Source organism: Zootermopsis nevadensis, unplaced genomic scaffold (genome assembly GCF_977971745.1).
Source record: "Zootermopsis nevadensis isolate Lab colony 2312 unplaced genomic scaffold, Znev_1.0 Znev_ptg000032l, whole genome shotgun sequence".
Classification (NCBI taxonomy): domain Eukaryota; kingdom Metazoa; phylum Arthropoda; class Insecta; order Blattodea; family Termopsidae; genus Zootermopsis; species Zootermopsis nevadensis.
The window spans coordinates 509,175-785,852 of NW_028259164.1; the positions used below are offsets into that span (position 1 = coordinate 509,175).

Consider the following 276,678-nt stretch of genomic DNA (forward strand, 5'->3'; position numbering starts at 1 on the left):
CAGCGCATCTAAACCCACACAACCAGAGAACTAAGTCACAGCGCAGAGCTGACAGCTACTTAATAATCTGATAGTAGCTTAGCTGGTCACGGAATTAGCCGCCTTATATAGAACCTGGAGGTTTATTACAGTATAGCCTCTGAATCAGTTTAATCCAGTCTAGAACCGCAAGTCTTGCTTAAAGAACTATTTCAGTATTACTGAAAATAAAGTTCAAGGAAACCGGAAGCATGTAACTGAATGACTTCTGATGCTGAATCTTAAACTTGCAGAAACTCTGCAATATCTCGGAACCATAATATGAACTACGCTAGAAAAAAGTGAGACTTTATTCGATTTTTTCCCCCCTTCGTATTCCTAGGACTGTGTCGTGCTTCTGCGTCAGTCATTTGTTTTGCCGCTGTGTGTGCCGGGAACTTCGATTGGTCGCTCTCATTCGCTTGGTGGACAGTGGGTGCTACTTAGGATACGTCACGGAAATTTCACTTTTCCTCCGTCTGTAATTCAATTCTGCTCTCAACTTTATTCAGCATTAATTCGTTGACCGTTGGAGCTGTATAATGAGTTTTGTTGCCTGCAAAGACAAAGACAACTAAGAATTTATCAAGATTTGTGAAGGGCTATTTCTTTGTTTTCGGTGCATGTGACCTTCAAGACGCGATGTGTACACCTCTCTGCAATCAGGATTCAGCACACGAGTACCTTGGTAAGTGATTCCGGATTTGTGTCACATGTTTCTACAGTATTTCACAACGTTATTTGTGATAAAATTTCAGTAATTATCAGTGCGTTGCCCTCGTCTAAAACATGACGCAGTTTTATTGTAAACAAATAAGTCTGCACAACGAGGAATTTATTTTCCTTGTATTTACAGATTATGTCACGTGATGTCAAGACTGACTCAGATTTTCTTATAATTCAATCTTCATAAGAACTCCTCTGAAAACACCTGAAATATGTAGACATTTGTGTTAACGCAAAGTGTGTAACTCCGTTATTTATAGAATATCTAGGTATTTCATAAACTTAATGAACGGTTTAGTTAAGAAAATCAAAACAAAATTTTACACTGTAAGCAGTAACTTCATAGAATGCTTAGTTATTTCATGAAGTAACTATCTGAAGACTGTTAAAATATAAAATATTGAGGGTCAGATTAGTTTGGGCAATACATTTTCCCACTTTACTTTGCTAAAGTGAAGAAATAATAATTTAATGCTTAATATTACATGTTCACGATTAATTATTCTATGGATTAACCTGTTAACATCTATAAACATGTTTGATTACACGATTAAACTTCTACGTTCAGTTAACCGGCTACATAGTACAACCAGTCAATTAATAAAATAACATATTAAATAGTTTGACGTTAACATACACATTTCTTCCTTAACACTGTCGAATTTGTAAATATGACAACTAATTTTATTTTTAAACATTTTAACTGATGGCTGAAGCAGATGTGCACGTCGTTTGCCAAAAAATGTTTCTTTGCTCTTGGGAATTCAGTAAATTTGCATTCAGTGATCAGTAATTTTCTGATTCACTGTAGGAAGCAAACTCCTGATATCATATTTTGAGGCGGCATCACGAGATGACCTCGCGAGTTTTCGAAAGCTGCAGTCTCCCGCGATTACAGCGTTTTGGAAATTCCCTGTGTCACTTCCACGGGCCAGTGGAAAGTGCGATTACAGTCTCTTCACATTCTGCTACAAATCTGAGTTCATGGCATTCGAATAATGACGAAACTATTCTAACGATGTTTCCAAACAATTCATTATTTCGGGATCATTTTACATTGGCAAAAGATATTTCAAATAGATACATCTGCATAACTAACTGCTTGGAACAACAACACCTTGCAAATTTCACAGTCGCCTACTTAGTTAAAAAATTCTCCTGATTTTAAGGACCAGTATGAAGAATGCAATTAAATTCACACAAAGTTTGTTCCCACAGTAGGAAGTTAGCCACTGCACCACCATTTTACTTAAACTATAAAGAAATAGGACCGATATGTACATCTGATAAAATTTAAGAAAAGACAACACCTCGCCCAAAATTCAAAAACAAATGGCATGAAACATCACCAAATGGAATCATATTTGAGTTTTAAGTTCGTAAATCTTTTACACCTGAAGATAGTTTTATAAAAACTGAAACATGTTGTGTAAAGGATGTTCCAAAATGTAAATCGATCAATCGATATGGAACATAAATGATATTTTATTATCTTAATTATAAGAAATTTTAAATATTGTGATATGACGGATTAAAATAAATAATTGTTAGAAATTGACTAGTTAAGTGACAATGATAATTATTATAGTTTATTCTACAGTCTCTGAGGGCAGGCGTTAGAAATGCCCTGAGCGTAATGGAGAAGAATTATTGAATTATATCGTAGCGCCAACTATAAATAATACAAATAAAACACTTATACATTAAACTAGCAAGGACTTGTGGCTTAATGGTCTTTCGTCAAAAAACAACAGATTTTCAAATTTAAATTTTAGTAAAAGTGTCTTACCGCGCTAACAAGATAATCTCGCAAGCTAGCGGTCGATGTGTCACCTTATGTCACTTATGCAGACGTGAAAATGCGAATGCCTGTCACGCCTACATAAACCCAAAGTGACGTAAAAGTCAGTTCTTCAAAATACTGTCGGCTTCGTACGAGCCCTGAAACGACATTTACATAATGCTTGAGCCAAAAGTGTTTTAATTTGAGTGATGGGTGATGTATCGTAAATCAGAAAATTTACTACTTTCGAGATCGTTTCCGAATAGCTCATTGGCCTATTCGCATATTATTGAACAGGGTTATTTCAGTAACTATGATTTCATAGTCACGGCACAATTTGGACGATAAAATGAATAGAGAAATGCCAAATAGTGTAGAATGGATGAAACTATTACAATGAAAAGTGATCTACTGTTATTATAGTAGGCCACGGTAAAACGAAGTTATCAAATAACGGACCATTTCTGGAAGGTTCCTTTCATAATTCAATATTTACTATTTAAATAATTATCGTAGCCTATTTAAAAATGTGTATGGTCTAGCGGTTAGAACGCTGGCCTTGTAATCCTGGGGTCTCGGGTTCGATTCCCGGCGGTGCCCGAATTTATAACTTGTGTTGGGCAAGGCCGTGGTCTAGGCAACACGGAGTTTTCCTCAAGGGGCTTCCCCGGTTTCTCCGTGGCATCCCAACAATTACTCCATTCACACACAGAAGAAGGCAATGGCAAACCACTTCTGGATCATCTGCCAAGAACGTATATGAACAGGTCCCAGTCCGAGAAAAGGATGGAAGGATCCTGTTCATATGGACCTGTCGTCAGACAGAACACTAAATAATAATAAGATGAGGTGGTCTAGCGGTTAGAACGCTGGCCTTGTAATCCTGGGGTCTCGGGTTCGATTCTCTGCGGTGCCCGAATTTATAACTTGTGTTGGGCAAGGCCGTGGTCTAGGCAACACGGAGTTTTCCTCCGGGGGCTTCTTCCCCGGTTTCTCCGTGGCATCCCAACAATTACTCCATTCACACACAGAAGAAGGCAATGGCAAACCACTTCTGGATCATCTGCCAAGAACGTATATGAACAGGTCCCAGTCCGAGAAAAGGATGGAAGGATCCTGTTCATATGGACCTGTCGTCAGACAGAACACTACAAATAAAAAATAATGTATGAACACATTATATGCTCATCTATATGTGTATTATGTATGCACATGTACGTATGAATGTGTTTATGCGCGTAGAAATCTGTGCATGAATCTTTGTATGTGTGCGTATGTATGCATGAGGACTACATGTGTAGATGTGTGTATATATAGGTATAAAAATAATTTATTTAGGTCTACAGGCCTATTTCACTGATTATGTCTTTACGTATATGTTATATTGGGACAAATTAATTTTATATGAGACTACAATTAAATTAATTACGTACAGGCTACTGGCAGAATCTTGTAAGTCAAACGGACTGTCATTTAAAGTGAGGGCTTAAAATTAATTTTAAAATCATTGTGTTATAAGCAAGCTAAAAACTACATCTAGAATAACAGAAACACATCTAAGTGGTTTTTTGTGTTTTTTGAAACTGGACACATAGGATACATTTGTTTATTGTCACATTACACTTGTGTTTACACAACGTGGCTTTAATATGATTGGGTACTCCAAAATTGTGCTTCCCCTCATATACGTAGGTGTAAGTCTGTTAGCATGACGTTTCGGATGATAGATGGAAAATTTACTGCTGCGAATAGGAAATTGAGTTTCAGCACTAAACGTGTAGATTCGCCATAAAGTATAGCAGTTCCAAGGAGAAGTATCCAAAATGAAAAGAATCATTTATGCAATCAGTATTAAAATGATTCGCCGTTTCACTAATTTTACCCCAGAAGTGACGGAAATATGAAGTACCTTATTTTAATTAAATTTCGATATCATCTACATCATTTTCGTATGAACGCTGCATAGCAGAGGGTGTGACCTCTCTGTTTAAGGACTTTGAGACTAATTTTGAAAGATGCTTCACATAGCATAATGTGGTTGACTTATTTCTTTTTTTCAGTCAAATTTGTGCTTATTTTAATTCTAAAGAGGGTGAAAATGCTTCAATATTATTGCAACACGCGTATGAAAACACAGTTCGTTATGCAGCATCCACAGAGATAATAAGAAATGAATAAATATTTTAATCAAACAAAACGTGATGAAAATATGTCATTTTTTATGCCTATAAATGGATGTTTGGGTTATATTGAAACAAATTTCAAAGGAACAGTATGTCTTATCATGGAATATCTAATAAGGAACACAACGGGATCAGGAATTTAGCAGAGTATAAAGTAGGCATCTCTGTTGCTTAGTGATATATTACGTATTCTTACAGTAGTAATCATGATAGCAGGGAAAATATCCGGCAGATACGTACAGAGAAGATTGTTTATTTCATATATGTTATTTCAATAGTTCCACAGTAATTCTCAGAGACGAATGTGTTCTAATGACAACGATTATCTTGGATCTTGCAAATTTTTTGGTTTATCGTACGGTGTCTCATATGAGGTTGGAATATCCATCAGTTATTCGCCAACCCTTTGGTAACAGAAGCAAGCACATTCAGCTGCCTGCGAAGATGGATGGCTTTAGGTCCTTCATGCGCGAACGTATCTCTCCGTTTGTTAACTCTGCTTTGTCAGTTACTGTGGTTACCCTTAAGTAACACCAACCCGATTTTCTGATTCCGACTAATAAGGATGATATCTGAATTCATTCAAGTATATTAAGAAATGCAATTTAAATTATATTCTCTTCTGTACTTCATTTTCTTTCAGTCGTTGTGATGACGTGGGTTTAGAAAAGGAAGTCACTCTGAAGAAAAGGCACGAGAGATGTGATGATAAAGTAGCAAGGGAAATCAAGTTGTATAAAGCTTTGCTCTTTTTCTTCAAAAAACCAAAATAAGGCCTTATTTCCTACCACAATGACAACACCTCACTGCCATAAAATGTCTTCTTGGTTTTGCTAGGACAACTCAGTCTGCTACTATTGTGACAAACTCGGAATCAAACGCGAGATTGTTAACTCTGACGTCCAAGACTGTTTTATTCTCTAAAGGCGATGGATATTCTATTTACTACAGATTAATAAACTTCCTGGAGCACAGTTCTTCTTGAAGACGTTGCAGTTATTAGATTTTTCAAAGAACCCGACATCAGGATACTCTCCTGCATCAGACAAATTCAATCCACATCCCGACGATATTTAAACTCTCGTGTGAATAACTAACAAACACTAATACAACTACTAGAAAGAAAATCATTAGCTTTCAAGTTTTTTTTGATAATAGGAAATTACAAATGTTTCGTAACACAAGTTAAATACGAGGCTGGTCTACAAAGTAAGTTTCCCTGGGGCCGTTTACAGAAACAAAACACAATTTCATGGAAATATTTATTGCAACAGATACAGCAAGTGTCCAGCTATTTTTCAACATATTCGCCACCGGAATTGAGACATTTGTCATACCGTGGGACCAACTTTTGAATACCTGTGTCGTAGAAGTCTGCCGCCTGGGATTGGAACCACTGTGTGACAACCATCTCCGCCTCTCTGTCATTCTCAAAACGCTGACGCTGACCGGACAGGAATTTCTTGAGGTGTAGGAAAATATGGAAATCATTGGGAGCGAGGTCCGGGCTGTAGGGTGAATGATTAAACACCTCCCAGCTGAACTCCTGCAGGAGACTTGCTGTCCGTCGAGCCGTGTGCGGCCTAGCGTTATCACTGACCGCACTTCACAGTCGGCGGGAGCTGGAATAAGAACCTCCATTTTCAACAGCTGCAACGATGCTACTGTGAGAACGCGGGAAGTACCGTTAGTGCATGCGCCATGCTACGTCATTGCTCTATCACGTACGCACAGTCGCTTCGCGCAATATAAGGTTTGCTAGCTGTGGGACGAGTGGGAAACTTACTTTTGGGACGCGCCTCGTATAACTCTACAGTGTGTTTTTGATAGTACGTGTAAATTTCTTAATTTAGATCACAAAGTGTCTTAGTGTACTAAGGAGCGTGGAATGACAAGCTGAACACGGGTAAAACACATTATTCGAATTTAGATATTAAATCGAATTGCAGACAAAGATTCAAAGAGAATACAGGAATATAAACTTTGTACCCTGTTTTTTATTTACGAAGTTGAAATGAGGGAACTAACCAGAACTGTTTTCATGGGACCAATCATCCAATCTAATTAATAAGTTCGCTAGATACTGGGGCGTAGACTAATGTGTGTTTACAAGAGTTAAATTAAGCATAAATCAAGCGGGAACTGGTTCAAGTTGAGAGTACACGCTGAGAGATGTTCCTAGTTGCACAGTCGCATTAAATTCTCTTGGTTCGATTCTAGTTGTTTTCAGTAAACAAGGTTTGGCTTACACATGGGTCCTTTCAGCACGACCCGTGTTAATTGTTCGTAATTTTGGGAAACTGATTTAAACTTCTTAATTATTCTCAATTCATGAAAACTTTAAAAATACGAACCACCAACAATTTCTCCTGTGAATGAATTTCAGTAAATTTACAACATAAACATCAAACCTGAAAGTTCGTAAATCATTAGTAGGATTTTAGGTTTTCACGGCGGTGAGTCTGAAGACGGCGAAGAGGACGAGCGGGCAATGCCTGGGAACCTTCGTAGCCTCAAACCAGCTTTATACCCCCCTCCCATTTATAACAGTAGTGCCTATCGTTACTTTCCCCACTTTCTCTACTCTCTCTCTTTCTCCGGCTTCAAAGGGTTAACAGGTTTATGCAAATATCAGCTTGATTAAGGTCACACTTAGGTGAAGAATTTGATAAGAATTTTATAAGTTCATTGTTATTTATATTAAGTCCATATTAAACTTATATTTTTGTAAATGTCGCAGTACCCCAGCTTCAAACCTTTAGAGGGTAAACACAATGGTGTGAATAATTCTCAAATATTCTTACGAGGATAACTCAAATAAGTAACGTTCAGTAGTAACTTAATGCAACGATTTTCTTAAATACTTTCAATCTGCATTCTTCCTTCAATATGAGAGATTCAAAAAAAATATATAAATGTATTTTCAGTAGTCAAACCCAGAACCATGATGGAACTGAGCACAAAGGCAACGGATAACCAGAACTGGTAAAACAACAAACTACTGTCATGTTGAAAGTGATTAGAGTCTACGTCTGTGTTAAGTGGGTCCATAATAATAATGGATGCTAAGGGATCCGAAAAGCTGTCTCACTCCACAGAACACAACTAGCATTTCTATAGACGATAGTAATTTACATTCAAAGCTGGTAACACGTACCCAATAGAATTACAATGCAGGACTGTAAATAGCAAGAATTCGAATTTCTCCTTACATTTTAAAACTGAAATTCTTTTTTTATATTGTGGCAAAGAGTAAGCCTATAACGAATAGCTTTACCTCTCCACAAAATACCTACCCAGAACTTCATATTTTACATAAGCAGAGATTTACATTACTTAAGCTTAATACGTTCCGATCTTATAACATAATCCTAAAAGAAGATAATTTTCTTGATATCCAAGTTTTCTATATGTAATGTTTCAACACTATTCTACAAATAAAACATCACCCTGTTCTTTAACACGTTTAGTATAGATGCTAATTAAAATAACAAACTTTGATAATATTTTGGATTTTAGCGTCGGTAAACAGCGTTCCTAAGTATTGACTGTCTGTTAAGAAGAATTAAAATTAAATTATTTGGTTATTCCGTCAAATCACAATGTATTTAAAATAAGATAATTAAAATAATTAAAATATCATTCTTTGTTCCATATCGAATAATCGATTTACAATTGGAACAGTAAATCGATTATTCGATTATTCGATATGGAACAAAGAATGATATTTTAATTATTTTAATTATCTTATTTTAAATACATTGTGATTTGACGGAATAACCAAATAATTTAATTTTAATTCAATAAATCACAATATGACGCAACTACACTATTTTATGTTAAGAAGAAGCTGTTTTTAAAAATGTATCTGATACAAAAAATCAGTACATATTCCATGATCAAACCTTTAAAGCCAAAGTTTGCTTAAATACCATTTACAAATTTATTCCGTACCTCAAAGAAAGCACAACATTTCACCATTACAATGATAAAATGGTTAACGCCGTTTAAGGAAGTAATCGCTGTTTACACTGATAATCACACGAAACCTATAAATACTCCCTGTGGGTAAATTCAGAGTTGTTGAATGTTAAAGCAGATGACAGGCCTGCGTATAGTTGCCATTGTGCTTTAAAGAGTTAAATTCTAGACAACTCGAGTTCACAATTGAGGAAGTAACAAACAATTTATCTGAGTGGATGCTGGAACCATCGCGTGCAATCAATCAATGACAGGTAGCGTCTCAAGACTGGTCTTTCAATTCCATTACAGAATCTCAAAGAAGAAGGGAAAAAAGATAAAAGATTTGTAAGTTATTGAATAGCAATGAATCTACTGTAAAAGTTATATAACGCAGAATGATATATAAAGACGATCATGAATATCAGATCCAGAACGGTGGTAAAACTTTAGATTTCTGTAATTTTATTCTAGGTATACGATTTAAATCTTTGCTTTTCCGCAATGAAAATTTCACAGTTTTACCACTCTTTTCTGCAGGAGAATGTCGGTACAGTACATTCAAATAGTTGTCGTCTGCTTTTATCAAAGTCCAATTCACCATTCCTGATCTGTTTTCTACTCATAATTGAAGGCTAATTTACTTCTGTGACAATTATAATAGAAACGGAGAGAAACACTACCCTGTGATGATTCAACTGAGGCATTTGTGCCAGCCCCTACTGACGATAAATATGGTGATGATGACAGATGACTATATATCACTGCTGAAATGATGACTGTCAACGTAAAATAGAATAATTAGGAGTAGATCATGTCATCGTAAACACCATAAATCTCACAAGGATTACCTTGAGATACGAAAACGGTCCAGACAGACTGTGTAAGAATCAGGGATTAACAGACTGTTGTTTTATCCCTTTGAAGCTCAAGCTAGTCTAAATAGTTCTCAGAATATTAATAATTCAGTCCGTACCGCAAAGAAAACTCAACACTTCACCATTACAAAGATTAGTTGATTAATGCTGCTCAAGGGAAAAAATTTACCGATGTTTCACAGATGATTGCCGCTTCCATCATCAGGGAGACTCATCGGCTATCATCATCCTCTATATATCGTTGATCTGAACGTACTGTGGTTAGCTAGAGCTATGAAGCAGAATACATTCGAAAAAATGTTTTGCTTTCAGTTGAAACGAACATAAGGAGATGGACCCGTTTTGTATTCTGTCGTTATAATAGCAAATCAACGATCCGTGAAACTAGCAGCTGTATTTGCGATATTATTTAGGTGGCACTGAAATCGATTAATTATTCGCATGATTAAACGCACCAACAAACAATAAGGTCTAATTAGTAATATAAATGAATGTAGATATTTTGTTATACACAGAACCGTTTCACATGAAACACAGATATGAATAACAACAATTAGTTTCAGGTGGCTGCTTACCTTAATTGTTAGTTAAATTTACTACAAAAACATTTTTCAAGCAATTATCTGTTTCGGATTAGAACCATTCGATATTCGAAGACATTATAAAAAACTTTCGAAACCTAAGGCATTTAGCAGGAATATAACCATCGACATCAAATGCTTGTTTACAAAATTATGTAGCAAATAATTAATGATTATAAAGAAAAGATATATTCTAATAATTTGTAAGATATGGCTAAATGCATCTCCTCACCACAAAATACGCGTTGTCTGGTTGAGGACGCAAGTATCTGAGTTAAAATTTAAAAAATATATATTCGTGTTATATATTATTATTAAAATTGTCTGATCTACACGTGGAGTTGTAAGATTTAAGATGTTCGAGGTTGTGAAAATTATGACGGCGATGTTCTTCTGGGTTTTGGCGTCATGTAAACTCGTCGGCAGGTGCCGACGTTTCGGGTACACCAGGGCTAAAAATCGGCGCAGTATAGTCTTGTATGAGGATATTGACTTTTAAGAGGTGCTTATTCTCTCCATCAAGAGGGCGATGATGATGATGGAGGCAGTAGTCTTCTCTGAAACTTCGACCAACCACTACGACACAGTATTTCACAAGGCTGTCTGTCATTTTTAACACTTTACTTATTCCCATCACAGTTTGTGTCCAACAGATACAAAGGAGATGAACACGAAATACAGCAGAAGAAAGTCTCAGTGGCAGTTCTGTAACCGATCAAGCAAAGATCTAAGTGAACTCACGAGGAAGAAAGGTCGGTGGGAAGAAAGTCTACCAGGGGGAGATAGAACAGCTCCACGCCAAGCTGTGTCCATGGACCAGTAAGCAAGAAAATAAGAAAGTGATTGATTGCTTCGCAACAGAAATTGTAATGAAACACAAAGCTGGTTCATGCGATAATTACCTTCTGAAGACGTGCCATACTAAAATTCCTGTAACACGAAATATCGTACCTACGTGATTCACTTGAGCTAAAAATTTCTTTCAAAACCTTGGCACGTAGTAGGACGACACACACTGTAAACGTATTTAGAACGCCATGTTTTTTGTTTCGTCAACACGAAATGATGTTAAGCTGCATGTCGGATCATTGGGTTAACCAGTTAACACTGTTATCACCATGACCACCATAAACTCCATGAAAGATAGTAAGGACTTGAGGTTCTCATGACGCAGAGAATAAATATGGCTGTCTTCTGGGTTATAGCGCTTAGTCTGATAAAAATTTAACGACGTTTCAGAGATGCTTATTGCATCTATAATCAAGGCGACGAGTATTTACCGCTGAAATATACGTAAATTTCAACCAGACTAAACGACGCTACAACCCAGAAGACTGCCATCTTCATGGTCGCTAGATCTATCTTATTAGGGTCTTTAAATAATCAATTCAAAACTACAAACCCACATGACGTCACTCGATTTAGATCCAATCCAAGAACTCGGTCTCTCGGTCGCTTGATTTACGTAAATCTATGTTTGTGTTCCACACGACGTTTAGAACTACAGAATTTTTACATTTTGATGTACTTTTATGTTGCACGGTTTTGTTGCAATTCTTTAAAAGAATATAATTTAAAGCAGTAATTCTATGTTGGTATTTGTTAAGGAGGCAGAGTGCATACATTTAAAACAGCATAGTTTCTTTGTGGTAGGATGAAGGAAGTCTTATATAACGATGAAAACAGAAGCCAACCTCTCGTGACCCAGCTACATCATCTCCGATGCTAATAAACCTCGCGTACTTGGCTTTATCTATCTTCCAGTCTCCACCTCCTCAGACACAGTGAATGTGATGCTGTCACACCAGATGAACATTAATTACAGTTATTCGTTGTCAGCATCACCTCTCCTAGTCCCTGTGACCAAACCTTAATTAGACCTAAGGCATAATAAAGAGTGTATCATAGGAACAGAAAGGCGGCTATCTGCATAAATTTTTAAGGGCGTCTCGTCCTTAAATATAAAGAACAGCCTTAGTTTCCTTGCCAGCGCTTTCAACCGAGCGTTCAAGTGTGAACCACAAAACCCTATTCTCTCTTAAAATATTTCCACAAGAAGTGTAAGAAAGTATAGAGCAGGGATAGCCAAGCTGCAGCTCGCGGGACGCGTGTGGCCCTCGAAAACATTTTATTAGGCAGGACACATGATTTTGGAACTATGCAATGCAAGATGGAAAATATTTTTCTCACACAGAGGATATCAATTATGTAAATAAAAAATATATACACATTATCTAAACGTAAGGGCAAACAACTGAAAAAAATTAAAAATGTTGTAGATGCAAGGCCTATAATGTTTAAATCTTGTTAATATGTAAAGCTGCATTATTAATTTGTTTAAAAAATTTTTATGAAAATTTAATTTTTGAAATTAAAATTAACATAAGTATAACAACCAACTTCTTTAGTGAGACGAATGGCTAATTCGTCTATTGTTCATTTTAAATTAAATACCAGCTATGCTATTTAAGAAAAAGAAAAACATTTCGCTTATTGTCCAAAACATTATTAATTTTCTTGGCCCTCGACAAACGTATAATATATGTTGCCGACCCCTGGTATAGTGACCTGAGATTCCTAAGGTTTTGTGTTGGTACGGTTCCAGAAAATGTAATTTGGCTAAAACAAGGATGTTTCTTGCAACAGAGGCTAAATGATGGTTTAAAGAGAACGAACTTTAATTCTGTTCTTTACGCTGATATCGGCTGTGGGTAAAATAACTTCATGGTACAATGTCGTGCTTCAGTAGCTGATAGTCGCCCATCTAGTCAATAAATCCCCCAGTGTTTATGAAAGTCACAAATTTAATTTTCTTTTTTTAGGGTGGGGTGTTCCACTTTATTTCTAAAGCAATGAGATTTTTTTAATATTAAATGACGGATGGGTTGACTGTATTTCATTTTTGGTTTGCATTCCTCCTATAGTAAAGCTTCTAGCCTTACGCAGACACGAAAACATTCCGATCTCTTACGGAGTCTACGTACTGCGTACTGATTGATAACCCCCCAGACCGTAGCTCACAGCTGATGCAAAAAACTAAAGAAAACAGACGAAATTACTGGGGTTCGCTGGGAAACGGGGAATTTTGTACAGAATCTGCACTACTTTCCAGTGATGTTTCTTTAACGATTTCCATCAACTCAGGAGCATTCATATATATCTGATGTCGAGTTTGTCTGGTTGTCTTTTGGTTGCTTCAACAATATTTTTTTTTGCATTTAAGCGTTTTGTATGATTCTCAATGTAAACAGGGAAAATTTGCATAAACAGCGATAATCATTTGATATTTTTAATGGTAAAGTGTTGTGTTTTTTTTTCGGTACGGGCTGAAACCTTAAATATTATGTAGACGAGCTTCGGCTTTAAAGAACATAATAAATACATATGTTCTTCATAACACATAAACGTATTTGGTTTCTTTGTATGTTTCATCGTAACTAAGAAAATGCTACAATCCAAACACAAATAAATATAAATATTTTACGTGTTCTGTATACTTAGATTCATATTTTGTCACATTTCATTGTCATCCCAGAATTATATTCAACAACGTCCGTTTTACATATTCAACAAATCCCACAAATGTTTAGTAATCCATACTTGAAACTCTAGGGCACAGATTAACACGTCAGTTGGCAGGTAAGTGGTTTAGACGTCATTGATTCAACACCGCGCGACGTTCGTAATTGATAATGACTGACCACTGTGCATATTGACTAGTGTGGATCAAACAGACGCATAAATCAACGAACAAACAAATATTTGAGCCACGTCACTACTCGGATGGTCACCGCTCAGATTTGGTCCTTTCATGTGGAATCTGCATTGGATAAAGCCACTTTGAAATATATTTCGTTACAAACTTCTATTTCCTCTTGCGTATATTTCATCTACCTCGTGATGATAAAAAAAAAGTAAAGTTTGTCCCACTATACGCCATGTACGCGCTTGGGGTGAGAGGAGGTATAGCTCCTCTCTTCCTTGACCTCAGCACTAGATGGGGGTGAGTGGTCAGCATCACGCCCCGGCCGGCTTTACCCCCGGGAAAGGACCCCGGTACCCATTGTAGAGGAGGCTGGGTGGGCCCCAGAGCCGGTCTGGACGCAGAGACTAGAGGAAAAATCCTCTGCCCCCGTCGGGGATCGAACCCCGGTCGTCCAGCCCGTACCTAGTCACTATATTGACTGAGCTATCCCGGCTCATACCTCGTGATGATAGTCAATGTAACTAGTTGCCTAATTCCGTGATATATTTTATTTTGCGTTATTTTCTTAAATATATTTCCGGGTAAAACTATATATAAGTTTTTAGAGTTAAAACGCAAACTCTGACCTATGTATCTAAGACAGCCACATTCAGGCATGGATTTCTTACTGACAAGGCGTATACACTCATTACAAGGAACAGTACAGCTTATATTACATTGTCCTGCAATGAGCGTGGTACCGCATTTACCTTGCAGCACAGAGCACAGAGCACAGGACATATTGATATTATCTGCAGTTGACAGCTATGTGATGGTTTGGGCTCGTGGTTCATAATGAAACGACAAGTGGAAATATTCCATCAGATTCTACATGCGGTTGCTACGCAACCAGTACTCTACCGGAACACACACACACACGGACCCTTCACATCCTGCCCATGGCCGAGTTCCACCTACGATCACGTACACTGCTTTAACGTAATTTCATTACACGCTGGAAGAGAATAAGTATGAACGCCATTCCTTGGAAAGTATTTTAAAGCTAATCCTAAAGGTTTAGCCTTTTAAAGCCCGAAATTAACCACACATACCACCTGCCTCAATAATCATCAGTTCTTAATTTTACATTTCAGGGTTTCGTATGATTCTTTCTGCAAATATGGATTATTTACTTTTATATAATTAACCAGTTGACCTTTGTAATGGTGAGAATTTGCGTTTCCTTGCGGGACGGACTGAATTAAATAATATTTAGACGAGTTTGTCTCTCTACTTTTCTTCTAATTTATCTTTTTTATCTAACTATTTTTCATATTTCGCTTTCACGGCTTCAGTTGTTAATGACGATGGAGAAACACGATGTTTCATTAAGACGTGGACTTTATTCATAGTCACATTTTTAACCATAACGTTTCCGAAATTGTCTCTAAGAAAATTCATATTATTAATGTTATTTAGAAATACAATATTATACCGGAATTTTTCATGTAGCGGGGTTTGTACTTTTACCAAGAAACTACAATATATGATTTAGTTTAAAGGCAAATATTATTTACAGATAATTATCTAGAACCTGTGTGATACAGTACCTTTTCTGAAGCTAAATTTGTTGTGTTGCGATAGCTGACATATGTCAAGATTATGTGCTACACTAAGATGATTTATGGTCTGCTTCTTCCTAAAAATTAATGTTTCCCATAATTTTCACGTCCTACAATTTTCAAGCGGATTTTAAATTTTTAAAACTAGAAAAGTTAGAACATCTAACGGTGACACAACTTAATATTAAAGTAAATATGTATAAGGAGTAGATTGGACTCATATGGCTCAGAATAAAGTGAAGTGGTGGGCTCTTGTAGACTCGGCAGTAAATTTTGGGTTCCAGAGATGTCAGTGATTTTGTTGATTGTCCGGTCAGCAATTCTCAGATTCCGAAGGAATCTGCTTCTTCGAGTTAATTAATTTTTCACATGATTTCAGTTTATATAACATGTAACGTGAAGCACAGGAAATTGGAAATAGGATGAGAAACTTGTGGTAGCGTTAATAACATTTTTGCCTAAAAAGTTGTTTAAACTTTCTTCAATTAACGAACCTGTAAGTGATTATGGTAAAACTTCACTAATGTGTAATCACTTTGGCCAAACTCAGTGCTTTAATTAAAAGCAAATTCCCCGCAACTGATAAAAACAGATGTTTACAAAAATTTTCCTGTAGGCCAGAAGTTCTGATCAGTGAGATGTATCGCCAAATTAGCAGGAGGTAAGGATTAAATTGAAGCATCTATTTACAATGAACAGCAGGAATTAGATTTTAAAAGCACCAAAATGCGTGTATTATAAACAGGGACATATTTTCATTACGTGAACACTAAAATATATATCGTTTCCACCCGTACATAAATACATTGGAAGACGTGACTGTATTTGTGAGCGTAAATAGAAAAACTTGCTGTGATGTTTTTTTAATGGATGGATTTTATAAAAATTTAAATGTATTAAACACAACCATTCACGCTCATAGACAATGAGCCTCGTTTCTGTAAGAGGATTAAATTTTTAAACCGTGCAAATCCATATTAAACGCCCTCTAGACGGTTTGCCAGCACCCATAATTGTTTATCGATCTTCCATTTTAAGAGGACTGGAAGCATTTTGCCACTCAAATCCACGCCCAACAAGTTGCTAAAACATTTTCAGTCCATCTTTATTCCTAATAAAGTCCTCGATAAGTTAGGCCTGTTTTAATTTTATGCTCGATTGGAGAAAATTGTTGCATCGGCTATAACTCAAACTGGGCGACAAAATTCGATCTCGAAGTAGAATCATTTTACCAGAAGCTACGACGAAATTTTGCCTTGAACTAATCTCCATATATTTCAAAACACAACTCTGTCTGTTATTTGTTTGTTCGCGTAAACAATATTACAAGTAAATTACGTTGCAAACGGTTGATTTCACAACAATTATACCGCTATTTGCAAGACTCCTTAGCAATCAGAAGACATTGGACGACTTAATTTCGTATTAAACAATTTTTCAAAAAATTTTCAAAGCCATTTTACTTGGTATCAGATCCACTTCGAACAACCAGGAATCAAATCCTCGTTCTAAAAGACAGCAATTTATACCGAAATGCAAGCCTATATACAAATTATTTCCAATATTATAGGAAATTTAAAAAACTTTCTCGCTACACGCCATGTAGGCGCTTGTGGTGAGAGGTGGTATAGCTCCTACTAATTCTTAACCCCGGCACTAGATGGGGGTGAGTGCCCCCGGGAAAGAATCCCGGTACACACTGAATAGTGGGCTGGGTGGACCCCAGAGCAGGTCTGGACGCAGAGGCTATAGGAAGAAATCTTTTTCCTTGTCGGGAATCGAACCCCGGTCGACAAGTCATAGTCAGTCACTATACTGACTGAACGACTCCAGTGTATTCACAGAGAAATACTAGAAAGAAAAAAGTTGAATCGACAGGTATCGAGATCCTAAAACCTTCATGTGTCGTCTTTCAATGACCGGATTGCTTTGTCTTCGTCATAAGAACTCGAAGACAGCATCGCCTTTAAATTGAAACTGAATTGTCGAGTGCATGTTCACTGTACGAATCTCATCTCACTCATCGCCTCAAATCTGTTCACATGCTTCCGCCATTGCCAGAGATAATAACAGCAGTGGTCATGTTGTTATCGTTAGACTCAGCTGTCGCCAAACGACGCGTGTTTGACAATATCGTGGCTGCGCCCTCAATTGATGTCAGGAGGCCCATCTTGCGTGTATGGAAACACCTGACCTCGATTATCAGTGTGGGCCAGTAATTACAGGCTATGAAACGCATTACATCATAAAATATTTGCGTCCTGATGTTTTCAGTGTTCCCACACTTGTCCGTACGATTTACTACGGTCTTTACGGATTTGGATAGAATTAAATCGGAAAGTATGTGTCAGTCAGTGTTGTTTCAACTGACAGCAGTTCCATCAAGGCTCTATAGATTTTTTCAGAGATAAGTCTATTCTTTAATTCGCGTTACGTAAAAATGTTTCAGTAAATATTCCTTCTTTCATAACTAAAATATCAGAAAAGCACATCCGTGCAAAACGTCCTTCTGGATTTTGACGCCCTGAAGATGGAAACAGTACGTTTCTCCGAAACGTTGATATCTATATATAAACATACGATGATTTATCACACGGTCAGCCAGTGTTGCCAACATGTTCAAACCTTTCTTATCAGTTTTTGTGTTTAAGAATTTATTTCTTCGAATTTATGAGGAAGTTTATTTTATGTGTGGCAATATAAATAAATATAAATAAATATTATCGATGTATGCAGCTACCGTATAAGTTTCGATTATGAAATTATTGCACTTTTCAAATAAATAACCAACAAATCGAAAAAATAAATATAATAAATATATCTACACTACACTGCTACTTGAAGTTAGCAATAAAATTCATAACTTTTTAAATTTCTACACTACGATGTTCTGAATTATGAAAGAGTTTAACAATCATTAAATTCTCGTTGATCCATTTCAATGTATGTGTTTCGGCTTTCGGTATAGATCGCATTGATTTCTGAGGATTTACCACTGTTTCTGCAAAACTACAGTTGCCATCTTCAGGGTAAATATGGTAAATACTTATCACCGAATGCTGAAGTAACACGTTAAAAATTGTTTACTGGCTAAAAATCAAGATACGTCAAGAACACATGATGAGGTAAGAGACCGTGAAATTTGTTATGCAAGTCGTTCTGACTTTTGCTGTAGTCTTTCGTGTGTCTGAGTGAATGTGACAACTTCAATTTGATGAGGCTCTTTCTTGGAGGCAGCGTGAAACCATCTTACGGTAATGGGCTCAATTTCCGATTCTCAGAGTATATATATATATATATATATATATATATATATATAGAGAGAGAGAGAGAGAGAGAGAGAGAGAGAGAGAGAGTTCTAAGAAACCAACACGCCTATTTCAAAACCCGAAAGTTTACAAATGTCTCCACAATAATCCGCTACCAGTTCATATCCTGATCCAGATGATTTGAAATTTCTGAGTTGTTGCAACCGTCTAGTTTGGTACAAGTATACCGACGTTTCAGATGTGACTGCTACCTCCATAATCGCCCTAAAGCACCTCTGAAACGTAGGCAGACTTCTACCAGAACAAATGGCATACCAACCCAGAAGATATACATCTTTAAACTGGCAGTCCTAAAAACAGCAAATCTCGCTTATGCAAATTTCTTCTCCGGATGTTAATATGATAATAGACTCGAACTGATTACCATTACCCATGTCCCAAATAAAGACAACTGAAGCTCTAAAAGGCGATATCAAGACAGAGAATGGGGATATGAGTAAAAGAGTTAAAGAACGAAAAAATTAAGAAAACTGTAAAGAATATGAAAGGAGATAAGTTAGAATTAGAAATAATGAGATCAATGTCAACACTTGGATGAGCGCGAACTTTGCAATTGACAACTTCCTACACGCTTTTGTTGTTATAGTACCATGCTACGAGATGAAAAATATTAACGAAACACAAAGAGGTAGAAAGCAAAATTACGCTACATTTGACGTTGAATATAGATGTTAATTATAACGGTATGGAGTGTATAAAGTTTGCACAAACGCACATATGAAAACTACTTTATTGTAATTAAAATTATCTTATATTTTGATACGGTTTAGATAATTCCAGTAATAATAATTCCCTTTATTAGAGCGTTTTCAAACGCTGATAATTATGCATAATAACATAAGTAGAATGTCACCTTATCGGAAGAAAGTTAGGCACACGAATTCCTTATAAATCCTTCAATCAGTATGTTACTGACAAGAAGAACTTTGCATTAGGCCTAATAATTACTCAGTTCATTGACCCCTTTCTGTACACAATTTAAACCAGTACAGGTCCTCACAACTTTAAATTTGTCAGATATAACCTCAAACTTTCGCATCTTTACCTGTTTATTTACTCGTAATATAACAAATGTTTTAAATTATTTGGTTTTCCGTCTAATCACAATTGTATTTAAAAATAAGATGAATAAAATATCATTTTATGTTCCAGATCGAATAATCGATTTACATTTTGGAACATTTTTACATGTTTCGGTTTCATCGAACCATCTTCAGGTGTAAAATTATATTAATAAGTTTAAAACTCAATTACAATTTCTGTTGTGTAGTTTTTTTGTAGATGTTCATATCCAGATTATTTTCATAAATTGGAGCGAATGTATTGTTTTGAAGTGAATGCATTTGATGTTCTACATCGGCCAGAGATGAGATAGTAGACACGTTGATGTGTCTGGAGGTGATCCAATACAATTGTGATTAGACGGAAAAACCAAATAATTTAATATTTGATTCACAATATGACGCAATTATACTACCTTAACAAATGTTTTATAAAACACTTAAACTTGTGAACTGCATGTAAGATCTCATTTTAAAGTTCTGACGTTGGTGACTGTGGTAGAAAAATGCAATCGGGACTATGGTGGGGTCTGGTGGAGTCAGCGTTTGGCGGGAGTCGATAGTCAGGCGGTGGGTAAAACGTCCGTTTCCTTGGATGAAACCTAGCTTCAGTCGCCGTGAACAATTTCTCACATTTAATTTAGATATTTTATAAATCGTGTATTTCAATGCGACTTGCAAATAGAATGCTGAAATATACTGTACTACTACTGAACACAAAAATTTTAATTCCCGTCAACTCTGAACGCGTAGTACTCTAGCTAATACAAATAATAATATACAAATGTATGATGTAAACACGCACTTGACAGGTAATCCGGTGGCAAGAAAAGTAATTTCGGATGTCATTACACCCCTAATCCAGCAAATGAGAATCTTTTATCGCTGAAGCCATCCTTTTTTCCCCGTGTGTAAACACACGAAGACCCCCGGGTACTTGAAATTCGCGATCGGCAAATAGATGCTCTATTAACAGAAAAATTCTGATTTAAATAAAAACGAGCAAGAACGAGTTAAGATCAACATTTCGCGAGTCCTGCCCGAAATAATCTTAGCGCGGTAGTAAGCCCCTGTATCTTCGTGCTGACACGCACTGGGACGGATGCGATAGAGATAATAGTAGAGGAGTAACTGGAGCGTCTCACTGCGCCACGCAACGAGATGACGGCGGGCGTCATGACGCTGGGGGGCTCTACAACCTCACGCGGAGGGGATGGATTCTGTAAGGATCCTGAGGGGGAGAATATGGCGCCCTGCGCAGCTGCGCTGCGAGAGATGACAGCAACTGGAGGGGCTTGGATAGAGTGGAATGTGTCGGCGAGGATCGGGGCAGTTGGGGTTGGAGGTTGGAGCGGATGCAGAGGAAGGACACCAGGTCGTAGGAAGAACAGGACGGGTAGGTCTAGCCGAAGACATCAGCGACCTCTTCTGCTATAAAACACCCAGCTGAACGGGGAGGGGGTACCGGTAAACTGATTCATACTTTCTCGAAAATCATAGTGAAGTATATATATCGAGACGGCTTAATATTAGTTTTTTGTTTCCTTTGTTTAACTTGCCTGATTTTTTTTGTTTTCGAACAAAGATAAGAATTAAAGAATCAAACGTTGAGCGCGCTTGAACAGGGGAAGACACTCGACTGAGTGTATGAAGCTGATTGGTACAGCAATATCATCACCAGGGAGAGTGGGAGGCAGATTTGCGAGAAACACAGGTAAGTGACTAAGACGAATTCTTCTCAGTATCCTCAGGCATCCCGTATCACCTAATCACTACCATAACCAAAAAAGTAGACCTAATTCTTATCGCGATCATATATATTTGGGATGTAATTGCTTCGTATTCAGATGGAAATGGTTTCCTATCTCAGCCAAGAAATCAACAACCACATTATTTATTTATATTTTCTTAATCCTAGCTGAACACAAAGACTGATGCTTCCCTCATCCTTCTCAGTTCACCATTCCCAAAAGTCCTTGAAACTACGTAGATAAAAGTATCGTTGAATAAATTAAGGAAATATATCGTTATTATCGTCAGTGCTACCACCACCTTAGGATTATTTTCATTATTACCGCGATCTGAAAACTGAAACAACGTCGTATTCACTAGTGATTTTCTCAACAACAAAAAAAAAACCCTTCAAGATCTGATAAAATAAGGCTGATTAACAAACTTGAAATACTACTTCAAGTTACCCGCAAACTGTAGAGTGATCACTTCTGAATAAATTCTTCAACTGTTTTGTTTCATATTATAATAATTTTATGTAAATTAACATCTTACCGTAAATTCTTGCAGCAAGCTTAAAATTTCATGGACGTCAGTAACATTCCCGGGTCGGCGATCCGATGTGGCCAGGAAGAAAATCACCACCAATCATCAAAAACTGTAATAAAAATAATGAATGAATAACGTAATCAGATCGAGAATAAGGGGGGTTGGAGGGAACAGCTTCTGAGGAATAAGTGGCTTACCGCTTGTGAAGAGCTGGCCTTTAGGAAAATAATAAGTTGTACGAAGGATATGGAAGTCAGGAATGTAGAGAATTTCCTGTACAAAATAAGACGTAAAAGACAGAGTAAAATTAGGAATCTAGCACTGTAAATGGGGGAGTATGTACAGTAGTAATAAGGAATAGGTATGTTAAAGACGTAGTGTTAGTTTAAAGACTGTGGCCGCGAAAACCAGGTGTTAGGCGGCCACAGACCACTGAATAGAAAACTGAACCAAATATAATCAAATATTCAAAATACGACATTAGCCTCTAAGCAACTTTTCAGAATGCATGAGGGCACGATGATTGAGGCATGGGAGAAATAAAAAATACTATAAAATTATAGTCCGGAAACAGGAACTGAAGGAACCTACGCGTAGATTGGTTCATAATATTAAAACGAATCTTACTGAAATTGTGCAGGACCAATGACTCGAGAAGGGGACTCCTCGCGGGCTGTTGTAAACACGGTATAGATTTTTTGGATTGTATAAAAAACGTCGAATTTCTCAAGCAGCTGGACGATTCCTGACTGAATGCCGCGTTCGAACGGTTAACACAACTGCAAAGAGGACAAGATACATTCCTCGTTGCGACTGCCGTGTTCAAGTCATCGGAAATCGTGTGTTGACACAGTGCATACTTGTGAGTGTTAAATTCTCTTAAACACAATGACATCTGTTTCCAGGTCCCCGTTTATAATAAGACCACTAATTTAACTCATGAATAATTTCCATTAAAAATTCAGATAACGCAGACACAAGACAGTAGCTTCATTAGGAACGTAACAAGAAAAATGTTGAGCTATTATCTAAATGATATGATATGGTAAGAGAAATATTGTACAGATCCTACAAGCTAACTTCGCGCTGAGTTAATTTAATGAATCTAATTACCTTAACAAGCTTTAGAACTAATATAAACTTATGCAAGTTCACTTATCTCTGTTCCGGTTATTATACAACATCGTTTAATGCAACACGCACGAAAAGGAAAGAATTAACAATTTTATGAACCAACAAACATTTAGAAAATATATTCTCCTAACATAATCAATAACTTAATTTATATTTTCTTATAAAATAGTATTCACCTGCTTATCGTTCATAAATATTGTAGAAATATATTGGGCGTCATATATCATTCCGAAAATGTATCATACTGAAATGGTGACAAACCACTCTATGTATCGGTACAGGTAAAATGTTATCTGACGTCAGATCTACTTGAAAGAAAAGTTGAGGAGAGGAAAAATGAATCAAGTGGGGAAAAACTTCAAGATCTCTTCCGATACATTTCAAGCCCTCTGAGCCATTGACTTATATTCCTGGATCTTCCGACTTCGCAGTTTCATTTTCGTTACCTTCAACTTAACATTATCTGAGATGATAAAGTTGCGTCACATTGTGATAAATATATATTTGTTTAAATCTTGTCAGTCTAATCACAATAAAATTCCTATTAAATATTAAAATATTACTATAATTAACATTTAAATATTTAAAATATATTAAATGATGTTCTCTATCGAAATGTTCGATTTACATTAGAACATCAATTTTTACACGACATGTTTCAGTTCTAAAAGAACCATCTTCAGGTGTATAAAATTATATAAACTTAAATATAATTTCTTAAATGCAACTTTTTAGTCAGATGTTTATCAGATTTCAAAAGATGTTTTCTTCTAGATTTATTGTATTTTTAATATCGTATTCGAAATTGTTCTGTATGTACATTATCTCTTCATCATTTTTAGAAAACGTTTATGACGTTTATTATTAAAATCTTGCATACCGTGTAGAGTATTGTAATATACAATACGCACACAAACAACTGTTTACACTATGTAGGATATCAATGCCAAAAGTGTTTCGACTTCAAGAGGTCATCATCAGAGGCACAAAAAATGTTTATTCTGTTATTAATTTCCTTTTCTAAAACATTTTTGTGACCCATAATCATAATAATTACGTCACATTTCTATCCTATTTTTATTTGTGCTGTCCCAGATGGTTTACTTCTCTGTGGATTCAGTCCAATGCATAATCCACAAGTCAAAGATCCATCTAACCTGGACAGACAAACAGTAAGCCCACCACTGGATACGATCCTGAGACCATTTCGTGCTTCCCTTATCTTCATAATAATTTTTCAGAAGATCAATACCAACTTTTTTTAAAATTGACGTCTTCCAAGACATTTCCTCACAAAAATTCTGTATGCATTCTTCATTCCCCCGACCAAGCAATCGTAACATATTTTACTTGAATATTTTAACAGTATTAGCTAGACTGTATAAAGAAGTGCACCATTAAACAGCCTAATGCCGCAAGTTGTTAACTTTATTCTGACAATTTTGTTTCCAAGTACTTACAAACTTTAGCTAATGCTACAGTTAGAAATTCAAGAGAGTTTATTTTATTTATACGCATGCTTAACAGACAAACAAGACCAGTTATACTGAAGCACTAAACCAACAGTACAAGCTAAAATAATATAACATACAAACGACGTAAAACATCAAGAAATAATATTAAAATAAACAAAAGGAAACACGATGAAATATGCAATATGAAACTACAGAGTATGGACGAAAAACGGAAATGTAAGTCGAAATACAAACAACGTTATAAAGTGTTCTTCAGGAAAAAAAAATATCCCTCTAGAAATCGACAATATCCCTAGCAGTAGAAACACGCCTCTTGAAGGATTGTCGTTAAATTTTTATTAACCACAAAAATACTGTACTGACATATTCATAGAACTAATTTTGTTTTTAAATAGGCTGACGTAGAAAATAACATAAAGATACCACAGCCTAAAATAAAACACTAAGTTCTATACAACATTATCCTTCAGAACACTAATGTGCACCGCGTCACACTGTGCTTTATTCTCTATATGACATGCTCGTTGTTTCGTTGCCAGGAACATGCATAGGACTTAGTACCTTTATGCTCTGATTCCACTACAGAAGTCCGACATTATAATTGTTACAATACGTACTAGTCCACACAGACATTCGAATTTCTGATAGAAATCCCATAAGCAAATGTTTCTACGCTTAAGGCGTGTGTTGAATTTCCAGAGAGTTTACGAAGGACCTGCAAAGTAACAGGACTTTTTTCTAAATTCACTATTCATTACAGTAAAATTAACAACAACAAAGGTCATGTTGACTTTATGAGTGATGTATTTTTTTGTAACCGCTAAAGTTTGTTCAAGTGTCTCTGCGTGTTTCCATATGCGATATGTGATCATTACTCCGTCACCGCAAATTACCAGCACCCCTCGCGAGGACCACGACACAGCGGTTAAATACACACGACATTTCTGATCCATTTTCCTCTGCGGAAATACTTTTCCTTCTCCTTGTCTTGAGAAATTCGATTCAAAATTGCGTTAGGCCATTTAAATTCTGACCTCGCTCGTTCGAAATTTATTTAGAAGTTTCTAAACCTTTGTGGATATTTTATTCATTAACTTTTATATTTTTTTTTTTGAATGCAGTCTTGCGAGAGGACTACAGATATTACATGATTCCGATTAAACATTAACATAAATATCAGTCGTGTTCCTCGCTTATTCTGTTTCTGACTTGTGTGTGACTTAAGACGGAGAAACCAGATCAGTTTCCGAATCTTATATCTTATTTTCTTTCCAATCGGCTTTAGAGCTGTGTATTCCATACAGTGTAACAACTGCTATTCTCCTCGGATTATGTTATCACGGAGTGAGAGACTTTCTTAGTTCCTCTCATTCTCTTTCGTTTCTTCTTTGGGTGTGTCCGAAACCCTACGGAACGCCTATTAAAATCTCTCCTTCCGCGTATTCGTCTGTACGCTTCAACTCCAAACATGGCTTAGCGGAATTTCAGTAAAATTTGTCGACGTTAAAATCTGACGACAAGAACGGACAGTGTACATGAAGACGTACACAAGTATTATTTATTTTTTCTACCTAACAAGTTTACTAGATGGGGATCCCCGAGCCCGGGACTCCCCCATCACAAGCAAAAATCTAATATCTTATTACGAGAACGCGCCAGAACTGTTACTCTGTGCGTGTATTTCGTAATTTCTTTATTTCTTCCCACCTTCCCCGTTAATTTTCCTTCTGTCTTCTTTCGCCTATATTACTGTAATCGAAATACGGAACTTAAAAAAAATTCGTCTTTTAGGATTACTTACATTTTTTTACTGGAATACCTACTTATGATAAGTAATTATTCATATAAATTTATTTTTGTTTTTCAAAATCTTCAGCTAAAAACTTAATTACAAAGATAATTTGAGTATCCTAACTATGGTCTTTCCACAGGTTAATTAATTCAGTCTACATCTTTCCTCTCTCACTAATATACTTTTGTTCCAGCATCTATAGCTCGTGTCCCCATCATTTAATACAATAGAACCGCATTATTATTTCACCAAACAGGAGATCATTTTTACAGCTCAAGGGTTTTATTACTTCGTCACACTTTTGACCTTTATTCCATCGGACTACCAATTCGAAGACATAAAATTCTTCCTTTCTTCCTCATTTCCTTGCTTGTTTTATTTCCGCTCTACATTTTCTGTATTGCCTCTCTTCTTTCGTGAAATTTTGTAAAAAAAAATAAATATTAATTCTCATTTTATGAACCCAAAGAGGGATAAGAACAAGATAAGATTGATTGAAGAGATAATAAAAAATGAATAAGCCGAAATAGATTTGCAACTTCATAAATCCAAGTTTCTTATCCTCCATCACAAACCACTGGTTTCTTTATGCTTCATAATTCGCTTTCTGTTACAAGTAATTTGGTGTTCTGTACAGACCAATCTGGATTGGTCGGCCATAAACAATACCACAGCGGGCGCCAGAAAATACATATATATGCGAAAGACATCGATTCATCGAACTTGTTCCAATCAGAGCCCTGACTTCTCTTGTTTCCTTCTCCTTTCTATGCCCCTCATTCTTTTACCTTTATTTCTTATTTTTATAGACGTAGTTTTCTCACTGGATTCGAATCTCAGATAACTTACTCTTTCCTGAAGGAAAGACAAAGAACGTTTTTCACCAGGACAGAGAGATTCCAAGAACTGCGATAAACTTTTACTTTTGTTCCCACCTGCACCTGCGTGTTATGCAACAAGCCGACGTTTCATACACCAAAACCTTATATTATGATTACTACATTACAGTTACGATAACAAAATAAAATAACCACCCTCAGATTCTAAGAACTCTTATGATCACACTAAATCCATAAAGCAGAGTACTTCATCAAACGTTAAATCCAGAATATTCATCACTATTCCGCTCTTCATCAGCATGAATCCAGCCCACTTTATTTCTGTACAGTCCATTTTAATATTATCCTCCCATCAATGTTAGCGTCTTGTAAGAGGCCTCTTCTCTTTAGGTTTTCCCACCAAAAATGTTTGTATTTCTCATCTCTCATTTCATATTTATGTATTTAATTATCCCACCATACTTCCACCGTGTTTGGTGAAAATCCTTTAGGCAGAAAGTCATAAAAATCTCTCCAGTACTGACAGTATTTAACAAAACCCTATCCTCTCACAACTACTGTGTTGATGCTGCTTATGACAAGTTGGAGAAAAATGGAGTCTCTCCTGATTATACAGTTCACTTTTGGTACAATTTCACTACTATCAGTCAACTACATCAGCGGATTTGTGACGATAGTGTATTATTGAAACAACTAACTTTCTGTACGTTACTTATTGTCTTGATTTTTGTAAAAAAAAAACACGGCTTTTCGGAGACTGGAATCTGCCTCCGTCCTAGAGTAAAAAATCGACTCCGATGAGTAATATAAAACGTTTCAGTGAATTTTCGCGTGATACCGCCACCAAATTACCAGAATACCTGCTATCAATAACCCACTTTTCCCAAACGATAACACACCTTTTGTTGTCGGTAGACAAAATGTAATTAAAAGTTTAAAACACGTATCGAGCAGGTTATAACCGTTACAGGAAAGTCAATTTAAAACGAAGTGATTCGTTGTGAAATCGATGGTTCATCTGTATCAGTCCGCTATTGTATGAATTCAGCATCTCTGCAAATAACTGGCACGGGACCTGAGGGCAAGGGATTTGATTCTGTACAATGTCACGAGCCAATTGTCACGAAATGTAATACGAGAAAAGCAAACATAGACAGTCCACTGTTTTAGGTCACAGGATGTAGTGACATTCATAGGCTATGAATAATTTTGTACATACATTGTTTCTCTAATTCTACTACAATTCCGTCAGAATAGTACAAATAATCTACAGCAACTCGTTTAAAAGATATTAGAAAAAGGTTAGGTTAGGTTAGGTTATACTATGTATGTTACGAAATTGATTTAGCGGTAAAGCGTCTGTCTCCTGATTGAATCCCGACAAGGACCAGATATCCTGACTGATACCTATCGTACAATATTTATTTCTTATAATCGAATGTAGGGACGATTATTTAAAATAGATCACTATCGATTCGTTCTATATGTATTCTACTTTTCATCTTTCATAACCTTACGTCAAATCACTGAAGCAATAACCCGATAAAAAGTAATCTCCATCTACTGCCGGCAACGGACAATGAAAGTCGAAATGTTCCTCTTGGTGATAAAATCCGACTCAGTCACTGCCCTCCACCACTGCAGACATTTCTTACAGAGTCGTTTTCACAAACTCTAGGACTCCTTTGATGGAACCAAAACCTGTGCACCGCTTCTTCTTATGAGATACAAAAAGAACACAAATATTCCCCAAGAGACATCTAAACTCCAAACGGTTCAGGACCAGCTGTTTCCAAAAATGCGTCTTACGTTCGCTCTGCACAGACTCGGGGTGACTTGCCGGTGCGGACAGACACCTATTCTACCGACAAAGTACCGAGACGGCGAACGTGCATGAGAAATCAAGGTACGCCATTACACTTTCCTTAAGTGAGCATAAACAATTTTGATACAATATTTTATTTTCCGTCTATACACAAACTTAAAATAATGTTGTTTAAAATTACTTAAAATTATAACATTCTCAGTAGATACTGCATCTTGTTACATTTTTTTTTGGGACAATACAAAAAATGTAACAAGATGCAGTATCTACTGAGAATGTTATAATTTTAAGTAATTTTAAACAACATTATTTTAAGTTTGTGTATAGACGGAAAATAAAATATTGTATCAATAAAACACAAACATGACGCAATTAAGATATAAAATAAACAATTTTATAATTATAATGGTTCCATAATTAGTAAGAAAATTAATAAGTTGTCCGTCTTCTGGGTGTTAGCGGCGGGGAGTCCGGTAGAAGTTTACCGACGTTTCAGAGGATCTTATGATGATATAGGCAGTCACATTCCAGAAGACAGGCTTCTTCAAACTCGTTGCCGTGAGAACCTCGAATTCTCCATAGTCTGAGTAATGACAATTATTAGTGTTAATACATCAGAAGTCTATCGAATCGGTTTCAAAATCGGCCGGTGTTGTCGACTATTTAGGGCTAAGGCTGTGTATATCACTTGTCAGATGGTAAGTTCAAATCGCAAATGTCATTAAAATGGTAATAAAAAGTATGGAAGGAAAATTAAAATAAAAATAAGCTCAACTGATGAGCAGGCAGTTTCTCTGCACACACAAATAGTAGGTTTAAACATATAATTAGGACAGAATTTAAAGGGTATTAGATTTTTCAATGTTCTGGTCTTTTATTTGTTCTAAATTCATCTTCTTTTAGAGCACTAATGATAATGCACAGTTCAAAATAAGTCTTCCGTCTACCTAATTTTTTTGGTAAACACGTAAAATGTTATCAAGGTTCGGTAATTAGTTTTAAAGTTTGGTCTTACACGACGCTTCAGCAGTTATAACTACAACTATCGATCCATTAGTGGTGACAAACAAATAATTCTATTTCATACAAGTTTCAAAGAACAGAAAATCGAATAAAACATGCAGTATGATTTTCAAAAGTGTCCAAGTTTCTTTTGTACCTCCAATGTCATCGTAGCTTCATTGATTTGTTTGCTGCCAACTTAGTGGTCCTCCTGACCCAGTTTTATCCCCTCAAACCCAGTATAAAAAAGGAGGAAGTGAATTTCTGACTCCGTTCCAAGGATGTCTGAAGACATCAGACATCCTTACTGTGTATAAAATTACATGTCCGACTTCTATTGTGATTGGCAAAAGCCCTCCTTTGTTTAACATAATGAATTTATCTTGTTTACTTGACGTTTCGGTACCTAACTAAGGCTACTGAAGGAATTTTCCGCCTTGTACGAAACCCGAACAAAGATGCGAACCAGATTTAGGTGTTAGACCGAAAAAAGTTAAAATAGACTAAGAAAATAAAAAAAAAACCTCGATTAGGATTTCGTTATTTTGCCAAGATTCAAAATCGGTTTCTTCGCTAAAATGACGAATTTAGATAAGAAAATGTTACCAAAGAAACAAAGCGAATAACTTTATCAAGATAAATTTAAAATTTATAAAACAGCCTTTAAATATTTACTTAGCTGCATAGTACACACTTAATATGTTAGTTTATATCTTAATTGCGTCATGTTTGTGTTTTATTGATACACTATTTTATTTTCCGTCTATACACAAACTTAAAATAATGTTGCTTAAAATTACTTAAAATTATAACATTCTCAGTAGATACTGCATCTTGTTACATTTTATATTGACGACATGTTTCGATGTGTATTACATCATCATCAGGTCTATCAATTTTAAAAACTGTTGTACATCTTGCGTTGCGTATATTGATTAATTTGATTTGTTTGATTTGCAGTCTACCGTCTCTTAATATCGGACACACAACACATCAATTACAACCCGATATAAAACATCCAAGCACAACCTCCAAATTTAAAGGAAGAGACAAAAACTTAAAATCAAACAAATCAAATTAATCAATATACGCAACGCAAGATGTACAACAGTTTTTAAAATTGATAGACCTGATGATGATGTAATACACATTGAAACATGTCGTCAATACAAAAAATGTAACAAGATGCAGTATCTACTGAGAATGTTATAATTTTAAGTAATTTTAAACAACATTATTTTAAGTTTGTGTATAGACGGAAAATAAAATATTGTATTAATATGTTAGATTAATTTATAGGGACCCTATATCATGCCTGTATGAAATTCTGTCTAGTCCCTGTTGGACATGTGTCATTTAAATACGAAAATATGTTTCTACCGAATCGGTGATGCAACAAAGACTTACAGATATAAAACGTAAAACTCAAACCAAATTGCAGAAACAGGGATTTCAATTTATGCTGAGGAATTCAGAAAAAGAGATTACAGTAAATGGAATACGTTCAAAATCCCATCAAACTCTCAAACTCCTTTGAACAGAGTTAAATATCGGTTTCGATTTCAGACGGGCTGTGTGCTTTGGAGAGAGAAGTTGGTTCTTGTATGTCCGCTATCTATCCAGCCCAGAATACACACACCTGCCTCCAGTCGTATCTCGCCCTTACAGGAACTTCTAATCCCATCCTACCACAACTTGAGTCTGACCGTCGTGGGCGGATGAAATGGTTACACGTAATTGGAATTAATGAAATACAACCCTTCAGCATTGCAATCACAGTATTGTTATTATTACTATTACAACAGTTGTATATTATTTTAAGTAGATTGCAGCGTTTGAGAATATTACACTGTGCAGATCCGTGTATGTACGCCGACGTTTCCGATGTGTAACCTGTCTCAGTCATGATTCGTCCTGATGATGGAGGCAGTACGCACCTCTGAAACGAAGTCAATTTCTTTGCGGTCCAATATCATAGAAGGCTGTAATTTTCATATTCTTCGCCGTCAGAATCTAAAATCTGACTTTATAAAGAATTATTATACATGAAACTTGATACTTGTATCATACTCCAATATAAAAACATCGAGGAAAATAATGCACACTTGCACCTGCCACTGGAAATGAACGGTTTCCTGTCTTAAACGCGGTTAATTTCTTGTTTTGGTTACTGATTATTGATTCCATATTTCGCGGGTTTTATTTTTTCTATTTTGGTTATAATTTCATGTTCATTAAATATGATAAATTAAAATATATACTAAAAGCAAACGTTATACGCCCGAATTATGATACTTTTTATGCCATAAATTATGTTAATGAAGACATTTCCTTGATTAATCGAATATTCTGGTCGAGTACCATGTAAAGCTGAGGTTTCAATGTTCTGTAAAAATCTGGGTCAGGAATTTTTAATTTCTTCACATGCCCTAGGGCTCACCCCGGGGGTAAAGCGACCGGGAAGTAAATCTTGCCTCTCCCTAGTGCCGAGATTGAGAAGGGCTGGAACGTTACCTACACTCCTCCATCACTCTTAATGCAAAATGTTATCGTTCAGATAGAAAGGACTTGTGATTTAAAATTTGGATGTAAACGAACACGTCATTCATTCCGTCTAACACAGAGCCTGCGATGGAAGGGTCTGGGGAAATTAATGTAATTCCATGGTTCCTTGTTTAGCTGTCGGAACCTACGTTTAGGAAGAGCGAATAATCCAACCGACACATTTGTCTGCAGCATCGTACCACCCGGGGGGCATTTTGTAATGCTTTATACGGATCAGCGTTAAATGTGACCTGAAGGGTTAAAACATGATGGTTGAAGACATTCAGTCACATTTTCATACATATTTAAGATAAATGTGATAATTTATTTTCTACGATGTTGAACAAACAGAACTATATTAAGAAACTGAGTAAATCATTGATAATGGTTGATGATGTGATCTGGCTTTTGGCGCTGTGTTGATTCGTCGACGTTTCGGAAAAATATACAGTCTTATCTTCAGGGCTGTAGATAATGACTTTTTTTTCTACGAAAAACTGACATCTATTGACGAGTCTACACGGAGCAATAACCTAGAAAAAACATCCGTGGAAACCTTAAATCTCACACAATGGCAACTTTTGATTAAAAGACCTCATAAAATAGAGTTTTCCCAAAACATTAAGACGAATAATTACTAAGAGGGCTAATCAATGTGCATAAATACTTTAAATAAGAAAAATACACATTTATTTTAAGAAATAAAAAGTCCTTTTACTTATTCTACTGTTTAGATAATTTAACCCTTCACAAATTCACAGGAATGGTAAACTTTAGAAACGTTTATGAATCAACATTTGGTTTAGAATTCATATTAATCAAATTTCAAACAAAAACAGTGCATTTCCGTAATTTTAACTGCCTTTAAAACATTACGTAATTTTCCATCATTATGTTACAATGAAGTGCGGAAATTGGACGTTCTACACCTGCTAACCTAAGCAACAACAGCATGTTACTTTCCCGTTATATTAGAATAAGATGAAAAGCATACACCAGATTACTTCCGCATTGGACAAAACATGAAGGGATATGAAGGCATGATTAACACAGTAATTATCACTAAGTGTTATCTACCTGCACGTAAAAAGGGCAAACCGAGCGTGCAACCAGAATGCTATCGCCGACGTCTCAAAAGACTAATGACCCGTTATTATTCTTGTCTCATAATGCAACTAAGAGGCAGGCACAATGTGGGATATTATGGACCACGGGTGTCACGGTCTGGTCTATTTGTTGCTGTTTTCATGTATGCTTATACAGGAGAGACGTATTCCTGCCAGCATCTGAGCGTAAACCCGGATGGTCTGTTAAACTGATAAATTAACAGCCATTTTACATGTATATATCATATTTCAAATCGAAAAGGGTGAGATGGACAGGACATTTAGCACGATAGGAGTAATGCATACGCAATTTTATCCAGAAACCCTTTCTGCAAGAAACCATTTGAAACAAATGAGCGTAGAAGTGAGGATAATATTAAAGTGGGTCTTGAGTAAATATAAGTAAATAATTTATATCTTAATTGCGTCATGTTTGTGTTTTATCAATACATATATTTATTTTTCCAGTCTATACACAAAACTTGTTTTAAAATAATGTTGTTAAAATTATTTATAACATTTACAATATAAATTGTGGCGCTTTTCTGTGTCTTGTAATATTACATTTATCACAGCGCTTTTGATTTCGACGACATGTTTCGATGTTTACCACATCGTCTGTGGATATCAGACGTCCGACACATCACAATACAACCTGATAATGAACATCAAAATGCATACTCCAGATGAAGACTGAAAATCAATAAACGCAATGCACAAATGTAAAATAGTTTTTAAAAATATATGAATTGATAAGCCTGATGATGATGTGGTAAACATCGAAACATGTCGTCGAAATCAAAAGCGCTGTGATAAATGTAATATTACAAGACACAGAAAAGCGCCACAATTTATATTGTAAATGTTATAAATAATTTTAACAACATTATTTTAAAACAAGTTTTGTGTATAGACTGGAAAAATAAATATATGTATTGATAAGTAAATAAATATTATCTGACTCAGTGTATGGCTTAGTTGCGGGAGCTTATGAACAACGTAAAGGAACTTCGAGCTCCATAAAATGCGAGGAATTTCTTAACAATCGATTATCAGTTTCTCTGTTCTATGAAGCTGGTGTAGTAAGTTATTCGAACTTCAAATATTTCAAGTTAATTTTGTATAGGGTTACAACGGCACTATAGCACACTCCATTTTACTACGAACAAGGGAAATAAATTCAGTATTGGATCATTGTTCTGCATTTGAGGTTCTCATTGCTACGAATATAAAGATGGCAGTATTGTGGGTTGTTATGCCTTGCAGTCTGGTAGAAATTTACGGAAGCCTTATTTCCTTAACTTTGTTTTCCACCTAAGTTACATATCTCACGTAGTATCTTCCCTTGAGGATTCTGATGGCGCAAAAATCATATTTAACTCTGGTTTTGCACTAATGATAGAACAGTGCATGGTTTATATTTCTTCTCTGTAGCTACTTCCCATTTTAAAATTTATCAAGGACTCAAGAATACCGACAGTCAAATTATGCATCACGGACACCGATATTATTTTATATAACCTTCGTAAACGAAACAAAATTTTTATGGTTATTAATATTAAATAAATTACTACTCCACCAGATATGAGAACCCAGAGCAACAAGTACCTCTACCACAGTTCAGGGAATTTACATGCAGGTTGCTAATGACATAAAAGCGTCCCTCTTAATTATTTCGTGTAGGCGTACTTTAGAGAAATGCCTTGACATCTAATTTCCCTTTTCTTCCTGTGTGTCGTACAATTAACTTCGTCTACTATTTCCTCATCATATTTGAACTTCTAACTTCTGTTTCGGATTCTGAAGGTCTTCTTTGAAGTATGACTAAAAATATTACTCGGCTGGCACAAAAGACACAGCAGGAAAGGGACTCGTTTGTCTCAACCCAAATAACAACCATTTATTTTTAAGTTAATTGCTATTTAAAGGGGTAGTTTACATGATGAATGTAAACATACAAATTAGAAACTATAAGGCACATTAATTCCATTGGAAGATATTCTGCAAGTGTGTAACGTTTATTAGGGTTCTTATTATCTATCATAATAACAGTTACCAATCGAACTGCAAATTTTGATCTACCTAAAATCTTTGTTATATTCCACTTTCTAAAATGTGAAAAACAAGGAATGTTAAATGGGAAATACGCTGAGAAAGCATTTAAAAAATATATTTGAGCAATGAAACTGTTGTGACTGAGGTTTAATCGGAACCATGTCGATGCATTTCCTAATTTTTAACTGACTCAGCTTCTATGTAATGTGTGTCAATGGATACGCTGGTAGTTATACGACACACATCCTTATTTTCTTCTTTGTTAAAATGAGATGGTAAAGTTGCGTCATATTGTGATATAATAAATATATATTGTTTAAATCCTGTCCGTCTAATCACAATAAATTCTTATTAAATATTAAAATCGTTTAATATCTGATAAAAATGTACGCTAAAATAATATATAGAAATTGTATTTAAGAAATTGTATTTAAGTTATTATTGATTTGAATCTTTATATAATTATATACACCTGAAGATAGTTCTTTTAGGAACTGAAACATGTCGTGAGAAATGATGGTCTAATGTAAATCGAATATTTCGATAAAGAACATTATTTAATATTTTAAATATTTTAAATGTTAATTATTGTAATATTTTAATATTTAATAAGAATTTATTGTGATTAGACGGACGAGATTTAAACAATATATATTTCTTTGTTAAAAGTTTACCCCCCCCCCCTTACAACGCATTTCATAGTTTTGAAATCTTTGGTACAGAGGATAGCAAGTAATCTGAATAAATTACAATAGAAGAATTAGAAGGAGTCATGGTGACGAACTGACGAATACTCGCGTTAGGAGGAGTACCAAAGAAGAAAAGTAGTTTTGTCTTAGATTTTAAGCGTTCCAAAATCGTTCCTATTCGTTCAGCATTCTAAGCATGTCTTAGGAAACTTAACATTCGGTACCACATGATGAAATTCTTTACAACAATTCTTAAAAACATTTATCTTTATACGTCAATATTCTGAATCAGACCTAATCGAATTACGAATGGAAATATGCATTAAATTTTATATTTACAAATAGCCATATTTCGTACATTAATTATCATGTTTTCTTGATTTGGGTCATCCATGATCGCATCTTAGTTAACTTCAATTTAAAATGTTATCTCAATTCGATTTTTTTTCCTCGTTAGATATTACATACTGACGGAACAAAATGAAAATTTCGAAAAATTGCTTCTATCTTAGATATGAGGTTGTCACAGCGGCAAAGACACGTCTATGTCTCGAGTGCATATAAATTTTCATATGGGTGTTTAAGAACGGAGATTTTGGAAGTTTTACATGGAGTAGATCCCACAGTATTGATTTAAATAACCTTTCACGGCGTAGGCAATCCATCAGTAATTTATGTTTCCACATTAATGCTAGTTTCCTTAGGCCGCCATCTTATTGTTTCCATTAATATATCAAAGTTACTTAACACTTTCTATACCTGTTCTGGCCACTTTGTAACAGAAGTTCCAACTTCTTGGCTTCGCCTCAGACTTCCTCACATCAACTCTCATTACTAAAAGGCGGAAATATTTAACAGTTCCCCTCCTCAAACAAAGGAGCCCGTACCAAAGTAAAACAATTATCTAACAGAGGCGACATATTGGGTCCTCCCTTTCCTTCGTTAGCTATTTCATTTATGTTCAAAGTTTTTTAAGTTCCCTTCATAAAAGCAACTATAAGCCTCCGATCAAGATATAAAGAAGCCGGAATAGCTCAGTCAGTATAGTGACTAGCTATGGGCTGGACGCCCGGAGTTCGATCCCCGACGTGGGCAGAGGATTTTTCCTCTAGCCTCTGCGTCCAGATCGGCTCTGGGGCCCATCCAGCCTCCTCTACAATGGGTACCGGGGTCCTTTCCCGGGGGTAAAGCCGGCCGGGGCGTGATGCTGACCACTCAACCCCATCTAGTGCCGAGGTCAAGGAAGAGAGGAGCTATTCCTCCGCTCACCCCAAACGCCTACATGGCGTATAGTGGGACAAACTTTACTTTTACAATATAAAAGTACGAGGCGCGTCCCAAAAGTAAGTTTCCCACTCGTCCCACAGCTAGCAAACCTTATATTGAGCGAAGCGACTGTGCGTACGTGATAGAGCAATGACGTAGCATGGCGCATGCACTAACGGTACTTCCCGCGTTCTCACAGTAGCATCGTTACAGCTGTTGAAGATGGAGGTTCTTATTCCAGCTCCCGCCGACTGTGAAGTGCGGTCAGTGATAACGCTAGGCCGCACACGGCTCGACGGACAGCAAGTCTCCTGCAGGAGTTCAGCTGGGAGGTGTTTAATCATTCACCCTACAGCCCGGACCTCGCTCCCAGTGATTTCCATCTTTTCCTACACCTCAAGAAATTCCTGTCCGGTCAGCGTCAGCGTTTTGAGAATGACAGAGAGGCGGAGATGGTTGTCACACAGTGGTTCCAATCCCAGGCGGCAGACTTCTACGACACAGGTATTCAAAAGTGGTCCCACGGTATGACCAATGTCTCAATTCCGGTGGCGAATATGTTGAAAAATAGCTGGACACTTGCTGTATCTGTTGCAATAAATATTTCCATGAAATTGTGTTTTGTTTCTGTAAACGGCCCCAGGGAAACTTACTTTGAGGACGCGCCTCGTAGTTTAGTCCCTACCGTATTACACTTTCACTTTCAAGTGGAAGGAAATGTAAACTAACAAATTAAAACGTCCTCTCTGAGGAGGGAATTTAAAACATCACAACACGAATTTATCCATTCCCTTCCTTCTTAATGTTAACAGGAAATTAGTAGCATACTTCTGTGCCTTGCCATCTGGTGATAGAAATTAATTCTGCGTGTGAATAAGACTGGAAGTCGGAGTTGTATTAATATGGCTGTCTTCTAGGCTGTTGCTCCCTGAAGGATGGTAATTTACCGACGTTTCAGAAGTGCTTGCTGCTTCCATCATCAAGGCGATAACCGTGTGAAACTTTGGTAAATATCGACGACACTTCACGAAGCATCATTCTAAAACACATGTATCTTCATGCACGTTGTCCTAAGACCCTGAATCTCACGGTTGTGTATTACTTAATTTTCAAACTGAAAAATGGGTAAATTCACTCTTGTGGTGGCGTGGGAAATATGAATTTCGCATTTATGTGTCACCCAAATAAATTGAGCTGAATAATTTTCCAGAGAACTGAAAATAATATTTATTATCGTGAGGCCCGGCCCATTGCAAATTATCCAAATAGTATGTATCGTTACATAGGGAAATACTTTGAGCCGAGTCCAATGGTTTGTACTTATCATATTAGATTCAGATAAGTTACTTTTACCTTCATGATCCAACTTTAAAAATTCCGAAACAGTATGAATTGTATTAACATAAAATAGAATTTATTTATACTCTAACAGAAAATCCCATAAAATTACTTAAATTATATTAGTAATATTTTTATTTGTTTCGCATTATATACGGAGCTCAGAAAAATTGACGTTTATTAAGTAATCAACTTAAATTAGTTCCATCGCAAAACATTTATGGGTGCTTTCGTACATGAAAAAAATAAAACAATAAATAACTGTTGCTTATAAATAGAATTTTGTTAGGTTTCTAATGCGTCAACGAGAATGGTTTGTGTAATCTGTGAAGTCCGAGCCAATAAACACAATTTATGGCTTTCAGTTAGTATCAAACAATTTCACAATCTTAGGTCCCAGCGATTATGTGTGTTACAAGTTATAAATACTTTCATCTGTTCGAATGAATGTTGTTTCAGCAAAATAGTTCATTATATTATTTTGATAAACACAATTATATATAATCATATCGCAATTGAAACATTGTCACAGAAATTAATATTTATGGCACTGATGGAATATGTTTTTAAAAGAAATTATGAACACCATTTTTACCCTCTGAACAGTAATTAATCATGGGTGGTTACGGGCTGGAAAAATCCTCATTAGCAAAGAGATATATGCGGGCAACATACTTAGTAAACACAATTGTTTCTGAAGATATATACTCAACAAAAACCAATTTAAATTGCGAATGGGGTTCTGTACTTTGATGTGGAATTAATTTCTTTATATTTATACTATATACCGGATGATTCAAAGGTCCTAATACACTTGCTCTTATAAATGCACAAGGATCTCTTAATCACCCTGTATTATAAATGTCTATATTCCTGTTGGCCAGAACGTAAAGTTATAATAATATAATAAAAATAATTTTCATCAATAATATAATCTTAGCAAATTTGTGGCGTGGTGCAAAACACTGAGAGTAAGTTACAAACATGTACATAACTCTCAGTATATATTCGATGGTGTGGATGAAATGGGTACAAAATAAGTACTGAGTTCATGGATTTTTTTTCACACAAGCTTTCAATAAAATTTATTTGCATAAAGCTAATCTAAATCCCTGGAGACGGACCTAGCATTATATTTTACATATTCCACTGAAAAAGAAACAGATCCGACTTCCAAAACTACGAAGAAAAATGTCCAAAACATGTGTTTTATTTTCAAGCGTCTTCTCACTCAGAGATATCAAGCAGAATCCCAAATCAAAAAAACTTCTTAACCGTGATTCGAAAAATTCTTGTCTAAGAATGTAATACTGAGAAGAGTATCAGTGGTGAGCGCATTGTGTCAGTGTTTGGTTTTCGCTTGTCGCCATCTTAAAATTATTGAAATGGTACGTATTACTTAACTGTTCCTTCCTAAAGGTGTTTATTTCAGGTATGATTTTCTCTGACAGCGGCTAATATTGTCATGCAATTTGCATGTAAATTGCCGCATAACCTTTACCGTTCTAAGCCGCGACGCTCTTAATGCTCCATTATCATGTCACAAGTCGCCTGCTGTTACAGCGATCCATGATTCAGGCCAATATTATATAATTTGTTCTCCTAAAACATACCAATCCGAAAATAAAATTGCTGCCATTACCAACTAAAAAATAAAACAAAATTGTTACTGTGCATTATCAATAGTATGATGGTTAGCCTTTGCATCAAATGCTGCAGAATATCAGAATATTTTAAGTCAGGTAGAAATAAATTTGCATGTGTTAATTTATGAACAAAATTAATTAAGATTCGAGGTTCTCACAGCGGTGTGTATGAAGATGGTTGTATTCTGAGGTGTTGCGCCGTGTAGTCTGGTAGAAGCTTACCGACGTTTCAGAGGTCCCTGCTGCCTCCATCATGAGACTCATTTAATTAAACAAAATTATTTACCATAGTTCCATTCAGTGTGAAGTCATATTCTGATTACGATATTCTACATCACAAAGTTCGGCGTCGTTTTGCCAGCGTCTTATATTATGACTTCCCTGGGCTCATGTGTGCAAAGAAATTGATTTTGAGTCGGCGTTGCGACGACAGTTTTTGATACGCTCGTCGTCGGTTTCTCAGTATCGTGTCGTATTTCACCCCGTGTTCCTCTTGGATTGGTTTAGATTTTCGATGGTCGGCGTCGGATCTATAATGTAGTGTCGTTTGACTCCTAGAGCTCACCTATGATATACATATACATGTATACACACACACACACACACATATATATATATATATAGACTCTCATTTCGGCGTCGCGATGATCAGCATCGGTTTTCCAGATAACACGGCGCCTAAACCGAAAAGAGACCATCTTCATATTTGTCGCCGCCAGAATCTGAAACCTCAAATAATTTATAACACTTTTAATCTATATATTTTTTGTGCTGAATTCATCGAAGAAGCTCGTTTTCGTATGGTAGAACTGTTTCTACCACTGTTGGACGTCATTACTTAAGAAAATGTAAGTTCCATCTTGGTCTGAACAACTACTTCATCTCCAATGACGAATGACCTTGAGAACTGACACACTCTATCAAGAGATGTGATGCGGATTGGATTCGCATAGCTCAGGACATGTCAGATGCAGCAGCCGTCAACGTGATAATGGATATTCATGATCCATAAAATACTGTTTATTTTCTAACCGAGACCCTGAAGAAGGATGCTCCTCCACGTAGCTGGCAAACAAGACTTGCATCAAGCCTGTGTTTACATTTCAAAGACATCGCCTTAATCGTTTGTGCGGCACCAAATACGACTCAACCATCGAATTTGGGGAGGGGAGGGGGGGTTTTAAAAGGAATTTTACAAAATTAATGTAGAAAACTGGTCACCCCTTACGACCCCAGCGGATCCTTTGTTTGCTGTAGAGAAACTTTCAATCTCTCCCCTTCGCCGTCAGTGTTTGCACTCAAGTTTAATGAAATGTTCATCGCCTCTCTTTGCTTTCCACCCATAAGCCATTGTCCCCTGTGAACGAAGCGATATCTCCGAAGAGCACAGAAGGCTTAAGCGTTCTTTTATTAAGAATGAAGAATGTGACACTCTCATTATCAGACTGTTTATACGCTAACAGGAAGCTAACTTTCGTGGGAAAACTAAGATCACACGTTCATAAACCTTCACAATTGGTTCAGCTCGAAAAACTGAGGGGAGATGTATATTATTGAAGAGCGGTTATATTGAAATAAACTGTATTGTATACGAAGTGAAGGGTATTTTGCGGGAAATATAAAAGTTTCATGAGAAATCATTTATAAAACTTCATTATGGAGTGTTTACAAAATATGGCTTTCACGTATGGTAGTAATTAGCAACGCATATAAAATGTGAATTTAAAAAAAAACATGAAGACGAAAAACCACTTGGAAGAGTTCGCATAGGTTGGAGAATAATATTAAAATCAATTAAACTGGGTTGTGAGGAATCAGTATACTGGATTTACGTTGTTAATGATATTGATTTCTGGCGTTTTTTTTATGAAAACTGCAATGAACTTTTACATTTCACAAAAGACAACAAATATCTTGACTATCTGAGCGACTATAGTTTCTCAAGAGGGTTTGCACAATGGATTTACTCAGGCGATCAGCTGGTAGGTTAGGTTTTCTTATACGCTGCTTTTCACCGATATGCATCGATATAATAACCTGATCTTCAAGCCATATTCCTCATTTCTAAGTTACAGGAAATTAATGTAATAGATCGCATAAGTTATAACCCAAAGTAAGAGATTAATACACGAACTAGACGTAGGCGTATACGATGGGATAATATTAAAATGGATGTTAAGGAAATAGGATGTAAACAAGACTCACCCAGCTGATGCTTGTGGGCACGTATGAAATTCGAAATATAAATACTGCAGGTACTATTTTAAATCAATTTTATCGTAACAAACATTGGGTAATTTCGTTTGTATCAATACTGAATAGTTAAAATGCAGTATTATATATAATTATAAGTAAACTGTTCATAACTGTACAAATCAAACCAAATAACAATCAATAATAAATTGAATACCTATTTGTTAAATTATGACCATCAATTATTTGTATCTCTCCATTCCTCAACTAAGATGCATTATATTCATATTTAAAAGCCACGACTAGGCCCATTACAAAGCAAGCAAGATACAAATATCATATTGCGTAAATGAACAGCTCGTAAACAAAAACTGCAACATGATATTATATAATAAATCGTTAAACACAGTTCAATTTACTCTCAGTAACTACGACAATTGTTTAAATGTAAAAGAAATTACTGCACTAATTATAAATAGAATAACAATTATTCGTCATTGAATTTTACATCAACATTAGTTTTTCTCGGGAGCGCTCCTCACACTAATATTCAACCCTGGGTTGATCCCGGAATCAAAGCGGATCAAACGTGCAGCCATTCCTGTGCATTCATAGGTTAACAATGTGTGAAACACGCCCTGATGATGGAAGTAGTAAACAACTCAGAAACTTCGGCAAATTTATACTAGACTACACGGCACAATATCCCATCAGTCATTTTCTCTGGCGTGGTAATATACAGTGAAAATATAGGAACAGTGACCTCTAAAATAACTTCTTTTAATAAATAAATAATTAGAGACATTTATCACTAATCATAACGAAAGGTGTAATGAGTAAACTTCCCTTAAACAAGAAATGTCACTGTAGTGGATATGCTGGTTAAATTAACCTGTGAATATTGACAGTTTTTTTACAATTAAAATATATTCTTGATATTTTTCTCCTAGGCAGTAACGACACATGGCACGTAGGCAGATACAAAAGTTTCCGAGGAACATACTTTCTCCACTTTCAGCGCTAAAGACTGAGACAGTGTGTTACTACCAGAAGACCAACGTTGATATCTCCACAGCCATGAGACCCTCAAACCTCATCAAAACAAAGTATATTGTTTATGATCCATTCTAGAACTCAAAACGAACTGGGCCACATTTCCGAGCTAAAACATTTTCTTCTTAAATTTAAAACTGAATTTTCCCCACAGGCAGCATAAATTGCGTGCCTTCCAGCCGATATAACTAGTCGCAGGATTCCATTTTACTAAGGCTGAACTCTACAGGGAATTTAAAACAGGAGCACAGAAATTTGATTTTCGTCGTCACTGAGTAAGTCTAAGTAAGAATTGTGGACATGACACATTTCTCTGGGGAGTTCTGTTTTTGAGAAATGTTGAGAATGGGGAATTCTGGAAAGCAGCAGTTTCGTTTGGAAATTCTAAGCTACGAAGAACCTATACACAATTTTTATTCACCAGTGTCAGGATGAATCCAAATTTCGTCTGAATAATATTGAAAAAGTCCGAACCGCAAAGAAAACAAATTCTTGATCCTTAACCTTGATCAACTAGTTAACGCTGTTTAATAAAATAATTGCTGTTCACATTGAGACTTAAACGAAACCCATAAATATAAAATAAAGAGATATTTATTGTTGAAATAGGTGGTACGTCTAGTTACCACTGGGCTTTAAAGGGTTAAATATTAATGTAGACTATTAATTCAACATACACGTTGTTACAATTATTACGCAACAGTCTATGAAAGATGTGTGAAGAAGTTTTAATTTTATTGAAGTTTGAAGAAATTCCAGGCGATGAATGGGTACATTCGTCTCATCTTTTAAATATCCGTTCCTTTCCATGTTCTTTAAGAATCTCTTATCCTCCACCAAATTTATTATACATTCCACTTACTCTCCTGTTGCAACGGGTAAGTTTACTCGCTGGAGAATTAGCATTTAGCGCGGTATATACGTTCCCGTCGGTAATAATCCCGGTGTTACCAGAAACGTCACGAGTAAAAAGAGAGGTGATATTTTGGTAAGAGCTGTGATTCAGAGCTAAGAAAGATTCTCATGGGGATTCGTGAAAATCGAGATCAGAAATTCATTTCTTCTGAATTACACGAAAGTGTGGATCGATTATGTATGAGAAAGGAGAGGCAGAATTAATACTGAAGATTGTGATGGTTCCTCTTCCAAATGGCTACCCTGAATTCTCTGTGGATTCTTCTTTCCTAGTCTGTAATATAGACTTTTATTGAAATGTTATCTCAGACCTCTAGCACTGACTACATGCTCTACAGTAAAGATTACGTATAAAAACCATCCTTTTTAGAAACTAACTCCATGAAGCAAAGTCCTTCAGAATCTAAAATATATTCGGCAAGTCAAGCAATTTTCCACCTTTTATACAACCCGAAATTTCCCTAGCCTGAGTAAGCTAAGTCCAATCCATACCCTCCATCCTATTTCCCTAAAATTCATTATGATATTATCAAGGATTGTTTGATTGGCGAGACACATAGCACGCATGTCAAATGAAAAATACATTAAAATTATTGATTGGAAAATCTGAAGGAAAGAGGCTACTTGGAAGACCGAGGCGTAGATGGGAAGATAATATTAAAATAGATATTTGTGAAATAGAATTTGAAGGCGCCAGTTTGATTCACCTGGTTCAGAACAGAGAGGGTAGTGATGGATTTCTTGTAAACTTGGTGCGCCCAAGCAAGTTTTTGTTTATAAAAATATCTCCGCAGCATTAAGTGAGTTTCTTAGTGCGTTACTTAGTTAAATGGTTATTTAGTTAGTTAGCTAGTCAGTAAAATCAATAAATACAGTATCACGTTTTTGACGCTGGAAAAAAAACTGTGTTCTTTTATCATTGAGAACAGACGCATACAAACTTACGGTACATTCTCCTGCTCGAACCTTGACCCTTCTGTAAGTCTTTCTGCTGCAATACTGTATACTAGAAGAGACAACTGACAATATTTTCTTATGGAAAATTTTTCAAAACACCAAACTAACATAAACGTCCCATGGGTTTTCGAAGGGATTACTTTAGACAAAGAATAATTTCCCATTTGGGTGAGTTTAATGCTGTCTCCGATAAGGGATTCATTTCCTTTAGAGATTTTTAAAGACCACTGAAATAGATTCGTCCACCTGATTGGGGTTCCTCCATCAACCGCGAGACATTGGGAGTAGAAATTAAAGTCACTTTATTGCCTTCCAAAATCAAGACTTTAAATTTAGCAAAGGCGAAAAATTGCTACGTTATTCTGACCAAAACTAGTTATAAACAACGCGCTGTTGGCTGAGTTAACCTAACTAAGGGTTTGTCCTTCGCAAAACTACGCCATCTGTACGTGTTTGCCACCGCTCATAATTACTCGTATTTCCGATAAAATATAATTAAAAATAATTGGAATTACCTTGTTTAGTTCCAAATTGCTAAAGAGAGAATTTGTTACGTATGAAAACCTCATTTCGTTCACGAGACAAAGAGCAATCTAGAACATTATCGTATCGTAATACAAGGCCCTAGAAACGGAAAACTCCGTTGTGAGTTACCCCACACTTCAAGCAATTTAAAATGCATTAGCGGCAGCAATATTTACATGTGGCCTCTACACAACTGATAAAGCTACACGCTGGTTAGTAAAACATGGATTACTGAATTTCCGTTCTTTGGACACTGCATTCCCTTCTGGTTGTGATGTTCATTTGTTGCCTTAAATTATCTGTAGTGTAAATGGCTGTCTTCTGGGATAAGGGCGATGATGGAGGCAACAAAGACCTCTGAAACGTCGGTAAACTTCTACCGGACAACACGACGGAACAACCCAGAAGACAGCCATCTTCAGACTCACCGCCGCGAAAACTTCAAATCCTGCAACTGGGTATTATTTTTGGATATAGATCTAAGGATTTAGTTGTCCGTATAGTAAATATTTACCGTAAATCCTTTGTTATTAACCCCGTCTGCTATCCAAATAATTTTATTCAATCCATAATCCAGACGCGTTCTTTAATGTATTCATCCAGCAAAGTTCACAGGATGTCCAAAAAACATGTAATCAAACATTGATGAATGAAATAGAGACATTTGAATCAACTAATCCATTACATACGTTAGCACTGGTACTTAGTGAATTAGCTAATCCAGTGCGGGTGTTCAAAATGACCACTGTCAGTTTCGTGACACAGTTTACAGTGGTGAGAAACTGACTACACAGGTGGCCATCAAAGTTGCTGTCGTGTATAATCTTTTTAGCGTGTGCATATTAGGCTACTTCAGGAGTTAATCAAAAAGTTTTGTGGTATATGGTGACAGACATTCTGCCCAAAAAATTGATCTACAGTAGGTCGTCTTTCTGGCTTTATAAATTAACACCACAGAATTTTGCCACAACACGTTTAACGACGGCTGTGATCCTACTGTTATTGTATAACAATTGTTATAACAATAATAACAGAATATGAGATTGTTATAAAAAAACATCAGGTTTGGGAAAGTTGCAAAATGAGGTAAATGTACAACAGAATCCTACTTTTCTATTTTCATTCCAAAGATTCTCTCTCAGATATCAGCAGCAACATTTGCCTATTTCCCCTTGTTCCTTATCAGGCTTATATACATATTTTATGAATTATTACTACCAGTACTGAAGAAAAATCCCTTCATTTTTCCTTTATGTTTTCGTGAGACTTCAACTCTCTCTCTAACCTGGCAATGTGCCCTCTTCAGTTGATAGCGTTTGAAATATTCTCTGACAGACGAACGCATATGATATTTGCATTTTCATCAAGACCATCTTTCCACAGTAGCCAAAAGAAACTACAATTACAATATGCCAAATCACGTAAATGTTCAGCGCAGCGATTCGGTATCTCAGTGGTCAGCTGTTGTCATGAATAATAATGGCGCAAAACGTAACAAGCAGATTTAATGTCAACAAGTTTAGTTCCAAACTTGGGACTTCTTGAGTCTACATACTCTCAGTAAATGTTCCATTACACGTTTATACATGTCCAACATGTCCATCTTTACGATAAGCTGATAGTTACTCATACGGTCAAGACATTTCCCGAAGGTTGATTACCGTGTTCAGAAGCTCCCGACATTGGTCCCTAAATGAGCCAGTCGAATCCAGCTCACACTCTCAACGTATGGCCTTAATTCAATTAGGATCCATTTTAATATTATCTTTCAAAATATGGCTGAGTTTCCCAAGTGCTCTCTTACTTTCAGGTTTTCGACTACAGGTTCCAGTGGCGGGTTTATGTGAACAAAATAATTAAATTTGTTGGTCCATAAGAGACAGGGATTTTTTTCTGGCTGAATGTCTATAAAGGACATTGTACCACGAAGTTATTTAGCTAATCTTTCGGTTTAATTTAATAAATGTCAACTGACTCAAATGTAACCGACGTTAAGCATAACCCAGAAAACAGACAGACAGACAGACAGGCCTATTAATTAAAACCTATTATTCTAGTGGCAGCAGCGTAGACCTTCTACAGCAAGAGGCAGCTTCGGGATGTGGCTTGTCTGATTAACAAAACTCCGTGATTAAATTTGTGGTGAGTCTCTCACCCACGCTCCCCTTGATTCCCACCCCCCACTCGTTATCTGGTGCATTGATTCAAAAACCGGTGAATTCTTGAGGTCTCGTCAATAAATCTCTGTAATGGCACATTTCATTATGAATAGCGTTACCTAACGTAATTCTATGTCACCAACTATGAACAAAAAATTAAATTGTGATCCAAGAGTGTAAATCAAAGATTTTTAATAATCGATTCTAGATTATTTTTTATTCAATCTATTTTCCGTGAGCTTCAGAGTTTTTATTTCCAAATAAATTATTCAAGGAATTGCAATTATGGATTTTATGATAATGTCCTATTTAAAAACACATTTCCTCGGTCCAAAATCGCTTTACGATAATGGGCAGACAAGATTTAAAATTATCTATTGGTCACTACTTTAAATTTTCTTTGTTTATTTCTGATAAGAAGTCACTGAAGATTTCCAAGTTTCCGGAATTTCCCAAATCCAGAATATTTCCTTTGTTACAAGAAACACATACGAACATTAATTACGAATGTTATAATGTACCTTACAGGTGACTTTTTTATACGCGGGGTAGCGGTTAGTGAAAGCGATTTCTGCAATTTATTTCTAGTTAGAATTCATAGTAAACACTTTATAAAAATTATTCTGCAAACGGCAGGAGGTGGCTGTCTATATACCACTATTAGACAACATTTCCGCTGATAAATTATTTAAAAATAATTGGCCCCGAACTGTCTCATGCTTCTGTTACAGCCATTTTTGCTGTACATTTTTCCTTCTTCTCCTTCTTCTTCTTCTTCTTCTTCCCCAGCCGCCTGAAAGCATCAGCCTCTGATTTGACTCACGTCTTATATTCCAAAAGACTGTTGCGCATACGAAACGTCTATCTGGTATGAAAGGTTTTGAAGTACTTTTCCTTTTACGCGACGAAAAAACAGCGCTCATCAGTAAACGCATAAGAGGCAAAGGGAACATTTACATGTAGCAAGAGTCAACTTACAGTCAAGTAAATCTAGCGCGAATTCGTTCACTGAAAACCTGTTTCCTAGGTAACACCAACGATATTATTAAAATTATTACGTATTTCTCACTGCAGATTGGATTCAGAACAATGTGGTTTAGCTCCGTTCAGAATCTTTTGTATTCCCGTCTCCGATCTGAAAACCTAAAACCTGAAATACAGACACCTACAGAGCATTAAGGAGTAAATTAAGATAAACGGGCGAGGAAATAAGATAGCTGAGCAAATTACTTAATTTTAAGCTTCATAGCTTGTACTCTTCACCAGATACTAGTATTGTCAGGGCCAGGGTATGTAGAACGCGTGGCAACGATAAACAATACATACCGAAACGTCAGAAAATCTTAATTTAAAAGAGCAATTAGGAGTCCTAAACGTGCTTGGAAGCAATACACTGTTAACCTAGTATCGGGATTTTGTGAACATGGGAATTACAATCCGGGCCCAATAATAGACGAAAAAATACTTATATAATTAATTAATCTTGTTGGAAGTGATGTTCCAAATGTAAATCGAATGTTTCGATAAGGAGCATCACATGGTATTTTAATTATCTTAATTTTAAATTTTAAATTGTGATTAGACGGACAAGATTAATTAATTATATATATATATATATTTTCACAATATGACGCAAATCTATCATCTTATGAAAAAATACTTGTTCAACTGAGTGACTATTAAAAATCATAAAACTAATTGTGAGAGTCCAAGAGTCCTTATCACTATATGCCAATTATATATAATACTGTTAATAATTATTTTTATCGGTATTGTTAACAATAATTAACATAAAGTGATTACGTTTTCTGGACATATAAAGATATATGTATCAAATCTATGAAAGAAGTGACTTAACTTAACAGGAACTCTACAGACTTACTTAACTTAGTAAAATTTTATTTTGAATTGTTTTCCCAGCTCTACGAACAAAATTACTAATCCGTCTTATAGGTTATATAGTTAAATGGATCTCGAAATGTTATAGATATTCAGAAAATCTTTTCTTTTGCATTTGCAACTTAATAAACCTAACAACGAGAAGACCATCCCATACAGTTAAGTGCATCCACAAACAAAATAATTATTTTGTTCTTGTAAAAGCAAATACAATGAGAAACGTCAGGATTCCATCCGTTGTCAGACATGAGAAACTTCCTGAATATTAAACTTGAACCTCGTCAGCCCCACACACCTTCATTCAAGAGAACAATGTCGTCATACTTCACACTTTCCACTGCTCGTTTTCTTCTTTTTCTCTCCTTTTCTCTCTGTGTAGGGTTTATTTTCCTTTTTTCTCTCTCCATTTTTACCTTTCTATACCTCTCATCCGACATTCTTACTAAAGAGAAAAATAGAGTCGTAGAGAGATTCATGTTGGCAAGACTGCAGGGCCTCTGACCGGGTGTGTAAAATTATTATTATATTTTATTTATTTTATTTATTTAGTGTTCTGTCTGACGACAGGTCCATATGAACAGGATCCTTCCATCCTTTTCTCGGACTGGGACCTGTTCATATACGTTCTTGGCAGATGATCCAGAAGTGGTTTGCCATTGCCTTCTTCTGTGTGTGAATGGGATGCCACGGAGAAACCGGGGAAGCCCCCGGAGGAAAACTCCGTGTTGCCTAGACCACGGCCTTGCCCAACACAAGTTATAAATTCGGGCACCGCCGGGAATCGAACCCGAGACCCCAGGATTACAAGGCCAGCGTTCTAACCGCTAGCCCACCTCATCTTATTATTATTTAGTGTTCTGTCTGACGACAGGTCCATATGAACAGAATCCTTCCATCCTTTTCTCGGACTGGGACCTGTTCATATACGTTCTTGGCAGATGATCCAGAAGTGGTTTGCCATTGCCTTCTTCTGTGTGTGAATGGAGTAATTGTTGGGATGCCACGGAGAAACCGGGGAAGCCCCCGGAGGAAAACTCCGTGTTGCCTAGACCACGGCCTTGCCCAACACAAGTTATAAATTCGGGGACCGCCAGGAATCGAATTATATATAAAGGCTATTACAGTTTCCTTCTTTGTCTGTTTAACAAATCTTATAATTTGTACTCTTACCAGACATTATAAGAGTAATAAAGTAAAGGAGAATCTCATTTTTGAGGATCACAGAAAGCATTGAAGATAAAAGCAATATTTTCGTAATTTTAATACGGAAATACCAAAGCACGTTTAAAAGCAAAAATCATGTGAGTCTTCTGAGTGGATTCATCTAGCTCAATACATCAATATGAAGCGCAGAACACAAAATATGAATCAATTAATTATTAATTTTTGACTCATTTTTATTTCGTACATCGCCCTATATTAACCTCCAGTCTACGTTCGAATGATTCTTAAACTGAACTACGAACATCGTTACTCACTTTTTCTGATCACCCAGCACTCATGGGATTCACCTCTCGTACATCTTAATGTGACGTATGAAGTTACGATATCAAGATGGAACGAGTAGAAACAAAACACTTCGCGTTGTAGCGAGCATGAATATCCAGCTCCTTCTACAACAAAAAACAGGTCTCTGTTCTGTTTTAGGATGCTCCTTTTTCTAAAATGCACGACGTTAAATAATTTAATTATATTGGATCTTGTCGCCAAGATACTCTGCAGACAATGCATAAAGGTAATTAGGATTAAAAATATGTGTATTACTCTGACAAGACAAACAAAAATGCATAATGAGGCAAGAAGTTTTATTAGAAAACATACAAATTGTACGTTTGTAATTACTATTAGTCGAAATGACAGGTTTTTGGATTTCTAAAATATGTAAAATCTAAGAAAGACTTTACAAAAATGATGTCTATGTCTACGCCTAATTTTCGTATTTTATTTTTCAAACTACATTCTTCCTGATGATAAAAATATATTAATTAAACTAAATAGAGAAAGATACGGGCAAATAAATTGTATAATTCACTATCTACACCTGAGACTGTTTACGATGGTTAAATCAAAGTTTATGTGAGATGAGGTCCAAAGATAACAAGTAGGGCAAAATATAGAATTGACTGATAATACTAATGTAGATCAGAGTTACATTAAAATCAGTATTACGGAAACTGTTTATGAGTATGATTTAAAAATCTTAGTATCCAATGGCGCGAGATTATAAACAGTAATAAAGGTAGAATTTCGTAATATAATGAAATTTCTATATTTCATAATTATTAGGTGCGTAAAAAAACATTATGCTAAGGAATTAGTTACTAAGTAAATTACTGCCAGTGCGAGATTGCCGTAGTGGTAACCAAAGCAACTAACTTCATGGGGGCATATTCCTTTTTTAGAAGCTAATGGTCGCTTAAATGGTAAAGAAATACCCAGATTTCATAAAGGACCACCCCTTTTCTCTTGTACGCGAGTGGTTCAGTATATTCACAGCTATTTCCCACTTCGTCCAATAATGATAAACAGCAGAAATTTGTTACACTCCAAAATGCATTGCCAAATGGACGTAAATACAGTTCTACAGTCTGTCATAAAAGGTATTATTATACCTCATTAATACGTGCAATATCGGAACATAAATTGAAATATCACCTGCTGGGCGATTTGATTGAACTGGTTACATTGTTTCCATCTCGTTCATTTGATGCAAACTTTTTATTACATACTTCATCTGAATACCGACAACTTTTTATCAATTAGTCACGTTCGATACCCATATGCAGTGGCAGACAGAACAATATATGTCATTTTCCAGCTTAATATTGCTCACTTACAATCAATTATGACAGGAAACGCGGTCTGGATTATGAAACACGCCCTACATAAATCTATGGATGCTGCTGTCCCAGATATGTTTCAGTTTGTTGTAATTCCCTAATGATTGAAGATAGTTATATGCCGATACCTGGAATGGCGGACCACACAAAACGGATACCTAGTATTAATTTGTAGTTTTGTGTAATATTACGTGTGGTACTGAGGCAGCTGTCAACATATACACTTTGTCCAAATTGCAAATAAATTTCACTACTACGTTTAGCCCTTTAAATCAGTCCGTACCGCAAAGGAAACACAAAATGTTATCATTACATTAGTTAATGCAGCTTAAGTAAATAATCTCTGTTTACCATGAGATTCATACACAACAAATAAATGCTCTGTGTGGGTAAAATGCAGCCATTACTGAAGCTGGTACGTAGATGAACTTTAAAGGGTTAATTTTATTTGATTTATATCCATTTATATTCTTATCGACAGAAATTCAGATGAATTTTATATTAAATCTGTCCTACTTTAGAAAAGGTTTCTCATCATTCCATTAAGCCACGTATTTATTTATCATTTTATATACGCGCGTATATTTAAACCTTCATTCCTCCAATTTTTCTCATTAAATTTCCCCATATTAAATAACTAAATTTCAGTTCTTTGACCAATAATCTTGCCCTAAATTTTTCAGTCACAAAATGGTAATCAGAATCATATTCGCTTTTCTGAAAATCATCACATACGTACATTATGAATCTCCTTTACTGGAGAAATTGGTTGTGCTTACACAAAAACACAATTCTAAAAGGATAATAACATCCTTGTAATTTAGTAATAAAGTCAAGATGACGAAGTGGTCACGATACTTAAAAGTCTTTATAAGTCAGATTGTAAAATAAGCTCTCTTATCGGGTTTTTAATGCTTATCAAGTTCCTAACACTATTTCCTATGCCTTGTGTTATCAATTAATATTCTAGGCATAGGCAGTTAAAATGTTTAATAATCTTTGAGCTGGAAATATGTTTCAGGTAACATATGTATACAACATAGAAGCAAATGTTTTGCCTCGAGGGTTAATGTTGATGAAAGTCAGATCAAAGTGGAATATGATTAGTTAACTACAACGGCAATAATTGAAGTGAAATGAAGGAAATGTTTTCCACCGTACATGAACATGTGCAAAATACAGGTAGAAATGAATGGTGCACACAATTCCAGGAACTGAGTGACAAATATCATATTTCATCACAAACTGAAAGGCTTAAAACATTACGAAAATGAATTGATTAGCTTTGTTTAAATAAATAATCCCTATTTATTCTTATAATCATATAGAATTTAGAGTAATTAATTATTGAATCAGGTACATGTAGCCACCAATAAGCTTTAAAGGGCTCAACGACGTTCCACTCGGACGAAAGAGGCAGAAGTTTGCAAGGAAGGAGTAACGGGAAGGTCGCCCTTACACGAAAGTCTTAATGCATAAATATTACTTCGATATGCACGTAAAGAAATACTAACAGTGACCAAGAATCTACATTGTTTAGCCTTCATGGTTAAGTTCGTATTAATTGGTTACCAGAGCATTTTGCTTTGTGTTCTATTAACTTTTGTTTCTTTGTACCTGGTGTTTACTTCAATTCTTCACAACAAAATGATTTATACTCCTACTCTGAACAAAGAAATAAAATGGTTTCCTGCATGTTTCTTTAAACACGCCATTGCTCGTGCACGGAATACCAGCTGTTTCCCTTTTCTCATTGTCGTAAGGGAAAATTGTAGAAAAAATTCCCTCTTTATAAAAATTATTATGCAGTATTTCAGTGCAATACTTTATTTATATTTAATATTACTCCTTCTTTGCTCTCACTTAACAAAATAGTAAAAAAAATGCGATAAATAAAACAAAAGAATTTAACGTTTCATAATGTTTAAAGTTTAAATGCGTCATGTTTGTGTTTTATAATTAAAATATATAATATAATTCAGGTCTATACACAAACTTTATTTACAGATGTTAAAATTTAAAATTTAAAATTTGCGCTATTCATCGTTACTACGATGTTACAATACTGCGCCTTTATTTACTACATGTTTCGATGCGTAGCATCATCTTCAGGTTTTTTCCTTACTTTTACAAATATACAACAATATTCCAAACTTATTTACATATAAATAAATAACTCATATGTTAATTAATTTATTCACAGAATAATGGAAAACAAACATAAGATACATAAAATAAGAAGATCAACAGAACACATACTATAATAATTTACAAAACAGAGAAATAAATTGAAAAACTTGCATTGTAATATAAAGTAGTTTTAAAGGAAAAACCTGAAGATGATGCTATGCATCGAAACATGTAGTAAATGAAGGCGCAGTATTGTAACATCGTAGTAACGATGAATAGCGCAAATTTTAAATTTTAACATCTGTAAATAAAGTTTGTGTATAGATCTGAATTATATTATATATTTTAGTTTCATAATGCGTTTAAATTTAATTCCGTCACAATTAATTTATTTTAAACAATTTTAACACCTAATATAAAACAAATAATGGTGACAATGCGATTTAAGTACAAAATCTTTTACACGATTGGGTTCCGGATTTGAATCCCGCATGAAACATAACATTTTTTTCTGAAATTATCTATATAATTCTGTACTGTAATTCTACACAATTTCTGAAGGGCTTATCTCCCACCTAGAGAATTAAACTATATATCATGTGAGGCTCGTAATCGGTCTGCGTTATCCACGAAAGGAGACGAAAATCAAGAATTAAGTACCAGCTCCATGAAGAAGCTGACAGTCACTCAGTTAAGTAATTTCCCGTCTTTCATAAATCCCAAGATTCATTATTGTATTCAGATAAGCCAACCACAGATCTATATCCCTAGTCAGATGCAACCAGATCAAATAATCTACTTCCACTCAATTTAAGAACCGTTTTAATATCATCCTCCCAATCTGTGTCCACATTTAGCCATCAAGATGAAGATATTATGTTTCTCCTAAAACCTGTTGTGTACCTACGAGTCCACACGAAGTCAAATTCAGGATAACATTGGTATAGTCACTGCCTCGAGAACCTCAAATATCAAGATTTGAAATAACTACAAACAATACAGTTAGGCTCTATCCCATGACAAGTGCAACAACGAACTGATACACTTTTTGAAGCTTTCAGAAGTAATATGATCAATTTTGAACCACTTCGCACACATAAAGCTCATCATTAGAGCCTATACAATTTTATCCATTCCAATGTTACATACGTTTGGCCTTAAAAGTTTAAAACATTGAATACCGAGTTTCCGACCCACAGTTTGAAAATTCAATTGATAACAGTTACAGCACGTAGACAATGGGAGACATTAAACTGTGGATGTGAGAAGTTACGGTCCGTTTTATAGAAACTGCCACATCATTCACCTGAAACCAAGGGAAACCTAGTTTATTCAATATCGACGTTCTACCCACGGCCTGCTAGATAATTTGTATGTCTATTCGTATTCAACGGGGCACGTGACACGAGGTTCCTACCGCGTTAACCACACAGCAGAACTCTAAATGACGATTCAGGTGCGAGCACTTTATTCTACTCAAAGAGAAATGTTTCAGTGGCGCACACATCATAAGGACAGCCTTTAGATTTTCAACAACCGCGTGCTCAAAAACGGGGCAGGGGTGTCAAACATGTTACTGTTTTTTTCAATACACGGACTAAGAAAATTAACAGTCAGGTTCGAGGTTATGCTCGTTATTTAATCTAAAAATGTGAGGCTATATAAATAATAGAATTATAATATCAATAATAATAATTATAAATATTGATGATAGTAATAATGCAATTCATGTATTAGAGTTCTTGGCAACAGCTGTAGATTACAAAATGTTAAACACACAAAACATATAAAGCACGTATTAAATAAGAAAAAATTGTGTTTAAAATAAATAATAATACTAACAAAACAAGCTAATATATGTATACACTGAATAGTTAACACAATCGATCAGATATATGTTCATAAAAAATCAGAAAAATCTTTCCAAATCACAATAACATTCAAGAGAATTGCAGTTAATCTGTCTTTCAGCACACAGTTTTCTGTTAACACGTCAGCGTAAGGATTACACGTGATGTGTTCAACACACGAATCACACATCCACATGTCTAAACCGCTGCTTGATTTATGTCATTGCCGATAAAAAGGATTAAAAATATTCTCTGTCGGTGGAGCGCACTTTGAAATCCTATGGATTAGACAGTGTACGTATTCAAACAATCCCTACAGCTGATGTCTCTGTAACACGTCACCATACAAATTCCTACCGCCAGTTCACGATTTGTTAGTTATCACACGTCTATCTAGGACCGCTTTATGACAATGGCGGGCCCTGGGCGAAAAATGAGTTTGGTCTAAATCCTTCTGATACCAGTAAGAATTGTGTTTATTTGTATTAATTAACACTAGGAAAAATAGTGGATAAAAATTAATAACAATACATAAGATGATAAAGTTGCGTCATATTGTGATAAATATATATTTGTTTAAATCTTGTCAGTCTAATCACAATATTATTATTACAATATTAAAAAATACAATAAAAAATACAATAAAATCTGGAAGAAAACATCATTTAAAATCTGATAAACATCTGACTAAAAGGTTGCATTTAAGAAATTATATTTAAGTTTATATAATTTTATACACCTGAAGATGGTTCTTTTAGAACTGAAACATGTCGTGTAAAAAGTGATGTTCTAATGTAAATCGAACATTTCGATAGAGAATATCATTTAATATATTTTAAATATTTAAATGTTAATTATGATAATATTTTAATATTTAATAGGAATTTTATTGTGATTAGACTGACAAGATTTAAACAAACAATACATAAATTGTCTTGGTTGCAAATTATTTTTCAAAACAAATTACCTGACATCTTATACTTTAAAACCAGAAGTATGACATACCAAACGTATCAAAGCAAGGAAGAAATACCCTGTACGTCCTTTGTGTGTGTACTGCCCAGGTATGAGAATCAAATATTGCCTAATTTTCAGGATATAGTAAATCACGTGATATTTGTGAGCTCCGGATTCCCAGAAGGTAGAATTTAGTCTTCGTGTCTTGAAATAGGAGAATACGTAACCACGATTACACAAGCTTCCTGACACATAAATTCTATTACTCCTGAAATTATACTTCCTGTGACGGGTATGCCATTTGCAAAACATGACAATATATGTGAAGTTCATACCACGCGGTCCCTAATGTGTGTGACATATCGCTCCAAAATGTTATTTAATTTTTAATATTATACTGTCGTGATTGAACCAAGAGAAGAAACTGAAGGTCAAAGGAACTTTGTCTTTTATCTGCTTTCACTTTGTAATTTTTAAATAACACTCCGAAAGGAAATACAGCCTGATATAGCAATATATTGAATTCTGTTCGTGCGTTTCTTAATATTATTCGCTGAAAGCGATCACCTTCAGCCCACAAAGAATAAGTGTAAATACACCGACAAATATGAAGTTCCGCTTCTGGAATGTGGATGAATCTTAACTTGAATGGACTGACTTCTTAGAAATGCTCGACGCTTTGCTCGTATCGCTTCCAAATATTTCACTTCAGAATCATCTCATGTGGACGCCAATAAGATTTCGAATGTTCTACAGAGAACGAAATATTCAGCCAAGAAAGAACAGGCTTACATTATTAAAAGTTAAACGTAATAATAGGGTTCTGTAAGGGGCGGGGTGGATTTCACAAGTTGAGCGACTATCAGCTACACACAAAGGGCTCTGTTGCAAGGTCTAGTACATCCATCATTAACATGAGAAATCATACACTGAATATTCCTATCAATATTTAAATTGTTTCAGAGAATCCTTCCAAAAATACTCAAAAATTCCTTAATTCTATTTCTCAAACACTAATTTGTACTGTAAGTTGTTTATTTTAGAGGCAGTTTAATGGATTTAGTAGGTTCTACCATTCAAAGGGCTACACTATTCAGGAATCTATAATTACTTCAAGATAATTGTACACAATTTACTCCCACATACGTGGTGTTTATAAAACTTAAGTAGCTTACATAAACTATAAATATGACTAATTAATTAATTATTAATAAATTATAATAACCAATAATTAATCTCTCTATTTTAAGAAAGTGCTAACCACTTTGTTTATAGAAGTTGTAGGTAGGAAATATACAACGAGAAGAAGTAATAAAACTCAATAGTTTCACTTTTTGAATTTAACACTTGAAAGCAATAAAATTTTGAGGCTTATATTTGTAATATAACTTTATAAGATGGTAAAGTTGCGTCATATTGTGATATAATAACTATATATATAAAATCTTGTCCGTCTAATCACAATAAATTCTTATTAAATATTAAAATATTACAATAATTAACATTTAAAATATGCCGTGAAACATGAAAAATGATGGTCTAATGTAAATCGAATATTTCGATAAAGAACATCATTTAATATTTTAAATATTTTAAATGTTAATTATTGTAATATTTTAATATTTAATAAGAATTTATTGTGATTAGACGGACAAGATTTAATATAACTTTATTAGTTTCATTTGATCTATCTCGACGAATCTGCCTTAAGTATAAACCAGACGTCGAGATAAGTAGTTAGCAATCTTGACTTGCATTCAGGATGTCCCGGGTTCAAATATCTGTCCACAGTTTAATGATTTTCCTCAGTCCCTCCAGGTAAGAATTATGTTAAATTAATCCACCACACCTTCCTTCCTTATCCTTTTCCATTCAATAATCACCCCCATCATTTGATGTTATATAGTCTAAACTACTGAAAGTGTCGTTAAACAATAATTACATACTGTCGATCTAAAAGTATCAATAAATCTCCTATGGCTTTTACATTACTTTCAAGTACTTAACTGAATTATATTTATAAATTAAATTTAACATAAAATATTCTTCCCTGCTCCGATAGAGCCTTTTCTGTTTTCTTTATACATTAGTCAACTTCCTTGCTACAATGAAATCCATGTTTGATCTTATTATAAAGGCGTTGTAGTGGGACCACGCAGTATTCCTCGCAAAAATATTTTTTTTAATATCTGGCTAGCAGTAAGCACACAGATCTCCCGTTTTACATTTGTTCTTCATAATCCCAACTAATCCTTGCATTTTCCGCATCTCTCCTGAGCTTTGTCTCTCCCAGATTACTATACGCAGTAAAAGGAATCACCTCAGTAAATGTGAGGCTGCCTCTCCTATCCGTAAGGATTTATCCCCGCACGAAGTGGTATTTGAAAGCCAGGAAAGAGGAAGCTCTTACGCTGATAGGCGCGTTCTTCCTTCAAGCTTCAGCAGCGAACGAACGCGCCTAGAATCTGTCGGCATATTACATTATATTCTACATCGAAGATGCTGTAAGAATATTTTAATATCATCTGTAAGTGTTCGGCTCTGCGCATATATCTTCAGATTAACTTGGGATGCGAACCATGTTGGGAGGATTGTATACTTCATATAATAACGTCTTGGCTTTACAAGAAGTGACGAAGGGAGAGGAGACATGGGAAAATTAATAGTGATTAGGATATATATTTCCATAAGACTTAAAATTCCTTCAAATGTTTTTTTTAAATTTTAACGCACATTACATTTTATTTGTTATTGTTATTCCTTGAAGGTGGTAAATTAATACAGTCCTCGTACTTGATGGACTTATTTTCTTGTTCAATATTTCTTATATTCCGACCTACTATCATTTTGATAAATTTTTAGCGATTACCGTCAGGGAATATCCCGATTACACGAGGATACCACCCACAGTTGTAAATTTGGGCTGTCTGAGATGTGAGATTTCAGATTATCACGTCATAGAAAATTAAAATGGCTGACTTCCGTTGTGTTGCTTCGTGTAGTCTGATAGACGATTACCGTCGTTTAAAAAGTACCAGTTTCCTATATCATCAGGGCGATGATATGTGACCACATGGCGCTGCAACCCAGAACCTCAGATCCTAAATATTACTTATTATAATCTATCATTTGTCGTTAAATAAACAATAATTTAATAATATACGAAAGAACGAACTTCCTGCCTTGTTAGCCAACATTTGATATCAGACGTTCGTAGAGCGTGAGAATATTCAATATGGATCGTGCAGGAATACATTTGTCGTGCGGAACTATGAGTCTTTCGCTTGTCATATTGCATACCTCGGAGGCGCTGCTGAATGTTTCATGGGCCGAATCACGATTCGAGCTAGCTACTGGTGCATATTAGCCTTGCGAGAAGTTATCGCCCTCTCGTGAATCACGTCCTTAGCAGCTAGAGACATGTAATTCAGAACTTCTACAGAGATACCCAAAACACAGGTTCCTTTTTTCAAACAATACAAATGCTTGACGCTTAAATTCTGATCGACTGTGTGTACGCGCGTTGTATATAAACATGTTTATGGCATTACCGAAATAATAAAAGGTAGTTTTGCTGGCAGTGCGTTTCAATAATTCGCAAAAGTATAACAGAGCGCCGATTATCCGTGGAAACGGAGGTAATCAGATGTCCAGATAATCTTAAAACACGGTCATTGCAAATTATATTATAACTATCATTTTGCATGTAAGCAAAATATTTATTTATACACAAAAGCACAAATATTCACATTGCAAAATATATAAATGGAGGCATATGAGTCTAGTTGCACTCAGTACAAGGCAGTGTTGCGAATACCTAAAAATATTCAGTTGTGAATCTTTTGTCAATTAAGTCCTAACTAACAAACCAACTAACTACCTCCAATTTCTGGAGTTGGTGAAATGGAAATATTGTTAGAATCCTGTCCCTTCACCCTATCCTACGCTACATAAACTGAGTGAGTCCAACCCTTCATACCCTGTCCATTTAAATATTATCCTCTTATCCGCATTTATTTCTACCAAGTGGCCTTTATTCCTAATATTTAGAGTAGGCTTGCAATAAAAATTTTGTAATTTCCATTCAGTGTTGCAAAACGTGAACACAAGGAAGAACACCATCACCATCACGCGTTAATTTTATTTCCTTCGTGCAAAGAACGCGTAATGATACATCGCTCGAATGTTTGACGTCAGCTGTGACGTATAAAATAAAGAACGAGTCTCAGAGCCGTTCGGTTTTCTGCCTGCTCTCGGTGAGTGCTTTCTCTCTAAGTGAGGGCAAACGCAGTGCGATTTAAGAGGATTTGAAACACGATTCTTTGGAACACGTCGAGTCGCTTCCGGTCTCCCACAGGGAACATCTCCAGAGAGAATTCAGTCAATGCAACTGCTCACCACCTACCACGACTGTCTGCTTCCAAAAAGTTCATTTTCCGTTGTCTGTGCGCGATCCCTCTGACATGTTTCTGTGACGGACTTATGAACTACTAAGCAGACTTACAAGTTCAAGTTAGTTTATGGGTACAATTTAGCTTCATGTTACACAGAAAGTATTTATTTATACAATAATTTTATTCACCGTCTTTACACAAGCTTATAGATTGTTAAAATCACATAAAATTATAACATTTCAACATTTGATATTGTTACATTTTAAAATGACGACATGTTTCGATGTTCATTCCATCATCGTCAGGTCTATCAATTAAAATTAAAAACTGTTGCACAAATCTAACGGGTAGAAAAAATCAGTATACGCAGGGCAGCAAGTGCAACAGTTTTTAATTTTAATTGATAGACCTGACGATGATGGAATGAACATCGAAACATGTCGTCATTTTAAAATGTAACAATATCAAATGTTGAAATGTTATAATTTTATGTGATTTTAACAATCTATAAGCTTGTGTAAAGACGGTGAATAAAATTATTGTATTGAAGAACACAAGCATGACGCAATTAAGATATAAGTTATTTATTTATAGTTTACTAAACGATGTTTTCAGTATCTCAGACTACATATTATAGAATGAGAGGATGATATTGAATAATGAATTGGAAAGTATGTGGTAGAAAGCAGTCTGAGTACAAATTACAACAGGGTAACATTGTGTTCAGATAGTAATATTAATAATTATAACCAAGTTATTTGTAGAATTTATTGACATAATAAATAACCTAGATTTTATTTAGACGTCTGAATATTATCCAGCACTAAAATAATGCCGTTCGTCATATTTATTTTATCACATATTTAAATGGTCATACTACCTAGATATTGGTCCAATATAAATTTTAATTTAGGGTTTTAAAAGAACCTCTGCTTATGTAAACGGAAGTCATACGAATATGTAACGGTTGACAAACACATTTAACATCTCATGTGTGAGTTCCAAAACGCTTATGGCATTTCATCATCAAGAATTTGTCTTAGTACAGGTAAAAACAAAAGTTATCTCAGAATTCAGGGGGAATATAACGTATCGCTTCGTTGCATTCACAGTACGATCCACCAACCTTTATTGGACGCATCCACCAGAAATGGCTAATGTGCTCACGAATCCGGAGCTACGAATCCACTCGATATCAGACTGATGATAATAAGAAAAGAACAGGAGAACTCTGGAAATCGATAAGAAATATAAAACCTTTCATTCCCGAAGAGAACTTCTCCATACTTCTGAAGTAAAGCAACTGGGATTTCTAGAAGGTAATAAAGTAGGGAGAAGTAGGTCATTGTGTGTTCCTTTTATGAAACTATCGTTCTAGACCTGAAGTTCCTGCATTAAAGTCTAGATTTGTATTGTTTTACTGTGCTCTTAAGTCGCCTGCTACCTAAGAGCTGCTATTGTTCAGACTGAGACTTCAGAACCTGACGTAAAATAGCCCTCCTATACGACCTTCAAAACGTTATGGTTGTACAGAACTGCACTCAAATATTAAATGAATTATTCACAACTGTTCTGTTCACTGTTCCTAAGATAAATAAACTTTATTAATACTGATGCTATTACTATCGGTACTTTTATTGTGTAAATATACGCTGCATTTTATTTATTTATTTAGTGTTCTGTCTGACGACAGGTCCATATGAACAGGATCCTTCCATCCTTTTCTCGGACTGGGACCTGTTCATATACGTTCTTGGCAGATGATCCAGAAGTGGTTTGCCATTGCCTTCTTCTGTGTGTGAATGGAGTAATTATTGGGATGCCACGGAGAAACCGGGGAAGTCCCCGGAGGAAAACTCCGTGTTGCCTAGACCACGGCCTTGCCCAACACAAGTTATAAATTCGGGCACCTCCGGGAATCGAACCCGAGACCCGAGGATTACAAGGCCAGCGTTCTAACCGCTAGACCACCTCATCTTATTATTATTTAGTGTTCTGTCTGACGACAGGTCCATATGAACAGGATCCTTCCATCCTTTTCTCGGACTGGGACCTGTTCATATACGTTCTTGGCAGATGATCCAGAAGTGGTTTGCCATTGCCTTCTTCTGTGTGTGAATGGAGTAATTGTTGGGATGCCACGGAGAAACCGGGGAAGCCCCCGGAGGAAAACTCCGTGTTGCCTAGACCACGGCCTTGCCCAACACAAGTAATAAATTCGGGCATCGCCGGGAATCGAACCCGGGACCCCAGGATTACAAGGCCAGCGTTCTAACCGCTAGATCACCGTACAATTATGATTTTGTAAGAACATACAAAATCATAATTTTGGCTTTGTATTCGGCTTGTTCTTAACGGTTTCAAATATAGTCACCGACGAAATATTTCGTCACATCAGCGACAGTGATGAATTAACAATACACAAATTTCAAAATTACTGAAAATATTGAAGAAGTTTCAAAATGACTTTCAAACTTCTGATCTCGATTCTAGATTTTTTTCAGATTTTAATGTGTAGTACGGACATTTATCATTGTATTACTTAACGACGCCTTTTTAACTACTTATTTATGTAGCATCAAATAATAGAGTTGCTGTAAATGATTAACCTGAGAATGCGCCAATGTACATGGGAGGATAATATTAAAATAGATGTTAGGGAAGTAAGGCCTAAAGCTTTGGATTGGGTTATCCAACTCAAGATACACAGCAATAAACCTTAAGAAACGCGGAACTTCTAGACCACTATCAGCTTCATAAGGAGGACTCTGCTCATACAGAATCATCACTGATTATGTAAAGTCGCTGTTAAATAATGTTATATTTATACTTGGCGGTTTTGCTGTCTTGATATATTTAGTTCAAATCTATGTTGCAATTACCTGAAGACAAACTGTGTCAGAATTATAATTCAAGCTATAAAGACTCCATGTTAATGAATACTCAGGTTCTGCCCAGGCTTTATCGCTTTATACTGTACAAAGAAATACCCTACTTACGTATTAATTATTCCTTCCGGCAACGACGACACAAATGCTAAGCTTTGTATTTGCGTCTTTGCTCTGAAATATATTGGTTACAATGTTGCCTAATGCATATGCATAAAGCCTCCTTAAGAATTTGTAACTTTGCATAACAAGGTACATCAGAAGAAGATCAGAGAAAGCAATCCACTTGTGTGTGTTTGTCAGCAGAGTCCCTAAGGCACTGATTAGATTTCTACAATTTTGTTGTTTTAAATGTAATAGACATTAGAAAACACAATTATTTATATTATTGTAATACAGACGGTAACGTTATACATAACAGATATTTTTAACAGAGCTTCGTGATTAATGTTATTATTATTATTATTATTATTATTATTATTTAGAAAGTGGCCTTGATTGGATCTAGTTTGGTTATTTGCTTTAATTTGATTTTTGTTTTTATTTTGTTCCTTGTATTTTATTAGTGTTTTACATTTATACTAGTGTTTACCTAGGTAGATTATTTACTTTTTATCAAATTTCTATCTTTGTATTAGTGTTTGCCTGTCATAGGCTCTTTGGTGTTGGCAAACACTTCACAAGTAATTTAACTATTATTATTATTTAGTATTATTTATTTTATTTAGAATTATTAAATTGAATTATATTACTTAGGTATCGTATTTAGCCAATATATTTGTGAAATAAGATTCAATAAATGAATCGAATTATTATTATTATTAATATGGTACATTTATATATTCAGTTTCATTTATTTGTTTATTATACTTTTATTATTATTGAAATAAATTAATTACTTATTATATTTTATCCTGTACTCTGGTTTAGTGCTTGGCTGTTATTGGCCTTTTTGGCTGTTTTCAAGCACTTAAATAAATGAATTGAATTGGATTGAATTATATTTAAGGTTTTCACGGTGGTGATATACATTAATCATTTATCATTCGAACGAAGCTTTTCGTCTGAGCTACTGACAGCATTGTTAAATAGACAATAAAAATACTTTTATGGAGGTGAAAACTTGGAGGCATATCTGAAACGTCGTTAAACGGCGCTATAGCCCAGAACACGGCCATATTCATACTCGCGCCGCGAGAACCTCAAATCTAAAACAAATGACACGCTTTTAATGTAATCGGAAAATTCACTACCGTATACTCAGAAGAGTCGAAAGCTGGTCCCTATCTAGAGCCAGTTTAATCCAGTCCACATCCTCACGCCCTATTTCTTTGAGATCAAAACACATTTTATTCATAAAGGTGAGGCACAACCCTGAAGGAGCCATGACAAAGGTTTTCGGTTCGCTCGTTCTTTTAAGGATGATAGATGAGGTTCTGACTGACTTCAAGGCTTACAGCTGAGGTAACTATAGTCTGCACTTTAAAGACTTTCATTCATTACATTCTGCCTTCTTTACAAAATAAGTAGACGCCAATATGACGTACTAACATGACTAAGGTATTAAACTTTTAAGATTTTTTTTGTAATAGAACACGATTAGATAGAATGGTAAGGGAGCATAAATTATAATTAATAAACTGGGTATGAACGGACCCCCTCTGTAAAAATATAGTTTTTAACTGTACTCAATTAAGCACATCTGTAAAAAGACGTATGGAGAAGCGGAGAATTTTCTTAGCGGATTATTAACATCGGTAGTTAATGACGGTGACAGCTACAGCCTCCGTCACCTTTACCCTCAAGGAATAGTTCCCCGTACCAACTGTACAGGTGGCAGGCGTGTTCATGTTGGCACGGACGAATCAAGGGCTTTTGTCTCTCCGTGTATGACATCGGAAAAATATATATATAGTACCAGGTGGAACAAAATTAAATAATTTTTTTAAAACAGTGGTAAAAATTAACAGCCAAATGGATTTGAATTAAACTAGTGTTATGTGTACAGAACATAACCAGATTTAAGGTTTACATGCGTCATGTTTGTGTTTTTTGATTAAAATATATAATAAAATTCAGGTCAATATACAAAACTTTATTTAGATGTTAAAATTTAAAATTTAAATGTTAAAATTTTAAATTTTAAATTTGCGCCATTCATCACTATAGGGATGTTACAATAGAGCGCTCTATTGTAACATCCCTATAGTGATGAATGGCGCAAATTTAAAATTTAAAATTTTAACATTTCAATTTTAAATTTTAACATCTAAATAAAGTTTTGTGTATTGACCTGAATTTTATTATATATTTTAATAACCAGATTTGTGTACAAATAAAATTCCATTTACAATTTTCTTCAAATATGTTTAGCCATTAAATTTTCCAAATGCTTTTAAAAAAACGTAATTCTTTTCGCTTTGCCCGGTGTTTCTAAATCAACGGCAAGAGACGGAAATATAAAACATTATAATGAGATAAAAGATAATTTATTAGAAAAGTGTACGAAGGCATTTTTCAAAATACCACGTATACTGTAGCAAACACAAGAAATAAGTAATAACACATAAAAAAACACCAATTAATCTAGCACGCATATCACGAGTACTGAAAGAGATATTGTAAGTAACAGTTTGAACATCTGACGAACATAATGCGCACCGAAGTGAAAATACACTAACAAGTTTCTGTTTCCGATTACGTTCCAATGAATAAAACAGTCGTTTCTTTTTTATCATTCGACTAGTCATCCTCGTTTAAAAACATTCTTTTTTTCCCCTCGTATTTCTCAGTAAATGCAAATGTCCCATTCCGAATGTTTTCTCTCCATTCTGCTGACGAACAAAGCAGGTTCTTTGTAAGCTTCGAGTGCTATAAACTAGTCGCCATTTTGTCACGTCGGGCGCAGAATGGCAGTGGCCATAACAAGCTTCTGCACTGCTGAGAGATATCCCCGTCTCTACAATAAAAAAGACTGCAAATTGTAACCTCCCCTCTACTGCTTGGTATAAACGGATGGACCGAAGCTTAATTCTAAGTAGACTGCATATCCGTAGCATTCGAAACTACTCAGGGCGGTGAGATTTCTAAAAACAAACGAAAAATTTAATACCTAATTTGTTTACGGGCACAGTTGTATTTCCTAAATATAACAGAGTATAACGAAACGTCCATACTTATAAAGTTATAAACCAAAACGTTTGCATACGTCAGCACTTAATATCCTTGCAAAAAAAATCATAACTTAATATGGAATTAAAACTGAAGATAATAAAAATATATTTTATAAGGCCTCAGTGCTGATATCTAAAAAAAACAGAAGAAATTTATCCACACATTTTCTCTGAACTGACGTTCTGGATAAACGCGACCATGAGGCTGGAACAATAACATTAATAGAACATTTTCTCGGTGCGCATAACAAACTATAAAACGTACGCACAGCGTAATAATCCTGTCGCTTTCACCAGAATTTGACACTTATTCTTTACGAATGAACCTAATGACGTCAGATTTGCCTCAGTGGCTGGTAATTCCCCCGTACATGGGCTCCATAGTAAGTAATGTAACCATAAAAACCGAGGTAGCTTGGGGATTCCCCACACAGTCACTTCCACATGCAGAAATAAAATTAGTCTGTAAGGAATGTACTGATTTTTGTTATAACATCTTAAACAAAATTGGAAAGCCTAAAATGTAAGAATGTTCACAATGAGATGGAAATGGGCGAAGTAAAGCTTCGATCAAAAGAGAAATCCAATCGAAGTATAACTAAAATTATTTTAAAGTAATTTACAGAACTACACACAAAAATATTAAACGTTTATATAACTTCATAAAGAAATGTCCGAACCTTAAAATATATTTTTTTTAAATTACTATATGACTGACGGTAATGTGAAATATTCAATGGACTGTAAATCCGACAATTTTCATCGTCATATACTTTTAACAGTCACGTAACTTTAACAGATACGAGAATTCAGTTTTCTCACTCAAATTTTGCAATAGACTTTTCTTTTCTCAAATCTGTACGTTTTGCCTACATCACTAGAAAGAAAACAAATGCATGTACCACGTAAACCAGACACATCACTGACGTAGGAAGTGAGGAGGCAAACTATAATGTACTGCCAATGAGAAATATTGATATTTGCTTGGACGGTATAAATAATTTAATTATTCGTGTTTTTTCCGTCTAATCACAATTGTATTGCAAATGTTTCATTTTTACATTTTACCTTCCATTTTTATTTATATTTTTACCTTATTACATTTTGTCTTCTATACTCGTTCTTTCAAGTTCAATAATAATTAAAAATATTTTAAATTATTTACGTTACAGGCCAATGTTAAACCACTATCACTTCAAAATATACCCTCACTCCAATGAATTTTGAATTAAACATCATCAGAAGTTACACAACAACAGTAATTAAGTTTTAGTTTATAAGATTATAATTTTTAACTTTTAACTTTACACCTGAAGATGGTTCAATGTAACCGAAACATGTAGTAAAAAATTGTACCAAATATGTAAATGATATTTTAATATCTTATGTATAATTTTATTTATATACGGAAAAAACACGAATAATTAAATTTTTAATTCACAATATGACGCAATTATATCAACTTATATATAATTTAGTAAATCTTGGGATTCCATAAAAAGGCAAGATATTTCTTGACTACATGGCTAGCTTTTCAAGAGGACCTCTACTCCAAGCAGTTATGTTACAGAATTAAACAAACGATTCAAACAAGCTGAATATGCACAAAATGTCGTTCCAGCTTTACAAATAGATATCAGCTGTGACATTAACCAGTGACTCTGGAGTGCCACCTTGGAAACACTAGCATTAGTTTATGAGGGACAACCACGCGTTCCATATTCCCTGCCTCATTATGACCCACCCTGCAACAACCCTCCCAGTCCAACAGGTCTTAACTTCATTAACAAATTTATCCCCTCGGTCATACTGAGATCACATTCGTCTCCAACTTAAGCACAAACCCGTTCCTCACACAAGAAACAGTCCCATAGAGTGAGTCATTTATAAACTACGCTGGAGATGTTTGTTAGGAACGAAACGGAGAGATCTCATGGGAATGATTACTCTAACGTGTCGTATTTTTGGCGAAGGCATCGGCAGGCGAGACTGAAACACTGAATTGCTCCATCAAATGAGAATTCCACTTTTCTTCGAGTTTTAAATTGTTGAATAAATGACGTACATGGTGCAATACTAAAACTAAAGTAAATTTTGAGCCCTGTCAGTCTGAGGTATGAACCCTCAAATTATTTTTAAGTCAAGATATATAGAAAAACCGCCACTGTGGTCTAGCGGTTAGAACGCTGGCCTTGTAAGCCTGGGGTCCCGGGTTCAATTCCCGGTGGTGCTCAAATTTATAACTTGTGTTGGGCAAGGCCGTGGTCTAGGCAACACGGAGTTTTCCTCCGGGGGCTTCCCCGGTTTCTCCGTGGCATCCCAACAATTACTCCATTCACACACAGAAGAAGGCAATGGCAAACCACTTCTGATCATCTCTGCCAAGAATGTATATATGTATGAGCAGGTCCCTGACAACCTGAAGAGGTTGGAAGGATCCTGTTCATAATATATGGACCTGTCGTCAGACAGAACACTACAAATAAACAAAATATAGAAAACGAACACTTTAATAACATCCTGACGTAAACGAATTAGATTTTATTTTAATAAGTTTCAAGCACTGTTGATATAGGTTACGTACTGTTTAGTTGCATTGGCAAAACATCATTCATGCACTTATAGACGCGCTGAAACACATCCACTTACTGACCTATCCTTTTGTTTGTGTTTACGTGTACACACTCACGCAAACTTCCTCCTGAATGTGGACAATTAATAACGTTGTTGATTTAACATGGCCACTGCGTTTACTTGTTTCAGGCATGGTGAAGCAACTAAAAGGCGGTTACCTGCTCCGATACAAAAGTAAGTACAGCCAATTGCAATTTTAAAGTTTTAAACCATAAATAAGCTTGAATAAAAAATGAGTGAGAGAGAAAAAAATGGGGGAGTAGTGAGAGACAGGTAGATGTCGGTTGGAAAGAATATAATTCTTTCGGAAACAGAGAACAAAGAAATATGGAAATTTAAGCATGGGTATAAATCGAAAGGGGTCATAGTGCAATCAGTCAGAGAAAGGAGTTTTGATATTAAACTTGGGAGAGCGGTATTTTGGATTCAATTCATACCTCAACAAAAACATGACCCATCTAGAAGATTTCTGTCTTCTGGGTTGTTGCGCTGTGTAGTCTGGTCGATGTTTACCAACGTTTCAGAGGTCATACTGCCTCCGTCATCAGGGCGTTGTCATCGGAGACAGTATGACCTCAGAAACGTTGGTAAACATCGACCAGACTACACAGCGCAACAACCCAGAAGACAGAAATCTTCATACTCATCGCCCTGATGATGGAGGCAGTATGACCTCTGAAACGTTGGTAAACATCGACCAGACTACACAGCGCAACAACCCAGAAGACAGAAATCTTCATACTCATCGCCCTGATGATGGAGGCAGTATGACCTCTGAAACGTTGGTAAACATCGACCAGACTACACAGCGCAACAACCCAGAAGACAGAAATCTTCATACTCACCGCTGTGAAAACCCCAAATCTTACATGACCCATCTACATTACAAAGATCAATTAATACTGTTTAGGAAAATAATTCGTTTTTATTCTGGCATTCATGCGAATTCCATACACACACTGTGAACGAAAGCAGGTAGCGCATATATTTACCAATACGCTTTGAATATTTTATTTACAGTGATAACAGAATTACCTACTAGTTTAGCAACCATCAGACCTCGCGTCGCAAAGTTCAAGCCACACTTTGATCATCTCTGAGTTGCGTGTGTGTTGCATACTGTTCGGGGATGTAACTATCTGGTGTATTTGATGCAGACTAATAATTAACCTTTCAATACATGTTAACGAAAATGGGCAGGGCCACACAAGGAGACTGTACCTATTTCATTACCATATGCCACCTTCATCTACTATGATAGACAACAGGTCTTTGTCTCATGTCGATCAAAGTCGACGAATTTAATTAAAGTCGATGACACTGGTGGAGCTCGTGTCGGATAAACAAAGAGTGTGGGAAACAGAAAGCACAGAGAATATTATGCGGAAACGTTATTCCTAACAGAATAGGTTTCTAGCCTTGCAGTACTGGATAGTTCAGTGAGATCATGAGGCAATTGGTGTTGCTATTATCTAACACAGAATGCTAAATAGTAATCCGTTCTTGCGTCCAGAAGTTTGGTCGTTGTTTAACACCTCACAGTTCAGCAGCTGCACATTTCCGTATGTACTGATAGAATGGAAATGTTATAAAACGTTACTAAAGTAATCTGAGTTCGAATCAACTTGCTTGAAAATAACTTTGATGTACTTTATTCAATACTTACGTAATTCCATTTAGGGCGTTTTGCTAAAATTTCCTTCTGAACTACGTAAATGATATCCAAACATTCTCCTGTAACGACTAAGTAAAACCACGTAGCACAACCCATCATGCTAGCCAGAATCTGGCCCGAGTTTTGAACTCGAGACCTCCTTAACGTGACAACCTTAATATCCACACGGATTCGACATTCTGTTGACGTTAAATATAAACTAAGCCACCTTACTCCCAGACTAGTTAAATGCTGGTTCAGAAATTAAGACTCTGAGTTAGTACCGGGTGTATGATAATGTGTTACTTTGTTAGGGCTAACTCACTCCTCGTAGAGCGGTGATAGAATATATCAGAGCAATGGAGGAATGGTGATTAGCGAGGAATAATTGAATAACTCGGAGAAACGTTTTCTCCAGTGCCACAACAAATCTCATTTAAAGTCGCCCGGAAATTAACCTGGTCTTCGGCGGTAAGGAACTTGTGTCTAGCTGCCTGAGCCATGGCATGAACTTTGGACACAAATTAATATTGATAAAAGAGATGCATTTTCCTGTCGTTTGTAGTAAAATTGTTTAACGTTCGTGCGTGGTAGTGTCATTCCAGCCACGATTATTTTCAACATTAGCCAGGCCGCCTTGTTACTCCCTTAATGACTCAGTTCACAATGAAGTTTTGGTGCAATGGCTCTTACAAAGTCAATGAAACTTGAGCCGCGTCGTGACACAAATACGAAATTCCTGTTACAAGAAGTCTTCGCAGTACCAGTAGAATCCCACCATTGTCCCAAAGGAACAATGTTCTTATAAAGACTAGGATATATATACTCTGATATAGGCTGCTGCCATTAATAACGATGGTATCAAAGTGGCGTCTGTATGTATGTTACTTTGCAGGTACATGCTTGGAAATTCGGCCGACAGTCAAATATTTCTGACAGATGATCTTAGATCCGTCATTCCTGCAGACGAGTTAAATAAAATATTAGCAAACATTAGTAAATCAAGGCATTTCGTATAAATTTCAATATTGGAATTCTGGGTTGTGACACCACCATTTATATCTCTAACGCTTTATTTTTTTTTCAAAATACCTTGCATAGTTACTGTCCCTACAATTATTGCTGACATTTCTCTTTTTATGATAAAATTTCTCTCACTTTCCCCTACAACACTCATTCTTATCCTTTAAGGCCGAGTAATTAATTATATGTACCATCTTCTTTGAAAAATCACTCTTGCCTCATTTTGTATATATGGGTTTTGTATCATTATCAAAATAAACAATATTTGTTTCCTTAAAAACATTAACCAGTTGGTCTACGTAATGATGAAGTGTGTGTTTTCTTTGCGGTACGGACTGAATTATTAAATGAGCCCGGTCTTTAAAGGTACAATTTAGCTGCACGCGACAGAGACAAGCGACCGAGGCAGGCGACAGAATTTCGAGACCGGTCGCTTCCTGTCTGCTCTCTGTACAATCGTATGAAGTACAATTACGAGCGCGAGACAAAGACAGGCGACAGAGACAAAGCACAGGAGACCGCTCTCGGACCAGTAGTGTCTCGCGACGGGCTCAGGCAGCACGTGTGTTGTTGAGTAAAATAATGACAGAAATTAAATTTACTGGTGACCAAGATGAGCAATTGGTAGAATTAGTAGCAGAAAACCGACCACCGACAGAAAGAACCTTCTTCACGTCTGGTTTTGAATATTGAACTCATAGGTTTTCTTTGTTTCTTTCGCAACAAATAACATAGCAACACATCATCTTCTTCGATTAACCTTTTTAGAAGCATTTTTGTACTCATTTTTCACAGAATATGTGCACGTATGTCTCAACAAAACAAATAACAAAAACACTTTGCTGCATGTCTCGGTCGTCACCTCAAAAGTGTGTGGCGACAAGCTGCGATGTGTCCGTCTCCCGTCTCTGTCGCCTGCCTCGGTCGCTTGTCTCTGTCGCGTGCAGCCAAATTGTATCTTAGGAGTTACATGATTAGTCATCGAAGACACTCTTGGCAGGTAGTCAAGTTTCGATCGATGACTTATCAGTGAAATCAATATAACGTCTCTGTTCTTCGTAGTGTCTCGTTTCTGTCAATCGCGTTGTTTCCTGCAGCATTTTGGGTCCATACTGTTTTATATATATCAACCGAAGTCAAGGCCCTGGATATCAGACCCCGAGAAAGGGGTTGAAAACCGACGCACTTTTATCGGCTCGGAGTCTGGCCGATGAGAGAAATGCCCGCTTGTAAGGTGCAACGCGTGCGTAAGGACATTAGCAATACCGAGCTAACGAGATTATGAAAGCTCACCGAAACGTGAGGTAATTATCTGGTGGTAAGAGCTGCAGAAGCAACTCATTACGTTTGCCATGTTTGCAGCACGCAGTTCGGAAACTAAACTACTCAGCGAACTAGAAACTCCGCCTTCAACGTGACCAGAAAATGCAGACATACCTCAAAAAGTATTAATGATGTCTGCCATGCGATTACAAGTTATTAGTTCCAAAAAAAATGTTGTCATTTTATCGAAAATACTGCCGACCTTAATTTTACCATTTGCTTTATGAGAGAGTAACGCAATGAATATCACAAATTACAAGTATATGAAAAAAATACCCAAGACTGTATTTGGACTGGCCAAAGATGAACTCTGAGATTTCTACGGACCACATATTATTATTATTATATCCCACCTATTCACCACTTTATGGGGTATGTACTCCCATGTACCCGAGATAGACCTTGTCCCTAAGGTACATAGGGCAGCAGCTATTTCCGGGATCCATATTGTTTTTAGCAAGTGTCACATGTATTATAAAATGTTTTACAATACATGTGACACCACACTACTTCCTTCATTTCTTCTCTTGTCCAAGCCACTCTTGATTTTCTTGTGAGTCTGGGGCTTGTTGGCTGTGCGTGTCCATGGTTGGCCTTCGTTGAATTGGCTCGTTGCCGTAACCAACCTCAGGCCAACCATTATTATTATTATTATTATTATTATTATTATTATTATTATTAAACATTGTCTAGTATACGTCAGCAAACAAGTGATTACAACTGAGGAAAACAGTCTTTCTGGACATTGTGCCGTGTAGACTCGTAGTCGACTAACGTTTCGGAGATGCTGTCACCATCGTCCACTGATCTCTCTCTTTCTCTATGACACACACACACACACATGTGATTTCTATGGTTACTTTCTCTCATCCAGATATTGGCAAGTCTGAATGTCTCTTTCACTAAAACGGAATTAAATAAATATTGGTATCAGGGAATACATAACCTACAGAAATGATTGTTTTTTGACCTGAAGATAAAACCGGCTGTTGGTCTCCCCTGGGGCGTGGGGTGACGTGGTGGTTTTACAAGTTATTGTAATTTCATTAGGCTACTGTTCTCTATAGCGCATGACTATTTGTATATGTCGAACGTTCGACAAACTATCTGCATCTTTGTCCCGAGTTACGAGTTGAATACATAACGAAGTCTGACTATTGTGGCATTTACAACAGAGGAAAATATAAAATACAACACGAAACATATTATCCAAAACGTTAAACAGTACTGTGTCTCAGAGACTAGGTTTTCTGTTGAACTTATATAATACGTCCATTTATGACTCAAATAACATAAATCACATAACTGATAAGATTTAAATGTATTTGTCAAAGACATTTAGTTTACTATGTCCGTATACGAATAATATGATAAATTATCAATGCAAAATATTCACTGTGTAGTAATCGTGAAAAAATTTAAATGACAGCATTTTCGGTTTGCAAAAATTAATACAGTCACTTTATGATATGAACACTGAATGTATATTGTACATTCCTGTCCATACCCGTTAACATTAATGTGCAAATTCTGTTACGATTCCATTACGAAATACAATTTTGTTAGAAATCTGAGTAACTTTTAATAACAAACAACTAAATTTCCCCCCACATTAAAACTTTGAATATTTGCAAGTCATAATTTAATATCGCAAACTGTAAATATAATATAATTGACGATACACTGTGAAACATTATGCCTAATATCATAAAATCAAACTCAGAACTCGCATTGTTAACTTCGTTTGTTTAAACTTTTAATCACGCCTGTAGACATTGAGTCGTGTCAACAAAGAGCTTTTCAACCCCCGTTTGAAAGTAATTTGGTTGTCAAAGTAATCAGCTTCGTCAATAGGGGGGGGGGGGGGGCAGGATGTACGAACTGCTGCTTCGTTACCTGATCCCCCCCCTCTTTTCCTACTCTTTCACCCCTCTTTTACGCAGTCACAATTTGACTGCTTAATTAAAAGTCTCTGAAAGCATCATTAACATTTATATAACTACTCCCAAAAGAAGAAATATTTTCAAATCATACACAGCGTTGTCTATTTACTGCGATGACCGTCCTCTGGGATGTTTGCGCCGTCTGTGCTGGAAACTGACCGACGTTTCAGAGTCGTCAACATACAGACATTAAAAGTAAAGTAAAGCTGTCCCACTATACGCCATGTAGGCGTTTGGGGTGAGTGGAGGTATAGCTCCTCTCTTCCTTGACCTCGGCACTAGATGGGGGTGAGTGGTCAGCATCACGCCCCGACCGGCTTTACCCCCGGGAAAGGACCCCGGTACCTATTGGATAGGAGGCTGGGTGGGCCCCAGAGCCGCAGAGACGCAGAGGCTAGAGGAACCCCCCCCCCCCCCGGGGGGATTGAACCCCGGTCGTCCAGCCCGTAGCTACTCACTATACTGACTGAGCTATCCCGGCTCATACATACAGACATTATAAAATTTAATATTCTGATAATAAATTAATAAACACCAATAAACTAAACGTAAGGCATCAAAACTCAATGAAATTCTAATTATATTTGGTTGTAAGATGGCTGGCTTCTGGGATGTAGCGTCGTATACTCTGGTAGAAATTTACCAACTTTTCAGAGGTCCCTGCTGCCTCCAACATGAGACTCATATCCCTGATGACGGATTCGGCAAGGACCTCTGAAAAGTTAATAAATTTCTACCAGACTACATGACACCACAACCCAGAAGACAGCCATCTTCAGACTCATCGCTTTGAGAACCTGAAATCCTACTTAGGTTACAATGTAAATTTCATTGTCCAGTCTACCGTCATTTAATTGCAGAATATTAACATTTATTATACAAAACTTGTAAATTTCCGGATTGAAAATAAGATTTCAAGTACGTTTCACCAAGTTACAAGATTTACTGACTTGTTGACTGGTTGAGGCCCTAGGGCGTTGTTTACAGACCCATAACTTCACTTCTATAAGCCATCTATACCAAGCTTGATAAGAAAAAGAGTGAGACTGCTATGGTTACCATTAGCTTGGGGCTTTCCGAAAGGGGAACCGGGGGGAGAAGTGAACGCCTACGCTAACAACTGAGCACTAATGGAGAATTTAATAGCTCAAGTCCCTGACTGACACATGTTGAAACCTCATGGGAATTCCAATCACACCAAATATCCAAACCGGCAGCTACGTACTGTAAGTTAGGTCCAGCTCTAATTTAATCTATGGTTCATGGTTTAATGCATTCAGTTCTGAGAGATTACACACAGCGAAAGCAGATAGTAATGAGTTGCACTGTAATTACACCATTAGTTTGCATAGATTCCAAAAATATATACATATTAAAAAGCCTCTGTGTATGTATGTTTCTCCATTAATATCTTCTGCGCAACCGCTAAAAGTCACTGCCAAAATATATATTCCGTTATTATTAAAGTCTAACGTTTGCATTCCTTTGATGGAGAAAAAAGGTTAATACTATAATTACGATATCAGCTTTATAATTTTTTTTCAACAGGCATTCTTTACATAATTCAATTAAGAACGTTAAAACTGTCCAAATGTGTAGCACACTACAATTAGACTAACTTTAGAGACTGGATCAAAATGCACAAAGTGAGTTACATAATATGTGCCCATAAGTAAATAATAATAGATTGACCATATCAAGTGAGACATATTGAGCGAAGCATGTAGCATGGAGAGAAAACAAAAATGCTTACAAGATTTTCGTTGGAAACCTGAAGAAAATACACTGCTCGAAAGACAAAGACACAGATAAAAGGATAATATTAAAAAGGATCTTTCGTGAATAGGGGAAAATTGTGGACTAGAATGATACGGTTCGTGGTAGGGATCACTGGTTACCTCTTATGAACACGGTAAAAAAAACCTTTGGGTTCCATATAAGGCGAGAAACAGGTTGTTACCTTCAGAATAAGAACACTGTTCCAAGGAATTACTCAGTGGTTAATAGTTTAGATTCGTCTCAGGTCTGAGAGGCATAATTCCCCATTTTACATATCGTTCCCTTTCGGATTCAGAATTCCAGAATACGTCAGATATATGCTGCCCTCTTCCACATGTCTCTCTCTCTCTCTCTTACTCACTCTAAAAGGTTTTCACTCCGATAGAATTCCTTTTGGCTTTCCCCATTATCTGCAGTTCCCTGCTGACTTTGCACTCCATAAAGTCACAACGTATGCATAAAAATAAGATAACGAGAATTATAAAATAATCCTTTATAACAGTGCGAACCGTAGACAGGAAAGTAGCTAGATGGAACATCGCACTTCGGTTTCGTTCACCGAAATGTTTTAACCCGTGGCACGTGCACGCTTTCAATAACAAATACAAGTATAAAGTAAATATCGCCGATTACTGCATGTCTCTTGGTATTCGTTGTCACTGTATACTCGTTTCTAGGACTATCTAACTAACTAACTAACTAACTAACTCCCTGGTAGCAGAAGCCCCAGGTCCGACACCGACAACACCAAAGCCCGCCACTGGACACGATCCCGAGCCAACTCCATCCATTTTCCGTCCTAACAGCCCACCTCCCGAAGATCCCATCTCCTTCTTGGTCTGCGAAGTGGTTGTTTTCCATAGGCCTTCTCTACCAAAATCTGTATGTACCCCTTTCCTCCCCCACGCGTGCCACATTTCTAGCCCATCGGAGCCTCCTAGATTTTACTATCCTCACTACACTAGCTCCTCGTTATGCAATATTCTAAATTCCCAACTTATTTCATCCCTCCTAGGTCCAAATATCTTACTGAGCACCTTGTTTTCAAACACTTGTAATCTGCGTTCTTCCATCAAGGTAAGAGACCATGTTTCACAACCATACAAGACAACGGGCAAAGTTATTGTTCTGTATATATCCTGATTTTTTATGTTTTGGATAACAAATGGGTTGATAACAGTTTTTGAATTGCATAAAACGAGCTTTTCCCGAATGTATTCTACTCTTAATTTCATCGTGGACCTCATTTATATTTTACTCACTTCTAGGACAAGACAATTAATATAATCTGTAGTTAAAACATTATCATTATAACCCTAAAACACAATAATAATTTACTGTAGTCGTGTCCAAATAGCGGCCCTTCGGTGCATTTTACGGTCCTACACGGTTCTGGAATTATACACGTTCTACGGTTCCTTTGTCCTAATTTTAAGACCCTTAGCTGGATATACAAGATTAGATAAAAAAAAAGATTAAATTATGAAATATGTGAGAAAGCAGTATTTTAAATTTTACATTTTTTAGACAACGGATTGTAAAACCAAATACCTTAAACTCAGTGCTAGAAATCTTTTCTCACATTTAACATTGCAGAATATTAATTCTTTCGTGAATTTAATTCTGTTTTGTTCATTTGTAACGAGTCATCAGAAATTCTATACGGTTCACTGACTATGAATTGTACCTCTGGCACTCCATCTTGAAAGCAATTACGCACGCATATTAACGTTACCATATTTCGGTATCGCAAAAACCGACAAGTAGAATAAAGAGAGTTAAATACAAAACACATCAGTGATTAATAACATGTGTTTATGAAGTGAGAGCGTGTGTATTGTTTTAAATGATAAATGGAAGGCGATGAGGTGACGTGTGTGTGGACAGGGATTTACGTACGAGCTGTGTACCAACACTTTCTGTCTATGCAAGGCAATTACAGGAGACCCGTCCAGGTAGTGTACAGGCCACACAATGCTAAGTGTTGTTAAATCACTGGTCGAGCACGTTTTATATTGTTTGCGATATAATCTGTCTCCATAAGTGTCATTTCTATCCGAAAAAAAGCACAGAAATTTCTATGTAAGTTGCTAGAGGTTCGTTCAAAGCTCAGTAGTTAAAAAAAATTCTGTTATCGTACTGGAATTTATAACTTTTTTCGGAAATGTTTTACTACGCCTAACTCAGTCCAGCGAAGACCATCTTGAGAAGCTACAGTTGCTTAGTTAGTCAAGAAATTTACCTCTTTATATGGAACCAGAAGGTTCATTATTGTTTCCCCAAGGGAGTCACGCAAGACCCAATCGTGGTCCAGAAAATTACACTCTACATTCACACACCCTGTTGTTATATCCGTCCGTTTGTGTTTAGGTCTCCCAAACATTCTCCTTATGTCAGGTATTCTGACGAATATTTTGTGCGCATTTCTAATCTCCACCGTGAACTCTGCATGTCATCACATTCTCATTGATACAGACATTGCAGCTCGAAAATGACTATCGTCTTGGATGTAGCGCCGTCTAACTTCGTAGACGTTTACGGACGTTTCAGAGATTCTTACTATCTGTCTCTATAAGACTGAACGGTTCAACATCCCAGAAGACCATCATTTTCCAACGTTCGATAATTTCTGTATTGAAGAGAAGTTGAACGGCTTTATATTCACATGGCGCTGCTCAGGACAAAATTTTGGAATGACTGACATGTCATCGTTTGGAAAAACCAACTTTCTTCCCTTTTTCTGCGTTAATGAGAAACGAAGCTACCCGTCACATGGCACCATCTCTTGCCACTTAAGCAAATGACAGACTTCATCCACTGAGCAAGAGAAAATCTAAACACAATTTTTATCGGGTTAATAAAGCGTCTTCATTTATTACAGTGAGCAGTCATTTAGTTTGAAGAAAATTACATAATGAAACATACGTTCCATCCAAGTTTTCGTAACGATGGGTCTCCGCTGGGAACCTAATGGCTTCGCTGCTCCAGATGGATGTTAATGACACAAACTGGTAGCAAGGCAAAGACTCAATGCTGAGTGGCCTGATTGTAACGACCTCTGAGGTTTAAATTTAGGACTATTCTTAATGCTTACCATAAACGTCTTTATTTAAAGACTAATGCAATTTGTTTTCCGTAATTTCTCCCTTTAAGCCCAACGGTAACTCTGTGTCCCACTTACATCAACAATCAATAACTCCTCATGTTGTATTTATTGATTTCGCACGATTCTCATATAAACAGCGTTGATACGCGTATAATATTAAAATTAACCTTGAAGGGAGAGAATGTGAAGGAGTAGATTCATCTGGCTGAGGATAGAAATCTGTGGGTGTGGGGTTTGTGGATGTGATGATAAATTCTCAGAGTTCATTAGGCGAAAATTTACTGACTGGCTGAGTGAAGGTCACCTTCACAAGACGTACTTTGTTCCATGAAGTTATTTTCTACGAAGTCCCTACATAAGATCAAACTTACCTACGAAGTCCCTACATAAGATCAAACCTACCTACGAAGTCCCTACATAAGATCAAACCTACCTACGAAGTCCCTACATAAGATCAAACCTACCTACGAAGTCCCTACATAAGATCAAACCTACCTACGAAGTCCCTACATAAGATCAAACCTACCTACGAAGTCCCTACATAAGATCAAACCTACCTACGAAGTCCCTACATAAGATCAAACCTACCAAGTCCTCTGGAAGACACATACATATATTAACCCTTGTGTCTAACGTTATGGTTCGCTGTAATTATATCGAAATATCTTCTTCAGGAAATATTTTTAGATAAAGCTATTTAACAGTAGCACTACTTTCTTTGTTCTTCACATCTCAGTGGGAAATATATACCATCTTCTTCAACAATCAATAAGTTATCACTTTTATTCATGTGCTTCGTATGATTGTCCCTGTAAATAGCGAACGTTTCTTTAAACAGCGTTAATAAATTGATATTTTAACTGTGAAGTGTAGTAGTGCTTTCTTCGCGGTACGGACTGAATTATTAAATAATTCAACACCATAAAAATTAACTTGGCCGTCACATATTTTGCTAAAGTTTCGTGCTGAAAATGGTGCACGTTATCAGAATCCATTTTGAATTTTTAAACTAACAGTTGCCAAGGAGAAACAAACTCCAACTGATATGCTTATGATACAGCACTGTTACTATACAAAGCCAATGAAAATAAATCCCAAGTTCAGTGGAGTTTATAAAATAAAAACATCTTTTATGTTTTGGGTGTGAAATTATATAAAAAAAAGTGCTAACGTAATTTCGTGTTCACGAGTACACTTCAATAGTGCTCTTCTCATAAAATCTACCTCACAAGTTTTTACAACCTGCACTAGTTAACTATTTCGCAAAGTAAATTAATTTTTGCCTGAAAATGTTAAAGCTCTCTGCACATTTTCTTTTCCTTCAGAATTGTTGTTCTTTTTATGACTACCGTGTCTGACAACGAGAACACTTTTCCTTGTATTTTATCGATCACGTACGAAAGTCATGCATTGGCGAACTGCGTTAAGCTTATCTATGACCTATAATCTTCCTTAGTAACTGCACACGGGACTTCTGACCACGTAATTATATTCATGGGGGTTTCCGTCCGGCACGATACATTTTAATTTTTTTAGATTATGAAGATCATTACATCAAATAGCATAGTAAAAAAATAAAATTACAAAATATTAGCTGCAAAACCTCTACGGCAAGTCCACTTGATAAACCTAGATGTAGGTAAAACCTTGGTGCGCAAACATTTTATGAAAGGTCAAAATTGAAGGCTGAGAACGACGGATAATATTAAAATGGATTTTAGGAAAATGGTTAGTAAGGATAGTAGTTGTTTAGGGTCGTCTCCAATGGCAGGCTTTGGCACTGACTGCGTTCAATTTTAATATTCTGCCACTAGAGTGATAGCAAACGAATCTTTTAAAACTAGACTGTGAACATGCCACTGAACTGAAGTAATTCTGTACAAAAACCGATAGAGGCCTTTCTAGCTGACGTGTATCACAAAAAAAAAAAAAAGATTTCTTGAACAGCGAAACATCTCTCTATTACTCAAAGAAGTTCCTTGCCATTAAATTATTCTGTTAGGCCAGTCAAGGTCTCCTTTCTGACTACCAGTACTGTCAAAAATTTGCCTCGGCGTCCACTGACATCTTACATATTACTTCCACATCAACCCTAGACCCAACTTCTCCTTCTTCTTAAAACATTTCATTTCTTCCTTTTCATGACCGTCTGTCACATTAGGATTATCTTTCTCTCAAGTTCTGCTTCTTCAATTATTCTTCAATTTTCATCCCATCATCCCGCATTGTGAGACATCTCAGAAGATGACTCTCTTCTGTGATGTTGCGCAGTACAGTCTGGTATAATTTTACGAACGTTTCGGCGGTCCTAACTGCCTCCATCATCAGTGGGATTCGCCCTGACTACACAGTGAACAACCGAGAAGACAGACATCTTCATTCCACATTCTATTCAATAAGCTACATCTCAATAACTGGATTTTTCATTCAAATTCTATGTTTAACATCGACAGAAATGTGTCTTGTCCAGAAAGCCTGAAATGGCCTCTATTGGCTGAATTTGTGCTGATAATTAAATTAGTAGCCCCCAAATAGCTGGTGCAATACGCCGATTGAGTAAAGGTACAAGGCTGAGCGTAAACGAGTCCCCGTAACTCAATTGAGTCGGCCATTACCAGCTCTGTAATGACGTTTCTGTGACGCATATAATCCGATAATATGGATTAGTTTGCTGCATGAGCGTTCAACTTTCCGCGTATACGAACCTTGCACAGCAAAGAGTTTCAAGCGAAATCCATCATTTCGTAACCTTGCTTGCAAGTAACAAAGCCGTAAGATGGAAATTTTAAAATTCAGGACAAGGATTTAGTTGCAATGAAATTTTAAAAATATAGAATTGTTGTTCTGTACTTTTGAAATGAAAATTCTGACCTGAGAAGAATTTGGACATTAACAGCCCATTAATAAAAAAAATTGAAAAATATTAATTTTAAAGTCTTAAAATAAAATAAAGAAATAAATTAGTAGATCATTACTTAGATATTTAAATTAACATTACTCTAGCGAATTACGATATCTCTTTCAGTATTCATCTTATTATAATATTTTAAGAAATAATCATACTAGTTAAGATATATTTTATTTTTCTACATAATCTCTGTGACTTTCAATACATCCGATTCACGTTTTGTCATTTCAACAGAAAGGAAATTTCCGATTGGACCTTAAGTCATTCTTACATAGCTTCTCTTCGTCCGATCAACAATTCAGATACAATTTCATTTATTCTAATGTTGTCCCTCACATATCGATTAATCTATTCCTTGACCCCCAAAACATGCCACAGTCGATAGTTAGCTACTAAAAACATATTACGATGAAATTTAAATATTACGCTCATTCTTAAACCTTCCTCTGGCTCAAGTACGTATCGCAAATTAACATTAATTCTTCCTTACTTTGGTCTAGTGCTCACAGCTTCGGCCCAGATATCGTTGTTCTGATCTGTTCATTACTCAAAAGGAAATAAAAACCAACTTGGTACAGATAAATAGAGGCTCATATGTTTTTATACCAGACACATGTTTAGTTAGATAATATAAACATAATTTTTAGATAAACTAAAATTATCTCACTTCGCCCAACTATACAAACACGACTATTACACGCTAGGCGGAAAATCATGAATATACACAAAGAAAGTCAAATATTACAACAGAGTGGCCCTGAAGCAGCCTTCAATAACATTGACTTTGTTCGAGGAACTTGGATGGCATTGACGTCACACGACGAGTTTGAATATGTATAAGAAACAATTCGAATTTTCTTCTGAATCAATGATCTTGAGAATAAGGGCTGAGTCGAAGTTGATGGATTGGCGGAAGAGAGACGAGTCAGAAAGACAGAGAAAAGGTGCGAAAGAAACGAATATGGCTAAATGCTTGTACAGTGAAATGAGAAGTTTGTAGGAAAAAGGAGAGAATAAAGATGGCTGACCTCTGGGATTCTGCACCGACGTTTCAGAGGTACTTCCTTAATCATTAGGGCTCGTTGCCCATATGGTGACACCTTATACAAAGACATTCGACAATGATAGTTGATTTGTGATACAACGCGTTACTGATAGAACCACACACACTACAGATGTCACAATAAAAACAGTCAACATTAATTTCTTTTGTTCTTCATCAAATATTTATCATATTGAAAAACGTTTCAAACGGAAAATACAAACATAAACGAGATCTGCATTCCAGACCGTGTAATAAGTCTTCTTTTATAAAATAAATTGGCATAATATGTGATTTATATTTCATGTAATTTAGGGGTTGTTAAACTTTATAAAACTGAGTCCTTCTTAAGAAACTAATAGTCACTTATCTCGTCAAGAAATTCCCCTATTTTACGGAACTACAGGGTACTCTACAATGGGTACCGGGGGTCCTTTCCTGGGGGTAAAGCCGGCCGGGGCGTGATGCTGACCGCTCACCCCCATCTAGTGCCGAGGTCAAGGAAGAGAGGAGCTATACCTCCACTCACCCCAAACGCCTACATGGCGTATAGTGGGACAAACATTACTTTACTTTTACAGGGTTTATTAATGTGATCACATCAGCGGGCCACTGGTCCTTATCCTGAGCCAGATGAATCCAATGCACATCCTCCCATCATATTTTTAAAATTTTAAACTGTGTCCTTCCAATCTACGCATAGGTCTTCCAAATTCAATCTTTCTGTCATGTTCTTTTAACAAAACGTATGTATTTATAATCTCTCCTGTTTGTGATCTGTATACTGCCCTTCCCAAATTTAATCTAAATATGCAAGTAATTCTGGAGGCAAAACTTTCAGAGGCACGACGAACAGTACAAGAATTGGCTTCGTTAAGTTAAGCAGAGTGCATGCAAATACACAACTCCACAAAAGTAATGATTTGTGTCCTGTGGTTCCGTAAAATGACAGAGTTTCTACCAATCTTTCATTTTGTTGCTACATCATCATGTTTTGTTAACCGGAATGCAAAATGCTGTGTTGGGGCACTCAAGGAGCGAAGAACTGAAACGAACTGTTACGACAAAGTGTACTCTTTGTACCGTGAAAAAGAGGCAAGGACATTTTCCAACTCAGTTCCTTTATTTTGCTGATTCAAACGCCGGTTGCAAACAACAGCGTGCATCTGGGAACAAACTCACCCCTATTTCTCAACAGAATCACAACAATTATGCTGACACTGCTAAGGGAAACAATACCATCACAAAATTCCTTATTCCATTACATTTAAAAATGTAAATCTCTTTACCTTACGTCATAACCCTTCAACATAAAATGGATATCAATCTAGTAAAGAAGGCTTCACCAAATTCCTATCTGAAACCTTACGTGTACAAAATACGATCAATAATAAGAAAGGTTTTAAAAAAATTCTACCTATATAAGACTATGAGACAGAATATCGAGAAATCCACATACGCTAACACTGAAGAATGTCTTATAAACTTCTGAATTGTTATTCTGTTCAATACAGATAATTCTACCTGCATTGTAATGTCGGTAATTTACCGATACACTTTGTATCTTCATAAATTATTAATTGTTTACTATTTAATGACGAACTTATTAATTGTCGTTTACGAGTGACGAAAGGCAAGGCGATTTGTCAGCGATAAATTGATATGGGTGCGTAAAATAGAACAGTCGCCTGTTATGGAATTTACCTGGACGGACTGGATAATACCACGAACCTCAGCCTCCGGGCAGAAAATTGAAATTGTAACCTCGAAAATACGAAGCATGAGCGTTAAATGCGAGACCGAAAATAATACCAAAGCGACAGGGATGATGGACAGGCCTTGTAGCAGGCATAAGAAAGGAATTCCAAAAAGAATACACAATTTTGGAAAAAGGGGTTCAGATGGAGGGACAATATTTTCAATGACCTGGCAGAAATGAAATTTAAGGATCTGGGACAGATCGTGTGAATTAGGATAAGGACCACGACAATGAACCTTCGATATCCATAAAAACTTGGGAATTTAGGTCTATTAAAACGTGGAATGAATGTACACGACAAGTGTATTTACATTTGTTTGCATGGAATTTTCTTTCATACGTGCCAACACATGCAGTGACAGTGAAAACAAATACATTTCAATATTCAATCGAAGATGTAGTTTGCATGTTTCAGAGCCCTGAAATATTTGTATACAATTATCGTGTGCCAAAACGTGCTCTCGAAACTCAGCTACTTTTTAAAAAAAAAAATGGGGAATTTTTCGTACCTGAAAATTATAAATATGTATGTTTTAGTTTACTCCCTGGACAATATATCTCTATAATTTAAAACACCTTCATCTACATCATAAGTTAAGCTGCTGACCTATTCCGGTTGAAAAAATTACAGCTTGAGTTGTTTTCTGGGTTGTCTCACAGTTGTTTTATAGATTGTTACATTTCATCCCTGAAAACGGTGACAAGTTCCTTGAAAACTTAAACATCTTTAAGTACGTCCTATGTTTCATTCAAATTCAGAATTGATTTTGAAATTACTAATAATTAAACATATAGTAAGACCCACTAAACAGGGGATTGGTTAGTCGCAAAGCTGGACATACTTCTATGCACCAAGCAGGATTCGAAATCATAATTCCAATTCTTGAGCACTGAGTCCAATGTAAGTCCCTTACGAACACGGTAATAAGCCTTTGGAATTCATAAAATGCGGAATATTTATTGACCAAATGATCGACTATAAGACACGAAAGAGTAACTTTATTACAAGCAGTTAGACTGTTAATAACTTTGTTTGTGTGTCATTCTCTTTCAAATTTCGGGTGAGATTTATTTGTGATCAAAACTCTGTAACTAAGTTGCAGTTAATAGGAATATTTAACCGGAATAATACATAACGCATGAGGACTTTCAAGAAAAACATATTTCTCATCATGTAAATATATGCTTGCCATCCAGAGGAATTCATCTCGTAAAACAATGAGTAACATTCTATGAAAATAACGGAATAAAACCGTTAGCCTCCAACCTCTGCGCTTTTGAATGATTCAAAGAGAATCTGTAATGGGCTATGGAATGTTATACAGTTTACCTGCATATCTGCTTGTATTGAAGTTTAGTAAATTGTCTTTCATACGTGTCAAACAGCCAGGTGAAGTTATTGTTATAATGCTTGGTTTACTGTGAGACGTCTCCACTTCGCTTTTAAACTTTCGACATATGCCAATTAACGACAAAACTTCTGTCGTGTAGGATTCGACTGAAATATGGAACCGGTTACAAATTGCAGACAATGTAGATATGTATTATAACAGCATTGAAACAATTTCAAGGAGTTCTGTAACTGTACACTGCAATCATTGAAATGCTTGATTACATTTTGTGGCTTCTTCTAAGCGGAAAACCAAGCTATGACAGGAAAACATAGCATTAATTATTTCTCGTCCCTGTTAAGTTTTAAAAACAATTTGCATTACAACATATTCCCAAATGGATAGATAAAGAACGTATTTAGTAATAAATGTCGACTTTTTCTACATGATATCAGACATGACGGAATGAATGCAAATGATTTGACCCGGGAGAAAGGTTAGTAGGAAATTACTGATAAAATTTAAAAGTGCAGCCTCACTTTATAAGATACTAGTATCCCATAACAACAACATCACATTTTAATAATATTATACGCGTTCTGCTCACCATCTGCAATATTTTTAACAAATGATATCCAAAATTCTTCCGCGAACAAGGAAGCTTTTGTTTAAATATCTGCTTAGAGATCAGGGGTATTTCGCAATACCTACCTCATGCATTTACCATCTGAATCAAAAGCTGGGATTAATGGTACATTCGCATCTTTCTTTCACAGTTGTATTTATCTCTTTCACCCTTTCTTTGTTCCATATTTTTTCATTTCATTTTACAGCAGTCTATTAATAATTATGTACATATTTTATCTTTCTCGTTTTTGACAGGAATTTTCCTCCTCCGATAATATCTGAACTACATTACGAAAATAATTATACATCTCTTATAAAAAAAAACATACACGTGTCTAAGCAGAGTGGTTTCTGTTAAAATTCTTCGTTTACTTTCTGCTTAATTGTTAGAAGAGTTTGTGTTTATCAGTGGCAATTTTACTAGAATATTTATTCCACTTTTTAAGACCAAAAAAATACACCTAAAAACAGATTTACCGTTAGGTCTCTTTACGTTCTGTAGAGTTACAAATGTAGGCCTATATCACTTCAATACACGTTGCCAGCACATAATTATTCGTAGCGATCGTAGACTGTCTGCTTTGTAATTACCGCAGACGTCAGTAAGAAAACAAGGAACAAACCCCAGATTTCCTCGAAATAACTCTTACTACATACCGAGTGGTTTAGCAGTTTCGATGGTGCAGTAATGGAAATATGTCCTGCAGCAAGGCCACTGGGAAGAGTCGAGTAAGATGCAAGGAGACTATACTCCTGTAAATACATCAAAGTGTAATCACATTAATAAATTGAATCGTATTTTTATTAACACAGTTATTTAAAACCATACGTAAACACACAAAACACAAATTTCAAATACATATAAATTATCAGACAAACAAATAATGTAATTATCACTTAACATTGTGGAATAAAAAATTTATCTTCTAGAATTGTATAGAACAGCGTTTCTCAATCTATGGTAGCGTACCACTGGTGGTACGCGAGCCAATGTTGAGTGGTACGCGAATTCAGTAAAATCAAAAGATAATATTAACATAAATACGTTTTCTCTGAACGCATTTGGTTAGTGGTACATTTAATGTGTTAAATTAGACTTAGTGGTAAGCCAGTGAAAAGGGGTTTGAACCCCTGGTATATATAAGAACGAAAACCTTGCGTAATTTGGATTTTTATTCGTTTATAAATAATCCTAGTCAGGATTCAGAGACAGAACAACGTTCAACCCACATGAATAAGGATAATAAAATAAGAGCTTTAGTTCAAAAAACACAAATGTGAATAATTCCGTTTACGGATGACTGATAATCCGCTAGTAGTTACTTACAAAATCAGCCATCTTTGTTCGCAGAACAACGGTTTGATTATTACCGCAAAAATAAGACAGGTGAAACAGTTGAACTCAACTGTATACATAAGTTACTTCGTATTGTGTGCACAAAGAAAAGTTGTGGATTTTATATTCATATCACAAGAGATTATTTCAAATCACTTATTTCACAATTCCCTTCTTATCAGATGAATACCAATGACTTTATAGCTCATTTGCATGTCAAAAGGCCTGTTTATAACTGGTAACTGGAATAAATTTAAAAATGCAAATCTCAGTTGTGCTGACGTGTGTCGAAGAAGCGTTGATCAATAATCCTCGTCCCTACCAACAACTTGTTACGAAGGTTTCTACTGAACAAGTCCATTCATTAACGTACATTTTCTACAGCCAACTCTTCAAGCACACTACTTAGTGACTTGTTTAGCTACTGACGTCAAAAGTACCTTTAATAACGATTCCAGAGAACACGATAAAAACTTCACATGAGAACAGATCACATAAAATGGTTGGTTTAACGTTAAAGTGCTTTGTTTAAAATTACATAGGTTTAACGTTAGATCCGACCCTGGTTAGATCATTTTCTACTGGAATCATTTTATTATAAATCTTTTAATATTTTAATATTTTCCGTCAAATCACAATTTTAATCATTCGATGCGGAACGTGAAATGATATTTTAAATATTTTATATATTTTATTATATTATTAAAATTGTGATTTGACGGAAAATATTAAAATATTAACCTTATTCACAATATGACGCAAATATACTACCTTATAAATCTTTTAAGTTAAAGAAAATCTGAGTTTGTCTATGTTCGCAGGTTCTTATGACGTCAGATGTACCAATGTCGATTTTCACAAGAGAGGATGAGGAGGGAAATGGGTACAAGATTTTATAGCACATAGGTTATTAAAAATGTTTAATACTTAATATTTTTCTATGTTAAAATACAAGTTGTGCATAATTCTCATATTTATAACTAACTGTATAAAATCTATAATCGTTTATAGGACACATCGTTTTTAACAAATCCACAAATTCAATCTGAGCTTCAGCAAAGTAATTTAAGCTGCAGCCCTATTTTACAGATACGAACCCAAATTAAATACGCCCAAAATATTTTAATAGGCTGTAAGCCTCCAATTCTAAACATCGTAGAAATTTGAAGATGACTGTCTTCTGGGAGGTGTAATCTGCTAGAAGTTTACGTACGTTTCAGAGATACTTTCTGCCTCCATCATTAGTGGGATAAATCTCTCGATGGAGTTAGTAATCATTTCTAAAATATCAGTCACTTTATACCAGACTACGCCGCAAAATGTCCCAGAAGGTAGCATCTTCATTTTATCTTAATTGTCGTCCTTTTAATACTACTCCTTACAGACAAGGAATAAAACTTGTTTTAAATTTACATGTAAACCAAAATGTGACTTCGGAGCAGTTTTTATACCTTGGCCAAATATAAGGTTAACATCTCGTTGACCTAAACAGAAAATTTTCCACGTTCTTGACAGACAAAGATTTTATGATATGCATCCGCCTGTCGGTGATAATAGAGAACTCTTTATTACCCAACCAGTTGCAAACTGGACTCAAATCTACTCGCACAGCTCTTAACAAATATGGTCTAAATGTTCCTCAAGATGCCTCATCACCGGGAAGTTAGAACTTCTCTTATTTGATCTCGTAAAGGAAACAAACAACCTAGAAGAAAAGACAAACACTTGAGGCTTCATCTACCTAATCACTGGATGGAACATGTGGACCGCAAAATTCGCTATTTCAACTCCGTGTATTTGTATTTCCCGAGTCATAAGTTACAACAATTCAAGATATAATTCCACAAAACTTTAACACAAAACTTTATTCCTTTAGTAAACACGACCAGATCCATCGATTATGATATTTTATGTTATGAGACTGTGTATTCTTGTTACGAGCCTGAAGATGGGCGGGACACGTTCCTCCGAAACATTTGTGATTACAAGACTACAAATCATCATCGGCTAAATGAAATAATCGATATATTCAAATCACGAAATTTTAGCAACAGATTATTTGTTGGGACTATACCACGTAATTATGTTACGTAACGTCGTAGAATAATTCGAGAAAGATGTGCAGACGATTAACTACCTGGCTACCCTCAGCGTTGGGTTGCCAGTTTCGTCTTGTATGTCATCTCGTCTCGACCTGATACTTATCGGTGCTCTAAGAATTGTCGTCCGATTACCAGGGCAACGCCGTGTGACACCCCGGAAGCTCGTATCCAGACCTTCTGCGAGATCTCCTCCCCATCAGACCTTCAAAGTTCTGTATATATTCCACATCGCCTCCATGCGCGCTACGCACTCTGCCCATCCCAGCCTTCTTCAATTGATCATCCCAACAAGACTTGGTGATGAGTTCAACTATGTTCCCCATCATTACTCAAATTTCACCAAGCTCATTCCATTTGGTCCAAATATTCTCCTAAGCACCCAGTTCTTAATCATCCTCAGTACGCTTTCCGTATTTCAAAAGTTGACTCATACACTTACACTGAATTATAAGCTAACTGTACGCTGCGGAAATGAGCTTAAGCTGACAGGAATTGCCGCATTGGAGGCATATTATTACAATTACAAACAACTAAGAGTTTGGTTTTACTTGTAGCCTGAACTTTGATCGTGTCTAACATACGGCAAAATACGAAGACGATGATGCTATTGCGATCGGTGATGATTCATTCCGTTACTCAAGTCAGGTGGTAACGTTGTGGTCTAAGAACCTAAAAGTTACTTTACAGATGTCTCGTCCATCACGGAACGCAGGGATAAAATTAACGCTGTGTTCTGAATATTCACTTGTCGCTGGAGAAGCTTCGAACGTGATTTATTCAGTGTTTGCTATTTAGGGCACTGACAATACGACACGTGGGTTCATTTCATTACAATCAGGATCCAATAAACAAATGAAGCTGTTCATTAAGTTCCAACATCTCGGTGTTACCTTTGACAGCTTCCCACGCTATTTAAAATTAAGATTAGTTGTCATAAGATGTTATTTAACCGCCACGGTGGTATAGCGGTTAGAACGCTGGCCTTGTAATCCCGGGGTCTCGGGTTCGATTCCCGGCGGTGCCCGAATTTATAACTTGTGTTGGGCAAGGCCGTGGTCTAGGCAACACGGAGTTTTCCTCCGTGGCATCCCAACAATTACTCCATTCACACACAGAAGAAGGCAATGGCAAACCACTTCTGGATCATCTGCCAAGAACGTATATGAACAGGTCCCAGTCCGAGAAAAGGATGGAAGGATCCTGTTCATATGGACCTGTCGTCAGACAGAACACTAAATAATTAATAAAATAAAAAGATATTATTTGGGGTACTAAGATAAAGCAGGAAACGATTAGAAGAAGAAAATTACTTAATGAGGAACACCATATTGTGTACTTCTCCGGCTTTTAATGATTAGGACTTCTGGCTTGTTTAACTTCTGTAATTATTATTTTAAACAGCCGGTAGAACTTCTTATACGGAACATCGGCCGATCAAAATTCTCTGTACCTGTACACGACAACAAGACACAGATTAACGCAAACATTCACGCCTCGTGTTGGATTCGAACCCATGACCTCAGAATTTGAGGGATCTAAGACCGTGCATATCTTGCGGACAACACTACCACACCCTGTTCAAAGTGGACTGTCAATAAGCCCATCGGTTCAGAGGGCTGAAATGAGTAGGCAATTTAACAAATGTAGGGGATATGAAAAAGACACAAAATTTTAGTCGGGGAATCCCAAAAGCAAGAGGTTACTTGAATAACCTAGGCACAGATGGAGACAATTTAAAAACAGATCTTAAAGAAATATGATTTCAGAATTAGGACTTAAATTTATGTCTTATGTAGGGTCTAGCTTCGGTGTACTGTCAATACTGTAACACGACTAAGACAAGGGCCACGTATAATGAAATAAGGGCTCTAAATAAATAAGAGTTACGTCGCAGACAGCACTTTTGTACATGGGCGTTTCATGACTTTTTAGTCAGTACACCCGTCCTCCATAACCGTGTAAATATAATTAAAACTGAAATATAATTAATTTTACTTCAGTCCCTAGCGTAGAAGCTTAGCAAGCAATACCAATCTTCTGCCTGTACAGTGGAATTTTAATTAGGTCACTGTTACCTTTGATCCATGAAGCACTAATTTTCGAACAGAAACAAATGTTCTTCAATATCATCATAACCAAAAATAAAACATAGTTTTTTTTAAAAAAAAAACTCATTTTCATTTAAAGGGTACACGTACGGACACACACAAGAAAAATTTCTGCTACAAAACTTCGTGATAAAACTGCTGTCATTGCTGCCTCATATCTTGAGGGACAGAGTTCAAATCCCCGCTGTCAGTTATTCCAAGCAAATTCTGGTATACCTTAACACAGGCGTCGATCACGTTCACCCGCGTTCTTTCGAATTTATCGCACAAAACTTCATACACATCATGTCAGGCACAACCACAACATATTGACCCACACCTATTCGAAGACACTAGTACTTCTGGACATATCGGGACACTCACTCCTACATCTTTGGTCGATATGTACATCTAATAACATTTAAGAAAAACAACACCTTCGCCCAAAAATGGAAAAACAAACGTAATGAAACATCACCAAAAAAAAACTACAGAAATCATAATTGAGTTTTAAGTTCTTAGATATATTTTACACCTGATGATGGTTTTATAAAAACCGAAACATGTTGTGTAAATGTTCCGAAATGTAAATCGATCGATCGATATTGGAACATGAATGATATTTTATTATCTTAATTATAAGAAATTTTAAATATTGTGATAAGACGGATTAAAATAAATATTTGTTATAATATTCACGATATGACGCAATTACACTATCATATGGATATGTACTTAATGAAATCATTTACTTGATTCGGAATGTTTTCAGTTCAACTACTTCTTCCTGTCTGCTAACTAAATAGTTTAAATTTTATTACCTTTAGTTAATTATTTCCATGCAAACACAAATTTTCGAATAACACACGTGTGTGTGAATCCCAGTTCATAACCGAAACATCTTCACTGTCAGCCAAAAGTGGATTAAAATCGAGCTCCTCCAGTCAGTCAAACTGATAAACCACAGACTTCAAATAGAGATACCTGCTGAGTTCCATTATCATAGTCATGTCATTGAAACGCTGCTAAAATAATTCCTGACCGCACAAATCTGTTTCAATGAACATAGGGGGTACGTCTGTGCAAAAATGGATTATAACCGGAACTGTAAATTGGATTACTGTTATTACAATTGAACTACTATTGCTGAAGTGTAGCTGTGAATGCATTGGCAAAGCGGTTGACGACAGTAGACAAGGGGTGGTCCTCCATCTCGTAGCTCGGAGAAAAAGCTGAAAACTCCATTCTGTATAAGACTATCAAGTTACGACTTCGGACTTTGAAGGTGTTACTAAAGGCCAAATAATAGAGAACTGATTTATACTGCAGTAAAATGAAATGTTTTCGGAATTAAGTTTAGTGCTGATATAAGACATCAAATTATTCTTCTATTTGAAATGGAATTTAACCAGGTCATACAACCATATTTTTTATCACAAATGTTTAAAATATTAACATAAATAAGAAATAAGTTACATTAAACTTGGTAAAAAAAATTGTTATCCGGATGAAAATGTTGGCATAATTCACAAAGATTTTTTCCGTAATTAATGCTGGAAGTGAAGAGCAGGACTGTTCACATACGTACTAAAAGAACAAAATGTAGCCAGAAAGAACGTGTGGACTTGGCTCACGGAAAAGAATGTTTTATTACGAATATATTTACATGCTACAGTCTATATTAATTAGGTTAATGTAATATAGTGCTTAGGTAGGGGTTGGAGCTAAAGGACGCTAGATGAAATGTTGATAAATAAGGAAACAAACTGAAATTATGTTTGCTGCTGTTCTTAAGCTTTCAGCTCTACTCTGCTTCCATTAAAAATTCGTTTTAAATAATAATCATATTCATGAAATTCATCATCATCTTGCAGTCAAGAAGTCAGGCCTAAAATCCAACTAGTTCAAACAGGAAAAGAAGAAACACGCGATATCGCAAGGTGACATCAACGTCGTAAGCGAACTATAGTAGCCGCCAATTTTTTTTTCACATTTCAAGGTCACAGTCAAATCGTACAACGCTACAACATGAACAGCGGAACTCAATACAGCGAAGACGGGTTCAGAACTCGCAGCGCAGCGACGTTATCAACGCCGTAACTGAGGTAAATCACGCAGTTTGGTGACAGTTACTACAGCGTCTAGTTTTGTTTCTGATGACTATATTTTAAAGAGAGAATAAAAGGAAGTAGAATGTTGTCACCGTATTGGAGATAACCATTAAAATTTTCCGGGCACTGGTTCCAGTGGCGGACCGCTGTTAATATAGTAATGAATCTTTGTTTTCCACACAAAGCAGGTTAATGCTTGATTAGTGAAGCTGTTATCATTATCAGTTTCTCAAAGAAGAATTTTGCTTCAAGAAGCAGATACTCTATCAATTTCTTTTGTGGGGCGGGGGGCTTCTGAATCGATCGTAGTTAAACTGACAGCTACACTTTATTCAAATTGTTATTAAGTAGATTAGGTGGTTGAAGAATTCTATCCTCTGAAATGTTAGGTCGTGTAGACTGATAAAATTTTACCGCGTGTCAGAGGTGCTTACTGCCTCCATCATCGGGGCGACCTCTGAAAATTCGGTAAACTCCCACAGCACCCTCATCTTCTTATTTACTGCCGTGAAAACCTAAAAGTGCCAGACGGTGGGAGTTAGTGATGGAAAAATTGACACAAACGCAGGTCTGAATATGACTATTCTAGGATACTGCACAGTGCATCTAGCAGCTACTAATAAATGTTTCACGCTGATGATGGAGGCTGTTAACACCTCTGAGACTTCTCTAACTATCCACCAGAGTACACGGCGCATCATCATAGAAGGTCTCCATTACTCGTCGCAGTATAAAACCCAAAATCTCACCAAATATGGCTACTTTAAAAGAACAGAACTGCAGTCAGTGGCTTCGAAGTTTGCTTGCCGCAAACCCGCGTGCCCAACTAGTACTTAGGACGTAAAGGGAAATATCCCTACCCAAAAAAAAACAATACTTCTTTATTTATCACCTGTCACAGACTGCAAAAACTGATGCAACCACAGAGGTATATTCCATATCTGTATGTGACAATCTATGATGAAAACTGAGTTTATTCACATCCTTTAAAAAATAAAATATCTTTCACGTGTGTAGTTCTCGATTTTGAAAAACTTTTCAAAATGCGCTATAAATCAGCACTATGTAAAAACGAATAACACAAGTTATTTATTTGCATACGCACATGAATAAATTTAACTTCAGAATATAATGTAACTTAAGAAATATGGTTTGAAATAAGATCGCGAGCTAAAGGCAGAATCTTTGAAGAAGACGTTTAAAGATGTCGAACAAATATGTTAACAAAAGTCTAAAAGAATTGTATGGAATTCTAACTTTGTACATCTCTTGCTGGACACAAAAGCCTGTGCATATCTGTAACTTTCTTATAAACTTGATACCAGTACACCAGGTCATGTCTTATAAAGGAATTATATGCATCCAATAGCATAAAGCTTAAAAAAAGCGTTCAGCAAGTTAACTTTAGCAATACAATTCAAAACAAAATCGAAAACTTTAATTAAACGTGTGTCAGAAGACAGCAAACCACCTTACCTGAGTAAAATATACTTGACATAATAATATCTGCACTTTTATCATCTTTATTATACATCTGGCATTCATAAATCTTGTTGTATTTAAGAATTAGATCTCCCACCTGTTGTTTGGGACAATGACGTTCTATTAATTACACATCTTGAAAGAATACTACATACATTGTGATAGTGATAAGCCGAAATGTTTTGTGTTAATAAACTATTTTAAACGCAAAATTTAATTCATTAGTTGTAATAACCGCTCTCCAATAATTATGTGGGAACTAGTCCTGTGAACCAATAAAAGCGCACGGAAATGATGGATACGTTTACCACTCGGCACTTGAATATTTCGCGAATTATTCAAGCCGGCAAATGTCCATTACATGCATGTCACACGGTGAATGGTTGTCAATGGCTTCGGCAGACAAGTGCAGTGGTCCCTTGACGGAGGGTCAGGACGTCACACGGACGCCCCTCGTACGAAACTCGAGTGGCCCCATGTCATTTATTATTGCCTGCATTAACGAATTCAATTTCTGAAAAGATTTCATTCATTCATCTTTACATATCCGGCACTTCAAAAATTTTGAGATCCTTTCTATTGTGTTTCGAAGTCCATAAAAAATTCAACTTCACATATTGATATTACAATCATTCTTTCATTCTACCAAAATTTCACACATTAAGTGACGTAATAATTTCTTCATCTGTAAGATAGTATAATTGCGTCATATTGTGAATCAAATATTAAATTAATTATTCGGATTTGTCCGTCTAATCACAATTATATTTAAAATTTACAAATAAGATAATTAAAATATCATTTTATGTTCCACATCGAATAATCGATTTACATTTGGAACATTTTTACAACATGTTTCGGTTTCATCGATACTGATTGAACCTCGTTCGGATACGTTAGTACTTCTAGACACCTCTAGACACATCAACGTGTCTACAATCTCATCTCTGGCCGATGTAGAACATCAAAAGCATTCACTTCAAAACAATACATTCGCTCCAATATATGAAAATAATCTGGATATGAACATCTCCAAAATGCTACACAACAGAAATTGTAATTGAGTTTTAAGCTTGTTGATATAATTTTACACCTGAAGATGGTTCGATGAAACCGAAACATGTTGTAAAAATTTTCCAAATGTAAATCGATTATTCGATGTGGAACATAAAATGATATTTTAATTATCTTATTTGTAAATTTTAAATATAATTGTGATTAGACGGACAAATCCGAATAATTAATTTAATTCTTCATCTATGTCAACGCCATATTAAGTAGATAGACGTCTTCTCCTATTGTCATCAATACACACAAACTGTTCCAACTTTTCTAATAGATTTCGATCACGTGATGTCAGAATTAATACATCCCTTTTATAAGTTCATAATGCAATACACTTCTGTCCCATCACGACCCTTTTATATAATAGGTACTTTCAGGAGAAGGGAAGGTTTTGTCTAAAGATTAAAGCGGCTGAAACTATCGCCTCCATCTACATCCGAGATACAGACTACATAGATTTGCACATAAAGCTACCTACGTGCTTCTTAGCCTTTCACTCTTTCCCATCTTATTAATGCAAAGCTTTGTGTCTTCCGAAACACGCCTTTAAACACAGAATTTTACGTATACACCAGAAACCTAAGAATATGAAGTACTTGACAGAGACTGAATAAAAATTCAGTGATATAAGTCACTTTACACATCTCAGTTTTATTTCTTATTAACATCGATTATGAGTTAGCAGGATACAAAATTTGAACACGGCTGTACATCAAAGTCTTATGTTCCAACCACCTTTAGTCTCTAGCTTTAGTTTAATATCATAAATATCTCCTTCTCGGTCTTCCATGTAGACGTTTTCCAAAAGGTTCTGCCATCAAGAATCTCTCCCATAGTGATCACATTCCTCGACTTACGATCTCAGGGTCTTAATGGTATCAGGTGGACTGTCGTTCAGATCAACAACTTAGTCGTCATACGATTTTCTCAGCAACTCCTTCGTTTTTGGTTTCAATGTTTTTCTCAGCACTGTTTTCAAGTACCGGTACATTCTGTTTACGTTATACTCCCAAAGCAAGAGATACCAAATTACACACGTACATTTGTTTTGTACATCCCTGATCTTTGGCGTTTTCTTAGAAGTAAACGGTATCTTAACAATTTTCAAATAGAACAGGACGAAAGACTTTTCCGTAACAATTCTTTTTCTATTTTCGACAGAAAACTAATTTATATTTGTATCTTATATGCGTCATGTTTGTGTTTGATTAAATATATTTATTTGTACAGTCTATACACAAACGTTTGAAGTTTAACGGTTGTAAAAATTATATGATATCAAAACATTATTTCCTATGTTAATTCATACTCATTCCAAGAAAATAATTAAACATTAATTCCACAGATAAATAAAACGTCAGACTACAAATAAGCAACTTACCATGAAAATGGAAAGCCACAAACAGAACTACGGATCATTATAGTGTATTGCATCAAGTATCTAATAGTTTTTAAAATATTTTAAATTGGTAAAAACCTGAAGACGACGGTATTACCCGTCGAAACATGTCGTTTAATAAAAGAGCTAAAAAATATAATGTAAAATCGTATTTACGATTAAGAGCGCTAATATAATATTTTACACAACAAATATTTTAATATTATATCATTTTTACAACACCATTAAACTTCAAACGTTTGTTCATAGACTGTACAAATAAATATATTTAATTTATATTTGTTACTTGAAGCTTACACGATGCCTGAAATTATTTTATACGTACGTAATATCTTGAACGATATTCATATATATTTATATTAATTAATAAAAATGTTTGTGCTACAAATCACAAAGCTGGACAGACTATCTTAACAAACGCCTCTGGTCCATTAGGATGAAGGCTACGTATTTTATTCACCTACAGTATCTGATCAAGAAATTTCAAAATCTAGAAATGTTTGAGACGTTGTGTAACCAGGTTGCTTGAAGAACATCTTCATTTCTCTGTATACACAGGTATTTATTCTTAAATAACTGTTCGAATATGCTATTTTATCGTTATATAAAGTGGAGATGTGTTCTGGTTTGTTGAGATCTTCTTTTAAAAACCCCTATTCTTCACGTCAACTTTGAGACGCGTAAAATACACGTGTCAAATACACGTGGCAATACACCGCTCAGCAGACGATCTGCCGATGACGTTGACAAATGCAGTTCACTGTCATCATTACTAGAGCACTGCTATCTCGTGCAGACATCCTCTTCCTCCTGGAGCCTCCCATCCCATCAGACCCCCCAATATGTTACTTTTCCAAGCATCGTTTGCTCTTTTCGCCCCCCCCCCCCCCCCCCACAACCCATGACTCCGATAACTTGCCAATAGATTTCGGTGTAGAATGTTGACAGGCTATGTGGCACGAGCTAGCTAACCAATGTCGTCTTTTGCAGAAACTAGGTGGCGGTGTACGGTAGCTACATCGAAAACACGGAGCACAGAAGAAAGTGGTTTTTATTAACATCATTTATCATGTTAATCATCGTCTTTGATTACATGACGCCTGAAAGCTCCCAAGTGCCAACTCCTTCCACTTTCGTCTTACTAACAATAGACTAAGCGTTCTAACGCTGTTACCCAGAAGCTCATGTATTACGTTAACAATGTTTAGTAAAGTCGCCAAGAGAATTTTGAAGAGAGACGCGGTCTAAAGATTGTTTTATACCAAGAAGAAAAATTCACCAGCACAGTATTAAAATATGAAATTACATTAGTTTCAAAGTTTGTAAATTCCTGAGACTTGAATCTTGGCTTAAGACCCTTGGATTACACCGTCCTTTTATCCACTTTCTTTATACATTTTAGGGTTCCTGATATATATGTATTTTATTATCGGGTACTAATACCGTATGGTTTTAATCGTATCTCAAGCTACAAATCTGCAATATTTAATAAAATACAGAGGCAAAGCAATCTTAGGTATAACAACACGAAGATGACTGCAAGGGGTTAGGTTTCAACGGAAGTGTTATTCATGACATGAGTCTTAATGCAATGCGCCAATCGCCTATATCTTCCTCTGGGCCCACAAACTGTAAAGCACCATCCGAGAAATAGTGATCATTCTTACTAAGATTCAGTTATGGCTTGACTCCCTTATATACTACAATTTCATCTGTCTTCTCAACCATCATGTTGTATAATTAATTACCAGTGGCTTACAGTCCTTTGTAGAAAACTGCTGGCTGCTATACACATGCTCTGTGCGAATAATTAAAAGTCGTAAGAAAGTAGTGAATAATTAAGTGGCGTGTTCTCTTGGAATGATTACAGATATGAAATTTATATTGTTATTATTATAATGAAAATTTAAGCGTCACTTAAATCGATTCAAATTTGTTTGAAATCTCTTTTCCTCTCCAACATTCATGCCTAGCACACCTGATAAAACAGCAGACCGAGTTAAACTGTTCCACAGATCGTCTCTTATTAGTGAAAGCGTCAAGCTTCTATGAAGTGGAAAAATATAACGAGAAATACAAAAGAAGGAAACCAATTAAGATATCAAAGACAATTCTAACATAATTAAATAAAGAAATGTCCAGCGACACAAGAAGAAAAAAGGAGACACACGCAAGGAAAATGACGACAAACCTGTAGAATTCGCAAGCCAAAATATAAGATAACGCACAGACACCTTAATGATTTCCGTGCCAGTGCCTTACACAACGAGACAGAAATAAAATCACGCCCACTCAATGGAGACTGACAGACAGACAGACAATTTAGAAGAATTAAAAGTTACAGAAAAGCAATTTATCAGCTATTAACAGTCACAGAAGAGGTCCGATCTGTCCCGGGGCTTACTCGTGTGAAGGAGCCACAAATAGACAGATGAACTAATCGGATAAGTGGACAGATCCACAGGAACTTGTTAACACGCCATTCTTTTCACCTTGTACTTTTCTGTAGATACTAGTGGTGTTACGTAACTACAAAACTACATGGTGTAGCATGTAGTTTTGTCCTTGTTGCCTCCATCATCGCCATGATGATGGAGGCAACGAGGACCCCTGAAACATAGGCCTATTTCTACCAGACTACTCAGCGCAACCCAGAAGACAAGAATCTTCAGTTATTTAACTGGGCAGAAAAAACTTAACTTACGTATTTACCAATTCAAACGTTTCACAGTTTACTCCATGCGTTACATAAAGGCTTATACCGGGACAAGCACTGTTTCGTTTGCAACAGGGTTTTCTCGTGGAAGTATATCTGTTCGGAGAGTTGTATTTTGTAATCATAGAGCTCTGCTGACACAGACAATTGAAATCTATCCGTTCGTCGGACAGAGATGCAAAGAGACGGGTAGTGGCGCATATGAGTCTAGGTGGGAGTATTGAAGTTCATGACGGCTGTTCTGTTAACTCGATATTATTGTGTAAAAATGCAGGTATAAAGGAAAACATTATTATATGAGACCGCATTCTTTGTGTGTCCAACAAACAGCCTACGAAAAGAGCACAGCCTTTGCTTTATCCTGTTCTGTGAATCCTTATTACAGTTCAGTTCGGAATATTTAATATTTTCTCTCCCGTTTTAAAAAAATTGAAATAAAAATACTCAAAACTATCTACCAGTCTCTTATGTGAGTGTAAAATACATCGTGTAGTATTAACAGAGGGTATCAGCATTTGAGGAATTAGCGCTATAGACATGATTTGTACTAAGAACGTACATGCAAGCTGCGATAAATTTCATGACTACCTTCATGCTTATTCAAATCAATATTAAAAATCATCTATAAAAATATTTTTTTTACACGAATGTCGGGAAACAGTTCAATTTCGGAAATTAAACTCGAGAAACCCTTTAATTTTTGCATTCATAAAGCAATCGAATTTCGCAGATTCGAATTCGGGAAAACAGATTTAAAGTATCTAAAATCTTTCACTGTCCTAACACTGAATCATAACATGACGTCGAGTTTCATGTTTCAGTGCTGAAATTACTTTCCGATCAAGCTCCATTATTTGTGGCAGCTTGTAGCTTCTCACACAGCACTCCCTCTGCGTTCTACGTCCTACGTTCATTCCACGCACTCTCCGAGACATATAGCCGCTGTATATCTCCTAAGAGTTGACGTCATTATCACCACAAGGAAGAGAGTATGGGATCTTGGCAGATGGAATATATTGACGAGACATCGTGTTAACTGGGGGTTGGTGTTGAGTTGGGACGGGCCATCGATTCGCGTGTTTGTAATATAGCTTTCACATCTTCCGGCAAAGTTTTCTCGCCCGAGTCTTACTCTCAATTTCTCTTGGTAAGGTATCATAATCTCGAACCCTCTCCACTCTCTCTGTTTGGTTCCTCCTTGACAAGACTGGAGCGTGACTAAAGCTTCCTACTCAATCTGGTTTCGAGTCAGTCCAAACCGAAACTTTGTCTACTGCTGGATGTTCTCATCTTATTTACAAAGTTTCAGATCTTCACTGAAACTTCTAATAATGGTTTGATGGACCCGGCGAACGAATGGATTTTCAAGTCATTATAAGAGTGAGAAATTCTGGGGAAAAGAACTTACGAAACGTCTTCCTTACGTGCTTCTACAAGCTAGAACAAATATAAATTGATAATAATAAAATGTGGTAATTTACAGACTGTCACAAAACGATGGATACACACATTCAATTAATTAAATAATGACATTTTAATAAACTAAATATTTAAATGCGTCGGCATTGGCACTTGATAAATTAGTGGATCTAGAGTGGATGTTCCGAATGACTACCACCTTTCGTACGTTACTTGTGTTCTTCTAAATTGACACCCTGTGAACCTCATTTAACTGAAGACACAGGTGGTATGTTCCTTGAGAAGTTGATAACCGCCTGCAAGATTACACAGTGTCACAAATCAGTAGGCCACCATAATCGATAGACAATTACATACTTAAACAAACTACGTCATGCAGCTGTAATCTCAGTACGGAACGAAGGAAGCCAACAGCTTATATTAATTTGAACTATATCCCCATAAATCCTTATGAATTCAACGTGGTCATCATTCAGCATTACGTTGACATGACAACCCCTTCATTAAGTTGTTGGTCAAATCCACTGAGCGATAATATTGACGTAATTTAACCTGACGTTCATTGTCAGTCAACTGACTTGAATTTCCTCTCAGCGGAAACTAGACAATAATTTAAAAATGCTTATGTTGAAGTAACCTTTCTGGAAACGAACCTATGCCACTGAACGAACGAATTAAAGATCATCCTACTCTGACATTCCATTCATAACGAATAGGAAGTAGGTCTATCTGATAGAATCTGTGTCTACCCATGAAATGGAACAAACCGCATTCCCAGAGATTAGAAACGAAGTGCGTAGTGTCTGTTAGAATCTGTATCTGTGCATGAACACGAAACAACTGTGTTTTCTTTGAACGGAATTCAAGACCATCATCCTATTTGGCATCCATTGCCACAGATGATAAAAAGATATTCCTTCCACTTCACTACTTCCATTCCAGAAAGTCGTAAAGATTTTCAAATCTGTTTATATGACCGTCTACATCACATAACATTCCTCATCTTTTGCTGAAGTTGTAAAATTCTAAACCGACCTCAGCTTTGTAAAGTCTCTTTTTTAAGTCGTAACGAATGCACATGATTTCCTTTGCAAAGGATGAAAAATAAATAAATAAAATTAAATTACTTCTCATCGACTTACGCTCGACGAAAACGTGAATAATATCACTTTCATGTAAATGCGAGTTAATTTGTCGAAAAAAAAAAGGTGAAACGAAATATGGTAAATCGCATTCAAACGCACATCTCACAGGAGATTTTAAGTTTCCAACGAATGATGGTTGTTATTACGCTTTGAAAAATTTTGGTTCAGTAAAGTCGTTCGGGATATCACTAATCATATGAAGCCAAAAGTGAATGCGATGTAGACTACGAAAATTTGAAAACGTAAATTTCGTAGTCCATGTGTCACGCACCGAGAAAGTCGGTCTGTACAGTTTGCTTTACTCCTATATCACCTGAGTAAAACTCACAAAGGAGCTTCAAGTTTAATTGGAAGTTTCTTTAATAGTCCAATTTCTCAAGGAGATGTTTACATAATCGGACTACGTGAGAGGTTGCTTGCGTAAAAAATAATGTTTTTTTCTTCTATAAATATTAGGCTCTTTCGTGTATAAATAATTAACAGAATGTTCTTTTTTTAGTGTTCTGTCTGACGACAGGTCCATATGAACAGGATCCTTCCATCCTTTTCTCGGACTGGGACCTGTTCATATACGTTCTTGGCAGATGATCCAGAAGTGGTTTGCCATTGCCTTCTTCTGTGTGTGAATGGAGTAATTGTTGGGATGCCACGGAGAAACCGGGGAAGCCCCCGGAGGAAAACTCCGTGTTGCCTAGACCACGGCCTTGCCCAACACAAGTTATAAATTCGGGCACCGCCGGGAATCGTACCCGAGACCCCAGGATTACAAGGCCAGCGTTCTAACCGCTAGACCACCTCATCTTATTATTATTTAGTGTTCTGTCTGACGACAGGTCCATATGAACAGGATCCTTCCATCCTTTTCTAGGACTGGGACCTGTTCATATACGTTCTTGGCAGATGATCCAGAAGTGGTTTGCCATTGCCTTCTTCTGTGTGTGAATGGAGTAATTGTTGGAATGCTACTGAGAAACCGGGGTAGCACCCGGAGGAAAAGTCCGTGTTGCCTAGACCACGGCCTTGCCCAACACAAGTTATAAATTCGGGCACCGCCGGGAATCGTACCCGAGACCCTAATAAATAATTAACAGAATGTTATATAAATAGAACAAATCATATTTACACTAGTTTAGTTTACATCTGACTGCTGGTTAGATATGGTACGCACGTGGAACAACTACATCAAAGTTTTCCGTGGTTTTCCGCGGTTCTAGAGCAAATGCTAAATCGGTACCCAGCTTTCACTTTGTTCCGCACGCCTTTCACGCGGCCCTTCCAATATTAACAACAAAATTCAAGATGGCCACAGGGCGCAAAAACCCAAATTCACCGCCGTGAAAACCTCAAATCATACAAGAAAATTTCGCTGTAAAGTATCTCTCCACACATGTAAACATCAACATTTCACCAAATGCTGCAACTCCCAAGGTTACGAATACCTTCAACCTACCTTTACCAGAAGTACGAGCGAGCATTGCCTGGGGGCCTTCATATCCGTAAATTTATCTCTGTCCTCCTAGACCCTTTATTTAACTACTCCCCATTTCCTATTCTCTCATTCATTTGGATTGAAAGTGATAATTCTGTTGTGACCGTGTGCCGCATTTCAGTATTCTGCAGTTTACGTTCTGGATCGTGGTTAACGAGCAGAGATGCCATACAAAACACCATGGCCCACATTTCTCGCTTCTACCGTGTTTCAACGACTGCAGAGTCATGCCTTGGTACTGCCCACTGACAAGAGATTTACTGAACGTTTTTCGTCCTTGAGGCTACACGAGTTGAGCCCAGGGTTATCGCCGACCTATGAAGTAACTCTTCGTGACGTATAATCGGGTGAGCAGGGCAATGAGGTACTTACCAGCTTGCTGAATCCCCTCCCTCAAAGAAGAACACACACGAGAACCAAACATCTCGTGTTTAATTTAACTTTTCACATCGAATTTTTGGTTTTGCAATCCCAAGTGTGATCTATCGCCTTTTAAACATATAGTTAGGCACAACCTTAGTTTAACAACTGAAGCCACTGCATTTGATATTAGTTTACTAAAGTGATTTAAGCCTTTAGGGAAGATATAATAATTTTCTACTTTTCTTCTGAATGTCTGACTACCAACACAGACACCGCCCTGTCCATACGAACCAGACAATTATGTTGGATTTATCGCAGACAGACTTAATCAGAGTCCTTCTTTAAACTCTGACAGACATTAAGATAGATTCCCCGCCTTATACGCGACCAGAAAATTCTTTATCGCTTTCGCAAAAGCCCGATATTGGTCCCTAACTGGAGCCAGACAAATCCAATCCATACCCTCCTATCTTATTGTCTTAAGATTCATTTCAATATTATCCTACATAATATATTCTGTCTAGGTCTTCCGACTGATCTTCATAGCTCACTCATTGTGTTCTTCGATGATTTAAACCATGCCCTCGAACATCACGAATCAATCGTGTCCCCTCATTGATTTTCTTGTGATTGTATTTGTCTTCCATTCCTCGTCGTCTTCCTTAATATACTGTTTGACCCTGTCAATGCTGACTCAGGCGGAAATTAGATGAGTGTAAATCGGGCGCTAGAAATTTATCGGTTGAAACGCATTTGTTAAAACGCTATATTATTGAGGATTAAATCCTTATATATTTTTAAAATATTCACATACTTCCCATCCCCAATGTTCATCCTTGCTTCCAAGGACAAAGCCTTTCTCGTGACTAAAATATTATAGTATGAAACAACTAATTTGTCCTCTCAAGGTCATTCGATATTTTACTTGATTTCCCTCTTTTCCCTGTAAATTATTCAGACTAAAGAAACGACTACAAAACTTAATATACGTGTTTCATCCAATAGTGCTGCACTTTGGAAGCCAAATATTCGGATGAGGAAATGAGATTATGATGGAGGAGACAAATTTAGAAAATATTTTGGGGGGAAAACTATATATAAAACGTCCACTTGGACGATCAAATATAGACAGATGAGAGGCGCACAAAATTTTGGTAACAAATTCTGAACGGAAGAGGTCACTAGGAAGACTTAAGCGTAGATAACACGATGATATTAAGATGGATGTCTGGTAAATAGGGTTGAAGGTGTTGAATTGGATTCATCTCACTCAGGACAGGGTCAGATATCAATGATTCTTCAGGTTCATAAAAGGCTATGAATTTTTTGACTAGATGAGTTTAATGTTAGCTTTCACGAAGGGCACTGTTTCGTGGAGTTACTCAGGAGATAATAATCAAAATGACGGGGTACAGTTTAGTGCGGGTCTGCGAAAGATCAAAGTGTGGTAGGAGACGATAAGAGTTCAGCTGCTCCATACATAAGACGAACTCAACAGTCTAACAGGAGCACTACATTTCTGTAGACCAGGATACAGAGTAGTAGCGAGGCTCCAAAATCAGAACAAAAGTGGTCTGAGAGACCTCGAGTAAAAAGCAGAAAAGTTAATCAAAGCATCGAATTAGTATAGCTTCCCCCTTTCTTGTTTTGTTTTCTTCGTCAAAACCTCAACATCCATCAAAACTGCCGCTAGGGTACGTGGCTGGCTTAAGACGTGTTTCTCACATCCTCACTTCCTGTTTTCTTTTATTCTTTACTTCGGGCTCGCAAACCACCCTCGCCCTTGCCCATATATTCAACATCAGGGCTTTTTTATCTCACTTTTCCTTTTTCCCTTATCGTCTGTTACTTCGCGTCGTTGGAAAGTGTAAAGCGAAAAATGAAAGCTGCGAAATATGAACCACTTTTCTGCCCCATCAGTGCGCACCGTTCCAGGAAATTCAAAATCATTCATATTTGCTTTATGGAAACTCCCAAGTTACTTAAGTAGGATGGGGGCAGCCTTCATACCCTTCACAAGCCATATATGTATTCTAGTAGGAAAAAAAAACACGAGCCAATAACATATTGAATTTTTTGGTTTCAAAAGATTATATATTTTTTACGAAATGAAATCAGTCGCATTATCAGTAAGAAGATGGCTCTGTGACATAACGTATTACTGTCCCAGTGTACGAGTGTTGGTTAAACTACACATTTTAGTGGTTAACGCGACACGACTAATAACGCTATCGACATTAAGTGTTCTAGATATTATTATCCATTTTACATGACTAAGATACACAGCTGTATACTAGAATTAAAATTCATTTCACGTTACCGAAGAAATTTCTGAAACAAAAGAATTTATAGGGACACTCAGAAACTGGTAGTTGTGAATTGTGATTCTTATTTGGTACAGTCTTTAAAATACTGAAGAAACATTACCTCTTCATTTTTATGAAGTAGTATCTTAATTTATTTAATCATTAGACGTTTAAAATTGATTTTTCTTTTAACATTTATTTAAACATCAAATTAGTCAGCACTTCCATCTCACCGAAACGTTGACCCATAGGCCTCTCTCTTGAGGACGAGGAGTGAGATGTTACTTTAGGTGTGGAGGTGAGAAGTGAATGTATAACAAAGTCCGAGTCTCTGTTCCATCGATCGTAGTACCAAAGAAGCCGGGATGATGGGCCCACTCATACGAATAAGAAACAGGGCAACATGTCCCTCATACGTCACGCTGTATACTAGAACCAGCAGTTAATCATTCCCGACAGCAGATCAACAACTTCACTATTTCCAAGTCTATATTCGGTGTCCATTCCTCGGCATCTCGTGTCCTTTCCGATATACTAACTGCAGTGAACGAACATAGCGGTATTCTGGGATGTATCACCGATTGACGTTTTATATGAACTTACTGCTTCGATTATCAGGGTGAACACTCTTACATGGTACTACTCGTACATCACAAAAACAACCATCATCACACTGGTCAACACGAGAACCTGAAAATTCACCTAATGTAAATGACATTTAGGAAGTCAGTGTTTTATTAAAATCAATGCCACAGTTTGACTTTTAGTTATATATCTGATATCTTTTTCCTATTTTTGGTATATGCATTTATTTTTCCATTGGTTCGGCAGCTAATCCCATCTTTTGGTGCATCCCCCCCCACACACACACACGTTCAGTTTCTGGGAGCAAACATTCTCTAGGTGTACACACACATATAAATATCTCGTCAGAGTATAATTCTCATGAGATTATATAAAATTCAAGACGCAGGACAGTAGTTGAACATGAACAGACTGTTTAGTGGGTAAAACCAAGATCTATAGCCCATAATATCCTTGGTACAAGCAAACATGCTTACTGGCGAATTACACCAAATCCCTGGACTTTAAAGCGTCTAGCAGAGTCATCCATAAAACACACACACACGCACACATACCACGGATAAACTCTCAGTATGTCGTGGTATTGTGTGTTTCAAAACGCAGGTTAACTATCCTTGAATTGTCGATTTTGGTCTTATAATAACCAGTTAATACATTAAATTATATATTGCAGTAAATAAGGATTTGTTACTGCGAACTGCATTATTACTTTGCGGTCAGAACGCTGGCCTTGTAATCCTGGGGTCTCGGGTTCGATTCCCGGCGGTGCCCGAATTTATAACTTGTGTTGGGCAAGGCCGTGGTCTAGGCAACACGGAGTTTTCCTCCGTGGCATCCCAACAATTACTCCATTCACACACAGAAGAAGGCAATGGCAAACCACTTCTGGATCATCTGCCAAGAACGTATATGAACAGGTCCCAGTCCGAGAAAAGGATGGAAGGATCCTGTTCATATGGACCTGTCGTCAGACACAACACTAAGTAAGTAATGTTCTAACATTTATTTTATCGCATTCTCCATGGGTAGACGTGGTTATTGTAGATAAAAGCAGCTGCAAACAACCATAAGCACGAATCAAACATATTATTGGGAATCACAATGTGTGTGTGCTTCCCATTATATTTACATTTTAAGCACTCTGAGAAGAATTCATAAGAATGCACGTAAAAAGCCCCAAACGTAGGTTATGTACGCATTTCGTCATGTACACACTGAAGCACTTATCAGAGCCTTAAAATGGCAAGGCGTTGGTGGCGAATGCACTTTGATTCCCGCTGAGAATTCCTGGCTTGCTGCTAAACGCGGGAATCCACGTCAGCATTCAGTTCACGTAGATGTGCTAAGCGGTGCTCATCAGGACGGGTGGAGGGGGTGACGTTATTGCTATCGTGTTACATGAGTAGTCAGAAGAACAACACAAATAACCGAAATTCCGACATCCTAAAAGCAGAAAACATCCCTCAGAACCTCTAAACTGTAAATGGTGCCGATGTCAACGATCGTAAGACGCTTGACGTCGTATAAATTCACATAAAGCGACAAAGCTAAGATCAAAGATCTAAGAATTTTAGAAAAATTAATTGGGTTTAACAAGAAAATAAATTAAATTAAATGTAATTATTCATATCAGTCGACTTTGGCGCATTATAAAAAATCTTCCTATAACTGAATACCGCAGGTTTCAAAACTACTTATTTATTTACTTACTCAACTGTTTAGGCTACTTATAGTCGTGTGTGGATCATGTTTAAATTACTATTTCGTCATTCACTTGTAAGGGATGAGGAAAACCACGAAAAAGCGTGGTGTTAGAAACAGATTATTTCACTTCATAAACACTGTGACCCACTGATGACCCCTCGCAAAGAAATCTTTTTTTATTGTATTCTTGGAGGTTACACAAAAGGCAAATTCTAAGTGCTTAAGAAGATGCTCGTTTTCATCACTGCACGTAGTGACAAGATCTGATGCTTTCGTTGCAGAGCGTTTGTTCGGCAAAGCATGGCGCGAAGAATGGGTTGTGCTGTACGAAGACTCTACACTGGCCTGGTTCAAAGAGAAAGGACGTCTGGAGCCAGAGGGCAGTCTCGTGGTGAAGGAGGCACCAGAGATGATGGCTGTCAGTCAGTGGACGCTGCGTATTCCGGGTCGCCCGGACCTTCCCAGTGGCTGTCATGTGGTCCAGCTCATGGCGTTCGGCACACGTCGGCGAGACAAAGTCCACTGGCTACTCGCTCAGTCCGAGGAGGAAGTCAAGTGAGTGTCACTGAAGGGGCAAACCAATGGCACACAGGGCAGGCAACGAAACATTCATCTTCTCCTCATTAATTCCTCACATTTCTTGTTATTGAACTTCACAGTCACCACTGTTCCCTGCTTTTTAAAGATACCGAAATCAGCTGAATTTCACGATGTAGTGTTCAGCATGACTGACTAAATATACGGCGTGTTCCGTCAACCGGAATGTTGAAAACTCTGAATGAGATTCTTCGCGAATTTTCTTTGTACCCTCCAGCGAACAATGATGGACTCAGATAGAAACAACTGAAGAACCTTCCATCATTTGCACCGCCTTATGAGTAGTAACACATTTAATATTGTCTTATATTTAACCCATCATGTCATTCATTCCTTATAATTCAAAATCACGTTATTATTTAACGCTTGCTAAACGATTCAGTTAACTACATATTATTATATAAATCAAGAAAAGTAATACGCATTTTTCAAATGACGTTCCAGCCTAAATCGGAGAAAACCCCGCCGATTAATAACAGAAGCAGCAATTCCACCTAATGACAATAAAGAATATATAAACACGTTCTAAAATTAAATGTAAATTTACCAAGAACTCCGGAACAAACCACGTATTAATATAATTAAGAGAGTAATAAGTGTATATTATGATAAGGCAGTAATAAGTTAGATCACATTCAATAACAGAACCAGGTTAAACGCTTTCAAAATTATGCTAGAAACTTTTGTAACGAGAACATACCATTAAACCTGTCTTAATCGCATGGACTTATGCAGCGTATCCAAAGCAGACTTTTTAGATTCTAGTCACGTGTTAAATGTTTACCTTTTAAAGCGAGCAAATTTTGATCTTTTAGAAATGAAGTTTTCTAAGAAAACAAGCTACAAGCAAACATCGCGGTTCTCAAACGTGTCCTGGTTAATATTAGACGCATAAAACTACGCGTGAACTCATACTGACTCGCAGATACTAGCGTTGTGTGACATATTCTCTCTCACCTTGGTTACACTCCGCCGTCCAATTTTATTGGACCATCAGTGCTTTAAATGAAGCTCAAATCGAACTTTATAAAAATATTCGAAAATAAAAAAAACAAACATCTAAACATAAATATAACTGATAATCGTTATTAACAACAGATCGCATTAGCATTGGTAAGATTGAAATCCCCTCTTTTGATGGTCTAAATCTACTCATTGGCAACCATTACTTTCCGCCTGATGTTAAACCTGAAGTTGTTGCTAATTACTTTCGATTTCTAGAAAACAATTTGGACACACAAAATTTTCGGGTTATTCTCATGGGTGATTTTAACACCCCTCGTTTTGACTGGAAGCGCGGTCTCCCTCTGGCTAACTGCCATTATTATTTGAAACTCAAGGGAGATGCCATCTACACCTCCGCGTGTCTTCTCGACCTCAGACAATGCATGGAAACTGTTGGCAGCAGTGGTCTCCTAGACCTTGTATTTACGAACTTCACTGAGTTGGGTACTAGCTTTATTGATACTTTTATTGTAAAGCCGGATGTTTACCACCCACCTTTTGTTATTAATGTCCCATTGTCCCTGGAAACAGGTATAAGAAATTCCGAACTTTCCTACCGTAAATTTGCATCTGGGGATTACACCCTGTTGTATAGCATTCTGTCGAGTTATGACTGGTCATATATGTACAGTATCACCGCTGTCGATGATGCTGTCGCTAGCCTGAGCTCGGTTGTTTTAAATGCTATAGATAGGGCTGTTCCCCGCGGGTTTACAAGAAAATCAAAATTCCCCCACTGGTTTTCGAGTGCCTTACGGTACTACATCTGGAAGAAAGATTTCTTTTACAGACGTTTTAAAAAGAACAACTCTGATTATTTTTATAGTAAATTTTCCTTCTATCGCAAGCTAGTGAAGGCTACAATCAAGTCTGACAGACATATTTGGTTGAAGTCGATTGACGACAATTTAAAGTCGCAACCCAAGCAATTTTGGAAATACGTGGCGTCACGTAGAAAAAGAAATTCCACCTGTATTCAGCTTGAGGTTAACGGCACTCATTTGGCTGAACCCCATTCTGTTGCCGATGCATTTGCTAAGCATTTTCAGTCGGTCTACAGTACCTCTTTAGGCGTATCCCCTTCCCCTGTGGAGTCCTCCGACTTCTTGTCTTTAGCCCCTATCTCCGAATTGGACATTTGTAAAGCAATTCGTCGTCTGAGACCTTCCAAATCTGTCGGACTTGATGACATTCCTAGCTTTGTTATAAAGGGTTGTTCGGAGATCTTTGTTCCTGTTCTCAAGCACATCTTCAATCTAAGTTTAGCACAGAATTATTTCCCTATTTTATGGAAACAGGCAGCAGTAGTTCCTGTTCTTAAAAAAGGCAACTCTGCCACTGTTAGTAACTACCGACCCATTTCTATACTTAATACTTTTTCCAAATTATTTGAACTTGTTATTTATGATCATATCTCCCATTACATAAAGTCGAAATTAAATCCTTGTCAGCATGGTTTTACTAAATCTAAATCTACAGTTACTAATCTCGTAACTTATCTTGATTTTATTAACCCAATAGTTGGCTCCCAGGGTCAAGCTGATGCTGTTTATTTTGATCTTAGCAGTGCATTTGATCTTGTCCCTCACAATCTATTACTCAACAAGCTCAGTGCTTTTGGACTCTCTGATGGTTATGTACACTGGTTTCGTAGTTACTTAACCAACAGACAATCCCAGGTTCGCGTTTCTGGAACTCTTTCGTCTCCTTTTGTAGTCCTCTCTGGAGTTCCACAGGGATCTGTTTTGGGTCCTCTACTTTTCAACTTGTTTATTGATGACATATGCCAAGTAATTAATCATTCTAAATGCCTTCTTTTCGCTGATGATATCAAAATTTTTCGTGCCATTAAATCTCCCAACGACTGCAATCAACTTCAAACTGACATTGACTCGGTACAAGGTTGGTGCACTGCTAACTTCATGAAACTCAATATTAGTAAAACTACAGTAATTTCCTTCTCCAGGAAAACCACTACTTTGATCTTTGATTACAAACTTTTTCATTCCTCCATAACACGTACCGATACCATTAAAGACCTGGGAATATTTATCGACTCCAAGCTCCGATTTCACAACCATGTTGACCACATATTTTCACATTGTATTAAGTTGCTGGGTCTTGTTCGCACGTTAACCTTTTCGTTCTCTTCTCTCGATTGCCTGTATATGTTATATGTAACCTTAGTTAGATCCAAGCTCGAGTACGCCTCGGTCGTTTGGAATTCTATTACGACTACTGATGCCAACAAACTGGAACGTATTCAGCAGAAGTTTGCAGCCCTTTGCTACTATCGTTTCCTCCCCCAAGTGCATTACAGCTACGCTGATGCGTTAGAGTATTTAAAACTCCAGACCCTGCGTAAGAGAAGGCATTGCAGTGATGCACTGTTCCTTGCGCAGGTTTACCGCGGTTTTAAATGCTGTCCTTCCCTTCTGGAAGCTGTCGGTCTCCGCATCCCTGCTCGGAATCTGAGAGATTTTTCTATGTTCAGTTTTAGCCCCTTGTTCAAAAACAGTCCTTCTGCTAGATGCGCATCAGCTGCTAATGTTGTCTGCAGGGATTTGGACATATTCGAGACGAAAATTGTCACACTTAATCATATTCTATAATAGCATAATTTACTTAATTGATGCATGTTATTTTACAAATATCCTAATGTAGTTAGTAGTAATTTTTTGTGTACTTTCAGTATCAATGTATTTTATATATTGCTTGTTTTACCTTTTATGTTTTACTGTATTTGTGAGTTTATCTCTGTGCTGTATCTGTAATTGGCCACCAGGCTGTTGATACAGCACACAAATAATAAAGAATTGAATTGAATTGAATTGAATTGAATTAACTTTTAAAACTTCTCGACTTGGCCTACAACCAATGTAACACGAGCAAAATAAAATACTTTAAGTAAAACTTAAGTGGAGTTAACTCTCAAATAATGACTGCCATTATATCGCAGGTAAACCGTGATTCGATAAACCACTGAACGCGCATAATATCTGATATCTTAGACCCTGCTCTGAAAACATTTAAATCGCTAGTATTTGAACTATTAAGAATTATATAATTCAATTTGTCATAACCGATTTCATCTCCATCCATACAATTAAAATCGTCTTGGAAACTAATGTCTTCTGGCCTGTTACGCCATGTAATTTGGTATAAACTTGCCGAAATTTCAGAGAGCATCTCCCTGATGATGGAGGCAGCAAGCACTTCTATTACAAAATAAATTTCTGCCCTACTACATAACGCAACATGCAAGAAACTATACATCTTCATACTCCTCACTGAGAGAACCTAAAATATCACTTAAAATTACACCAGAATCCCATCAGTAAAGTATTGGGCATGTAATCGCCCAAGGAACAAATCTTCCTACAAAGTAATTCGGTGTACGCAGACCAATATCACCCGACATCGTGACGTCAGCTCGAGTGAGACAGAGAACTTTAATCAGTAACACCATCTGACAGAAGCAGATCAAGATTGCAGACGGAGGGAGGTACGGGCAAGTGTCTTGAACACTCAAAACCAAATAAATGTTATCGGTCATGTTAAACATCCTTCAAAACAAACATAATAAATCCGCCATAATGCCTGTAAACTCGTTTAATCCTTTGAAGCACTAAATTTATCTAAATAATATTAAAAACATCAGCTCCAACCTAAAAAAACACAAAAATCAACTGTTGGATTCTGTAGGGTTGTCATGATGTTATAATGCAATCGGAGTTACTGGGTTTTTGTACTTTGTCAATCGACCAAGGTTAAAATGCACACGACGTTTCGAAAAGGTCTAGTCATTCAGACTAACTCTTTCTATCGGACCCGACAGAGTAGGTGCCCCAGCCCCATACACCTGAAGACGAAAATGAATCCTGTTTTCGAAACGTCGTATGCTTTTCAACCTTGGACGATGAGCAAATTCCTAAAACCTAGTAACTCCAACAAAAATCAATTGGTTAACAGTGTTTAGGTAAGTAATCGCTGTTTATTCTAAGATTCATACGAAGCACATAAACATACTTTTTCATAAAAACGCAGAGTTAATATAAATTTTAAAATGTGTCGTTAAAATAGCAAACATTGTGCTTTAAAGAGTTAAGCTCAAATACGGATAATTTCAATAAAGGAAACTATTGTGTAGCCTAAATATGGCTGTCTTATGAGCTGTTGCGCCATCTATTCTGGTATAATTTTACCGAAGTTTCGCCCTGATAGTTGAGGAAATAAGAATATTTAAAACTTCGGTAAACTTATTCCAGACTGCACGGCGTAAAACCTCGGAAGACTATGAAAAGAGCCACAGGATTCAGTCAAATTTGGGATTTTTACTATCTTAGCAACTATTAGCTTTTTAAGAACGTCTCTGCTCTTTAAAATTTATTTCTAATAATAAACACTGACAAGGCTAAGAATGATGCCTTATTTTCATACCACTGTTCACATCTATTCATGATTTTAATGATACTAAATTGTGTTTCATTTTACGTTTCAGCGACTGGATGACAGCAATAAGCAATACGGTAAGTAGACTTCCTAGAGCTTATTGTAATCATCATCATCATCATCATCACTTTTAGTTTGTGCCTGGTACAGGCTTCGGATTTCACTGTATGCCTATTTGTACTAAATTATGTCTTAAATCTGGGTGTGTCTTACACTTAACGGGGTCCAAGGATCGATTTACTAAAATCTATTATAAAACCAACTTTGCGTCTCAAATCGATGGCGTCTTAAAATCGAGGAAATAAAGTATTTAAGTTTAGTTCATTTACAAATAAAAGACAAATCAAATTTTTAACACACGCTTCGTTAAACGCATTAGTAAAAAAAATTGTTTATAGTTCGTAATGAAATCAATTAACAATTAAAACATACTGTTGTGGTTTTCATCGTAAAAAAAACCTGATTCACAGGGTATTAACGTTCGTCGCACACAGTTTATTCTCTGAAATTTTGTACATCTATATTTTATGACAGTACTCATATAATGAACCATCTAAGTGAGATTTGAAGTTCTGACGCCGGGGAGTACAAAGATGGTTGTCTTCTGGGTTGTTTAATCGTGTAGTTCTGTAGACGTTGCGACAGCCCTAATGGTGAAGGCATAAAGCACCTCTAAAAGTCGGTAAACTTCCACCACACTACACGGCTGAACAACCAAGAAGACATCTATCTTCAATAAGCATTCTGTTTTGTATTTATAATAATGAATGTATTCCTCACGCACAATCTTCTTTGAGATAAATTACAGACCTATAAGCTACATGACACCAGTCAATGAACTGCATATCTTTTTAATACACTTTTGCACCGATCACAATATAAAGTGAATACTTTAATGCGTTACATCAAGAATATAAACCATCGAACATAATAACATTTCTAAGTCAAAAAGACACTGAAATCTACCCCTAAACACAAGACTTCTCGTTATTTTAGTCTACGAGTACTTTATCCTGTAGTAAATTTGATAAAACACGGATCTTAAAATTTAAAATTCTCCATGTTCCGAACAGTACAAAAGTTAGAACACCCACCTATAAATCTTTATTTCATGTGTATGCTTTATTCTTAGTACAGTGGTCAATTCATCTTTCATAATTCACTAAACCAAGTTTCGAACTAAGAATATTACAAATATTGCTTCTGAAAACAGATTCAATCATGGAGAAGCTGACGCCAGCTACAAGGAAATATGAACGATTTTTCTTCTACACCCGGTACCTAACGAACAACCAAAGATATTACATTTCCACTAGTCTTTGACGAAAAGATTTGTAATTTACTTTGATATCGTCTTTTCTTCTTTTTCTTTTGGTATTATTCCTGTCGTTCTGCACTGTCCATCAAATCACTCCCTCAAAATAACAATCGATACATCGATACATCTACGTACAGATTATAAATGAAAGCAAAGAGAAAAACAAAAACTGATTTTGAAGGCCGTAGTTTGTTTCATAGGGCGTAGACCGACGGTAAGATAAAATTCAAAAGCCCTGTAACGAAAAATATACAGAATTTTGGTGGGAGAAAATATTTTGGATAATGTCCGTCTGGAACACCAAAAAGGAGACAAGATGATGACTCTACACTGGACCTTAAAAAAATAATTTCTTAGAAAAGTACGTCACGGATATCGAATCAAATGGTGTACTTTGTCTTAGTAGAGTCAACCCTTCGGGTTCTACTGCCGTGATGTTGAGACTGTCCCCTGCGCGGGCTTATGATCTAACCAGCTTGTATTTTATAATTTTATTTATTTAGTGTTCTGTCTGACGACAGGTCCATATGAACAGGATCCTTCCATCCTTTTCTCGGACTGGGACCTGTTCATATACGTTCTTGGCAGATGATCCACAAGTGGTTTGCCATTGCCTTCTTCTGTGTGTGAATGGAGTAATTGTTGGGATGCCACGGAGGAAAACTCCGTGTTGCCTAGACCACGGCCTTGCCCAACACAAGTTATAAATTCGGGCACCGCCGGGAATCGAACCCGAGACCCCCCAGGATTACAAGGCCAGCGTTCTAACCGCTAGACCACCGTGGCTGTCATATTTTATAATATGACTTGCCAAAGTTATACGTAAAAGTTGTGTCTGGATTCAGATGAAACCCCAATTTTTTTTCTTTTCTTATTGATTCGAATTCAATAGGGTTGTATGAAAACCCCTTACGTAATAAGGGCACCTATTCACAACCTGCCCCTTTCTCGTGGCACGAATCTAAAGCCCTGAATGCGTGCATTTCATTTTCCGTCCACTAGCCTGCCTCACAAAGGCAGTGGTACGTAAAAGATTCCCAATTACTGAAAATAGTTTCTTTCCTTAATCTTCTATCATCCTTTTGCCATAATTTCGATTTTCCCCCTAGAATATTTTATGTTTTCTATTTATAGTACGACCTCTTCAAGTCCAAATAGTTGTTTGTAATACTTTGGATAAACGACGCTTTCGACTGCACTGGAGCGTCATGTTGTGGGTGACTTAAATAACTATATTATTATTAGCAGTCTTTACACAAAAAATCAATATTACAAGTTTTAATTGAATAAAAATTTTCTTGGATATTATCCATCGTCTAGTAAATATAAAACGTAAAACGACGTTTCGGAGATGGGACTCTATCTCTATTGACGGAGATAGAGCCCCATCTCCGAAACGTCGTTTTACGTTTTATATTTACTAGACGATGGATAATATCCAAGTAAATTTTTATTCAATTGACTCTTCACCATCGTCAAGAAGTTTTAGATTTGATATTACAAGTTTTAGTAGTTTATTGTATAAAATATTAAATACTAAACTTATAATACTGATTTGTTGTATGAAGACTACTAATTGTTATTCACGTCACTTTCGTCTAAAAACTGTTCAGATAAGTGATTTCAATGCCACCCTTAAATTATCCTGCATTGGTTTCTAAATCATTAAACTAAACTTTTTTAATGTTGTACAGCTTGGTTATTTATACCATGCATAAGCTTACAGTTGAGTAATTGAAATAATGAATACTGTTTGTGTGCCAGCTTAATAATTAATTACAATGCTATACAGCTGATTCAATTTCGCCATTGCGGTACACAGAACACAAAATTAATAATGGACCATGTACAGCGGGGCATTTAAAAGAGCTTGCTCTGCTTATTGGAAATTGGGTTCAACTTTAATTTGGCATATTGAACATGTCAAATTACGAAAAACCCTGGATTAAAGTCAGGTATATGTGACATGACGAATAGAAATTACATTATACTTTTCTTCCTTAATACTTACATTACAAATGTTGTTACATAAGCATATTTATCCTGTGTTAATACTACAAAATCGAGTTTAAGAACAAACTAAATAATAAATTACTATTCCATGCAGACATGAGATTGTTAAATCTATGATTCGAATCAAAACAAACGCACATACATATTCAGTTGCAAAATTCAAAGAGGAATGTGGAGAAATATAACTATTGCGTCTGCTGAATGCACGTATTTGAACCGATTTGATAAGCAGAGCAAATAAGAAATTGACATTTTATTAATTTTAATTCATGAAAAGACAAATTCATTCGAAACCAGACACTAAATACTATGAACAGGTCCGTTGCGTATGACAATGTAAAGATATAAACTTCAGAGACCTACATATATATTGTAATTTCTGTTATTATACAAAACCAGAATAGGGACTATAATATAAATCCTTCAATGCAGATTATAATAAATGTTTGTGAAGAAATTTCTCATTTCTCTCCTATTACAAAGAACGAAATATTCTGTAAAATTTCTCTACAATCATAGGAATTAAAAAAATGTATGGATGTTACCATTAATATTTCTCTATTAATATGAATTATCTGATAAAATTCTATATCCTAAATTACAAATTTTAGCAGTAATCATTTTAAGAATAATTCCAAATTATAGCCACTTCTGCGAACTTCTGATGGACATATTAATCTCAGTACCTAATAACATTACATTTAGGTGCGTCAAATATTGACTTCTAATCTTCCTATAGCCTACATCAAAGTCTCTTTAAGTTATATGATCTGCTGCATTGTCCACTCGAATCAACACATTTGATATGCATACAGCGTGTTCATTTTATCGTTGGCTTCTGTGTCAATCACAAACACCCGAATTGTGTGACAGACAAGTTGACTGAATTTATGCAGTTTCATATATCACAAGGATATATTTAATTAATACCATCGGCATTTGAACCCAATGAATAATGGAACGATGCAACTTTTCATTAGTAGTGCAAAATCTATAAAGCCCTAGTGGTTATCCAGACTGTGAGGGCGCTAAAGTCTGTGGCCAAGAAACATTTTCTCAACACATGAGTTTCTAGGAGGACATGGGCAATAGACAACTTTTTATTGGTTCATGAAGTATTGCACTTAAGAATTAATTCAATTAAGTGCGTTACTGAAACTAATTATGTCTGCAGGTGAGTGCGCTACTAAGGGCCTGGGAGGACAGGCAGAGGTTTGAGTGCCCTTTATGGAACACTTGAGTTGCTTACGAAAGTACTCACTCGTAAAATCATATTACGTTTTCATTTTATGGAAGTGTGTACACGTGTCTCTAAAGGGTACATGTTGCTAGCAGCGTTCTTAAAGCGGAAATTCAAACGTATTTTAGGATATATAAAAGTGTCGTTTGAAATATTTGTCACTCATAATTGTATATTTTGAGATTAAAAGTGTTAATTCCCGAATTCAAGTGCAGAATCTCCTATAAAGCTTAAAAGACCTAGATGTAGGCCGGATTTATTATTTATTTTATTTAGTGTTCTGTCTGACGACAGGTCCATATGAACAGGATCCTTCCATCCTTTTCTCGGACTGGGACCTGTTCATATACGTTCTTGGCAGATGATCCAGAAGTGGTTTGCCATTGCCTTCTTCTGTGTGTGAATGGAGTAATTGTTGGGATGCCACGGAGAAACCGGGGAAGCCCTCGGAGGAAAACTCCGTGTTGCCTAGACCACGGCCTTGCCCAACACAAGTTATAAATTCGGGCACCGCTGGGAATCGAACCCGAGACCCCAGGATTAATGGGCATTAAAAAGTGTGTTAGCGCTTGAAAGTCAAAGATTATCTAAATATTTAAGAATTCAGTCCGTACCGCGAAGAAAACACACCTGTTCATTAAAAAATCAAATAGTTAACGCTGTTTAAGAAAATATTCGCTGTTTACAGTGAGATTCATACGAAACCTACATACATCAAATGTATACTTACTGATTGTTAAAGTAGGTGGTACAAATAGTTACCACTAGACTTCAAATCTACTATAACGTTTAATGACTCTGCATTCTGCCAAAATCTGTATTTATGGATTGATAAACAGTGATTATTTCACCTTTATGATGGAGGCAGCAAGCACATCTGAAATGTCGATAAACTTCTACCACACCTCACCAGGCTACAACCCAGTAGGCAGTCAACTTTACAAAAACTATTTTAAATTATGGAATATATATACCAAAACTATTATTTTCGCAACATCATTAACAAATTGATCTTTGTAATGGTAAAATGTGGTGTTTTCTTTGTGGTACGGACTGAGTTCCTTTGGCCACACTCTTCATGGACTTGTAGCAGACAGGAATGATAAACAATTGAATCGGGAATTCTGAAGGAGTTTGACGGTCTCCGGGCTATATTTTCGGAGGTGGGGGGGGGGGTCGACTTTAACGTGTTCTGCAGAGCATCTGGACCGTAGTGGGTCGGACTGAATGTGAAACAATGCTTAGTTTCCGAAGAGAGGCGAGTTACTAGCAGCTGTTACTGTGAACTGCATTGTATAGGAACACATACTGTGGGTGACAGCTGGGGTTAAGCATTCCAGACTCAACATGAAATTAATTCGACATTAAATTATGTGCACAGGTGCAAAGGAACTTCTCGAAAGATATTCTTTCCTGAATGAAACGATAGATTGTTTCTGTAGTTTTAGGCTCTAAAATATAGTACGCGGTTGTCTTATGTCAGTGTTACGGAACGTATAAATTATTAATGTACACCAAAGTTTCATGGACAGAAATACGGCATTGGATATGATCACTGTGGTCACTTTGGTCTAAATTTTCTCCCTATCAGTCAGTTGTCAAAGTTCCCCAATCGAAATTATTCTCTTTCGGTGGGAGACCAAATTTCACACACCAGTATAACAGGTAAAAGTGTTTTATAAATTTTAAACTCAAAGTTCTAAGACAGATTCATGCCGAATGGCAGTAAGAATTTTCCAAATCTAATCTTCCCTTAATTTCTTTGGAAATTTAATTTTTATTTATGTCTCTCCGTCTCAGATAATCGAGCTTCTTCATGAAGATGACTGATTTCTGGGATTCTGGGACGTTGCGCCGTGTAATCTGGTAGATGTTTACCGACGTTTCAGATATGCTTGCTATTTTCATCATGAGGACGATGACAAAATATGCTATATTTCCAACGAATTCATTAGCCATCTTTATATTGAGACTAAACACTGTATTCTTATGATATAACATTGACGTATACGTATACTTCTCCAAGCTTCATTCTGAACTTCGTCTCGCACATCGATTTCCATTTTCACCGTAGAATCTTGTGGATTCTGCATCTCGGAAGTGAGTTAAATCAATATCAAAGAGAAGGAACTGTCTCTGCCACCTCACATGTTGCAGAGCAAACATACATCCAAATTAATCCCGTCAGATAAGCAGATAATTGAGTTAAGCTCCGCCAGAAACGAATTAACGAAGTTCAGAACACACGCTTAGTGTAACAGCTCGAACAGAAAAGAGGCGGTCACAATACCCTGTTGTTGTGTACTGAAGTATGAAGCATGAAAATAGATAATTCCAAGGAGCCTTCTTAAGAATCTGGTAGTTACTCTGCTGGTAAAGAAATTTTCAGCTCTACGGAATACCCAAATATCCATTACCGTGCTCACAACAGACATCCACAGGAACCTATTCTGAGCAAGATAAATTCAGTATAAAACTTCCAAACTATTTATTTACGATGCATTTTAATATTATTCTCCCACATACAGATACGTCTCCCAAAGGGTCTTACATTCATGTTTAGCGACTCAATTTTTTGCACGCATTTTTAAATTCTTTTAATAGTGTTATATGCCCCGCCCATATCATCCTCATGTTGTCACTTTAATAATATTTGTGGAACAACACAAATTATAAAGCCGGTCGTTATGCAGTTTCCTTCGATCTAGAAATTCTTCTCGGCAATCCCGTTTTCTATATCAAGCCATTCCCTTCATGTGACTATTCAAAATTCACAACAGCAAAAACAGTTAAAATTAGATTTCTGTATGTTTTATGCATGACATAATAGTCTTTCTTATAGCTACTATTATAGAAGGCTTACAAGCCACAAAGGATGGTAAAACGGTATCATCATCTACCAATAATCATCTGATGGCGAAGTAGAATGTTGGCTTCATGAAGAACATGACACAGTTTAATATATCCCAATCACGGCGATCACCCTGATGACGGAGGCAGTAAATACCTTTGAAACGTTGATAAACTTCTACCAGAATGCATGGCGTAGAGACCCACAAAAGTCATCTTTATACTCGCCGCCATTAGAACCTGAAATCTCACGCCTTTTATGACCTCACAGGCTGAAACTACTAATTGATACAATTATTACTTTTTAAGTACGTAATTCTTCTAAAATAATTGTATTAAACTATTACGTGACTAAAATACTGAGGATAAAATTGCTACAGTTACGATATTGTGCGTTTTGATACCTGTCAGTAACCACGGAGTGAAAATGCAGTAATGGTACTGACATTTGCAGTCTCATGTCAACAGTTTTTAAATATCTTACTGCTGTCTTTTGAATTATGTAGCTTTAATAACATCGCAGATGGATGTGAAGTCTATTGTACAGACGCTGTGAGATCTTTTAAATTCACTTTTCCATCAGCTTCGTATTTATAAACTCTATATTAACGAGAATGTTTTTAAACCTTCATCTACCGGTCTCTATTTCAGCTGCTCCGACCAAGTAACTTGAACTGAAGCATTAATTTCCAGTTTCGTTCTGCAGTGGGAGTTGTAAACACAATGGACGGTAATAATTAGAAACGCTGTGTCCTAGAAATACCGAGTAAACGCAAACTGATTCTTTTTAAACTAGTTCCAGAAAATTGCATTATAAAAAATTCAGAAACTTGGGGACCTAATTGAGTCACACTGAAAACGGGGCCTCCAGATAATTATGGCAGGCGAAGCTGCGACTTCAATAATAATAGAATATTTTATTAAGGTTCTGTAGTGTAAGGCCTGAGTGTTATCTTAGTATAAATATATCACACAAATAACAAAGCAATTCTTGGTTTAAAACTTTTTTTTTCATCTAAAATACTATACTCGTTGTGATCTACCATCATGTGAAAGCCACATTTACAGGAAATATATTATGAATAATTACTGTGTTATTCACGAAAATATTTGAAGAAAACTAGTCACTTTCATAGTTTCAAATGTTACAAGGTTTCGACATGCTTTACCCCACACGTCCACCGACTGTTTAACTGAAAGTTATTGAGTATGTATTTATTAAATTTCCTGTTTTCATTGGTGTGTGTAGTCTCAGATCTAGGTCTGAGGCTAGCTGAACTAAGAAGCCCCAACTGATAGGCTTTGTCCGCTTAAACCCTTTCCACTTGAAGACGAAGGCCTTGTAATACTGGGGTCTGGGGTTCGATTCCCGGCGGTGCCCGAATTTATAACTTGTGTTGGGCAAGGCCGTGGTCTGGGCAACAAGGAGTTTTCCTCCGGGGGCTTCCCCGGTTTCTCCGTGGCATCCCAACAATTACTCCATTCACACACAGAAGAAGGCAATGGCAAACCACTTCTGGATCATCTGCCAAGAACGTATATGAACAGGTCCCAGTCCGAGAAAAGGATGGAAGGATCCTGTTCATATGGACCTGTCGTTAGACAGAACACTAAATAATAAAAATAATAATATAATTTATACGATGGACAAAGTCCAAAAGAACTCATTTTACAACCTATGATCATGACTTTGTGAACTTTAAACCGTCAGATTTTAACACGTGTCACAGAAGGCGAGGTTGGTTATAAAGCCAGAGATATTTAGAGACCATGGAACGCGCGATCTTTTCACTATTAATTTATTTACTTATTTAATTGTGGCTTATTTGTAAAAGCTGTTATTAACTCAGAGACTGTTGAATGTCGAAGTATGAATAATGAATTAGAAAAGCTATCGAATGAAGCGATCTTTGCCTAATTCAATGTACTGACTATCCCGTTTCGGAAACTGCTTTAAACATCGTAATCAATTTGACCCTTACAAAAAATATTATCTATTTTAATAGACCCAATTGATACATAATCTATACGAGATTTAAGCTTTGGTGCTTGGTCTTCTGGGTATAAACGAGAACTTTTATGTAGACACTAACGTTTCGGAGGAACATAATCCCTCCTTCCTCAGGCCGAAAAATGGAAAGAAACAACACGTTTCTCCAAAACGTTGGTGTCCATCTATAAATCCACAAGGCGTTGTAAAAAGACCAGAATGGTGTAATCTAGTCCAATCTAATCTTGTTCTAATTCTAATGAAAATTTTGTTAGAAGCTCGTGAACGCTTTGTGTTTCAGTTGCCACCTCCGCCACAGCCCTCGAAGCCACCGGACGACAAAACATCTCCGAGACCCTTGGACCCAGTGAACCCGCGACTGCCTCCCGTTCCTTTCTACGGTGAGTATCTTATTAGGCTACTAAACAAAACTGCCAAAAGCGAAAGATCAGTCAAATGTAGGCCTAAATTATGGCAAAGATTAATTTAATTTATTACAATTTAACTCTACAAGAATACGCCTATCCGTACGAATGTGGTGGGTCAATAAAAATTACAAAAATTAAGATATTTCTCGTTATTCCTGTATTTAATCTTTAAAACAGTACGTATATATGAACAAATAATTTTACAGTTGAAGCACAGATTCAAATAGGTGTAGACGTTCCTAACATTTAGTAATATCAAAACGTGTTTAACTCACGTTAAAATAATCACATTTTATAAATCTATAAATACATTGGTATTGATAACTGCGTTTAATTGGTAAGTTGACTGTCTTCTGTCGCGTTCCACAGTATAGTATAGGAGATACTGACCGATGTTTCAGAGGAGCCTACAGCTTCCATCACCCTGATAATGGACGTTCCTCTGAATCGTCCGTCAATATATACCAGACTATACTGTGCAACATCCCAGAAGACAGTCATCTTCATACTCTTTACTGTGATAACCACAAATCTCGTCAATGTTAAATTAAACTCGAAAACTTACTTCAGAGACTTTCAAAACAACATTCAACAGACAGCAGTGACATCATATCTCAGTCTCAAATAAACGGTTAATTTATTTATGACTAAAAATTCTACTGTAGTCAAATATAAATCGATTTTAAATTGTGATATGGCCGAAAATTTCAAGTGTTCACAGACATGCTCCGTCGCCAGTGGAAACAGTGTTGCATGTCCACTCTGATCGATCCATCGTTGACATCACGCAAGTGGACCCTCCCATAGTCACTATATCAACACGATCGCATGATCGCACTCAAATAGAGTTCGTTTATAATACACGACTCGAAAAATATACAGTGTGTATGGACATATCACGGACAGAACATGCACCATAGGGCATTAACCAACACTGTCACATGATGGAGGCATAAGATCCTCTGAAACGTTGGTAAACTTCTATCAAACATCATCGGACAAAATCCCAGAAATCATTTTCGTGTTTATATTTCACAAATTTATTATTATTTATTATTAAAACGCTTCCGCATTTGGGTGAGATTTTTATGGAGATCCGCACGATATGACTTTCAGACAAGGATTTGCCACTAATATTAATTATATGCCTGTTTATATTCTCGTACTTAACAGGTAGGTTATCAGGCGTCGCTTTACCTGTCTGTAAGTCACAAAACGTTGAGAACCGCTGAGATAATCCATGAACCGGAGCGAAAAATGGGAAATAAAATACAGTTTATTTGTGTCCGCCTCTTTCATAAAATTAAATTTATAACATTAGCCACAGGAGACAAAAAAACCATTTCCACATAAAAAACGAGTTATAACCTAAGGGGTACAAATTCAAATTAACAAAATTGTTTAAAATTCATGTGGCCTTAATTTCCCATTGAGTTCAGAGCACAGTTGAATGTATGTCGCTTTAAGTCACATTAAAATTACATTACTCCACGCAACAGCAGGACTGATCACATTCCTGAATCAGATACATTCTTCGAAACGGCTTATCACCATTGAAAACTTCTTTACATTTATTCACCATAAAATCTTCAAATCTTATAGCCCATATATTTAATTCTCTTATCTTAGTGATGCTTCTAATATCCTGGCAACAGGTTATTCATCAAGAACCTGTTTCATAACCATCAAAATGTAGTAATTCTAATCTCCACACCCTAATGTTAAAACCTGGTTAATTCAATCTCCGGGGAAGGGCTGCCAATAAGATAGAAGTCTTGATTAAATATACCACCACATGTAAGATATATATATATATCAACCGAATTAATAATCTCATATGGGCATACGTGGATTTATCCTTTATCCTTCGTATCTCAGTCCTGGTCCTGAAGACTAAAAGTAATTGGTTTCTGCAGCATCCGTTCTTTCATTATCCTTCGTCTGCTCTGCGTGACATCTATCCTCATTCCTCCACTCTGGTCTGTCCATTAAACTTACAATAGTGGTTGGTATCTTCCACCTCCCCTCCTCCAAGCAGCCACTACTTACGTCCTCCTTTGCCACATAAAACGCTTCAACTGCACATAGTACCCCAGCAGAAATTTTAATCAGTGGTATATTTACCACCGCCATTGTCTTCCATCCAAAGCCCTTTGCAATGAAGTCTTCTAGGGCGATCAACCGTGTCGGAGCTTCAAATCTAATACTGAAGCCCTTTGCCATTAATTCGTATGTACAGTGGCCAAATATTTGAATAAAACAAATTAATTCTTTCATTTAAATTGGAAAGTGTTTTGATAACAACTCGAAGATTTTTGGTTACGTCGGCATGTTAATCTTTATGCGATTACCATATTTCATCTTCCACACTAAAGATGGAAGCGATATTTTGATCCGAAACATTTTAAATACCTACAAAACTACAAGACGTAACACAAGGGACTGCAATCCTAATTTTCGCCACCGTTAAACCTAAAATCTAATAACTAATAAATTTGTCCAGTACAGTTCAATACCGTAACGAGACATTTGAGAGACTTTCCAGTGTATAGTTATTGTGTTCATGTAAAAAATCACGTGAATATGAGATTTCAGGTTCTCATGGCGTCGATTATAAAGTTGACTTCTTCTGGGTGTTGCGCAGTGTAGTCTGATAAACGTTCACCGACGTTTCAGAGGTTCTTACTCGCCCACCAAGCATATTTAATACGCCGTTAAATTCCTACCATGCCACCCGACGTAATATCTCAGAATAAAATCATCGTCTTCCTCGACGCCACGAGAACCTGAAATATCACCTAGATTTAATTATGTCAATTATCTGTATATCAACGATTTTAACCGCACTGAACACAATTTCTTAACACCATCACACATTTATGAATGCATTGTGTATCAAATTAAATTCTACATCAAGGGAATTAACTAACTTAATGTTTGTTACTTAAGTGTTGTTAGCTCGGCAGCTTTAATTTAATCTCAAGTTTAATAAAACAGTGTAATTTATTTTTCTTAAAGTCTCTAGCATCTGCATCAATCACAAGTCAAAACAGAAATGTGAAAAATCACGCTTTCTATCTCGAGTAGCTGTTATCAGTCCAACCATCACAGTCTTATCATTTATCATCTGTCGTCGGCACCAATGGCAGGGTAGAACGGCGTTAACCAATATTGATAGATCTAAGACAAATCCAAACTCTACTGATGGTTCACTGACCACAGCAAGTTATTCTCTAAGGGCCTACTAGCCTCGCCATGACCCGTCAAATTTGACGAGAAATAAGCTTTAGTATGCTGTACATTAAAACAACTTACTATAGTATTATCTTTGTAAGTTGCTTTTCAAGTACAGGCTTCATAAGATTTCTTTATAAAGTAAATTAAATTAAATTAAAGAACGAAACCAAATTCCCGCCAAACTCACCAACACAAAACCGACTGCTTGACTACAGACTCTCGCTTAACGCTGACTCCGCTAAACCCCACCATACGCGCCATTTTCTTGCTACCATAGTCGCTACTGTCAGAATACTAACCCTCACTTTGATAATACCAACATGACAACTTTACGAGCTACGAGATCGTAGGTAAACTAACGCTAAGTACGGAGCTACGATATAAGCAAATACATCCTGAAACAGAAAAGTTTCAGAAATGAATGAACTAGACAAATGCAGTCAGAAATGTCAAAGTTCCGTGCTTGTAATGTTAAGTAGTTTGAATGCATTCTACGACAGAAGAAGGATGTTCCAGCTAAAACTCTCATGAATCTTGTTGGCGGGAAAACCAAGGAGAAGCCACCGCGCTCAGACTTATTGCAGTGTAACACGAGTTTTCACTCCCACAGTGCTGCAAGTGTGAAGTGCTTCCATACGAAACCAAGTTCTTCTTACGTCTACCAGGTTCTCCTACGTCATGTATAATTCGCAGTTACGTATCTGGACCGAATTTTTTACAAAATCCGGAAGCATACAAACATCATCAACGTAATAATGTTATACTCGGCTGAGATACAGGCATGCACATGATTTGGCTCTACTCCATTCTTCAGGTAGTTTGGTTATCAACTCTTCCCACTCTAGAGCGAGCGAAGAACACCTTATAGCAGTGGTATTCAATCTTTTTTGTTCGCGTACCCCCCAGATATAATTTCTCTTCAACTTTGTACCCCCAAAGTTGTTGGTGTATAATTCAAGTTATACATATTATATAATCTACATTTAAAATAAATTAAATAAATTACATTACTGATTATTCAGTGTTTATCATAAAATAATATATATTTTTTTAAATTTCACGTACCCCCTAAGATGTCTTCGCGTACCCCCAGATATAATTTCTCTTCAACTTTATACCCCCAAAGTTGTTGGTGTATATTTCAAGTTATACATAGTATGTAATCTACATCTAAAATAAATTAAATAAATTACATTACTGATTATTCAGTGTTTTTCATAAAATAATATATATTTTTTTAAATTTCACGTACCCCCTAAGATGTCTTCGCGTACCCCCAGATATAATTTCTCTTCAACTTTGTACCACCAAAGTTGTTGGTGTATAATTCAAGTTATACATAGTATATAATCAACATCTAAAATAAATTAAATAAATTACATTACTGATTATTCAGTGTTTATCATAAAATAATATATATTTTTTTAAATTTCACGTTCCCCCTAAGATGTCTTCGCGTACCCCAGGTTGAATACCACTGCCTTATAAGGCCGTCAATGTCTGTCTGTCGAATTAATCCTACGAGGTCAGACAAGCCGTATGGAAATCATTTTTGTGTGTTGAAACTGTAAGCGGCCGAAGTGATGATGATAACTTCATGACGCCCGGTCTAGATGGACACTCGATGATGAAACTATCACGGGCCATGCTTCCCATATGATTGCTTTCTCTACTTACGAGATCGCGCACGCGCGAGAGAGAGAAGGAGAGAGAGGGAGGGAAAATGATTGAACTGAACCCGAGTTGCGTCTTACTGGAAAATCTCTCTGCTTTCAGTAGGACACCTTAAGATCGTTTCGTCGAATTGCTTCCTTCGACCTTACATTTTTTCCTTTTTTGTATCCGTCTAATATCTTGGCTATTGGAACCCTGAACACTTTTATGAGCCAATGTGAGTGAAAGGGGTGTTTATGGGCAATATAAGACACCTCTTGTCATACACTCACGTGGGAATGTGGGGCTCTGACTTAAGTGTAAGAGGTAAAAGTCACTTTTATTTGAAGGGAAGAAGAGGTTATATTCACTATTCTTTCAAAAAAAATTCCTTAAAAACTTCGCACTTCGTCCAACCGAAATGTATGCCCCTAAAAAATTAAAATAATATTCTTAAAATTTTGAAAAAATAAAAAAATATTCACAATTATAGTAATTAGGAAATTATTAAAATACTTTCGGATGCCTACAGTCTTAAACCCAGCAAATTTGGATGTCTTGGTACGTCACTTGTTGGACTATGTTAGCAATTTACTGGAGAGACTGAGGAAATCCAAGAAAAAACCTGTCTTAAGACATGAATCCGGGACCTTTAGCCCTGAAGATAGCAGCAGTACACTCCTCCTAAACGTCGGTATGTACTTAGACATCCACACGGAGCAACATCTCTGAAGACAATCATCGAAAGAACCACCGTGAAGCTCAAATTTTGTAACTCCTGAAAACGACAGAAAATATTTTATTCCTACGATGTGCAGGGGTTTTTTCCACTTCTGACTTAGTTGACCGATTTTTTGAGCCAGTCTCTATAGACGGCCTTTAGTACGCTATAGGTCTACACATATGCATGACAGATATCGATACAAAACTAAACTTCCATATGAAATATATGTGACTTACTGTTCCATATGCTACTTTAGAACGTGTGTGAGCTGTAGAATTTAAATTCACATACCACGAGTGAGGTGGGAAAAACAAATATGAAAGGTGACGACATAAGGAATCGACAGGAGTCGATCGTCGCCCATTTAAAAGTCAGAGATCCTTACATTTGCCTGAAAAGAGACTGAAATAATAAATAATGTAATAAGAGTAGGTTCTATAACCTTGTCGAGATTTGAACCAAACACCTCTCGAATGCAGTTATAAAGAGTTACGTTTCACAGCAACTTGATCTTGGCCGAAAAAATCCAATCTTTAAAACTTTTATCCCGAACATAAATATCTGTTACTCATTTTAATGATTGAAGAGTTCCTATGAAATCGGAAATTAATGGGGGTCTCAAAACTAGTAATGTAATATATGCCTCAAAGGTTATATAAATCACCAAGCACACTACGATAAAATCTTATAGACGTATAAATTATATATTTGTTACAAGAAAATAAGATACAGCGATAAAGTTTACTTTAACTGACCGCTGATTTCTTTCGAGTTGTCTTCAACAAAATAAAAATATCTCCGCACTACAACATTCACTTCGCGTCATAATTTACAACTTTTTATCTGCAACGAAAGTCACTGCTGATATGTATCCAGTGACAAAAATACATAAAACTGTTCACATACATTTCACGCTTCATCAGACAACATTGATTTCTCCCCCTCCCCAATTTCTCTGCCTTTAACATGAAAAATACATGACCCATATAAATAAAACAAGGAGATGAATAAAATTATCAGAATTGTGTTCAGTGAAAATCTAAGTGTTTCATGAAGGATTTCTGACCGAGTTTCAACATTGCTCGTACCATTAAAATTTCTCTACATGCGAATTCGTGCCCGAAAGCACACACTTAAAATCATGTATTTCAATCATAAACTTGAATAAACGTGGGAGATTCTGGTTTATTTAATCTGTATCAATTCTGCTACTTTTTGGAAATCTTTTCTTGACATGAGTTCAACAGACCAAGTTTTCAGCGAAGCATAGACGGCTATTATAACGTACGTAGCATTCTTCAATACTGGTCTATAGTATATAGTTAACAAAAATGACAGTGGAACCATGGTTCCGGAGAATTTGACGTAAATACGTCTATACGGAAAGGAAGTTTATATATTGGCTTTATTCTAAACATTTCCTTTATACATGCTTTACAATTGAGTAAAGTTTGTTTAAGACTTTGCTTATTCAACTTCAATTAATTACGCTTAAAATGGGTCTGTGGTAGCTGAATGTAATGTAAAGTAATGTAATGAGATGAGATGTAAGGTAAGGTAATGTAATATAAGCTAAGGTAATGTAATGTTTCCTAAGTAACAACAATGCTGAGTAAACAGATGAGGTTTCCTAAGTAACATAATGAAGTTACACTTTTTCGTAACAATTTTTCGTAACACTTTTTCGTAACACATTTTTGCCGAATGACACTGACCCTAAAATATAGACGTATAAGTTTGCTTCTATGGTATAGAATATCAACAATGTTGATTATCAATGAGGTAAAGGGACAGAAGAGAACTCGTTTGAAAATTCTGTGCACCCCAAAGTGAATTTCATTTTTCCACTCTTTATTTTGAATTTCATCAAAATGTGGCAGTATATTCAATACTTCAAAGCCGGATTTCACTCATTTTGTTTGAATACACCACGTTTATTAACCATGTCAATAACAACCTCCTACGTAATTCTGAGAAATACCATTAAAACATTTCCACGAATCAAATCTTATTTTGCATGCTGACCGTGTTATAACAAATGGCAGAACAAGTGTAAAGGTTTGTAACGAGTAGTAATTTAACTTGATGGCAACCCTGCTCAGTTTTAATTACGTCATGTGCCGAATTCATATCTTGCTCGTTAATTAACTTCAGTTACTCGATATTATATAAAAGCTGCTTCAATGTGACGGCCTAATTTCCTTCGAAAGAAAGACAAAAACTTCTAAATTTTCTACGGCGATATGCATGAACGGTAAAAACATTTTATTATCAAAAGTTTCATTTGCGAAAACAAGAGAAGCCGAGGTATGAATCAGTTCAAGTGTTTCGTACACAGCCCAACCTTGCTGAATTCCGATGCATTGTGCTTGAGAAGCCAGTCGACGCAAAACGTATTCCTTGCTTCTAACCAATAGAATAAAAATAAACAGGCTTACGTGTAGCATAGAAAGCAATCAGAGTTCCATGAAGTTGAGGTTGCAGGCAATATCCTATTCATAAATCATAAAAGCAAAATGTTAATCTTATAAAAAAAAATTAAATTGTGGGTGTGTATGTTCGCTTGTAACTCAAGAACGAATAAACTTGTATCCACAAAAACTAGCTTACTTATTCCTTGAGATCAGCAGAGATTACACAAAGGTTAAATTTTCAATAAACGTAATGTTCTCGAGTCCCTTTAACCACTCTCGCCGGTGGAAATCGATCGCAACCGATCTCGTTGATATTCGGTCGCTTAATGCGGGAATCGGATAATCGAGGGTCGGTTAAGGGCGGTTCCTGTAGCTCGATATTAGTTTGTTTCAGCGGGGGATATTACAGGAACTAATTTCATAAACCCGAAAAATATCCTGGGTTCAAGTCTCGGTGAAGATGTTGGGTTTGAGGAGGATGATGATACCTCCTGTGATTACACGTGTCGAATGGGCAGGCCTGTATATAGCTTTCGAGGAATGCGAGCGTTTGTCGAATTTTAGCGACATTAGAACTGCGGCCATACTTCTAGTGTACTACAAGAACAAACATTCACTAAAGAATGTTCATAACTCAAAATTTCTGGTGGCTGAAATACATCTTACATCTTACACAAATTTTCAATATTCTACATGCCTTAACTATTCAAAAAACTGAAATTATGTTCCGTTACCGTTTTCTGAATGTCACAGGGTTAATAAAGAGTTCAGTGAATGATTCTGTCAATTCTGTATTACAGCATCGCGATGTGTTATCAAGGATTATAATTTTTCGTAGTCTCAAACACCATCCAACTTTCTTCTTAGAGCATGTTACATGTTTCGACTGATACTCGGTCGGCATCACGCCCATAAATTACGTACAGTCCTGCATAACTTACTGCACGTTTTGCCTGCAAACAAAAACAGTCTTATATCTTTCGGGTATTTTGAAAATTTCAACCAAAAATATATATATATATAACTTATGTTGACGATGGAGGCAGCGAACACCTCAGAAATATCGGTTAATTTCTAAAACACAACACGTTGAAACAACCCACAAGACAGCCATTTTCATGTCGATGTTCGTTTCTAGGTTATAACAAAATGTCGAAGTTCGTTTCTAGGTTATAACAAAATGTCGAAGTTCGTTTCTAGGTTATAACAAAATGTCGATGTTCGTTTCTAGGTTATAACAAAATGTCGAAGTTCGTTTCTAGGTTATAACAAAATGTCGAAGTTCGTTTCTAGGTTATAACAAAATGTCGATGTTCGTTTCTAGGTTATAACAAAATGTCGAAGTTCGTTTCTAGGTTATACAAAATGTCGATGTTCGTTTCTAGGTTATAACAAAATGTCGAAGTTCGTTTCTAGGTTATAACAAAATGTCGAAGTTCGTTTCTAGGTTATAACAAAATGTCGAAGTTCGTTTCTAGGTTATAACAAAATGTCGAAGTTCGTTTCTAGGTTATAACAAAATGTCGAAGTTCGTTTCTAGGTTATAACAAAATGTCGATGTTCGTTTCTAGGTTATAACAAAATGTCGAAGTTAGTTTCTAGGTTATAACAAAATGTCGATGTTCGTTTCTAGGTTATAACAAAATGTCGAAGTTCGTTTCTAGGTTATAACAAAATGTCGAAGTTCGTTTCTAGGTTATAACAAAATGTCGATGTTCGTTTCTAGGTTATAACAAAATGTCGATGTTCGTTTCTAGGTTATAACAAAATGTCGAAGTTCGTTTCTAGGTTATAACAAAATGTCGATGTTCGTTTCTAGGTTATAACAAAATGTCGATGTTCGTTTCTAGGTATACTTGTGGATGTACATCAACATTTCGGAGAAACATACCGCCTCTATCTTCAGTATGATCCTCCCAAAATATTATCTACCCGCAAATCTATACGTCACTATTAACCCAAAAGACAAAAATCTAAGCTGCATTATACCAGCCATGTTGCTTCTGTCACAGCTTCGATGCCCGGAGAGGTACCACCCGCTTACGTGAACACCAACAATCACGTGTCTCCTGCAGGAGGGGCATTTCCTCAGAACGGCTATACTCGGCCAGTCATACAGCCACTGCAACCCGCGGGCAACAACACGACAATCGTGGTGCGGGAACATCAAGGTTGTGGCACCGCGACGGACTTCACTACAGGCGTCGTTATGGGCGCAGCCCTCAGTAACTGGGGCCATGGCTGGGGCTGGGGAGGCGGCCTTGGCGGTTATGGCTTCGGACACGGTGGAGGCTTCTACCATAACGACACCACAGACGTGCACATCAACAATCACTACGACGTCAACAACACAGTCATCAACAACGAGGTCACCGCCAATACCACGACAACCAACAATGAATTGACGTATGTGCATGATGATTATGGTGATTTAGGATTCGATGATGGTGATTATGGGATGGACTGCGGTGGTGATTTCGGGTTTTAATGTAAACGATTTATCGATTTAAGTGACTTCACCCGTTCTACTATGGTGGGGAAAAAAATACATAATTGCAATCACTGTAAACACCAAACACCTTTTTTTACTAATGAACATGGCACGTGAACATTACTGCCCCTAAGCGGAAGTGTAACATTAATAGAGAGGAAATGGCATGATAGGTAGGGGCCTAAATTTCATTACACCGCTGAAATATATTTAATATTTTTACGCAAATCTTTTTTAAACGCGAGGGTATAGGAAACAAAAATAATTTTAACACATCAGAAATAGAGGCCTACATGGACTGATTTATTTTAACACCACAATTTTTTCTCTCTCCCCACAGTTTGGTTCCCGGCTTTCGTCACTTCATCTCAATAAATTTTCTGAAGATCTTAAAATAATTTTCCGTCCCGCCAGTATTAAAATCATTACATTTCATTCAAATTTATTTACTTATTCCCCTCTGAATCGTAAAGGAACTTAACCGGGAATTTTAATGAACTTCCAACTGCCCATATTTTGTTTCGCTATTTAAAGTTCGGATATTTTTTCCTCGAGAAATATAAGCAGTGAAATTTGTTCCATCCCTTCGCTCTTTATTTAATGCATTCCGCACTACTCCCCCGAAAAAAAAACATCATAATTTGAAATTCAAAAGAACTCGATAGACTAGGAAGCTCTTAAAACTGCCACAAATACACAGAGACGTTTTCAGACGATGAACAACTGTTCAGCGTTCCCCCTCCAACAAAGAGATAAAACTCTACATGCGGAGAAACCATTTTTTACATGAATTACAAAGTACTTTAGATTTCCAAATAAGATAAATATATAAAAGTGAAGGGAAATGTTGAATATTCCGTATGACTCGTGTATGTGTGAGCGTGTGACGGTGTTTAATACATAGTAACTTTAACGTGTTGAAATAAATGTTTTTTGTGTGTTTTTTTTCTCAATGTCACAAATAGACACTCAGGAATAATGGTGTAATAAAACACTAAATTAGCAAGTACTTTGTTATAATAGATAACCGTGTGTAAAATATAAGGGAGAAAGTTCGTATATACATAAAACGTCAATTCCTCTCTGTTAATGTAACGTTGTACGAATAGCAACATGGACAGTTAAATTATAGTCACGTATTAATAGACGTCAAACCGCCTATAATATTCAGTACTTTAAATTATAGTGTTAAACTTCGGGAAAATTTGTATATTTTCCAGCAGTGGATGTGAGAACTTTATATATATATATATATATTGTTTAAGAAAAAAATATCTGTTCATGGTGTGGACTTGATCAACAATTTTCAATTCCTTAAAAATTAACGCTGTGAGTTTAGAACATTGTCGGATGGACATACAAAGGCACGTGAAATACATTTGAAATGAAGCTAATTTTCTCAGACTCGGGCAAGGTTGATTTAAACGTATTTATAGCGAGATGTGAATCCTCAAACAAAACAAAGATAAATGGGAATATGAATTATATTCAGAGATACAAGCTCACGTTAAACAAAGTTCCGCGATTCTACTTAACTGTGGCAGTCGATAACATGACAAAATGCGATTTGTTTCACTGCAGACAAACGTAAGTTCGGTGTCTAAAAGGTGTTGTACACAAAGTGGATTAACTGTTCTACGTCGTGTTTCAGTGTTTTGTGTGTATGTATGTGTGTTTGTGGGGTCCAGTCCATTCAATTATTGGTAACCAGAACAGGACAGACAATAAAGCAAGCTGTGCCCGAGAGAGCTTACAACAAAACACACTCAGCGGACCAACAGGATTGCACCCTTCAAACTAACCACAATACAGGTAAGAATATGTAACCACTTGGTGTATCTGGAATGTACACAAGTATCTTGGGATTTTCGCTGGTTTCAGTGTGTAAACTATAAAAGTGAAGTGTTATAAGATCTGAGGTTCTCACAGCGGTGAAAATGTCGATGTTGATCTTCAGGGTTGTAATGCCACATGGACTTATTACTATTATATTATTTAGTGTTCTGTCTGACGACAGGTCTATATGAACAGGATCCTTCCATCCTTTTCTCGGACTGGGACCTGTTCATATACGTTCTTGGTAGATGATCCAGAAGTGGTTTGCCATTGCCTTCTTCTGTGTGTGAATGGAGTAATTTTTGGGATGCCACGGAGAAACCGGGGAAAAAGCCCCCGGAGGAAAACTCCGTGTTGCCTAGACCACGGCCTTGCCCAACACAAGTTATAAATTCGGGCACCGCCGGGAAACGAACCCGAGACCCCAGGATTACAAGGACAGCGTTCTAACCGCTGGACCACCTCATCTTATTATTATTTAGTGTTCTGTCTGACGACAGGTCCATATGAACAGGATCCTTCCATCCTTTTCTCGGACTGGGACCTGTTCATATACGTTCTTGGCAGATGATCCAGAAGTGGTTTGCCATTGCCTTCTTCTGTGTGTGAATGGAGTAATTTTTGGGATGCCACGGAGAAACCGGGGAAGCCCCCGGAGGAAAACTCCGTGTTGCCTAGACCACGGCCTTGCCCAACACAAGTTATAAATTCGGGCACCGCTGGGAATCGAACCCGAGACCCCAGGATTACAAGGCCAGCGTTCAAACCGCTAGACCACCGTGACTCTCTAAGCCAGTTACACAGTGACTTAAAATTTCTAGATAGATTGATTGCTGTCGGTTAAAAGTAATGAAGTTTTAAGAGAGGCGATAATAAACTGACCATTGCTAGAAACAACATCTATTTCTGCTGATAATAATTATGCTAAGCTGATATAAAGGTAATCTAAACTATTCTAGAAATCACAGATTTTTATTTTTAATTACTTTTAGAAATATATTCGATAACTTACAATGTAGCAGTAATATAACTGATAATCGTTAACTTTTCTACGTTTCAACATATGTAATGAACGTTTTTGTCTTTCGTGTTTTATCATTGTCTGCCGACATTTGCCGAAACTCTTGGAAGCCTTCAAAATATACACGGCTTATCCACGAAAACCGAATTTTGTACATTTTAAACCAAACCTCGGAAATATGGACAAAAATTATGTTACTTTTGTGGTTCTGTATGTATATGTTCCATTTAGATCTATAATATTTTCAAACAATCATACCTATAACCCGTTTTTCATTTTGTAATTTCCAACAAATTTATTAATGTTACAAACTTAAGGGAATATGATGGTATGGGCATGTAGCACGACTGAGAGATAAAAATTGCATACACTACTTTAGTTTTGTAGCCTGAGTAAAAAGGTCACTTACAAAACCGAGGTATAAATGGGAAGATAATATTAAAATGGATCTTAAAATACATGATATGAAAATGTGAACTGCGTTAATCTGGCGGATTCATTTATTGGTGCCATTCTGTTGCATTATGGATTTTTATTATTCTGATCAACAAAGTTAAGTTAGCCCAGTGGCTTTTGTATAAGCCCATGCCCCATTAGTTAAGTTAGAATACTATTTCGAACAATATTTTACGTGATCTGAATATTTTATGTGTTGGATATACATGAGCTCCGATATTATAAAGATTTTCTTCGCAAGACATTTCTTCCGGCAGAAGAGATTTATTCTCAAGTAAGATATTTAATTTAATCCATACGGTAAGTACTGGTACATAGAGGACAATCTTAATCGAATCCCGTGTCACGAATTTTTAATTACGTACAATGCTAGGAAAGAATGAGAAATTAATTAAAAGTCGAGATGATGAGAAAGAAGATTCCCTCAAGGAATGCCACGTGCAGGCGACTAATATTTAGACAGCAAGCTAAAATAATGCAGTACAAGCTGCCTAAAAATAAGTAACATGCAGCGGCAATGGAGTTTCTAGATCCATGCCTATTTTAGCACATCATTAATGAAAATCAGAAGTGAGGTGGAAAAAATATCACAACCTGTAATATCCAAATATCCTAAAATTTCACTAGGTATTTAATTCCTTTCCAAATCGGAAAAAGATTCAAAATATTCAAAACTTCCATCATTCCATATGTATATTGAAATGTCTCCGAAATTTATTTATATAAATGTTATATATTTATCTGAAAGTTTGCTTCGCCAGGTAACGAGGTATATTAAGGCTTGACAGCGTACAACTTCGTAACTAACAAACTTCCAGGTTTGTCTAATTCGTGTCCCTTCTCAGGGCAGAAAACAAGAAACAAAACAACGTTTTAAACAAAATTTCTAGCTGTCATTTTCCCACTTCTAATAACAATGACGTTTCAACGTGACGTCTTACTGTTTAAATTTACTTAAAAAGTACCTAAGATGTTGCTTACCATTACAGTTACAGGATTACAGTTAACCATTAACGTTACCGTTATTTCAAATTATTCCACTAAAGCAAATTGCGTTAGTTTTCTTCCTGTCTCGCAATGCCGCCATATTGGAATTAAATACAACTCAGTCTCGATTTAATAATCCCCTTGAATCAGCGCTCAGTAAACAGAACTGGATCACAGTTGATAGGAGCCACTGCTACAAAGTTCCTGCCTCGGACCGAACTGTTTGACGCTTCGATTTCAAATAAAGACTGGCAACATCTCTACAGTTTCCGCCCGAGCTGTGGCTTTCTACGTCATACGTAGGTTGTGGGTGGGAGGTAACTTTATGTACAAATATCTTGGCGTTCACGCAGAATTTCGTTTAAATTTATGTCAGTCATATTAGCTGTATTCTTTACGTCGGAACCTGTCACATACACGCAGGTAGTTGATAGGATTTCGAAGGGGGAAAGCGTTTTCCCTTTGAGCACCAAATACTATGCTATATTCTCTCTGCAAAAAGGATGGCAAATGCCTTTGTTCAAAGTTGTTTCCTGAAAGTATGGGATGGTGAACTGAATGCCGTGGTTTTAGCATTAATGTGATGCGTTTCACATACTCAGCGCCTACACCCAAGGCATCCGACTATCACGCACGCAAAAAAGATGTAAATACATCTATTTATTTTTTATTTAGTGTTCTGTCTGACGACAGGTCCATATGAACAGGATCCTTCCATCCTTTTCTCGGACTGGGACCTGTTCATATACGTTCTTGGCAGATGATCCAGAAGTGGTTTGCCATTGCCTTCTTCTGTGTGTGAATGGAGTAATTGTTGGGATGCCACGGAGGAAAACTCCGTGTTGCCTAGACCACGGCCTTGCCCAACACAAGTTATAAATTCGGGCACCGCTGGGAATCGAACCCGAGGTCCCAGGATTACAAGGCCAGCGTTCTAACCGCTAGACCTTATTTGATGTTAAATCAAAGAATAAAAAATAAGCTACTGTTATTAACTCAACTACATAGATTAGAGTCCTTAAGAAGACAATCAAGGAATATTTCTGCCTTTCATGCAACCAGGAACCTCACTAGCGTGATGAGATATTAGGGTCTTCAGGATAAATCTTCTGGGGTGTTGCGCACAAGAACAGACAATTCAATATCCTAGAAGGCAGTAATATTTATTATCGTGTTCACAACATCCAGGCACTGAACTCTGTTCTGAGCCACATTAATCCAATCCACACTATCACACATTAAATTTCTTTACTTTCTATCTTAATGTCATCCTTTATCTATGTTTAGGTCTTCCATGTGGTGTCTTCCCTGTCAACGCTTTAAAATAGACTATTCTGGTTTTAATAAATCATAGATATTTGATATATGCACATAAGCTCTTTCTAGATGCATTAATATCTATAGGGAGCACTTTTTTGGATTACTGGAATATAGATCTAATTACTAAATCGAATACGTCGATGTCCCTTTAGTTTCAGACCTGAAAAAATCCCCTCAGTAGTTTATCCTTATCACGAAATTACCCCTGAGGCTATCTCACAAAGCGGAACAAGTTTGAGACCCGACTGGTGTGGAAGCTACATGAACGAAGAATTTTTTATGGCTTCAGGCGAAGTAAACTGACGGCGTTGTAACCCGCACGTTGTGCAGTCGCTAAATATAAAAGTGGTCCATTGCACGATTCCTGAAGCTGAATACATTTATCCTCATGGTATATTGCTTTCCTCTGCCTTCGAAACAAAGTTCTCGTATTTATAACACTTTATACCAGTTTTAACAATTCCAATATCCGACAAATTCTTCAATATTATCACTTGCTAATCGAAATTTTAACCCTTTAAAAATAAATAGTAATTATACGTCCAAGCCTTAAAAGTCAGTAACTATGCATTTTATATTAAGTGTTTCGTATGATTCTCAATGTAAACAGCTATTATTTCTTTAAAAAGCGTTAACAAGTTGATCTTTGCAATGGTAAAATTTTGTGTTTTCTTTGCGGTACGGACTGAATTCTCAAATATAATTTAGACGTGATTTCGCTTTCAGAGGTCAATGTCGCTTACCGGTTTTACCATGCCTTAACTTAAGACGGCTTCTCACTAAAGATGCTCCGGTTCAATGCTAGGGTAGTGCATATGTTGTTTGTTACGGACATATTGGCAATGGGGTAGGCTTTCCTCCGAGAACATCGCCAACGTTCACTATTCATTTATCAGAAATTTCGTCATGAGGGACTTCTACCCACCACAAGTCCATTCGAGACAGCAGGGGCAAGGAACTCTATTCGTCCTGGCTGTATTTTGTTAGTTATCATTATTATCAACAGCGAACTGACTGTATTATCGGGTTCTATCAACATACAACATAAAAATCTAAGCGAACACTTCCAGACAGTCTGTATTTATAAACACTTAACGTGCAATAAAATTGCACCTACATGGCACAAACGTATAAGAAAATTACCATCTAAATACTGCCTTACAGCTAAGCAATAATATTAAGATTAATATGGGTGACTGAAATTAAAGATCATAAAAAATAGTTAAGAAATTGTGATCTTATACATTTAAATGGTAAGATAATATTAAAATGTATGATACGGAAGTATGGTCTTATGACGAGGGCTCTAACTCGCTCATTATTCATTTGTGGTGGGATTCCGCACACACACTATAGCCATGCACCGGATTTTCTTGCATCATGAAATTAGGGCTACTTATGTGATGGATATCTGCTGTATCATGGATATCACGAGAAATCTTATCAGTATCTAAGAAATTTCTCTCGTGAATTTAGTGGTCTTCTAGAAAATCAAAAATAAAGTAGCACAAATCCAATCACCTGTCAACCAAATGCCCCATATCTATGCCCAAAAATATTTTATTTCTTGAATGAACGTAAATAGGCGCATAAGCCACTTTTACACGGACTCTATAGAAGACATTATTGATTTTCACTGCACACTACGTTCAGTAGTACATTCAGTTCTGCACATCCTAGCTCCAGTCTACGTTACAGAGTCCAGCGAGGCTTCAAAACCAAGTGTACCATAGAGGCAGGAGGAATTTGGTGTGTAGTAAAATGTTGTTTTCTGGTTTATACAAGCCAAGGCGTTTGAATCAGAAATAAAAACATGCCAAATGCGAACAGCCATCCCCAGCAGGTCCATACGTGGAGTTCATCTTTACGCCGCGCCCATCAGCTGTTAGTCTGTCATTGTCCTGACTTGACTGAAGAGATAAAAATATTTGTTCTTATTTCATATGCCTGTTGCTTCGTACGCGTGTGAGACTTGGCATTTCACATTAACAGAATATATACGATGCCTTTGATTAGTGTGCCGGAGAAAATATTTAACGTTAACAAGGATAAATTCACAGGATGATGGAGAAAATTACATAATGCGGAGCTTTATGAGATAAACTACGGACTGAATTATATATAATACGCAGGATACAGTGAGACAAAGAGTTTTAAAGATGTTTATGACTTTATGGGTGACGAGCCAAAATAATAGAAATTAATCTGTGGGCCATGTTAAAAAATTATACGGACAATACAAATAAATTTGAAATTAAAATTTAATACAGTGGAAATGTCGGATACGAAGGGCAGCGGTGACCCAGCGAGACTCCCAGACATGACATAACTCCTCAGAGCTAATGAGGTACTATCATTTCAATGTCGTATAAAATTAACTTTCTCATTAATATCAAATGTCATATCTGGGAAAATGTTAGTGTTTCCATTGATTACGGTTTATAAGTTAAAAACATACTCCAACAAAACCTCCTGTGTCTCTGTGTCACCTTACGTCTGATCGATTCCATTACTGACAAACTGTAAATATATTACTGAAATGCAATCAGGTCTAATAACATCTGCCTTGATGACATGAGAAAGGCAATTTGGGGAAATTTAGCATCATGAGGGTCCCACCGATTATCTCAAGTACGCTATTTGTTCAGAAGGTCCACAGACGTGATATGGGATTGAGTGTCCTGAGGTTGTAGGTACAGCAGCTGACTGCAAACATCCAAAGGTCATCATGTAAGAAATAAAACCTACCGTCAAGGATCACTGTCCTAATGAGCTACTTATAGATTCTCAAAAAGTTGCGAACGCAATTCAAATTACTTTTTCAACATCAAAGTTGCCCCAAAAACGCATCTGGGGTCACATGACCTTGAAGACTGAAATTTATTATGAAGTGACTACTTGAACTGATGGTATTATAAGCAAACTAAAAACACTACAGAAGTTAGATGTTCAGGTTTGCTGTGGAAACATCAGGGAAATGTAACATAAGCAAGAAAACGGACTCATGAATATATTGGAGGCCAGGAGAACCAGGATGAGGTTAAGAATGAAAGGACACAGCAAAATGCAGCAACAGAGGGTGGAATGTATGCTCTTACGGCAGAATGTTAAGGAAAAATGCCTGTCATAACCTCAAACTCCATTTTCTGAAGGCCGATTTCTAAACAAAAGACACAATACCTTGCGAGCTATCCGTCTGGTGTGCTTAAAATTAGCATCAGCACTCATTTTCTAAATAAAAAGTTAATTTGATTTAAAATGTATTACAAATAGCATAAAAAGTATCAAAATAAATTCTATGAAATTTAGAGCGACGGTAGAATTTCATTCAGATTGATAGGGAATATTAGTTGTTTCGACCTTGAGTTGCCATCTTCAGGCTGACAAATTTTTTTTATAGAAACTACTGCGTATTTGTGCGTGTCATAGTAATTGTAATATATTGTGTACATTAAAACATGTAAATAATAATTAAACAATCTTAAATACATTAATTAGAACAATCTAAATTACATTAAAATTTTAATACATTTAAAAAATGGTATGTTCCTATGCATTAATCACTGAAGAAGATAAGTATTATTGAACCTTTTTGGTTGAATATATATATGCAGGTTATGGGGCTTATCCACGTTCACGTTCATGCACATAACCTGATAGGCCCCTAGATTCAGGTTATATTCTGTGAACATTATCATAGATATAATAAATAATCTTATATAAATGAAACATTGTTTTCTGGGATGAAAATGGTGGACTAAGGAATCTACAATTTGAGATAAATTCATGTAAAGGAACCACTTGAGATGCCCATGTGTAGAACGGAAGATTTATGATGCATGTAAAAACCAGTGTCTGACAACGAGGATTGGATTCATATGATTCACGTCAGGGTCCAGAACACAATAAAGAAATTTCGTGTTCCATAAATGCTAGGATATTTAAACCACTTTTTTTATAATAACAGAGTTCACAAATGGAAGTAATGCGACCTACCAGTCACGCTTTTAAACAACACTTTCCAAAAACGCTTGTCATTTCAGACAAGGAGAGAACAGCGCTGTATTGGTGAAATTCCCGTCTCTTTATAAAATTCTAACCAACTTTTTATGGGTGTACTTAGAAAGTCTTACGTTTTTAATTAAAACCGCGTTGATAATGGTAATTCTTTCTGGTTGTTTGTTAATGACTGAGCCTAAAAGACAAACCAACGGACACCAACACAGTGAGTTTATCTTAAATGAACTGCAATGATGACTCATTTGATAAGCTCCCATCTGATCCACTGCTAATATCTTCCGCAATATCGTAAGTCAGATTTTAATTAAGTTTTATATTGAGAGTTCTTAATAAACTTGAAACTGAAATTATGTATCTGTTCTAAAAATACTGCTCGTGGGTAGTGCTGCTACTTACAGATCCATAACTAAAGGTAATAACAAAATCCATGAAACATACTTTTTATTGAAATGCTGCTAGTCACCGATCTGGTCAATTAATACCATATCCTTTATAATTCTCGTCACACTGTTAACAAAATAATGTAACCAGACCCTATCTTGAACTAGATCAATTCAATCCACATCATGACACCTTATTTCTTTCACATCCATTTTAATATTGTTGCTCACATCCACACTTACGTCTTCATAATGGTCTCCTCCCTGAGGTTTAGGTACTAAGAGACGTAGATCTTATCTCATGTTCCTTCACATCCCACCTTCAGTTGGTGAGCCTAATGATATCTGATGAAGAGAGCAAATTCTGAAGCTCCTCAGTCTGTAATTTTCTCTCTGATCCTCTCTCATCTGTCTCAGATTCACCCTTACCACCCCTCTTTCAAATATCCTGAATGTTTGCACTTCTCTTCGTATTACAAAAGCCATAATGTTCATTTACGTTTTCTTGTCTTCTCACAATATAACTGGGTAATGTAATTTATCTACCGTATGTAATGGGTGGATTTATTTGTAACATCTCACTACTTAATATAAAACCTTATTTCATGTCCCAGCTCTGTTGTGTGAACAAGAATTATATTCAGGATGTTCCAAATTCTAATTTATATACACACTCACTGATATATTTTCTCCTGTCGAATGATGGTAGTGTCGTCAGACCACGTCCGTCTCCTTTCTAATCTTTTCGTATTTACCACTGATGATTATATTTCTACCTAATTAGACGGCAGTTGTCAGATAAAATTAGAAACAATTGTAACAGAGCACATTCTGAAGATGACGCAGCAGGAATTTGGTCTCTGGGACAAAACGTGTATGTGTGTTTTCGTTCATTATCATTAAATATATCACTAAAACTTTAAAAAATTTCACTTTCCACTTTAGAATATCCTAAATTTATTAATGTGATATCTTCCATTTTGTTTTAGTTCAGAGAGACGCTTGTAAACATATCTTTCCATACGGCCGGCATTGAAGACGGTTTATACCCATATTTTTATTGTTATTCCCCGTCATAACCACAAGTTCTAGAGTTTTACTTCCATCTTCGTTTTCCTCTGTTTCCTTCGTATTCTTCCACACCAGCAACAAATCTTATCTACCAGTTCCGTGTTTTCCATCCTCCAGTTACAAAACAGGGCGAGTCTAACCTCACAATTTCAAGTTGTAAAAATGGGGGATCATACAACATCATATCACGCGATTATCTTAATGGGCAAAGTTTTGTGCCTCTCCTCTTTGAAGAGGACACACGAACAGAGGAGCAAACAGATTGCAAATTACAGCCTGCGATGGTAGACAGACCCGTAACTTCAAATCTTTACGCTCGTTTAAAAACGAGATTATGGAGGCTGCTAACTGGTTAACACATTAACAGAACGATTTCAAACCACATTACTCGTGATTGACGCTACGTGGGATTTATTAATATTTAATTTAATATTATTATAATCATAATCGTGGAAGACACTTTGTGATGTGTCAGACGAATCTTAGGCTTTCAGAAGATACAGAAATAAACCTACCTCCACAGATTAAACAGTTTATCAAAGTTATTAAAATTTTGCAACGATATCTGACATTACAACTGACTCCACAGAGCAGAAATCCTTCTTAAATAGCTGACAGATGTTCATCTGGTCAAAATAAATGTACCGCCTTATACTCAACTTAAAAGCCTATTAATTTATTCACGGAAAGAAGACACTTGATCCTGTCCTGAACTTGATGAATCCACCCTCATCTAAGGGTACATTTTAATATTGTCATCCCATCTATGCACAGATCTTCCTTCTGGTTTTCCGAATAAAATAGTGGGTGGTTTTCTCGTAGTTCCCGTATGTGCTACATGCCTTACCCATCTCATCATTGCATCTTGAAGAGGAATGGAAAAACAGTAAATAGTGTAATAAGATATGAAACAACCTATGTAAATTCATACAACCCAATTTGTGAAACTCGTCAGATCTGAAACTTCTAACTGTTCGTGTTACGATATTACAGCTGCAATTTCCAGGCACTGGTTAGTCTAGTACGTAAGTAGCACGTGTGACTATAAAGCATTTACAACTACTGTCGTTACTCCCAGACGATCAGAATTTTGCATAAACTATTTTTATGTATAAGCGATTTAGGAAACGTCTGACCTAAATTCGCTAAAACTGTAACAAATTTCCGGAATTTCACATGACATATAAAATCATCTGAGAGCAGCCATTACCTACTCTTGTGATTCCTGCCCCCCGTTATATGTCCTACAAAGTCTGGATAAATTCTATACATGCAAAGCCACAATTTAACATTGCGTTTTTAATGGCTTGCGGTTTCAAAACTATATTTTTTGGGTTCTAGCGCCTTGTAGTCTGGTAGAATTTTACCAACGTTTCAGAGGTCTTCCCTGCTTCCATCATCAGGGAGATAAGTAGTCTCCCTCATAACGGAGGCACAGCAGTAAAAACCTAAAATCCTACATATATTTCATCCCGTTTACATCACTGTGAAAACAAATTTCATCTTGTAGAATAAATTACACACAAGGTGGGCGTCTCCTGAGTTGTAGTGCCGTGTAGCCTGGTAGAAATTCACCGATATTTCAGACATGCTTACTGTCTCCATCTTCAGGGCAGCAAGGTGATGTGAAACGTCGATGAACTTCTAAAAGACTACACGGCACAACAACCCGGAAGTCAGCCATCTTCATACTCGCCGCCCTGAGGACACGTGAAACCTCAGAAACCAAATACAACTGATAGTAATTAAATAACAATATAATATAATAACAATCATTACATGGACCTAAGTCCTTACGCAAGAGCTGCTAGGGTTAGTCTGTTGCCAGTGACTATAGAAACTCATTGCGGTTCACTGCCTTCTTCACAACATCCTGACAATGGACGCTCGTCTAAGTATCATTTAAGAATTCAATCCGTACCGCAGAGAAAACACTTCACTTCACCATTACGAATATCAACTAGTTAATGCTGTTTACGGAAACAATCTTTGTTTACAGTGAGAATCATACGAAACCCACGAATACGGAACGAAGAGTTATTGATTTTTTAAGCACATGGGACATATAATTACCACTGGGCTCTAATGAGCTAACCTTTTATGTCATCTCTGCGGTTAAACAATTAGTACACCAACAGAGCAGTCAACACAGTAGGGGAGGGGGGACGCTTTCAAGCTGTGAGCGGGATATGAACCACTGAAATTATTGCCAACAGATCATCTAAAAGTGTGCGGTCTCCAAATTCCACTTCTATCGGGATGGTGTGATTAGTTAGCAGGTGGAGTGGAGATGAGTTGAGAGAAACTCAAGACAAAGAGTACTTGTCATACGACAGTCTTCCGCAAAGAAATCACCGCGTGATACTGACTTCGCTAAGTCTCTAAAAATTAATCGCATAAAAATCAGGTTCTAAATGAAAAAGGTTTTATGAAGAGAGGAGATTGCTTTCTAGAAAATTACCTCTTAAATTTTAATGTCGGTTAATTGATTACGTGATATAGAACTAACTTCAGGTCTCAAGAGTGGTCTATGCTCCGAATATAGGTCAAGTTAGTCTCACAGATTACTAACAAATTGAATTCTGTAGCACGGAACAAGCGAATATTCATTTTTATGCAAGAGTTTTGAGCCCTGGGGTGCGCGTATCAAAATCTCCCCGTCATCAGGCAAATCAATTTTGATGGAATTTGATATTTTGATCGAATAATTTTAAGTACTGCTTTACATAAGAGCGTAAGAGCTCTTATGAGTACATCTCAATTTGACTGCAGGCCACATCTGCCTAAATTACAGTCCTGAGTTACAATGGTTATCTCGGTTACCGTGGTTGGGGAATCCTTCGTGAAGACGTCATCACTCAGCCACACACACACACGGCCAAACAAAAGGCACTGAACACACACAACTTTGAAGTCACAGATGCTGTTTAAAATTCCTAACTTGTTCAAAATTAACATCTGACGGAGTGCAACATTAGTAACACTGAGACTGAAATAAAGGTCTTGATACATACACACATATATATTATATTATAACATATTATATTGCATTATATTCAAATCAAGGTCTTCAAATGTGGTAAGACAGTATTATTGTTCATTGCATAACTGAAGCTACTTCTTACACTGAAATTCATGTTGATGTTAGAATCTTAGGACACCAAAATTAATTTTTGAGTAGCTACAAAACAAAATTAATCTTGAAGACATTTCGAGGAGAGAAGTTTTGAAGTCGTGACATTATATAATTTCCTTAGAGACATTAAAGAATTTAGAAACGCCTAACTCTCAGTCCTCGTGTTAGGAGCGCAAAGCTAAATGAGTCTTGAGTAAAATTTCACGTTCTCACCGCTGTTAATATAAAGTTAACTGTCTTCCGGGATGCTGCATTATGTAGTCTCACAGAAATTGACCATCATTTCAGAGGTTCTTACTGCCTTCGTCATCTATAAATTATCTCTTCCGCAACTCCTACTCGTCACTTTTGCGTAAAGATAATTTTTACTGCTTAATTTATTGACAAATTTTCGTTTATTGACAACCAGTATACCACATAGAGAAACAGTTTAAAAGATACGAAAGGAAAAAAAAACATTATATCATGAACAGATATTAATTATTTTAATTTCAGAATATTTTTAATTCGCCAAGGAAACAAGCTGACGAAAGAATCTCCTTTCTTCGTTGCGTTGTAGTCCATATAAAAAATTAACTACACAAGACTCGCCTTAGGGGTCATTGCTAAACTTATGTAACTTTTGAGAGGTCGGATGTTAGTCTACTTTCTTAACTCCAAAGCAATCTCCTGGCTCGACTCTGCAAGTCCGCATAAACAAGTCTTCACTTCGGTAAAGTCACATGTATAATAAAACAAACCTCCCGTTTCGCCATGCTTATACTACGTTTACGTGCTACCTACAATAGGAATATTTGGCTGCACGGCTCAGCCCTTCCGCTGTGCGCTCTCGCTGTGTCGACTTCCACGTTTCCTAATCCTAGCGGCACATCCGTCAAATAATCTCGCCGTATTTACATTAAGCATCTCGCAGATAATATGACGGTAAAGTTGAACACTACTAATGCGATCACACTCGGGTATAATGATGAGCCAGTTTAGTCCCTTTTACAAGTTGCTTCACTTAATTGTAGTTAATATTACTTTCGCGAAATGTTTAATTAAAATACACGTGTAGATTCTATATATATATATATATATATATATATATATATATATATATATATATGTATGTATGTACGTAAAAATATTTTTTTTAAAAAAAATTGAATATTGAGCAGAACAACTGAACACAGAAAGTGGTGGTAACAGGCGAGTGGAAATTCTATCAACTCTAGGGCTTGAAATTTGCACCCTTCACTGTGATAAAATAATGGAGGACAAGTTAGGTGATATATGAATGTATGTAACACATATGGGAAAAATTATATTATATAAAGTTTGAGTAGGAAATCCTGAAAGAAAAATCTACTTCGTAACCGAACTTAGAGAAATATCACACGCGGATGTGAATTAAAATAAACCGACTCGAGATGAAATCCAGTTTTGGGTTCTGGTAAAAATTGTCTTGACCAACTGAGTACCTATAAATTTCTCATAAAGTGACCTCCTGCTCTAAGCATTTCTTCCTATGCCATTTCCATGCCGATGTTCAATGAACCACATATTATTGATTAAATGTAATGAACCAATATGTTCATTTGTATGTTCATTAAATTATTCATTCATCCGTGATAATTAATGAAGTATATATTCCCCATAGGACTCGCAGATCCTATATGAATAGCAAACAACTCCCTCAAATGTTGGATATTTGAGCACCTACTTTGGATTTGCTAATATATTTACATGATCGAATATGATTTGCAAATATGGTTTTATAAATAAAAGCAAAACATAATATGTATTCATATAGATGGATATATTTATTAACTAATATGTTATTGTGCTTGCTGGACATAAGACAGTTACTTTTATTTATTTAGTGTTCTGTCTGACGACAGGTCCATATATTATGAACAGGATCCTTCCATCCTTTTCTCGGACTGAGACCTGTTCATATACGTTCTTGGCAGATGATCCAGAAGTGGTTTGCCATTGCCTTCTTCTGTGTGTGAATGGAGTAATTGTTGGGATGCCACGGAGAAACCGGGGAAGCCCCCGGAGGAAAACTCCGTGTTGCCTAGACCACGGCCTTGCCCAACACAAGTTATAAATTCGAGCACCGCCGGGAAACGAACCCGAGACTCCAGGATTACAAGGCCAGCGTTCTAACCGCTAGACAACCGTGGCTCTCTAAGCCAGTTACACAGTGACTTAAAATTTCTAGACAGATTGACTGCTGTCATAATATCTATTGTAAGTGTGCAGACAGTCAGAATAATCAGTGATCGAGAGATGACCATGCATATAGGCTGCTTATGAATTATGAGTCTAAAACAGTAAACCCTCTGTTATAAGTATTATCTAAAATCTCGAAATAGCATTATCGTGGCAAGGGTTATAACAACACACAGTCATACATATTATCCCACAAGGCTGAAAAATCTCTTAACACTTAATAACCAGCAACCAAGACTTGCCTATTATACAGACAGATAATAGGACGAAGCTCAGGTGCGTAAATTTACGTGTACGCATTCGACTTATTTGAATTAATAGCACTGTGAGAGTGTAACAGATAATTCATCCATTAACAACAAAGAACACGTTAAGCATTAAAGTGGAACTGATGATGGACACATATAAACCTAGGACGTTTTGTCGATATATTTCTGGAACAAATATGTGATGTGATTTATATTTATTTTAATGTGACGTAACATTTACACTTTTCACGCACAGTGTTTTTTTACAAGCTCCTCTGAACGGTAGATAATTTGTATATTATAAAATATATGTGATTTTCTGACATCTCAGATTCGAAGAATGGCAAAGTATTAGTCTATTATGCATTATTATTCAGCATCCACTTACTGGAGATCCAATCACATTAAGGGAAAGTTCTAAATTATGACCTAATCCGGACTCCCACACCATGACCAAGGCAGAGAGACCTGTCAAGATCAAAGGTCCACTTAGATGAATGAGACTTGCGAGTAGCCTATATTGAAACACACAGGGGCACACTAGGGGATGACGCTCCGATGTCGTAAACTGTTTGTCACTCTGTCGTCTGTTCCAGTAGCTGCTGATACACGTCCAAGTCGGCCGTGGCATCTAATTTCCCCCGCAGTTAGTGCCTGTTGTTAAGACATCGCTCGACTCAAAGCGGCAAGTCTAAAATTCCATCTCCCCAAACCGTCTTGTGCCTTTAATGTATATTTCCAGAGTCCGCCCATCTCCTCCGCCATTTTAGAATTCCGCCCTCAATTTTAATCCCGTCCTCCTCTCTCCTTATATTTCTCGTTTCACATCTGTTGCCTCTTCATCATCTTACCTTCAATACCTTACTTGTTTTCTACGAGATAAGTAGATTTCTGTATTATTATTTTCCCCCTAGTACAGTATAAACATTTTAATTTGTAAGATAGTATAATTGCGTCATATTGTGAATATTCTAACAATTATTTATTTTAATCCGTCTTATCACAATATTTAAAATTTCTTATAATTAAGATAATAAAATATCATTGATGTTCCATATCGATTGATCGATTTACATTTTGGAACATCTTTTACACAACATGTTTCAGTTTTTATAAAACCATCATCAGGTGTAAAATATTTACGAACTTAAAACTCAAATATGATTCCATTTGGTGATGTTTCATGCCATTTGTTTTTCAATTTTGGGCGAGGTGTTGTCTTTTCTTAAATTTTATCAGATGTACATATCGGTCATAGATGTAGGAGTGATTGTTCCGATATGTCCAGAAGTACTACTGTCTTCGTATAGGTGTGGGTCAATTGGAATCATATTTGAGTTTTAAGTTCGTAAATATTTTACACCTGATGATGGTTTTATAAAAACTGAAACATGTTGTGTAAAAGATGTTCCAAAATGTAAATCGATCAATCGATATGGAACATCAATGATATTTTATTATCTTAATTATAAGAAATTTTAAATATTGTGATAAGACGGATTAAAATAAATAATTATTTTAATTTGTACCACACATGACAAAGTACACGTTAATATTTAAATAATTGTGATATTTGTAATTCGTAGGGTGAAAGGCTAATAGATATCTATCCTATTATAATCACTACTATATTAATTCTTTGGTTGCATTTAACTTGGCAATGAATCCGAACGTCATTTCTTACTGCAATTTTAACACAAAAACATTTCTTTTCAACAGCTTTCGGACTAATGTGAAAGAGATATATTTATGGCATATTTTTATCGGATTAGTATCTCAGGACACGTCTGATTAGACTGATGTTCCAAACTGATCCCTGTCATCGTGTTGTGTCACGGGTATAAGATTCTATTGCACTTGTCATCGGTGTCCTCATTAGCAGGCCACTCCATCGCAAACTCTTTGATTTCCATGGAGACTTCAGGGGGGGGGGGGTGACCAACACTTTAATAAGGGCCACTCTCAGCTAAATGCATTACCAACTTCGTGCCAAGCACAAAGTTCCATCGACAAGAGAAAGTTAAGGTATAAGCCTCCCTCTGTATGTAACTGTGCTTCATCAGCGTCACGTTATGAACTCTTTAGGCTACTTACAAGTGTTCGTTGATACAGAACTACGTGTTTCTATTAATATTAGCTTATCATCAGGTTCGTTAGATGACATATAAGTCCCTGCACATTTTTAATTAAAATAATAATAATTTGTGAAAATGGCTGTCTTCTGGGTTGTACAACCGCGTAGTCTGGTAGAATTTTACAAAACGTTTTACATCTGGTTGCTGCCTCCAGCGATAATTCGTACTCGCTGCCGTGAGAACCACAAATTTCACCAAGTATAAAGACACTTTCTGCGATGCAAGAGATCCAGTTTTTCTTTTCACAAAGATTTTAGTGAAAAACGAACTGCCTTCTGTGTACTGCCAAAACTGTCACATGCCTTGTGCTTCACAACACGAAGGCAAGCAGTGGATAATTAATGTGGAATAAAGTTTCTTCCATACTTAATCAAAAATTAACTAGAGTTCTAATTAACAGATCCGATATTGATATGCCTGTAGAGAGATATTACACAGCGCTGGAAGGGGTGTGTGTGAGAGAGACATATTTTCACTCCACGTTTCTCGGAATAATTATTCATTATACAGTAGAACAGATGATTAGGCTAAGATTTTTAATTGGGCTAGTTTCTGAAAGTACAATTTACAACATAAGTATTTATATCCGTATATATCAACCTATTAATATAAGTTTTTACAGTAATTAACTCCACGAAGCAAGAGTCCTTATTGAAAAGCTAATGATAAATTTTCATTTCAAATAAGTAAAAATTAATTAACGGTTCTCCGTATACTTCTTTACTCCCGTCAATCTTCAATAGACGTTGATAGTATTATTGTATACGTGAATAATCTATTTTATATTTATTTGTTTCAGATCGATAAGTAGCACAATGTACTTAGCAGAAATTAGGTCACGCTGTCTTCATGAAACTGGGTCACTGACGGACCCATGGCTCATCGGTGCATGTAGCAGCGGTGGAATGATACTGACGGGGCAAAACCGAAGGATTCGGAAGGAAACTGCCCTAGTGCCACTTTGCCCACCACATAAGACACTTGGACTACCCTGGCTTCGAACCCGGGCCTTTGAGAAGAGAGACCAAAGAATAATCACCTGAGCTAAGGCATATCTGTGTTACAGTATATGTGCTATCACGAAGATAGTGAAATTTAAAACTACTTGAAAATTATAAGCCGAAACATACCACAGATGACCATAAATATGTGGATACTATTACATAATACGATATTTAAAAAATAAAATCTTAATATTTTGTGTAAAATTTCGTATAATACTTAACATGCACTGTGTTCAGACTGAAGCTGTAAATGAGATACAAAATGTTTAAAGCAATTTAGCTTCAGTGTGTTTAAGATTTACTGTATACGCGTGTGTTTATGTTGTGATACAATTGAGTCCCGACATTTTATCTTAGTGATGTGTCCATTTATTAGTCTCCAATGCCAACAGTTCATACTACACGTATTATGAGACTAAAGCTTACGTCTCAGAGAAAATTCTTGGCTTCAGATAAATGCAATATGGTGTGTCAAAAGAACAAAAGTCCAATTCTATGCTAATCCTTCGCATTCTGGGGCCACGGGTTCATCACTGAGGATTAACAAATGCAAGTTAAGCGGCATCAGATAATATTAATTTGTTCTTGGTAAAGGACAAACTACTACGTACATTCTACTACAAAAATAAAACATTTTCAACAGGAAATTTGACTCCCAACGTCAGTAAATAAACTATGCCAGAGCTAGTGAACAAATTTACGAAGTTCTATACACTGTTATTAGAAGTGATCTCAAAGATGTGTGTGACCAATGATTGATTTTATATAGAATTTTATCTATAGGAATAATATACACATTTCTACTGCTAACGTGGTCATATTTTTTATTTGATTTTTACTACAAGAAACAAATGCCATTTTGTCTATATATTCTAACGTTGAGTGGCAGAGCAGCTCAAAATCACAGAACAAGACATCGGAAAACATGTTCTGGTAAAATATGAGAAAAATACGCACTTATTTATTTTATTTTATTTTTATATGTAATGGTGCAATTTCAGTATCAGTAGAATTGTACGCATCACTACATTGTAAACAAAATTTCCGTAGCCAGGCTTCGTCGGAAATCAGGGTAGAATTACGAGAATAGGAATAGAACTCATGTTTAGATGTAGGCCTATTTTGTGTTTTAAAATTGTTGACAGATGTTTCTGAGTTAAAATGAAGTAAGCAGAGAGAATCATATGAATTATGTGACCTCTAAAGCCGTGGTAACTGTCAAAATACGTTGAAGCTGTTTTTGTAACATCCTGGGTAAAGGAAATCTCGCAAGAGGCTGGCTACGGTCCCAAATCTCATCCTGCATGTCTGAACTTGTTTCGTGATAATGTTGTGCAATGTAATGTAAAATATATTTGTAATAAAGTTTGTAAACATGGTTCCAATTTTATACAATGTTCCGGTGATACTATTGCATGATACGTATGAACGATTTGAGTTTGAATATTGTTGTTTCATAGTTAACACCAGCCCATTTTATGAAAGTTAAGAATTTCTGTTGGAAATGTTCAAAGCAAATAAGGCGGTGCAGTATTAAAATGTTCAGAGGGGCATTAACCCACGAAAATGAAAATAAGTAGTATATGTCAACTGAAATAATAAACACAAAATACAGTCTTGTAGGTATTATTTTAAAAGTGCATAAAATTGATAGGAATTTGTTGTTCAGTTATCTAACTTTGTTCGCTCTGTTTTCATTTTAGGAAATCAATATTTCATGTTATAAATCTTAACAAACTTCGTGAAGTTAAATTTATTAAACTGCCATATCCTGATATAAAATGGTATACCTAAATAACTTAAACTGAATTGCTACACAATATACGGTAAAAACATTTGTTATCAATTTTCCAAAAGTTATTTAATGTAAAATATTCTGTATGTGCAACGACAAGTATAATATGTAAAATTCAAAGAATTTGAGAGTTGAATTTTATATTTTCTTAATATATCCGTCTGTTACACAGTAGTTCAAGTAATCTGCATTTCCTATCTTAACGATAAGTGCAATGCAATTATTTAAGTACCCAGCAGATTTGTGGAAAGCATACTCTTACAAATTACCCATTTCTCAAACAATATTGTAGGAGAAACATAATATTTTTCGTTAAGAAAAAAACCTTCAAATGTGAATAATTTTGCCATGTAATAATTTTTGGCTCGTACAATAAAAATTATCACCACACTGTATGGGTCCATAACCATCAACTAAAGAAAGATTCATGTTTATTATCAGACTACAGGTAAGTAAGGATTAAGCAAAGTCCAACCATACATAACAGAATATTTTCATGTTCCAACCGAGTGGCTATAAGGCACCAAATACAAACTAGAAATTTCAGTGCTTTAAATATTAAGAGCGTAAGGTAACAATCTTATAAAGAAAATATTTCTTTACACCCTTGCAGCATGAAGATCATCTGAATAATATTTAAAAATTCACTTCCTTCCTCAAAGAAAACATACCACGTCTCCATTACAAAGATAATCGGTTAATTATGTTTAAAGAAATAATCTCTGTTTATTCTTATAATCGCATAAAACCCATAGATACACCCTGAGAAAAAATTCAGAGTTAATGAATGTTAATAAATGTGGTATACATAGTTACCGCTGGGCTTTATAGGATTATATTTGTGCCATGTTAGGAGATGTAAAGGTTCAATAAATGGATAAATTGGCAGTTAAACTGTTGTTACTGTTCTGAGTTTCAAAGTCACTACTATTACTGCTGAATACTTGCAAGAAAAATGTGCGTAAAACACGCGCCCTATTTTATTTCATTCGCAAGGAACTGACAGACAGACCTACATATTCTTTAAAGTTATATTACAGGTAACTTTAGAAATTACACATCTTATGTCCCCTTAACTGATTGAACGTTTTCTTCGATATGTTTATTCTTTCATAAACATGGGGTAAAATGTATAATTGTAATAATCTTATGTTTGACTCCACAGTCTGTTCCCTTTTGGAATTGATTATGTAAAGATGAACTGTCAACTGCTGGCATCATCGAGCTTGAGTAAAAATGTCATAAAATACAAGAATAAATTTAATACAAACATTTTATCTTAAAAAATTAAAACTACATACATAAATTATTTTCCCAAAATAGTGAAAATAATAAATTAAAAATCCACGTACGCTAAAGACAACTAACAATGTTACAAAAATTGTTTGTACATGAAAACTGGAGCTATATCCTTGAAGCTAAGACTTCTCTTAACATATATCTGTGACAATTATCACTTTGAAGAATACAGGAACGGTAAATTCCAAGAGTTCGGTGGAAATCGTATGAAAAGTGAAAAATAGTTTCCTCCTAACTTACGATCATATTATTATTGCTACCAGCTTATAACATTTGCTAATATTTCAGAACACGGCGAAATTAAATATAAAATTCATAGTGTACGCCAATCACATTTACCAACAATACATTTTGTTCACGAAAGAATTTTTTTTAATTTTTAATACATTTAATTTCACTCCATTAACATGTATTTATAAACATAATACGCAATAATTTAAAATTGTAACCATTTAGTATTAATGTTATCTGTCGTCATATCCGTATAAAATATTATACGCGATGAATAATGGCTTTGAAGCTCAGACATAAGTGTTTTGTTATTGTAAAATAAGGATATTCTACTGAATGTGTACAAAGGTCCAATTAAAGTTTGAACAAATGTATTTTATTTGCATATCCTTATAAATATAAAATCTAGGTATAATAACTGTTGTCTAATTTGTCATAACAAATTAACATGGTTGTAATCACTACACCAAAATAATAGGAAATGTAACACGCCTCACATATAGAAGGTTCTGTTACGTGGATGATCAGAAAGTATATTTACAGCAAGCAACTTCAACTGGCTACAAATGTAGGCCTAGCTGAAAGCATACCAACATACCGGAAACCAAAAAAAGTTAGGTTAGAAAGTCATAAAAAATACTTTAATCGGAAATTAACTGTGTCAGTAGGGTATTGGTTTGGTAACACATATTGAGGATAGTGAGGATATTAAGCACCAAACAGCAGAAGATAACCCCCCTCCCCAAAACTGAACTCATAACAGGAATACTTTCTGATTACCATAGTAGCACTTGATGTTAAGAAGGTTGTTGTTTGTTTGAATTTGTATGTCGTATAATACGTGTATATTCTGTTGAAATGAATACATATTATTGTTTTAGGCAGATGTTGAGTGCTGCTAAATTATGGTAAAATATAGGGCACATTCTCAAAATATGTAAAATACATCAAATTTTTAGTTTGAAAAACTTCAGATATTTCTGGAAACATTTTAACAATCTTGTCACGTGACTGTTAAGAAGTTCAGAAAAATATGTCACTTTCTTGCACGTAATTGGTAAGAAAGAATCAATTCCATTCTGAACCATCCTCTTGGGAGAAACTGTTTTAAAATTGTTTCCATTTGTGAACCAGACGAAGTGTACATAGATCAATAAGATAAAGAAGAAATGTGATTTGACAATCGCACTATCATATGCATTTATTTAAATATTACAATTAATAGAACATTGTTTCTCCACAACTTTGATAAATTATAATTTATCAAAAATTATGAATTACTATGTTAAGTATTTAATTATTTACCTATCAGTAAGTTATAACTTTAAACATTTTTTATGTGTGTAAATATATTTGGTAATTAATTGCTTTAATTATAAAACAGATACTCGATATCTGAATGGGTTTAATTTATAATTTAAAAAATAAAATCATGTTAACTGTAAGTAGGCTAATGAGGTTGGTTTTTGACACAAAACTATTGAGATCATTTTTCAAGCACACTTTAATGATGCTTTTAATTATAGCTAATTGTCCTGCATAATGAGTTAATGTAAACCAAGCACTCTAGTACATTCAACTCTCTGTTTAAGAACGTTCGATTTACGAACGCCACAATTCATTCAAAAAATCTTAAAGTCGCTAATAGATAGAGTTTCTTACAAAACAAAATGCCAAACGTATAGTGAACATAATTGTATGATTTAAATAAATAAACTTTTAAAAAATGTATTTATTACAATAATTATCAGAAAATTATTATATGAAAATTATACTGAACTGTTTTTGGTTAATAAAACTAATCTAGCCAGTAAATAAAACGTTGGTTCACATGCCACGCTGTGTGGTGTACGTTACGTACAATAAAGCATACATACATTATAATAAAACGTATTGTATACATCATTCGATGTTTAGTACGTGGTTTTAATGCTTTAATATGGCTGCTAACGTGTACGATACGTATCGTAAAAGCTCAGGAATCCAAGATACACATAACGAACAAAAACTTATAACGAACAACGTCTTGGAACGGGACTTGTTCGTAAACCGAGAGTTGTCTGTGTGTCTTGAGCTACGTTGAATATATAAATATATGTGCCATCAGCTTCATTAACTTTCCTGTCTTGTAAACAATATTTAGAATGATAATGTAGCTACATAATCAGAGATTTCCACAGTTGTACATGCCACAAGAATGCATACATGCATAGAAATGACACCTTAGTGTTATGGCAGAGAACTGCACGTGTGAGAACTATCCAATATCCTCTTCACCACACTCGAAGTCCACTTTGATTACCTTTAAATGTTAATGTGAGACTGCTCAGGACTGTCTAAAATACAGCACAGTAATCACTGCCATTAATCGACAATTACCAAGCTGAGATTTCATGTTCTCACAGCAACAATAATTAAGATGGCTGCCTGCCTTCTGGGATGTTGCAGAATGTATTCTGGCAGATATTAACCGATCTTTTATAGAAGCTTACTGCCTTCATATCACCCAGATGACGGTGGCAGTTTAGCTTCTCCGAAACTGTCAATATCATCCTCTCAGAAGACAGTCTCATCTTTACGATTACAAATATCTGGCATACTACAATTCTGGGCCCTTGTCTAACATCTGAGTAGCAAAGTATTTCTAGTGATGTAATTTTATTTTGATACTTAAATTAGAAACACAACTGTAAAGTGCCTAAAACCAATCTCATTCTCTAGTTATATTATGTACTGATGTAGGATTCTAGCTGCCTAATTTTAATATTAAGCTCAAGCAGGCTGCATAGAGCCTAAACATAGGCTCAGATTTGTTCCATGGTAGGAGTATGGATAAAACACGAGCGTGTGTTCTAGAAGCATGTGATATTTTTAGATAATAAGGCAATATTGCAGAGTGTTTATATGGTGATGTTTGTACATAACGTATTTATATACAAATGAAGTTGTACACCCCTTCAGGGATGTACCCTCAGCCGCACAAGTGTCACCGATTAATCAGTTTCCTCGACTACTGCACAGTAGTCAGAGGATTGTATTCTTATGTAAACAATATTATAAACGTCTCGCTGTTTGGAACTATTTATTCTCCATGTGTACATTTATCAGAAATAACTTCACATATAATGTGGAATTTAGTTTGAAGTATGTAATTAACAAAATCTGTAGGTCTGTCTACTACGAAAATAAAATATCATCTGATATCTTGCAAAACCTTTTCTATGATTTATTCTGTTTTCCACAAATAAACTAGGAATCAAGAATTTTAAAGACTCAAGACTACAGAACGACAAGTGTTCAAGAATAATTCCTGTTAATTATCTTCATTTGGATTAATTTGAGATTATCAAATTTTCAACAACAATCGACTTTCAATTTGTTTAAAAATCATATTCACGTCACTTCATATATGCCTATATATTGGGTTTACCACTTTCATAAAACATTGTAGAATCATAACACATGGTTCATTTGAATGCTGTGATGCAAACCACGTTAATTATTTACCCAATTACTCTGTGTTCAATAGATACGTTGTTACAGCGTTCATTTCTGATAAATGCACATGCAAAATAACCGACTTCATTTCATATCACTAGAAATGAACTGTAATATTAAAACATAAAAATACGGCGAGAAATAACTTAGAAATATTTCTCTAAGATAATACTTGATTTTAGCTTGGGTGACCGTGTGAAGAAACATCGCTTTGGTACATTTACATATCCACCATGAGCTATTTGTCTAAATTGCCCTATGCATCTATAAAAGTATTTGGTTGCTTCGTATATGTTTCTGAAAATATTTGTTTCCTCCGACTTTAAATTTAATTAGATATTAGACAAGGATTTAATTAGGTCTGTGTGTAAGATGCAACTTTGATATGATGTTCTTCTACCCGGTGACCTTAGCAGATGTTTAAATTAACAAAGGTTACGTCAGTGATTTCCGACCCACTGATCCTCGATTCCAGTTATTCTAACTCTGAAAATGTTCTCTTCTCATCCTTATTTCAGATCATAATTTGTCTACGACACATTCCAATTAATATACTTGATATGCGAGAAGTATTCCAATATATTACGTAGTTTTATTTTTCATCTAACAGCGTCTCTTACAAAAACAGAAATAATACAAAAAGGAGGAAATCTGTAGTTCAAAATAAACGACTTATAACACAACATTTTATTCATGGCCTCTCATAAATCTACGGTTAAACAGACAAGTAAATTCATACAGATCTCAATATGACTAAGTTTCATTACATCGAAGATTTCTGTCTTCTGGGTTATTGCGCTGTGTAGTCTGGTCGATGTCAACCAACGTTTCATCGAATATTCATCGCCCTGATGACGGAGGCAGTATGACCTCTGAAACGTTGGTTGACATCGACCAGACTACACAGCGCAATAACCCAGAAGACAGAAATCTTCATACTCACCGCTGTGAGAACCTCAAGTCTTACTTTCATTACATCAATTTATGAATTAATTTAAAAATTTCATTAATTCGAAAGGATTCTAATTACATGTTACAAATATTATTACTGGACTTTTTCCATTGTGTAGTATTTCTCACAGAACACAAAGTTTCAGAAACTGGATCTGTTTTCGTTCTATAATTAAAAGTTGGAGGCAGAGTTAACTAACAGACTCAACTGAGTGTGTGTGTGTGTCCTTCCCTGCCCGTTCACCTGAGGATAGAAACACAACCACTGTCTGAAATATTATGATCTGTTCACAATCCAAGACGACAGTTAATATACAGAGAACAAATATGTTTGTTTTTTTTTGCAATGACAAAAAACAACAATTTCCTTTATTTATAATTAAAGTGGAGTTGCTATCATGTGAATCAACAACTTTAACAAACTAACACAGAGTACGCCAGTAATAGAATTTCTAATTTCGTAATAAAATTCCTGTTCCATTGTACCCTTGCCTGGGGATCAGTGTGTCCATTATTTATTTACCTCTGTGTTAATTTACTGCTGTATTTCTGTGTCTAGTATATTTGTTTCTTGACGTTCAATGTCTCTTTAAATGTTCTGAACTGGAAGGTAACGTTGTAAAATTAAAATAGATTATATATTAGATCGATAAACATATCGAAATTTCAGTCGTCCATTTTATTTCAGCCACAATTCAGAAAATCACAAATTATTTCTTTTCTGGTAACACCATAACCCACGAATCCTTCACAACTTACACACACATTCCTGTGTCATAAAATATTCTGAGCGAAAATGGAACAATCACCGAATTTCACAAGAATGCACTGAATGCAGGCTTCTACGTCATAAAAAAAGTGGACACAGGTTAAACTTTACTCCATAAAGCAAAGTCCTTCATCAGTAACTGATAGAAGTTCGGCTGGTTACAAAATTCCTCCGTTTTTTAGAGATCACGTTGTTCATAAGTTTCCAATACTAAACCCAGCTGAATCAAGCCCACACCATAATACTTTTTTATCGTCCATTTTACGAAAAACTCTCCAAGTCCCTCCTTAAAGATTTCCGACTAAAATACTACACGCATTTCCCAGTAGTATTAAAACATCTATGTCTAATCCTTTGGAAACCTACAAAGCGTCATGTCAATGTAAAGTACTTTGGTTTTTGTGAATAAAATGGCAGGGTAATGCAATCTTCTTGCCCTAAATTGCGAAAGTACTTTTAGTCTGCTTGTCGATTTGCACATGATGAGGTTCAATTTACACAGCAGATGGCAAATTACACAAACACGATTAGCTAAAGTAACATATTTTTTTTACAAAAACATCAAACCCCGCATAAATTGCATATTTCTTCCACCATAACGGGGCAGAATCTCTAACGAAAATATTTAACTTGCCACTTATAAGAAGTTCCAAAGCGTTTAATACAGAAGTCCAAGGTATCACAGAAATTTCACGGCTCATAGTAATTTACACATAAGTGTCATAAACAATTACATTCTTTAAGAGTTAATATTAAGAACTACATTTTTATCATAATAAAGGTTTTGTTTAACTCCAATACAACAATCTACAGAATTTATCTTAAGTTTCAGCACATCAAACAAAAACAACCTCATTCTCAATTTCCACCATTAATTTAGTGTAATCTCAAGTTTTGTGCGGTATTTCGTAACCCTCGTACATCAACATCAGAATCAGATGTATGAAATGCGATGAAAGATCACGTCACACAAACGGATCGCCGTAGAGTACAGCAACTTATCCGACTTCGCCCTTACGCGTGTAGTCTACACAGTGCTATGTAGGCGTACGGAGGACGATTTCCAGGCTGGCAAACGACTTTTGCACAGCGAGAATATTGCCCGGCAGAAAAGTTACAAACGTAAGAGGCCTGCTTCTTGATAAAAGGGGCAATTGTTTCTTTCAAACACTTAGCTCATATAAATAATATTAAAATTTTCGGTCCAAGGAAACAATTGTTTACTATGCGAATAATACGAAATTGAAAATATATTTTGTGGGCAAAACACAAAATTGATTAAGATGGTGTAGTTGCGTCATATTGTGACTTATTAAATTAAAATTAAATTATTTGGTTATTCCGTCAAATCACAATGTATTTAAAATAAGATAATTAAAATATCATTATGTGTTCCATATCGAATAATCGATTGTTCGATATAGAACACAGAATGATATTTTAATTATTTTAATTATCTTACATTAAATACATTGTGATTTGACGGAATAACCAAATAATTTAATTTTAACAAAATTGATTGTTAAATGTTATCACGAGTCTTTAAATAATTAATAATTCTTACTGCATTCTTTCCAGAATGGGTTTTCTGTGGTCAAGGGAGTCCACTCAAAATCCTGTGGTAAACCAAGGCAAAATTACTTCCGTGAAAGTTTCTGTACTGTATTGGATGGAAAGCTAATTGTGAAGTTTCGTAGTCGGGAAATTAATGAATGAATCCGAGTAGCAACACCTAACTTGATAATGGTTTCTCATGGACAGAATCACAACAAAGCCAGTTCTCTGCTTTGAACTAACCCCACGCAAGACTTCAGAGAAAATACCAAAGTTTAATATTGCAACTCACATGTTTTCTTGTTATGCTCCACTGCCATTATTTTGCATTAATGACAGTCATCAATCTGTGAAGCCATACAAACTTTGTCTCAAACAATCTAAAACACCACTTGGAATCAAATAACCAGCATAAGTGACATTCGAAAGAAAACCTAAGCAATATAACGAATTATAATTAATTAAATTTCCATTAGCAAATAAGCTTAAAATATCAGAGCAGATGTCAAATATGTACGTTACGTTCAATTAAGCCTTTGCATAAATCGACGCTTAAATGTGTCAAATCAAACCAAAAACAAAATGACTACGAGAAGTGTAGTACAGTTCAACCACAAATAATTAAATCCAAATTAGGTTATGAACAAGAGACGCTATTACAAGAAGGCAAACAGACATGACATCCAATGAGCGGTTTCCGAACTCATTTTTTCGAAGGGAATGCAAAAAAAAAACAGACACCTTTAACAAAATCACATAGTACGTCAGTATCAACAGAATGTAGGGCCCAGGCGTTTTTAGGCGACTGCGTCACCATGACACCCTTCAACTTTCCACTCAGAATAATAACATTAACGTTGCCGGCATTGTCAGCTAACTACAAATATGGGAAATATTTACACTGCCCTGAATATTGTGTTTCGTGTTTCCCTACAGAATTTATAACGCCAGATGCCAAACAGACATATCTGCCATTCCGTAAAGTTCTTCGACGATGTAATAAAAGTCTATAAGCTTACAATACGAGTAAGACACCACATAGGCCTATCATAGTTATAAAATGAAAATATCTTAAGTTAAAAATGTTTAATCTAATAAGACAGATCCCAAAAGTGTAAACATATCGAAAAACGCGCCTAAATTTTACATTAAAAATACTCCTGACCTGAAATTTATATTTCAATTCCTTTATGTCTTAATTTTCGCAACCTTCATTCATTTAAATTCCACGTGCGAGAACATAACCCAGGGATTTGGTCATTCGTACAAAATCAAAAGACATTTAAATATGTCGTTACGTAATTAATGGTCATAAAATGTACACCCTGCCTTTTATTACGTAAACATTATATAATTCTCCTCTGTATCCAGAACGATCAAGCAGGTAGCAAATCAAAATTAAAACATCACATAATAAATTAAACAAAAATAAGTTTTTAATTACGATATCCACAGATATTCCATTATACACATTTAACAACTAATTTCTCGCAATAAAAATAAAATTAAATACGTTGGATTTTATATGGCTGCACTGGGTTAGTATGTCCTCTGAAATCATACATCACACTTTACGATTCGGCGTTGCATTATAATTTAGCAATCTCAAGGACAAAAATACATCACTAAGTACAAAACATAATTCTATAACATATAATATACGATGACGTGAAACATACTATGTGCGTTTCTCATGTTGTAACCAGTGAGAGGGACACAGGATGTTACAATTCGTCGGTGTTAGGGTAAAGCAGTGCCATGTCCAAAAATTACGACGAAATAAGATCGATAATTTAGGGCCCACATTTTATATATTACCTTCAATTTACCAAAATTAATACAGCTTTAAGTTCACGTCTAAAACGTATAATCATATATTATGTTTGTATATCCGTATATGTTTGAAGAAAATCTACAAAACTGAAATTGTTTTTCGTTTCCTTAACTTTCATTTACTTATCTATACCCTAAAACTTACCTCGCACAACAAACGGATGAGGACTAAGATAAGTTGAAAATATTTCTTTACTCACCACTCATTCCAACGCCTTTGCTGCACGAAAAAGTCCGGACAATCGTCCGATTACGTCGCGAATGTAGTTTCTTCATCACGAAGTCTATACATTGAGTCTACTCGCGCCAAAAACACAAAAAAAAACTACGCAAAGAATCTTCAAATTCAAAAACCCAATTCACCATCTTCAGTATTCACGTAATTTCACTATAAAGAATGAATTAATAGAATCAAGTTGCAAAGACTGTATATATTAAGTTTAGAAATAAAAGTTTCGAGGGCAAAGGTTAACGTTACAGCGTAAACAACATAAAACCCAACATGAGGGAACACTAGCAACTTACACTGGTATGGTTTAAACAACAATTTACGGTTTGTAAACCAAACGTGGCTTCTCAACTCACTCGCACGTAGCAAGCCAAATTACAAAACTCTGTCCGAGGGTTTTTATACCTTACTTTAAAATCTGAGTAATAATACGCCATTTTCCACTACGTGCAACAAGCGACAATATTTCCAACGACAGTTACGAGGGCGCTCATATTTCGTGGCAAAGCGAAAACAGTGAGTTTTATTTTGTTTATAAACATTTTATAAAGGAGAAAATATCATGATATTCTGGAGTAAATTAATTATTAAACGTGGAGATGTGCTTACATCCGAGAGCCTGTCGATTCACGGATAAAACCAGGGACGAGAAACTGTGAGTAGATTAACTTATTTTTATCGTGTTATAAATACTGAGTAAATTATCCTTGTGATTCCTCCGACATCTTATTTTCAAGCAGACACCGGGATACAACCAGACCTCAAAGAACCACTGATCTGTTGATGGTTCAATAATTTACTTTTGTTTACGAAGACACAGAGAGAATGTTGATATATAAGTGGTTTAAGAAGACAACGGCTGTGATTTATTTTTATTAAATTTAAAAACGTCACCTAAATATACGAAATTAATCTTTTGAAGACAACGGTCATCCTTAATAATATTTAGGGATCGAGTCCGTACCGCGAAGTAAACACAACACATCACGATTGCAAAAATCAGCTGTATCCTATTAGAATGTATTCTTTTATAACTCGTTATTATGATACAACCAAAATAAATTAATGAGGGCGGGTACATTAAAACTTTTTAATAATATACCAATACGACAAAACAAGCAAAGTGTAATAAATGTTTAAATAATGCACGTGTAAAGTTTAAAAAATTATAAGCCGTTTGTTAAAATAAATAAAGTTTCTAAGAACAGTTATTTCTATGAAGTTGTTAACTGAACCAAAAATGAAACTGAATTGCGAGCTCGTCTAAATAAAACTTCCAACGCGGACAAAGCGGGAGTGCGCTGGTAGCCTCTGGCTTTTACCGATACAGTAAATCTTCCGCCGCGGGTGACGTGTGCATCGCCCAGCCTATCGGAGTGGAATCTGCCAAGCCGTTAGCTTAGATTATATGCCTGCCTAATCAGCAAAAGGATACCAGCTAATATCCTTAATATCTCACACTCAATATAATAATCCAGTAATATCCGTTAACACGTCTGAATTTTACGCCGACACTGGAACGTCGTTTCGGCGAGCAAGTGTTAAATTCAAGGGGTTACAACCCCAAGAGCTTCGAAATTGCGTTATCGTGTTCCAACATCTCATTAACCACATAACCGAAACGTTTGCATGCCGGCGTTCTGTTTCATTATGTCTGTCCGTGTAAATGTTCTGGAAATGACGTTGGAGGGCGTGGTTTGGATACATCTGACTCAGACGTCGATCAACAGCGGGCTTTTGTAGACACGGTAACGAACTTTCGGGATCCAAAGGACGGGTACTTTCTTGAATAGCAGAGCGTAACATCCAATATGGAGTTCGTCTTTCATAAGCTTCACGTTTAGTCAATTTTCATATTTCATAAACAGAAGGTTTATTAGAATATTTTATGTAAGTAATCTCTAAACCAATGTTTCTCAAACCCCGAGGTTCCGTGGTAAAAGTCTCTCACGGCTAACCCTACAAAACTCGTATAAAATCAGTCTGAAAGAAATTTTAACAAAATCACTGTCTATCGAATTAACATAAACGAAACAAACCCTAACTGGGCGATCAGCAAACAATAGCAGAATTCAGAAAAGTATTTTTACTGCCAAAACTAATTTTCAACCTCCGAACGTCGAGTGATTATTATTCCTATCCGGACGGCAATACTTTCATCATAGAATATAGGCAAGTTTTTGGATTTAAGATTCTAAATTCGAATCTGGACTCAATGACTGATTTATCCTAAGCTGATTTTACTCAGTCCCTTCACCCTGAAATCTGGATAATACCTCGAAAGAAATCACGAAACTTTCCTTCCACATCCCTTCCAATTCATCATTATATGGACCGACGTTACATAACCAAGACAGTTAAAACTTCTATTAATCTATTTCCCTAAGATCCAGTTTTAACATTATCCTACCTACACCTATGTCATCTCTTCCTTCAGACTTTCCAATCAAAATTCTATACGTATTTATCAAACCATGATCATCACAATATTTCTTGAAGAGTAATCATTATAGAGTTCGTCATTATGACCCCTTCAACAGCCTCCATTTTGCAACATTTTTATCATATAGACCGACGTGATACCTGAAGAAAAGATTTCCATTTGTTAACTACAAAACTTAAAAACTTAATTTTGGGCATAAACTTATTTTGGAAACAAAAATTTTCCGCTGTAAAACAAACCAAACGCAGTGCTAAATATTTGCTTTACTGGTATCGTAAACCACGCGCGTTGTGTAATGACGTATGGTGTTGCTGTCCAACTCTGGGTGACGTAGCGTCACTGAAATGCCTGCTTCCTAGTCAACCGTCTAATGGGTAATTTTAAAAGTTTTCACTTCTATCGTAATCTAGTCTCTTATTTAAGCAATTCACTTCAAGCACTTAATATTAGCACGACTGTATTATTTTAGACGGCTTTTACTAACATCGCCCTGCATATCAGATCTACTTTAAGGGGAACAACTTTTATTATATAAAATCATATTCCAAAATCAAACTTTTCAATAAAATATCGTATCGCATGATATGTGTTTCATATATAAAAATTTACGCCAATATTAATTATACTTTGTCTATAAGACCTATTTACAACTGACAGTTTATGAGCTTACGAAGAACAATTTTATATAGAATTCCAGTTATGATTTTATGTTGCTCCTTCCATCAAAATTTCACTTCGAAAATTATTTCAAAATTCTTGCGAAAGACAATTTACAAACAAAAACTTCAAGAACTTACACATTTAATTTCGTAAAAATCGCTCAAAAAACAATGTGTCACATACCCGAGGGTTACATTGTTAATGATTATAAACAGCGTTGATGTTTAAGTAGAGCTAAAATAATTAAGACCAACATACAAACATGGCGACACTAGAAACTAATGCTGAGACGATACCGAGGGTTAGGGTGCCTTAGTTCAAGAGCGAACCAGTGTAAGTTGCCTGTCCAAAGTTATTGCATTAGGTCTAATTTTAAATGAATTGGATTATGATAAAATAAGTATTACTTTCTAGTACAACAGTCAATGCAACTTACAACACTACACACGATTAATAACACTGATTACACGCACTGGTAAAAAATATATAAGAAAGTTTAAAGAAGCCCTTCTTTCCCACACACAAGTCAGACATGACCTTCAACGACAACTACATGTGGCGAGAGCGGGGAACTATAACTTGTCACAGAACCAATAGATGTCACTAATACCATGCTTCTTCCAAACAAATGACAATTGCGAAGCACGCTGAAGAGAAAAACAATACGCATGTAATAAAAGTGCAGGCATAAATTACATCTAATTTTAAGAAATTAACGAAGCTGCAGTTATACGAAGCACATAAAAATGAAGTAAACTTAAAGCTTGTCTTTGGAATTTACATTTTTAAGAGTGCTCAATACGACTGCCGCGAATTCATTTCGGAGTTATAATATCTTTAAATTGTGGCCAAACTGTGACACATCCTGTATATTGCAGACATCAATTCAGGTTTCACGAGTTGTAATCAGAAATCTTCAAAATGTATTATTATTCGCAGATCTAATAGGATAGAACAGAAATGCGTACCACATTTTACAATAAAATCCTGTAGGGTCGGTCTCACAACATGGGAGACCTATCTGTAGATGGGAGGATACTATTAAAATGAATACGGTAGGCCCACGATAGCTGGCTCTTGTGAATACGGCGATTAAATTTTGGGTTCGATAAATGGCTGATAATTTCTTGACCTGTTTCCGTAGTAAGCAGAAGGGAAATTACTAAATACGGTAATTGAAATCAGAATCAACATATTATTGCCGTAAAAGGTAATAATAACATTGTAACAACAATTGGCAGGTGCTACGTTACTTTTATTTAGTGCAAATAGTGCTAATAGAATATAATGTCACTAGCCTGAGGAATAAATAGTTCAGATTTTCTCATCTGACACAGCGCTGCATAGCGTACAATCGATTCGTAATTGCTGGAAGTTCGTGCCACTACCAATAGATGGCAGGTGTGCTTGAAGCTGCCCACGCAGACATTTAAAGGAGGAGAAGTAGAACGATGTCGATCACAATGAAACACAAGAATGGGAAACATGAAAAACGGAATAAATTCGAGGGCTGTCTTTTGTATCAGACTAAAGATTTTATTTACAAAAACATAAATAATTATATATCAATTAATTAAGTAATTAATTATAGGCCTCCCCACAACAGCAGCCTTTTGCAAAAATCTATTCTGAGTGATAACTGTTTTAAATAACACTGTCATGTGGATATTCCGGAATCTACGAGAAGAAATACGATCACGAATTTGAGCTTTAACTACAGAATGGATATAATAACCTGATTAAAGAGATATATTCAAAAATGTAGAAGTCAGTTTAATTAAACAAATATTTATTATATTATACAAATAAACAAAAAACCAGATGCAATACTTTAATTAATATATTAGCATCAAACTTCTTCCACCACAAAACAGATGTTTCTTATGATACAATGTTCAATTTGTTGCATTTTCTGTAAAAATCAATAACATGACTTATATTATTCCAGTGTGCTTCTATTCAACGTTTACTAAAGGTGATCCTCCTTTGACAGCAGCATGTTTTGATTTGTTGTTAATCTGATTCAGAAACATTGAGAAGAAGTATATGTTTTGAATGATCTGTAAAGAAAATATCAGCACTAGAAAATATCCTTTTATTTCAAAATAAATTAATAATGGAAAATTCAATATAAGACACAACATTTTAATTTTCATTTTATACTGATTCAAAATTCAGCTGTAGTACATTCTCAGCTTGTATATTCCAAAAATTCACTTAAATATTGTCATCTTCATTTCTGTTAGATCTTACATTTGGTTACTGTAATTATCATTGCAAGTGATATCATATATGGGTCTTTCTTTTCAATGACTGTAGAGATCTCTGGCTTTCTTCAATCGAAATGTCCAAACTCACTTGAAAGTACACTCTATGCTACAATTTTATTATTATTTAATAGTTTCTGTTAACAAAACTGAGTAATTAAGATTCAAAATGTGTGATTTCACTTCTGGCTTCTTATTATGAAAACTAGGAATAACATGAGGTGTCAGGTTCTCACAGCAGCAAGTATGAAGAAGTATGAATTCATCGCCCTGATGACGGAGGCAGTATGACCTCTGAAACGTTGTTAAACATCGACCAGACTACAACCCAGAAGACAGAAATGTTCAAGTATGAAGAGGTCTGTCTTCTGGGATGATGCACAATGCAAGAAGTAACCACCAATAAAATATCAGTCATTGTAAAACACCCCAAAAGACATTCATCTTAAATTTCTACAATGACCTTGAGCCTTCACATTTTAGATTCCTTTGCGAGTGTCTGTCTACTTACCAGTTCACAGGACTGCAATGACAGACTGTAGTAATGGCCTACCGTGATCTCAACAGGCCGTTGAGCTCGCATTATAACCAAAACCAAATGCTTCTTGTACATCTGCGAGTAAGTGTACCACGGTGTTGAGTACATAGCGTGATCGACATCCCACCCCTAAAACACGTGATTATCTATCAAAATTAAATTATAATTAAAATGAAATTGAGACATCAAAACATTTCACAAGATGCCTACCTTAAGTAAACAATATACACATTCCTACAGAAATTTATTTATACTACAGCATACATAGTATATAAATGTTACAAGATAAAATCTGTAAAATACTCTAATGAAAATGAGCTTCAACAAAGCAACAGATGGACAGAGAGGTGTGAATTTGATATTAAGTTGTAGTGTTACAAATAATTCGCATGAGGAATATGGAAACGGGAAGTTAGAACTGAAGAAAAATTATAAAAGCAAAAACTAAAGATGATTTATGGAACATTCTCACAGAACAAAACAAACATCACATTACTGCATATGTCAATTCAATATTCTTAATACAGCCATAATGAAATATTCCATTTTAAGGAGAGAAAAAATGAACAGACAAATTCCAACACCACAGTTTTTATAAATGTTGGGATTTTTAAATAACACCCTCAAACTTAATTCAGCCCAAACAAGTTCAACATTTTCTGGAAGTACCAGCTAGCAGAACTGGACTTTCTTTATTTTCCCTCTGTTGGATCTGATAAAATTCTTGAAAAATGCAATTACCCTGCCGCAAAACTTATCCTGTTCCTTACCAATTGACATTAAAGTAAAACTAAACAAGTCCATCACCAGACATTTAATTCAAACACAAGTTACTTTTCAGCCATGACAATAGACGACTGACTCGTGACTTACCCCTTGGAGCACTTGTTCCCCAAATGAACAGTACATCAATATCTGCGACAGTATTAGGAACAGCGTAATAATGTGTCTCGTGCACTGTTGCCAGTCTTCCAAACTCTGAAATAATTAATTAGTAACTTAAGAAACTGCCATTGTAAAATTAATGTTTTTCCAACTTTACGACAGCCCAGAAGACAGTAATCATCAGCAGTTTTGTTGGTTATGTTTGTCTGGGTTGTGATAACATGTGGTCATGTAGCGGACGCCCAACATTCCTCCACGATATTTGTCGTAACACAGGAAAGACCACAATCAACATCTTCACCACTCTAAGAACCTAAAATTTCAGACAGCTGTACATTTTGGTTCCAAAGTCTTAAATGAAATTTGTTTCTTTGAATTTTAAATAGAAGCTTAGCAACAAAATTCAATATGTCCTTCACCTAAGGCGAGAGTATATTCCGATATGCATAGGTGAGACTCGATGGGGAATAAAATCAGTTCTTTCAAGGGCCAGATATGCTAGTCATTTCAGAGCTGGAAGAGATAAATAGCAAGCCTAGACTAGGCCCACAAAAACACCCAAAAACTGTACGTAAAATGGATCACTGGAAAAATCTGAAATCTCACAATGGATATGTTGGCAATATTTCGTGAGATTAAGGTGTTCACAGTAATGAAAGATAATCTTAACGCTTTATGAACATGACATCAGCTCCTCAGAGAGAACGCTTTATAAACAAATGACTCTGTAAAGATGCCACGACTACGATGCAATAACCAGAATAAATCCTTCAATAAAACATTTTGGTTGCATACTCACAACTACGAACTGGAACACCTCACCAATTGCGACCATTTGAAACGCAAACAGGCGAACAGCGAGCCAAGAACTTATCAAGTTATCCAACGCATCAACAAACCTGGAACATAAAATTAAATGTTAAATTCTCAAAACATGATATTGCCTTCAGTTATGGTAAAGTAGGATTATTCCAGGGCTCAAACTTCCAGTGAATACCCTTCTTCTTCTTCTTCCTCTTCTTCTTCTATGGCTCTCTGGTCCATATTCGGTCCATGGCCTCCTCAATTCTCCTCTTCCATTCGGTCCTCTGTTAGGTCCGTCTGTCCGAGGCTTTGATCGAGGTTTCGTAACATCTTCCTTTTTACGGTGCAAGGTTGTTAGCCTTGCGACCAACCCCCAACCTGGAGGTCCAGGGTACCTATCTTAGTGTGACCTCTCCCCCTCGACCAATCTGGCTAGGAAGGCCCTACCAGTAGCTCTTGGGGTCACTGAGGTACTCAAGCACCACCACCACGACAAGGTGCAGGTACCATTAACTGGGACAAGTGAATACCCTAAGCATATTAACACCAATTTTCTTGCCAAGATCACCACATTGTCCTAACAACTAACACTTTCAGTGCAGAGACCAAGAATCCTAGATGAAGAATAACATTAAAATGAATATTCAAGAAACAGAATATAAGCTCCATTCATCTGACTGCTGGTGTCTTGTAAATGCAGTAATGAATCTTCAGGTTTCATAAAAGGCAGGGAATTTATTGACAAGGTGAAAGATATTTAGCTTCTCAAGTAGTACTCTGCTTCATGCAGTTGGTTAATAAAAATCATAAATATTTCCTACTTACTCTATAGCAGCTTGATGTTGCTTAATACATTTCACAAGATACAAGAAGGGTTCATCATCTTCGAGCGCATCAGAATCAAGTCTGCGATTGGTAACTTGAAGCACAGTGTCTCCAGTTTCTTCTGAATCATCAGAGAGATCAGCAATAAAGTTTCCCTCCGTTGGATACATAAAAGAATCACCATTCAAAATACCTTCAATGCTAGAAAGCCCATTTTTATTATTTAAACTTTCTTCTATGAGATCACTTTCTTGCATTTCTTCCGTAATCATCGGTTCAGGTAGATCAGTGTCGTTATCTTCAGATTTCTTTGCAGCTTCAAAACGATCAGACTGTAATTCTTCTTCCATGCAAACCATGGTACTTTCCGCTATCTCCAGTTTTCCCCATGCATGTACCATAAAAGTTATGAAAGTCGAATTGGCACAGATATTATGGCAGGCAGCCATCACGAGCAGGACAGATTGAAACATGTACACAATTTCAAATAGTGGGGACCATGTGGCATCAAATGGGAACCAGATAATAAATACAAAATCAGCATTCGGTTTGTTGTCGCTTCTCGTTTTGTTTAAAAAATGGCGCTCCACCACTAGGTCATGAATAGGGTTATATATAAGCCATTTGACAGCACCCAGTACTGCCAAACCCCAGAAACATCTCATCACGATTCTGATTTCTCGTCTGCAGCCTTCTACGATACCCAAATACTTCTTCACCAAGTGCGGCGTGTTCACCTTCGGGACTGGATTTCCCTCTAGCAGTTCACACACATGAAGCACTCCTTTCTCATGTTCTATGATGTACAGATAATCAAAGAAACAAGCGACAAAAGCAAAGAATGTACCCGCACAGTCAGTGACGATGTCAACATCTCCCCAAAAGTGGTACATCGCAAGAATCTGAGCTGCCATGACAGGCACGTAAATACACAATATCAGATTCTGGTACCACCTGAAGAGTTTCAACCTCCAACGATTGGCAGCTATTCCTGGACTGGGAATCAAACCTGTGATGCTCAGTTCCAATCTTACCACATCCATCAAGCCAAGTTTCTGAGAGTCCATATCTTGCATATCAGATGCCTGTAATGGCGGATTCTCAAAGAATGAATTCAGCATTTTTCGGTTTCGAAAATATTTTGATTCGAAAGTAACTTGCTGATTGTGTAGATGACTGGATGTCCAGACTCTTACTGTGTCCAGACCAGCCTCCAGTATGAAACAGGATCCTAAAATTCCTTATTCCTTTGTAAGTTGAACCGGCATCAAAATTTCAAGCCATTTGTTTCACGTGAAAACATTCCTATTTACTGCTTCATTATAGATGCAAGGAACAGACAGTCTACAACAAAACAACTTAAAAATTCCCTTTTTGTTCTCATGCACAAGCAATTTAAATGCGTTCCACCAAATTACGCCTGAATAAAAATTTAAGAACAACTTTTAGGAATGAAGTTGGGTACATAAATCATATAAAAATTAATGACTAATAATATGAAAGTAAAATTTATCTTAACAGTATTACAGAAACTTAGGATTCTTTACACAAATGCGATGTATGAAGTTAATTAATATCAGCATAATCAGTATGGATCCAGAAGGAAACTACCTTAAAAGTTGAAATAATAGATAATATGAATTATTTTGTTATAGATTCACGTTTTAAACTACCACATTTCACTTTTCACAGTGGTAGAGAATTAATTTGTAATTCTAGAATTTAGGTTTATAAACGATATCTCTTGAAACACAGAACTCATTCAAATTCTGAAGAACAGAAATCAATATCCCTCATATTAAATTCACAGAACTGCTTAAGGAAACTACCATGACCACGAGCAAATGAATGTCTTTGCCGAAACACCATAAAGTCGCCATATAAAGGGCTCTTTCAGCGTAAAGTCATGAATAATTAACATTCGGTATTCCAAGCAACGTACACATAGCTGATTTAATATCTGCTACAAAGACTGGAGAAACTATAGTTACTTATCTTCTAATTTCAATAAATAATAAATAAATCTGCGGAAAATAATAAACAATTCTGAAAGACAGAATTAGAAAGGATAAGAAAATACACTGTAGGATACTGGAAGACCTAGAAGCAGATGGAAAAATATTAAAATAGATCCCAATAAATTATGGTACTAGAGAGTGAACTACATCAATCCGGATGAGGATTGGCGTCTAGTAAACATTCAGGTTCCAAAAAAACAGGAAATTTTCTGACAGCTGAGCTCTGTCAAGTAAACCGTGGTAGGATTTTAACACGGCAGTGCGTCCGAAGATGGATGTCTTCTGGGTTGTTGCGCCGTGTATTCTGGTAGAAGTTTACAGACGTTTTATAGGTACTAGCTGCCTCCATTATCAGGGCGATGAGGGAGCAAAGATCTCTGAAACGTCGGTAAACTTACACGGCGCAACACCCCAGAAGACATCCATCTTCTAAGTAAATCTTACCGCCAAATGCAGAAATCAGGATGCGAGGTCTATGCTTACATAAATCTCCAAAAAATTACCTGTAGACCACAATTTTGTATCCGTGTATTAACCCTTTAAAGCCCACCGGTAACTATGTGTACCACCTACTTTAGCAATGTATAAATTCGCTTTATGTCAACAGAGTTTATTTATGTGTATCGTATGACTGTCAGAGAAAATATTAATTATTTCCTTAAACGTCGTTAACCGATTGATCTTTGTAATGGGAGAGTGATATGTTTTCTTTGCGGTAGGAACCGAAATTTTAAATATTATTTAAATAGGCTTTATAGAATCGCACTGCAACACAACTCCACGTACCTAGGTAGCGTTACCCATACAAGAGAACGGTTTAAATTATCGATTTTCTGTCGTGTAAAATAAAAAGAACGTATTTCTGCGTAACAATATAGCAGATGAAGAGTTCACAGCGGAGGGGGATATTCACATGTGGAAGTTCGTAGGATAATTTGTTTAATGTAAGGGCGCGGTTAGCACGGACTGAGGGAGGGGAGAGGAGGGGAGGGAGGGGTAAAAGAGGGGGGGAGGGCTGCACTAAAGTCGCCAAGAGCGAAATATTGGACGAGCGAGGTCTTCGAATCTCGTTATCAGAAACTAGCGAATATTGATTGAGTACAGGAAAATCAGTATTCTAAACGAAAATAAAAGTAATCTCTTTCAGGGATTTGATCTCCTGGGATTATCCTGGCAGTACAATAAATGTATCTGAATATATATAATTTAGAATAAAAATAAGAATAAGAACAAGGTTAAGTCCAGTTTCAAGCTTTCGTAATCAAGTTCCATGAGGAAATTTTTTTGAACAGTTGAATACAAATTGACACTTAAAGGTAGAACTTGAAAAATATGGAGATACTTAATTATCTAGTCAAACAATTAGTCGTGAGATAATTACTAAGTCATTCAGCTAATCAATAATTAGTAAAACTGTTACTCATCAGTCGATTATCATCCAGTCAGTAACATTGGAGAATATCTTAGCAGAATTTAAAATTACAGTTATTTGTTTTTCGTATTCGGTAAAAGGAAATTGTGAGTATGTGTGATGTAATACAAGACTCATTCTTCTTATGGTGACATTTCATAATTGAAACGGTTGCTTATTACAGATGTTAGACAACTTCTAAAGTTAAAATTCATAATGCTCACGAATCGCTTAATACTACAAATGTTTACATGATCTGTAATTAAACATTAATTAAGCCACGTGTACACAGCGTGGCCTGAAAGTCCGTGTGATTATTTCCTTTAATCTGCGGAAATTACCGGATTGTTTGAGGAATCCAGTTTGCCGTGTTTAGTGACTCAGTAGCCACGCACGACGCCTTACATTCAGGCAACCTATACGACTCGCGTGTTATGTGGGTGGCTTACAGTGAACTTCTAAGAAATACTTGTTTGTATGTTTTTCAGCGTATAACTTCGGTTTTCTGGTGAAGTGACGCCAAATATTCGAGGCGGCTCTCACCCGAAAGGCTATATTTTATATTTGCGTAATTATTTAATGTAAGAAAGTCATCAAATAATGTCCTGTGCCAAAACTGTAAATAATTACGATTTATAATGAATTACAAAACCGTACGTAATGCATAGCCGACTTTCTACATGTCTGAATTCGACTGTAGGCAGGAGCATAACGTTCATCTTCGCCCCTATCTTCAGACCAGTGATGGGGGCATTTCCAGGGGTAAAACGGCGACAGCGTGAAGCTAAAAATTTATTTCCATACTAGAATACTTGGTGCGAGTATGAAGACGACAGGCAGGGCAGCCGGTCTCCGGGCTAAGATTTGAACCCGGAATCTCCCGACTACGAACCAGTAGTGCCAACTACTAGATCACCAAATATAATTTTAATACCTCCTTTTCTACACGATATACTGAGAAGCCTAGATATAAGTGTAACACCTGACTGCTGCAGGGCAGGTGGGCCAGATGCAATAGATCAATAAGCCTTGCGCTGACCTCAATTATCTTCGAGAGACGAACGAAGACGTGCTTGAAGAAGGCAAAACTGAACACGTGGAACCCTGGACGCTACATCGAATTGACTTTATATATCTCTCTGAACTTACTGGAAAACGTTCACTTGGAAGACCGAGAAGACGATGAGAGAACAACACTGAGATGGAACTAACTTAGAGAGGCCTTGAGATTCGAAAATCCGTGGAAATTGTTTGGGATCGTGCCCAATGGAGGACTTTGGTACAAGCGGTGTTGAATCTCAGGTTATACTTCGTAAGCTTACTGTTAGACAATAACAAAAGTTCAGAAACAGTGAAATGCCATTAATGATTCTAATGATGTTCCTAGGTCTTTTTCCGTCACACAGCAAAACACATGAAGGCGCATGACTGCTTCAAGTAAATAGATCAACCAAGTCAGGTCGACACCCTGATCATCAAACAATTCGGTTAGTACGCCCATCAATCATAACGTCAAACCTGTATCAGATACAAAGTTAATTTCGCGTCTAATGATAAATAAAGGTGATAATGATAAAATATATTACCGACGAATCCGCGTTTAAGGACTGAGGATGACCACGAAATTAGGAAAGATTGGTGATTTATCGGCCGAGGTTATAGCCCGAATGTGTCAGACTCGCTACCGTTGAGACGTCCTGTTCAGTAATAAAGGTAAAGCTCATTACGATTAAAGGAGAGTTGCATATTTATAACACTGGAAGAAAAGGGTTTTTTTTTCAGAATATTAACTTAAAAAAAAAGTGAGGAGTCTGTGTAGGATGGAGCTAAATCCGACTACTCAAATGTGAACAAAGGCAGGTACTTCTGTTGTGTTTAGAGAGCCTGTCCCTACTTAGGATTCCGTGCAGTACTTACTGTTTACTCAAAGTGTGTCAGAACGTAAATTTCGCGCTATGAAGTTACATGAAGTGACTGGTTTACATTATAACATGACACATACTGATATTCACTTCCCATAATCAATAGATGTGAATGGATTCTAAATACGGCATTCTTTACTGACGCCAAGTAGGGCTACGTAAAACTTTGATCTATGTGAAATAATGAGTACAATGATTGTGAGACAAGGCTGTTACGTGTATCGTAATTAGTTTCTGAAAACAAGGCACGAAACTCACGTTCAGAAAATGAAAGTTTCTTCTCGGATGATGACCGACGTTTCAGAGATGCCTCGATCATCAGGGCAAAATGTAAAGCACAGACGATTATAGTGTGTGGTACGGATAGTTACCACTGGGCTTTAAAGGATTAAACAGGCTTTGAGGCCACGAGATGTCGAGGTGGTTCGGAGACCTGGTACCTCCCCCCCTCCCCCTCCCCCCTCAGCCAACAGTCTCCTCGCGCCCTCCAGGCGAGTTGCGTGCAAGCTAGCGGAAATCTGCAGTGTTCCTCCACAGTGCGAGGCGAGCAAGACAGAAGCCTGTCGTGGAGCGGAGCTTCGTTATCGCCCGTATCACCCGCGGACAACTCCACGCCGGTAAGTACAAGTTCATCGACACGTCCTCATACAGGTGACAGACAACGGTGTGCGAGAGATAAGCTACACATCAGGGATCCTTTTTTCGATATTCATGTGGAAGGACAGTATTTTAATCACCGAAGCCACGTCCTTCATCCTACCACAATGCGCAGTACTCTACTTGGACAGGTTCTTCAAGTTTAAATAAAATTAAATCTACGATTAAACCTTTTTATTAAGAATAATAAACGATTAGTAACAATTAGATGCCGATTTAAACCAATTATAATTCTAAAATAGACAGAGCTGAGCAAATGATAAAAAGTACATGTTGAAAGAAACTTAAAGTTTGTTTTTATAATTCGCGTTTTTATTACTACTCAATATTGCTGCTGCAAGTTATTTCAGAATTATAATCTCTTTAAATCGATACTTCACTGTGACTCATCCTGAATTTTATTTCTAAGTAATAATACATTAAACAGCAGTGTCGAATAGGATTAGCTCTGTGGTGACGCGTCTGAAATAACCGTAAATAAACATATGTTTCGACTGGATTTATCAGGTTCGGGGCAGGGACCACTAAGGAGTCCTTGTGAACACGGTAGTGAACCTTCCGGTTTTATAAAAAGTTAGGAAATTTGAGTAGCGCTATTTTTGAAGTTTCGGTAATTCGGTCACGTCTTAAGTAGGTGACTCTTGTACCTGACAGTATTCTAACTAAATAAAATGTACACCAAAACCAATCCAAGTAAATTGATCACAACAGAAATCCTCTCATGCAGAAGGAAACATAAAGATATAAAAGAATCAGCTAAAACACCCCCCCCCAAAAAAAAAAACAGGATATTACCAAAAGTTAACACAATTTTTAAAAAAAACATGATACGGAACTCCATGATTGGAATCTTTGGAAATTCCTTGTTCCTTTGATACTATAAATTATGGAAGCTGATAAAAGATCCGACAAGGAGAGAGAGAAGGACAAGACGATGGATGAAGTTTCGGGACTGACAATTCCGCTTGAGCAGTCCTGAAAAAAAATCTTTGTTCCACTCGACTGGTTTTGTAAGAACTGGAAAGAGTTGCAAAACTTGGATAATGTGGTATACGAAGCGAGTGACTTCCAAAGTTCGTCGCCCCGTTGAACATACATACTCAGTTCCTGTCCAAAAATGGCATAAGAAAATAAGACAATACACAGCCTACAATTTTAATAATATGATACCGGCTTTGAACCTAATGTAATTCATACCGAAGTTCCGATTAAATGATTTGTCTTTGGGGAAACACTTAATTCGTAAATCAAGTTTCCGAACTCGCGAACAACAATCTGGCGTCTTATTAATGCCCATGTCAAAATAAAGTTTGACCGAAAATTTAAATAAATTGGCCTAATAAATTCCAACACATGAATTCTAGAAATTAGGATATGTATCATTTCTGTTGGCATGTGATTCGGACTTTGTGATCTGTCATTACTTTCTTTGCACATTCCAGCCATCGTGCCATAATCAAGGCGTCACCATGACCACCATGATGGACGCCCCAGTAAGTGTGACGTCCACTCCGAACAGAGCGTCCCGTCTCACACAGATGCAGGTGAGTGGTTTCTCTTTCCCCTTAAAACACAAAGCAGTTTCATCGTTTTCATTTTATTAATTTGTGGAAACAATTATGAAGACTTTCGAATACGAATTAAGCACCGACTACAAATCTACAGAAATAATGAGAATCAAGAATTGCGTAGCATGATTCTTAGACAAGGGATTTCGTATCTGAGGTGGTATAGTTCTGGGACCGAAGCTGCAAGCTGGGTTAAGGAATGTAACAGCCATATCGAAATGGTATATATCATCGCGATGATCTCTTAACCCTTAGAATCATGAAACTCGTCTAAATAATATTTAAAAATTGCGTTCGTACCTCAAAGAAAACACATGTCTCCATTGCAAAAAATCAGTTGATTTGCGAAAATGATCCCTGTTTACTTATGAATTTATCAATTTGTTCCTACGGATTGCGAGAACAAGCTTTCGGAATCCATTAAGGGAGTGAAATGAGGGTGATTAAGTCGAGAAGAGTGAGATGGGCGGGACATGTAGCGCGCATGGATGGTACAAGAGGTGTGCACCGGGTACTGGTTGGGAAACCTGAAGGGAAGAGACCGCTGGGGAGACCTAGACGTAGATGGGAGGATAATCTCAGGCGGGATCTACGGGAGATAGGAGTTGAAGGAAACTGGATTTTGTTGGCCCAGGACAGGGTCCGGTGGAGGGCTTTGGTTAATTCGGTGATGAACCTTCGGGTTCGGTAAGCCATCTAGTTGGTTGGGTCCACTATTTGGGAAGCCTGAGGGGAAGAGACCTCTGGGGAGACCTAGACGTAGATGGGAGGATAATCTCAGGCGGGATCTACGGGAGATAGGAGTTGAAGGAAACTGGATTTTGTTGGCCCAGGACAGGGTCCGGTGGAGGGCTTTGGTTAATTCGGTGATGAACCTTCGGGTTCGGTAAGCCATCTAGTTAGTTAGTTAGTTAAGGGAGTGAAATATCTTGACTGGCTGAATTACTATCAGCTTTTCAAGAAGGACTCTTCTGTACCAATTTACTGACGTTCCATCTGTCAGGAACTGAAACATCAGACGGACACCAATAGATTTACGAATAAGTAACAAGATTTTCAGCTGTGTTATGTAACAGCACGAATTACATTTACGTCACTCGGTAGACTGTCCCATAGTTAGTACAAGGTAAATGTCATTACCTTCAAGGCTTAATTAGAATACAACAATAATCACATTAAATAAGTGACTCATTTGATGTACAGTCCTGTCAGGAATATATTACATAGTACAGACTACGTAAGAAGTCTTGACATACAGACTGTCCCAAACATCTGGATTATAGATCATGGAGCACACTCTAAATGTGTCATTTGTTTTCACAAATATTTTACCAAACTAGCTCCACCCATAAAACCTGTATAGTCGACAAATGTTACGGCTCTGTGTTGCCCTTTTAATTTCTTACATCTATCATTTATATGTCACAATGCAGTCGAGTTAAAAGTAAGGGGGTTTTAATTTCTTGGCAATTGTTAATTTCATGTAGGAGGAGACATTTTCATATTGGCCTCGATCAGAAATCCGCTTTATATGAAAGGTTCATATGTCTAATTCCTTTTTGCCATACCACTGTCTTCGGTGAAGACAATTTCAAGTGCCATCCAGCCTCTGAAAGCGAAGAGCAGTGGACAGAATCGGGCAACTCCTTTTATCAGAAGACCCCGATTTCAGTCCCATCCACACGTTTCTCAACTGTAAACAACCGTGAATTAAAATACGGTCGTTAAGTAATTACGTCACACATTCACTAAGCAATGCTTGATTTTGCTTCACGCCATGAGGACGTATGGTGAAGTGGAGGTACAGTTTAATGCATTATTAATACCATGCACCAGTTTGACATAAGTAGTCAGCTCAATTCCAAAGGACGGAGACAGAACCAGCCTCCGAAACGTCGTGGGTTTTAAAGAATAGACGATTGAAAAAGTCCTGACAACGAATAATTTTAAGTGTAAGTAGTCAGGTTCATGCTTCGACCTCATTGAAAGGAGAAGACCAAGAACCATTGGTGACCTTTCGACATGATGTTAGGTCTTATGTCTTAAGTCTTTGTTCAACATAAAAGTTCTGTAAGTGACTTGAAGCCATCTCGCCCTCAATCTTTGCAGTTGTGTAGTGGGCAGAGTCAGTGGGCAAACCAGCTCAAAGATTCCCTCGGTGTATAATTACGACGTCCACCTTCTGTCACCTCTAAATGGTCAACTGGGGGGGAAGGGGGTGGTTGGATATGCGCTACGCCCTCGTGCTGAGCTTAGATAAGACGATGCATACAAACTACCTGTTCTGTCCCTAGAGAAATGATTAGCTATTGTCCGCCCAAACTAAAAAAATATCCTTGACCACAGCTAAGAAGTTTATCGACAGATCCAGGAGTCCATTCGCCTTAAGATATGCAAGAAACCCGACATCGCATCTGATGCTAGGCCGTCGTCACGTCAGCCAAGTACCCGCGCTGTATTTTACGGCGGGTCTGAACTTATACGATGCCATCATCTCTCTTTCCGCTGTGGATATCAAAGCTTCTGGTCCAACCCATCTCGCGCAGGCCAGAGGGCACCATAAAGTAAACGAACAGTGTTTACGTACAGCCTGTTCGTGTTTATACCCAAATCTTCTTTTAATTCCCGTTTTATTTCACCAATCTTAAGAATGTTTAATTCGGAGTTAAACGGACAGATTCCATCAACTCCACTGCTGCAGCCGTGATGCTAACGTCCCATAAAACTGCCTCAAGTGTCCAGACGAAGTCATTAAACTTTGTTTAGTAGCTCCCGTGAGCTGGGATGCTGTAGTTAGCCCATCCTGCGTTTAAGTGACGCCATTACATTGGGCACATATTTGAATTAAGGTAACAAATTAGTCACAAGCATACGCTGTCAGGATAACTACGTTAATGTGAGGTAGTGAATTAAAATATTTCAAGCACAAGCTTTAATATCCAATGTTTTTTTCTCCTCTTATTCTTATTATTATTCGTTCTTTCTCTCAACTCAAAATTATTAAAAGGATTTTGATTGAATTTTACAATGGGGTCTACACGTGCGTGGAACTTAAATCTGGTTCGCATTTTGTCTAACACTCGGCGAAAAAATTAATGTAATAAGTGAAAACAGATATCTATTTAGATGTAAGAGAGCTTGTCTACAAATAAAGTAGAGAGAATCCCAAGAAATGTTTACTTACGCGACAGCATAATGTCACTTAAAACATCAGTACATAACCACGAAACTAACCTGGAAACCATAATCATATAGCGAGAAGCGTGATAAACATGTTTAACTATGAAACTGGCGATAAAAATGTGTTAAAACGTTAAACTCCTATGCGAAGTTCTTAATTTCCATTAATTAAATTAGTTACAAAACAATAATTACGGAAAAAGGGGGCCTTAATTAGTAACTACCATGGACTAGTGATCAGACTTTGCTTTTATATTTTCTTGTTTGCCTCGGGTTGGCGTGTGCAAAACGGACTCATCGAGATCCTAAGTTTTAAACACGCTTTGTTAAGCGGTGTAGCCCGTTATGGATCTCGACATAACAATTAGCGACACGTAAATACGGAAATTAGAAAATGTTACATTTTTATTTTAAAGTTCTTGTTTGTATTAATAAATTTCCTCGTACCTACATAAGGGCTTACTTTTTCTGCAGCAACGGAGTTAAAACTGTAAATTCCCTAGCAATAATCATGAAATTACTTCTTGAACTGCCCGCTTACTTAATCCTTCGCACATCCAAATATTGTCCTGAGCAATTATTTCAAACACGTGTAATTTATAATCTGTCTTCACGAAAAACATCCGACAAAATTATTAATATCTGAGGTTGGCGAGGCAGTGAAGATGTCGATGTTGGTGTTCTGGGTTACAAATCCACGTGGACTTGTAGGTAGATACCGACGTTTCGGTGGAATATACTGACCTTCATATTCAGGGCTGAAGTGACCATCTCTTATCCTCTCCAAAGTCCTTCACCTTGATTCGATCCTCCCTTCTGGCCCTACAAAGGGCTTATTTTTTCCCCTTTATCCCAAACCAGCATTCGCCTTTGATACTCCCCTCCAAAACTTTGGTATCTATTTACAAGTCCACACGCGTTACAATCCAGGATACCAATAATGGCAAAACCGCTTTGTATTTCGTGATCTTCAGCCGTAGGCCTTCCAGGAGAAAGGTATGTGGTATACCCCACCTGTCCTGTTTAGTTTTTTAATCTGACGTAACCCACTTCTGGCGAAATCGCGGCGTAGTCATGGTTGTTAGTCGAGGGGACACTGCATCATGACTCAGGCTTCGTGTGTGATTTAATGTCTTGCCTTCCATTATGCTGGAAATGTCCTTCCATCCCAACATGGCTGACTCATCCAGCTGCTAAACCCATACCACGCACTCTACTGGAATATTAATAGCTACCGTAAAAGGCAGTAGACACTTGCCCCCGTCTTCAATGCAGCTCTCACTGAACACCGGTGGTCTTGCTGTGGCGTAGTGCACACGAAAGATTTTAGTTCGCCTGGATTTTAAATCAGGGATTAGATTTTGCCAATAGTGAATCACCCTGCATAACGAAAGACTATTTACCGCCAATTAAATATCAAGAAAACTATTGATAAAGATGACAGATCAAAATTGTCAAAAACTGTTTTTCTTTCTTAATTAATCTATACGCTGGCCTTGTAATCCTGGGGTCTCGGGTTCGATTCCCGGCGGTGCCCGAATTTATAACTTGCGTTGGGCAAGGCCGTGGTCTAGGCAACACGGAGTTTTCCTCCGGGGGCTTCCCCGGTTTCTCCGTGGCATCCCAACAATTACTCCATTCATACACAGAAGAAGGCAATGGCAAACCACTTCTGGATCATCTGCCAAGAACGTATATGAACAGGTCCCAGTCCGAGAAAAGGATGGAAGGATCCTGTTCATATGGACCTGTCGTCAGACAGAACACTAAATAATAATAAGATGAGGTGGTCTAGCGGTTAGAACGCTGGCCTTGTAATCCTGGGGTCTCGGGTTCGATTCCCGGCGGTGCCCGAATTTATAACTTGTGTTGGGCAAGGCCGTGGTCTAGGCACCACGGAGTTTTCCTCCGTGGCATCCCAACAATTACTCCATTCACACAGAGAAGAAGGCAATGGCAAACCACTTCTGGATCATCTGCCAAGAACGTATATGAACAGGTCCCAGTCCGAGAAAAGGATGGAAGGATCCTGTTCATATGGACCTGTCGTCAGACAGAACACTAAATAAATAAATAAATTAATCTATCAATATCAGGTTTAATTTCTGTCCGTATGATCTTGTTTTCCTGCAACCAAGAGACCACTCGCGGTGGACTTGTTCTCGATCATCTTTATAAATCATTAATAAAATTAAGTAGATCTATTTGATGAAGGCGATATTTTTTTTCATCATTCAAGGTAATAAAATACTGTACTGAGAAAAAAAAATATATATGTGGGCCATACAAAATACATCGACGGCCCGCAGGATGAGAACTCTTGAACTAAATAAATGTTTTCCAAGTTTTTGTGGACCAATGATTTGCCCCAAACCCGGAGTAGCCAACCTTCGTGGCGTACTACCCGCAGTACACGCATATCGAACTTGATGTGGGTTGACCTTGACCTCAAAGAGTCCGAGGTTCCGGGATCGTGGCGCAAAGTGAGATTCGTGAAACCAGTTCTTCGGTTACTCAGACAACTGTGACAAGAGAATAACTGCCTTCTCAGAAATGGCAAAGGTCTTCGTCTGCTTCTACCCATGCAAGTAAAAAAAATCCTTTTTGCTATGATTCCTTGTAATTAATAACTCTCTGATGGCTTCAGACATGGATTATTCATTATACTGATATTATGTTTGACGTTATACATTACCTGAAATATTTGATATTCATGATTTTCGGGTGTTAGCTCTATTACCGTGTAAATTTACCTACGTTTCGGAGGTGCTTACTTCCTCCATCAACAGGGTCATTTCACTTGCTGTTCATGTTTTTTAAATACTTAGCCACAGTCAGCAAACATTTTTCTGAGTTCAGGGCCGACTCAAAAACCTCGGTTTAGTAGCGATCACAAGTGGATAAACCAGTTCTCCTCAGCGGTACATCAAGTAGGATGCGATGGCAATTTTAAGTTCTCTAATTGCAGGTTACATTAATTGCAGCAAGGCAAATAATTTGGAGCTGTTTTCACTTGCAGGACAGAGAACAATTCCGGCCGCATCTGACCGTGACGGACAACATACTGAGTAGCTTAACTCAGCATTTTTCAAAGGCCTTACACATCTTTATTTTAATGGCCAGCCATAAAGCTGCAAAAGTATAAGCGCGGTGGAAATATTAATGGAAATAAATAATCATTTCTAGACAAAGATTTATATTTGATTGAGCGTAACATTAAAAAGTTGTTGACGGCTTCAAACTGAGTAAGTGATGACTACAAGAATTAAACCTTTTATTTATCGATCATACATCTCCAACTTTGTACACTGCGCCGTAAAGTCCGCTAGAAATATACCGACGTTTCAAGACGATCTACCAAAAGTGCCGGGAACAGAAATGTACTGGACGTCATGTTAACCCCCTAACCCCAAGGTACCACAATTTTTAACAATTCATAATTATTTATTTTATACACATCGATTCTCGCTGTTAATAGAGGTTATTTTCTTAAACAGCATTAATCAGTTCCTCTTTGTAATGGTGAAGTATCGTTTTCTTTGCGGTACGGACTGTCTTAAATGTTTAGACGAGCTTCGGCTTTAAAGAGGTAGCTTATTTTCAGGTTTTCAGAAGTTGAACAAATGATCGAAAACGAAAAAACTAGTGATAATATTCTTTCACCAATGAAGCAGTTTGTATATTTTTATCCTCTAATAGTCAAAATATAACAGGCCGTACATTTTAGACCTCCCACATTGCATTCAGTAAATATATTTTATGTATACATGTTACAGATGGCCTACATAATGAAGGGTCGTGTGTCTGTAAGTGCGCGCTCTCTTTTAACCCTTTAAAGCGAAATGGTAACTAATTTTACCAAGTGATTTAAACATCAGTAACTGTCCATTTTGTATTTGTGTATTTCATACGATTCTCACTATAAACAGCGATTATTTCCTTAAACAACGTTAACCTATTGATCTACGTAATGGTGAAGTGTAGTGTTTTCTTCGCGGTACGGACTGAATTCTTATATATTATACGAGATCCGGCTTCAGAGGATTAAAGCTTATTTGTTTTAGACAAGAATTGTGTCTAAGAGGGCTCTACTTAACCACAGGATTATCGATCAGGATTATCGATAAAAATACAGTAACTCGCGTTTCCTCCACGTGCTGAGATAGCGCTCTACGGCAGACAAATGTGAATCGTAAGCAGTGTCCTTAACTTATGGTCGGCCAGCCGGTCAATATGGTAATGACCATGGCCTAGTTTCGGGCACCACACGTTACATTCACACAAAACAATTCCATTTTCCGTCCTTGCTTAATATATTCTACGCTTCCATTAAAATATATTTTGGCCTAATTTCAAGTGTATTATATAAAAACGTCTAAGGTTACATTTACTATGAGGAATTTAATCAAAATCTACTCCTTGAAAATGGGGTTAATACATGATCAATGCACCAACAGACAAACGATCAATTTGGCACAGCTTATACGCGTATTTAAATTCGTTGTAGAATGCGACTTACAACGAGGTGTAATTTATCAACATTTCGAAACGTCAATTCGTCATCGTCGTGGTATTAATCAATGCCTACACATTCATTCGGAAAAGTCTTGTGGGGTTAAAGGTACGAATTTAGAACGAGGTGCTGTGAAGAATATTTGAGCCCACCAGAAAGGGGGTAATAGGAGAGTAGATAAAACTGCCCCATAACGTTTGACATGAAGCATATATCGGATGGATAAGAAATGCATATGCAATTTTGAAAGGAAAACATGAATGGAAGAGACAACTTGGAAAACATAGTCGTAGATGGTAGAATAATACTCACATTGCTGATTCAGGATAAAATACATTTGGACTCGAGTGGACACGGTAATGAACCTTGAGTTCCATAAAAGACGGGAAGTGTCTTGACTAGCTAAGCGACTCTTAGCTTATCATTAAACACTTTACTGCATGCGGTTAGTTAATTGTACACGTCGATGAAACAATCGATGCTTCAGTGTCATCTGTGAGCGAATGTCCTCGACGGTCAATGCCACATTACGAAACACCCCAATGATTGATCCACGTTACGTTTATAAAACTCTTCTTTACGTATATGGCATGCGTGTCTGCCATTAGGTTTTTCCTCTGTAGTCAAATGTTACGAGCGCCTGCGCGTATTGGATCGCAGTGGGTGTTCTTGGACAAACAGCCCGCAAAATAAAGTTGGTATGGTAACAGAATAAATTCCGTTAACAGTATCACACAGCGGGTGGTATAAAAGCCAGTGTTTGGCCTTTCATTTCGTCATAATAGTTGTAGGTGTGTTTTTTTCCTTCTTTCTGGAAAGTTATACAATTCAAGAAAACCAAAGAAGTATCTCGTCTGTTGTATGACATTGTGAATGATTTTAGTGTTTTGTTATTCTGACTGTAGATGTGTTTCTGTGACTGCATTTTTTCTAACTGTGAAATACTGAAAAAAAATGGAGGTTAAACTCAAAAACGACTTGCGTCACTTTTATGACATCTAATGAAAGAAATTACGTCACATATTAATATATCACAATAAACGTAAAAAGTATTACGTAACACTACACATATTAAGAACAGCTCGGCGGTGTTAAACACTAAATCGGTTGTCCTGATTATAAGTGTTGTCTTACAGTAATTAGTGTAAAATAGTTACTTGTGATATATTTCCACAACAATAATTAGACTACGGAATAATAAGTGAAAAATGGTTTAAGATAGAACTGGATTTCGGAATTGAATTCAGACATTCAATTGTCATATACGATATGGGTAACAATTTCTTGGAATCCAGTTTGTCTTCTGTGGTGTCTATGGACCTGAGTTCGTCGTGGGCAGCCCGGAGCTGGGAAAACGCATATTTCCAGAAAAACGGTCCGCACGTGCGGGTAAAGTATTACATTCAATTTAGTAAGGTTCATTCTAAAAGAAAAGAAAAATTCTTCAAGATTTTTTTTTAATTTTTTATCACAGAGTGCCTATGAATTTCTGACTACACTAACACAGATTATCGCATTTCATAAACATAACCTGTAGTAAGTTCTACTGGCCAACATGAACAGTAAACGGCTAGCATTCGGTGACAAACCATTATGTTTTAAGTGCTTAGTGCGAAATAACTGACCTACCTTGAGGGTCCACAAACGGTGACGTCACAAAAGACCGAATCGCTGAGCCTGTAAAAATTGGAAAAAGTCAAATAATCAACCAGTCACGCAAACACCGAACGTATTTTGGTGTCCTCCGCCATGTTCGATTAGCTTACAATATATAAGCCAGGATTAAGTAGACTGATATTTTTTTTCTAATATTACGTTCGAAGAGAGAAGAAATAACACGAGACTAGATATTATAAGGTAATCAAATTAAGTAGAATAAAGTGGACAGGGCATGCAGAATGCATAGGAGGTATATAAACGTGTACAAAATTTCAGTTGGTAAACCTGAATGGAATGAGCCGGGATAGCTCAGTCAGTATAGTGACTAGCTACGGGCTGGACGACCGGGGTTCGATCCCCGACGGGGGCAGAGGATTTTTCCTGTAGCCTCTGCGTCCAGACCGGCTCTGGGGCCCACCCAGCCTCCTATCCAATGGGTACCGGGGTCCTTTCCCGGGGGTAAAGCCGGCCGGGGCGTGATGCTGACCACTGACCCCCATCTAGTGCCGAGGTCAAGGAAGAGAGGAGCGATACCGCCTCTCCCCCCAAACGCCTACATGGCGTATAGTGGGACAAACTTTACTTTACTTAAACCTGAATGGAACGTCTCTCGTCAACATCGTAATGAACCTTCGAGTTTCATTTAACACGACGAATTCCTTGACCAGCTGAGCAGCTATTAGCCTCTCAAAAGTGACTATTCCAAGGAGTTAGTTAAGCTAACATTCAGACTTTCAGACAGCGAAATAATAAAGATGATATTGCATTGAGGCATGTGAAGGTAAGGAGCATGAAGTGTTTACACGAAAGTACAGCGAAGCAACTCATGCCTTGATAATCAATACGGTGACAGTGCAGTACGATATCCCCTTGCAGAAATGTAAACAGATGAGTTCACAAGATATTTTAAAGATCGATCAGAAGTCTGAGCCAATTTGTTTCAGAGTTCATCATAGTTTAAAGATTTTTATAACAGGCGTATTTAAAGCAAGATAAGAACACACCCTTCCTGTAATCGTGACTTTCAACCCATCATCTGTTCTCGGTATTAGTCAGAGCTCATAAGCTGATGGCGAACAAGATTAAAACCAAGGAGTTATTGATGCAAAAAAAGACTTCGTTCCATCAAATTATCTAACAGTCTCGGATATATCCAATAATAATCTGACTGGAGGTTTTAACCCTTTAAAGCACGGTGGTAACTTTATATACCACCTACTTCAACATTCAATAACTATAAATTTTACCTACAGAGTGCATTAATGGTCATAATCATATTTAAGTTTTAAGTTCGTAAATATTTTACACCGATGATGGTTTTATAAAAACAAATGGCATGAAACATCACCAAATGGAATCATATTTGAGTTTTAAGTTCGTAAATATTTTACACCTGATGATGGTTTTATAAAAACTGAAACATGTTGTGTAAAAGATGTTCCAAAATGTAAATCGATCAATCGATATGGAACATCAATGATATTTTATTATCTTAATTATAAGAAATTTTAAATATTGTGATAAGACGGATTAAAATAAATAATTGTTAGAATATTCACAATATGACGCAATTACACTATCTTATTAATGGTTATTACAATTCTCACTTTAAACAGCGAATACTTCAAGACCATTCTAATTGCTGCCAGTATCGCCCCCTCCCCAAGAGTATAAACAAAACATACCCGAAGGGCGTATCAACATATTTGCATAATCGTAGACAGCCACGTTTGGGCGTATGAACATGAATGCACATCTGTCAAACGAAATAAGCGTAAGAATCAAGCCATTTTGTCGATACGCCATTCTGGCATGATGACCTCGATAACCTCAATCACGCGAACTGAAATTCAATACTAGAACAAAAATTGCATTGTTTACTCTGATATACATCTAACATCATCACCGCCTTATAATTCAGAAGTGAGAAATTGATCTCAGAATCTATTGAAGCTGTAACACTTGAATTTGCTTTTGTTATTCTGTCACGACATAATGTATGTTTTTTTTTATAGACAGGATATGAACGATTTCTCTTGTGTCCTGAATTGTTCTCTTGGAGGTAAATTGTCTCCTCCACCCTTCTTATTTCCTCACCGGATATGGCGTAAGAGTCAAGAGACATTCGAACCGGAAACTAAATACCAGGTTGCAGACTGTGGACTGTTCAGAAAGAGCTTGTGGTGAATAAAACACACAGGACCGAAGCTGACCACAGTGCATTCCTACAGAAACGCATAGAGTAACTCTTTGAAGCCCAAGCTCGTCAAATAACATCAACATTTCAGTCCGTACCGCAAAGAAAACACCTCACTTCACCGTTACAAATATCAACTGGTTAACGCCGTTCAATGAAATAATCGCTGTTTATTCATAAAACAATACGAAACTCATAAATAAATTCTGGGTTATGCAGGGTTTACTGAACGAAAATCAGGTGGTATATATAATTACCATTCGGCCTTAAACCAGAGTTACATCACTACAGTCTATTCACCGAGAAATGGCAGTCGATTCGACGTAGACAGTGATGACGTAGTTAAGTAAGTACCCGCTCCGAGGGTCAAAGAGTCAATGCAACCAGCATAACAAGAGTCTACGTAATAATTAACTTCTATGTTTGCATCCACCGTCTCGTCTCGGTGAACAGACAGTAGTCAACATTAATCTCACGATAATTATCTCCGAGTTTGAAGACGCATTTCATGACTTGGCATGACTTCAGTCATCACCAAGGACAAAATATCCAGTACCATGGACATTTCCCGTGTCTCCAAACAATTACGTCAGGAGAAAAATTGTACGTCGTAAGTTAAACGCAATATCAATGCAAAAGTTAGCTGAAACACGCTGAAATGGCTTGTAAATATTTGTAATATTCATATAACTTTTGTAAAAAAAAATAATTACAGAATACAAACAAATCGTGTATCGTACATTCTAGCAGTGATGCAAAACTTAGAAGATAGTTAAAAATTACAAAAAGGAAATTATAAAAATGAAAAAAAAAATAGGAAAATGTCGATGTTGGTCTTCTGGGTTTTAAGCTTCAGCGTTAAAGATTGAGGCATTATGTTCCCCAAACACGCTGGTATCTACCTACAAGTTCACAATGCGTTACAACCCAGAAAACCAAAATAAGCAGGCCGGAGGGGGACTTCGTACTAACACTTGTCCATAATGCTTACAGCTCCTAAGAAGGAGGTTTGTTGGAGAATTTCCAATTCTTCCAACCCCCTGCGAGACGTTTGGCAGGACTCCTTAAACGGGGGTCCGCCCGTTTCGAGGTCTCTACCTACGTAAAGACACACACTTGCTTCAAACTGGATTCAAACCCACGATCCCAGTATTGCAGAGGTCAAGATCCACGCCTTGCACAGGGCGACTACTCGTGTCAACATTTAAAAATCCCAGACAATGTCCAGTAGCACTGAGTATTATTTAGGGCAATCAAATCAAGTATGATGGGATGGGCGAAGTGTGTAGCATGCAAGGAAAAACCTAAATAAAGGGACCGCTTGGGACACTCAGGCGTAGATGTGTTGATAATATTAAAAAAAGCCCTAAATAAGAAGTGTTTGAGGGCGTGGATTTTGTTAAAATGGCTCAGGATAGGGTCCATCGGCAGATTGCTGTAAACTCATGAAAACTACCAGTGATTCATTACATAAAAGCGATCCATGAGTTCGTAATTTTATTTTCAAATTTTTAACAGCGTACAATAATAAAATACGCACATTTTCCAAAGATCTATTAGCATATAAAACTGTAAGACACTACAATGAATTACGCTAGTATTGTTTAAATCACAGAAGTCTGTGCAATTTCCATGACAACAGAATTAGGAAGAAGAAACAACTTTTTTATGACACGCTGCTCATACGTAATTTCACAAAAATCTATCAATGCATATAACAATAGTCCATAACATAATTTCAGAACAGATGTATGGTGCGACAGACATCACCAACAATTAAACATCGAAAATGTGTTAATAACTACAAGAATTTAAAAATATGCCATAAAATCTCAGAGTGAAATCATAATTTTCAAAGTACTGCCATAACACATAACAAAGTCCACTGTTTCTGAGTAGCTTAATTTTTAAAAGGCGGGTATTTGAGCCACTTCTTAATTAAAATCCTGTTTCTAACTGCAAGATGTGGGCACACCCGTTACATCGCGTGAAATTAAAAAAACCGTTGGTTGACATAGATGTGTGGGATATGTGAGTTATGCTTTCAACACCAAGAAACGTGCATCGCCATAACTAGAACACGTGGGTAGCCGGGCGAGCGATCCGGTCTGCAAGAAAAGGCGATTGATTGATTACTCCTACACTGTTCGTCCAAAATGGCGTGCGGGGCAAACGCCATGGAAGAGAAAGTAAACTACTTTCCATCAAGACTATGTAAATGTGAACTTTAAACAACTTTATGATTTAAAAAAGTATCAAACTCCAGTGCTCGTATGATTTCATACTAACTAACTAACTAACCAACCAGATGGCTTAGGGAACCCGAAGGTTCATCACCGAATTAACCAAAGCCCTCCACCGGACCCTGTCCTGGGCCAACAAAATCCAGTCTCCTTCAACTCCTATCTCCCATAGATCCCGCCTGACATTATCCTCCCATCTACGTCTAGGTCTCCCCAGCGGTCTCTTCCCCTCAGGCTTCCCAAATAGTGGACCCAACCAACCAGATGGCTTACGGAACCCGAAGGTTCATCACCGAATTAACCAAAGCCCTCCACCGGACTCTGTCCTGGGCCAACAAAATCCAGTCTCCTTCAACTCCTATCTCCCATAGATCCCGCCTGAGATTATCCTCCCATCTACGTCTAGGTCTCCACAGAGGTCTCTTCCCCTCAGGTTTCCCAACCAGTACCCGGTGCACACCTCTTGTTCCATCAATGCGCGCTACATGCCTCGCCCATCTCATTCTTCTCGACTTAATAACCCTGACAATACTGGGGGAGGAGTACAGATTTTTAAGCTCAACATTATGCAGTTTTCTCCAGGCCCCATCGTCTTCCCTCTTAGGCTCAAATAATGATTTCATACTACCGAAAGAAAATAATTAACAATTTTTCGCAAAATGAACAGAGAAAAAAAACATCACGCATAGATTCCTGACGATGAGGAAAATTTCAGCACCTTATGTGAAGGGAAACAGTTTCAGAACAGCCTGACAGCTTAAAACCTATAGCAAATACGGCACCAAAGAAATTAAAACAGGATCTACTAAACTCGCGGACCCCCAGTTGATAAACAATAGGTCATGTGACAAACTGCGCCTTCCGCTACGTTTTTGTTCCTAAATATCCCGGATGTGGCTCGCAGCGCTGCAAACCGCAGACGTCTGTGGATCTTCATTTGTTTAATGAAATGCGGGCTGGTGCCTCACTACAAAGAAGTATGCTCTGAAGACTAATGCAGAGCTTTACCCGGAAAAATTACGACAGAAAGTCATATATTCACGTCATCATATATAACTAGGAAAAGTGTCCGTTCTACACCTGAGGGTTTCGTAAGACAAGTTCCACTAAAATAAGGAAGTTGCTTATTCACTGTAGCAATCTTATGTAAGTTCCCACAAGAACGCCTTTTTTTTCTGAAATTGGTCGAAAATAATTTGTTTTCTTACATGTTTTATTTTTAAATTGCGAATATCAACCCCCCCCCCCATTTTAATGAAATAAATAAAATAAATACGAGTTGTGAGCAATAATCAATTAAAATATATCCAGATCGCCATGGACTCCGTTGGCATAAAGCTGATATCGAATTTCGAAAAAATTTGATACACACAAACATACATAATAAAAAAATCTCTTATACTCAGGCAATAAAATATCACGGAGATGAATACGCACGATTGCATACAGGAAGATTCAAAAGTCACTATGCACCTGTAAGAACAAGTATTGGAAACGTGTGTACACAGGGACTTTTAGGTTACCTCTCACTTGTTCTCACACGCGCACAGGGAAATTTTAATCACCCTGTATAAGGCAATATGAGCATTTAGCCAAAATAAATACGTCCACACATTAAACACCAACGATGACTCCTACTAACGCCGAAGTACCCGCGTGTGGGGCTGGCAACTAGCACACTAATTATCTGTATTTGGTTACAGGCGCGGTTCCAGCAGAAACAGATGCAGGAGAAAGAGGAGAAACTGCTCAGGTTGTACGAGAGTCAGACTCAGAAGGCGTTTCAACGTGTGGGCCGCGGTAGCGCGGGCAGTTCCTCCTCTTCTGTGTCGTCGACTTCGTCTTCGCTCGGCGGAGGCAAAGTCCGTCAGTTATTCCAGGACAGAAGACATCCTGGACGGTCATACACCAACGGTAACAAGCAAGGGGCTTCGGGACCTACAGGCTGGGACCGCAGTTACCCACTTGAACCCCTCGAAAGCGTCACAACTACCACAAAACGTCTTCAAGTTTCCAGAAGCACCGGTAATCTTAAAGCTGCTAGAGGAATCAGCCTTGAGAGGAACTATTCCAACAGTGTCGTAACAAATAACCAGCACATCCAGGCAAAGAACGAGGCCCGTCGGTCGAAAAGTCAAGTTCGTAGTAACAATTACGTCTTAGCCGAACCAGAGGGCAGTTTCAGACAGTTGGATCTTCCTCAGCAAAAACTATACCACGACCAAGATAACGACGATGATGACTATGTAGATTACCCGCAAAATCATCATTCGAGAGCTTATCAAGACGAACAGAATAACAGAACTCGTTCAGCAAGAGAACACAGGGAAACGGAAATTTTCCACAAACACAGAATTTCCGACAATTATGAACACGAAGATATCGAAAATGAAGATCCCCCATTTCAACAACTTGATGACGACGATGATGATTATGATGTGAATGACTTCAATGATTCATCACAAGCGTTTCAGAAACTTCCTAACGTTGGCGGTCGACTCCTGATGGAAACCAAAGCCAATAATATCAATAACAATAATAATAATGTTGAAAGGTATAAAACTTTCAATTCGGTGAGCAATGGAATTCGTGCCAACAGAAGGAATATGAGTGAAAGACAGGGCAGTGGGAAGACAGCGACGCCTCCCGCCGACAAGGACCCTCCTCAGCGTCGTCGGGACCCACAGGAAGCTGCCCCAGTGCCCAAACCCAGGGCCACGAAGCCAGACGTGAGTAACAACTTGCAAACTTACATTTACGCACTACAGACGTTACAAATGCGTTCACGCACTGATCCTGGTTTTGTCTGCTTGTACCGTATGGAAGTGGACTACGGCCTTAACCACCAGTGCTGATGATGAAGGCAGTATGTTCCTCTAAAACGTTCGGAAACAGAGACAACTTCTAAACGGTGCAAGCATCCAAAAGTAACATTAACAATGTTTCACAGTGAAAGGTAAAAATCAGTTTACGTTCGCATTTGTTTATATTGGTAGTAATTTGCAAAAACTAGGTAGCAGAACGTTTTTCATAACCAAACCTCGAGCGATCACCGTCCGTAAATGCTACGAAAGATACTTTAAAACACTGTTATATGTTGCAACGCTGTTTCCTTATGAGCAATAATCTATTCATAGATGTGTTTTAAAGTATCACCATCTGTATTTAACACATCAGGTTACAAGAATTAGCACATGTTACACGATAAATGTACGATGTACTAGACTCTTTAGCACGGGCTGCTTGTTTTATATTTTATATTAATCAGGAGACCTTCGTATTTTTATTGTGTTAAATTTCAGTATGACTGGCCAAGTCCCCCTACGGACATGCTAGACCAAGATAATAGGAAATATAATTGTCTGAAAAAATCTAGAAAATGGACATTCGATTTGGTCGCTTGTTATTGTATTTGTCGATATTAAAATATGGTAAATGCAATGAATCGAATCGGTCGGAGAACGTAACTCCATGGAAAATGTAAGGATTATTCCTTTCGCCGCCATTTTCAACCTGCAGAAACAGGACTGTACATATTTTTTTAAAAAAGTAAGACTTTACTAAAATATATAATAAAATACAGGTCAATACACAAAACTTTATTTGGATGTTAAAATTTAAAATTTAAATGTTAAAATTTTAAATTTTAACATTTAAATTTGTATTTTATTATATATTTTAATCAAAAACACAAACATGACGCATGTAAACCTTAAGACTTTACTGTCCAGAGTCGAAAAGTAGATGAGCTAAGGTTACCAACTAACAGCTTCTTCAAATCGGTAAATATTTCATATGAGGTCTCGGTATGAATATGACTGTCTTCTGTGATGTTGCGTCGTAATCTAGTAGAAGTTTACTCATCTCCCTGATAATGGAGGCAGTACGTACCTCTGAAGAATTGGTAAACTTCTACCAGTCCACATCGTCACACCCAAAGATCCTTTTTAATGTTATCCTCTCGTGTATGCCTAAATATCCGAAGTCATCTCTATAGGTCAACATTTCCGTTCGTGCTACATTCCGCGCCCATCGCATTCTCCGTGATTTATAACCCCAATAAAGTATGTTTACAAATACATCTGATCTGCGTAAACTGATCGCATTTAAAACTACATAAATGTGTAATTTTTACACATAATACATTTAAATATAACGCAGACTGAAGCTAAAATTCTGTGAACTCCATATTTATTTGATGCTTATGTAAGTTAAAGTGGGCAATTCTGTAGTCGAAGTCCTTGGTACAACACTCAACAGCGATGACTAAGTGTCATTGGAGCCTGAAGTGCTATTCAAACACGCCTTAATGTCCTACACAAGGAAAAGAGATAAATACATTGCGAATAATGTTTCTATTCTCCTTAACATCTGACCTCATCAGTATTCTGAAGTCTTCTGCGAAGAGACTTCCCGTATTTCCTCATCGTTTGTATTCCATTCACATTTCTTAGCAATATTAAACTTTTCTTCCATTTTATCTTGGAATTCCGTGGTTTTCTTCCTTACACTTTTTCTTTTCTTTTCTTTTCTTTTTGTGTGTTTTCTGTCTGACGACAGGTCCATATGAACAGGATCCTTCCATCCTTTTCTCGGACTGGGACCTGTTCATATACGTTCTTGGCAGATGATCCAGAAGTGGTTTGCCATTGCCTTCTTCTGTGTGTGAATGGAGTAATTGTTGGGATGCCACGGAGAAACCGCGGAAGCCCCCGGAGGAAAACTCCGTGTTGCCTAGACCACGGCCTTGCCCAACACAAGTTATAAATTCGGGCACCGCCGGGAATCGAACCCGAGACCCCCAGGATTACAAGGCCAGCGTTCTAACCGCTAGACCACCTCATCTTATTATTATTTAGTGTTCTGTCTGACGACAGGTCCATATGAACAGGATCCTTCCATCCTTTTCTCGGACTGGGACCTGTTCATATACGTTCTTGGCAGATGATCCAGAAGTGGTTTGCCATTGCCTTCTTCTGTGTGTGAGTGGAGTAATTGTTGGGATGCCACGGAGAAACCGGGGAAGCCCCCGGAGGAAAACTCCGTGACGCCTAGACCACGGCCTTGCCCAACACAAGTTATAAATTCGGGCACCGCCGGGAATCGAACCCGAGACCCCAGGATTACACTGAAAAGTCGTCAACATCATCCTGCAATTTTTCATTCTACTGTTATATTGCATACGCTGTAGATCAAACGTCATTGAATAAACAACATTTTAATGAAGTTAGTTGGGTGCTACTGGAAGTGTACTAAACGTAAAAATTGCAAAAAAAAAAATAATAATAATAAAGAACTGGAGGTTTTGTACGGAAAATCCGCATTTCTGTTGATGGATGTATTATTGATATTTCAACTCAAAGAATCACAGCCCTTCTTTCGAAACTGATGGTCGCTGAGCTAGTCAGTATTTCATGGAGCCAGCGTAATCTTCTCTACAACCTCTCATCCTATTTCCTTAACGTTCATTTAATATTATCCCCATCTACAATTTTTTTATTCAAAACATTACAAGACCATTTGTCTGTGATGAAGATGAAATTAACAAAACTAAATTAAACTGACGTTATAATGAATCCATTTAAAAACAAAAACAAATGTAATAACTCAAAGAAGTAGGTTTACATGGGTCTAAACGTATTTGTGGCTTGATGATGACACGTTCACGATGAAACATGTAGCCGGAGGAAAGTTATATTCAAATATGAATAAAGTTATTGTGTTCCCGGAAAATATAACATAGACGAGAGAACCAAGTTTCGCACCCATACAAAAGAAAGGGTAGAAACACAGTTTCAACTGAGAGTTCCTTGAGCACTAGACAGCTGTAACGCTGAACAAGAGGTTCCGTGTTGTCACGGAACCGGAGGATTCAGTGACTGTCAACGCACCAGCCCGGAACTGGAAATTCCAGAATTACAGTTTGTAACTGCGTATGCCTCACAAAGCCTTCTACAACCTGGCACAGCTTTTATTAAAGTATATCAAGTTTCTAGTATTAAGACGATTAAACAGACAATATCATACAGTTTCAACATCATAAGACAGTTTACAACAAAAATATCTTAATAAAAATGTTAGATATTGGCATTTGAAGAAAATGTTCCAATCAGAAGCAAAACTTCGATAATATATTCATATAATTAGAAATGAAACAGAGAGGAAATGTGAAAAAGTACGAACTTCAAATAAAATTGTTTTGTAAAATGTTATAATTATGAATAACACAGAGAAACAAATTTTAGAAGATGGCCGATTTCTGGGTTATATCGCCGTGTGGTCTGGTAGACGTTTAACGACGTTTCAGAGGTCCTCTTAAACGTTGTCAAACTTCTACAAGACTACACATCGCTACAAACCAAAATACAGCCATGTTCGTAGTCACTGCCTTGAAAAGCCTAAATCCTGCTAAACAAATTTTAGTTCAAATACAATCTCGAGTAAGAATACGTTAATCCCATCAGTTTTATACGGCTGTGAAGTTAGGTCACAAAATTGATAAAGACAACGGAGACGTACAGCAAGATTATTATTTTATTATTATTAGTGTTCTGTCTGACGACAGGTCCATATGAACAGGATCCTTCCATCCTTTTCTCGGACTGGGACCTGTTCATATACGTTCTTGGCAGATGATCCAGAAGTGGTTTGCCATTGCCTTCTTCTGTGTGTGAATGGAGTAATTGTTGGGATGCCACGGAGGAAAACTCCGTGTTGCCTAGACCACGGCCTTGCCCAACACAAGTTATAAATTCGGGCACCGCCGGCAATCGACAGCAAGATACAGTTTATTAAACAACAGAATAAATTAGGGTACGAACATGGAACCAGTCGAAAATATATTTTCACGTTACAAACAAAAACGAAACATGAAAGCCACTTTGCATACAGAGTAACTTCTTGACTGACGATCTGTCTGAAGACGAAGTCATGAGGCGGCCATGAAATGAGATACTCAATTTACAACTGAATATACCTTAATTTACTTCCACTCCTAATATAATAGCCAATGTCCGTCACGCTTGGCTGTAACAGTTTTCTGTTCATGCGATGTGGAATGAAAGAAAGATCGAAGTTTCTGACGGTGGAAACTCTGGTAGCAAATAATACAAACGAGGCTAGGGTGGGGTCTGCGTTTAGTCTGATGTCAAGGCGTATGTTTTGAGCAGGCTTCAGTCGCCATGAAGATGTCTTCTTATTCAATTTACTTCATTCTTTTTACTTTCAATGAGATTTGCAAAGATAATATTGAAATAAACCGTATCGCTGTTCGACACAAAAAAAATCATTCCCGTAAATTTTGACTAGCAATGAAGATAAGGGACATAGACTTAAAGAATAAAAATATATTTCTGGTAGTGTATTATGACTTGATATTTTCACACAGATAATAAAAGAATTTGGAGCCAAAGGTAGGGCTTATTATTTATTTAATTTCATTCGTCTCTTTATTTATAAATACCAGAATTATTTACAGTAGTTCCTACTTATTTGAACTATGCCATTCTTTTAGACAGTTATTACTGCTGCTGATAATTTAATTAGCTCTCCTATCGGCATCGTCCTTAATGCATCTTACTACCCGTGTCATTATTTGCATAGACAATGATCAAACTTGATTTAAACATTTCACAAAAAGTCCCGCGATGTCTTACCCTGTGACATGCCTGTATAAACACACGGCACCAACTAAGACAAACAAAACTTTAACAGGGCAGACGCCATCCTCTCAGTGTCAGCATGATTTTATTTTATGTTTGTAAGAAATTATGAAAGAAGACAAGACATTCCCTTCTTTGGTTCTTCATAATGACGTAATTTATGGCACGCTCAACTACAAGGCCGTCTCGAGTAACTTCACAGCTCAGACCACAAATACCGAGGCCCGTAACCCAAATGTATCTCGGCATTAACACTGTTCGTGGTTCATGTCATGTTTGTGATAAAAATTAATAGTGGAACCACGGGTCCGGAGAATTTGACGTAAATACGTCTATACGGAAAGGAAGTTTATATATTGGCTTTATTCTAAATATTTCCTTTATACATGCTTTATAATTGAGATAAGTTTGATTAAGACATTGCTTATTTAACTTGAATTAGTTACGCTTAATATGGGTCTGTGGTAGATGAATGTAATGTAAAGTAATGTATTTTAATGTAATGTAACGTTTCCTAGGTAACAACAATGCCGAGTAAACAATTAACGTTTCCTAGGTAACAATGCCGAGTAAACAATTAACGTTTCCTAGGTAACAATGCCGAGTAAACAATTAACGTTTCCTAGGTAACCATATTACACATTTTCCTTTCACTTTTTCGTTACACTTTTTTTCGGAATGACACTGACCCTTCCATATAGACGTATTTACGTCAAAACTTATACTCTGGAACAAATACGCTGTAATATTTTTTTGTCGTAAATACGTCTATACGGAAGGTTCATTCGGCAAAAGAGTGAAAGGAAAATGTATAAGATGGTTACCTAGAAAACGTCGTGTTTACTCGGCATTGTTGTTACCTAGGAAACGTCATCTGTTTACTCGGCATTGTTGTGTTTCATTACTTCCGTCAACAATCCGCTTTCGTTATTGCGGAAAGAGTTGAGCTGAGAATCGCTTGTAGAAGAAGTGCCTCGTGGACGAGATAATTTTGTGCTGGTAAAAACGTTTTGGTTGAGGTTTCGAAACATCTTCCTTTTTACGGTGCAAGGACCGAGCAGCAGAAGAAAGTTTCAGAATATCAAAAGTACTTATCTTATATAAGAATTATTACATTACATTACAGAGACGTATTCTCCTGAACCGCGGTTCCACTGCCAACATTTTTGCACTGACATTTTCCGAATTTGCCAGAGTTTTACAAATTCCAGTGTTAAACCTGACTCCCTAATATCATGGTCAGGTTTCTATACCTATATTTACACTCGCCTTGCTTGCTTCCTGCATTATCAGGACATTGCCCTGATGATGGAAGAAGTAAGTACCTTCGAAACGACGGTCTCTTTCAGAAAACAATCTATTCATAGTTTTACCTGGGTTTCTGCTACTTGTATCTCAATGACGTCTACATAAGGAAATGAGTGAATCCCACTCAACAATTCTCTTGGATAGTATTCTCTCTTACTGAGGGATGACTTTGCACGTACCTAACCTAACCAGTTTGGCTTTTTGTTGGTTTCACTTTTATGCACATTAGCAAGAGTAATTACGAATACTAACTTTCCAAAAAATTACTTGAAGAATGTGGCGGAAAATCCTCATGTATTCTTTTATCTTTACTGTACCCTCGGATGCTTCCATGATCTCATACCTGACCACTGCTGAATCAATTAAAGCGAAGCGTGAAGTGACTCCGGGCATTCGTGCAAGGGATAACCCCACTTCAAGGTCCCTATTGTTTCTCCGCTACTTACGACCTTCATGTAGTAACCGCACGAATAAAAAGATACGATTTGAAACGAGCTGTAAAATTTCTAAGTTCTTCGTGAAATGTGTGTTGATGCACCAATAAACAGATCCAAAATTCTGTATCCCTCCCCATTACATTTTTTTTAAAAAAATGAAAATATTACGCCTGTTTTGAAGACGTTCTTTATAATTATATAACTCTCGTAGCTTTCTATACACATTTATTGAAGTAATCTCTGTAACGCCAAACATTACAACTGTATTCGAAACTCATGCCAAAAATGGCATATCTAGCCATTTAGATAGTATGCGAAGTTTACGCTGACAAAATTAGTGTTAACTATTACAGCCCTAAGTAAAAGCGTTAGCAACCTTTGAATTGGGTTAAAACTTTGTATTTCTAAGAAAATAAAGTGCAGTGTTGTTAAACACAACAACAAAATTGCACGTTTTGCTTTAACGTTTACACAGCACTCATTATGAGGGCATGTTCTTTAAATCATACGAAAATACAACAGCAAATCGTGAAGTTGGTATTGTAATCGTCTAGTCATGAGGTCGAGCTCAGACTATGACCACCCATCAAGGATGAAGTGTAATGTTTCAATACATCCACACCCGCACATGTCGCGAAGGGTCACTGGAACATAGACCTATATTTGTCACTGCCATCTGTCTTTTCGAAAAATCCACATCCAAGAAGTTCAAAATTTCTTTTAACTGGCCATTGCAGTATTTCACCCCTAGGAGGTCAGACCCCTATTAATTGGGTTTATGCAAAAGCAGGCATAAGTTACCTAGCGTCACCACGCGATATAAACTGTCAAAGTTGACCTCGGGTATCAGACAGACCAATCAGAGAAAATTATTCTGACTTAAATTTAAATTATTCAACCAATCACAAAACAAAGCGGGAAGTCGAACAAATGATGTTACAAAATTTCAGATTTCGAAACGAGTGGGAGAAATTAATATCTTTGAGAGAAAACTTCTTTTAGAGTCAGTCGTCAGTCATTTGTTGCAAGTTGAAACGTTATCACAGACGCATCGGTGTAGTACATTAACTTTTACCAATATCGTGCGGAGAAATTAATTCAGCAATCAACTTAAATAAATACCTAAAGACACAGCTGAGGCGATCTGTAATAAAACCCCGTAAACCCAGCATAAGAATCTCACAAATTCCTTCATCAAACCCGATCCCACCTTGGCAAAACGCTGCAAAGAAAGGGAACGTTTACAGTATGTTTAACACACAAATCAGCTGTGCGTTAATTCAGTCAACGTAATCACATATTGGAACGCTCCGGTGAAAGTATTTTCATTTGTAGCCGCTAATCTTTGCTGCAAGAGTCACTCTTTCTCCAAATTACTGCGACGGTAAATTCAGCCCAGCGAAGTAAATTACCATTTTACAATATCAATTTTTCCGTGCAGAAAGTAGGTCCAGTGACGCTGTTCAAAAAGTGAGAACGCTATCAAGTTCAGAAAGTTCAAGAACCTTTCTGAATACTTTCCATTCCCTTCTATAGTTTAAGAATACACTTTCTCACTGCCGCCACCTCCATTCGTCACACTGACGATGGAGGCAGTAGGCTCCTCCGAAACTTCAGCCAATATGTACCGGACTACACGGAAGATAAGTCTTCATATTGGACACAGTGAAAACCTAAAACCTCATATACAAAATTTCATTGTAGTTTTCTATATTCATCTGGTAAAACTCGCTTAATCCGTTCATTTGAAATAGCTGTAGAAGTATAGAATGTCCGAAAAAATATGTACAGACATAATAAGATGGCCGCCCGTCAGTCAATTACTCATTGCTGTAGATCTGTGCCACGATGCTAAAGGTGGTCATTTTTAACACCTGCGATAGATTCGCTAATTCACCAAGTACCAATGCGCTCACATATGTAATGGTTTAGTTTGTACAATAATTTATTTACCGTCTATACACAAACTTAAAAATGTTGTTAAAATTACTTAAAATTACAACATTTTTTCATTAAATACTAGATCTTGTTACATTTTATATTGACGACATGTTTCGATGTGTATTACACCATCATCAGGTCTATCAATTTTTAAAAACTGTTGCAAGATCTAGTATTTAATGAAAAAATGTTGTAATTTTAAGTAATTTTAACAACATTTTTAAGTTTGTGTATAGACGGTAAATAAATTATTGTATTAATAAACACAAACATGACGCAATTAAGATATAAAAGGTTTAGTTTATGTAAATGTCTCCAGTTCATTCATATTTTTGTGGCAACCTGTACAGATGTATTTCCAGCAACTACCGAAATTACTGCAATTTTGTCCTGTTTCAGGTAAAGGTCACAAGTAATTCATCTCCGGCAAAGGGGTCACCACCTAAAAATACCGCTCCGAGAAAACAAGAATCCGTCAGTCAGGAAGCAGATTCGGCAAGCATGTTTGGCAAGAAGGTAAAACTTTAATCTTGGTATGAAATGTTTCATTCTGCAGCACAAATACTGGAATATGGTTGTGGTATGGATTTAAATGCTACGTGGTCACTGAATCTTACACAAAGTACACTTCTTTCAAAATCCTTGCCACAAGAAAATTTAAGGCACAATTTAGTGACATAAAAGTTCAGAAATCAATTTTATTCTTCAACTTCCACAGAAAGGGACAGAACGTGGTCAAGCCCCCCAGACACCGCCACGTGGTCCAACAGCAAGAGGTCCTCCTGCTAGGGGGTCTGTAGGGGCCCAATCACTTCAGGATCTGAACGAGTGTCGAATTTGCGGCAGAAATTTTGCATCAGATCGTATCATTAAACACCAAGAAATATGTGCGAAGACAACTCAAAAGAAGCGAAAGGTGTTTGACCCTACGAAGCAACGAGTAAAGGGAACTGACGCAGAGGCCTTCTTGAGAAAGGGTCGGCCACAGGCAGTAAAAGTAAGGCAACACATTAAATGTCACCAAAATTTTAGTAACATTATTCTCCTTTACAGGAGATTGGCGACAGGTCCATATGAACAGGATCCCTCCATCCTTTTCTCGGACTGGGACCTGTTCATATACGTTCTTGGCAGATGATCCAGAAGTGGTTTGCCATTGCCTTCTTCTGTGTGTGAATGGAGTAATTGTTGGGATGCCACGGAGAAACCGGGGAAGAAGCCCCCGGAGGAAAACTCCGTGTTGCCTAGACCACGGCCTTGCCCAACACAAGTTATAAATTCGGGCACCGCCGGGAATCGAACCCGAGACCCCAGGATTACAAGGCCAGCGTTCTAACCGCTAGACCACCGTGGCGGCATTAGTAACATTACACGTGTTTAATCCATCAATTCATATAAAACAGAAATTACTGTAGAAAGAAAGAGCCACCTGTTAATGGAAGGATTAAACATTTTACTGAATATGCCATCTGCCACTTCCGGTAGCACCAATAATTAACACGTGACATAAAACTCAAAGTCCTCCCACACAGGAACACTAATCAGTAACGTCCAATATGAATACGCGCAATAAAAATAAAAATGTCCTGGGTATAGGACTCATTGGGGTCTTTCTTTCTTTCTTTCTTTCTTTCTTTTTTTTTTTTTGGGGGGGGGGTATTATTCCATTCTCTGGTTACAAATGGCATGTGAAATCCAAACAGGGATATCTATAAATAATATTGATGTCCATCTTCTAGGTTGTGATGCCATCTTGGCTTGTGGGCGGATACCTGTGTTTTGGGGGCAAATACTTCTTCCATTATCTTCAGGGAGGCAATTGTATCTACTTGCAAGTCTACAAGGCATTACGATACAAAACAGCATCAACATCTTCACTGCTGTGAGAAACTCAAACCCCATCTACTATAAATATTGTCCTACATAAAATATTCACTGTTCTTATTACAGACTGTAAAGAAATCAAACTGGCGGCAGAAACACGAAGACTTCATCAACAACATCCGAGCGGCAAAAGAGATGAAGGCACACATAGCAAGAGGAGGGAAACTGTCCGATCTTCCTCCGCCTCCACCTTCAGATTATTCCGATTACGTCCAATGTCCTCACTGCTCACGACGCTTCAACCAACAGGCCGCAGAGAGGCACATTCCAAAGTGTGCCAACTTTGAATTCAATAAACCTAAAACACAGCAAGCAGGCAGAGGTACGCCGCATAAAGGCGCGGTACCCCGGAAACGCTGACGACAAAACTGAGTCTTCTTTGATAAATACTTATGATCAGAAATCATTACCCATTTAAATCATCTTAAAAACTTTAAGCTACCATACATTTAACGACAGATATAATTTTAACAGATCAGAATTTAACACCAAGTACTTCAAATTACATTCCACTTCCTTGCAGACTGATGATGGAAATACTTAATGAGTTAACACGATATTCATATTTCATATATAAAAAATGTAATAGTATATGCCTACATTTTATTAATACAGAATATGTAATATTTAATTTATTTGTATCTGCTTAAGAACACTGAGGTCTAGAACCAATGAATGTATAGATAATGGTCATAACTGTAAGGGTTGGTAAAGAAATTGATTTCTTTGGTATAATATTTAAGGAGCCTATTAAAAGTATATTAACATTATGTATATACCATGGGAAAAGTGAAGCTTAAATATTTCTGACAGTAGTGCGACACAATACATATAATTATTGATGAAAGACTCTTGGGCAACGAGCCGCATTAGGTGGCTGAATGGTGAATGAACCATTTCTTCCGCCAACGTTTCGAGGGCCATCTCTGCTCTCATCCTCAGGGCAGCCGCAAAACTAGACTGGTCCTATGTAGAGCACTCGCCGTTGGGAAGAAATGGTTCATTCGCCAATCAGCCACCTGACGTGGCTCGTTACCCGAGAGTCTTACGTCGACTTCAGTCGCTGCATAAGCTTCACTTTATACATATAATTATTGTTGGACTTTATCCATCATCCATGTGTTCCTAATTGAAACCACGCAGAATTAAGAGTAGCTCAAACAAACAAAAACAGAGAAGGGTTTGTTCTCCCGCCATTCATCGGAAGATGGATATAGAAACAATTTCTGATATGTCATGGTATTAATTTAAAAACCATTTAAAAAATGGATAAAGTCCGATAGAATAACTTTGCACGTGTTACCACACAGACATCCATTAGGTAACATTCTCTTTTGTAAAAATCAGATTTCTTTGATGAAAATATATAATTTATACTGAATATTTTATATTATTAAAAAAAAGGACAAAATTAGTAAATTCAAATGTAGAAAATGTAGTTTTATGACAGCTGAGATTACCCCTTCACTCTGAAACCAGATATGCCGCAACAATTTTACGCTGATGTGAACAACAAGAAATGTTCCAGCAGTTATAAACTACTGAAAAAATACATTTCATCTGGCGTTAGAACTTGAATTAAACCAAACTCTTCTTTAGTTTGTTTTCTAATGTATAAATAATTTTTACGTGAGAAATTTTCATTCAAACTGAAAAATAAGCAACTACTTCCAGCTTCCTGTAGGAGGGACTGAATTATACCACTTCCTCCAGGATGGCAAAATATTTCTAGTTCTGTTTCCTCTATTACGATATGGGATAATAAACACACAACTTGTCTGAATAGGAGCGTATCCGAGAATTCAGATTTACTGAGGGAAAGCGAAACAAGGACCTGTCCACCACGCAAACCAAACTGGGCACTGCTTATGAATCAAACACATTACAGCAGAGTAAATCATTTTTGTCTCGTGCTCTCACTAGAGAACACGAGTAAACTTTCAAAATGTAATGTTCAGTAGTTCTGAAGGCCTGGATTTTTAAAACAATTTCCTCAGTTTGGTTTAAAAATAAGTCCATGTACCTCATAATTTTCTACAGAAAAAAAATGTTAAAAGTAAATTAGCTAGGTTATGGCAGAATAACAGACAGATTAATGTTATTAACAGCTGATCTGGAATATGATTATAGTATTAGAAGAACCCAAGCTAAGACAAGAAACTGCTTTACTGCATATAGTTATTTTTGTTTTTCACACAAAACATAACAACGATTCAGTACCTTTCAGTATACTCAGAATTATTGTACAGAACGCGTTATACATTAACAATCAAAGGATTTCATCATCAGCATTGAAAAAAATAGTGTAATTGAAGCAGTTTTCCAAGAAGCAGGTACATCAGTGAAACTTTTACATTCTCTTCACTTTCTCTTTGTAAGAAGCCTGAAAATCTCTTATTGCACATTAACAAAAATTATATATCGAACTGATAAAAATTTCTTGCAGTTATCACGCAACAGATAAAAACAGAAGGCCACAAAAATACTGCCTGCAGTCAAAATTATTTAAACTGCAATGGATTCATGTTATGTCCTAAGCAGACATCAGATATTAGTTACATTACAACGCTGTCAAATTCTAACACAAACAGAATGGAATGGATACAGTGATGTTACTGTCGCACATAAGTTTACAACCACAATACGTAATTCAAATTATTGTTGATACTGATGATCATCTCGAGTGAGACGATAACAGTAAATGTGATTTTTAAAATGGAGTGTATTTTCTTGAACAACTTAAAAATAAAAATATTTTGATGACGATTCTTCGTAAATGACGACAATTTTCCTTTTCAGCCTGGCTCAGCACACGCCTTTAACGTCAAATGTAGTGAAAATCTGACCAAGCGTTCGGTAAGGAATAACGGCAAGGAGCGAGAAACATGACAGATTTGGATAATGATGGGTTAAATGACATACATTATATATAAGAAATATCACCTAAATACGAATGATTACTTCAGCTGGGTTACCAGCGAGAGTTACTTTTGTTCAGTGACCTTTTTGTCACAGATTCCTGTAATTGTACCAGCTACTATTATAGCCCAGTATAATCGAAGGGATTGATGGAAGGACACATACCACACTTCCATCAAAAATTATGTTTTTTGCATAATATGTATGCTTGCACCATCTAGAATCTGAGTTCAGAAGTTCTGCCGTGTGAGATATGCCCAACTTAGTTTCAGGTTTCTTCACTATTTCATTTCTTGGTAGAAGTAGGGTCTATCCCACATCTGCTGCAAGGATGTGATTTTTCTGCAGATCTCCAAACATAATTTCTTTTACTAACAAGTGCAAGTGAATAATCATAGCTAGCACAGAATACAACTTTGCTATTATTACTGAAAATATTTGTGCTATCTGTGATAAAAACAGGTCTGTTTCGGAAAACACGTCAGGGGAAAGAACGATAATTATTGTGGAGTGTAAAGACAATAAAAGAAAGGTTTTAAGGGCCTGAGGCCGTGAGTACATGAATAGAAAACATAAGGTTGTGCAGAAACAGATTTGGAATGAAAATGAAGAGTGAAGCTCATCCGAGTCGTGTGGAAGTAAATCAATAACAGATGAGGAGTCAGAACCATAGCCACTGTAAGCAAAACAGCCAGAGAGCTTAAATATTTTGACTAATAAAGAAATTTCCATGCAAATTTATTGAAAGGAGAGGCTAGATGAAGACACATCTAGTCGTACAATAAGTGTACAGTACTGTGTTAGGCACCCGATTGGTGGATATGAAGTAAGACTGCATTTTGCAAATGTAAATTTTTAGACATTAGGTATTGCTGCTGGTATATTGAAACCCCCTTAAACATAGTTTCATCCTCAATTTCAATACTTTCTCCAGCAGAATGCATATGAATATTTGCACACAAACTTTATTCAATGCTGAGAATGTAACCACAAAATGGGAAGTTTGTACAGAGCTTAGAATGTTTCCATTTCTAAAAAAACTTTGCATTTTTCTCTCCAATGTTTGTAAATGTATGATAGGCCTCTCCACCACTAGTCCCTTCAATTATATTCTACCACAGGGAACTTAAAGATTTGGACTTTGCAATTTCTATAACAGACAACGCACGTGATAGAATATCCTGATGAACTACATCAACATCTTGGTCTGCGCTGATGACCTGGGAATAAACATAAGAGCACAGTGACATTCTCACTCCCCATGACACTGCTGTCCAATAAAGCCACTTAATTAAACTTGTTTATGGTGATGATGTTAATTCATTTGCGAATATAAACATGATATCAACAATTTTAAGTCTTCTTGCAGGTCAGTAATACAACTGCTCTAGATGTAAATATCGGTAAAAACTAAATATATAAGCAGACACAATACCATAATCAATAAACGTCATAATATAACTAAGCACAACGAATTATTTGAAAATGTTGCAAAATAAACATATCCGGGAAGAATAATAACAAAGAGAAAGAAGCTCAGAAAGTGTATTCCGGACCGGAATACACATAATATCCTCACGTGCTCTTTGCAATGTGCATTTACAGGTACTAAAGCCATCTTGTTCAACAGTTCCCCCTTTGGCCACAAGATCACAGCACCTCAATGTCTACTTCACAACTCCGTCAATGTAAGATACTGAAAAGTACAATTTTGAGGTCATGCAGAAGAGCGCAACCTCAAAATCAAATTTCATCCATCCAATAGTTCTTCAGCTGAATCTACTGGACACACAGGCATGACAAGCCCATAACGCGTTCTAACTATGCACTTTGTGATAAGAACACACAATAAGATTCATGATAATAGCAGAATAATCTTGGTAATGCATGTTATGATGGAGTCAAATGCTAGTTCTTCTAATTAAGTGTTTTCTTTGCAAGTTGTCTTCAATAATAATTCTATGATCAATTTTTCATAAAACAGCATAAGAGTCAGTACTCAAGCTTCAAAACTAAAGGCAGGATATGCAGATGATACTGAATGTCTTTCGACAGACACCAATCTTGAATGACGTGAAGGCTTAAAGGAGTTACCAACTTTCAACTGATTTGATCTTTACAGCTGTTGACATTCAATCTCGCAATTGAAGGGGTTGAGTAATCTGAGGTGTCTATGGTCATGAATCCCAAGTTCATGGCTCTAAACCAATCGGAGGGCAGAGATTTTTCTGTGTCGTGTAGTCCTGTGTAAATACAGGGTTTGCAAAGCAGTTCTACCACATATTTAAAGGAAACACTGTTTCAGACAGGTCACAGGACAAATACAGAGCCACAATTACACTTCTACATAAGTCTTAGTCCACTAATCGATAATGTCTTGTGCCTACCTGCCATGAGTCATCTGCCATCTTCAAGTAGTTGTTTCCCACTTTCTTCTGAATTTCAGTCGTTTCATATATTTCATTTCCAAATCCACCTCTCTCTGAAAGAGCTTCGGGACTTACAGTCAAGAAAAATACAGCATCTGGCTTTGGGAGCCCTGTTTCAGCCATCTTACACCATTCCCTATCCATGCCCTATTTACAAAAAGTAAAACTGCACATCAGAAGTGTCAGTCATCACGCCATTTACTAAGAAGTAAAGAATAAAAAACAAATCAGGTAACAAGTTATTTACTATAAGTCTATGAAAAGAAATACTTTCTACACATGGAATCTTCCAATCAGGTAAATATATGTCCTTCAATTATACACTCCACTCATTTCTAAATCAGCTTTAATCACTGCAAGTGTTAATTTATAATGGATTATATAAATTATAATAACAAATAAAGGAATAAAGATAGAAAAGTGTACCTCCTTAGTTGCCGAAAACGCAACTCCTGAGTACACATATCTGTCCACAATCAATGTAACACCATTATTAACACAGTCCTTTATCTCAGGTCTGGAACAAGAAAAGATTAATTTCATACTGCATAAAAATATTAACATATTTAAATTATTATTCTTCCTAAGATGCTTCCACATTTTGTGGTCATCTGTTAAACATTAGACAATGTAATGTGTACTTCAAACCCTTCCTAAAGTAAATATGAATTGAAGTTATGACAGCAGCAAAAATTTGGTACATGTAATCACCTACAAGACAACAGTGCATCATAACCTACAAAACAACTGATCTATTTGAATGTGTGAAGCAACATTATAAAGACATGGCTTGAATCTCAAAAATATATCATATTTAAAAACAAATTAATCTCTAGCAACAATAACAAAATGGAAAGGTTTAACAATGAAATAAATGGGAAAGCTGCAAAAACTAAGTCACTTATTAGTAGACAGGTCAAGTTCATATATCAAAAACCCTCAATCGTGGTAATTTAAGATGCTGCTTCATACGGGTGAAGAATATAAATACATAGTGTATTCGCCATGATTCACAACAAAACGTGCTGAAATTCAGATCAAAATTTGGAATTCAAAATTATGTGGGTTTAAAAACATTACTATTGATTCTGAACTGAATGTAGTCATGGCTGAAATTAAAACTTTGAAGCTTTTAAATGTAATATAAAATGCTTTATCCAGGATCATGAGGTTCAACCCAACGAAAATGGAATAAAAAATACAAATGCAAATGTTCAACTCACTCTTTTTCCCACCTATTTGCAGAAAAGAGGAGATGAATAGCTTTGTCTGTCAAATCAATATTTTTCTTAAGATAATCATTTATTAAACCTCCAATTGCAGTGTTACGATCTGAAAAAAAATCATACACCACTATAAACATAAATAAATTTCTAAAATAATTAGGAATAACCAAGCTAGATGGCATTCACAACCTTTAAGTAATAATAAACTGTACTCATTGGTTTTAACATGGTTTTGTATATTGTGTGATGGTTTTCAAGCATCTTTGTAGGACTGATGTAGTATTTTTGGAATCTTTTAACCTTCTATCCTCATTAACAAATTCCAGAAAATTTATTTTAATACAAAGAATTCCTACATATTCCTTATGCATGCATATTTCCAGTCATTTTATGATAAAACCCTCAAAATTAAAACATTAATAAGGACACTAAATCTGTGGACCAATTAAAGCTTCCTGTGAAACAATTTTACAATTTCTCTCATGGCAGTAACTCTTACATGATATAGGACAAATCCAGACAAATATCCTGAACTGTATTCATTGATAGATTAATAATATAGTGATGGTACACTATATCACGTGGGAAATCACATGTGCAAACATACTGATCAACTTTGCCTCAGCAGTTCCTACAATACTTGCCTGGAAAGCAAATTAATCTGGTTTCAATATTCCTTTGGTGTAGGGCATCAACAAGTTTCTTGCATTGGGTTGTTTTCCCTACCCTGTCACAACCTTCAAACACTATAAGCGCCCCTCTTCGAGAATGTAACCCCGACATTGCCATTAGTATCAAACTCCCGCGCTTAAACCATTCACCAACCTCCCACGCACCATTTTGTAACCTAGAAACGCCAGATTTTACCACAGATAATTAGCCTATAAGGAACTCTCATATGAGCATATCAATTTCCTCCATGTGTATTCTGTCACTACTTACAGTTTACTAAACATCCTGGATCTATACATTATTAATATAACTACCGAGAGCAATTCTTGTAAGAAAACTGTAATACATATTGTCCCCAACTGAAAAATCTGTGAATTCCCGTCGACTGTACTTCGATCTATTTGTCGAGAAATAGCCTAGCGTCATGATTTTAGTGGTTTTCTTCGCTTTGACCACACAAATGCCAGAGTCGTACCTGAAATTAGCCCATTACCGATTCTTTCCAAACCATTTCCAGTTAATTTTTATACACATCATTCGCGCTATATAGTCTGCAATACTTACAGCATTGTGAACTGAGCTATAAGTAAGCAAATAAGTAATGAACTATAAGATATGAACACAGTTTGTGGAGAAAAAAGTATCAAATGGGATAAACATAAATAAATTAAATCATTGCGAGCATTTATTATATGCAGTGGTCGTTACTTGCTTAAGTAGATGGCCTGAAAAGATATGTTTTATTTGTATGTATGGATTGGACAGTTTAATGTCTGCTTCGGCCTCAAAATTCTCTTGCCAGCTTCTTGTGGCGTCATAACCAAGAAAACTAAGGTCCAAGTCTACTGAATAGCATGCTCTCTAGTGGTGGAAGCTGTTAGTGAGATCAATTCCACGGCAATTGCAAATACGGAACAGTCCACACGTCCACTACCCATTGTTTCCAATAGTCACTGCAAACAATTGCCAACGATATACCTACTGGGATGAATCTTGCAGCCCATCGTCTGCTAGAACGAAAGGTCTACATTAATAGTGTTGTAACATTTAGTTATAGATAGTTTTAGTTGTGTTTCTCATTACAGTGCGTTAAATTATAAAACTGTTACAATATGATACATGGATAGCTTTTGAAAATGGGAGTGAATGATGAATATTTTGATGGTTATAACCTCGCAGAATAAAGCAGATCCCTGAACAGTTTAAATCCTCAAGTAAAAGTTGGTCAGTTGTAATTAATTAAAAACATTTTTGTTAAAGATGGATCAATTGATGCTGGTTGTTGCCGCAATACATCTCCTTTATTGTCCTTTCACCAAAGTTGAAGAAAGTTTCAATTTGCAAGCTACACATGACATTCTGTATCATCGACACAATATTACCAAGGTAAGCATCTTTCTTGTTGATTTTGAACTAAATCATTAGAATAAATTTCCTATATCATGTTCATAGAAAATGCATTGTTGTGGTATTTGTTATTGGCCAATACAGTTTTAGAACTGTGTTGCTAAACATAATTTATGAGAACTCTTCTACTTTTTTCATTTCTCTTTTAGTATGATCATCATGAGTTCCCAGGAGTTGTACCAAGAACGTTTTTGGGACCACTTGTAATTTCTCTTCTTGCATCACCATTTGTAGCAGTTATCAATGTGTTGGGCTTAAGCAAGTTTTATGCCCAGTTTGTAGGTAAGAGTACCATGCCTCAACTTTATTTCTGTTTCTGTTACATGCAACTTAATCATCTGTTTTAATAAATTGGAGTGCTCTGGGTATCTATGGGCACCAACACAAATTTTCTGGCAGAAAAAACTGAAGATTCAGCATGATTAATAACAAAGCCTAAACAAGTTACAGCAATGTCCCATTCTCAACTAAAATCTGTATTAACTTATGCTGGAATTGTTGTTGTTAGAACCGAGTCACCTTTTAAATATTTCAGTACACAAACTGGGACTCCTTGTTTGCATACAGTGATAGCATTCATATATTAACTGTTGAATTCTGTATCTACTTGCAGTCACGAATTGTTTTACCTAATTTTTATTCAATTTCATTGAATTTTGATATCTATACTATTTCAAATTTGTTACAGTACGGGCTGTTCTTGGGTTGTGCGTTATTGGTGCTTTCCGGATGTTCCGTCAGTCTATCCAGTTGGCATTTGGACACCAATTGACAAATTGGTTTATTGCAATAACTGTAACTCAGTATCATTTCATGTACTACCTCAGTCGAACACTGCCAAACATCATGGCACTTCCATTAGGTGAGAAATTCTGGAGCATACTTCTGGATGCACTACACCAAACCATAGCAATGCAACAAGATTTTATTGTAAATAAAGAGATTCCAGATGTATATAACAAAAGAATAGTTATAACACTCTTTGTAGCCATGCACTGGATGCTACAGAATTTAAATATGTTTATCCCAAAACCAAGATTTATAATGTAATAAGCACTGAACATTACATCAAAGTACAATTAACTTATTTTTTATTGTTTGGGTTTATAACGTGCATGTTCTGTTGTACCATTTTCACATTTTACGTTGCTTTTTAAAAAAGCTGTTAGATAATGAAGTCATGCCAAATTATTATATCATTAAAATATGTGCTGTCATAACTTGGTAAAACAATAAGTTTAAACTTTGTGTATATTTATCCCAGACTCTTCTAAAGCTTAACAACCAGCTTGGTAGGTAATTACTGATGTGTCAATGTGAGTGCAGTTTTTAATATAATTTTCTGTAACGAAACATTTTCCGTTTCAGTACTGCTTGCATTACAGAGTTGGATCAAACAGCACCATGCAAAATTCATCAATTTTTCTGCTGCTGCTATTATCATATTTCGAGCAGAGCTTGCAATATTCTTGGGCATTTTATTGCTTATTGATCTAGTCAACCAGCAAATTCATCCGCTGAAGTAGGTAATCAAATTCAGTAGTTACGAATTTGCATTATAATCAAGGTTATCATTACTATGAACTCACAGTGAATGAAGAATATATATTTTGTTTTTGTAATTACCTTCAAAATAGACTCTTAATCGACTGAACAGTTCCGTGTCATATGGTACTTTGAGAAAACAGTACACATAAAAATAATGGAAGGATTACACGGCCTTCCATATATCTTTACTGATTGGTGAGAAGGGCTGAAGTTAAACATAACTTAATGACATAGATCCAAGCACCGTAGATATCCATATCTGTAAGTATGCACATTACATATCACCCATCACTCATTCATGCACACCACACATTGTACAGTGTCTTCAAGAAATTTATAGTCTCGTATTTTTTTCTTTGTGAATTTGTGAGAACATATTCTGTGTGCACTGAAAGCACTTTCTGTGATTCTTGTATACATGTCATGTCTTTCTTTGATTTTATGTTGTCTTATTTAAGGAGGGATCATTATTTATTTTTGTTCATTTTTTGTATACATATGTAGGTTGCTGAAACTTACCATACCTGCAGGCCTAGTGTTCCTAAGTCTTACGATTATTGTGGATTCAATATTCTGGAGGAGATTACTTTGGCCTGAAGGAGAAGTTCTCTTTTTCAACACTGTTTTGAATCGCAGCCATCAGTGGGGTGTATCCTTTTAAATTTACTTTTGGATGAAATAAAATGTTTGTAGCCAGTGCAGATGAACAGTAAATTCCGATTCTAAAATTTTGGGGGAAATACTGGATATTGTCCTTACATAAATTTGTCAATATATTTCCACAAATGCTCTGGCAGCCTATGAAAAATTTATAGTCAGCATATTACCTTCTCTATCAGCTATACATACCACACGGCTGATTAGCCAGACACATGATGGATTGTCTTAATTTGTGAGGTCAAACTTTCCAGTTGCTGATGGGCAGATGATTGCAAATGGAAATAAGGTAACAGGAAATTACTCTTTTAATATCTTGTAGGCATGGAAGTGCTCCTGGTAGCCTAATAGAGCTGCAATCACTGGTATAAAGCTTATGAAGCTATATAATCTGTAGTACCTACAATTTAAAAATGATGCATTGTTTTCAGGAGTTACATGAGACTCGAAATTCATAAATACAGAATGCAGTGTTACCGACTTAAAGCAGATAGCACTTTTAATTACCACTTGGTTTTAAAGTGTTACGTTCAGAATATAGTATACATGATATCAATTATATTTTCAATTTAAAATGTCCCTCTGTCTTACAACTGAATTTATACTGTTAAAGCAATTATTATTTTACATATTGCCATTAACCATATTATCAGACTTCACCATTTCTCTGGTACTTTTACTCTGCCATTCCTAGAGGAATGGGATGCTCCGTTTTTCTCGTGCCATTAGGAATATACTACGAAACTCGTATGAGAAGGATACTACTGCCAGCAATTGTATTTGTCTTCCTCTTCTCATTTCTGCCACACAAAGAACTACGCTTCATCATCTATGTCTTTCCATTATTAAACTTAACAGCAGCTAGTGCTTGTCACAGAATGTAAGTAATTCAATCTAAAGCTGAGATTATTTATGTTCTGTTATTTTCACTGTTAATTCTTTCCATATAACTTATTCTTTTACAGTTTTGAGAATCGTGGCAAGTCATCTTTTCACAGCTTCCTGGCACTTGGTGTGTGCTGCCATCTAGTTCTAAATGCGGTGTTCTCTGTATTCCTACTATGTATCGCAGGAGCAAACTACCCGGGTGGTGTTGCCATATCACGACTTCATCACTTGGCTAAAGATGAACAATTTGTATTTGTACATATTGATGTGTTAACAGCACAGACTGGAGTTTCAAGGTTTACAGAGGACAATCCTAATTGGAGGTAAAAGTAGTTTTGAAATGGGGTTATTTTATGGAACATCATTTTGTCCATACTTGAATATATCTATATTCGGGTTGAGAATACTGATTTGACCGTAGAGACTTTGCCCCTACTTTCTGATATACAGAGTAATGTTAAGTGGGATCCTTATCAGAGATATTCTCTCACCATAAAGGAAGAACATAGATTATGTTTGGGAACAGGATAGTAAGGATAATATTCTGACCTAAGAAAGTGGAAGTAACAAAAGCCTATATAAATTGCATACAAAGAAGCTTCTTAATTTGATTTGGACCAAAGTCAAATTTTGCAGTATACAGAGAAGTATATGACATCTGACTATATATAGTCAAATACTGTAGCATTAGAGTGAGGAAAAGTGCCTCTCTGTGAAGTTAGCTAATTAAAACTGAAATAGAAAATGTGCTTATTATCTTTGCTAGCTGATGATACAGAAGTAATTTAAAATTCATGTCAAGTGTTTAGATATAACTTCATTGTACTAAGCAGATTTTCTATTTAATTTCATCCATTTCTTTTCTCTTTCAGGTACAGTAAAGCAGAAAATTTAACAAGTGGCAGTAAGGAAATGATGACATTCACACATCTGCTTCTGGAAGCAAAGAGCAAATACTCTCAAAATTTAAAACCATATTCAAGGACACATGATATCTTAGATTCCATTGAAGGTTTCTCTCACATAACCTTAAATTATAATACCTTACCACCAATTAGAATTAAAACAAAGCCCATGATATTTATCCTGAAAAGAAAGGAGGCTTATAGTGATGACAAATTCAAATATACAGAAACAGAAGTAGTACCTGGTGGCAAAGAAAAGTTGCCAGTTGAGACCAATGTTTTACAAACTGACGTGGATCAAGAGTTTTTGGGTGAAGCTGAAGATGTTTTAGAACTACAAGAAAGCTTAGAACCAGCAGATGGGCTTCTACAATCAAGTGATATAAATTTTGATGATTATGATGATGTATTTGTTAATCCATTAATAGAAGATAATGAAGATGATGTGCATCAGGAATCTCCACTCATAGACCTGAACATAGAACCTACTGAAGACATAGAAGAGGAAGTGCAGCTGTCAAAGTTGATGCGCATGTCAAAAGAGGATTTGATAAAGGAATTAAAGAGAGCTGAAAACAAAGCAAAAATATATCCAAAGTCAGGAACTGTAAGGAGGAACATCAAAAAAATTATAAAGGAATACAGAGCTCTTAAGGATGGAAAACGTGTTAAAGTAGAAGAAAGTACACATAGAGACTTGTCATCAGGTGAGGATGACAAACATGGTGAATATGTACAACTGCAGGAACCACAGTTTCCTACAGTGCATGAGGAAAATTACAGTAAAATTCATGCTGAAGGTGAACAGGTTACTAGAAAACCAGTACTTGAAAAATACAAGGCAACACACCTTCAGCAAAATACAGATCATGCAGCCCTTCCTGTTGAAACAGAGACAGCAGTTTCATCTCTGCCTTTTGACAGTTTAACTATTCAAGAACAAGACGAGACTAAAGTAGAGAAAGGCAAGAAAGGTATAAAGAAAGTAATTAAAGAGCACAAAATATTAGATCAAAACATGGACGAAGAATCTCTAATGGCTGTTGACAATATGACAGATGATGTAACAGTACAAAGAAAAACATCCACACAGAAAATCAGACCTGCCAAACAAGCACTCAAAACCAAAGTGTCGGAACAGGGAACAGAAAATTCGGAGACAATCACAGAACCACAAGAAAGGCCTGTGACTATTGAAAACCAACCCGTACGAAACAAAAAGATTGAAGTAAAAGATATAAATACAAATGAGAAAGGTACAAATAAAATTATTTCAGAACGGAAAACAGCATCTGTTCTTGATAATGATGCAACGGGCTCAGATAGAAATCTTGATGATTCAGAAAATGGGACCAGCGAGAATGAGCCACCATCACATACTCCAAAACATAAGATAAGAGCAGCTGGTAAGAAAGTTAAAGAAACAAATGAAGGAAGTGATGCTGCAGAAATTAGTACAGAAGAGCTTCAAGGAATGCAGCTACAAAGTGAGCAGACTCCAGAGTCCAAGACTAGAAGGAAAACTGATGAAAGAAAAACTAATAAAGAAATTTTAAAAGTTTCTGATGGCATACAGCACACACGTGTACCACCAGAACATAGAAGTAATTCTGATGATAAAGACAAATTAAATGCTGCAGATGCTTATGAAGAAGAGACTGAAATATCAGTTCTTCACAACATGGATACAATTTCACAATCTATAATTCACGTAACATCTGCAGAAGAAATAATACCTGTGAAAAATGAAATAGAGATGCAGCATGGCGAGAAAGTGTCTGATTTAATAAACCCAGACACACGTGCTCAATATCACGTTCATCATACAAAAAGGTCTGTGGAAGAAATCAAGCCTACAAAGGTAACAGTAATAGATGCAATTCATCCAGAAAAAATGTCTTTTGGAGGTTCAGTAGAATCTAAAGGTTTATCTCAAAGACAAATGTCCACAGAATTGGATGACATAAATATGCAAATTTCAGAACCAAGTGAAGACAAGATATCAAAACAAGACGCTGCATCTCAAAAAACAGAAACCATCCCACCAGTCGTACAAGATGAGCGTGGAATCGAAAGTGACGAAACAGTAGAATATGAACATGCGGCAACAAGAAAATTAGGCGAAGAAGTTATTCAAATATAATGCTAAATTATGCTGTTTTTGGTCTGTGATATTGTGCAACAAGAAAGTGCAGCAGAACCACGAGAAGTGCCTTAAAAATATCATGTAGTTATATTTATATGATACTGTGACCAATAATACCTCAAATTTACCCTTAAAACTGCACAATTTTTTTATCTAATATTAAAAAGGGTATGATGGCACGATTGTACAGAATGCCACATACTTTCTTGGATCTTTTTTGCAGTTCCCTGTATGTTAACACAAATTAATGTAATCTCTTAAGATAAAATTATTCTGCCAAACAAAAGTAGCTTTATCGAAGTGACTAAGAGTGCAGTGACAAATAAATTATATATTACGGAGTTTGGATCTTACTTCAACAGAAATATGGTACATCAATTTCTTTTAAGTGTTTGAAACATCTATTCAAGAAAATGTGAACCCTGTTTACGGATGCATAAATGAAGGGTCTGGATAGTCAGACATGTGCATTACTAGGGGTGAAAATGCTATTTAACTTTATGTTTTTATATATCAACAACTACTGGACAGATTTTCAGCACACCTCAGGCACTTTAAAAAAAATTGGCACACCCTTTATCATAAGAATCATATTGCAAGAGTAAATGACAGATAATTATGTTCTTTCAGATATTAATTAGTGCCAAACACTCATCCTGATAACTATCTTGGTTCTTGTGAGGTGAAAATTGTTTTCATCTGCACTTCTGATGATTAAGAACACCTATTCCTTGAATTTCTTTAGCAAGCATTAGCATTCTTGTTTTAAGTAATCTGTGAGGTCAGAAACACATTATGGAAAGCATCTACATGTATGAACCATATTTAAGAAAAAGAAATCCAATTTTGAGTCAAGTGCAAATATAAACAGCATGTTATTTTGAATGTTTCAATTCTTTGTGGCACCTTGTTCTTTGCAGTAATAAAAATTTCATTCCTCACATTATTTAAAAAGAAAAATGAATTCTCAATACTGTTGGGATAAAAGCACATTCTTAAGTTCGTTAACACATAATAAGAAAACAGCCTAAATGAAAATTCTCTATGATGCAAATGAAACTTTATGACTTATTCATTGGACACTGTCTGAGCACAGCATCTCAAGAGTTGGCTCTGCTCCCATCTTCAGTATAATTAAATTGTACTTACACTGTGCAGTGTGTAAATGATTAAACAAATGCAAATTTGTAAATATTAGGCACAGTTTTTATTTTAACACCAATAGAGTACACACAATAATCACTGCGTGTTCCCTGAACAATCGGGTGAGTAAGTAATATGTAGAGAATCTAGTTTCTTCATGAAATTACAATGGCAACATATCATTTACTATGTTCATTACTTACATTTTGTACTATGAGTGAATATATTAGTACAGAGTTCAAGCTTTCTTTGGGAAAGACAACTCATACAAAAACTTCCCACTCAGACCCACTCCTATTACACAAATGGCCACCGTCAGTTGATACAAAAGCCTATCTATAGCGCCACCTTTCAAGTGTATTAGTTTACCATCATTAACCTGCCAAAAAAAACATGATATTAGTCACTTTCAGAACTATAACACTTTGAAAAAAAAATTAAAAAGCATGCAACTGTTGGTTAACATGCATGTCCATCCATCCATCAGAAAGTAACAGTGCCTTTAGAGGATTGGATGAAACTCAATGACCGACTTGTACCAAATTTTGTCCAGTCATTTAGAATTTATGGGCCATTTTATTCAAGGGACTAAATGAACTTACGCATCTCTCAAATCTTCTAATTATTTTAATTCATTCACTTTAATTTTGAGGGACACATATTGTGGTGCCTAAATACATTCTTAGGCACACATCAAGTATTCATCTGGAAAAAAAAATATGTCAAGTAAACATTTTAGGTAACCATTAATTACACACTGCCTTATACAATATTTCTACAACCCCCACTGATTATAAAATCACAAATAGATGTGGATGATCAAAGCTTTTGTCCAATTACATATATTTCACTCACATTCCCAATAGATGATCAGTATTTTGAAAGGATCTGACAGATCAAGAAAGTACTTATACTATCATGTAAAGTGGTCACTCAAACTGCTTAATCTGAATGAAAATTTAAATGGCTCAACAACTTTTCAAAAAATTCTGCAATATTAAATTTAATTAAATTTGTTTAATAAGTCCCCAACTTGTATCATGCGGCACTGTGATTTTAACAGGCCCTCCACAGGCATGGGTATGCACCTTACAAGCAAATGATACTCTATCTATATAAGGTTATGCTCGATTTCAACATAGAATACAAATTATTTTTCACTCATACACATAGAAAATGTAATGTTTCACAACTTAGATGAATCATAAAAAAAACTCAGGTTGCACTGTACACCTGACATACATCAGTCAACATTGTCATGTGTCTATGGAGCTCAAACCTCTTCTACCCGAAAAAACAATTTACAATGTTTACAATGTCATTTGATATTTTATCAATTACCTGAAACTTTGCCTGCTTTGCTTTCAGTTTGCTATAATCAGCCACCTTTCTCCCAGCTGACATGTGAGCCTGTGAGGTACAGAACTGTCTTGCACTTAGCTGTCCAAGCTGGAGCAATTTCTGAAATTCATGAAAAGTACCATACTCCAACTAAATTTAAGATATGCCTTTAACACATTCAGACTCATGTCATGTAATTTGTCCTCTGTTAGCCTTCTGCCTGTTCCATTTAAAATACTACTGCAAGATACTATCAGCTAATTTCTTCTCTGGGGATTACCAGAGGCAGGGCCCTTTTAATATTAATATGTTCTGCTTTGATAGGAAGAACCTGACAGTTAAGTGACCATGATTCAAAATTATTGATGACAGAGGATTTAGAATCTGTTGGTTGTTCACAATTCAATTTGTACATTTCTAATTATACCATAATGAAGAAACAGTAATCTGAGACAAAACAATTTCAAAACATATTTAAAAATATGGATGCAAAAACTTTGCCTTCTGGACAAAAATAGATTTTCACTGGAAGGGAACACTGGACTGCTGATTTCCAGCCAGGTTGTGAAGATGTTAGTCAAAGGTTACCCGATAGATTTCGGCTACTATTTTGTTGGAATTATACTAATATTTATTATAATGATAAAATAAATTTAGTTGATTATGAACAATGTTCTACAAAAAGGAATGAAGGCATGCAATGCAATATATACAAATGAAGCTAAAGCCAATCCACTGTGACCAACACATTCTTCAATGCAGTCCACTAAAATCAATTTAAAGCCTATGACTACAGACTACAGGCCTCTGTGAGAACAAAAATTCCTTCATCACTATAATTACCATCATCATGTGAGATTTTAGGTTTTCATAGCACTGAAGATGACAATGTTCTTGTTCCAGGTTGTGATGCAGACTTACAGGTCAATAACAACATTTCAGAGAAACATACCATATCAATCTTCAGGGCTCTAAAATGTTGTATCTACTCACAAGTCTACATGGGGTCATAACCCCGAACATCGTCATCTTGTCAAGTAAAACACCATTTATCCTCTTATAGTATCATGCTATCTCGTCAGTATACATAACATTGTTCCTGGTCCTTAATTAAGTGTGACGGAGTGGAAGTATAGCTCAATGCATTCTTAACCTTGACACCAGATAGCGGTGAGTGATCATAATAAACTCCTGGAGAAATTGTCCCAAGTACAGTCCCTCGCCCCAAACACACATTCCTCACTAAATTTGTAATAAATCTCTAACTGAAATCAGATTTTAGTATCACACCCACTTAATAAAATACGACTTTTAAGATATTTGAACATGGCCTATATGTTTAAAATGTTCCTGTGAAAACTTTGAAACACAAAATGAAATATTAACTGTTCTTCCTTCCATTACCTTTGCAGAATTCATATTTTCTGAGACTGGCAACTATATCTGCACCGTTAGCAATATTGCGTACTGCCCACAATATGGAGGAAAAGCAGATCACATGACCGGAAATATATTTCTTGTATTTTAAGAAAAATGAGGGTAGAAGAGTGTAGCGCAATATTCATACTCTCGTTCACTAACATGTAATGTTCAAAATGCAGTGCAATCAAACTGAACTTTCACCTTGCTCCTATGTTGAATTATACTGTATAAAATCCTTTGACTATATCTACACATTACTGAGCACTCTAATGAGTAACAAGAATGTTATTTTTCTAAATTATCAACGAATACTTTCAAAAGGACTCGGTTAACTCCTTTTTGGCCCAATTAACCGGAATCTACTGAATATTTAAATGCACTAAGTAAACAAATTCATTGTACGCGTATTTGATAGTAAGAATATGTTAAATATTTACAGTTATGTAAATTTAAAGGAATCAAATGATGAAAATGTGAAGAATCACCACCACCTAGATCATCATAATGCTATTTTTTCAGGCTATGGTTATGCCATGTTTTATAAACAATGTGAACTGGGTGGTACCATTAAAACGCTAATTTCTTCTTTACAAAGCGTTATTTGTTCACTGTGCAATATCTACACGTTTTTTTAAAGGTATTTCAGTTTATGATTTGTAGCGAATAAATAATATAAAAAAATTGTGAAGCCGTGGTAAATGTCTTCAGAACTCTGCGCTGTTGATCCTGCAACCCGTACCCTATTTGACTGACTCCTAACCACGTAAAAATCGTGCTGTAAATCAAGAAATTTCCCACGTTTTGTGGAACCAGTACATTCATTATCACAAGCTTCAGATCATTCATTCATTTGACTTAGACAATGAATCTCGCCTGTGGTATATTGTACTGTTTCCAACATAATTATGTATACACAATTTTGAATTGATGCATTAAAAGCACTTTTTTTCTTTCAGGTTAGAATGGTACACAATAAAACAGAATACAGATTACAATTCCATCTTCTGGCAAAGGATCTAAGGAAGCAAATATGGCAAGAAAATATAAAATTTAGGTATATACCAAGTACTTCACATTTTATAAATTGCCGTATGTAATTTAGGGAAAGGGGGTAAAGACAAAAATCAGTAGTAAATTAAGAAAGTTGGTGGTGGTCGAGAGTTAATTTGCTTAAAGTAATGCCACTGCATGGAGAATTTAAGTATGCCATCTTCACATTAGTCTGAGGTACTGTATATTTGCCATGTATCACATGATACAATACCTTTCTTGAGTCTCTGATATTCATCTGTTTAAGAAGTTCCTTGTTTTTGTACAACCTGAAGGTTCATCTCTGTCAACATAAAAGTATGCCACTGGACAAAATTCTAATAAAATTCCACACATTTTGTATACTGATCAAATTTAATCTTTCCACTGTTTTTAAACTAGTTTCATGCATTTCTTGTTTCTGCAATGTGTGCTACATGTTTGTCCCATTTCAACCTTCTTGATTTAATAACTTCACAATAGTGTATTAATATTAAGAGTAAAATATAAAGTTGCTTAAAATTTTAAAATATCTAGGTCTGCTCTTAATTTAGAAAGAAAATGTTTTACAATCTTTCAAAGAGATAAAATTATTAGAAGATGGCTGTCTTATGGGTTATTGTGCCGTGTAGCCTGGTAGTTTACCTAACTATCAGAGGTTCTTGCTACCTTCATCATCAGGTTGATAACTCTTTGCCCTGTTGATGGAAAAAAGGATTTCCTACCAGACTACACAGTGCCCCAACCCAGATGACAGCCATCTTTGGACTAAGTGCCATGAGAACCTCATATCCTTACCTAAGTAAAATTGATTTTTTAAACCCTCCAAAACTAAATATCCCAAAACATTGAACCTTGTATTATTTACTTTGATAAGGTTTCCATTTTTGTTGAAGAGAATCATGTCGGTCATTAAATCGTGCAGATCACTATTGGTCATACCAGTTGACTGACGAACAATGCGAATGTGATAATGACAATGATGATGAAGATGAAACTACTCTTCCACCACACAAGTAAGTAAAAATCATTTCTAAACTCCTATACCTTCATACTACAATAGTGAATTCAAACTTCAGACCATATAAATTTCAAATTGGTGAATAGTTAATCTGTGGGAGGAAGTGTGATGAGGATAAGAATTAATTTTGTCATCAATAACATTGAAGGGGTTTACCAGGGGAGAGATTTCTCTATCACTCAAAGCATAATTAATTATAATAAATAATTTGTTGTCCTTACATTCATAGATTGAAGCATAAAATTCTGTTGGCTCAGTATAGAAGTGTCCAGTCTCAAAGTGGGAAAGAAGGAGTACCAAAGCTACAAGAACTTTCTTTACCTAGTGAAGTGCAAAGACAGATTCATCAAGTACAGCTGACAAATCCAGAGAAAAATACATCATTTGGCAGAGACATGGCTGTCCAAACCACGGAATTGGGATCACAAGAACAGAGGTACTGAACTGCATGTGATAGTACCGATCATAGACAATAAAATAGTCTTCGCTGTGACGCCAGCCTTGTGCCAAGTCAGGTATCAAGGTATCTTAGAAACAAGGGTATACACTTATGTAACAAATTTGGTGATGTGCTGAACATATTTTGTGATACATAGATTTAAATTGTTAAGACTCCAAATGTTTTTGTAAACTTTCTTCTTTAAGAGGAAATTACACAAATCCAAATAAGGAAATATCTGCAAAGTACCTGGTATAAAATGTATTTTCTGCAGTTGCAAACCTACATGTATTCTGTGTGCAGAAACGACTGGGTAGATCTCCAACTTAACCTTGGTTACCTGTGGAATCTCTAAACATCCAGAACAACTCTGATGTCACTGGCTTCATTCACAAAGGTCATATACTTAAAAACATGCCACAATTTTACACTGTGCGTGTGTTTCTGAACTTGTCCCTATGATGGAATAAAAGAACCTACAGCTTAATAAAATCCAAACCACGGTGGAGCCTTGGTGTTCTTCACTTTCACAAAACTTTAAAAAATCTTTGGAAGTGTCTAGTGTCCAAATTTGATTGCTGGATGTATTATGGCATTGGAGACTCTGACAAGGTAAATGGTGGACCAGGTCTAATAAAGATTTGAAAACTGCTGGATTTGTTCCAGAAAGAGTGTCATGTAGAATACTAGTTCCTTCCTAATTCACTGGCCTGTTGTTTAGCCAACAGAATGAATCACATAATGAGATCCAGAACGTGAGACAGAGTTTGAATACAGTCACCAAATCAGAAGAAGAACACAAAATGAAGGAGCAACAACATTCTGCTGTATCTTCACATCGAAGTATCACAATTCAAGAGCCAGACTCTCAAACTACAGTCAGTAATAAGGCGGAAAATCGTTCAGAAACACGTATACAACCAAGCTCATCTCGGACATCTGGACTTACAAGGACCAGTCAAAAGGCATATTTTGATGAGAAGAAGTCACCATTTGCTCCCTTTGGATGGAATGATTCTGATAGAAATGTTGGACAGAAAAAAACATATAATGTATATGCTCCAGAGACCGAGGTATGTTTATTACAAAACTGATATTCTTTACAGGATTTTAACAAGAAATATTTCTGAAAGAATACTCTTCACCCCCCTTAAACACCTACACACACATTTTCATTGTGCAGAAGACAGAAAAGTGATGAACATCTCCAAGCCCTTATAAAAATATTAATATAAAAAACAAATTAGAAAGTTTATATAGTGAAATTGCACTGTCATTGTTAATTGTACAGAAAAACCATAAAATCATAGTCAAAATACATTGAAACTGAAGATAAGAAAGAAATCATTCACTGTTCAATTTTGACTGGTCTTTTCCACTAGTTGATGTTTATAAGTGAAACTGATATTAAATAAGCAAATTATAATTACTATAAATTTGTCTAGGTGTATACTTCAGCTCTTCTAGCACTGAAAAGGAGAAGGAAAGAAATAGAGAGGTATTTAGCTGAAGCAGCTCAGAAAAGAAGGCAACAAGTTACCCTAGACACTGCAGTAAGTGTATGCTAATTATATGAGCTGTCACTTCATCAGAATACAGTACATGCTCAGTCTTACATATTTCTAACCACATGATGCATTTAGTCATTTTAAGCATGAACTCATCTGAATATTATTTAAAACTTCCGTTCCTATCTCAAAGAAACACGACACTTTTCCGTTAAAAAGATCAACTGGTTAATGCTGTCGACAGAAATAATCACTTTATTCCGAGAGTCATCCAAATTCCATAAATATACTCTGTGGGGAAAAATGAAGAGTTACTGAATGTTAAAGCAGGTGGTACATATACAGTGAAACCTCTATCCATCGTTCCCGGAACTATCGTTTTCCCGGATGCATCGTCCGTTTTGTTCGGTCCCGAATACATCCCATATAAAATAATGTTACATTTTCCCGCTTCTATCGTTCCTCGAACTATCGTTTTATCGCATCGATCGTTCAAAAATCATAGTCCCGGCCCACAATTTTCCCGCAATGATCGTTTCTGAGAATTTAAAATGCTGGGTTTTGAGATAAATTAATACCGAAAGACGCACAATGTTTTTGGAATACACAGTAGCGGTAACCTGTTATGTCGCCCAACCAGCACATTCTTTTGGAATGAGGGTCAGCGGTGCAGGGGTGATAGTTGGAGTGAATGGCGGTGCTCATTGTCAGAAATTTTACGATTTTCATTAGGGTGCACTCATATTTCGTTCCAGCGATGCCAGATGGCATGTGCAGTGTGAATTTCTTCACAAATGCTTTTATTATAAGTACAAAGGAAAGGCTGGCGGCACTTTTCATTCTTCTGGTTCATCTCGTTTCCAGCGGTTCAGGGTCTTCTACAGCTACGTTTCGTTGAGTTCGGCAGTAATAGTATTTCCATTCATCCTGTTATTGTTCGCGAAGAGGGTGGGAGTGGTGAGGAAGACGACGAATGCGAGCCCGAAGCTTTGCCGAGTTTTGCCGAAGCACACGCTGCATTGGCGAAAGTGAAGTCGTTCTTTTATGCGCTTAATATTAGTGAACGTGACGAAGAAAACATTTTGAACGTGGAAAGTGCTCTGTATGGTCTAAAACGTAAAGTTTCAACAAACCAGTTGTCCACTAAAGACTTTTTTGGTAAAAAGAAGTAACTTTGAAAGAGAAACATTGTTTTTTTTAAAAAATTTAATGCTTTCCCGCATCTATCGTTTTCCCGCATTCATCGTTTTTATTTCCCACCCCCGCCGAAAACGATGCATCGAGGTTTCACTGTAGTAACCTCTGTGCTTTAATATATACACCTTAGGCAATGGATCGTGTTCAAATTAACACTGTTTCAAATTCACAAAACTAACCTAGTGTGTTTTAACTCACGTGTTTAGTGGCTGTGGAAAATGAAATGCCCTTCAAGTAACTTCTTTATTGCTTCCATGTAGTTATGAATCTCCATTATTAAAAATGTACCGAATAACATCATGGCAGCGACATAAAAGCACTGCTAAAGTAATTGTTCCTCTGCTGTGGAAAAATATGTTACTAATGCATTTATTACTTATTATATCATGCTTTTTCAGGGTGTGGTGAATCATAGCAGCATCTGGATGACCGAGTATCAGGATAAATTTACACATGGAAACAAATTTGTAACCGACAGTTCAGCTACGAGGCCTGCGTCAGCGCCGCCTTGTAGGAAACCTATTGGTTGGAGGTACAGCTGATGCAATCAACTGGTGCCATAAAATGCAAATTATTTTTACATAGTTGTTAAAGTAACCTCATATTTATTTTATGAAGTATCTTATCTATCAAGATGTGAAACTTGGTAACATCCTTTTTTTGGTATTTATGAACAAGGATGAATTTAAGGTCTGTGTGGATGAGGAAAGTGCCCCAGACCTTATGGTATATACTTTGGACTTTTCTAACATAGTTGTATATTAGACTGGTAGCAATTTTTGATAAGTTCATTTTATCTTCCATTTATTTCATGTGGCAAAAACACATTAAAAATTTAAAAAGCAGCATTAAAATTAGATTACCTCCTTTTATATAACAAGGAATGTTTTTATTCTGGAAATTGAACATGGACTTTGAAATTAGAATTGCTGGCCAAATATATATGCAACAGGATTTTATTTATGTTATTTTCATTTTTATATATTTGACAATGTGTATCTAAAATATACAAAATCACAGATACAAACAAAACTGTTTACACTTTGAAAAACACTTGGTGCCAAACGCGTTTCGACCTCATGAGATATCGTTTGTATGCATGATTTTATATATTCCAAATAAATATTCACCACTGCACGGTGTGCAAGGTTTTAAGATTTTGGCAATGTGGTTTTTAAATTATTTTCACTTACACAATCATTAGACTTAATCACATGAACTGCTCACTAACGATTGAAGTCTTTTGGGTTGTGACACTGTGTGGTGTTGTAGATGGTTAAAAATGTCAGGAATGCATTACAATCTTCAGGGATGAAGTAATGAAATTGTAATACTGACATTAAGGTCATTATTTTACACCGTGTTTTAACATTTTCAGTGTTATACTTTAAAAAAGCTGAAATTTTATATTATTTATGAACTATCTTTGCAAATCCTGCATAATATACAGTGGCTAGACCCATAATTAAAGTATATTTATAGTTGTTTATTGCAATTATTTTAAAAGTACTGACTTTAAAATATGTAATTTTATAAAATCATGATGAGTTTTGCTTTAAACAAGTCCACAGAATGCATTCTCAATGCATGGATTCTTATTATAGAAAGAAGCGTTACACTTGCAGTACATAACCTATGTCATGAATTAATAATTTACTTGGACTATGTGGACTGATTCCTAAAATTGTGAGAGACGGACAAAGCCTTCAAACATCATACAGAAAGGAAGAATAAGAAAGAGATCTCTAAATCAAATTGAGATGTAAAGATGAAGAAATATTCTCTCACTTCCTTTGTCTTAAGAAAATATGGTAAGACAATGAGATGAAGTAAATTACATTAAAAATATTTAATATTCATGTTTCTGGAATAAAATACTGTGGAAGCTATACTTAAATTCACTTACTGACTCACCATTCTATTAATAAAATTTTCTTTTTCTGGCAAACTGTTTTCTTCCGATGTCAACATACAAACATGTAACTTCCACTTGTCTCAGCTTGTAACAGGGTGTGGTTCTATACTTGTAGGATCCATTAATGTTATATTAGTTGGGAAATCTTCACGGATTATGATGCATTTTTCATTATGAAGTTCCAGTGTTTCAACAAAGCCAAACCAATATATCACTAATCCTGGACCAAACCTAAAACAGGATACATAGTTACTCTAATACCATCACCTCATCTAAAGTTAAGTGTGTGATTCTTTACAAGTTCTTTATTTCAATAAAATGCTTTGATTTACATTTTTATGTATGAGAAGTTTCAGCAGATGTGTTAATTTTGTACCATAAGAGAGATACGTGAATTTGTGACACTACGAACGTTCAGGTTCTTATCATGACATATTTATGAGACATCTATGAAAACAGAAAGTGAAAATATAACAACCGTGAAAAATATTCTTGTGTGATCATGATAACCAACGACTGTCATAATGTGATATGTGTAACTTATGTGGTGACATGTTATGATCACGTCTACTGTATCATATGTTTCAATGGGTTTTTTTTTATGTTTTTGTCTTTTCCTTACCTATTCCAGTAACTGAGATACTGATCCTTAAAATATGTGTTATGACCTTCTTCATCACCAAACAAAGCTTTGCTTTCAATCCAATTGACTACAAATCCATCCACAGCAATTGGTATCTCTAGTTTTATGTCTGGTGTCTTATCATAACCGTGTCGCCTAAGATGTTCCTCATCCCGGAAAGCAATATTCAAGTCCTTTACCATTCTCTGAAGCCGTAACTCATATTCCTGGCCTATAGAACTGATAAAAACAAATTTCACAATCGCCACATTATAAAAAAATATCAACCGCAATTTCTGATGAAGTAGCTGTACAACATTTTCCTTATACTCATGCAACCTTCCTTTGTTACAACAGAAGCAGAATAAAGAAGTGTGTGACTTATATTACATAATATGGTAACCTTCAGTATGGATAGGAACTTACTGTTTGATACAATCAGATATTGATCCATACTGGTCATCATAAATGACACACTGAAAAAAAGAAAGATATGAACCACCTTTATACAAAAAATGTTAATTTATTTTCATTTCTGATATACTGTGTTGGTTCCTACACTTAATCACTCCATAAGCCCCACGTTGGTATGTTTGGTCTACACTAGTACTGAAGATGTGCAAATTAACTTGATTGTTTGGAGTAAAATAAAAAATGGAAGAATGTAAAATTAATATAAAAAAATAGACATATGGTCCTCCAGATTTAACAAGCATCACCTTTAATACAGGTATGTAAGCATAACCACAGAAAACAAGCTATCAAATATAAAAAAATAAACTATTAGTTTGTAAATGAAATACCCATGTTATAATATAACATTTCTTACTTACCAGATATACTTCATATGCTAGATCTTTGTCTTTGATCAGAGTTGTGTCCTTCATCAGTTTTGTGATAAAGCCTTTTGTGACTGAAATAAACAAGATACAAACTACAAGTCTGCCAACTTACTGCTTCCTAAAATGTGGTGTGGTTGTGGAAGTTCTTAACAGTCATGGATGGCAAAACCCTTACTGCTTGGATCCAAATTTCCATCAGAAGTTACTGGTAATGATCAATCTTTTATTTACCTAACCAGATGTTCTGCTTTCTAAGAAGTGAAAGAAATATGTGATGACAAAATGTGAGTCATCAGTGCATCAGAAGAAACTGACATTATTTTACTGATTACATTTAATAACTCAAGTAACATTCAATAAAATCTTCTCGGGCAATCAGCTGCGACAACTGGTTACCATAGTTTATGCTGCTGATTGCCCAAGAAGATTTTATTGATTGTACTCGCTGCGAAGTCTCAAATCCTATATCAAGTTACATTATTATTACAAATATCTATAAAATCAATCAAGAAAGAATGTAACTATTATGATACTTATTACTTACCAGGCTCAGTACTTTTTTCTGGGTGCTTTTCATAATACTTCTCTAAAATAATTCGTGCTAAAAGCGCTGGAGACAGATCAACCTCACTAGCAAGTCGCATCATCACTCCTACATCTTCACCAGCTTTAACGGCATTATTGTACCTGAAGATGTAATGTAAGGTTCAATTTGTTCTGTAACATTATAACATTCAAATGACAGGGGTCCTAAAGATTCTTCAACAATATAATCTTGACGTAAACCAACTATGAACAGCGAGTTATTTATTAAATATACACTTAACACCCCTTACATAATATGAAGTCTTCATGATTCTATCACATACATTTTCATCACATAAATTTCCTTTGTTAAAAGATATTGACATTTACCTGTCATACAATTCTTTCAATCTTTTATAAACCTTCGGGCGATTTCTTTTCATTTTCCGCTGATATTCTAGTGAATATATGCTTCCCAGGGTATAATCTGAAATGCTGAAGAAATAATTTCATAGTCACATGTTATTACAGAATTCAAAAATTCTTGAGTTAAAATGTGAACTTATGAACAAAAATGATTGTATTCACAGCACATCAAGAAAAGTTGGCTAATGAAGATTTGAGCCTTGAGACAGAATGGTAAAAAGGAGATAAATTTAAGCTATAGCAAAACAATGAGAGGATGGGTGTATACAGTTCTTATATATCCACAAAATCTTAATTCTGTCCTGTAACAATCTTCACAGCCTACTGCTGGAAATTTTTCAGTACTGTAAGAAATATTGCTTCACTTTCCATAACAGATTAAATTACAGCTGAAATAGAACTCTTTTTGCTTGATCAGTTAGTCTTCTACACCCATGTGTGGCATCCTTGACAGTTTCTTAATATAACTTAATAATATGGTAACTACTTACTTACAACCACTCTACTCATGTTTCAGTACAGGTATAATGCTTACCTATAGATGTCTGTGGGTGTGTTAGTACAGTCTGATCAAATATTTTTGTCTGTATAGGAGCAATAGGAGCAACAGGTTCTTTTCAGTTAATCTATGTATGTTGGTTGTAGTAAACAAAAGCATCACAAAGTCTATGCCTAGTTTGGCAGTAGATGGGTTGAAATGGCATGGTCACCACACTGTAAAGTTCATCTTCTCATCCATGACAGCTCTGGAAACTCATTATACATCCCATTCCCATTCTATGAAGACCAAAGGCTGCACACCCCATGGCACAGGCAATTAGAGCACAATCCTAGCTATGAATCTCCTTTTGGTCACATCTGGCATATGGCAGACTTCATTCCTGAAGTCAGGTTATGTTTCTAAACTAATTAAAATACTGGTTACCTCAAAATCATAAATAATAATAAACGAAATCAGTCAAAAACGAGTCAGTCAGAAATTGTAACAATAAATGTGCTTGGACCAGTTGGCTGACCACGTGGATGCAAACCCAGAAATATATAATAGACAACCAGTGGAAACAAACTATATTACAAACCAATAGTTTCTACAGGTCTCGCGGGTAACAGTAATATAATATAGAGTGCTCTGGACCTTACTACACACAAGAATGAACCACATACATTCATACACATAAAATAACACGATATACACAGTTTCTTTATTTACGTCATACCTCGGAAATTTCTCCTGTAAGTACAGTCCACATTTTCGTCCTGGTCCACTAAAGGATTTTATCTCTTCAAGGATTTCATTATACAACTCGACTTTCATTTTCGTAAATCCATATATCCTCCCTGAACAACAAACTCACTGGTGTTATTTGTAATGTTGGCTATGCTGGAAGAGGAAACGTTACTTTTCCCATACATCGGTAAATTTCATGCAGCCACTCCGTCCCGCAAAAATTTAACGGGCAGTATAATGTATTACTTAATAAATGATGTACTTGAACAAAATTCTATACTGTGTACAGGCAGAGTTCGAGACGTCACTACATTTCATTAATGTCAAGTTTGGTTAGTTTAACTCATAATTCACAACACTGGCAATTTTATAACGGGTCATAGTAACACTATAGGAATCTGCTTGTAGCCCACAGCCTTAACCATTCAGATTTTAGTATTTTTAGTGTTTTGACCCAGAAAGCACACTAAATGTCAGGAATGTATTGACATTCCTTGGCATGAGCTTTTAATAAAAAAATCAGTCATCTACAGGCTGTCAACAGTAACTCACTAATGACCATAACAGAATTTCACTTTAGCAGAACTGTTTGTTGCAGCAGCACATTGTAATTCACTAAAAATGTATTTTCTGTTGGGTTATTGCTAGTAACGTTTTACAGTGCAGCACCATTAAATAAAAACACCTTCCAGTCCCTAAAAGCATGGTAGTTTGCATCAGTCACAACAATAAACATGAAAACTTCTTTCAGTTAACATGGCAGTAGTCCTTACTTGCTGCAGGAACTTTCCTTTGAAGGAAATGTTTGGTAAAGGTGTAAATAAATGGATTTTCAGTACAAAGAAGATATTTCATCAACTTATTAATGATTTTCTTAGGCAATGAAACAAAGTTGACATTAAACTTGCTATCCATATTGTATCAAAATGTGTACATTTCTTTCTTTGGTATTCCCAAAGAAATAACAGATGATTTACAATACAAATTCATATCAACCACAAAGACAACAAATTTGTATGCAGTTATATTATTACAGTGTTTATAATAACTTAGTAGTTATTATTTAAAATTATTGCATGACTAATATACTCCATCAGCCTTCTGCAAACCAATGCACCACTCTCAGCATTCAAAGTTCATTATGCAAATTTCACACATTGCAAAAGTTCCCAATGTTATTTGTAGAATTCTATGATGAGCGCAATTCCAAACTGACTGCATCCTACATTGAAAAAATGCATACAATTTTTAAACAGGGACATAATTTCATAATAATTCTAACATTTTCTTTGGTAATTTATAAACATGACATATGTATTCATTCAAATATTTGAGCCAAATACCGATGGATGCATTGGTAAAAATGATGTCATCGTCATACTCACCACAATGAAAAACCAAAATCTCAAAAAATTAAAAAACTTTTAATATAGAATTAAATTATAAACATTCACAGACAGAAAACAAATTTAAAAGACTTACAGAAGATGCTCCTCACTTCTTGTTACCGCGATCTGACACCGTGTACTTGTCATAACTTTTTGTAGGGTCATATGGTTCCCAACGACTTGCAGGAAAAATGTGCTTATTACGTTCATACCAGCTGCGTAGCAGAACCTTGCCTGCGTGGGAATCTTCCTTCTCAACAGACGCATCATTTATTAGGCGAATATCATCATGCACATCAAAGGTGAACAAAGGACCACTCTTTCCTCGTGCCTAACAAAAAAATACAAATGTGCTATTGGAAAAAGGAATTCACATGTGTCCATTCGATCAAGTCTGCCTGAAATGGTATGATTTGATTATATTTACCTTTGTCACAATAAAGTCATAAAATGTATAGTGGTGCGGAAGAATGAGGTCCTCCTTCACATACATCAACTGATCAGCTGTCACTGTCTTAAGTTCACTGAACTCCTTGCGAAGCAATTCAAGGCACCTCTGAAGAAACTGGTACATGGAGTTACCTGTTAACAGTCACAACTATTCACAGTCAGTATACCAGTACCTGCCAGCGAGATCAGTGCACTGCACTTTTCCAAATACTTCACTCTTTGTATTATCCATCAGAAATGTTTTATAGATACTTAAAATCTGAAGTGATGTGACCAAGTGCAGAATATGTAATATGTATTTTAACAATATAAACAATGCCTGGCTGGCTGGAGCAGGCTTGTCCTTTTGTTGATTAATTTCATATTAATTAGCATTGCCTGGAGTACTGTCCTCTCTCTAAGCGTCATTTGTCAATTAACATACATTACTACATGTGCCAACAAACAAAGACCACCAATTACCTTTCTTCATTCTAACAGTCCGTCTGTGACCTGAGCCATCCCAGTAACTGAATGTGATATCAATTTCCTCTTCCTTTAAAGTAGATTGTTTAGCGGCCCACTCCTGTAAACAAAAATATATTAGCCACAGAACGGAAAATGCAATTAAAAGTAACAACATTAAGAGTACGGTACCTTAGTAGTAATGTTGTTACACTGTACTTCTTCCAAGGAACAATCAAAAAGCAACGGACTTCAATAACCCACACAACGAAGGAATCTATACACCAGCTGAGACAGCCTAAACATCTGACCGCAGATCACGTACTTGTCTGAGTTCCTCTCGAAGTTTGTTCTCCTCGTCTTCTCTCTCTCGGTCAGGTAGGAAGCTTGTATCAACATCAGGATTTTTTCGTATCTTCTTTTTAACAGGTGGTTCAAACTTTTCTTCATCACTATCATCGGTGCTGTATGTTTTATCTTCAACTTCTTCTTCATCCAGTGTGAATGATAAAGCTTGTATCTGTAAAGCATTATCAGTGTCACTGCTAAATCCCTTACCGTAAATTTATCAATGACTAATGTCTCAGTGTTTGGCAACAAACATTACCTGTTGTTTCTGTCTGTCCTTTTCAGCTTGTTTGGCTTCAAGTTGCCTCTGTTTTTCTTGTTCTTTCTCCAGCTGTTTTTGCGCAAGTCTTCTTTCTCTTTCCTTTACAATGTTTTCTTGCTTGGCTTTCATTTCATCGAGCGTCACCAAGCCGATAGTGGAGCTCTATAACGAGGGAATTAAAACAAAAGTCACTTATTACATTTTAATACACATATTCCACATCAAACTGTCCCAAATTCTGTCAAAAGGCTGGAAGTTGGAACATGCAACCGACTGACTAGAATGTGCATTCTTTACATCACAGTTCACATACAAAAGATATCTAGAAATGATATTAACCTTAGAATAATTTATAACTAAATACCTGTCTTATCATTATACTTTCAAAGGCTCTTCCATACAGAGAATAAGACCAGGAAATAAGTTCAGAAAATCTGAAAGTACCAAAAAAAGTGATGGATCCAAATCTCAAAACCTGAATAAGCCAGAGATAAATGAAAAAGATCAAAAATAATTTTCTGTAGCCTATTCTACTCCAGAAAAAGGGGTATGCAATGTGTTTTATCATGTAAAATTTCAAAAGTGCTGTAACTTTTCCATCAGTGGATGAATCTTTCACAGACCTTTGTGTATACTTGCAGAAAATGGTTTTGGTTTACAAGACATGTTCAATGTGACATCCTTCAAGCTCATAGACTTTGGGCAAATTAATGAATAAGTTACTATTTTACACATTCTGTGATGTTTCACAACAGTCACAAGTGTATTAACAGTTCTCAACCGAGAAGATTACACTACACATCAAATTCATTCCAACTTTCTTCTTGGACTATAGGTTAAACCATTTTGATTACTCACAAAACATATTACAAAACATGCTGAATGACACGACAGGTGAAATAAATACAATGGAAGGTACCAAAGCTACAGTAGGTCCATTTAATTTAGATGTCTACAGATTAGCTAGCAATATTTACATATGAATGATGCACTGGCAGTGTGACGTCACCAAAGTCAGTAAAAAGTAGAAATTAAAAAGAAATCCACTAGCAGATGAAAGTGAAGCCAACAGCTTATTATACAATTTTATCTCTGAAATTATTACAAATTATGATTACCTTAAGCTGTTGTTCCACTGCATCATAATGAGCAGCAAATTTGTTTTCAATATTTGATATTTTCAAATCTTCTTCAATCTTCTTTTTGCGGAATTCTATCTCCTGTTGAGCTTTCTCCCTCTTCTTCATCAGATGCATGGCTCGCCCAGCCTCACTGGCAGCTCCCTTGTAGTGAGCCATTTTAAAGTTGTCTTTGAATAAAGCAATGCAACAGAACTGTTATTAAAATAGGGTTACTCAGTACAAACATACAGCATTTAAAGCACACAAATTTCATACAGTAGCTGACTTATGTATTTAACCTACTATTTCATAAGCATATGAAAACTAGGATCATGGCATTCCAAGGAAATTCTCCTTTCTGAACAAAGTCTGTCCTTGAAGACAAGATTTTAGTTATGTGGGGCATGATATATCTTTTGAATACAATGAAGGCATTAATAATAAAATCAATATATACCTGTAACTGTTACAAAGAATGTTAAAGTTTAAAACAAGAAAGAAAACACAAAAATGATGTCAAAATACTGACAGGATTATGGAAACTTGGGTTTTAAGAACAAGATATGCAGTCTGCTAAAATTCCATTTTTAATACATATCAAAGGATATATATGATTGTATAATACAAACAATGATAGCAGAATACTTCTGGAATGAAGCCTTCATGTGAGCTCCATATGGCTCCCTCTACTATGGGATAGAAAGTAATCGAATGTGCAACAAAAAAATCATAACAACCACTTCTGGGCCATACCAGCAGTTAGCATACTAGCCTAGTATTCAAAATATGTGGGTCTGATCTCAAACAGTGTCATTAATATCAAGAAAAGTTATAAAAATCTACAATGAATGGATGAAAACACCCACTAAACTGCCAGTGGCTGTAATCACTGCAAGCTACATGGGGAAGGTGATCCACATACAGCAGCTTAGATTTCTTTAAAGTTGTCATGGTGAGGTGGCAACACTAGGTGGCATATATTAACTGTCAATTAGTTAACACAAAACTAATATGTCCTTGTTCTTAATTAGGTACCACGCCATAATGATATACGGTACTTGAAATATAGGTTAGGTTACATGTCTATTACGTATTCCGAATGATATGGTACACTGCAACAACCAGATGGATTCCTCACCTTATACTTACCAAGATTGTTGCTTTTCCTTCACTCGGATTATACAATTCAAAAAAATAATTCCGTGATTAATGTAATAACTGCTCCTGCCACTTATTTTTTTACTTCCATGCAAAAGCACAAAATACCTTATCGCCACCAATTAACTATCACGATGGGTTGAAATACACACACTCACTTTTATCCTACAAAGTAAGTCCCTCAGTGTTCTACAATATAGAGGTTTCAAAAGTATTCTTTGCGTCAAAGTCTGGACGTCCAGCAAAAATACATTGCTAGTAGTTCACGTTATTATCGGCCGATCCACAGTTACCATCATAGCCACCGCCTGTGTGTGAGATAATCTCCAAAGGAAAGATGGTAGCACAATTAATACAAATGCGAATCGCTACGTAAAATACTGAATCGTCACCGATCACATGTACTGTATTTCAATTTTTCAGTAAATACATTCAATCATGCTGCACCAATGATAAAACTACTGTAGCATACACATTTGGTCTGAGAATTGGCAAACCATAGGAAATTATAATTGGTAGCAGTAATATAAAAATAAATACCTTAAACTTTGTTTAACTAGCTGACAGAACTATTTTATTTTTGCTCCACCTGTAATTCTGGCTAACATCTTATAAGAAGCTATGGACTGATAGTCAACCAGGCCAAAAATATAAGTCACAACACCTTCTTAAACCCTTGAAACCAAAATCAAGTAATAAGCCACAGGAACAGACCAAGATGTCATCCCTTGCTCAGTTAAACATTCAGTCCCTACATCAGCAAAAACAATCTGAGTCTCCAAAGCTGACCCTTTCTACCCCCCCCCCCCCTCCCCCAAAGCATGCCTACACACACAGGATTACTGTAAACAGTTCTACAGTATTGGCAATATAATATAATTTTGGCAATACTGCCCATGACTTACCACAGCAACTTGTTAGAAACAATGCCTAAATGCCACAGTACTTAACCTGTTAATGCAAACATATTTATTTCCAAACATTAAAATATTTTATAACACTGTTGTGACAAGTACTCCCTCATCATTACAGTGGTTGTATATATTTATCACACACACAATCCTTTGTATAAAATGTAGTATATAAATAGATCACTGGGGCTATGTAATGTCAAATTATTAATTAATAATGAAAGAGAAATTACAAATGTAGTTTCTATTTTCCACATAGACCACGTAATTATAGTGATATTTGTGTATTATATCATATAATGTACATTTCATATGTATACAAATACACACATTCATATATGAAAAGTTAACTCTTACATAGTATATGATTTATTTATTTGTGGTTTATTTAACAATAATGTCAACAGGTTTGATTATAAACTGCTTAATGCTAAGATGATTAATGATAATGAATTGAAAAGGATATGGAAGAAAATGGTCATGATCTGATTTTAGATACTATTCTAGTATGAATGAAACCATAAAAATAACTTCAGTCAGCACAGTCAATCTTATGGTCGATATTTGACCTAAGGACCTCTCAAATATGAAGGAGGAAGGCTAACCACTTGGCTGTGATGTTTGGAAAAGCAGGATTTGTGGTATAGTTCAGCATATTAAAACAACACTAGACTCCAAACATTTGTCATCACCAGCAACTGAAGCATTCTTTCCAAAGTACAAATGAAACTTAACACGGTAACCTTCTGCTGTACATGGATCCGTGATTCACAGACAATTGCTAATCACCTAAAATAACAGAATTATAAAATTAAAAGACATCAATAACATAAATATTTTTTACTTTATAGTTTGGTAACATGGAATGCATTATATTTTAGTGAGCAACCAGGATTATATGTAGTTTCTTTACATATTTATAAATCCTGATTTTGGAAAGAATGTATCTCTGTATTTCAAAAAATAACAGGAATGTGATGCTATAAGAAAGAAATGAATGTTTTGTAAATGGTTTTAGGAAGTAGCACGAAAATTAATCTTGAACATTACTTTTGTATATACAAATATTATTTGTGAAAAAATAAAAAGTAACTGAGATAAAAACTGTGAAAGCTAACTATACTCTTCATTGCTGTAAAAGGAATGGCAAATAAAAAAGATATTCAAATGCAATGAAACCAAAGTCAGCAACACATCTTGTAATTTCTTTTCCTTTCCTTACATTAAAAATAACCTACTCTTTCTTTATATCTGTATCTTATATTCACAGTTATTTGAACATGAATACACAAACACATTATCATTATCCTTGCATCTTCCTCATATGACTAGACAGGAAAGGGAGGGGTATAAATTATAACACTACATTCATAAATAATTTTGTTGTCAGCATAGAAAACATGTTAAATGTACACACAGTATATCAGACAAAATTAACAAAACTTGCAAATTCTTACAACGTTCTGAACACCAGTATCTCAAACTATAATTGAAAATGGATTGAAAATTATGGAGTTACACTATACTCACACTGCATTTAATTTGCTTAATAATATATATCTGTGTCTTGAATACAAAGTTCTCATTTGTTACATTCATATAAGTAGTAGGCCCCAGTACCATCCTGACAAATATAAATTATACCATTATTACTGGCATTGATATTACTGAACTATATAAATATTCATAACACAGAACATAAACAACCATTACACTTCATAATACATTTGCATCTCAATGAAATGGAAATAAAGATACCGGTTCTACCACCATGTAATGTGCAATGTTTATTTCAGTTAACAATATTATTAGAAGGCAATTTTTTTCAAAGCATGGCAACGACCAACATCTGAATCAGTTCAACTAAAATACACAGCTTCTTCTGGTTTATAAATGTGAGACGGTCACACCTGTCTGCCCCCACTGAACAACTTCAGGATAAAAACTACAACAGTAAGAGACATCCTGATACCATATTCAATAATTATCTTTCTCTGGTAGTTACAACAGGATTTTCAAATGAATTTCTTCAGTAGATGTAACATTACCCAATTATAGCTTTAGCTAACTTAGTGACCAATTGTAAAACATCTATTGAAGCTACATTTGGAATAAATTTTAAGAAGCATCTGTCCCAGGCATATACACTGTGTGATTATATATATACCAGATGTGACCATTAAGGTTGTATGAGTATGAATACAACACCACTGAACTTTTCACACTTACGTCTCCAAGGTGATAAAAGTAATTTGCTCACGTGTCAGACATGAGTATCCTTCTGGATGTGTAGTGTCTCCATCTGCCGAAGAATAAATGCCACTGTCTGTTGACGCACTTCTCCCACATGGTCTCTCAATGAGTGGAGTTCTCTGTAAGCATCCTCCAACTGCCGTAACAGGAACTCGTTTTCTTTCAGGAGACGCTGCTTTGCCTAAGGGCAGAAAGTTTAAAAGTAAAGTTTAACTCTCTTCAAGGGCAAGTAAAACTAGAGAACAGCAAAATCATGACACACAATGTTCAAGCTGAGATTTAATTAGTGAAAAATCACACAAGTCATGCTGTGACCAGCAACGGAAGCAACACTGTACAAGTCAAAGTCAGCCAATCACATACAGATAAGTGAATGTGAATCTCATTCAGATGGACTGAAATACCATAAGTTCCAAAAATAAAAATTAATCCTATTTTATATGTATGAGAATAATAATGAAATTAGTAACAATCTTCATTTCCAATTATTTTCAGAACATAACCTAATTTAAGCTTTAAGATTTTATTTCATAGATTGTATAATCCTGTATAATATAAACATGAAATCACATTTTTCACTTCACTGCCACTCATATGCAAGTTCTGTCTTGTTTATTAATTGGATCTTTTAGGTTATGCTCATCTTGCAGCTCAAAACTGTAAATTGCTATTTTAGGAATAAATAGAAATACAGTGATATAACTGATAAATATTTACAATTTCTGATGATTACATTTACAGAAGATATGGTAGAAACCCTTCTAGATACAACCATAGCACGCATTGAAGTAGTTGCTACATTGCACAAGCTGAAACATGACTATATGTTCTTACCATTAGCATAGAGTCACAATTAATGATTTTTACATCCAGACTTTTATGCACATTTTTGTACATTGTTTACAACATTTACACAATATTTACCTCCTCTGCTGCTGAAAGTTTCTGATTCAGCAGCTCCAACTGTTCACTGTGGCAGTGACAACTCAGGTGGTTTGCTAGAGGTGGTGCTGGTGCAGTCATGGCTGGGGCAGCTGTGACTGATGACTGGTGGGCCAGCGGTGGGTAATATACCGTGGAGGAATGTAAAAATGGAGGATGTATATGTGCCTGTCCATCCTGTACTCTGTAGTTATGAGAACATGTACTTTCTGGGCAACTGTGCTGTGTCCTGAGACGAGATGTTGGTCGGCTACGTGAGGGTACCAAAAGGGAGTCACTTATCTTCCTTCTAGGCCCAGCCCACATTAGTGTAGGCTTTGGACTCGGTGGTAAAGAGCCTCCCCCACTGTCAGAATATTCAACCCCAGACGCTGTCTGCTGACAAGGTTCTGAATCACCAACTGTTGAAGAAGAGGTAGTTGAGTATTTTGGACTGGGTGGAGAAGATTCTGATTCAGAAGCGCTTGACTTCTTCTTGCGACGAAACTTCCGTCTTGATGTTAACGCATGACTACTAGGTTCCCCTGCATAAAATAAAGTTATTTATTAGCTAGAATGCTCAAGAAACAAAGTACTTGCCCCAATGATGGCAGAATCTAGTGTGGGATTTTAATCCTAAATACACATTTAAATGAATAGCCTGGTTGCACAAAGCTTAAAGACATTGATGAAAGACTCTCGGGCAACAAGCCGCTTCAGGTGGCTGAATGGTGAATCAACCATTTCTTCCGCCAACATTTCGAGAGCCATCTCTGCTCTTAAAGACATGTTTGTCCTGCTTAGAGGATACCGACTAAAATACATGGATGTGTTCACAGTTCTTGAAAAATTGAACATGAAATCTTTGAAGTGTCAGTTTTATTATATAAGTTACCAAAGATCTGTCCGATAATAACAATTCACGTTGTTCCTGCTGAGATTTTGATATTCTCGCAGCAATAAGTATAAACATGGCTGTCTTCTGGGGCATAGCGCTATGTAAAGTGGTAGATATCGACCAATGTTTCAGGGGAGCTTGTTGTCTTCACAATCTGAAGCAGGTCTGCATTTCTAAGAATTCTGGTTTTAGCGGAAAAGATATTTTCTGTAGTGACAGCTGACATTCATGGCAATTGTGCGATAAGTGAGAAAACTGCATATTCTTGCAGTAACAAACAAGGTGGAAGGTACGAACTGAAACTGACAAAAACACAGATGTTTCTGCCTACCTGAAGAAGGGTTAATCCTTATTCGACATTCCATCACCACCAAATCCTTGCAATGTTTGTGAGCATTGATGCCGCAGTCTCGACACTTGTACCCTTGTCTGATGAGTCCCCATAACTAAATAAGAAATAATGCAGTGTTATAGCAAAGAGATCAGTCATGTTTATATCTTAAAACAGTTATCCATAAAAGTTTTGCTACTTACCAGACCAGCACAATGTGCACAGAAAGTAGGCTTAAAGTAAGTAGTTTCATGGAATTCGTGTTTGAAACCACTTTTTAGTGCATGGCAATTGGCATGAATAAAATATTTTTTCATTTCTTCTTGACTTATCATGCCATCACTGAAAAACAGAATATGTGATTAAGCAGTTTAGCCTAATACCAACTGAGCCCACACAGATACTCAATGCCAAGTTCTGATTTATGACCTAAGGCTTATTGTAAGATGGTACGCAAAACAAAATTGATTTAATGATTGCAGAAATTGTGTATTAAATTGATTGATTTGGGACAGTACTTTATGATTCGAATCTTTAAAGGTTGTTTCTTATTGACATTCATGCACTAGTGCAATTTTTGGTACTTGTGGGTTATCGGGACACATCGCTTTAAAAAGAGGTTAAGTTAGGTTAGGTTAGGTTAATGTGTGTGAATAAATGACATATACTGGAAAGTTATTATATTTTATTTCAATAAATGACAACCTAACCTAACCTAACCTAACCTATTTTTAAAGCGATGTGCCCCAATAACCCACAAGTACCCAATTTTTATATGACTCACCATGCTTTTTTTATTTATCATGAACACTTAATACTTTTTCAGATTCTGAATATATCGAGTAATGGATCTGTTTGATATTAACTCTTAAATAACATGTAACTAAAAATTTTGTTTTAACTCACATAATTACATGATGTCCATCAATATAAGCTTACAGGTCCTCATCTGAAGAAAGCAAAAAATTGTAAAAATATGTATGAGCGACAATATTAATACTCACTGATCTGCGTCCAAGACACAGAATGAGGCTATGAAGGGAAAGTTCCCTGCAACAGCTTCAAATTCGTCATGAGATATGTAGCCATCTCTGTCACTGTCATAATTCTTGAACACTGCCTCTACCATTGCATTCACATGCTTTTCTATTGTCTGTGGGTCAGGTGGCAGACATGGACTGGACGCCCATTCGGCAAATAGTACAGATTGTGTTGGAGAGCCCTGTGGCTGGAAAAAAGACAATCAAATTTCAACAGATCAGTTTCAATAATCTAATATCTGTTTACATTATCTACCAATGTACACCACAGCATCAGTCAGACTTAACAGAATTATATATATATATATATATATATATATATATATATATATATTTTTTTTTTTTTTTTTCCCCTTTGTATTTTGCTGATTCTACATGTGCAAGTAATTTTAGCACATTTTTTTTCAAAACCCAATCTTTTGACATCTGCAAGAATTCCTGTATTATTGCACTTCTTTCTTGATTAACATGTAAATAACTGATTCAGCTCATTAAATTCTAGTCAATTATTTTTTTCTCTTAGAATTTTATTACCGTGAATTCAAAAGCGAAATTAAAGGAATGGATTTTTCTTCAATCACTGTGAACCCAAAACAAATCATATGTTTATATATGATGATTCTTTAAAAGTTTCTTTCCAACACACTTTAATTACAATTAACCTAACAAATATTCCAGATATTTCAGAACACACTTTTTAACTTTAAAATTCAAATATCCTGAAGTTTAACGCAACACTGAAACTAGCCAGATAGACTAATTAAATCCACAACACAAATCCAAAAATTGGCATATTCTCAACACACATACTTCATAATATGTTGCTACTTACAGACGATGAGTTTCGGGGCTCTCTAGCCAATGACAATTCATAGATTTCATCATCAGTATAGGAGAGATCAAGTGATAACTGAAAAGAAAATACAGTCCTAATCGGTCCACAAATTTCTCCGCAATAATAAAAAATCATAATATACTAATACTTTCAAAACTATAATATTGATCAAGAGTAATACCTTGCAAAATTCCACAAAATATCAGGAACATTGATCACTAACATAACCTCAAATATCATAATGCTGTTTTATTTGTAATTAATAATCTGATATTCTATACTCCTACTTCTTTACAACTGGATAAGTGAAAAATATGTGTATCTCTTCACATGCACTTACAGTATTGCCAAAAGTCACTTAAGGATGAAGCATATAATATTAAATTTAAAAATTGTGTTCGATCAGGTGTCCATTTTACCTGCATACAAGTGAAATTCCCACTTCTGGTAAAATAATTCTTTATGTCGCTAAATTCTTGTAACATTTATGTGCTCAGCAAAAATTATTTTATCACACAAGTAAAACCAAGATGGACAAAATATTACCGTAGAGCAAATCGGTTGCCACCAATGGGAGTTACGTCCCTGAAAGCGACTGCGGTTGACGATTTAACTTAAAGTCTGTAAATAAAAAAATAGCTATACCCTGAGCATGTTGACAAGATCCATGTTGGCATTTATGGGTGTCACAGAGTTCTGCAGTTCCTCCAGTTCTTGAAAGATCAAAGACAGCTGCGCCATTTTACGGATATTGATCATTTCCCCTTCTATGGTGTCAGGTAAGGCCACATGTAAGGAGATCAAGTCCTTCAAGTGAATACCACTACAAAATAAAATAAAAAATGTGGTTACTTATGACTACATTTTATGGTCTACTACAGACCAAAAGATGTTAGTACCATTTCTTGGCCGAGATGAGGAGGAGGAGGACCAGTAAATGTTGTTATGTTTAATTTGGCTAAATAAAAGATAAAATTATCTTCTGGACGGCCAAAAAAATCACACACTTCACTTACAGGATTGGAATCTTGAATCCTTTGCACTTGGCAAGTTTGCGCCGATAGTTGCTGAAGTTGTTGCCTGAAGATAGTAATTCAGTGAGGTCTGTTAGTAACTTTTTGCTTTCAGCTGAGAGACAAGCCATAGTTTTGGAGAGTCGAGCCAGAACACTATGACTTACACTTCCTACCACTGCCATCAATGAGTTGAAGTTCTGTAGCTCCAGGAGTTTCTGTGAACAAATAAGCTGCATTAAATCTCGTCTCATGTATGTCAGTATTACTCACTCGCAGGTACAGAAATACGTCCTTATATAAATTGTAACTCAGGCTGTAACACAGTATAAATTTTCTCACTGTTTACTGTGCGGTAGATGATTTTTGTGTTCGTTGAACTGACTGCACGACACAAAAATTATATTGTCTGTTTTTGTACATAAATATTATAATTTTAATAATCCATGCACTTTAATCATATACTTTGCAAGATAAAAATAAATTTCTATGATTTAACAAATGTTTCATGTAACCTTCGCCAAACGACCTCCAACCCTCATAGCCACTGACAATATGAAACACACAAGCATGGGATATTTGAGGTTAAATATCTCATCTACCATTATCTTAAACTAAATCCTGAAATGGTGTTTTACTTTGGGTCCAACATTTGACTTGACTTCAAAATATGTATTAAATCTCACCTTGTCCAGAAGGGTATTTCACAAAAAATTTAATTATCAATCAGTATAAATTAAATCCAGACAAAGAAGACTACAAGTTGACATACAACAACTCTAAAATTCAACTTCCAAATTCTGATAGTTCAAATAATGTCAAAGAGATGTCAGTAGGGTTAAAAAAACAATGCTGCACTGCACTAAGACCAAAATATAGCCCATTCATCCTCAGAATAATGTCATTTTAAAGGCAGGGAAAGAATTTCATCTCACTAATACACGCATACCACTGCAACATCTATGAATTTGGTTATGACGTCAGCTCGCTGCTGGGGCATGGTGCGACTCAGGACCATACACTGGATCCACTGAGTCAGACCATTGAACATCATCACAGATCTCTCGAGCTTCGGAGTATCACGCAGAGAGCCAGAATCTGCGTACTTCTTGAGATCGTGGAACTGTGGAAAATAGTACATATTAGCCATTAACACGAGAGAGACACACATTTTAAAACAATACCTATACTTAAATCTGAGTAAAAATTTATTTCGTACTGTATCTAGTGAGAAGTGACTACATTCATAGCAGGAATTTATTAAAACTAAAATTACATATAAAATTTTAAAATAATCTGTATGATCTTTCCCATTACCCACATAATCCATCTCTTTTTGGAACAAACCAGTATTCAACACTTCATTATTATATAATTTCAATTTGTTTTCTCCCCTCAGAATGACACTAAATTTTTGTTCATAAATAACTGGTAAAATTATGGCTTACATCTTTGAATTTTTATGTGAGTTACAAGTATCACCTATGACGAGTGAAATCTCTCGGAATGGATTTTGTAAACTAATACATTAGAATCTAATTAGCTCTGATTATTATATGGAGAAATACAGGATTTGCATATTTTTCTTAATTATTTTAGGACATCAATAAAAAAGTAATTAATACAAGTAAATGTTGTTAAACATCCTTCATGCTTTGTAACATCAAAGATTCTTGACTTGAAACATAGAAAACATTAGTTATATTACTGACAACCTGTATTAGAACGAAAATAAATGCATGAATATACATATAATCAAATAAATAAAAATATGAAGATGTCTGTCTTCTGGGCGAAACCTCAAACCCTACAAATAAAAATATATAAGAAACATTTTGCCAGAAAAACTTACAGTTATCCTCCTAATGACTTTGTGTTCCAAATAAGTGATGTGTTCTGCTAACTGCATTGGCTCCAGATGGTTAAAAACAAGAGAAACTTTGCAAGAATGTTCTTTATTGAGTGATGCTTGTTTCTCTGCGAGACTGCTGTTGCGGATAGACGCGTGTCGCATCCAGTCATAAGACGGCACCTGGGATAGGTCGACCAGCTCGGCTGATGTAGGAGTCAGGAGAGACTGGAACGTCTCAAGCGTCCCTGCTAGACCATTCTCGATATCAAAGTGCATTGGAAATTGAAGAATCCAGTACCTGGAATATTAAACACAGAAATATGGGTACTTGTGGGTTATCGGGACACATCACTTTAAAAATAGGTTAGGTTAGCTTAGGTTAGGTTAATGTGTGTGGATAATTGACATACACTTGAAAGTTATTATATTTTATTTCAATAAATGACAACTAACCTAACCTAACCTAACCTATTTATTTATTTATTTACAAGTTCCAAGAATCCAATAGTGGATATAGAACACGTCACAAACTCAAGTATAAAAACATAAAATACATACATTAAAAAAAATTACATCTAGACAAGCAGCGTACTAAATTCAAGACAATATAAATCGATGTGTCCCTATAACCCACAAGTACCTAAATTTCTTCTGTAGGTCCTATGGCCCTCCTTAATAACGTCATCAACATTTTGAATGCAAAAATGCAAAGGAATACATTTGGAGAGTACGATTTTCCAATACTGTACATGTACATAAATCTAAATTATAGCACACATCCTCTGTAGGCCAGACTTTATTTCTGTCTTATTAATTCACAATAAAGGGCAAATTTATATTTTAGTACAATATACCAGTGGCTTCAAAATGTTTAGTCTGTGGCTTCCTTGGGACAAATAACGGTACTTGTGGGTTATCGGGACACATCATTTAGGTTAGGTTAGGTTAGGTTAGGTTAGGTTGGGTTAGGTTAGGTTGTGTTAGGTTAGGTTAGGTTAGGTTAGCTTATGTTAGGTTGTTAGGTTGGGTTAGGTTACGTTAGTTTATGTTAGGTTAGGTTAATGTGTGTGGATAAATGACATATACTTGAAAGTTATTATAGTTTATTTCAATAAATGACAAGTTTTGTGTCCCGATAACCAACAAGTACCCAAATAACAATTTCTGAGGGCCATAACCTGTAACAACTATTAAACTATTTAATGTGGCTTTTAGCCCCCGCCCCACAATAAATGCTCACAGCTTCCTGGGGCAGTGGCTCTGGGAAACACCCCCTGAACATACAAAAGAAATTACCTGATGGCATGGCAGATTCTGGTTTGGTACTGGAGAAGCAAGCAAACTTCAGGTGACGTTGTGCCATGGCTGTGTGCACATCCTTCAATTGTACAGGGTGAAATTTCACCAGCCCTTTTGTGCAACGCCATCATCTGTTCAACCAACTTTGCTGAAGAGGTAAACCACCGATGCATTTGGAAAACCACCTTAGGTATGGTGGCGACTGAAGGTGAAAGGTCTCCATTATAGTCTGGAAATCAGAATGTAGTAAATTATTGAAAAAAGGTTTTCCATCTCTTACATCCTTAAAACTGTTCAACACGAGATTATTCTCTATTAAACTTATGCTTCTATACTATATCATCATCAGGGCAAATCGCCCTGATGACGGAGGCAGTATGACCTCTGAAACGTTGTTAAACTTCTACCAGACTACACAGCGCAACAACCCAGAAGACAGAAATCTTCATCTTCGTCTATTGTATGAATGGAATTAATTATAATAATTTTATAATATCCTGTTCTAACCTAAACATTAGATGTTCTGCTTTTAGGTTATGATCGTTCAGTATGATCAGTACTGGTAATGAGTGATGCGGTAAATTTATACGGCAAATTTCCCCTCACACTGTTCATAAAATTCTCCAATGTAAAATTTAATAAAAATTATTTAATCCACTCTCAAATTGTTTCGTAATACAGACAGTTCGCGTAATTTTAATAGGTGCTCTGCGGGGTTAAGAACACAACTAATAACTGGGATAATGACAATGATGCTTGTAGAAGAAAAATGTGGAAATTACTTACCGAAGACATTGACCATTAAACGAGTAAGTTCAGGTAGAGTGGCAGCCCTGATGGGGAGTCCAGGCAACACTGGCTTGTCATCTTCCAATAAAATGTCGTTGCCGGCATAGAATGGTGTTGACTGCACCACTGAAATAATAATCAGTCTGAATCACTTCAAATCTTGTACTCTGTCTACTGGCATTTCATAAATCGATCATCCTTCGACATACAATATCGATCTCGAACAGAATTTATGTTCCTGAAATGCGAACGCCTTGAAGATTGAATTAATCTGCCTTGTAACCAGAAAAGTGGGTATGTGGAAGTTTATATAAATTTCCACGGAATAGAGATTAATTAGCCTACAACCAAGTAGCGAAACAAAATCAATAAAGAATTTAATACTGATATCAAAGTTCATGCTGTGATATTGTGTGAATGGAACAGAAAGTAAACCTGTCTTTCTAAGTCTGCTGTCATCATGTAATGCACATAATACAAGACACTTCTTATGGACGTATGATAAAAGACGCGGATCGAGTATTGATTTTCGATATGTGTTGACACACCACTGACTTTGGATGGAATGTCATTTTCATTTAGGTTTCGTGTGACTGAAGGAATTTATTTCGAGACCTCGAAGAAATTTTTATAAAATTGTATTTTAAAGTATTTATTTTATTTATTTAGTGTTCTGTCTGACGACAGGTCCATATGAACAGGATCCTTCCGTCCTTTTCTCGGACTGGGACCTGTTCATATACGTTCTTGGCAGATGATCCAGAAGTGGTTTGCCATTGCCTTCTTCTGTGTGTGAATGGAGTAATTGTTGGGATTCCACGGAGGAAAACTCCGCGTTGCCTAGACCACGGCCTTGCCCAACACAAGTTATAAATTCGGGCACCGCCGGGAATCGAACCCGAGACCCCAGGATTACAAGGCCAGCGTTCTAACCGCTAGACCAAATTTTCCATCATACTGCAACAGAATGTGTCATATATGACTAGGTCCCTATGTTAGGATAGGAATTTCTTACTGAGGATAAGAGATCAATCACATACACCACGGATTTAGATCTTGAAATTTTTCTCTAAAAATATTTGTAAGTTGTAGACTATTAAAACACTCAATAACGTTCATTTAATTAAATATTTATCCTTCCTTTTATTATTATCAAAGAAATTATACTGGCGATGACTAAACTACAATGGGCAGTCTGAAACCTTCAGATCACACTTAAAGTATCGGAACAAATGATCATCAGTGACACAGTGCTTCACAAATCAAAATAACATTCGGTGAGGAGTCGACTGTTTTTCCAAGAAGAGTATTATCAACAAAACAAAGGACAGTATTGAAAGATTATCCTTCATGGTCGCTTAGACGTCAAAGCTCAACATAGGCACTGAAGAATAAAGATGTCTTAACAGTACACGCATTACACATGTGTCAGAGAAGTTGCCGAATACGCTAGGCGTAAAAATGAGATCTGAAAAAAAAATACAGATCTGGGACTTTGGTAATCATGATAAAAACTATATACTAAGCACACATCGAAGTAATATAGTCATTTTTAAGGACTGGCCGTCTTTACTAAAGTGTTTCCTAAAAATCAAGGAACTATGAACGTATGTCTGATCGAGACAGCGAAGGAATGGAAAATCTCAAAGGACCTACTGGGAAACTTAAGCCGGATGTTAGGTTTTTATAAAAGTATCTTAAATAATACCTCAAAACACAATTCTGAAAATAATAATTGCATTAAAATATTTATTATGCATATATCCTTGCTCTTATGCAAATATCATGACAAACCAATATTCAGTAGATCAAAGCATCGCCTCGAATAATTAACATCCAAGAAGGAAATGTAAAGAGATTAAAAAAAACATTTATGTTTAATGGTTATATTCCGGAAGTCTGAAGTTATTTATCAATGTGTGGTACCATAAAGCATTTTCCCCCTTATGCTTCTGAGACCACAAACAGGAAGTACATTTCCTTTATCCCTAAGTACGCGGCTGGAACCCTGCAGGAGAAAACATTACGTCATTTCTAATATGGAGCACATCAGACACTGTGACAATGCATTCTGCAGTCCAACCTTGCCCATTCAAGAACTAAGTACTCAATTGCGATGGTCAAACAACCGCCTGATCTAAAACGGCACCAATTACCACGCGTACAGCCAACTTCAATAAAATTCTGCCCACCGTAGGGTTTCTGCTATTACATAACAAAATACATCATAGAAAAACGAGCGTGGTATTTAGAGAAATTATCAAATAAACGGTATAGTTCCTCATAAACGTTGTCTTTTGTGTATCAAATCTAAAACTTCTTAACGATGGTGAAGAGTCAATTGAATAAAAATTTACTTGGATATTATCCATCGTCTAGTAAATATAAAACGTAAAACGACGTTTCGGAGATAGGGATTAGCTCTATCTAGTGGGCCCAACTGTGTAGGAACCTGAAGACGGAGATAAAGTCCCATCTCCGAAACGTCATTTTACGTTTTATATTTACTAGACGATGGATATTATCCAAGAAAATTTTTATTCAATTGACTCTTCAGAAACTGAAGACGGAGATAGAGTCCCATCTCCGAAACGTCGTTTCACGTTTTATATTTACTAGACGATGGATAATATCCAAGTAAATTTTTATTCAGTTGTCTTTTGTGCCATAACGTTTATCCTCAGATGGTGAACTGTCGCCCGGAGCATCACACCAAAGACCTGTCAGTAACATATCGTTGTCGATCACGAACTCTACCGTCTTAACCGCTGATAAGATTCATTTAGGTACGAAAAATCTTGTCCGTAAGCGATAATCACCATTCCCATTTAAATTTAAAAATTTATATCCGCCTGCTAGTTGAGTGCCAACTTTGTCCCATGAAGATGGAGGAAGTATATTTCTCCGAAACGTTGGCATCTGTCGATAAGCACACACGGCGCCAAAACGCAAGAACATCGTAATCCTCACTGCGGTGAAAAACCTCAAATTTCATGTCACAATATTGTTTTATAAAAGTCCTCAGAGACACAAAAGAAATTTGTCCGACGACAAAGGCGACGTGGTGATACATGAAGTCGTAAATGAAGAAGAAGTTTGTAAGAAAAACATCTGTAGACGCCTGTAACCAGTACTTAGACTGAGCCGCTATACAGGAGCGTCGGAAAAGTTACCCCACCTGTAGGCGGAAAAGATCATTCTTTTCTTTTTTTCGTAATAATACAAATTTGATTACGTAATTGTTGTTTTAATATGTCTCGTTCTGAGGTCCAACAGCGGGCGTTTGTTAACACGATATATAAACCTTCGAATCCCGTAAATTATCCTGGGTATCCACATGCAATCAAAATATAAAAAATAGCATTCGAGATTCTAACTTCTTCACGGCGGTGAGTACAAAGTCGACTGTCTTCTGAGTTGATGGAAGTTTACCAACGTTTCAGAAGTCTTTGCTGCACCCATCATCAGGGCGATCACGCTGATGATGGAGGCATCAAGCGCCTCTGAAACGTCGGTATACTACCAGAAGACAGTCGACTTCACTTGTATTCTGCATATGTTAAGCGACACGGACGCTTAGCTGGTGAGTTTTATTTCAAAAATACGCCATTTCCCATCTGGTAGTGAACGACCTCCTCAGTTGCGTTTTGTTCTATCGGAGTCGCTTTGTGTCTCCCTCGTGTGACCGTCTAGTGCTCATTTACGCTCACTGTGCGGTCCTCACTTAAGTCGTTGTTACTGTTCTCAAAGGGTAATTGACTTTATGTTGTCATAGTAACTGTGGATGAGAACCATCACGCCCCTTAAAGCTGGTTCACTGTTCGCATAGCACCAAGTAACATACCGGTATCCGAAATAATGTTTTATGTTACTATATTAAACATGAATTAAACATATAAGTGTAATGTAGATCGTGAAAATGTTATCCTCGTCGCCCTGCCACGTAAAAACTTCTTTCTTATAATCTGGTCACATAGAATTCTGTTTGTAAGTTTATTTGGGATCTACATAAGAATTGTGGGTTGTTTCGTGTTCTGGTAGAAACACGCAAAACCAATTATTAATTCACTGAAATAGACGTACTTCTAAAGCAGGAGTTGTTCTGTTTTGTAGCAATATTTCTCTGATGTCAGAAGACAATAAGGGGAATTTTGCACTAAGACTAAGTGGGAAATTCCCTCCCGGGGAAATTCCCAGAAATTCAAAGATGTTATATAAAGGTCAACTCTGAAAAATCTCAACTTGTTTTAATTATACCTGTTACCCCTTTATATTAAAGAGACAGAATTGTCATGTTGTGAGCGCGTAATAAGGTCAAAACGCTACTAAGCATTCCTTTATCCAGAAACAGCGAAAGGTCACGAGGCGAAAAGAACTTACCAGACTTACGGTGGAAAGAAAATATGTAAAAGTTATGGTGAATAGTGGATGAGGAAACCGTCAAGCATTTAACAAAATTAAAGGCAAAACGAGTCCTGATGATCGAGGCAAAGGCAAACAGAGAAATTTTAAATTGAATAAATGCAAAGCAAACACTCGGCAGATCACATAACGCAAACCTTCAATGATTAGTCAAATTGCCAAATAGTTAACGACGGTGAATCAGAAGAACCACGTGTCATTTATTACGCGATTTCATGTATTCCGATCAAAATTCGGTATGTATTTCTCAGCTCTTCAGTGTGAGACACAAAAGTGCCGCCCATCTCATTTTATGGTTACGAAAACCCAAAGGGCTGCTCCAATCTGGTCTCCGGGGGCTGCAGCTCGGGAGAACAAATGACATGGACGCTGGAGTATGCTTTACAAGGCGGCGTCGTGCTATAGATCACAATCGTAGTACGTCGACGTTGCCACATCCACGGGAATCCAGTGGAACAAATCGTGGATCGTCTGCACGCAAAACTGTACCGGGGCCCGACTAAGGACAAGGCATGGTGAGTTTTCTGGTTCTCACGGCGACGAGCATAAATATGGCTGCGCCGTGATCATCGCCTTGACGATGGAGGCACCAAACACCTCTGAAACGTCGGTAAACTCCCACGGCGTAACAACCCAGAAGACAATCATCTTAAAAGATAATTTGTGTTAAACTTTATTTGTGAAAATGAGTCTTTGTAATTGTAAAACAGTCATACAAAGATTCGACTTGGCCTTCTGAACAGAGAGAGAGAGAGAAAGAGGAAATTGGTGGGGGAGAAGTGAGAGACACTTCGATATCTGGGGGGGAGAAAGAGCATCTTATAGCTAAAAGGTCCCCAGGCAATTCCCGTTCGTCCTTCTGTTAAGGATAAAGTAAGAGTGAAGGCGTTAGTGTGATGATTGGCATAAAAGACGGAATTTTGAAATTTTGTATTAGCGAAAGCTGAGACTATTAATTTGGAAGTTTAATACATAATTTAGAAGTTCCTACTGGGGGGGGTAAGGCCTTCTGAACTCGAAGCTGGCAAACATTTAAGAATTCAATCCGTACCGCAAAGAAAACACAACAATTCACCAGTACAAAGATAAAAATAGAATTACTACTGTTTTAGGAAATAACAAATCACACTAAGTCTTTAAATACAAAGCGTAGAGTTAGTGAATGCTAAAATAGGTGGTATATATAGTTACCACTTAGCTTTAAAGGGCAAGCAAGCGAAAGTACCTATGGACTTTACCATGTACCTACATTTATCTGTCTGTCCGCGAGAAACCACGGCTTTATATTGCAATTTGATGCTACGAATTCGTCTGTGGCAAATAAAACATTTAGCGCATTTTATGAAACTTGTTACTGAATGTTAAAATGTATCGTTAAATAGTGTCTAGTTGAAGAAATATTTGCATAGCATGTTTGTACAACACAAAGAAACAAAACATTTTATCTCATTCTACGTCATAAACATTCAAACCATTGCGTAGTAAAATAGGTGTCAAAATGACAAGGACTTACGTAGTTTCTAGATACGTATTCTCAGAAGCAACCGGATGTTATTTATTCCAAAAGGCTGAATAACAATTCCTTAACTTTTTATAAAGCAATACAGGAAAAACAAAATAACTCGTTTAGCTGGCTCCTTTGTAACGCAAATTGATATGAAGCCGCTGTTGTGTTTTGCACACAACAGCATATTTATTCCTCTGACAGAAAAATAAATGTAATATATAAACAATAACTCTGTTGTCTTTTTTGCCCGATGTGAATAATATATGTCAACATAATTTGAAAAAATAAATTCTGTAAGTCTTGAATTACATTATCGAATATAATATAACCAAACACGTGTCTGACCTACTGCAAATAAATAATTAAACATTTCACTTCTACGTTATTTCGTGACGAGTATTACTCAAACACACAATTAAGACTTCACTTAAGTTGGATCAAGAAAATTCATCAGGATATCGTGCGTAAAACGTAATTTACTTAAATAAAGATGCAATGACACAGAATTTTCTCTCAAAAATTAGAGTTATTTTTAAAAAAATAAATAAAACAGAAGTGGTCATTTGACTGTTATACGTACAATAAATGTGAGAAATTGGACAAAATGGCTGAAGGATTGTAAATTTTAAGGGGTGAAGAGGGTATTTGAGAAATAAAGACAGGACAGGAATATGTTAATTCAAAAGACTTTTCCACTAACGTAATTTAACGGCGAACAGCTTATCGGCTGTTGGCGTAACTTCAATTTTTTTATGAAACAACTTCTGCCGTTTTAAAACTGCCGAGTGAACCCGAAACTTGTCTAACAACGAGGTAACTCTGACAAGGCCTTATCTACACCAGATTATATCAATTCTCCTGTCCGTACAAGATAACCCTTGTAATTATTGACAACCGCTTGTCGTGGCCACTAATCTACTTCACTTGCCGCTTGGTCCGGATACAAAGCCCCGCTTTCAGGGTGTACCCGTCTCCATCATCAGGGCGATCATCGCCCTGATGATGGAGGCAGAATGTTCCTCCGAAACGTTGGTATCTACCTACATGTCCAGGTCGCTTCACAACCCCGAAGCCCAACATCGACTTCCTATCGATAAAACAGGATTTATCAAACAGTTACGATTCTCAGTACCCACGTATAAAATATTTAGAAAGTTTATTTGCTCACCAGATGCCATCTGCCGTGGAGAGTAGGCATCACCGGTCTCCGAGCGCAACAGAGCCACCTGTCAACAATCAAAAGAGTTTCTTCGATCAATTATTATGAGGAACCTGTCGACTTTACATGACAATGCTTTTCAAAGTAAGTTAAAATAAACTTAAGACGGAGATAGGACTTTCCTACGTGAAACAAAGTTCCCTAACTTTGTACTTGTTCGTCTGATGATTTCGGTCTCACAATAGAACAACGAATAGAAACAGCCATTTTGTGATGACAATGCCCAGTAAGTCTGTCCTACAAATATCTGAATCTTACGGTAAATTTAACAGAGTTGTTTATTATCCGAGTAACTATTCTGGACAGATTCCATCTTTAGAAGCTGACTGTCGTTCAGCTATTTAAAAAAAGTCGACTGCCTCTTATCGACCGGTCAGAGATTCCTACCCTGAGGTACATGAACACAGTCCAAGTCTTTACACCTTATTTCTTCCTGATCCATTTTAATATTATCCTCCCATCTAAGTCACCGAAGTTACCCATTTTTTAAGTTTTCAGACAGAAATTTATAACAATTTATTATTTTCCCATGCATGCTACATGTTGCGCTCATACCACTCTCTTTGATTTCATCACCCCAGAAATATTTGTTCAGCGGCGCATATTATGACATCGTTAATCATTTTCCTCCATCATCCTTGTTATATCCCCCCCTCACTCAGCTTCCGAATATTTTTTCAGCTCCTTATACTCAATCTGTGCTACTCTCAAAGAGCGAGGAACCAAGTTTAAGAACAACAACTACAAATTTTTATATTTTTTTTCGGACAGGAGACGGGAAGACAAAATATAATGAACTGACCGGTAGCAAAAATTACCCGAATTTAATCTGTTCTTAATTTCTTTGTAACGTAATTCGGATTATAACACGTGTTTAATCATACTCAACCAAGTCACAAATGAGTTGCACACAATTTCCCATAACATTTGAGTTGAAATTAAACAACCATAACCACAAAAAAACATCGATTATGTTTCAAAACAAAATACAAGAAATGCACAACTCAGAGCTACTATCTTCTGGGTTCTAGAGCCGTGGCAATCTCTTCGAAGTTTGCCAACGTTTCAGAAATAATGTTGCTTCCATCATCAGGTTGGTGGTCAACTCAGAAGAAAGTATATTTCATACTCGCCGCTCTGAGAACATCATGTCGAACTCGAAGCTAGTAGCTAACCTCTTCCGATGACAGAATTCGGCCCTCGTCAATAAACTCCACGTGAACGGCGTGGACAAAAATTATGGTACACTTCGACTCATACAACGCGGAATGAGAAATCGACAGTACACAACTTGCACACGTAAAACAGACGCGCGAAACGGAAATCAATTTTGTTCGGGCAATGAAAACTCTAACACGTGTTTGCAGCTCGAGTCAGGCATCGATTTTAGGAATAACTTGCCTGTGTATACCACTCAGGGACTCAGAAGGGGTCCAATATGGTGTACAAAATTAACGTTAATCGTTTAATTCATAACTATGTGTAGGCCCTGATGATGGACGCAGCAAGGACCTCTGAAACGTCAGTATACTTCTACATTTTATATATGAAGAATATAATTAATCTAAGAAAAACCACGAAGAAAGGAGACCTAAGATTCAATTCAACTAATTTTGAGCGCAATACAGGAATAACAGAGTAAAGTTCATAATTGACTAAGTTCTCAGAAATAACTCTAGATGGCAGAAGGGTCTATTTTTTTTTCAAGTGTTGGTCACATTTGGCAGCTTTTAGAACTATTTCTAAAGGAGACAATATGCACAAAATTGATAACATTACCAGCAAAATAATTCAACGTGTCTTTTACACCATTTACAAAATAATTCCGTATTCGGGATTCAGTGACCTCGCCTACAAATTAACTCCTGCCTCGTAACAGCTTTCAGTCTTTCAAGGATCTGACTCCATCTTCTGTTTCTCCAAAGTAAAATGCATCCAAGACTTCCCCAGGAATAACTGTTCTTAGTTTCAATTGTTACTGTAACAAACTTTGCTACGTAATCTACCAAAGAATTGCCCAATACCCAGTTTCTTTTAATGGATGGCCCATGTCAGGTAGTCTATTAATAGACAACACTTGTTCCATCGATTATTCCATATGAATGCACACTGTTAAGAGAGTTTATTTATGGAACAATGGCGGCTTCATCACGCAGCGCTGATGTCAGCAATTTCAGCGAGTTCCCGTTTGTCTGTGTTGTGTGATAACAACGGGAAGTTATAGTCAGTCGAGAGTCAATTAATGACGAAACTCAAAATGAAAATATACTTGCAACTGACCAACTTATATCACATCATTTGTATGTGCCTATAATTCACGAATATTATTAACAATGTAAACCACTGTTCAGAAAGGTCAACACAGCGTTCACGCGCCACTGATTTTCGACTTTAACAACTCCACGTTCTTTGTTACCTCTTGCATCATGGGACAAAACATTTTATGTACAACATCTAATATTACGACATTAAAACGTATTGGTTTCATATAAATCCGTTTAATATTTAAATATGCATATTTGTTACATGTTTTATTAAAACAATACGAAAGATACATATAATTAAATACATAAAACAGTGCGAAATATAAAACATAAGACAATAATTGACGAAGTTTTTTAGGTTATGACGCCGTGAGAATCTAATGTCTCAAGATAATCATTTGAGAACATTACTACAATGTCAAATAAAACAGTTTATAAAACAGCTAAATTTTAAATATTCTTAACACGACTTTTATAATAGAAAATAGCGCAGTGACTAAGTAGCTACAGTAAGTATGACCTGAAGATGTCGAAACAAATCGCCACGAGGCGACATAGCGTGATATTAAATGATAGTTGAGTAAATGGAAATAATAATGAATATAATTTATAAATTATGATTTTTCACAAAGTATTATCAACATTAAAATAACTCAGAGGGTGAGATTGGTAAGACGTGTAGCACACATCAAGAAGATAAGGAATGTACTAGTCTACAAAATTTTACTATGAAAAACAATGGAAGGAAAAGACCTCTTGTTAGACCTAAGTATAAACGGGAGGATGATATTGCACTGGTTGTGTAGATTCGACTCAACTAGCGGGACGGGGTTGCTATAAACTGGACTGCGTGCGTTAGACAGTGGTGAATGGATTGAGGAGATGATCATGACTGTAAGAAGGCAAGAATTCTGGATGAAGATAATGAGATTCGAGTCGGTATCGTCCGAACAGAACTCTGCAGCTCTATCGATACACCAACAAATCGATTAAGATGATGACGGCGCCACGGCCAAGGAACTTTTGCAAAACACTGTTCATACGTGACAAGACATTTATGCGTAATACGAAAAAGGCCCCTTAACTTCTCAGCCATACCGTGACTCCTATTAGTCAGTCTCGCAGTGTCTCGCGTATTGTAGTTGCCGAAACTATCGATATTAGTTTTTACGTTATCGATACGCGTATCGAATTCTCGTTGTATTTCCGATAGTCGATTGTACTATTCTGGTCTATTGTCCGAAGGCATGTGTGTGGAAAGCAAACTTTTAAATAAATAAAAAACTAAAGAATTGTAATTCACAGATTCAACGTAGTAATATACGGAAAATGTATGAAGTCGAATTAATTAGTGATCGGTGTACTTAAAATCTCGATAGACTGCCAAAGACATACGATATTTAACTCAACTGAGGTTTCGCCAGCAGACAGATTTCGCGTTCTACAGTTCTAAAACTATTCACATTACGTAGAGACGAAATTACTTTTATGGTAACTTTTCCTTTGGCCTCGATGTGTTCCTTTGTTGTTAATATAACTGTTACTTACATGCAACTTTATTCACGAATTCAAACATTATTCACTATTATTTCCGAAAAAGAATTACTACGATTCCACGAACGAAATTATTGAAGGAATTCAGTTCAGATCTAACAATGACCAACATTACTGTCAGGCTATTCATATTAATAATTATTTATATTTAATATTTATGTCGAACAAATCACATTTTTATCTTAATTACATTTACATTTAATAACACGTGCAAATGTTTGTATGTTTCCTTTAATAAAGCCGCTAATTTCAAACTGCCTACCATACATGGATTATATTTGCCAGCCAACTACTCCCTATACTGGGCCAGATGAATCCAATCCAAAACCCTCAATACTCTTTCCCTAATATCCATTTAAATATTATAATCCCAATTTATGCATTTGTCTTCGGAGTGGTAAAGTTTTGACGGATACGACCCCATCATTATGCGTTCATTTTATGTACCTCGAGTAACAATAAGAAATATTGTGTAAATCGTGTAACTATACACACATCATTTAGCAAGTAACAGTGTTTATACAATGAGAAATAATATAGACGTATTTACGTCAAAAACTGCAAATTGCATTTCTGCAGTACATTATTCAGAATTTCATCGCATTTAAGCAGAATTTAAAGCCCGGTTTCTCAATTCGAGGTGACCTGAATGCATCATAAAAATTACTACCACCAAACTCGACATTGCGTCAACAAATCGTATCGTAAACTGCAGAATCAGCAGGAAAACAGACGAGACGCTAGAACGGTTCAGGCATTTTCGCGTTGTAACAGATGAAAACTTCTTCCTAAAAACCAATGATTATTCTAACACTTACCCCCAAGCAATCCACGTGAATTCGCAGCCCCTTAGATCGTAGTACCGCTTGCAGATTGCTTCCCCAGCAGACTGAAATGTCTGTCGCTCAATCCACATAACGTTACACAGTCTCCTTCACCCCAAATATCCATGGCAACCGAAACAAGTGCTTGCCAGCTTGCGCAAGACGACAGAATTATAAGCTTTAGTCCAACAACTGATCATTCAGCGCACATGCCATCTAGACAAACAGCAGGTGAAGACACTAAAGCCAACATGGTCACCACCAATGTCAATCATTTTGTTTGGTGACATTTCAGGTTCTCACGGGGTTAGTACGCAGATGGCTGTCTTCTGGGGTGCTGTGCCGTATAGTCTGGTAGAAGTTTACTGAAAATTTCAGAGGTGCGTGCTGCTTTCATCATCAGGGCGACCGCTATCACACGAATTTTTTAAACGTCGCTAAACTTCTATACAGTGGAACGAACCAGAAATGGGCCATATTCTTTTTTATCTTTCCGATTCAGGGATCAATTACTGTTCACGTGATTTACCGAGATGTAAAAATGGAGTTTGAGTAGCGGTACTTCATACTCATCTCAATATTTCCAAATGTATTTGAACTCTGCTATATTTTCGAATGATTTATTAGATATACCTTAACTGTCTACAGGTAGCTAACAAATCATTATAAAATGTAACAAAATTAAAATATTTTGTAACGACGTTAAGAAATCAAAATGCTGTGGCGTATCTGAACCTACCGTCTTCACATTCATACTACCCTTATCAAGAAGACGAGCGAGCGAAACCTGGGAACCCTCTAAAAATACTATGTTCTTTCACCACCCGAAATAAAGTTTCTCTCTCTCTCTCTCTCTCTCTGAAATAAATACCGCTTTTTTAAACTTTGGTAGGTGCTGAGAAGAAAATGCTATTCTAATTCATTTTAAGCAATGGTTTTCATAAATATCGCCATAACACTGTGTATTCTGAAAGTTGTCACCTCCTTTGGAAACGCCCTGTAGCTGTGGACTGCCAGCATCACTCTGTAACCAAAGCACCTTTAATTTCTGACGTAGCCTTTGAAGTGTGTAGGTGATCAAGGCGACTGCAACCCACGACATTATTACAGGCTCACTGAAGGAATACTATTCATCCCACTTCGGTACCATCGACCTTTGACATCTCTGAACTCCACACGATAGAAACGTCTGCATTTCAAACAGCCACAGGGCGGTTTTCCTATGAACTACACGTCTTGCAATTCAGGGGTAACGATACGTTAGACCAGTGGTATTCAACCTTTTTTGTTCGCGTACCCCCAGATATAATTTCTCTTCAACTTTGTACCCCCAAAGTTGTTGGTGTATAATTCAAGTTATACATAGTATATAATCTACATCTAAAATAAATTAAATAAATTACATTACTGATTATTCAGTGTTTATCATAAAATAATATATATATTTTTAAAAAATAGTGTAGTTGCGTCATATTGTGATTTATTGAATTAAAATTAAATTACTTGGTATTCCGTCAAATCGATTTACAGTTGGAACAGTAACTGTTCCAACTGTAAATCGATTATTCGATATGGAACAAAGAATGATATTTTAATTATCTTATTTTAAATACATTGTGATTTGACGGAATACCAAATAATTTAATTTTAATATATATTTTTTTTAAATTTCACGTACCCCCTAAGATGTCTTCGCGTACCCCCGGGGGTACGCTTACCCCAGGTTGAATACCACTGCGTTAGACAGATCAAGTCAAGGAGGATGAGATGGGCTGGGCATGTAGCCCGCATGGGAGAGAAGATGAATGCATACAAGGTTTTGGTGGGCAAACCAGAAGGAAAGAGGCCATTAGGAAGACCTAGACGTAGATGGGATTATAATATTAAAATTGTTCTTAGAGAAATAGGATGGGGTGTCATGAACTGGATTCATCTTGCTTAAGATAGGGACCAGTGGCGGGCTGTTGTGAACTTGGTGATGAACTTTCGGGTTCCATAAAATGAAAGGGAATTTCTTGAGTGGGTGAGCGACTGTTGGCTTCTCAGGAAGTCCCCCGCTCCATGATGTGAGTAAATAAGCACGTAAGGCGTAAAGATCCGAGTATAATGAGGGCGTCTTGCCAGAGAATCTGGCCGAAGTTACGAGCACATCAAGTTGAAGTAACTTACCGAGAATTATAGGTACATAAATGTGTAAGCTACACATAACTGATGTCAAACTAGTGATTTTGATCTTGAAAAGTTTTATATATTGGTTTTTTTTAGAAGAGAGCGATAAATTGTAATCAGTATTATTCATTTTATTTTTAAACTAAACAAGTAAAATATCATAGAAAAATTATAGCTGAATAGTAAGATTAATTTCTGCGTCTTTAACAAGAAACCGTTCTTCTAGAAGGGCCATGTGAAACTATTATTTATTTCAGGAACACAGCACCGGAAAGCAAGTGTCACAAGGACGGGACAACATTTTCAGCACCGCGTATAAAAAAAGGCGAGTTTATTTCCGTTGATTTTGTAGACCGATATTTGACTCAGATCGGGTAAAGTTTGTATCGCTTGGCGGTCAGTCAAAGTTCCAGACGTAATCCTGTCTTTTATGTTTCATACAGAACGGATTTATATCTGCACTACACTCTTGGCTAATAGTTGTTAAAATCACGTCCAGCACAAAGAGAGGATAATTTAATTACGACCCCCGTCTGAATAATATGAAAAAAGAAATTCGATCATATTAAGACATATTAAAATTTTAGAAAGAAATAAAAGTATCTTTTAACAGTGGCTGTTACTGTTCTATATTGTGACATTTATTCAGGAATAAGTAAAAATACTGTATCTTCAACTTCAAACATTTGCTAGAAGCATCTTTATAGTGAACATGCATCTACAACAGACTTAAATCTACAAATTAATTGGCAATAATCCCAGAGCTCATTGGAGCTTACCCCAGATGACACTTCTCAGCAACAAATCCACTTCAAATTAAACGCTGAAGGACTTACTCACATGGGAGCTCTACGGTCACAGAACGGACTGTTTAATTAAATAAGCAAAGTTGTTGTCTAATCATCTGAGGGCAACAGACTTTGCCGTTATCACCGACGGGAATACGCGATTAACCATCGAAGACAGTGACTTTTCAAGGTCTCATGACGGCGATATGCAGACGAAAGCCTTCTGGGTAACTTCGTAGTTAAGTCTAATAAAAACTGACTGACGCTTCACAGACGCGTACTGCCTCCATCATCAGGACGATGGAGGTAGAACACTTCTGAAACGTCGGTCATTTTCTACGAGACTAAACGACGCAGTATCTCAGAAGGATTTAATCTTAATCAAAGACAGGTCTGCGACATGCAAGCGAATTGTGTGAGCTGGAACGTTCATTTTTTCCCTTCGTCTATTTAACGACGCTGAATAATTTATGTGACGAAACCATGATTACGCTGGTTAATTAACTTGGGAAATGTGTGAAATGAAACGGTCGCGGTCTATTTCAAAAT

The 276,678-nt window shown here is 36.3% G+C and overlaps 10 protein-coding genes across 25 annotated transcripts; 4 read left to right on the forward strand and 6 right to left on the reverse strand.

Annotated features, from left to right (window-relative positions):
* The first annotated feature begins 391 nt into the window (after positions 1-391).
* On the forward strand, positions 392-167,877 carry LOC110831666 (uncharacterized). Of its 3 annotated transcripts, none has more exons than XM_087359647.1 (7): positions 392-706; positions 71,514-71,558; positions 113,470-113,743; positions 119,292-119,319; positions 128,955-129,054; positions 139,122-141,412; positions 159,230-167,877. In XM_087359647.1, exons 1-6 carry the CDS (start codon positions 661-663, stop codon positions 139,595-139,597), a joined length of 969 nt encoding a protein of 322 aa, XP_087215773.1. In that variant the 5' UTR covers positions 392-660; the 3' UTR covers positions 139,598-141,412; positions 159,230-167,877. The 3 variants fall into 3 exon arrangements, with proteins under 3 accessions (XP_087215773.1, XP_087215771.1, XP_087215772.1); XM_087359645.1 differs by lacking the exon at positions 392-706 and adding an exon at positions 21,149-21,540; XM_087359646.1 differs by lacking the exons at positions 392-706; positions 159,230-167,877 and adding exons at positions 21,149-21,540; positions 156,895-157,026.
* Positions 167,878-176,468: 8,591 nt separating this feature from the next.
* On the reverse strand, positions 176,469-181,212 carry LOC110831679 (4-vinylanisole receptor). Its single transcript, XM_087359653.1, has 5 exons — positions 180,016-181,212; positions 179,186-179,285; positions 178,375-178,479; positions 177,475-177,630; positions 176,469-176,756 (listed from the first exon to the last, which is right to left on the reverse strand). The coding sequence occupies exons 1-5, from the start codon at positions 181,134-181,136 to the stop codon at positions 176,652-176,654; spliced, it is 1,587 nt and encodes a 528-aa protein (XP_087215779.1). The 5' UTR covers positions 181,137-181,212; the 3' UTR covers positions 176,469-176,651.
* A 4,626-nt stretch (positions 181,213-185,838) lies between these two features.
* Positions 185,839-217,380, forward strand: LOC110831687 (uncharacterized). The gene is made up of 6 exons (XM_087359652.1): positions 185,839-185,983; positions 187,466-187,567; positions 203,087-204,112; positions 213,130-213,246; positions 213,449-213,727; positions 214,681-217,380. The coding sequence occupies exons 2-6, from the start codon at positions 187,493-187,495 to the stop codon at positions 214,972-214,974; spliced, it is 1,791 nt and encodes a 596-aa protein (XP_087215778.1). The 5' UTR covers positions 185,839-185,983; positions 187,466-187,492; the 3' UTR covers positions 214,975-217,380.
* Positions 196,923-222,695, reverse strand: LOC110831690 (thymidylate kinase). 4 transcript variants are annotated; one of them, XM_087359660.1, is made up of 6 exons: positions 222,131-222,446; positions 221,833-222,035; positions 221,186-221,294; positions 220,389-220,479; positions 219,921-220,109; positions 196,923-196,961 (listed from the first exon to the last, which is right to left on the reverse strand). In XM_087359660.1, exons 1-6 carry the CDS (start codon positions 222,157-222,159, stop codon positions 196,938-196,940), a joined length of 645 nt encoding a protein of 214 aa, XP_087215786.1. In that variant the 5' UTR covers positions 222,160-222,446; the 3' UTR covers positions 196,923-196,937. The 4 variants fall into 4 exon arrangements, with proteins under 4 accessions (XP_087215786.1, XP_021923658.2, XP_021923659.2 ...); XM_022067966.2 differs by lacking the exons at positions 196,923-196,961; positions 222,131-222,446 and adding exons at positions 218,255-218,753; positions 222,569-222,695; XM_022067967.2 differs by lacking the exons at positions 196,923-196,961; positions 222,131-222,446 and adding exons at positions 218,255-218,753; positions 222,573-222,691.
* Alg12 (Alg12 alpha-1,6-mannosyltransferase) lies at positions 222,394-230,296 on the forward strand. Of its 2 annotated transcripts, none has more exons than XM_022067957.2 (9): positions 222,394-222,446; positions 223,121-223,246; positions 223,417-223,549; positions 223,956-224,129; positions 224,636-224,789; positions 225,320-225,464; positions 226,126-226,352; positions 226,438-226,683; positions 227,233-230,296. In XM_022067957.2, the coding sequence occupies exons 2-9, from the start codon at positions 223,121-223,123 to the stop codon at positions 229,406-229,408; spliced, it is 3,381 nt and encodes a 1,126-aa protein (XP_021923649.2). In that variant the 5' UTR covers positions 222,394-222,446; the 3' UTR covers positions 229,409-230,296. The 2 variants fall into 2 exon arrangements, with proteins under 2 accessions (XP_021923649.2, XP_021923648.2); XM_022067956.2 differs by lacking the exon at positions 222,394-222,446 and adding an exon at positions 222,723-222,882.
* A 299-nt stretch (positions 230,297-230,595) lies between these two features.
* Positions 230,596-233,460, reverse strand: LOC110831691 (Cytochrome c oxidase subunit 7A). The gene is made up of 3 exons (XM_022067968.2): positions 233,300-233,460; positions 231,896-232,015; positions 230,596-230,933 (listed from the first exon to the last, which is right to left on the reverse strand). The coding sequence occupies exons 1-3, from the start codon at positions 233,312-233,314 to the stop codon at positions 230,793-230,795; spliced, it is 276 nt and encodes a 91-aa protein (XP_021923660.1). The 5' UTR covers positions 233,315-233,460; the 3' UTR covers positions 230,596-230,792.
* Positions 233,461-233,809: 349 nt separating this feature from the next.
* Positions 233,810-240,459, forward strand: LOC110831688 (uncharacterized). 2 transcript variants are annotated; one of them, XM_022067960.2, is made up of 7 exons: positions 233,810-233,954; positions 234,274-234,371; positions 235,243-235,362; positions 235,630-235,803; positions 236,528-236,879; positions 237,252-237,359; positions 238,910-240,459. In XM_022067960.2, the coding sequence occupies exons 2-7, from the start codon at positions 234,280-234,282 to the stop codon at positions 239,051-239,053; spliced, it is 990 nt and encodes a 329-aa protein (XP_021923652.2). In that variant the 5' UTR covers positions 233,810-233,954; positions 234,274-234,279; the 3' UTR covers positions 239,054-240,459. The 2 variants fall into 2 exon arrangements, with proteins under 2 accessions (XP_021923652.2, XP_021923651.2); XM_022067959.2 differs by having other exon boundaries at positions 233,812-233,954; positions 235,597-235,803.
* On the reverse strand, positions 236,860-244,223 carry LOC110831689 (CDAN1-interacting nuclease 1). Of its 5 annotated transcripts, none has more exons than XR_002543663.2 (8): positions 244,059-244,219; positions 242,806-242,910; positions 242,435-242,577; positions 241,882-241,961; positions 241,475-241,524; positions 241,049-241,288; positions 240,426-240,657; positions 236,860-237,275 (listed from the first exon to the last, which is right to left on the reverse strand). XR_002543663.2 is itself a non-coding variant. In XM_022067962.2 (7 exons), the coding sequence occupies exons 1-7, from the start codon at positions 244,154-244,156 to the stop codon at positions 240,507-240,509; spliced, it is 867 nt and encodes a 288-aa protein (XP_021923654.1). In that variant the 5' UTR covers positions 244,157-244,219; the 3' UTR covers positions 239,450-240,506. The 5 variants fall into 5 exon arrangements, 3 of the variants coding, with proteins under 3 accessions (XP_021923654.1, XP_021923656.1, XP_021923655.1); XR_002543661.2 differs by having other exon boundaries at positions 236,860-238,853; XM_022067962.2 differs by lacking the exon at positions 236,860-237,275 and having other exon boundaries at positions 239,450-240,657.
* Positions 244,224-244,961: 738 nt separating this feature from the next.
* Positions 244,962-250,035, reverse strand: LOC110831670 (protein FAM50 homolog). 5 transcript variants are annotated; one of them, XM_087359657.1, is made up of 8 exons: positions 249,781-250,035; positions 248,080-248,270; positions 246,959-247,123; positions 246,677-246,871; positions 246,370-246,472; positions 245,885-246,039; positions 245,552-245,788; positions 244,962-245,291 (listed from the first exon to the last, which is right to left on the reverse strand). In XM_087359657.1, the coding sequence occupies exons 2-7, from the start codon at positions 248,257-248,259 to the stop codon at positions 245,564-245,566; spliced, it is 1,023 nt and encodes a 340-aa protein (XP_087215783.1). In that variant the 5' UTR covers positions 248,260-248,270; positions 249,781-250,035; the 3' UTR covers positions 244,962-245,291; positions 245,552-245,563. The 5 variants fall into 5 exon arrangements, with proteins under 5 accessions (XP_087215783.1, XP_087215782.1, XP_087215781.1 ...); XM_087359656.1 differs by lacking the exon at positions 249,781-250,035 and adding an exon at positions 249,399-249,719; XM_087359655.1 differs by lacking the exon at positions 249,781-250,035 and adding an exon at positions 249,221-249,719.
* A 151-nt stretch (positions 250,036-250,186) lies between these two features.
* On the reverse strand, positions 250,187-273,219 carry LOC110831668 (ras guanyl-releasing protein 3). Its single transcript, XM_087359651.1, has 14 exons — positions 273,167-273,219; positions 268,480-268,537; positions 261,380-261,508; positions 260,591-260,822; positions 259,295-259,592; positions 258,392-258,565; positions 257,446-257,660; positions 257,075-257,252; positions 256,427-256,504; positions 255,559-255,782; positions 254,758-254,896; positions 254,555-254,669; positions 253,329-253,870; positions 250,187-252,585 (listed from the first exon to the last, which is right to left on the reverse strand). The coding sequence occupies exons 2-14, from the start codon at positions 268,487-268,489 to the stop codon at positions 252,415-252,417; spliced, it is 2,505 nt and encodes an 834-aa protein (XP_087215777.1). The 5' UTR covers positions 268,490-268,537; positions 273,167-273,219; the 3' UTR covers positions 250,187-252,414.
* Between the last annotated feature and the right edge of the window lie 3,459 nt (positions 273,220-276,678).

Bases quoted from the DNA above. Each gene is read 5' to 3' on its own strand.
- LOC110831666 (XM_087359645.1), top strand. From the start codon at position 21,474: ATGAAGCTGATTGGTACAGCAATATCATCACCAGGGAGAGTGGGAGGC. The intron at 71,559-113,469 runs GTAAGTACAGCC...CTTTCGTTGCAG, and splicing joins TTACCTGCTCCGATACAAAA to AGCGTTTGTTCGGCAAAGCA. The intron at 129,055-139,121 runs GTGAGTATCTTA...CTTCTGTCACAG, and splicing joins GCCTCCCGTTCCTTTCTACG to CTTCGATGCCCGGAGAGGTA.
- LOC110831679 (XM_087359653.1), bottom strand. From the start codon at position 181,136: ATGCTGAATTCATTCTTTGAGAATCCGCCATTACAGGCATCTGATATG. The intron at 178,480-179,185 runs GTGAGTATGCAA...TAATTATTTCAG, and splicing joins AGGTGTTCCAGTTCGTAGTT to AGTTTGGAAGACTGGCAACA. The intron at 176,757-177,474 runs GTAAGTAGACAG...TTTTCTTTACAG, and splicing joins CATTGCAGTCCTGTGAACTG to ATCATTCAAAACATATACTT.
- LOC110831687 (XM_087359652.1), top strand. From the start codon at position 187,493: ATGACCACCATGATGGACGCCCCAGTAAGTGTGACGTCCACTCCGAAC. The intron at 204,113-213,129 runs GTGAGTAACAAC...GTCCTGTTTCAG, and splicing joins CCAGGGCCACGAAGCCAGAC to GTAAAGGTCACAAGTAATTC. The intron at 213,247-213,448 runs GTAAAACTTTAA...CAACTTCCACAG, and splicing joins CAAGCATGTTTGGCAAGAAG to AAAGGGACAGAACGTGGTCA.
- LOC110831690 (XM_022067965.2), bottom strand. From the start codon at position 222,159: ATGTATAGATCCAGGATGTTTAGTAAACT. The intron at 221,295-221,832 runs GCAAGTATTGTA...ATTTTTTTTCAG, and splicing joins CAGATTAATTTGCTTTCCAG to ATCGTAACACTGCAATTGGA. The intron at 218,754-219,920 runs GTAGGCACAAGA...GTTTATTCCCAG, and splicing joins TGGCAGATGACTCATGGCAG to GTCATCAGCGCAGACCAAGA.
- Alg12 (XM_022067956.2), top strand. From the start codon at position 222,847: ATGAATCTTGCAGCCCATCGTCTGCTAGAACGAAAG. The intron at 224,130-224,635 runs GTGAGAAATTCT...TTTCCGTTTCAG, and splicing joins CATCATGGCACTTCCATTAG to TACTGCTTGCATTACAGAGT. The intron at 225,465-226,125 runs GTATCCTTTTAA...CCATATTATCAG, and splicing joins ATCGCAGCCATCAGTGGGGT to ACTTCACCATTTCTCTGGTA.
- LOC110831691 (XM_022067968.2), bottom strand. The intron at 230,934-231,895 runs GTAATTGATAAA...TTTTTTTGGCAG, and splicing joins CAAAGCAGGCAAAGTTTCAG to GTTAATGATGGTAAACTAAT.
- LOC110831688 (XM_022067959.2), top strand. From the start codon at position 234,280: ATGGTACACAATAAAACAGAATACAGATTACAATTCCATCTTCTGGCA. The intron at 234,372-235,242 runs GTATATACCAAG...TTTTTGTTGAAG, and splicing joins CAAGAAAATATAAAATTTAG to AGAATCATGTCGGTCATTAA. The intron at 235,804-236,527 runs GTACTGAACTGC...CCTGTTGTTTAG, and splicing joins TTGGGATCACAAGAACAGAG to CCAACAGAATGAATCACATA.
- LOC110831689 (XM_022067962.2), bottom strand. From the start codon at position 244,156: ATGAAAGTCGAGTTGTATAATGAAATCCTTGAAGAGATAAAATCCTTT. The intron at 242,578-242,805 runs GTAAATGTCAAT...TTACATCTTCAG, and splicing joins TTGAAAGAATTGTATGACAG to GTACAATAATGCCGTTAAAG. The intron at 241,962-242,434 runs GTAAGTAATAAG...TGTTTATTTCAG, and splicing joins AGAAAAAAGTACTGAGCCTG to TCACAAAAGGCTTTATCACA.
- LOC110831670 (XM_087359657.1), bottom strand. From the start codon at position 248,259: ATGGCTCACTACAAGGGAGCTGCCAGTGAGGCTGGGCGAGCCATGCAT. The intron at 247,124-248,079 runs GTAATCATAATT...CCCTCGTTATAG, and splicing joins CAGTGGAACAACAGCTTAAG to AGCTCCACTATCGGCTTGGT. The intron at 246,473-246,676 runs GTACGTGATCTG...TTTTGTTTACAG, and splicing joins TTCGAGAGGAACTCAGACAA to GAGTGGGCCGCTAAACAATC.
- LOC110831668 (XM_087359651.1), bottom strand. The intron at 257,661-258,391 runs GTATGCGTGTAT...ATTTGTTCACAG, and splicing joins AATTCATAGATGTTGCAGTG to AAACTCCTGGAGCTACAGAA. The intron at 254,897-255,558 runs GTGAGTATTAAT...TCTGTTTTTCAG, and splicing joins TGTGTCTTGGACGCAGATCA to TGATGGCATGATAAGTCAAG.